This window comes from Nycticebus coucang, chromosome 2 (assembly GCF_027406575.1).
Source record: "Nycticebus coucang isolate mNycCou1 chromosome 2, mNycCou1.pri, whole genome shotgun sequence".
NCBI lineage: Eukaryota > Metazoa > Chordata > Mammalia > Primates > Lorisidae > Nycticebus > Nycticebus coucang.
Genome location: NC_069781.1, coordinates 133,369,991 through 133,647,445, shown reverse-complemented (window position 1 = coordinate 133,647,445; position 277,455 = coordinate 133,369,991). Strand labels below are relative to the sequence as shown.

General features: G+C 42.5%; 1 protein-coding gene, 1 non-coding gene and 2 pseudogenes across 3 annotated transcripts; 3 read left to right on the top strand and 1 right to left on the bottom strand.

The window, feature by feature from the left end:
• Nucleotides 1–1,283, bottom strand: part of LOC128598677 (serine/threonine-protein kinase RIO2-like) — a 1,755-nt pseudogene extending 472 nt beyond the window's left edge.
• Nucleotides 1,284–4,993: 3,710 nt separating this feature from the next.
• On the top strand, nt 4,994–6,757 carry LOC128567703 (cyclin-dependent kinase 16-like; annotated as a pseudogene).
• A 77,115-nt stretch (nt 6,758–83,872) lies between these two features.
• CRTC3 (CREB regulated transcription coactivator 3) lies at nt 83,873–229,626 on the top strand. 2 transcript variants are annotated; one of them, XM_053581942.1, is made up of 15 exons: nt 83,873–84,159; nt 92,740–92,838; nt 152,157–152,276; nt 161,022–161,083; nt 162,588–162,644; nt 164,887–164,987; nt 191,627–191,662; nt 195,003–195,088; nt 197,088–197,137; nt 212,888–213,105; nt 217,471–217,697; nt 222,211–222,411; nt 222,496–222,576; nt 223,854–223,956; nt 224,357–229,626. In XM_053581942.1, the coding sequence occupies exons 1-15, from the start codon at nt 84,028–84,030 to the stop codon at nt 224,563–224,565; spliced, it is 1,782 nt and encodes a 593-aa protein (XP_053437917.1). In that variant the 5' UTR covers nt 83,873–84,027; the 3' UTR covers nt 224,566–229,626. The 2 variants fall into 2 exon arrangements, with proteins under 2 accessions (XP_053437917.1, XP_053437916.1); XM_053581941.1 differs by having other exon boundaries at nt 217,399–217,697.
• On the top strand, nt 88,930–89,066 carry LOC128580297 (small nucleolar RNA SNORA2/SNORA34 family). The gene has a single exon (XR_008378597.1). It is a non-coding gene; the product is annotated as a small nucleolar RNA SNORA2/SNORA34 family (small nucleolar RNA).
• Nucleotides 229,627–277,455: the final 47,829 nt, after the last annotated feature.

The following is a 277,455-nucleotide window of genomic DNA, read 5'->3' as shown; positions in this document are numbered from 1 at the left end:
CTTGATGTGTCTGACCACCTTGTCTCAGGTAATTTTCATTTCTGTTTTTCTCCTCAGAAAATTCAGGTATGGAATTTTTGTCAACAACCTGCCCTTTCATTTCTTCTAAACCTGGCTGAAGTCAGTCATTTCAAAGTGGTGTGCACCAGCACTCTGCTCTGATGAACTGTCCTCCCTGATCTGTTCCAGGTCTTCAAATGATCTGTAGCCACCCGACTGGTCCACACAGTTCTGTTCTCTTTCATCTTTGGAACTACAAACCTCTGATTTTTCTGACACTTTTCCATCAGAAAATGAAAACTGAGGTCCCTCTTCTGTCTCAGTGTCCCTCTCATCTGAGTCCACTGGCTGCAGCAGGTGGTCACCAGCCTGCAGCTCCTTTGCGTAGCTGCTGGAGGAAACCTCCACATCAAGAGAGCCTTCCGTCCTACTATCACTAAAGGTTGGATAAAGCTCACTTTCATAGCCAAAACACTTCATGAAGAAATCTCTGATGTACTTCACATCTCTGTCGAAATACCCTTTAGCACTGGGATGAGAAGTTGAGATCATCTGTGGGAAATCGATCCATGGTGATACAATCATTTCCATCCAAAATGAGATTGAATTCATTGAAATCTCCATGAATCAGCCCATGATTCCCAAGTTGTACAATTAGTTCCATAGCTTCATCATATACTGAGGCAGGATCTTCAACATGGTGTATCTGACATAGAGGATAACCATTTATGATCTCCATGACCACTGCCTGGTGATTGTAATCAACTAGCTTTGGAACTGGAAATTCCTCTCATATAACACCTTCATATAGGCAAATTCCTTCACTGCAGAGAGAGGAGATAAATAAAGCTAAGACACATCATGCCTGTGTTTATGGGTAATCATGCTTGTTTTTCAGATTTCAAAAGGAGGTTCTTTCTAGTCTGTGAACCTTTAATGCAAATTGCTGTCCTTCTTCATTTGCAACAATGTAAATATCTGATTCTTTGCCAACACCCATCTGGTTTCCAACAGACTCAACTACTTGTCTGGAACAAAGTGTTTTCAAAGCCATAATCATAGCCTGCATTTGTCAATCAATAGCCCTGGACAGTCTTGGTACGCTCCCAAGCTATGAGTTTATGTTTCACTAATTCTCTTAAAACTTTATTACAGCCAGCTATAGAGGTGATCAAACTGCAGGGAACTATCTCATGGTTCTTCATGGCCATCTCAACCCTGGTCAAAACCCTGAAGCCATCTTGGCTCAGGTAGCGCAACTTGGCCACATTCACCTTCCCCATGGAGGCAGTGGCTGGGAGTCCAATCATGAAGCTTTTAAGCAGCATCAGTTCTTAAATAACTGATATATAATAAGAGTATAATTTTTATACATGGTAATTAAATCAAACAAATTATCTTCTACGTGAAAAGGTAACTGAGGAGAGAAAAACCTACTCTTCAGAAAATTAATTTTATTTTATGCCACTTATTTTGTATATTTTGGAGAACATTATTCTTTTGTTTGAACTGAGTAGCAACAAAGGACCAAATGTAGCATCTTCTGGACATTCTGGATGACTGAGCCATATGCCCAAAACAAGGTTGAGGAGAATTAAATAATAAAATTTACCCACTACATGACCACAAAGCAACTCACTAGCAACAGGATGGTCTGAGTGGCCCTCTTCTCTGGGGAGGCTTTAGAGGAGAATCTGGCGCTGTGAAGGTGCTGGGATTGTCTCTGCTCCCTGAGCAGGAGGATCACTACATAAGCACTTGAGAGAGGCATGATTCCTACAGAGGAGACACACCTGGATAATGACAGAGCAAAAAGAAGTCCCCTGATGATGGGATTCATGGGGGAAAGTGAGAAGTGTTTATCTTCAGTATATTTGTCTGGTCAAATTATAAGTAGCTACGGTGTAGAAGATCATGCTATGATTAAAAGACAAGGTGCAGGACCACAAAAAGAATAAAACATGGATGATGTAATCTGTGGATTTACGTTTAAATCTGGCCAACCAGGAGGTGCTGGGGCTGACAGTGATGGCCTGAAGCATGCTCAGGAGGCTGGTGGTGCATATGGAGAGATCCTTGATCCCTCTGCTCAAGTAGAAAAATGCCTCACATTTAAGGTCATTCTGAAAGTTCAATGACCCAAAGAGTTCTGGAGACCCCAATAATAGCATGGTGAAGAACTTCACACATGAAGAAAGGCCAAGTGTCAGATGGTCAGGTCCGTGGGTTTCACCCTGTGATCAGAGGAAGTATGAAGATGCCGAAGAGGAGGAGAAAGGTGTTGGCTGAGATTCCAATACCAGTTTGTAAAAATATGCAGTTTTAGATGGTAGCATAAATGAAAAATAAGTTCATTGTTGTACTAAAGGTGAAATAGTTGTATATCTGCAAACATCAACAGACATTATCAGTGTTCTTTTATAGTCAAAATTATCACCACTATAAGGCTTTTTTCTCCCCATGATTAACTCTTCCTATGTGATAGAAATGATTAAAAATACAGCTGCACAGGGAAGGCTGGATGTGGTATGTACATTTTTATCCTACTTGAACAATGTATTTGATTTCATTAATGGAATTTTCAGTTCCAATAAAAGAATTTTTATATTTCTATAAATATCCAGTGTGTGATTGCATGAAATAGAAAAATTATTTTTTAAGTATTATTTGGGGTTAGGAACTTATGAAATTTAAAACCAGCTGTTTTCAATTATAAAATAAAAAAGAATATAAAAAATATGGCTTTAAGGGATTCAAGTTTGAATTCTTTTCCATACATTACAATGGAAATAGAAACCGTAAATGGTATGTATATTTTGACACAAAATGTGTCATTTTAAAATTATTACCCACATGTGAAAATAGTCATCAAATAGAATTACCTTAATGTATTAATTTTTATTTTTCTATTTCAAATTTAAAATCTTTATTATCACAGATGTTTATTTCACTTGTTTAAATAAATATTCAATAACATTGTTTTAAAAATATACAGTTTTCTCATTATATAGGTATTTATTCATATGATGCTTCAGTATACAGGGTATCTATAAATTTTGTGCGCAATTACAGCAAAACTTTATGGACACCCGATATAATGTCTCAGTGTATATACTCAGTGTATGCAGGTATGCACACACACACACACACATATACACTGCATCAGCACTATTTAAGCCAAATAACAAATATAATGTGTATGCATATATATTAAATTCTTATATGCATATATACGCCCATGTAGTAAGTCTTCATTTAATGTCATTGATACGTTCAAAGCAACTGTGACTTCAAGCAAAATGATGTACTTATTAAGGAAAGCAATTTTACCATAGGTGAATTGAAAAAAGTGCTAAATTTTTATGGAATAAAGAAGGTCATTTCGCTTAAAGTTGCAGTTTCCAAGGACCTATCAATGGTAAGTGAGAACTGATGTGCATAAAACACCAACACCTCCACTATCACGTTTGTAAGATGCACCCACCATGTCTGCTCCTAGAGTTCTTGTCCTTACTCTTTCAACAGCGCTGCTTTACTGCTCTGCGTTCCCTCTTCCATATGCAGCGCAGAAAATGCTAATGAGAATGGAAATGACTCCATAGAATTTTACCGCTGAGCAAAAGTCAATTTCACCAAAACAAATTCCTGGAGAACAAATAATGTGAAGGTGAGTCTTTACCATTACATCTCCTATAGTCACACTGTTTCTGTCTCCTCAAAATTTATGTTATAACCTTATCAATGGCTGGATGTGGTGGCCATTGACAAGGTTATAACATAAACAATGTAGTGATGCTAGCCTGCAGTCCACCTTCCAAGGAGAAAGAATACCTCAGAGGAGGAGGCACAAGTTCATGGGGAAGTTGACCTGGGTTAGGTCAACAGCAGCATCAGAGGCCACAGAAACCCATGATGTTGGGTCCCAGGGAAAAAGACCCATTTTGTTTAGGGGCATCTTTCACTTCAACTGAGAAAAAGGCATGCTGCCAGTAAAGTCCTTGCCTGTGCTTCCAGTCCATGGCCAGTCCATTCCAGGCAATGACTGGTGGCCCCACATCCTGGTTCTTCCTGGACTTGTAATGGGGCTACCGCCACCAACGCAGCCTGCGAAGTGGGCAGTGTGCAGGTGGTGAGGGTTGCCTGGCTGGTCGCTCTGGGGCAATTCTGTTGGATCTCCAGCAGAAGAGAGACAGAAGACAATTGCAGGTGGGCAGGGGCTCGGGACTTGGAGAGGGCTGTGGTGGGGCATGGCCTGCCAAGAACAGGGGGCTGGGAGGAGGCTGTGGAGGGGGGTGACCAGGCAGGAACAGGGGGCTGGGAGGGGGTTGTGGAGGGAGGTGACCAGGCAGGAACAGGGGGCTGGGAGGGGGTTGTGGAGGGAGGTGACCAGGCAGGAACAGGGGGCTGGGAGGGGGTTGTGGAGGGAGGTGACCAGGCAGGAACAGGGGGCTGGGAGGGGGTTGTGGAGGGAGGTGACCAGGCAGGAACAGGGGGCTGGGAGGGGGCTGTGGAGGGGGGTGACCAGGCAGGAACAGGGGGCTGGGAGGGGGCTGTAGAGGGGGGTGACCAGGCAGGAACAGGGGGCTGGGAGGGGATTGTGGACGGAGGTGACCAGGCAAAAACAGGGGGCTGGGGAGGGACTGTGCAACAGTGAGGGTGGGCAGGGACCGGGGGCGAGAAAGGGGACATGAAGTGGCAGGGGCAGGCAAGGACAGTGTTCGAGAAGGGGTTGATGACCTAAATAGGTCCAGGGGGCACCAGAGGCGAGGAGGTGGCATGAGTGGGGTCAGGGGAACAGGCTGGGGATAGAGAGGGATGGGTGGGACACGTGGGACGACTGAAGGGCAGCAGGAGCGGGAGAAACATTGCTTTGCTGAAACAAAGGAGATAAAAAGCCAGATGAAATGTTAGATCTACACAAGACATCACAGAGAGATGAAGGAACATTCAATATATATGCATGAGTGAAATGTTAATCTAAAACAACTCCATTTTCAAGTCCTTGTGCACAATCTCTGGTGCAGAGCTGAGTGGGCCGCATATACACCAAGGTTCCCCAGGGGGACACGTGTGGGGACCTCTCCAGGGTCACTGCCACCACCACAGCCACTCTCATCCAGGCCTATCTGCTCAGAGGCACCACTGGTCTTATCTATGCCTCAGCCACCTTGGAGTGTCATGGACAGCTGTCGTTTGATCTTCTTCATCCAATCCATGGCGACCGGCAGGGGCCCGCTAGCAGCCTCGGAGCCGCGGGGCCTGCGCGGCCGTGCCTGGGGCGGTGGTCCAGCCTGAGGCCAGGCGACCTCCTTCTCCTCCTGTTTGCGGCAGGCGCCGGTCCCAGTAGTCCTTGAAGATGGGGTCTGATGGGGAGTGTGACCAGGTTTTGGCCACATCCTAGGATGAGGTGCAGTCTCCAGTGAGGGTGCGCATGCGCAACCATCCCCCACACAAGATCTCCACTGAGGACATTAACAAGCACCTGTCACTACCAGCTGACATCTGGCTGCCTGAGGGTTACCTTGAGAAGCTGACTCTAAATAGTTCCATTTTTGACAAGCCCCTCAGCCGCCGCCTCCATCGTGTCAGCCTGTCCGAGATTGACTTTGGAAAACTAGAGACCTACATCAAGCTGGACAAACTGGGCGAGGGTACCTATGCCACGGTATACAAAGGCAAAAGCAAGCTTACAGACAACCTTGTAGCACTCAAGGAGATCAGACTGGAACACAAAGAGGGGACACCCTGCACCGCCATCCGGGAAGTGTCTCTGCTCAAGGACCTCAAACATGCCAACATTGTTACTGCTACATGACATTATCCACGCGGAGAAATCCCTCACCCTTGTCTTTGAGTACCTGGACAAGGACCTGAAGCAGTACCTGGATGACTGTGGGAATGTAAAAAACATGTACAACGTGAAACTGTTCCTGTTCCAGCTGCTCCATGGCCTGGCCTACTGCCACCGGCAGAAGGTGCTACACTGAGACCTCAAGCTCCAGAACCTGCTTAACAACCAGAGGGGAGAGCTCAAGCTAGCTGACTTTGGCCTGGCCCCGGCCAAGTCAATCCCAACAAAGACATACTCTAATGAAGTGGTGACACTGTGGTACCGGCCACCTGACATCCTGCTTGGGTCCACAGACTACTCCACTCAGATTGACATGTGGGGTGTGGGCTGCATCTTCTATGAGATGGCTGACCCCTCTTCACGTGCTCCGCAGTGCAAGAACAGCTGCACTTCATCTTCAGCATCTTAGGAACCCCAACTGAGGACACGTGGCCAGGCATCCTGTCCAATGAGGAGTTTAAGACGTACAACTATCCGAAGTACCAAGCCAAGGCCCTTTTGAGCCGTGCACCCCGACTTGATAGCGACGGGGCTGACCTCCTCCCTAAGCTGCTACAGTTTGAGGGTCAAAATCGGATCTCTTCAGAGGATGCCATGAAACATCCATTCTTCTTCAGTCTGGGGGAGCGAATCCACAAACTTCCTGACCCTACTTCCATATTTGCACTAAAGGAGATTCAGCTACAAGAGGAGGCCAGCCTTTGGTCTTCATCAATGCCTGACTCAAGCAGGCCAGCTTTCCATGTGGTAGACACGAGTTCTGAGTTCTAAGCCACAGACCAAGGCCCCAGCAGGCAGCAGCTGGATGGATGCCACACGCCTCACAGGGCAGCCCCTAAATGCATCCTCCCTGCTTGCTGCCTGCCTACCTGTCTGAGCCATGTTCACCTGCCCACTTGTCCCCTGCTGCCCACCTGAACACCCGACCATTGGCCTGTCAATCCACCCATTGGCCTGTCTACTGGGTGCTAACAAAGCTCTCATCACTTCTTCAAAAACAAATAAAATAAATAAAACAACTCCATTATTTATCATTCCACCTACATGACATTCTGGAAACGTGAAAATATAAAAACAGTGCAAATCTCAATAGTTGCCAGGGTTTGTGGATTAACAAATGTGATAAAGTGCTAAGGTAAGGGGCCTTTCAGGGCAAGGAGAGGGCACCGCGTGAGGACACAATGGGCAGCATGGCTTTGAAGGTGTCACAACTGACAGAAATGCCCAGTGGAAAGAGTGAACCTGAATGGAAATGATTGACTTTAGAGAATCAGATGTCAAGTTTTAGATTAATTGTAACAAATGTATCCCAGTAAGTGAAGATGTTATTGATCGTTGCAAATAGGACATGGGGGAGAGAGGAAAGATTGATAGGGGAACATGGATCCATTTCTATGTCAACCCCAAACTCTTCTAGATGAGATGATGCCTTTATTAAAAATCATCATTTAGCACCATTCTTTCAGGCAGATATTTTCAGGGGTCGGGGCAGGACAGGGTCTCACTCTGCCTCCCTGGATTGAAAGCTAGAGTGTGGGTGGTGTCATCAGAGCTCACTGCAACCTCAAAGTCCTGTGCTCCAGTGATCCTCCTGCCTCAGCCTCCCAAAGGGCAAGAATGACAGGCCTCACCCACCAAGCATGGTCCAGTGAGATGTTTTTATGCCAATGGTCAATAACCAGGTAGTATCTAGACACGAGCTTAAATTATTGTCTGCCATCAAATGTGAACCAATCTTGACTTGAAAATGTATATTGAATTCTGTGGTTGCAGCAGCACTTATGACTTGGAAAATTAAAATATTGCTGCATTAAAAACACAGCTTACACTCTTCATAGGTTTGTCTTACATCTGGGACACCAAGTAATACCCAGTCACTATTCTAAATAACCTTCATGGTCACAGTAAGTTTTTCAGGTGACCAAAACTGATGCAGTACAATGCTCTGCTCTTGGGGGTGGCGTGGGGGTCAGTGCTGTCAGCAAAGAACATGGTTAGTGCCTTCCCAATAGGGACGACTGTAAGCATCTTCCTGACAGAAGTCCAGAGAGAACTAGTAAAATTGGATTCTGAGTTTGAACATCTGATCCCATTGTTTACTGAGTTCCAAGCAGAGCCATCTGTTGAAAGCTGGGTTTCAGGGAGATCATGGAGTTCAGGGAGCCTGTGTGGGCCAAGCCTTCATGGAGATGAGACCACACAGAAAGGCAGCACAGCAGAGAGACGGAGAGCAGGGTGCTGGTGGTGCAGAATTAGGGACGGGGTCCGAGCCCATTGACAGGCACCTACACCTGAGAAGGTCATGAGGTCCCTCTGGCCTCAGTTCTCTGCACTGTCATATGACAATGGTAATAGGCTTATTTGTTGTTACAACATGAGGAGACTGAAATGACTCAAGCCAGGTGAATCGTGAGGAAGAGGACTGGTCCATTAGTCGTCTTCCGTGTTTCCTAAATGGCAGGGGGAACAAACCGGACACCAGGTAGTGTGCTCGCACCACTGCAGGGCAGTGGGGGTGGAGGGTGATTTCTCATCCCTTCTGTGGGTATGATGCTCTGCAGCTGTCAGGGAATGTCTGGCATTATGACCTGTGATCCCCACATCAGACCGTGGGTGGGCAGAGCAGGTGCTGTACCTCCTGTTCTCTACTGAGTGGTTGTGACATTGAGGGAAGCTAAGTGGCTTTTAGCATCACATCATGAATGAGTGATGGATCTGGCATGGGAAGGGTACATGGTTCCATGGGAGGCACAGACCTCTGATGACTGGGACCTCTCCACCATATCCTGGACTCCTGATTCAAGAGCTCCCCTGACTCTTTCTCCAACATTCCTACCCGTTGTTCAACGGGAATCCAAGTTGATGCCCCGGAGGACATGCCTGGATAAGGAGGTGCCATGCTCTGATCACGACACGTCCTCTCTCCTCTACCATACACATCTTCCGTCCCTAATGTGGCCCTGTTTCCTCTGAAGGAAATCCTCTGAGGGTCTTGGCATCACATCTGTGGCCTTTCTCCCCCAGTACTGTCATGCTGTGAGCTGCCCCTCAGGTGACCACACTGAATGACCAGTGTCTGCTTGTCCCCCAAGTGTGCTCAGACTGTAGAACATTGTGAAAAGCTGCCTCATAATGTTTTCACAAACAATAACCTTTCCTACCACTCATTAAACCCGAGTAAGCAGGTAGGGAGAATTCACTGGAAGAGTAGCCATCTGGGCTGGTGCTTTGGTAGTTTATTGAGATAAACTAGTCGCCTCCTTGTCTACTTATCTGACCAGCCTCTATAGAATTAAAGTCAATGTGTGTTTTGTTTTATATAGTGACACCGGGGAGCACACACTGAGATTTGTTGTTTTTTTAAATTTACATATGAACAGAAATGATATGCCAAAAGTTGACTGAACTCAGCACACATTTCAGGAAAAAGAAAAGACCTGTGAAACAGAGTTTAACATGTGAAAACCCACAAAGTCATCTCCTGCCTTCTGGATTTCCTCCAAATTTGTAAAATGAATGGTTTTAGCAGGTACTCAGTTAAGTTAAAATGACATGGAAATAGATGTTTCCATATTTTCCAATTTAGGGGACATCTAATTGAGCAATGTTTGAGGATCACAGGTTATAAGAAAAAAGAATCTGTTTTTGAAAGGAGGAGATAAACTTTAGGGCAACCTACTTGACAGGAGTATCAAATATAAATTGAGGAATCAAACAAAACCAAAAACACACTATAACCACCCATGGGAAAATGCAGAGGATAATTTTGTAAGTAAAATATTGTGAGAAATACTCTAGTCACTGTGAAGGAGCAGAGCGTCCCACAGGTCAGTATGAACATACCTTTGAATCGGCTTTTCAGGTTTCCCATGTTGAATGGCAAGTGGCAGCAGGAGGGGCCAAGATATATACTCTCACGTCACCACGGCGATGGGCATCACAGAACTTTCCCAGTGAAGGCACAATCCACACTGTGAGGTCCAACTGCTGCTCTGCAGGCAAGTGGGCTTTCGCGTGTGCAAAAGTGTCATCGAAGTTGAAGTAGTTTATCTGAAAAACTAAACCCAATCCCCCACATTCTATTCTCTGTTTCTTAAAATAAGTCATAGGAGAGACACAGTTTACCCCCATATAGAGTCCACAGTGAGGATTTGAAATGAAAAATATATAAAACTGACCTGTTGACAACAAGCAGAGGTTCCATTCTTGATTTGAAAGACATCCCTGGACATTTCTACTGTTCCTGCATCATCAAATATTTCTAGAATCAAGAAGGCCATATTGTTCAGGATTACATAAAATACAGTAGTTGCAGATATTTAATTATAAAATGTCATAGTTAAGAATATACTTACCAAACCGCACTTTCATCATATTTACATGTATTACTGTGTCCTTAGTTCTAGCTCAAGCTCTGTGAATTCAAGGAAATATTTCTCTTTCCAAGTGTATGTAAATATCTGGGTGTTCACTGAGTAATTTAGTGGGAGTGAGAAGGGCCATATGTTCACCAGCGCATCTTCTGGAGAGTGAAAAGTCTCAATGGATACATGCCTGTAGTCCCAGCTACTTTGTGGTTTTTCTTTTTTTCTTTTTTTTTTTTTTTTGAGACAGTCTCCCTTTGTCACTCACAGTAGGGTGCAGTAGTGTCATAGCTCACAGCAATGTAAAACTCTTGGGCTCAACTGATTTTCTTGCCTCAGCCTCCCAAGTAGCTGGGACTACAGGTACCCTCCACAATGCCTGGCCATTTGTAGAGAGGGGGTGTCACTTTGTCTCTGGCTGATCTTGAACTCCTGAGGTCAGTCAGTCCACTCACCTCATCCTCCCAGAGTGCTGAGATTACAGGCATGAGCCACAGCGTCCAGGCAAAACCTATTATTTTCATAGCCTTTTAAGTGCTATGCATTAAAATATTCTTACCTGAGGGCGGCACCTGGGGGTGGCTCAAAAGGGTAGGGTGCCAACCCCTTATGCTAGAGGTGGTGGGTTCAAACCCAGCCCCGGCCAAAAACTGCAAAGAAAAGAAAATTCTTACCTGAGGTTATTTATTATTGATTATAGTGTATTTTCTGTGAAATCGTATTTTCATACACCATGTGCCAGTGATTGAAAATATCTGCTCTCTATAGATACATAGGGATCATAGGTCACAGTTGAACCTTCTAGTTATCTAGAAAAACATTCTTTTTTAATGTCATATTAATTTCCATACAGAATTTCATAAGCTAAAGTTTCTAATATTCTTGTTTTATAACATCTTATTACTGTGTTTCTTGTTAGGCCAGTTACCTTAACATCAGTTTATTGTGTGTTTGGTTTATCTATGTCTTAAATTCTTAGATAAGAGTGTGTAACTCTATATATACCCTTTAAGTCAATGTAAGGTTCAATCAAAATATTAGGCATATGTATATCACAAATAATATATGTATGTGTTTTTCCTAACAGACTTTCTTTATGATTATCTTATATATTTATTTTCTTGTTTAGTTTTTTTTTTTTTTTTCTTTTCTGAGGCAGCGTCTCACCTTGTCGCCTTTGGTAGAGTGTTGTGTACTTATAGCTCACAGCAACTTCAAAGACTTGGGCTCAGGCTATTGTCTTGTCTCAGCCACCCTAGTTGCTGGGACTACAGGCACCCGTTACAATGTCCAGCTATGTTTTAGAGACAGGGTCCTGCACTTGCTCAGGCTGGTCTTGAACCTGTGAGCTCAGGCAATCCACCTGCCTAGGCCTCCTAGACTACTGGGATTACAGGCATGAGCCACTGAGCCCCAGCTCTTCCCTAGTTTTTAATGTTTGTTTTATCTTATCTAGTTGAAGGATCATAAAAATAGTCTTAATTTTACCATGTGCTCAATGATGGATCTATATTTTTATGTGTGTGAGAGAAACACTTGTTATTTGAAGGTAATTTTTGGAAAGATTTATTGACTGTCTCTTTTTGTTATCTGTTTAAAATTGTATTATTAAAAGAACACATAACAAAAGGCATTATCATGCTGGATGATTCACACCTGGAATCCTACCTAGCACTCTGGGAGGCTGAGGTGGATGGATTGCTTGAGCTCAGGAGTTCAAGACCAGCCTGAGCAACAGGGAGAGAGAGACCCTAGCCAGCTGTGGTGGTTCATGCCTAGAGTCCCAGCTACTCAGAAGACAGGCAACAGGATTTCTTTCTTTTTTTTTTTTTTTAATTTCGGATCAATGTGAGGTACAATTAGGTTACAATGTTTGCATTTGCAATAAGGACTCACAAGAGAGTTCTTATTGTGATTGTGTCCCACACTGAGGAGTCATGCCTTCTACCATTACATTGTGCCCATTTAGTGGGAGCACACTAATCCCCGCTTCCAAAGAGGATCTCTTGTCCCCAAGAGTTTGAGGCTGCTGTGAGCAATTATGATGCCGTGGCAATCTACCCAACAGAGTAAGACTCTGTCTCACAACAAAACACACCCAAAAGTCTTCCTAAAAATACTTTTTTTCAATGTTGAATTTTTTCTTTATTAAAATGAACTTTTATCTTATAAAAAAATACCTTTTTTTTTTGAGACAGAGTCTCAGTAGAGTGAGACTTGGCTCAGTAGAGTGCTATGGTATCATAGTTCACAGCAACCTCAAACTCTTGGGCTCAAACAGTTTTCTTGCCTCATCCTCCCAAGTAGCTGGGACTACAGGCAAACACCACAATGACCAGCTATTTTTAGAGATGAGGTCTCGCTCTGACTCAGACTGGTCTCAAACCTGTGAGCTCAGGCTATCCACCCACCTCAGCCTCCCAGAGTGCTAGGATTATAGGAGTGAGCCAACACACCTGACCTTAAAAATCTTTTTAAGTTTACATTTCAGTAGTGTTAAGTATATTTGTTACTTACTGTTATACAGATCTCTAGAACTTTGAAATAATTCAGATCTACCACACAATACCCCCTAAGTAAAAACTCCTTTTACCCTCTCTTCAACCCTTCAACCCTTGAGTAACACCCTTGACAAACACCATTCTATTTTCTCTTTCTATGAGTTTGACTACTTAAGATAGCTTATGTAAGTGAAATTAATGTAATATGCATCATTTTGCTGCCAGCATATTTCAGTTAACATAATATTCTGAAGGTTTGCTCTTATCATACATTATGATGAGGCCTGCTTTCATATTTAATGGAAGACAGAGCCTCAAATAAGAAAACAAAAATTTTTAAGGTGGCAAACCCAGGGAGGGGCAGGACTGGTTGGAATACAGACACGTCTGACTCCAATGTCAATAAGGGCATCCTAACGTTGGGAACATTCTCCCACCCCTATTCTGCTCAGTGAAGTGCTGGGTGACTACCCTCCCAGGAGACACTGCACTGTGCCTAAAGTGCATTTTTGCATTGTATGTTTTTACACCACCTTGCTAGGTGGGTTTTCCTTGTCCTTTTAGAAAGTATTTTTTTTTCCTTTACAAGTGTGAGGAATTCCATAGGGCAAGACTCATTTCTGCCTTTCCCCCTCAATACTAGCATCCAAATAAGGGAAGGAATGAACATCTTAACAAGCAAAGAGGTTAGGTTTTTTAGGTGAAGGGATACCAGAGGACTACTCTCCACCCCAGGGCATGTAGCTACTCTCAAGAGAGACATCACCCCTACAATCTCAGGCTGTTCTCTAGCAGATGACTCAGGGACATGTCTGCTAGATGGCTGCTGTAGGCATCCTGGTTAATTCTAGACAGTTATGAAATACAGAGCAGACAGTTATGAAAATACAGGAAGGTGGCTGAAAACACATCACACTTCAAAGTTTCCAAAAGGGAATTATAGACAAAAATCCTATAAGTAAACCTTTCGATGGTTCCTTTTTGTGAAGGCAAGTTTGAAGTCTTTTGTGAGTGGGAGGGAAAGAACCTGGCTAGAACTACACATTAGGCTTAGGGCCTAAGCATGTAGAAGTAGTGATTTAGGGCCGAGCTTCGTGGGGGCAGGCCTGTAGGCAGATACCTGTATAGCTCAGCTGTTTTGAGAATACTCCCTAAAGGTGATTGACTGCCTCCAGATGGTCCATTAAAGGTCCAGCATTCAAACATCTTATTTCCCCAGAACCTTGCTTTGTGGTTTTGTTTTTGATTATTTAGCACAAAAATAACTTTAGATAATGTTAGTGAAGTGGTAACCGGTTAATACGGTTAAACCTTAGCACATAAGAATAGTTTGAGGTAATATTAGTGAAGTGGTTATCAGTTAATCCAGTTAATCTGTAGGCCACTAGGTGCCAGGCAGTAAGAGGTCTGGGGCCAAGTTTTAAGCCACATGTTTATTGATTAAGTTATGTGCCTATATAAGCCTTGGTGGAAGAAATAAAATTGCTATTTGCCTGAGCGAGCTTTCAGCCTTCCTTATTCTCCCACATTTAATCCCAGGCTTCATCTCTGTGGCATCGCCCATGCAAGAATCATTCACACAACAGAATTTAAATTCAAACACATTCTGTACCTGGGAAAAATAAAAGGGGAAGCAGTACAAAAATAATTTTATTACAGAGTGTCAGGGAATCATTCTCTGGTTTCCTCTCAAGGGAAATGTTCACAGTAGGAAAATATCATTTGAACACACTGACTGCCACACAAGGAAAAAAAATTCCTTGGGACCTTGATGTGTTATCAGATCAAGAAATGTGTGAGTTATATATGCTTCACAAGGCCCCAGGCTCATAACTAGCATATGCTAAATGCAAGTCACATAGTAGTTAATGTGTTACAAATGCCTTTCATGGGTGGCTGTGCATGATGGCGGGTGGGAAGGACCTTTAGTGGAGCCGTCATAGAGCAAAGGGGCAAAAGGAGAGAGCTAGATCAGTCCCAGTGTGGCATATTGAGTACAGTGGTGGCTGGGAGTGTGCAGCATGGAAGCAGACAGCAGGATTTGGCCAGAGGTGTGGAGAACTATCACATCTGGGCAAGTTTTGGCAGGTTCCCCCATGCTGCAGTGCCTCTGGGAGGGAAGACGCCTGGGGCTATGGTGGCCAGATTGGATTGCTGGCTGGAGGGTGGCAACCCATGGGTCATACACAGGGGAGGGGTTCCCAGATAAAGGAGAGCCACAGAAGCGAGTGTGAGCTGACATGTTGCTGGGCGCCCATCGGGAAGTGAATATGTGCCCTTCTCAGGTTCAGGAATTCTGAAAGGAATGAAGAAGTAGATACTCCCGAGCTGAATTTGGGGACCAGTTTGGGGTCCTGTCTGGTGCAGCCTCGCTGTGGTTTGGCAGTGGAGGAGACATTCGTAAGGGGAGAAAGTTTCCTATCAGGGTCATACCATTGTTGGAAACACTGTGCCATGGTGCTGGCACACTTCTTGCTGGGGACATAGGGCAAGGTGGACAGCATCCTGCCTGTGGGAGTGATCCTTCACTCGGGACAGGCACAGGGACCCCTGCTCCCCATGTAGAGGATTGTAGAGGGCTGCTGCTGAGGAACTGTTGAGAACTGTGGAATCCCAGGTCTGTGGGAGCTAAGTGCTGAGGTGGACGGGCAACCACCAGGAGCAAGTAAGCTGGCATACTGCTCTAAGCCCAGAACCAGACAGAGGCTAATACCTGTGTTGTTTGTCCCCCAAATTCACAGCACCACTTGTTGTCCAGGAAGTATATTACAGCATAAATATACTATAGAAATCTAATCCCTATGTCTTGTATATAATTTTTTTTTGTTTTGGTTGCTGTTGCTTTTTTCTTTTCTCTTTTTTTTTTTCTTCTCTTTTGTCTGTAATTTAGCTTCCTCAATTGGTTGCTGAGAGTGCTTATATCAGGTTATCTTAGCTTTTTAAAAATTTTACTTTGTTTTTCTTTTCTAATATTTTCTTTCAATGCGTGTTGCTTTTTAAGTTTGGATTTTTCTCCTAGATCCCATTTGTTACATTCAACAAGAGCAAGGACATCAATATTCTTTTAATTTTTTCTTTTTTTCTGGCTTTGGTTGCAGAATTTTAGCTTGAACTACTCCCTCACCCTAGTACTCCCCATGGCATTCTCTCAGTTGATAGAGTCCCTTCTACTCACTCCATCTCTCCCACATAAAGTACTTCAGCATCAGCCAAGATATGAACCCCCACCCCATTTCTAGTATTGCCTTTCTCTTTTTCTTGGTTTGTTGCCTGTTTTCTTTCCTTATGCCTCCTCCCTCCCTCCCCTTAATTTGATCCAAAAGTACATTTAATTTTCCTTGATCTATGCATATATATATATATATATAGTCTATGCATACATATATATATAGACTATAGTCTCCTCTTTTTTCTTTCTTCTTTCTCTTTTCACCCTTTCATTGCTGAGGACAAGTGGGAAACAGTGGTGGCCTAGGAGGTTGACCACATTAAATGTACAAAAGTACATTTAATTTTCCTTGATCTATGCATATATATAGTCTCCTCTTTTATCTTTCTTCTTTCTCTTTTCACCCTTTCATTGCTGAGGACAAGTGGGACACAGTGGTGGCCTAGGAGGTTGACCAAAGCAGTAGCCTGGCTCAAAGAAGCCAGAAGAACTTTCTAATCTTGGCCCTAGAAAGAGAGTAGTAGGAAGATCACAGTACAGATCTTTTCTACTTTTTTCTTTTTCCCCCCCCTTACCTTCTGCCTTATCCAACTACTACTTCTTGGGTTTTGTGTTTGCTTTTCTTCTTGTCTTCTTATTTATTTATTTATTTATTTATTCATTTGGCAAAGGAAGAGTCTGGCTGTGGTCAGAAAAGTAAGGGGGGCCCATCTTTGAGAAACCCACCCAGCTCAGCTTGTCACAACCCTCAAGCTATAGGAGTGGCCATAGGACAGAGCTGAACAACAACATCTCTTCCATCACTCTCATCCTCCCTTCCTGTCCTCCATCTCACCTGCTCCTAAATTTTCTTCTATTAGCCTCCCTTCTCCCCTTGTTTTTATCTTTCTTTTTCTTCCCTTTGCTTTTCCCCTACACTTACCCCTTTTATTTTTTATTTCCTTTTTCTCTTCTTCTCTTTCTCCTGTACCCTCACTTCTCTTTGCTTGCTGTACCCTTCTTTGCCTTCTGACCCTATATCAAGAGGCCTCATCCTCACCTAAACTCTGATACAAGGTAACTTGAAGCAAAGGAAGAATTGTGAAGGAGAAAAGTGCACAAAGAATAGAACAAGAAGAAAGCACACATGAGGAAGAATCAACAGAAAAACTCAGGCACCACAAATAACCAAATCAGAGCAATTCCTCTAAGGGACCATGAGGCAATTTATAAAGAAGTCTCTTCCTATAAAGAATTCATGGATTCAACAAAAAGAGAATGTAAATAAGATTAAGATAATAAAGAGATTGGAAGAGAAAATGGAAGTACAGAACCAAAAGTCAGTTGAGAGATATATAGAATATAGAAAATGGAAGGGTGGGCAAAGGAAGACCAGAGAGAGGGAAGGAGGGAGGGGGGTGGGGTCTTGGTGTGTGACACACCATTTGGGGGCAAGACACGATTGTAAGAGGGACTTTATGTAACAAATGCAATCAATGTAACCTGGTTTCCTGTTCCCTCAATGAATCCTCAACATTAAAAAAAAAAAAAAAACTTTGAAAAAAAAGAATATAGAAAAGATATGGATGGGCTTAAAGAAATGAACGAATCTAAACTCACTCAGAAATTTTTGATCAAATTCCAACTTCCACAGTGGCGAAAGGATTCAAAATGTCCACTGGTCTTTTGAAAAACTCCGTACCCAAATTCTGCAAGGCTTATCAATATTCTAAAATAATGTGAATGGTTTAAATTGTCCTCTAAAGAGGCACAAGTTGACTTACTGGATACAAAAACTCAGGCCAGATATCTGCTGCATAGAAGAATCTCATCTTACCTATTTAAAAATAGAAAAGATCTGTACTGTGATCTTCCTACTACATCTATTTAAAAGATAAATATAGACTCAGGGTGAAGGGAAGGTCATCTATAATTCAGGAAAAGTGAAATCAGAAAAAAGTGGGGTTGCAATTTTATTCACAGATACCATAGGCTTTAAACCAACAAAAGTCAAACAGTCTATGAACCAAGTGTATGGTGCCCCATGATCATACTAATGTACACAGCTATGATTTAATAAATAAATAAATAAATAATTAAAAGAATGGTCACTTCATATTTGTTAAGGGTAACACTCAACATGATAAGATTTCGATTATTAACATTTATGCACGCAACCAGAATGTGCCTCAATTTATAAAAGAGACTCTAACAGACATGAGCAGCTTGATTTCCTCCAGCACCATAATAGTTGGAGATTTTAACTATTTAACACTTTGGCTGTGTTGAATAGATCCTCCAATAAGAAACTCAGCAAAGAAATTTTAGACTTAAACTTAACCATTCGACAACTGGACTTAACAGATATCTACAGAACATTTCATTCTAACAAAATTGAATGCACATTCTTTTCATCAGCCCATGGAACATCCTCCAAAATTGATCACATCTTAGGTCACAAGTCTAACCTCAGCAAATTTAAAAGAATTTTAATTTTATCTTCTCAGACTATCATAGAATAAAAGTTGAACTCAGTAACAACAGCAATCTACATACTCATACAAAAACATGGAAACTAAATAACCTTATGCTGAACAATAGCTGGATTATAGACGAGATTAAGAAGGAAATTAAAGGGTAGCGCCTGTGGCTCAGTGAGCAGGGCACCGGCCCCATATGCCGAGGGTGGCGGGTTCAAACCTGGCCCCGGCCAAACTGCAACCAAAAAATAGCCGGGCGTTGTGGCGGGCGCCTGTAGTCCCAGCTGCTCGGAGGCTGAGGCAAGAGAATCGCTTAAGCCCAGGAGTTGGAGGTTGCTGTGAGTGTGTGAGGCCATGGCACTCTACCAAGGGCCATAAAGTGAGACTCTGTCTCCACAGAAAAAAAAAAAAAAGAAGGAAATTAAAATTTTTGGAACAAAAATGACGATGAAGACACAAATTATCAGAACCTCTGTGATACTCCAAAGGCAGTCCTAAGAACTAAATTTATAGCACTGCAATTCTTCCTCAAGAGAATGGAAAGAGGGGAAGGAGCAAGATGGCGGCAAAGTAATAGCTTCTTTACAACTGGGCATGGTGAGACTGAGGCGAGAAGACTCCAGACATTTCTGGTTGGCAGGATCTGCCCAGAAACACCCCCTTTGAAGACACAGGGAGTCAGTGAGAGACTTCTGGACCCCAATAGGAGAACAAAAGCAGTGAAGAACTGGCAAGTGATTGCATGTGTTCATTTGGTCTAATCCACCCAGCAACTGTAAGTAAAGCAGTAGTAAGATTGCAAACTGGAAAGGCCTTACCTGTGAGCTGGTTTTGTTTTTTGTTATTGTTTTTTTCTTTTTTTAGGACTTGGCACTCAGTTGTACCATCTTGGGAGAACTTGGGCAAGATTGCAGAGGACTTTAGCATTGTTTTAGGGCTCCAGACTGAGCGATGAGCCAGACGGAGCTAATAGTGTTCAGCTAATGGCCATGCAGAGCCACTGTGGGAGAACTGCACTGACAAGCTCTTCCCTCACAGAGCAAGGATCGGGCAGGAAACCTTAGGTGAGTAATCTAGTGACTGAGCAGCCTAAAGGAGGGCACTAAAACGCCTTACAGCCTTGGCCCTCAGGGGCATAGAGCGAGACGCATTTGACACACTGGCTAAGTGGACAGCCACTTCAGGAGTAATCCCAGTGACAAGTGCTTTCCTGGGAAAGCTTCTGTTTAGTCAAGGTTAAGCAGTTTAAAGTGGGCTGAGGAGAGATTTATGCTCTCCACCCTGTGGGTTAGAGAATCAGCAGAGGCCTCCAGTCTCCTCTCATATAGCCATGTCAGCTTTGTGATTGACATCTCATACCCCAGAAGATCACCTGTTGCCCAGACAATATTCAGCAAGATATATATACTGCTGTGTTTATGTTTCTTTTTTTTTTTTTTTTTTTTCTTTTTTTTTTTATTGTTGGGGATTCATTGAGGGTACAATAAGCCAGTTACACTGATTGCAATTGCTAGGTAAAGTCCCTCTTGCAATCATGTCCTGCCCCCATAAAGTGTGACATATGTTTCTTTTTTTTTTAATTTCAACATTTTCCCTCTAGATTTTGCCCATTCATTTTTCTTTCTTTTCTTTCTTCATTTTTCTAGTTTAAATATAATTTTCCATTGTTGCCTTTTTTACCAATTAGAACTTCATTTTTGCTAGTGTTTCTACCCATATTATTTGGTTTTTCCCCCAATTTATCCCATAAAATTTTCTGTTTGCTTGTTATGGTTTCATTTGTAGCATTTTTGTCCTTTCTGTCTACTTGGTCAGGTGGGTTTCTGTGTCCAGTCTAGCAAAGAGCTGCTGACCTCAAGGAACTACCAAACCCATGACCCCCTGAGGTTGGGGGGTTTTAAGGTTCGGTCAAAGTACCCTACTGTACACCTATACTGCTCCTGTCTCCCTCTTTCTGTGCCTCTCTTCTTTTTGTCAATATTCCCTTTTACTCAACCCCTTCTTTTTCTCCTTTTTTTTTTCTTTTCTTTTTTCCCTTCTTGTTCTTCGGTCTTCTCATCCTCCTGAGGGCCACAGTGCAAACCCCCCAGGACTCAGTTTTCCCATCTGAAGAAATTGGCATGGACATTCAAGTAGCCTTCCAGGCCTGCTTAGTGGATATACTGATAAAATGTCTGTCAGGGGGACTGAGAAAGACCAAAAGGCTAAACCCAGGCTAGAAGGCCATGGGCTTGGGCTGAGTTCTTGCACTGGGCCCAGAAGATCACACCACAGTGGAGTCTCTCAACTAAAGTCCCTCACCCCCAGCCTAAACTGACTTGTTTGTCTGCCCTTCTGAGAAATCGGGACATTACCAAAAGTTCAGCCCTTGTTCTCTAGGCCATTGCATCACAATTAAGAAGTCAAGTGGTTTGAGAAGAAGGAAAGAGGACCTTAGGAATTAGTTTCTTCATTTGAGGAGGATGGAGACCACTGTCTAAATGCTATCATTGTCCACATAAGCAGAATGACAGAGCTTTCAAATAGAGAGCTTACAGTTCCAGGCTGTTGTCATTTGACTATACAATTAACAGTTTGTATCATCCTGAGGAAGGAGAAATAAATAAATCAATCTTATACTTCTTAATGATGCTGAGAAAGCAGGAGGCAGCTTCAGAAAAACTCCTCCTCCAAAGATAAGAAGAAACTTTTCACTGAGCTAAAATAATCTTGGAAAAAAACTATGGAACAAGAGCACCTTAGTTTCTTGAGTATTACAATCATTAACTGTTTGTACCCTTTGTTGTAACTATAACTATGCAGCTGATACTGAGCTGCAGAAAAATGTCATGAGTTGGAGACTAGCCTGAGCCAGAGCCAGACCACATGTCTAAAGTTAAAGCCAGGCATTTTGGTAGGCACCCATAGTCCCACATATGTGGGAGGCTGAGGCAAGCGAATCACTCGAGCCCAAGAGTTGGAGGTTGCTATGAGCTGTGATACCATGGCACTTTACTGAGGGTCATAAAGTGAGACTCTGTCTAAATAAATAAATAAATAAAAAGAAAAAAATAGTTTGAAAGAACTGTTTCCCTGGAACCCATCATTTTATGCCCTGAGGCACCTGAATTCACCCCAGCAGTTCACCCCACAGTTCCTTCCTCTGTGTTGTTGGTGTAAGTGTCTGCCAGATTTAAGTCACCAATTTTCCAGTAACAACAATACCATCTCCATGAGCTATAACCCCATGACCTCCACCCACCAGAGAGGCCTTAGACCTTAGCCCACCTGGCCTCCATGCAGACAGTTCAGCTGAGCCATCTTCAGTGGCACAAAGAACAAAAGATACCTGCCCCTCCTGACCACTGGCCTGAGGCATGGACAATGCAGGATTTATGTATGTATGTATGTATGTATGTATTGAGACAGATTCACTCATTGACCCCAGGTAGAGTGCTATGGCATCATAGCTCACAGCAACCTCAAAATCCTGGTCTCAAGTGATCCTCCTGCCTCAGCCTCTCCAGTAACTGGGACCACAGGTGCCCACCATGACACCCCACTAGTTTTTCTATTTTTATTAGAGATGGGGAGTCACTCTTGCTTAGTTAGGATGGTCTCTGAACTCCTGAGCACAAGCAATCTGCTTACCTCAGCCTCCCAGAGTGCTGGAATGACAGGCATGAGCCAGAAGTATAGGTTTTAATACCCCAAAAGAATGGTGAAAGTCTTAAAGAGACAGAAAATACTTTTTGTCATTTTTCTAGGCCATTTCCTGTGTTAGGAGAAGAGAGAGAGAGAGATAATAGCCAAACTCCAAGCAGGCCAGTTTTAGCCACAGATAAGGAAGTCCCCTCTGCTTAACCTTTATGAGGAGAGCAACTTTGAAATGATCAATGTGCTTTTTGTTCTTGATTTGCTTTCCTCAGTCCTTCTCATTGTATTTTTTTTGTTGTTGTTGGAGATACATTGAGGGTACAAAGAACCAGGTTACACTGATTGCATTCATTAGGTAAAGTCCCTCATGTAATTATGTCCCACCCCAAAAGTTGTGTCACACACCAAGACCCAAACCCCCTCACTCCATTGTTCTTTCTGTGCTCCCCTTCCCCCACTCCCCACCATGTACTAGGTCATCAACAGTCCTCATATGAGAATGAGTACATAGGATTCTTGCTTCTCCATTCTTGTGATGCTTTACTAAGAATAATGTGTTCCATTTCCATCCAGGTTAATACAAAGGGTGTAAAGTCTCCACATTTTCTAATGGCGGAATAGTATTCCATGGTATACATATATACCACAGCTTGTTAATCCATTCCTGGGTTGGTGGGCATTTAGGCTGTTTCCACATTTTGGCGATTATAAATTGAGCTGCCATAAACAGTCTAGTGCAAGTGTCCTTATGGTAAAAGGATTTTTTTCCTTCTGGGTAGATGCCAGTAATGGGATTGTAGGATCAAATGGGGGGTCTAGTTTGAGTTCTTTGAGGGTTCTTCATACTTCCTTCCAAAAAGGTTGTATTAGTTTGCAGTCCCACCAGGAGTGTAAAAGTGTTCCCTTCTCCGCACATCCACGCCAGCATCTGCAGTTTTGAGATTTTTGTGACGTAGGCCATTCTCACTGGAGTTAGATGGTGTCTCAGTGTGGTTTTGATTTGCATTTCTCTAATAACTAGGGACCATGAACATTTTTTCATATGTTTGTTAGCCATTTGTCTGTCTTCTTTAGAGAAGATTCTATTCATCTGTCTCGCCCATTGATATATGGGATTGTTGGCTTTTTTCATGTGGAATCATTTTAGTTCTCTGTAGATCCTAGTTATCAAGCTTTGGTCTGATTCAAAATATGCAAACATCCCTACCATTGTGTAGGTTGTCTCTTTGCTTTGGTTGCTGTCTCCTTAGCTGTACAGAAGCTTTTCAATTTAATTAAGTCCCATTTGTTTATTTTTGTTGTTGTTGCAATTGCCATGGCAGTCTTCTTCATAAAGTCTTTCCCCAGGCCGATATCTTCAAGTGTTTTTCCTATGCTTTATTTGAGAATTTTTATCATTTCTTGCCTTAAATTTAAGTCCTTTATCCATCTTGAATCAATTTTTGTGAGTGGAGAAAGGTGCAGGTCCAGTTTCAGACTTTTACATGTGGATATCCAGTGCTCCCAGCATCATTTATTGAATAGGGATTCTTTCCCTTGGTTTATGTTCTTGTTTGGTTTATCGAAGATTAGGTGGTTGTAAAATGTTAGTTTCATTTCCTGGTTTTCTGTTCATTTCCAAATGTCTATGTCTCTATTTTGGTGCCAGTACCATGCTGGCTTGATCATTATGGCCTTGTAGTACAGCCTAAAATCTGTATGCTGATGTCCCCAGCTTTGTTTTTATTGCTAAGAACTGCCTTAGATATACGGGTTTTTTTTTTCTGGTTCCTTGTAAAATGAAGAATCATTTTTTTCCAAGTCTTGAAAGTACGATGTTGGTATTTTAATAGAGGTAGCATTGAATCAGTAGATTGCTTTGGGACGTATAGACATTTTAACAATGTTGATTTTTCTCAGCCATAAGCATGGTATGTTCTACCATTTGTTAATATCCTCTACTGTTTCCTTTCTTAGGGTTTCATAATTTTCCTTGTAGAGGTCCTTCACCTCTTTTGTTAGGTATATTCCTAGGTGTTTCATTTTCTTTCAAGCTATGGTGAAGGGAGTTGTGTCCTTAATTAGACTCTCATCTTAGCTGTTGTTGGCAGATACAAAGGCTACTGACTTGTGGGCATTGATTTTATATCTTGAGACATTACTGTATTTTTTGATAACTTCCAGGAGTCTTGTGTGAGTCTTTGGGGTTCTCTAAGTATAAGATCATATCAACAGCAAAGAGAGAAAGTTTAACTCCCTCTGCTCCTGTTTGGATGCCATTTATTTCCAAAATTCTTTTGTCTAATTTATTGGCTAGAACTTTGAACTTTGAACTTAAGTTTTACTCCGTTCAGTAAAATATTAGCTGTGGGGTTGTCATAGATAGCTTTGATCAGTTTCAGAAATGTGCCACTATGTCTATACTCTTCGGTGTTTTAATTAGAAAAGGATACTGGATTTGGTGAATGCTTTTTCTGCATCTATTGAGAGGATCATATGGTCTTTGCTTTTGCTTCTGTTGATATGGTGAATAATGTTTATTCCCATACTGCAGAAACTATTCCAAAAAATTGAGGAGGAAGGAATCTTCCCCAATATGTTCTATGAAGCAAATATCACCCTGACACCAAAACCAGGAAAAGACCCAGCTAAAAAGGAGGACTTCAGACCAATTTCACTAATGAATATAGATGCAAAAATTCTTTTAAAAATCCTAGCCAATAGATTACAGCTTATCATCAAAAAAGTCATACATCATGATCAAGCAGGTTTCATCCAGGGATGCAAGGCTGGTTTAACATACACAGGTCCATAAACATTCTTCTCATTGTACTTTATGAAATGAAGCGTTGATAGATTCTAGAATCACAAATGAAAGGACATGAAGATTTTTGCACTAAATTTGTTGCACTTTTGTTTTTCTCAAAGGTAACAGTAGGATAAGAATGACAAGGACATGGTGATGGTGTTACTCACAGCGACCCACTGTTGCAGGAAGAGGAAGCCCAGTAGAGAGAATGAGCACCCAAACACGGTGTTTAAAAGAGGAAGAGCTGTATTTCAGCCAGCGGAGCAATGGCACAGAGCAATTCATAATAGCCACGCTGCCTGACTGGCTCAGTTTTCTCCTTCTTACCTCCAGTCAAAAAGTTCTGGCCCACAGGTACCTTGCTCATTGGTCAGTTTGAATCAAGCTGGAGAAGCTGGCTCTGGCTTTTACAGAAGTGAAGCAAGCATTTGTTTCCAGGTCCCAGGAAGTTAAGTTTCTACAAATTTATAACAGCTGAGTCACCACAGGGAGGACCTCACAGGTATATCCTTGGGGTCCTCTTGAGAAAACCTCTGTTCCTTTAGACCTTAATTTTTCTGGGTAACCTCCCTCTCCGCCTCTTGGAAGAAGGGACCATAACACAGAGGCTTCATTTTGCTGACAGTGGTGGATGGGTGTGTGGGTTTGTTCAGGCTGCTGTAACAAAGGCAGACAGACTGAGTGGTTTAAACAACAGAAATCGATCCTCTCATACTTTCAGAGGCTCCAAGTCTGTGTCAAGGGGCTGGCTGGGTTAGTTTCTTCTAAAGGCCTCTCCTTGCCTGGCAGGTGTCTGTCGTCTCCCTGTGTGTGTCTGTGTCCTAATCTCCTCTTCTCATAAGGACACTAGTCAGATTGCATGAGGGTCCACCCAAGGTCATTCTACCTTAATTACCACACTTAAGACCTAACTTCAAGGATGTAGTGAACTCATATTCTGAGAAATTTTGGGTTAGAACATCAACAAATTAACTTGGAGGGGAACACACAATTCAGCCCACCATAACAGGGCTGTAATGGTAATGGTCCCAAGTTCAAATGCCTACAGTAGTGATTTTCAACCAGTGTTCTGTGAGAGGATGTTAGGTGTGCCATTAAAATGTTTAAAGATCATTCATTAAATTATTTTGAAAGAAGTTCAAAGTATATTCTTTTCAGTAAATACATTCTTTTTTCTTTTTTTACTCTTTTTTTTTTTCATTCAACATAATTGTTAGTGTGCTGTGGAAGTTTCACTATAGGTTCAAGTGTGCTATAAGATAACCAAGGTTGAGAAACACTGGTCTACTGAGTTCAGTAAGATAGAAAAAATGAGTAGAGTAGTCAGGGTGGGCACAAGCTCAACCCCACATACAAGAAGGACAAACACATTGGTCCTAGCAGGCTCTGTCCTGACAGAATGCAGAGGCAGCATGGCCAACGCTTCTGATTTTCAAAGAGAAATAGAAAGTCTGCTTTTTCATGTGAAATCTGATTCTTATTTATTGGCACTGAATTAAAATGTTTTTAAGGCTGCATAAAGTAAGTGTTTGCATCTGAGGAAGGCCTCTGACACAGGCTGTGAGGGTATGCCCATCTGGTGAGGTCAATGGCCACAGGTCAGCGCTGGGGGCTCAGACAGTCAAGTGCAGCCCCTTCCTGGGAAATGCCACCCGGGTTCAGACATGTTAAAAGCTGATTGTTAATGAGCTGGAAAGGAAAGGAATAAAAAGCATTACCATGATTCTAAGAAAGCATCTCTGATTTATGGGTCATTTACAATTGCTTATCAAAACAAATGCTATTGTGCATGCCCCATGACTGATTTTTAAACTTCTATACCTTTGATGTTTTTAATTCATTTGGAAGCACTATAATAGGCAGTACAGGAGAATTACTTCCCTCAGTACTCCATGTAATCAGGATAATTGATCTCGTTAGTGATGTAAATGGAAAAACCTCTAGAGTTCTCATGAGCAGAATGAGCTCCACGTAATGCTCATTACGTTTAAATTTTGCCCCCAAATCATTTGGGATCAATCAAAAATACATTCCCCAAACTTTTTCTGCCAAACATCCTAAGTCACCTCCAGAACTAGTTAGCAAACAATACCAAGGAGGAAGTCTTTAGCCTGGTGATGTCTGTGTGCCTGTTATTTCTCATACCTTACAGGGCCCTGCAAGCTCTCAGACTGATGGCATCATTTGACACTCACAGGTGTCTTATTACAAATATATTTACATAGTATACATATTTATTTACAATTTCTTTTCCACATTGCCAAATAACCTCTTTTGAAAATTCAAAGAGCAATTAATCCTATAAGACTTTTTGTTAAACACAATAAACTCAATTTGCATTATTTTTCCCCTTCTCTTATTTCTGTCTCTCCTTTTCCATGAATTACTTGGCTTAAAATGCCAGTTTTTTCATAGCTAGTTTCTCTTCTGCCAGAAAAGATAGTGCTCTGAGTGGCCCTTGCTCTCCCTGTCCTGGAAACCCCAGTTAGCGGAGATTCCCTCCAGGCAGGCAGCCTTTTTTTTTTTTTTTTTTTTTTAATTATTGGGGATTCATTGAGGGTACAATAAGCCAGGTTACATTGATTGCAATTGTTAGGCAATGTCCCTCTTGCAATCATGTCTTGCCCCCATAAAGTGTGACACACACCAAAGCCCCACCCGCTCCCTCCATCCCTCTTTCTGCTTTTCCTCCCCCCATAACCTTAATTGTCATTAATTGTCCTCATATCAAAATTCAGTACATAGGATTCATGCTTCTCCATTCTTGTGATGCTTTACTAAGAATAATGTCTTCCACTTCCATCCAGGTTAATACGAGGGATGCATAGTCTCCATTTTTTTTTAATGGCTGAATAGTATTCCATGGTATACATATACCACAGCTTGTTAATCCATTCCTGGGTTGGTGGGCATTTAGGCTGTTTCCACATTTTGGCGATTGTAAATTGAGCTGCAATAAACAGTCTAGTACAAGTGTCCTTATGATAAAAGGATTTCTTTCCTTCTGGGTAGATGCCCAGTAATGGGATTACAGGATCAAATGGGAGGTCTAGCTTGAGTGCTTTGAGGTTTCTCCATACTTCCTTCCAGAAAGGTTGTACTAGTTTGCAGTCCCACCAGCAGTGTAAAAGTGTTCCCTTCTCTCCACATCCACGCCAGCATCTGCAGTTTTGAGATTTTGTGATGTGGGCCATTCTCACTGGGGTTAGATGATATCTCAGGGTGGTTTTGATTTGCATTTCTCTAATATATAGAGATGATGAACATTTTTTCATGTGTTTGTTAGCCATTCGTCTGTCATCTTTAGAGAAGGTTCTATTCATGTCTCTTGCCCATTGGTATATGGGATTGTTGGCTTTTTTTCATGTGGATTAATTTGAGTTCTCTATAGATCCTAGTTATCAAGCTTTTGTCTGATTGAAAATATGCAAATATCCTTTCCCATTGTGTAGGTTGTCTCTCTGCTTTGGTTATTGTCTCCTTAGCTGTACAGAAGTTTTTCAGTTTAATGAAGTCCCATTTGTTTATTTTTGTTGTTGTTGCAATTGCCATGGCAGTCTTCTTCATGAAGTCTTTCCCCAGGCCAATATCTTCCAGTGTTTTTCCTATGCTTTCTTGGAGGATTTTTATTGTTTCATGCTTTAAATTTAAGTCCTTTGTTCATTTTTAATCAATTTTTGTAAGTGAGGAAAGGTGTAGGTCCAGTTTCAGTCTTTTACATGTAGACATCCAGTTCTCCCAACACCATTTAATGAATAGGGAGTCTTTCCCCCAAGGTATGTTCTTGTTTGGTTTATCGAAGATTAGATGGTTGTAAGATGTTAGTTTCATTTCTTGGTTTTTAATTCGATTCCAAGTGTCTATGTCTCTGTTTTTGTGCCAGTACCATGCTGTCTTGACCACTATGGCTTTGTAGTACAGACTACAATCTGATATGCTCATGCCCCCAGCTTTATTTTTATTACTAAGAACTGCCTTAGCTATACGGGGTTTTTTCCGGTTCCATACAAAATGCAGAATCATTTTCTCCAAATCTTGAAAGTACAATGTTGGCATTTTGATAGGAATGGCATTGAATAGGTAGATTGCTTTGGGAAGTATAGACATTTTAATAATGTTGATTCTTCCCATCCATGAGCATGGTATGTTCTTCCATTTGTTAATATCCTCTGCTATTTCCTTTCTGAGGATTTCATAATTTTCTTTATAGAGGTCCTTCACCTCCTTCGTTAGGTATATTCCTAGGTATTTCATTTTCTTTGAAACTATGATGAAGGGAGTTGTGTCCTTAATTAGCTTCTCATCTTGACTGTTATTGGTGTATACAAAGGCTACTGACTTGTGGACATTGATTTTATATCCTGAAACATTGCTGTATTTTTTGATGACTTCTAGGAGTTTTGTGGTTGAGTATTTGGGGTTCTCTAAGTATAAGATCATGTCATCAGCAAAGAGGGAGAGTTTGACCTCCTCTGCTCCCATTTGGATTCCCTTTATTTCCTTGTCTTGCCTAATTGTATTGGCTAGAACTTCCAGCACCATGTTGAATAGTAAAGGTGACAGAGGACAACCTTGTCTGGTTCCAGTTCTAAGAGGAAAAGCTTTCAGTTTTACTCCATTCAGTAAAATACTAACTGTGGGTTTGTCATAGATAGCTTCAATCAGTTTTAGAAATGTGCCACCTATGCCTATACTCTTCAGTGTTCTAATTAGAAAAGGATGCTGGATTTTATCAAATGCTTTTTCTGCATCTATTGAGAGGATCATGTGATCTTTATTTTTGCCTCTGTTAATATGGTGGATAACGTTTATGGACTTGCGTATGTTAAACCAGCCTTGCATCCCTGGGATGAAGCCTACTTGATCATGATGAATGACTTTTTTGATGATAAGCTGTAATCTATTGGCCAGGATTTTGTTGAGGATTTTTGCATCTATATTCATGAGTGACATTGGTCTGAAATTCTCATTTTTGTTTGGGTGTTTTCCTGGTTTTGGTATCAGGGTGATGTTTGCTTCATAGAATGTGTTGGGGAAGATTCCTTCTTCCTCAGTTTTGTGGAATAATTTCTGCAGTACAGGAATAAGCTCTTACTTGAAGGTTTGATAGAATTCTGGAGTGAAGCCATCAGGACCAGGGCATTTTTTGGTTGGAAGACTTTTTATCGTTTCTTTGATCTCAGTGCTTGAAATTGGTCTATTCAGGAACTCTATTTCTTCCTGGCTAAGTCTAGGGAGAGGGTGTGATTCCAAATATTGATCCATTTCCTTCACATTGTCAAATTTCTGGGCATACAGTTTCTGGTAGTATTCAGAGATGATCTCTTGTATCTCTGTGGGATCAGTTGTTATTTCCCCTTTATCATTTCTGATTGAGGTTACTAGAGATTTTACTTTTCTATTTTTCATTAGTCTGGCCAATGGTTTATCTATTTTATTTATTTTTTCAAAAAACCAACTCCTTGTTTCATTAATTTTCTGAATGATTCTTTTGTTTTTGATTTCATTGATCTCTGATTTGATTTTGGATATTTCTTTTCTTCTACTGAGTTTAGGCTTAGATTGTTCTTCTTTTTCCAAATCCGTAAGATGGCTTGTGAGATTGTTGATGTGCTCTCTTTCTGTTTTTCGAATGTAGGCATCTAAAGTGATGAATTTTCCTCTCAAAACTGCTTTTGCAGTATCTCACAGGTTTTGGTAGCTTGTGTCTTCATTGTTGTTATGCTCAAGGAAGTTAATGCTTTCCTGTTTTATTTATTCCTGCACCCATCTGTTATTCAACAGAAGATTGTTTAATTTCCATGCCTTTGGGTGGGGTCGAGCGTTTTTGTTAGAGTTGAGTTCCACCTTTAGTGCCTTATGGTCTGAGAAGATACAAGGTAAAATTTCAATTCTTTTGATTCTGTTGATATTTGTTTTGTGTCCCAGGATATGATCAATTTTGGAGAATGTTCCATGGGGTGATGAGAAGAATGTATATTATTTATCTTTGGCGTGGAGTGTTCTATATGTGTCTATCAAGCACAGTTGTTCTAGGGTCTCATTTAAATCTCTTATATCTTTGTTTAATTTCTGTTTAGAGGATCTGTCCAGCTCTGTAAGAGGAGTGTTAAAGTCCCCTGTTATTATGGTATTATCAGATATCATATTGCTCAGACCGAGTAAGGTCTGTTTCAAGAATCTAGGAGCATTTAAATTGGGTGCATAGATATTTAGAATTGAAACATCTTCTTGTTGTATTTTTCCCTTGACCAATATAAAGTGACCATCTTTGTCTTTTTTGACTTTAGTTGCTTTAAATCCACATGAATCTGAAAATAAGATTGCAACTCCTCTTTTCTTCTGAATGCAGGCAGGCAGTCTTGAAGTTCTTTCCTGCACCTAACCTCTCTTTCTTATTTTGCTACTAAATTTATTGTCCTTTTCTTCAGCATCTTCATTATAAAAGCTACTTCTTTACTGCAAGGCAAGTATGAAGCCCTCTCTGAGGTACCTTGTCAAGTTGTTTCTTGCCGGCCTCAAATCTCCTAGTCTCACCTGTTGAAGTGAGAGAGACAGAGAGGGCGAGGAAGGGGAGTCAGAGGAAGAGGGAGTGGGGGAGAGAAGCAGGGGAGGAAGGGGGGAAGCTGCAGCAAATTCTCTAGCAGGAGTCCTCAAACTGCACCCTGCGGATCACATGAGGCCGTGTCATTGTAATTGTTGCCATTATGTTTTTTTACTTCCAAATAATATATGTGCAGTGTGCATAGGAATTTGTTCATAGTTTTTTTTTTTTTAAAACTATAGTCTGGCCCTCAATGGGGTGAGGGACAGTGAACTGGCCCCCTGTTTAAAAATTTTGAGGACCCCTGCAATGTATCCACAGTGGTATCACTGGGTAGTAGGATTGTAAGTGAGTTATTTTGCCATCTTTATTTTTCTCTTACGATCTTTATTTTTCTTAGCATTTTACAAGATTTCTACTTGAATGTATACATTTTATTTCAGTTTCCCTAGAAAACAGAGCCTGTGGAAAAGCTTACAGGCTAAGCAGTGCTTTTCAACCTATCTCATGGCGCACTTGAACCTATAGTTTAACATCTTCAGTGCCCTTAAATTATGTGGATCAAAAGAAAAAGAGTTTAAAAAGGAATATACTTACTGTGCTTGGAACTTCTTTCAAAAATAGTTTAATGAATGATCTTTAAGAATTTTCACAGCACACCTGAGAACCTCTCATGGCACACAGGTTGAAAATCATGAATTTAAAGCTTCATTGGAGATGCAGCCCGGGGAAGCAAGAATGAGGAAGAAAGAGTGAGGCAGGGCAAAAGGAAAACAAAACTGGGTGGTACAATTGCTAGCTGGTCACAGCCTGATACCAATCACAGCTGATGGCACAGTCACTTATTACCTCCCCACACAGGTCACATGGAGCCATGACTCTGTACAGTCAGCCGGGCTGGTCACTAACCAGTGACATCTCCTTGTCAGAATCTGCAATGACCCCGCCCCCAAAGGTCACATGGATGACAGGATCCAGGGCTGCAGTGACCTGGCCTGGCCAGTGCCCTCAGGCAGCTCTGTCTCCTGTCACTTGACACCACATGTGGGGCTCTCAGTCTGCAGAGTTGGTGGCAGCAGCAGAGACAGTGGCCAGGGCTTCATGGTACATAGACAGCTTGAGCTCTTACCACGGCTGCTCTGACTGGGAGGCAAGGTCTGGTGATGGAATTTTCTTAGATCTAAAACAACAGGAAAAGTTTGTTTCAAAATATTTGATTCAACCGAAGTCTTTCTCCTCTTATTCTTTTTTTGTACTGCTCATTCCACCTTCACATCCCAGCTCCAAACTGGATAGAGCATTTCTAAGTTGGAAGTCAAACCAATAGGCCCCTGGGTACCAGGCCAGCAACACCTACAGGGGCCAGCTCGGTGGAGGCCACACAGGGTGAGGCCTGCGGCATGTGTACAGCAAGCACCCATGAGTCACAGCTGCTGGGCTCCCGCCCACCACTGTCACCTCTTCCAATTTTTTCCAAAAGAATTTAAAGACTTGAAAGTCAGGGGCGGTGCCGGTGGCTCAAGGAGCAGGGTGCCGGTCCCATATGCTGGAGGTGGCGGGTTCAAACCCAGCCCCGGCCAAAAAAAAAAAAATTAATTAATTAAAGACTTGAAAGTCAGAACTTTCTACAACATCTCCTCATTTTTCATCATTGACAGCAAATAAAAATTTCTGTTTACAAATACTTTTTGGGCCAAACAAAACATTCACTAGCCACAAACATTATGTGTCTACCAGCTTGTGACATCTGATCTTAAAGACACTATATCAAACATAGAAAAACATGAATCCTATGTACTCAATTTTGATATGAGGACAATTAATGACAATTAAGGTTATGGGGGGAGAAGCAGAAAGAGGGACGGAGGGAGGAGCGTGGGGCCTTGGTGTGTGTCACACTTTATGGGGGCAAGACATGATTGCGGGAGGGACTTTGCCTAACAATTGCAATCAGTGTAACTGGCTTATTGTACCCTCAATGAATCCCCAACAATAAAAAAAAAAAAAAAAAAGAAAAACATGAATCCTATGTACTCAATTTTGATATGAGGACAATTAATGACAATTAAGGTTATGGGGGGGAAGCAGAAAGAGGGATGGAGGGAGGGGCGTGGGGCCTTGGTGTGTGTCACACTTTATGGGGGCAAGACATGATTGCAAGAGGGACTTTACCTAACAATTGCAATCAGTGTAACCTGGCTAATTGTACCCTCAATGAATCCCCAACAATAAAAAAAAAAAGAAGAAGAAATAATAATAATAATAAAATGTAAAAAAAAAAGAAAAACTTCATTCCCCAACCTTTGCTCTGTCTCATGATAACAGTAGCTCTCATATCTGTACATTGCATGTGCAAGACAGTCAGTGTTGTACACAGATGTCTTCATTTAATTTTGAGAACAACACTATTATATAGGGAATATTTTAGTCCCACTTGACAGATGAGGAAACTAAGGTTCAATAAGTGTAAGCATCTTTTAGATCACTCAGCTAGTGGCGGGTGTGGCTGGTGTGGCTCCTCCGCCCCTCCAGGAGCTGCGTCTCCAGCAGCTTTTCAGGTGAAGACACATTTCCACCTTCACTAACTGGCATGGATTGCACAGTGACCCTGTCCAGCAGTAGGGGACTGGACCGTCCCTGTTTAAAGATGAAGAAACTGCGATGCAGAGCTGCAAAGTGACTGTGAGGTTGCAAGCAGGGAAGAAGGGAGTCATGTTTCAAAGGCAGGGGTGTGTGACTGCAGGCCCAGGGTCTCCTGCTTGGAAAACTCCCAGTCACCAAATTCACAGGGACTCTGAGGGTCCCTGGGTGTTGGAGGAAGACTAGGTAGAGATGGTGCCCACTGCTCTCCTTGGCAAAGTCTCTGATAGGACTTGGCGGTTCCATCTGCATTTCCCTGGGGTGTCTTTAATAGCAGGACTGGGGCTGCTTACAGAGCCCAGAGGTGTCCTGTCCCTGAATTTGCTCCCGAAGGGTGGTCAGTTCCCGACTCCCACACTCCCCACCCATGTCCTCTGAGGACTGAGCCCAGGCAGGGCAGGAACTGTGTCCTGAGCGGCTGCAAATTCTCAGGTCTATTTCTCCTAATAAAGGAAGAGATCATCTGTGACACTCTCATATAATAAGAAATATACATTTAGCTTTTTTCCCTTGTAGCCCTTATTGGTCACAATAAGGCTCTGAAGATCTTTGTGATGTTCTGGGTGACTTGAGTGTCGGACACAGAGCATCAGACACAACCCTCGGAACCTCCTGGGGGACAGGAGCATATTTGGTCCCAATGAAGAGACAATTTGAGAGTGCGGAAGTTATAATTGGTGGCTGGTTGTCAAGAGAGCCAACAACGTGATTGAGGGTTGAAACTTTTGGCCCCAGTCCCTGACTTCCCGGGAGAGGAGAGGGGATAAAGGTCAAGCTGATCACCAATGGCCAGTAATTTAATCAATCATACTTAGGTAATTAACCCTTTAGGGAACCCCAAAGGACCCTGAAGGGTGGCACCACAAACAGGGCAGGGAGCCTCCATACCTCATTCTGTGTGTCTTTTCATCTTCCCCTGCTCTGTGTTCTTTATTACATCCTTTTTTTTTTTCTTTTTGAGATGAGTATCACTCTGTAGCCCTGTGTAGAGTGCCCTGGCATCATCATGGCTCACAGCAACCTCAAACTCTTGGACTCAAGTGGTCCTCCTGCCTTAGTCTTCCCCATTGCTGAGACTATAGACACTTGCCCAACACCTAGCCGGTTTTTCTATTTTAGTAGAGACACAGTCTCAGTCTTCCTCAGGCTGGTCTTGAACTTCTAAGCTCAAACAATCCACCCTCCCTGGCCTCCCAGAGTGCTGGGATCACAGGGGTTTGCCACCATGTCCAGACTATTGTATCCTTTACTAATATAATAAACCAGTCAATGTGAGACTGCATTTCTCTGAGTTCTGTGAGCCATTTGAGCAAACTGCGGGAACTCCAATAAAGCCAGTCGGTTAGTGTGGGTAAAAGTCTGCTACTTCCAGTTAGCACCTACCATGGAGACATCTTGGGCACTGAGCCTGTAGCCTGCAGGATCCTCTATAATCCCGGGTAGGTGGTGTCAGAATTAGTTTCTGTGGACACACCATTGGTAACTGCTTCCTGGGTGCAGGGCGGGGACCCACACACTGGCTATCAAAAGTGGTGTGTTGAGCGCTGTGTGGGAGTTAAGAGGAAAAAACGATTTCTCCTCCTCAAAAAACCCATCCATTAGTAACCTTTCTTTGAGGTTACTCTTGAGACCCTTTGAAAGGTTAATGAAAGCTATTGTCTTCTTCCTTAAAATATGCATTTATGAAATCAGATGCTCTATCTGAGGTCAGAAAATCCCTGTATCAACTGGAGCCTCCTTGTGAGCTGAGGTCATTACCTCCTGACCCATCACATGCCTCTTATTACAGGTGAGCAGTTTCCAGCCCCCAGGCCAGTCTCAGGTGACATCCTGAGTGTGACTGACAAAGGATGCCCGATTCTTTACATTTTATTGTTTTACACAGACTAAAAACCAACACAAGCTGGCAGCAGAAAAGAAGGAGAAGTACCCAGTTTCAGTTTAGGATGATGGAAACGTTCTGGAGATAGTGTCCTGGTTGCAGAGCAGTGCAAATGCCCCAGAACCGTACACACAAAAATGTTCAAAATGGTAAATTTTATGATATATATATATATAAAACCATACTAAAAAAATGAAAAAGAAAAAGAAGAGAGCCAGATAAAGAAAGGAGAAAAGAAAGAAGGAAAGAAAGAGGAATAAAGAAGGAAAGAAAGAAAGAAAATACAGAGAAAGAAGAAAAGAAAGGAAGAGAGAGACAGAAAGAAAGAAGGAAAAAAGAGAAAGAAAGAAAAGACAAGACAACACAAGATGAGAAAAGAATAGAAAAAAGAAAAGAAAGCATTTTATTTTATTTTTTTTTTTTCAGGCGCCGCCTGTCTTTCTTTTTTTTTTTTTTTTTTAATTTCAGGTTAATGCGAGGGTACCAACAACCAAGTCCTACTATTTTAAAGACACTAGTGTACTGGGCCTCGGGAAGGGACTAGGACATTGCGTGTCCCTCTTCTCTGCTCCTTCCTTGTGGCCTCTCCCTTGCCCTGCTCTTTCAGCCTGTGTCCATGTCACTGCTGCCAAGCTTTTATTCACTCTTACAAGAGAATCTGCCCAGGCTGGGAAGCCACATCTCAGACCCAGGCACAAAGTCCTTGGAGGAAGGAATGATCCCAAATTGGAGGAGAGAATCATCTCTGGCCAGAAGGGAAGGGTCAATTAATACGATCATAATGGCCAGAGGAAGCGTTCATCACAGAAAAGTGGACACAAACTTGGGCAAATGCCACTGAAATGCAGCAATTAGAAGCAAAAACCAGGCCGCATACGGAGCAGTACAGATAGAGCTCAACTGTGTATTATTAAGTAGAAAAAGGAAGACACAGAATAATACCAGATCAGAGCTGCTCTGACCTGATCGTGCAGACGGATTTACTGTGGGGGATCTTGTCAAATGCAGGCTGTCTCAGCAGGGTGGGCAGTGCTTGAGACTGCATTTCTGACAGTTCCCAGGTGTCACTGCTGGTCCAGGAGCCACACTGTGAACAGCTAGGCCCTCAAGCACAGCTCGGCTTGTGTGTGAATCAGGAACACATGCCCAACACCTCTCCCTGTTTTATAAACCTCTGGATACTTGCCTCCTGCAGGACATGTACCAGGCACAGTATGGGGGGAGTGGGAGAGGTGAGGAGTGAAAGTGGCCCGTGGCTACAGGGAGAAAGAAACCTATAAAATATAAGAGGGGCCTTTCTCCAACTCCTGTAGAGAGAGCTGAGAGGTGTGATTAACCTGACTTGCTGGGCCCACAATGCAAAGGAGCAGGAGAAGGGAAAGGGTAGAGGCAGGGAACTCCAAGGAGCGGGTGGAGGGGGAGGGGAATCAGCAGCAACAAGGCAACTGGCACCCCACCTGTGAGGGGGTCTCAGTGATAGGATCTGGCAGGGATGGAGCAGACCCCCAGGCAGGGCTACTTGCACCCCCCTCCAATTCACCATGCAGCCTTTGAAGCTGGTGGCCACTCTGCAGGTTTGGCTGGACAATCCCTGTATGTTCCTGCTCTGACTCTAAGGACTAACAGAAATGATGGCCTGGCTTTCACCTGTAAGAAGATAGACGCTACCCAGAAGAAAAAAAATCATTTTACCACAAAGACATTTGCACCAGAATGTTTATTGCAGCTGAATTCACAATTTCTAAGACATGGAAACAACCCAAGTGCCCATCAACCCACGAACGGATTAACCAATTGTGGTATATGTATACCATGGAATAGTATTCAGCCATAAGAAAACATGGAGACTTTACATCTTTTGTGTTTACCTGGATGTCATTTAAACACATTCTTTGTAAAGTATCTGAAGAATGGGGGGGGGGGTCTCCAATGTACTCAATATTAACATGAAACCAAATAGATAAACAACTACACATCCACATGAGAGAAAAACACAAGTATAGTCTAGGGAGAGGGAGAGGAGAGACAAGAGAGGGGACGGGAAAGGCAGGGGGGAGTGGTGGGATGTCACCTAATATACACAATGTAAGGGGGCTCAGCAGACCCACAGGTGAAGGGCTCAACTACAACTTGAACTTTACCTTACAAATGAAAATAATGTAACCTAAACATTTGCACCCTCATATCAATCTAAAATAAAAAATAGAGAGATGGGCCAACGTGGTGACATTTGAAATCCATTGCCTTGCACTTCCCACACAATGGCATTCTCCATCTGTCCAGCAGATAGGAAAAGGATTTGCTGAGATGTATTCTAACAATTTGTTTCATATGCACAATGAGAGAAAGAAAACACAATCAAATCAACCTCAGTAATCCAGAAGGCTAATGAGCAAATCCATCAAATTCCATTCCCCAGGATTCTCTGATAAAGAAAAGGCTGAGGGCCCACAGCCAGTGATGCCGACAGAGCTACAGCCAGGCCTCAGCAGGGAAGAGGAGAGAACCCCACAGCTCATCTCAGGAGGCACCAGGCATGTCACCGCCCTGCACCCTGTCCGCCCACCAGGACACTAGGGAAGGCAACACAAGTGTGTATCCACAAAGGAGGAACTGGAAATGGGGAGCAGTCCACATGGAGCAAGATGCTAAATTGGGGACTCACTGTTTGCTTTCCCTCCAAACCAGCATCACACGCCAGCATTGTTCTCACTCTCACCATGTTTCCTGGAGAGCAGAGCAGTGGTACTTTAAATCACTCCATCCAAGGTGCAATTTTTCCTTCTTGGGGTGTCTCTGAAGTTGAAACACTGGGCCTGTATGTTGAACCACTCATAATGTGCTGATTGAGTCAGGAGTGAAGTGATCCATCATCCTGTTAGCAAACTCTGTGACATGCATTAATCACCAGATGGACACTTACTAAGCACCTGCTGTGTGCCAGGTGTGAACCAAGAACTATGCTGACCAAGGAAGAGTGTTGAATGTGGACCGTGTCTGTAATGTACTGACCACATATCCAGAAAAATGGGGCAACACACAGGAAATCAGAACAGCGAGCTGTCCTCCTCTCCCTCCAGGACTCGACTCCATGCTTCACACATCAAGCTGATCCATAGATGCTGACAATGTCACCAGAGAGGCTGCCACACAGAGAGAAGCCTTCTAACGCAGGAAGCTTCTCTAGAGGGAAGCAGGGCTCAGAGAAAAGAGAAGCAAAGAGAGACCAGCCTGTCCTGGCTGGGATCTGCCCTTCTGAAATACTGCAATGCTAGAGGAAGAGAAAGAGCCCAGCTCTCTCCTGTGCCTGTGTCAGCCCTTGGGATGAACCTGTCTGGCCGTGGGGTGAAGGTCAGGCAGAACCAAACTGACCAGATCAGTTGTGTCTAGTCTGCCCTAGTCTGCACACTACATGTGCTTTTATTCCTCACTCATATTACTACATTTCGTATCTATGAAATAGACTTTAAATGGAAATAATTACTGAGATTTACTGTACTTGTCCTGGGATTCAAATTTTTTAGGCCATGGCTAGGTTTAAAGTTACACTGAGAACAACAAAAGTTGTAAGCACAGTTAACTAAAGATGATAAGAAGAAAACTAAATAAAATGACAAACAAAGATGTCTGAGAATAGTATACTTCCCATCCTGACAACTGAAGCTATTTGGTTTAGCAGGCCCAGGCCAAATATGAACCCGCAACTAGTGCTCTGACAACTGAAGCTTTTAACCCTCATTTCTGCACAGTTCTGCAGTCCAGTGGTCTAGCATGAGTTTGTTGGTTTTCTTTAGGGGGATAAGGCTGGATTCAGGAATGATGTCATCCAGGCAACTTGACCACTGTATGGGTCATAAGTAGAATGTCCTGGAGGCCTGTCCATTTTCCCCTGAGTTCATCATGTCTTTCCCTTAAATTCCTGAGGATAACCTGCTTACCAGATGGAACATATGCAGATTTCAGGAAGCAGGACAAGGGTGGCATAGTGTAGCTCAGGAGGTGGCTGGGCTTGCCATGGCAGAGCTCAAAGGTCATCTTGAGTAGAGGGTCCAGGGCTCTCTGGAATGTAGGATCTGAAAGATACATCCCAAAAATTACTCCAGGGTAAAGAAGTAAAGAGAAGCTCAACCTTTCTGTTTTACACAGGGATGAAGTCAGGATTGTTTCCAGGGTAAGAAAATGAAACCATTTAGTAGTCAACCTACAGGTATCTACAAGTTCTGGGTTTTGAGGCTAAGGTTTGCATGATGAGAACATTAGTATTTTTATTCACTGCCTTAGCACAGTTCTTTAAGATAATACTTAGTTTTAAGAGTTACCATAGAACTGATCTGAAGTTCTGGGAAATTTAAGTGAATATACCTGAAAATCAGCTGGCTGTGGAGCCACTTGTGAGGCCCTGTTGTTGCGACACCACTTACTGGGAAATTTGTTATTCGGGTTCTAATTTCTCCTGAGATATCTACATAGACCCAGAAGATAGTGTTTAATATTGCACAGATTCCATCCAGTGTAGCCAACAGGTGATTTTTGTTGAGCCTTAAGTCTTTTGAAGTTTTTTTCCCATCAGTCTTAGAGTCAGACAAATCTCTAATCACACTTTTTTTGGCATCTAGTCTGTAGATTGGGACAAGTATTCTCAGCAAGCTTTTGTAGTTTATTTCTGAGGGCATCATCCTGAAATATGTGAGTGGTATGTATCTTGGGGTAAATATTTTGAATTTTGTTTTTTTCCTCAGTACCCACTTTGAAATTAAAAGATTTTACATATTAAAACCTACTATGTTATCTCAGGGCTAAGATGCAGGAAGAAAAACATAAATTGGAGCAATTTGACAATTGTATATAATTTTATATTCGTTGGCCAGTCTCTTAGGCCTGTTACAGATCAGTTTAGTTAAATAGCTATGTCTCATTCTATGAGCCTGCATTGTAGACAAGGCTGTAATTTAATACAGATGGGCCACAGTATTTTATTTTTGAATCAAATTTTTCTCTAATTTTCCATTTTACTAAAAACAAATTATAGCTGAATCAACTTAATTGTCAAAATAAACTGTATTTTCAGTATACTGGGTGTGATGATTTGTATCAAGTGCAGTGAGAATATTGATTAACCATCTCAGCTTTACCAAGGCTTTAACTCAAGGCTTTCTTTTACAATTGGATTTCCTGGAACTTTTTTTTTTTGCATTTTTTGGCTGGGGCTGGGTTTGAACCCGCCACCTCCAGCATATGGGGCCAGGGCTCTACTCCTTTGAGCCACAGGCACCACCCTGCTGGAATATTTTATAAGGAATTTGAGGTCAGACTTGAAAGTCTCTCACAAGCCAAGGTTTTATCTTATAGCCAAGGCTATAAGATACCTATATGTATTCAGTAAATTCCTCTTCTCTCGAGGTCTCAGAGTAAATTGGAATTTCCAGACCTGTCTGGAAATTTCTATGTAAGATCCCTGTGACATGTTTTACTCACTACAGATCAGGAAATGTTATTTGATGTGTTACCTGGCCAGTTTTTCTAATGGGATTTTTATCAGCCTTAATTCCTTACCTCAGTCTGGACACCTCTGAAAATGTCATTCAGTCAAAGACTTGGTAAAATAACCAGTGTCTTTTATTGCATCCCATAAAAGAAAACAAATTCTTATTGATCGTATATAAATAATTATATTCTCAGAAATCAAAAATACTTATAAATGGTTTTCAAGTTCTGAAGAAATCAAGGAGAGAGAAAAATGTTTCAAATTTTGCTTATAATTACATATACTGTTGAAAGCTACAACTAGCTCAAAAGATGGAAAAGTGGCTTTTTATTTTCATGACAGGGTCTCCCTATGTCACCCTCAGTAGAGTGCTGTGGTGTAACAACTCACAGCAACTTCCAATTCTTGGGCTTAAGCAATTCTCTTACCTCAGCCTCCCAAGTAACTGGGACTACAGGTGCCCACCACAATGCCGGGCTATTTTTTGTTGTTGTTGTTGAAGTTGTCATTGTTGTTTTGCTGGCCAGGGCTGGGTTCGAACCAGCCACCCTGGGTATATGTGGCTGGTGCCATAATCACTGTGCTATGTGCACCAAGCCAGAAAAGTGTTTTTTTGACTTTTGGAAAACAGAACACAGAAAGAATCAGTAATGTTTTAAACAAAAAAGTCAAAAAAAATTAGTTCAGACCCATGTAATTAATTTCTGTTCTGTTTTAGCTTTTTAATTAAATTCCTGGAACTTTGCTTTTAGTCCAATGGTATATGATCTCTAAAGTTATCAGAAATTTCTATGTAAGATCCCTGTCAATCTTTCCATTACTTTTCTTGAAAAACAAACTTTGGACTTAGTCCATTATTAGAAAAAAACACACACTTTCTGAGATGAATTAATAATTATTACTGATAACATACACTAATGTAGACTAATATTTTATAATATTAGAACATATATATATATAAACATAATCCACAGAAAATTAACCACCATTTCATATTTGGCAATATTTCCTATACAGTTTTAACACACCAAATAGGCCAAATATGTCTTTCTCAGACTTTCAGTGGTCTTACTATTTGAAAAAAGATGAATTTAGACTCTTGATTTTGGAAGAATTACCAAATATCAAAGGCTTAAAACAATTTTTTAAATGGGATCACAAATCAAAAGATTTTAAAGGCAATTCAGGAGGTTAATGGCTATAAACCTAAACCCTTTTAAAGTTCAATCTTTCCTCTTCACCAATAGATAACACAGGGATTGTTTCTTTCAGGCCACTTACTGAAAAGGTAAGATAACTTCCTGTAATGTGATTTGTAAATTAAAAAGAAACAGGCAATTAAATTTTATAAAGTAAAGTCTACTGGATCACCTGTACATTTTTTTATAAATTCTCTCTCATGAGTTCTATTTCAACTGCACGATCTACAAACATCTTAAACTTTCTGTTTTGTCTTTCTTTTCACTTTCTTAAATAGCCAATCATTCTATTTCAGGACAAAAGTTTACCAGAAAAGTTTCTTTTGTATATAATGTTATTTTCTTGTTTAGTCTTTTTTACCCCCCAAACCCACTTTTTACAAAACAGGATCACAGTTCATTATAAAGTTAATCATTCATTTAGCCAAACTAATAATTAGAAGATTTTTTTTCTTCAAGACTTTATTGTTGATAATTAGAAGATTTTAAAAGAAAAAAAATCTTCTTCTTTGACAGAGAAAAGACTCAGTTTACTAAACAACCTAAACAGCTGAAGTACTACATCTCACAAATAGCTCAGACATTTTATGAAACATAACATGACTTTAAGGTTATTACACATAAAGATTTCATTTCAAAATAAGCTTTCTTATGTGTAATGAAGACATAAAGGTCAATAACAAGGCAAGTAAACTCATCACAAACCTTTCAAAGAAAAGGAAATTTCTATATGCAATATTATAAATTAAAATTATGCAGAGAAAAAAGGTCTACATTCATCACAGAGAAAATTTTTTCTCTCTCAATTTTTTGGGGGTGTGGGAATGGAATATAATGGATATATATAAAGATATAATGGAATCTTTCAGTACATGGTGATCTTCAAATTTGTATACAACAAGAACGAAGTCTCACTTGCTCTCATCAAAACAGCAAAGGCAAGGCTATCAAACAATGCATGAATGAAGAATAACTGCAATAGCATTTTACACAGCCTTAATGTTTCATTGAATAACAGGAAAACTTTGGAAGTGGAAAAATCACCTTTTGTGTTTTGATTTAGGTATCAATAAATAACTGCTTTTTTAAATTATAGTAATACTCTATCAGATAGCAGTATGCTTTAAAGTAGGAATCTTCAAACTATCAATATTACTCAAAGGGTAAGATAATAAATAGTTTAGGTTTTGTAAGCAATGCAGTCTCTGTCAACACTACCTAACTTTGCCTTTGTACTGGAGAATCAGTCATAGGATAAACAAATAAACAGGTGTTGCTGTGTTCTAATAAAACTTTATTTACAAAACCAAGATGCCTATCTGGCTCAAGTTTGCTGACCTCTGATTTAAGCAAAATTTGTGAACTATTTTAATGCTTATAAATAAAGGCTACTGTGAAACAATTAGCGAATTTATCTCTAGATAAATAACTAGAATAAAAGCAAACATCTCAGCATTCACATAATTGAAAAGAAAAAACTTTTCTAAAAAGAAAAAAGAACAACCTTTGTATTTTATTTTAAACCTATAACTTTAGTGTCTCCTACTTAAAAATGTATTTCTCAGTTATGATTCTGAGGTGTTTATTTTTATTTTGAGTGCAATGAAGATAAATGCTTATGTTAGTCTTTTAGAGTATGAAAATTAGGGGGTGATAAGAGGATAACGTATTTAGCCGCTAATTAAGATTTACAAACTATAAGTAAGAGAGTTGGCTCGGCACCCATAGCACAGCAGTTACAGTGCCACATACACCAAGGGTGGGGGGTTTGAACTCCATTCGGCCAGTTAAACAACAATGACAACTGCAACAAAAAACAGCTGGGCGTTGTGGCGGGTGCCTGTAGTCCCAGCTACTTGGGAGGCTGAGGCAAGAGAATCGCTTAAGCCCAAGAGTTGGAGGTTGCCGTGAGCTGTGACACCACAATACTCTACCGAGGGTGACACAGTCAGACTTTGTCTCAAAAAAAAAAAAAAATAAGAGAGCTCTCAAATGATCTAACATGTATTACCAGAGTCTAAGAATTAACCTGCTGTCTTTTTCTTATGTGTTAACATTTATTTTCAAATCGGTATGGGAAGCCACTTCTGAAGGCAAAAAAGAGTTTTACGACCTTACTCATTTTTTTTTTTTTTATTGTTGGGGATTCATTGAGGGTACAATAAGCCAGGTTACACTGATTGCAATTGTTAGGCAAAGTCCCTCTTGCAATCATGTCTTGCCCCCATAAAGTGTGACACACACCAAGGCCCCACCCCCCTCCCTCTGCTAGCAAATAGCTTTCATGCAACCTGGCCACAGTAGTATCTCTTAATTTTTATCACTAATAACATTCATTGTAAAAATGAGTATAAGGCTGGGTGCAGTGGCTCACGCCTGTAATCCCAGCACTCCAGTAGGCCGAGGCAGGTGGATTGCTTGAGCTTACAAATTGGAGACCATCTGAGTAAGAGCAAGACCCCATCTCCACTGAAAATAGAAAAATTAGCAGAACTATTTGGCAGGCACCTACAGTCCTAGCTACCTTGGAGACTGAGGGAAGGGGATCACTTGACTCTAAGAGTTTGACCTTGCTGTGAGCCAGCCTGACGCCACAGCACTGTACCCAAAGTGACCAAGTGAGACTCTGTCACAAACAAAAATGTGTCCAATTTCAAGTGCAATTTTAGAGGTGGTATTTCTTTTTATTATTTTTTTTATTGTTAAATCATAGCTGTGTACATTAGTGCAATCAAGGGGTAAAATGTGCTGGTTTCATATACAATCTGAAATATTCTCATCAAACTGTTCAATGTAGCCTTCATGGCATTTTCTTTGTTATTGTACATAGACATTTGTATTCTGCATTTAGTAAGTTTATTTCTTCATCATAAATCACAAAAGAAAATAAACCAAAATTCAGAATATGTCTTAAAAATGTCTACACTTGTAAGTAGTAATCAAATAGAGATTACAATGTGATGACAAAGGCTAGACAGGAGCTGGATAACATCACAGCCTGGCCCAGTGGCTAGCAAATGGTCACTGCTTGATAATTGTTGAATAACTAAATATCATTTATCTCCTCCCTATTTATCCGTATCTCAAAGCTCATTCCAAACGCCATCTCTACTATCAGAACTTTCCCTCAACTAAATCCTTGCTTGGCGTCTTTTATATGATACCTAGCACTTCTCTTCTGCTTTACTCATATTAAATGTTATCATTCAACATTCACTGAGCATACACTGCCATATAATAATTATTTGTAATAGTGATTAAGGTACCTGCTGGCCACCTGCCATGTGTCAAGCATGGGGAATAGATTTGGATTCTGGCCTTGAGAAGTTAGCAATAAAATAGGGAAATCAGACAAGTAACACAAAAATGAGCCAGTGAGATAAAGGCAATGAAAGAAATGCAGAGCACTGTGGTACAAAGAGGAGCAAAAACAGACACCGACTCTGACACTGACTTGGTCAGGAAAGGGTCTTGGAGGAAGCAAGGTCTTAAAAGATGGACAAACAGACAAATGACAGCTGAAGGGCATTGTAAGTGGAAGGAAGAATGTGTCAAAAATTCACCTTGTGCATCAGTAACTGAAAAATTCAGAAAAGCTTAAATTATAAGGACTTGAGGAAGATGAGCAGCAAATGAGGAAAGGACCAGACCATGAACATTTTTCCTACCATGCTAAGGGACTTAGACTATTTTACTTTAGTAAAATACTGAAGGGTTTTGAGCAGGACATAATGTCTTGTAATACCAGTTACACATTCCTACCCCCCCAAAAAAAACCCCACAAAATTTGAAATTCTCTCAAAACTAACACTTTTTAAGCATCTACAATAAAAATTCCACAGCTGACCTCATGTATACATACTTCGTTTTAGGAACAAAATTGTTTTTAAAATGTATAAAATTACCTCCATGCTACATGTATAAATTATGTATAAAATATAAATTAATTTTGTGTTTAGACTTGAGACCCATCCCCAAGATATCTGATTTTGAATATGCAAACATTTCCCAAAAAATCCAATGTTCAAGACACTTCTCGTTCCAAGCATTTTGGATCAAGGAAATTCAATCTGTATATTGAAGAAAACAGAGGAGGACATCCTGAAGGAAGACCTTCAGGAAGTTACTGCAGTAATTTTACCTAAGAAACGTTACATATCCAACTTGAATAATGGACAGGAAAGATAGAAGAACACACAAAAATACAGATTATTGACATCTGTCCATTGATTAAATTGATTAGTGTGGGTGGTGAAGTGGAGGCAAAATTGACTGAGTGAAAGAATGGATTAGCCTTTATTTACTTATTATTTTTAATTTTTCATCAAAGAAATACCAGCTAAGCATCTATATATAATGGGTAGGTATTGTGCTAAATTAAGATACTGGGTATAAGTTAGATTTATTGTCTGCTTTTGTGGAACTTTGACTCTAGTTGCTCAGCTCAAAATAGTAGAGTTTGAAAAACACAGCCCATGATCATATTTCACTTGACCCAAACTGAGTTTTCAAAAACTTTTGAATGCCCAGTTCATCACATTCTCTCTCTGTCACTTTTTACTCTGCATCTCTGCTAGTCCATTCGTGGATCGATGGGCACTTGGGCTTCTTTCATGACTTAGCAATTATGAATTGGGCTGCAATAAACATTCTGGTACAGATATCTTTGTTATATTGTGATTTTTGGTCTTCTGGGTATAAACCTAGTAAAGGAATTATAGGATCAAATGGCAGGTCTATTTTTAGGTCTCTAAGTATTCTCCAAACATCCTTCCAAATGGAACGTATTAGTGTGCATTCCCACCAGCAGTGTAGAAGTGTGCCCTTTTCTCCACATCCATGCCAACATCTCTGGTTTGGGGATTTTGTTATGTGGGCTACTCTTACTGGGGTTAGGTGGTATCTCAAAGTAGTTTTGATCTGCATTTCTCTGATGATTAAGGATGATGAGCTTTTTCTCATGTGTTTGTAGATTGTGTATCTGTCTTCTTTAGAGAAGTTTCTCTTCAAGTCCTTTGCCCACCCTGAGATGGGATCATGTGTTCTTTTCTTGCTAATATGTTTGAGTTCTCTGTGGATTCTGGTTATTAGACCTTTATTGGAGGTATAATCTGCAAATATTTTCTCCCATTCTGAGGGCTCTCTGCTTGCTTTACTTACTATGTTCTTGGCTGTGCAGAAGCTTTTTAGTTTGATCAGGTCTCAGTAGTGTATTTTTGATACTGCTTCAATTGCCTGGGGAGTCCTCCTCATAAAATATAAACCCAGGCCGATTCCTTCAAGAGTTTTCCCTGCACTTTCTTCAAGTATTTTTATAGTTTCATGTCTTAAGTTTAAATCTTTGATCCAGTGAGAGTCTGTCTTAGTTAATGGTGAAAGGTGTGGGTCCAGTTTCAATCTTCTACAGGTTGCCAGCCAGTTCACCCAGCACCATTTGTTAAATAGGGAATCTTTTCCCCACTGAATGTTTTTAATTGTTCTTGTCAAAGAACAAATAATGGTAATTAGCTTGGTTCATCTCTTGGTTCTCTATTCTGTTCCAGACATCTACTTCTCTGTTTTTGTGCCAATACCATGCTGTTTTGATCACTATCGATTTATAGTACAGTCTCAAGTCTGGTAGCGTTTTTCCTCCTGCTGTGATTTTATTGCTGAGTAATGTTTTGGCTATTCGAGATTTTTTCTGATTCCACATAAAATTAAGTATTATTTTTTTTGAGATCTTTAAAGGATGACAGTAGAGCTTTAGTAGGAATTGCATTAAAATTGTATATTGCTTTGGGTAGTATGGACATTTTAACAATGTTGATCTTCCCAGCCATGAGCTTGGTGTGTTTTTCCATTTGCTAACATCTTCAGCTATTTATTTTCTTAAAGTTTCATAGTTCTCTTTGTAGAGATCTTTCACATCCTTTGTTAGGTATACTCCCAAATATTTCATCTTCTTTGGCACCACTGTGAAAGGAATTGAGTCCTTGACTGTTTGTTTGGCTTGGTTATTTTTGGTATATATAAAGGCTACAGATTTATGAGTGTTGATTTTGTAGCCTGAGCCATTGCTATATTCCTTGATCACTTCTAAATGTTTTGTAGTAGAATCCCTAGTGTTTTCCAGATATATGATCATATCATCTGCGAAAAGTGTAAGTTTGATCTCTTCTGACCCTATGTGGATATCCTTTTTCCGTCATAAAGGAAATTCAGTTTAGCTAGGTACAGGATCCTGGGTTGAATGTTATTTTGTTTTAGGAGATTAAAAGTTAATGACCATCTTCTTCTAGCTTGAAAGGTTTTAGCAGAGAGATCTGCAGTTATTCTAATATTCCTCCCCTTGTAGGTGATGGTTTTCTTTCATCTGGCTGTTTTCAGAATTTTCTCCTTCATATTAACTTTAGTGACATTGATTATGATATGTCTGGGGTATGTCTTATTAGGGTTGAGTCATGCTGGAGTTCTGAAACTGTCTGCTATCTGAATTTCAGAATCTCTTGGCATGTCTGGAAAGCTCTCCTTTATAATCTCATGGAGAAGAGACTCTGTGCCTTGTGAAGCCACTTTGTCACTTTCAGGGATCCCTATAAGACGAATATTGATTTTCTTCTAATTACCCCAGAGCTCTCTGAGAGAATGATCTGTTTTTGCCCTCCTTTTCGCTTCCTCTTTGAGAGTTGGGAGTGTTCGAAAGCTTTGTCTTCAATGTCAGAAATCCTTTCTTCTGCTTGCTCCATTCTATTACTGAGGGATTCTACTGTGCTTCTCAGATCTTTGAGGGCTGCAACTTCTTGTCTCAATTTGTCAAAATGTTTGGTCATTTGGTCTTTGAATTTGTTGAATTCTTGAGATATCTTTTGGGTTACTGCTTGGAATTCTAATTTGATCTTATTTGCTATCTAGATTCTGAATTTGATTTCTGACAACTCAGTTATTTGTTTGTGCATGGGATCTTGTGCTGTGTCTGCCCCGTGATCCTTCGGGGAGTTGATCTAGTCTGATTATGCATATTGCCAGAGTTTATCTGTTGATTTCGCCTCATGATTGTTTTTCACTGTTGCCTCTGGCTGTCCTCAGAGTTGCGGAGGTGTCTCTCCAAGATTAGACCCCAGCAGGATCATTCTATTGTTGCTGGTTCTTTGTAGGGAGTGACCCTGTGTAGTTCCTGCTGGGGTGCCCCAGTCAAAGAGTTCTGGTTGTAGAATCAGCTCCAGAGTGTGACACAGCTGGATCCAGCAACAGGGCAAGAGGTGGTACGCTTGGTTCAAGGAGTGCCTGGCACCCATTGACTTTGGCACAGTGAGCCCAGGGATCCAGCAGTCTCTTGCCAGGAGAAGGGCTCTGTGCAGAGGCAGGGAGGGCTCCGGAGGGCACACGGCTAGCAGAGTCCCTGGCCAGGTGAGTGGGCTGATGTGGACACAGGGAGGGTACAGAAGGGAGGACGCAGGGTTGCACGGCTCCCGCAGTTCCTGGTCAGGGCATGCGGAGGCCCAGCGGGCACGGGTCATGGGTCGGAAGTCATGGAGCAGCTCTTATGGAGGTCTGGGCAACACCAAGCCCAGGAGTTTGAGGTTTCTATGAGCTGTGACACCACGGCACTCAATCCAGGGCAACAGCCCAAGGCTCCAGTATGCCAAAACCCGTCTCATTCTGTCCCTGAGGGTTCAGCTGTAAGGCAGCTCAGTCCCCACCTTTAGGCTGCTCAGTCACTAGGTTGCTAGCTCCTGCCCATTCCTTGCTCTGTGACTCTGAGGGCAGAAATTACCATGGCAGTTCTCTCACAATGGCTCCCTGCAGCCCACAGCCAAACACTATTAGCTCCATCCAGCTCAGCGGCTCAGTCTGGGGCCCTAGGCAATGGCCAATGTTCTCCACACTCCTGCTCAAGCTCTCCCCAAGGCAGTTCAACTGAGTTCCAAGTCCAAAAATACCAAAACAGTTCACAGGTAAGGCCTTTCTGGTTTGCAGTCTCACTGCTGCTTGTACTTACGGCTGCTGGTGGGATTAGGTCGATCGAACACACGCAACCACTAGCCAGTTTTCCACTGTTTTTGTCATCCTCTTGGGGTCCAGAAGTCCCGTGCTGACTCCCTGTATCCTCAAAGGGATGATTATAGGCAGATCCCACCAGCCAGAGATGCCTGGAGTCTTATCTTCCCAGATTCACTGTGCCCAGTTGCAGGGAAGCTGTTATCAGCCTCTATCTTCCACATTTGGGATCTGCTGGATACTCTTACTTGAGTTATATGATAGCTCAAAGTGGTTTTGATTTGCATTTCTCTGATGATTAAAGATGATGAGCATTTTTTCATGTGTTTGTAGGCTACGTGCCTATCTTCTTCAGATAAGTTTCTGTTCAAGTCTCTTGCCCACATAGAAATGGGATCACTTGTTCTTTTTTTATTAATTACTTTGAGTTCTCTGTAGATTCTAGCTATCAACCCTTTGCCAGAAACGCAACCTGCAAATATCTTCTCCCATTCCGAGGGCTGTCTGCCTGCTTTACTTACTGTGTTCTTGGCTGTGCAGTAGCTTTTTAGTTTGATCAGATCCCAGTAATATATTTTTGGTGTTGCTTCAATTGGAATACTATGCAGACATAAAAATGATGGAGTCTTTACCTCTTTTATGTTTACATGAATGGAGCTTGAACATATTCTTCTTAATAAAGTATCTCAAGAATGAAAAAAAAGTATCCAATGTACTCAGTACTATTATGAAACCAATATATAATCATACATACTTTCATATGAATGATAAAATACAACTATAGCCCAGAATTAAGGGGGGAAGAGGAAGGGGAGGGATGGAGAGGGGAGAAGTTGGATTGAGGGAGGGTAATTGGTGGGACCTCACGTTGAATTATTGTGCATAATTCAAGGGCACATGTCAAATCTGTTAAGAATAGAGTATAAATGTCTTAACACAACAATTAAATAAGTGAGATGAAGACTATGTTAACCAGTTTGATGCAAGCATTCCAAATTGTATATAAAATAAGCATTTTGTACCCCATAAATGCATTAGTGTACACAGTTATGATTTAATAAAAAATAAAAAAACAAAGCATTAAAAACAAACATAATGCCCTTGATGCTTTTTCTTCTCACCATTCTCAGACATGACACTCTTCTCTTTTTGATGTGCATTATTTCCTGCATGCCTTTTTATTTCTATTCCATGTAGGAATTTAGAAACAATGTTTGCTATTGCTTTATAGTTTCACATTTTATGAAAGTGACATTGTGTATATAATTTACATTATTATTCACGGCACGTTTTGCTTTTATTTATCTTCTGGTAGGTCCAGTTCAATTTCTACATTATATCCCATTGTATCTGAGGGGAATGCTTATTTATCTGTTTCTAATGAAGATCCTCTTTTTACCTCCCCTCCCTGTTCCTCTTTTCATCCCTCTTTATGCTTTTGCCAGGACAAACCAGGACAAAATACTGCCTTGAGTAGTATTCCATGGTATACATATACCACAGTGTATTAATCCATTCCTGTGCTGATGGGCATTTAGGCTGTTGCCACATCTTGGCAAATGTAAATTGAGCTGCAATAAACAATTTAGTGCAAATGTTCTATAATAAAATGTTTCTTTTTCTTTTGGGTAGATACCTAATAATGGGGTTAAAGGATCAAATGGAAGGTCTATTTTGAGTTCTTTGAAAATTCTCCATACTTCTTTCCAAAGAGGTTGTGTTAATTTGCAGTCCACCAACAGTGTAGAAGTGTTCCTTTCTCTCCACATCCACACCAGATCTGCAACTTTGGGATTTTGTGATATGGGCCATTCTCACGGGGGCTTGATATCTCAGGGTGGTTTTGATTTGCATTTCTATGGAATACTATTCAGCCATAAAAATATGGTTACTTCACATCTTTTGTATTAACCTGGATGGAACATTCTTCTTAGTAAAGTATTACAAGAATGGAAAAGCAAGTACCTAATATACTCAATAGTAATATGAATCCAGTAGATGATTTAATACACACCCACATGAGAAAAAACTCAATTCAATTCAATTATTCTATCTGCCTCCTCAGATAGAATATGCTATTTCCAGTTCACTCAGGATGTTTTCCTTATTTAAGGCACCCGCCTAATCCTTATAGATATTTGATTGTGTGGTAATAAAAAGATTGTTTAAAATAAAAAGAAAAATGTTGCCATGAGCATCTTTACACATTTTTCTTATTCATGAATAAGAAAATTCCTTAGAATAGGTAGCTTGTAATCAAGATTGTTGGATTTTAGGACTTGCATATTTTTGACATTTCTGTCATTCAAACTTTTTGGACCAATTTACACTGCCAGAAACAGTATGAAAAATTTTTCTTTATCCAAACCCTCAATTTTATCAACACAATTAAATTTGTACACTTAAAAAATACAAAATAGTGTGTAATATTAATTTGTATTTCTCTGATTCCTATGAGGATAGACGTCTTTTCATGGTCATTTGCCTATTATTCAATACTTATGAAAAAATAATCATAATTTTGGTTTTAATTGTATCAAATTCATGGGATAATTTTTGAAAAAAATCGTATCTTCAAAATTTTGTGTGGTTCATTCTTATTATTCTTTAATTTTTTTCAGTTTCACCATGAAGTTTCCATAACTTTTTCATAAAATTTACCAATAATTTCTCGTTTGTGTTTTTAAGACTAAATATAACAGATTTTTCTATTCTATTTTGAATATTCTTATTTCTAGCATATGAGCAATTTCTTCTTTTTCTTCTCCTCTTCTTCCTTCTTCTTCTCTTATTGTTAGTGCTCTATATTCTTATTATTTTAAATGCTGCCCTTGGCTGTCAAAACCCTGCTAAATTTTCATATTGAATATAATGTGTTCCTCATACAATATTTTGGATCCTCACTGTAAATAATCATGTTGTCTACAAATGAGCACAATGTTTTTCTGTTCATATCAATTATTTTAATTTATATTTATTTTTCTTGCCTTAACACTTTGGCTAGGATTTCTTCTATGGTACTGAACAGAAATGTTAATAGTGAATCCTTTTAAATAATATGTTTGCTGAGTAATTTTAATAAATATTTTTGTCACTTTAAACATAGCCACATATTCTTACTTCGCTAGATTTGCATTATCAGTAATGTATATTTAATTTTACAAATGCTTTTGATGAATCTATTTGAAGGAACATCCATTCTTTTTCTCACTTACTTTCATAATGAGCTAAGTTACACTGATACATTTTTAACAAAATATTAAATGCTTATACTCTTGAGATTCTTCCTATAGGTCAGGACACATTTTTTAAATAAATTGCTGAAATTAATTATATTTAGAAATTTTAGATCTACAATAAGAAGGAAAGGTGGCCTGTAATTTTCTCTTTTAATAGTATCTTGATTTTGCTCTCATCATTATTATAGCCTCACAAAATGAATTGTTTTGATTTTTAGTTTGATATATCATTTCCTCTTTACTCCTTGCCAGATATATTATTTGTAAATATTTCTTCCTCTTTTTTTTTTTTTTTTTTTTTTTTTTTTTTGTAGAGACAGAGTCTCACTTTATTGCCCTTGGTAGAGTGCTGTGGAGTCACAACTCACAGCAACCTGCAGCTCTTGGATTTAGGCGATTCTCTTGCCTCAGCCTCCAGAGTAGCTGGGACTACAGGCACCTGCCACAATGCCCAGCTATATTTTGTTGCAGTTTGTGCAGGGCCAGGTTTGAACTTGCCACCCTCGGTTTATGGGGCCAGCACCCACCCTACCCACTGAGCCACAGGTGCTGCCAGATTGTTTCTTTTTTTGTACTGAAGATTTTCAGTTTGATGTAGTCTGACATCTATTTTTTGCTTTCAGTGCCTGTGCTTTTGGTATCATATTCAAGAAAGTATTACTGAGGCCAGCATCAAGAAGCATGTCCCCTCTTTTCTTCTAAGAGTCTTACAGTTTTCAGATTTTTAATTAAAATATTAATCCATTTGTGTTCATTTTTGTGTGTAGTAAAATATAAGGGTCTTATTTCTTCTTCTCTTTTTCCTTCTCTTCTTTTTTTTTGGGGGGGGGGATGGGAATAGTTTTGTCAACACCATTTGTTGAAGAGCCTATCATCTTCCTGTTGCATATTCTTGGCCTGACTTGAAGATCAGTAGACTGTGTATACATGGCTTTCTTTATTCTAGAGTTTCTGTTCTATCTTATATGTCTATTTTTATGCCAGTACCATGCTGGAATTTATCCTTAGGATGGAAGGATGGTTCAATGTACACAAATTAATCAATTTGATACACCACAGTAAGAGGTGAAAGAAATTACATGAATTTCCTCATAAGTTCAGAAAAAGCATTTGACAAAATTTCATAGCCTTTCATGATAAAAACTGTCAACAAATTAGGTTTGGAAGAAAATAAAATAAACTTTCATTGCTTCATTGCTTGAGACTAAAAACTCTCAAGACTCCTTAAGAACATTGTGCAAAGTCAACCTACAGTTATTGGTTGCATTTCTATACACCAATAATATACTATATAAATAAGAAAATTAAGGAAGGAATGCCATTTATAAATAGCACCAACAAAAAGAAACCCCTTGGAGCTAAGTAGGTGAAAGACTCATTAGCCAAAAACTACAAAATATGAAGAAATTAAATCACATACAAATAAATGGAAAGATATGCTCTGTTTATGGATTAGAAGAATTATTACTGTTAAAGTGTCTATACAACCCAAAGCCATCTACATATTCAATGCTGTAGAACAGTGCAATGCCTATCAAAAAAGATGAAAATGCCAGGAGGGCTATGTCAACTAATGTGATGAAAACGTGTCAAATGGTCTATGAACCAAGTGTATGGTGCCCCATGATCATATTGATGTACACAGCTATGATTTAATAAAAAAATAAAAAAATTAAAGTGTGTGTAAACATGAAAAAAAAAGATATTTCTTACAAAAATAGAAAAAAATTCTAAAATTCTATGAAATCACTAAAGATCCCCACTAGAGCAATTTTTGAGGAAGAATAATGAAGCTGGAGAAATCATACTTTCTGACTTCAACATATATTATAAAGCTACAGTAATGCATTCACCTTTTCAAAATAATTTTTTCAGAAATGTATTTACTTGTTTTTCACCATACCTTTTGTTTTAATTGATGGTCATCATTGTTTTTTTTCTGTTTTCTATTTTTATTTCATTAATGTATGCTATGTTTATTATTTTATTTCCTCTACTTGTGGGGTTTAGTCTGTTTTTCATTTTTTATTTCACTTTGAGTGCTTGAGTTATATGTTTCACCCATCAACTTTCAATAGTATCTTCTATGCATTGAAAACTGTCAATTTCCCTTGAAAGTACTCAAACTTAAATATGTAGTGTCATCACTGTTTTTCAGAGCAACATACATTCTCTAAATTGTATTGTTCTCAAGATTTTTTCTTTGACTTCAGAATTATTTATAAGCGTATTTTTAAGGATTCAAATACATCAAAGTTTGCTTACATTTTTACTGTTAATTTCAATTTTTGTTAAATGGTAGTCAGAAACTACATTTTGTTATTATTTTTGTTTTACACAGTTATCTTTTAAAACAAGTACAAATAAGAATAATGTCCTTTACAGTTACCTTCATTTTTAACATTTTCAACACTTTTCATTTCTTCATATGGATCTAAATTTCTATCCATTTTCTTCCTTTTGCCTGATAAATTTATTGATTTCTATTTTTTATAATAAATTCTTTTTAGTTTTGGTTGTCTAAAAAATGTCCTTATTTGATTCATTTTCAACCTTTATATTTGAATGTTATTTGTGGGGAACTCTGGGTTGGTGTTTATTTCTTTTACAACATGATAATGTTGCTACATTGTCATCTTGTTTCCTCCATACGTTTTGATGAGACGTCTGCTGTAAATCTCATAGACGTCTGCTGTAAATCTCATCTTCATTCCTTTATGTGTAATTCTGCCCTTCTCCAGCTGCCTACAAGATTTTCTTCCATATTTTCTTTCCATATTCAGTTTTCAATAATTTGGCTATGTGTTGATTTGAGTTTTGCTTCATACTTATTGTGCTATGTATTTTTTGAGATATTTTTGGACCTACAGTTTGCTGTCTGTCACTTATTTTGGAAATTCTTATCCTTCATCTCTTCACATATTTCTTTTGCCACCTTCTCTCTCTTTGCTTTCTGGGATACCAATTATACATACTCCAACAATTACTCTTGTGGCCATTCCAGAAAAAGAATTCCAAAATTGCTTTGAAAGGTGGCATCAGTGTATAGCTTCCCAAGGGAAGTACTTCTAAGGTGATAGTAGTGATATTTAGCAGGGAGGTATGCAGCATTAACAGTGTGACCTCATACACAGCATCATGCCATATCTGTTGGGCTGGCCAATTTTTAGTTTTACTTGTTTACATATTTATCTAGATCTTTGGGGACCATTACTTGTAGAAGAATAAAGTAGATCCAGAGAGTAAGCTGTTGTAAGAGATTACTTAATTATTGCTCTTTTCTCAGAAGTAATTCTCCGAACTACAGCCTCCAGCCTTGAAATGATTTCAAATGATCTCTACTTTCTGTCTCCTGTAGTGTTCTCGCACACTGAATAGTTAAATAGGACTGGTACATAAGTAATAGAATATTGCAAAAAAGACAGTGAGGCCAAGGTTTTGCATCTACTGTTTTGTTGTCGGATAATTTGGCTTTAGAGGAATCCAAATCACATGAGGAAAACCAAGCTACCTTATGGAGAGAACCCCATGGCAAGAGATTGAGGTCTTCTACCAACAACAAGTAAGAAACTAAGGCCTCCTGTCTCCAGCCATGTGAGCTAATTATTCAGGAAGAGAATTCTCCAGCCCCAGTCAAGTCTCCCTGTGAGGGTGGTCCTGGTCAATAGTTTGCACTTCATGACAGATGTGTACCAAAACCATTCACTGTTTTAGAGTCCCTCAGAAACCATAAATGCTCATTGTTACCTTGATCTGCTAAATTCGTGGGTAATTAGTTATGCATAGTGTTTAATACCACAACATTTTCAAATAGTACTTAATTAAGAGTAGAGTTATTTCCAGGTCCCCATTCTCCACCAGTTTGAGAAGGTAAAATCCATGTGCTGTGTATCTACACTGTTTCAGAGAAGCCCCCAGGAGAAGAGGGGGAGGATGACTGCGATGCTTATGATTTAGTAGCCTAACCATGAACTTTTCAAGATGTGACTTGCTGAGAGACAATGAAAAGTCATGGGCTTGGCCCATTGGATAGAAACAAAAAGGTAAGAGATGATTATTAACAAATACTGAGTTATTGAAGAAGGAGCCATGGGGGAAGTTGTAGAAATGATGGTAGGTTTGTTTTGTTTTGTTTTGTTTTGTTTTGCTTTGCTTTGGAATGTGCATGTGTTGGTGTATCTTCCTCAAGAGAGTGTGTGCTTGTATTTGGACTATAAAGACACTTCAGGGTATGTGATGTGTGGTCTTTCTCACCTGCAAGCTACAAGTTATGTGGGTAGGTCGTCTTTGGCTTAGCAGTGCTAAAAGTCCCATAGCAGCGCAGAAGGTCTGAGACGCAGAAGAGGCTACACGCCTACCACCACTTCCTTTTCTGCTCATGACCCCAGCACGTGTGATAAGTCTCCAGAGGTTCATATTGGATCTATCCCTTCTGTGTGGACTTTATATACACACAGTTGCCAGCCCTCCTATCAACCATGTTGACTGATTATGAGTTTCCCCTTTTTGCACAACATGACTTGAAGAGATAAAGTGAGCACGTGGCAGGTAAGTGGTGGAACTAATATATAATCTCTAGTCTTTTGATTCTGAAACCACAAATGTTCCACTATAAGATGTGACTCATAATTTAAGTAACATTGATTTCTATTCTTCCATGCTGAAAAATTGAAGTAGCATAGATTTCCTGAAAAAGTCAGAGCCAGGTTTCTTCTCCTTGAGGAAATTCAATCAGTATATATTGCTCTTGCTGTGGAATCTTCACAGATGAAAGCTCTTCTCTGACCCATGATTCTAACCCTGACAGATCATGCTGCCTGTCCCAGGCCAATGCTTGGCTGTGAATTGCTCTCTAAAATTCACGCATGACCACAGCCCTCGTCCATATCCAGAAGTACACTGACTGTGCAGAAATCGGGCACAGCTGTGCTGTGTGTCCTGCAGATGGACTCATTAAATTAGCTCTTGCACTATAAAGCAGTGTGGTCATCAGATCAGTAGCATCAGCATCACCTGTGACCGTGTTAGTTTTTTTAGGCTCCAACCCACATCTACTAACCAGAAAATCTGGGGTTGAGAGGCCCAGCAGATCTTAGCGTTAATACCCCTCCACATGAGTCTAAGACAGTTCCAGTTGAAGAACTACTGCCTTCGAGTATATTTGTAATAGCATGTGGGGATTCAAAAGGGACAAAAAAGAAGTGTAGTTGGTTATGTTCAGTCTTTTTCTGTTAAAGAAACAAAATCACACACCAACATCCCATCCTCACATAAAGCATCATCCTTGCACACAACTCAATGCCACATTGCTTTAATTATTCTTAAAATTAGAGTTACTCATCCAAAGAAAGGGAAATAAAGTAACTAATAGGGATGGAATGATATTTAGCCTAATGTTGATTTCTTGAAAAATGAGCAGTTTTGTATTAACATAAAATCATTTCATAATAGAAAACCACTGCCAAATCTTGTTTCAAAAATTGCTGGAAGGTGCTGAGAACTTGTTATCAGTTGCCTTCTGGACCACAGACTTATGAGTGTGGGTTTCCCCCCTCTGGGCAGGTCCCTCGCCCCAGGAGACCAGCAGATTCCACACCCAGCCCCACTCTTTGGTCCATCAGCTTCCAGAGACAAGCAGCCTGTGGGACACTCATAAGTCACCCCATTTGGAAGAGCTGACAGGAGAGCTGGGCCTGGCTCTTGTCACTGGGGCAGCTGACAGCTTTACAGCCCCTGAGGAGGGAGTAGCTGAAAGGAGGTGCTGTGAGAGAGTATCTATGTGACAGGGAGGAAAGATGGATATTTTTACAGAGGAAGAAGTGCACTGAACAAGGGAAATTAGATGGAAAGACCATAAAGGTCTCAGTTGGCAAAACCAATTAGTAGATGTTTACAAAAGATAACCCCTGAGGTTAGACAGAATTTGCTTTGATGTCCATACTCTTGAGTTTGAAAAATGGATTAGCATCTTTCACACCACTGTGCAATGGGAAGAGACCCAAGTCCCTTCTGCTCCCTCATATAGCCAACTGTGCCCCCTTGGGCAGATGATTTAAGTTTTGGGCCTCCCTTTCCTCCTTATTAAAGGGGAGGTCTCTCCCTGTATGAGATCCCCCTACAGGGCCCTTCCAGCTCTGACATGCCAGGAAATCCTCTTTAATTACTGGAAATTTGGAGGGAATATTTCAGGGCTCTATACTTCATAATCTGGCTCCTTGGGATTTTCTGGGGAGTCCATGAATTTCCTTTACCTAATTTGGAATGAAAGAGAGAGCCTATCAGCTCTTGTAGTTTATCTCATTCTCTTTAGAATAGGAATCATTTAAATTTAAATGAGGGCAAACTCCAGGAAATACACAGGGTAAGTTCCCAGCTGTCTGATGAGGATTGTCTTAATATGAACAATTGGTTCAAAAGCCAAAAACCAGAAGCTGGGGTGTCAGGTCCAAATAGGCCGAGTAAAGCCATGGGATAGTTTTTTTCTGTTTTTGTTTGTTTGTTTGTTTGTTTTTGCTTTTTTAATTTGGAGTGTGCTCTCATGGCCACTGCTCTTGTTAAAATTACTGTAAAGAAAAGATTTCAGGACAGCCAAGGAATTGCCATCTCCTGTCCCTCTGGAACAAGGGAGACTCCAGGTAAACAGAGGAAAAGTAAATTTGCTCAAAGTCAGAAATGGAATTAGGGTCTGGGCCTGAGTCTACATAATGAGAGAGGAAAGGATTACGATTATTGCCACAGCAGCTACTCATGAAAATGAGCACTTCCCTTGGATTGGATCCCTTGCAGGTCCCAGCCAGTGACAGAACTGGTTTCAATTAATTCTGTCGACAATTGTGGAGGGATTGATAGTCTCAGTGCTGCTAAATGTTTAGTAACCAGCTCTCCACTGTAGATTCATATCAAGAAGCTCTACTTTGTAGTTTTTGCCAATTTCAATGGTGTAAATACTACCGCATGAGCAATTTCAAGTCACCAACACGACATCGCTGAATGCTAAGTTGAGCAAAGGTGTGCGCAGCTGGCTCTCACAGACAGGGCGTCCATACACCCCTGGTTCTTGTGCCCATATTAAATAGAAGACTCAGAGACTCCCAGAGAGTGATTTGGGTGAGACACACAGCAAGTGGGTGTTGCCAGAATTTTCTCCCTGGTAGTCTGACTACAAACTTGGAGTAGCAATTTGATGGTTGGAGAAATGCCTACTGCAAACACCTCCACTCACTGACTATGAAGTCTAAGGCTGAGCCTTTTCAATTTGCTTGCCAGGTTTCTATAGATTCTGGGTACACAACACAGAATTTGCTCTCTTCAGGACACCCCATCAGTCCCTCCTGAATGATCTAATCCTTCCATTTGTCCAGGGTTCTTTTCTTCTCTCATGAGAACTGAGGAAAATGGGGAAGTGTTCTGAACACTTTAGAACCATATCTGAGACCTTTAACTAAGTTCGAGAGGTCTCAATTTTCCTTAGCATTTTCTATCAGTCAGTCAAAGACCATATGTTTAATATTCACACATGGGTGGGGTGAGTTACACAGAAGCAGCCATGACTGAGGTCTGCTGCTATCTCACTGGGGACATCCAAACAATAAATAAACTTTGGCAATGGAGTCAGTGCTGTCTGTCCTAGATTTACATTTCATGAAGCATTAAGGAGCCACTGCTGACTTAGATAGGATGTCTTGGTGTAATAAAAATTGTAAGAATTAGAAAATCCTCTCCCAGGGTCCACAACAGCAGTCCCTACTCTGAGAAAGGGAGTCAGCTTTTTCATCTCAGTCCTCTCACATGGCAGAAAGGAATAGTAATAGCCTGCCCCTCTGATCTCCTGGGGTTGTTCAGGATCTGTGTGAGAGACGCTTGAAAACTAAAATATTATACAAATATAAAGTGGTATTATCCCTTATAGAGGGATACCAACTAAAGAACTATGTAGTTTTGTCAAAATCCCCAGAACTTTGGAAATAATCAAAAAGGTCAGTTCTTTTTTTTTTTTTTCTTGAAATAGAGTCTTATTATGTCACCCTCGGTAAAGTGCTGTGGCATCACAGCTCACAGCAACCTCAAACTCTTGGGCTTAAGCGATTCTCTTGCCTCAGCCTCCTGAGTAGCTGGGACTACAGGCGCCTGCCATAACACCCGGCTATTGTCTTGTTGCAGTTGTCATTGTTGTTTAGCAGGCCTGGGTTGGGCTAGCCTTGGTGCTTGTGGCTGGCACCATAACCAGTGTGCTATGGCACCAAGCCTAGAGGTCAGTTCTTGACATAGAGGAAGTTATTCTTAGCATTTAAATGTCTAGGTTCATGCATATAGTATGTATGAAGGAATTATAAAGAAACCCATTGATAGCAATGACAAAGATCAAAAATTTTAACTTATGTCAATTTGAATATTATTTATAGCAAAGTGGTTAACTAATAGATTTTAAGAGAAGGCTCACTTTTGTTTAAATCATAGCATTTATTAAGCTATTAGCACAATAAACATTTCCTTTAATTTTATTTAGGGGGAAAATAAAATATGACACAAAACATCACAGTGAGTACTGGAATTGTAAATTGAAGAATATAGTTTAATAGTTATTATTTCAGGATATTTACCCTGATATTTGTCTTTCTATAAAGAATAGTAAATTATACTGTTTTGCTTTAGAAGGGGAGCTAACAGTATATTTGAACATTCACTGTGTAATGTTCATCATTTTATAACTAGTTATTTAATTTTAATTTGCTAGGAAAATAATTTTCAAGCAAAAAAATACTAAAATGTGTCCATTAACAACTTATACCAAGCAAATTTATTTCACATTATTGTTTGTTTGTTTTAGCTACTAATTATTTCCAAGTCTCAATTATATTGGTAAAAGTTTATGATAGACCATTCCAAACCTCTTACTCTGAATATAATTGAAACACATCAGTAAAACATAATATTATGTTGATAAGACATAAATCGTTCAAAAATAGTAAAAACAGCTAAAAGGAGAGCCAGTAAATAAAACACAGGCATTTGCAGTAGGAAGGACATGCTTATGTTGTTATAAATATATTATCAAAGGCCTTTGACAGAATTGAAAGAGGTATTGACAATAAATTAGACATTTCCAAAACATGTCAGCCAAATGAATCATTAGCCAGTATTTTTAATTAAAGTTATAGTCTGATTTATGTCACAGTTGTGTGGGTATTTTTTAATTAAATATATTTTAAAGGTTAAAGATAAGAAATTGGTGTAGGGATTTTGTCATTTTAATTTATTGGAAAAAACAGAACTACATAATTTTAGAATTGAAGAAATCCTCTAGCATGTGTTTTGCAAGTGTGGACAGTAGCAGAATCAAACTCAGACTACTGAGCCCTAGCTGCAAGAGTTTCTGATTCCTGAGGTCTGGGGTGGAACCCCAAATATGCACTTCTAACAACTTCCTGAAAAGGCTGATGCTGCTGCACCAGGAACCACACCTTGAGAACTGCCACTCTGGAAGTAACTTAAACCCTTTGTTTAACAGACTTTCTCCAGACCTCAGTCTACATAGATCCAGGGACTGGATTCCAAATCCAACATCATCCTGCTACTTGTACCCGTATGAATCTGTAGCTAGGATCAGTCTCTGGAGATTAAGTCTTGCTAAGACTGAGAAGGTTTTGTACATGTTGTTGTGAAGAAGAAAAATATACATTTGTTAATTAGCTCTAATTGGGCAGATTTCTTAGCTATGAAGTCTGTGCTAGGAGGTTCAAAGAAACTATAACATTTTCTTTCTTTCTTTTTTTTTTTAATTCTACCAACACAGGCAAACTGGAGACCAGACAGAAACAGAAAACCAGCCCAAAGAAAGTCATCAAAATTAGAATCAAAAATAAGTTAAACTTCGCACATTTTTTAAATCACTTAATCTAAGTAATTAGCCATATATATTAATAGTACCTTCCTTATAAGTCACACATTATGTTTTACCATGTGTAAAGTATATTTAATTATCAAAAGCTTGAAGCATGGTACTTACTATGTGCCAGACATTGTTTGAAGTGCTTTGCATAAAACCTCATTTAATTCTCACAATAGCCCGTAAAGGAGGCTTTCTTCTTTTCCCCCACTGTCTAAGATGAACCAGCTTCGGCACAGAGAAGCTAAGTAAATTGCTGAAGTCACCCAGTCAGGAGCAGCCCAAGGATTTGAATGCCGGCAATGTTTCCAGCATCTGTGCTCTTAGCCACCAGTCTGCCATGCCTGTAATTGACTCTTGTCAATTATCAGGATGGGGGCAATTTAAAAAAGTGCTAATACCTGGACTATTCCAACAAATTAAATGAAAATCTGTGGTGACATAGCTCAGGCATTGGCATGTTTGAAAACTGCTGTGGGAGGTTATAGCCAGGATTGAGCACAACTATGCTAAGATGTCAGATGTCCAGGCTGGTCTTTTCGTTGAAAGCTGCAGAGACAACAGCATCATGTAAAGCTGTGTCGTATGGCTCTGGTTGGGGTGCTGAGGAAGGGTGGGCGCCTATGCCCTTCTGCAGGGACATTGCCCTAAAAAAGCCAGGCCCAAGAAAGAAGCAGGTGAAATTAAAGCAAGACACTGAATTATCCAACGTGTGGCTTCTGGATACTGTTGCCAATGCTTCTTGGCACTTATAGCCTTACTTCTCCAGTGCTTTATTTGGTACTCATTCTTGCTTCATTTGGACAAAACTAATTTTTCAAAACACCTTGATTTTTTACCTTGGAGTTTCTAGTTTCTGACTGTGCCCTCTTGCCTAATCCCCGGTACCTTCTACATTACCCAGGCAAAGAGGGCTCAGTGTGTGGGCAGCAGATATCCAGGGAAACTTCTGACATCTGATGGTGAAATTAGCCGTCCTTCTCAAAATCTAGAAGGAACCGTGGCTGACACTGTCAGAAGGAGGTGGCCGGCCTCGGGGTTCCCTTGAACAGGGACTCCCATTTCCTTTAAGCATCCAGTGACCTGCAAGAGTAACCACAGGCTTTAGTACCAATTACGTGAGATTAACAGGAAATGATTACTAAGAATTAAATAGAAAAAGATAGTAATGCTAACGGTGCAGTTTTGGCACAAATTAACACTCAACAGTTGCTGGAGTGTTTTCTGCCTGGGTAGTAGGAGCAGCGGCATGTCATCACACGCAGCCTCCCAGCCCGGCTCTCACACATCTCACCTGGCTCTCCCGGCAACTTCTTTACAATCAGAGGAACTGAGCTGCTTGGAAGCTAAGGACTTTTCCTCAGCATGTGACATATGGAGAAACAGAGGCAAGATCTGAATCCCACCCTGACTAGAAACCAGGACTGCATATAATTTGCACAGCCTAATGCAAAATGAAAATGTGGGTTTCCTTATTAACAAAATTAAGATTTCAAAATGGCAACAGCGAAGCATTAAAACAAGCCTGGGGTCCTTTTATGTGTGAGGCCCCTGCACATGTCACAGGTCCCCAAGACCAGCCCTGCTCCAATCCCTGGCTACTCAAAGTGCAATTCAGAGTCAGTAGCTTCCTCTAGGAGCTAATTAGAAATGCAGAATCTCAGGCCTCATTCCACCAAACTGGAGTCTGCATCTTACAAGATTCCCCAGGGGATTTTTTCACATTAAACTTGTGGAGGTCCAGCTCAGAATCCCAAGTCCTTCCATCCTGGAGTTGCCTTCATCAGAGGAATTTTCAGAGCACTGGTTCCTGGTCTCACATTATCCCCATTGCCACCTTGGGATGAAAATGGTCAAGTCTTTTACCCACATAGCTGCCCAGGTACCCACCTGGATGTACTATTGGAAAGTCCCCATCTCTCCTTTGTGAGTTCTTCTTTCGTCCCCACTGACCAGTCCCACCATACATCATGGCTGGCCCCACTCTGGGAAGGCAGGTCTACCCCCTGGCAGATGCAGGTACATTGGCTACAGTGATGCTCTGGCTGGTACAGATACCTGGCAAGTCGGGCTCCCCAAGTCGGGCTCCACTCAATTGCTTTTTGTTTCCAGCTCATATCCCAGGATGTTGCTCCCAAAGCATGACTCTGGGCCAGTAAGATCAGGCCTACAGGTCGCTGATCCAGCTTTGGCAAAGGGGCAAGGCTAGACCCCCCTTACAGATACCTTTCCTCCATGGGGCAGTGCTCTGCAGGCTCCTTGGAATGATTTTCCAGCAGTGGAATTATTTGGGAATATAAGATTTCATTGGTGAGACTCTGGTGACACAGTCAAAGGGGTTCTGCAAATGTAATTATGTCAAAGGTCTCAATATGGGGAGATGATCCTATCTGGTGAGCCCAGTGTAATCACAAGTGTTATAATAGGACGGGAGCAGGATGGTCATAGTTAGAGGAGGTGATGTGGCAGCAGTACCAATGGGTTGGCAGTCTCCAGCCATCGACTGCAGGTGATCTTTGGAAGCTGGGAGAGGCCAGGGATTGAAGTCACCACTTCAGCTTCTAGATGAAACGCAGACCTGCTGACCCATTTTAGATCTCTGACTTTCAGAATTGTAAGAAGATAAATTTGTGTTGCTTTAAGCTACTGAGTTTTTGATAATTTGTTACAGCAACAATAAGAAACTGGTATAGTTCTATGTGCTTTTATCTGTTTTCTCCTGAAGCAACCAGCTCAGTGCTCCACAAGGATTTGGGAAGGGTGGGTCTCAACAGGCTGCCACGTCCCTTTACACCTATCTTCAGGTAGGACAGTACTTAGTTCATGCCACAAAGAAAACAAAGGCCACTTGTATGATTTTTTTCCTCTCTTAAAAATATGCTTGATAGTAATGTGTGGCCCTATTCCTTGGCATATTAATAGAAAAGACTTGCATAATTTTGCAACTGCATGTCATCAGTCAGGAACTTACCCATGACTATTGCCATGTCTCTCTGTGCTGCCCATGAAGCCTGGGATCTGAGGACCTGTGCAGTGAAGCAGCAACTCACATCTCCAAGTGTTGGGCTATCCTTCCAGGGATGTCTGCCCAGTAGAACAAGAGGCCCTTCCCCCATGTCTGCTCTGGCCCATTCCTGAGACTCCCAGAAGTGTCCAACCTTTTCTTTTTTCTTCCATACTTTGGAAGAAGAGTTGGACCACATATTAAATACACAAACACTAATGAAAGTTCATAAACAAAAGGTCCATGCATTCTTTTTGTGACATCTGATCAAGCAAAATAAGCAGAAAAATCACAAAATCATCAGCATGATGCCCAAGGGCCATGAGTTGGGTGTCCCTGTGCTAAAGCCTGTGCTCAGTCCATGTGGATGGGGTTCCCAAAGGCTATGCTGTGTGTTCTAACACCAGGGCCTGGTTTTCGGTAGTGGCTGGTGCTCATGCGCTGTGCAGGGGCAGACTTCTGTTGCTTTGGAGTTCACGCGATGGCCTGATCATCATACCTTCCCTGCAAGAGCAATGGGGGATGCATCCCATTATACCTGGATTTAATGAGTGGTGAATGAAACTATTATAGCATTTGACTTTAAATCTTGTTCCAAATGCAATAAATTATGCCTGGCACATGGGCAAGTTATTATAAAACAGCTGCTGAGGAAAGCTGTCGGTGACACCTCTCCTCTTTGAACACCACTGCCTCTCCAGTGGCCAGGAATGGTAGTGACACTCCCCTGGGGCCCACAAAACATCAGAACACAGAAGAGAGGCATTCCTTCCTAGCAGAAGGGTTCCCTAGCAGAAGGGTTCCCTTTCTAGAGCTCTGCTCTAGAAAACTGAATTGCAGTATCATTGAATGAAGTATCTGAAGTCCATGGCAGGTTAACACATAGAGCTGTGCTAATGTAAGCTCTGGTGACCATTGGTCATCTCTATATTCAAAAATACCCCTGCAAGGAGGAGACAGCGCTTGCACAGGGACGTTTACAGCACAAAGCAGAGCCTTCTTGCAGCCCTCTAGAAAGTGAGTCAGAACCCAGAATTCAGGGAGGGGCCCTGACAGAAGACAGGTTTGGGAGGGGGATGAAGACAGAGTAGGGACCAGACAGAAAGGGAAAGGGACAAGCCCTGCATCTACAAAGCCCAAGTTGCCAGGAGCTCTGCCACTTCCTTTCTAAGGCATTATCTGCTGGGGCAGGGAAAGTACCCTGAAAGAAGAGAGCTAGAGAGGTCCTGTTCATGCAGTGCAGGCTATCAAAGCTTCAGGGCTGGGAAACTAAAGGAGGAGTAGCCCAGCTTCTGAAAGTCTGGGAATGCAAGAGATTTCCGTGGTCCTGGGGTAAGCATCCCCTTATCTTGGGGCCCTGTGTGGGAATCTCATCACCACGTGAAACAGTGGGAAAACTAAACATTTGAAAAACACCAAGTCCGTGAAATAGTGGTGAAGGTGCTAGAAATTAGCCAACTTGAGGGAGTTGTTGTTCATACCTAAAAGTCTTTTTCTTCCTTTTTCTTTTTTTACAGACTTAATTTTTTTTTTTTACCTCATATTTTGACCAGCCACAGAACTTAGATACTTCCTAAATTCACTGGTATTCATTTTAGGGCTAAAAGGTTAATGGCCAAGGTGGTGGGCCAAAGGAATTTCCCACTAAGAGTTCTATTTTCTAGGAGAAAAATCACTTATTTATTATAGTAAGTTGTTTTTTTAATTAATTAACTAATTTTTTTATGTCAGATTAATATGAGGGTAGAAATGATTAGGTTACATTGTTTGCAATTGTTAGGTAAAGTTTAAGTTCTAGTTCAGTCCCTCACCCGGGGTGTGATGTGTACCCCACCTTGTGCCCATTAGGTAAGAGCTTACCACTTCCCTTCCCTCCTTTCTCCCTCCATCCCCCTTAAATTTGTATTTTTCACTCCTGTGGGCATATAGTTATTTATTTGTTTCGTATTAGAATTAAGTACATTGAATATTTCTCCCCATTCTCATGATGCTTTCCTAAGAATGTTCTTCAACTCCATCTAGGCAAATACAAAAGAGGTAAGGTCTCCATTTCTTTTATGTCTGAAAGGTAATACATGGTATACATGTACCACAGTTTAATAATCTATTCATGTGATGATGGGCACTTGGGCTGATTCCATGTCATGGCAATTGTGAATTGAGCTGTGCTAAACAATCCAGTGCAAATTTCATTATTCTAAAATGATTTTTTTTTTCTTCTGGGTAGATACCTAGTAATGGAATTGCAGGATCAAATGGAAGGTTTATTTTTAGCTCTTTGAGGATTCTCCATGCTTCTTTCCATAGAAGCTGTATTAATTTGCAGTCCCACTAGCAATGTTCCCTTCTCTCCACATCCATCCCAACGTCTGCAGTTTGGGGACCTTGTGATGTGGGCCATTCTCACTGGGGTTAGGTGCTTTCTAGGGGTGGTTTTACACATCTCCGATGATTAGGGATGATGAGCATTCATGAGTTTTTGGCCATTTGTCTATCTTCCTCAAAGAAGAGTCTGTTCACATCTCTTGTCCCATGATAGATGGGATTGTTTGCTCTTTTCCTATTAATTAATCTGAGTTCTCTGTAGAGTCTAGTTGTCATCACTTTATCTGGATAATACTTTCTACAAGAGAGGTTACTCTTAGCAAAGTATTGATGACCATGTGATACAGCAACGCTGTTAAAGACATTTAACACTTTAAGAGATGGGGTCTTGGGGAGTTGATCAGGTCTTATGGGTAAAGCCCTCATGAAAGAGCCCTGATAATTGAGGAGATATTGGTAAAAAAGATACAAAATTTCAGTTAGATAAAAGCAATAGTTCAGGAACTCTATTGTATAGCAAAGTAACTATAGTTAATAACAATGCATTGTGTTCTGGAAAATGACTAAGAGTAAATTTTAGAATTCTTCCCACAAAAAAAGAAGAGGTAAGTTTGTGAGTAATATATATGTTAATTAGCCATTCCAAAACATAACATGTTTTTTTTAATTTTGTCAATTAAAATTAATCAAACTATTAATTTAGGGGGAGATAAAGTCTTGCCATATAAGGGCAGAGTGAGAAGTCCATAGTCCACAACCCAAAAAATGGGCCCTCACCAGAACCCAGCCAAGCTGGCACCCAGAGCTCAGACCTCCAACTCCCAGAACCATGAGAAATAAATTTCTATTGTTCATGAACCATGCATAAGATCTTTTCGTAAGGAGCCACATGGAAAAGCACACAGACCTGGTTGCTGAGACTGGCATGTGTTCAACTGGTGTCCCCAAAGTTTGAGAATATTGCCTGGAAATAAACACTCTGAAGAGGGAACAAACAAGCTTAAATCTACAAAACAACCCACACCACTCTTTGCTTCTCCACCAAGGAAATTCTCTCACCCCTTGAACTTTTGTCATTGCATCATCCCTGTCCCCCTGGGGCTTGCTTGTTAGCTCACACATTATAATCCCACACTTTAGATCTTCCCAAAGTCTTGTCTTTTACTCACTTGGGTACAATTTTCCTTGGAAAAGTCCCTCCAGCCCTTAAACTGTTCCCTTTACTTCCTTGGCTAAAAAAAGTTTCTCTCATGGAATCTCTTGTGTTTTCTAATCCGGATGGCTTTTAAGATGGTTGTATTTGGATAAGGTTATAACTACTACAAGGCACTCCCCCCAAAAGAACTTGAAAGTTAAATTGACTTAACTGGCATTGTGACATTGATACACAATTCGGGTCGGCAGAGAGAGATGCTAGCAAACAGCAACAGAATGACTCCAGGAATTTCACTATCTCCATTTGTCTAAAGCAAAATGTGTCACTGTACGAGAAATGTGTGGTTGTTCCTCAATGAAGGTCAGAGAAAGGAGCATCTGTAAATACATTGGGAACAGTCCGGGGCGAAAGAGAGCCTGTATAGCCGGATGTTGTCTAGTCCAAGCCCCTTGGAAGCTCCTCTTATCACGACCACATCTGCCTCAGACATTCTCTGCTTGCTCATTAAAGAGCAGCTTCAGCTGCTGCACCTTTTGATTTCATGCCTAATAAGATTTGTGATTATGATTTTGGCTTCATATGCAGGTCTGCCTACAAAGAAGGAATGCTCTGGACATGCTGAGAGGCGTATTCCAGGCAGGTGACAGCTCTTGTTATAAATGACTAAATTAGAATGTCGGTGTTATAACTCTGTGTTTTGAATTTGATTAATGTATTTTCTCTTCAGTCCCAGTACATTGAAAGAACAAGTTTCTGAAACTTTCAGCCTGGGAACCAAACCCAGAACCACAGTAAATTCACCAAAGAAACGCTCCCCCTGCAAGGCCTGGAGGGGTGAGTGGCATTCCTGCATGCTCCTGACAGTGCCCCGAACTTAACAAATACTTTCTCCTTTGAAAGTCTTGTGTTTGTTATGTGTCAGATGTCTTTCACTCCAGAAAGTCTCAGCAAATTCAAGTTGACTTGAACTTGACTCAACCTACTAGTAATAACATAATATTTTCCTATGCCAGTTTCCCTTGCCTTTAAGGTCATTTCTCACCACCTCCATCTGCTAGAACTCTCACATGTAAAACCAGCATTGCCAATTAGACCATGTACAGTCCCCTCATAATAAGAGTTAATCGCAGGGTGACCCAACACCACTCCCCCTTCTTGTTTCCATCACTCAAATACATACCCTACACTCACTCCTACACAGTCTACCAGTTTTCTATTGCTGAGTAGCAAGCCATCCCAAATCTTCATGTTTAAAACAACAAAAAATATTTACTGTGCTCACAAAACTGGCTATGTGGAGACAGAAAGCATAGTCTGCATGCAGTCAGCACCAGGTGGGGCAGCTTAGCTGGGGGCTGCAGGGTCCATTGTGAAGAGAGCCCACTCACATAGATGGCAAATCGGCGCTCAGCGGGGAAGGTGGGAAGGCGCCCCTTCTGCCCACAGGTGGCTTGGCCTTCCTCACAGCATGGACCTGGGTTCTAAGTGTCAGCATCCCAAGATAACCAGGAGGGAGCTGTATCACCTTTTATGACCCAGCTTCAGAAGTCAAATGGTGTCAGCTCTACTGTAGTCACAAGACCATTCAGATATGAGAGGAGGAAACATATGTACCATTATTCAGTGAAAAGAGTCAAGATCACATTGTTTAAAATTAAAAAAAAGAAAAGGAAGGAAAGGGAAGGGGAGGGGAGGGCAGGAAAGGAAAGGAAGAAATTGTTTTTTAAGTAAAAAGAATAAAACCCATCTGGATTTTTCTTGGCCGTCTTTTTTATTTTTTAATGTGAAGTGCTACTTGTAACATGTGAATGAGTGATTGGTTTAGAATAGTCAAGTAACAGTTCCCGCCGAGTGAGCAGCGGAGCCGAAGTTCACACTCGCACATCTCAGACGTTTTTGTCTCATCTCACAATTGAGAAAGGTGGGGACCACCAAAATTGTGATTTGCCCAGCTCCGAGTGGCAGAGCTGGGAAGGGAGCCTGAACTTATTTAACTACCTTGGCAGATTTGTATTCAGCAGATCCTGATGAAGGGACTGGGAAATACGTATTTTTAGTAAGTACACGAGGTGATGCTTTCAAGCAGGCCAGTGCTGGGAACGCTGCGCTGCAACTTTCTGCACATGGGAGTTGCGGTTACAGACCTGCACACGGGAGGTGTGGTTACAGACCTGCACAGGGGGGTGTGGTTACACACCATCACGGGGGGCTTGTTGCAGAAATTCAGGAGGGTGTGTTTGCACAGCCTGAATATTTAAGGCCCTCTACAAATGGAAGACATTAACATTAGTCCATAGCCTAGGTGCACAAATTACTCTCCCTGGATAATTAGGAGAATGACTAGTCAAGTTCCCCATCCTGCCCTGGAGAAACAGGAATCAGGCACTGACTTGTTGGGATAATGTAATCCATGCTGGTGCACTGGCACGCTGCCTTTCCCCTCCTGCATGTAACCTGTTGCCACATGCAGGAGTCATTCAGGTACCAGCTGCTACTGTGAACTGGCAGAAGCAAGAGCGCCCCTCCTTATGCAATTATCCATAATTAGGTGCTCGTTACCACTTTATCATGGGAGCAGCACCCACCTGTGCAGGGCTGTCGCGGGGCCTGGCAAATAAGTGGAACATTGGCTCACTTGTTCACTAAGAACATGACATCTCAAATCGGCAGTTACAGCCTACACAGCGCTGAGGCCTGGCCAGTGCTCAGACAGACGTGGAAACGGGGAGGCCAACTGTTTAAATTATGCAGATGCCACAGTCTCTGCGTTCACTTCAGGTAGATGCACGGTAAAGAATGAGGAAAAAGGAAACTGCTACTTTACCCTCAGCTGAGAAATAGTTTACATTCAGAACAAAGCTTCCTGAAGCCAGAAATGGGTGAAAAGTCTGATGCTCAGAGTGTGCTTTACTCTTTCTTTGTAAAAGAAGTCTTCTTTTAAGTACTTTCTGGACCTAAATGAAGAGCTAGGACTCCTTACCTCCCACCATACAGCAGCTAGCAAATAGTGGGTACTGGGTACGCATTTCAGCAAGTAGTGGCAGAGGCAGATAAACACAACGTTTGTAAAATTAGCTTTAATGCAAAGAGAAGGTACATGTGATTATCTCGTTAAATACTCCTAAGGCACCAGGAAAACACAAGTCTAAGTACTTATATTAACTGTATAAGAAATGGGGCTACTTTTCATGGATAAGTAGGCACAATTCTAACCCAAACAGACCCTGTGTTAGAATCTGAATCAGTAAGGGTTAACAGGCACAGATCCAAGGCAGTGAAGCACTTTCAACATCTCAGTTTTCACTAAAATAAAACTATTGGGGTTACTTGTGTCCTAGAAATAATTAATGCTTTGCAGAAGAATACATTCTTCCCCGCCTTCCAGAAAGGAAGAAGCGTAAGAGTAAATTTAGTGATTTATGTATTAAAATACATTCTAAAACTCTAATAATTAAAAGGCTCACTGCTGCAGCTCTGATGGATACAGAAAAGCATCTATTAAACGCAAGTTTAGAATCAGCCTTAGATTAGCTGGGCATTGTGGCGGGTGCCTAGTCACAGCTACTTGGGAGGCTGAGGCAAGAGAATCGCTTAATCCCAAGAGTTTGAGGTTGCTGTGAGCTGTGACTCCACAGCACTCTACCAAGGGCAACGCAGTGACACTCTGTCTCCAAAAAAAAAAAAAAAAATCAGCCTCAAAATGTCACCTATAGGGATTTTGGGATTATAGTGGTTATGTTTGTACAACTTTGTGAATATACTAAAAAAAATCTAATTTTACTCTACGTATACATAGGTAAAGATGAAGTTGACATATGATAAAGGTGACACTTCTGAGATATTTCATAGTTAATATTGGTTTAAGTCGATTGATATCGAAGGAAAAATAAAGCATCACCTTACTTATTATATCAAATTGATTGAAAAATGTACAACATGCATGGAAAAAAACCCCCAAATATTATAAACAACAACCCAGGCAAACTATTTTTTTGTTACCTTGTATGGAAAGGAACTTTAAAGCATTACAGATATCCTCTAAATCAAAACTGATAATTTTAATGTCACAGTTTAAAATTCATATTATACATAGCAAAAGAAACTTAAAGGACCACACCTAAAGTTAAGGCAAACAATGTAAGGGAAGGAAAACTTTGAAACATGTGATGAAGGAGTAATTTTTGTGACATTCATAATTTACTCAGATCAATTTAAAGATATATAACCCAATAGAAAAATAAAATAGTGTGAATGTGTATAGAAATAAACTCAGTAGACAATGAATGCATAAAGTCTCAGTCATAATAAAGGAGGGAATTTTTGTCACCTATGCAATGCCAGTTTTTACCCATCAGAACGATAAATATTTAGATTGACAGGAGGGAAAAAGAAAAAACAGCCTCTCAAATCAGACTACCTGGGTTCCAGTCTTGGTTGCAGCACTTACCAGCGGTGTGACCTCAGACACATTACTTAACTTCTCTGTGCTTGATTCCTCTTCAACAGGGTGATAATAGTCCCTAAGTAGGGATAGAATGAGATAACATACCAAAAACGCTTACAAAAGAGCTTGTTTGACACAGAATATACTAAATAAATGATACACTTCTAAAGCTGTGTGGAGAAATATATACCATTTTAATCTTTATACATCAGAACAGTATTTTTGGAGGTCAGTTAATGATACCTACCCCTATTTAAAATACACATATCCTAAGTAATAATTCAGCAATACCACTGCTAGGATTCAGCTGTATGGATATAGTCATAAATGTGTACTGAATTATCTGCCCAGAATTGCTCACTGCAGCATTACTAGTAATCACAAAATGAGAAACAACTTTGTCTGTCAATATGGAAGTGGTTATTGGAAGGTGATGCCAATCTCGAATAGAACAGAGATTGTTATGAATGAACTCATAAAAGGAGATCTCTGAGGTGTTTTGAGTGAGCACAAAGAAGGTACAAGATTTTTACATAGGAAGAGGATGAACTTGTTTGTAAAATTTGAAATATACCTATGCATTTTTAAGGAAAAAGAACTAAACAATGTTTATCTTTTTCTCCCTTCTTCTCCTAAGTGTGAAGAATTTAGACTGTTTTTCTAAAGATATGTATGTTCTTTAAATTCTCCTTCTCAAAAGGAAAAATAAACAGTTTGCGTGTCAGGCTTTTGAAGGACACCAATATAGGGTCCAGGTGTGTGGAAAAGGAGTCCAGGGCTTGGATTTTGAAAGGTGGAAGTGACCAATCCTGGAAATTCAAAGGCATGTAAACCAAGGGAGTGAGGTTTTGCAGTTGCCATGGCAAGTGCAAAGCTCCTCAACCACAAAGGGGATCTTTTGTCTCATGAGACTGGCTGTTCTAGGTGCTCAGAGAGGCCAGGTAAGGCACAGAGAGGCTCCCAGGCTTGATCACTGCCCTTGAGCCCAAAGTGGAGATCAATTTCTCTTGAATTCAAGAAAACATAGAAATACGAACAATGACCACATGGATATGATCAGCATGAACCTAAGACCAGAGGATGCTTCCCCCAAGAATCCTGACAGCAACATGGGGAGGGGAAAGAGCCCCCTAAACATGACTGAGGTTTAATATCCCTGTCCACAGAAAGATGGGTTCAATTTCCAGGGATTAGAAAATAAGGATGGTAGAACACTTTCACATTGCTGATAGGACAGCAAACTAAAATGACCTTGTTTGGAAAAAACTATGGAGAATCCTCAAAGAACTCAAACTACACCTCCCATTTGATCCTGCAATCCTATTGCTAGGCATCTATCCAGAAAAAAAAAAATCCTTTTATCATAAGGACTTTTGCACTAGACTGTTTATCACAGTTCAATTTACAATCGCCAAAATGTGGAAATGGTCTAAATGACCACCAACCCAGGAATGGATTACCAAGCTGTGGTATATGTATACCATGGAATACTATTCAGCCATTAAAAAATATGGAGACTTTACATCTTTTGTATTAAACTGAGTGGAAGTGGAATACATTATTCTTAAAGCATCACAAGAATGGAGAAGCAAGAATCCTATGTACTCAGTTCTGATATGAAGACAATTGATGACCTAGTACACGGTGGGGCATATGGGAAAGGTGGGGAAGGGAGAGTAGAAGAGAAGGGGGTTAGGAGTCACAGGGTGTGATGCACTTCTTGAGGACAGGACACAATTATACTTATCTTAGAGACTTTACCTAACAAATGCAATCAGTTTACCTGGTTCTTTGTACCCTCAATGAATCCCCAACAATAAAAAAAAAAAAAAGAAAAGAAGGATTTTATTTTCTATTTTTCCATATTCTTTAGAACATTAATATATAATACTAATAATATAGACATCTATGTATTTATAATATATAGAATTTTTAAAGAGAGAAGCTTAGTATGGAAGAAAACATTACAGGATTTGAAAACAGAGTAATGTTTCTCTGGGTGGGTGATATCTCCTCCATCTGGAGACAGCACCTCACTTACTTCTTGGGTGGTTGTGAAGCCATCTGAGATATATTGGAAGAAACGATTAATGCCTCATGTACTGTTCTTCCAAGGTGTGGTCCCTGGGCATCAGGATAAAAATGGGGGAGGGGGGGAGGAAAAATGCAGGGGGATTTTAATAATGCTCAGCTGCCCTGTAAGAGGAATTGCATTTTCTCTGGCCAGTTCTTTTGCTTGGAAAGCTTGTTCCCTAATGAATATTCTTTACTTTTAACGTAGCCTATACTGCAGGTGGGAAACCTGTGACCTCATGCCCACATGAGGCCCTCCAGATCCCCAAGTGTGGCCCACTGGTGGAATCCAAACTTCACAGAACAAATGTCTTTATTAAAAGGGGAAAAGCAGAGAAAGATGAAGCTTTTCTTGCCTCATTTGGTGCTTGAAATCAGAAGGTCACAGGTTCCCAACCCCTGCCTGGGCACTGCTTATTCCTATGATCTTGTTCTAAGTCACCCCAAGTTCCATAGTTTTTATCACCCTCTAATAAATTTACATGTTACATTTATGTTTTTACTGGTTGACTTCTCTACGTGCACACCAATATGTAAACACACACATGCATACACATACACACACAAATGCCTCCACTGGTCTGTAAACTGCATTCAGGAAGCAATTTTGTTCTGCTCATGGATGTGTCCCAAGTATTTAGAACAGTGTGGACCACACACCACCTGCTCAAACATTTACAGAATGCAGCAAGTGGTGAATGTCACTTAATGCTCCTATGTGACACCCTTCAATGTTACAATGTTCTCATTTTTGTTACCATTACAAGAATAATAAGTGATGTTGATCTCTTTTGTGGGAAAGAGTGCAGACTCATGACAATGATGAAAAAAATCTCACCTTCAGTTTACAGTCCTCTCTGCCAACAGCAGTCCACGTAACCTTGGAAGTTACTTCACCCTCTGGCATCGGCATAGGAATCTAAGACCTCGATCTTTAATATCTCACTTTCAATAACTACCTCTGAAAGTGCAGATGCCAAATGCTGGCTGTGTGTTTGTGTGTTATCTTGCCTAGTGATGTTAACTGAGAGAACAAGGGTAGGAGTCTTCTCTGGTTGGGAAAGGAAGAGACTGGACACCAGATTCCCTGATGGAAAGTGATGTCTACCAGTAGAGAGGTATCAACCAAGTGAACTAAAGGCAGTGATTAGAAAAGAAAAAACAACCTTAAAGTGAGGCTTTACAACTCCGGACTGTTCCATTTGCCCTTTGCCATAAACATGACAGAGTTGGGTTAAGGTTTCTGATCCCTATTAGCCATAGCATTAACAACAAAGATGAAAGAACTGAAGGGTAATTTTTGTCACTGAGATCTGAATTTATTTCCCTTTGCTGAAATTAGTAGTTAACTGATGGCAAGACCTATACCAATGAGGTCATGTTTCTAGCCAACATTTCCTAAAGGCATTAGATACCAGTATTCCCCCTCCCCAAACACACACTCCATAAATTTGAAAGCTGGAGACTGACAAGACAACAGAGAAGGGGGAAACCCACCCTTCATCACACTATCTTACGTCCATTTTTTAGAAGCAGATGTTAGCCTATCTCTTGTAACTACCCAACAGGATACAACCTAAGAAGAGACCACATTTTGACGCTTTAGTGAAGAAAATCCTTTCAGGTTTTGATCCCTTCCTTTTCCAGAAATACTGACATTTGCTGGGAACCATTATTTACTTACCAAGGTTTAAATGTGATTTAGATGTCACAGGTTACCTTTAAGCTAAGTTTCAACTGAAAAAAAAAAAGAACAAAGAAAGTTTGCTTGTTTGTTTCAAACAAAGAAATTGGATGTAGTAGTCCTAAAAGACTCTGTTTATTCCATTTTAGTCCAAGGAAGGTCTTTAATCCCACCCCCTGCTTCTAAGAATCTCAGTAAAGATAATTTCCTAAATGGTCTTTTTAATAGCATAGTACTAGCTTTTGAGGAGTAATAGAAACCAAGGAAGGCTGCTGATCATTTACAGAGTACCAGTTGTTTACAGGATGCTGTATGTTCATACATATTGCAATTTATAGTAATTTGCTCAATATTACTCTTTGACAGAAATTACTCCCATTTCATGGATGAAACTCTTGCCTAACTTTACTGAATAGCATCATACAGTGAACTGAAGACCTGAATATAAGAACCATTAATTTAGACTTTGCTCAACTTTTTGATGCTTCTGTTGGGTATACCATCATACCTTTGATTTTATTCATTCAACAAATATATGCTGAGTTTCAACTGTATTTCAAGCACTGTGCAACGTTCAAAACATGGAAGTTATTAAGAGATCCATTCTTTGTGTAGAGCATTTAGTCTATTGGGAAAAAATATTAAACAGTTATGTAAATATATACATGATTCTAGAATTGTGAGAAGAGGTGCAATGAAGGAACAGTCCAAGGTGAAATGAGACTAAATGAGAAAAAAACTTAAGTCTGATCTCCAGAGGTTAAGAAGGGGCATGATAGAGCAAGTGATCTGGCAGAAAGTGTACCCACAGAAAGCCTGGTATAGAAATAGCACACATGATGAACAGAGAAAGCAGAGAGGCCAGAGTGGCTGGGAGTCATTATTAGGTAGAGTTTGGGAGATGAAGCTTTGCAGAGGTAAGAAGAAGCCAAACATGGGGAGGTAGTTGTCATGAAAATAATTTGGAAATCTATCATTAAATCACTGGGGAGCAATAGGGGAATTTTAAGAGCGACGTGGCAACCAATTTGTACTCTTTGATGAGTTTGGAGAGAAGCCTGTGTGTATGTGCACACACGTGTGTCTATGTGTGTATGTATGTATCTGTGTGTTTCCAGGCTTTGCCAGCCAGATAAATGAGAATAGAAAGTACCATCCGTTTAATCCAGGTTTGAGCAAATGGGTGTGGTTTCAGCTACCGAAAAGGAGAAGTTGAGGCAAAAGGAGATTAGAAAGAGATTTGGTGGAGGATAGGCTTCAGAGTTCAGTTCCAAGTATGTTGAGGTAGAGCTGATTTAGCAAAGCCAGTGGCATATGGGCACTTGGTTGTGTGATGGTGGGGTTCAGAAGAGGGAATTGGACAGGTGAGAGGAAGTTGGGATTGTAAGGGTACAGTGCAATGATCAACAGTAAGGTTTTGGAGTCAAGTAACTCGGGTTTAAATCCTAGCTCTATACCTTCTTATGTAACCTTAGGCAAATTGCCTTACCCTTCTGTAAATGTATTTTTTTTTAATATAATGGAGAGATTGTTAGCATAGTTTTTTTATGATAAGCAACCTCAAATTCTTGGGCTCAAGAGATTCTCTTGCTTCAGCCTCCCAAGTAGCTGGGACTATAGGCAGCTGCCACAATGCTAGGCTATTTTTAGAGATGGGATCTCTTGCTTGTTCAGGCTGTTCTTGAACTCCTGAGCTCAGCCAATGTACGCACCTCAGCCTCTCAGAGTTCTAGGATTACAGGTGTGAGACACTGTGCCTGGCCCACGATGCTATTTTTAAAAAAGGAACATGTGACAACAAGAAAAATCTCTTAGAAATCGAAAGATTAATAGCAGAAATAAAAGTTTTACAATAAACTTCAGAAAATTTACCAGGAAATAGAAAACTAACAAAAGACAAAGAAATAGAAAATAGGAATGAAAAGAAAGAACAATTTAGGACACCTGTTAACTGATTAACAAAAGTTCCACAAAGAAAGAGCGAAGAAAATTAACAAGAAGATGAAACAATTTTCCAGAACTGAAAGATATGAAAGCTTTGTTTCCACACATATATCCATTCCCCAGCACAATGAACAAGAGCAAAAGACCCATACCAAGGCACATCATCATAAAATATCAGAATACTAAGCCTTCAGAGGTTGGGGTGTGGGGAGACACAAAAATAAATGAGTAATAATTCTCAAAAAAAAACAGTCATCTGCAAAGGAGAAGGAAACAGAATGTGAGCAGCCTTCCCAATAGCAATGCTGGAAGTGAGAAAACAAGGAAGCAATGCATTCAGAGAGCTAAGTAAAAAGGATTTCCAACTAAGACAACTATTCTTAGCTAAACTAACAATCAAGTATGAGGGCAAACTGAAAACATCTTCACACAGTCTCAAAGATTTTTATCTTTTATGTGTCTAATTCCTCTCCCCCCCAAACTACTAGAAAATGTTCTTCACCAAAACAAAGGCAAAACAAATGACAAGAGGACTACCTGAGACACAAGAAACAAGGTCAGAACATAGGTAATGCAGGGAACCTCGGGATGATAGAGAAGGGAACCACAGGTCCGTAGCAGCACAGCAGGCCAGGGTGAGACAGGAAGTCAACATACCACAGGAAAAGGCTCCCGGCCACCGACTGATCATTCATAGATTCACGAATGTACTTCACAGTTCTGTCAAAGAATTTGAGAAAGAAATTTATAATAGGTTGAGAGAAACCTAAGCAAACCAACAACAGAGGAAATTGTAACTCTAAAAAAAGTTTGTACAACGTGCAACTATACTAATTATGGAAACACTTAATATTGATTTACCAAAAATGATCATAAAACTACATTGAAAGTCTGAGGGCAGGGAATATTATATTTTTGTTGGAACATAAAATGGCCAAATCATTCCAATTCTATAATAGAAAATTAGGTTAATATGTAAAAATTGAAAAGTATCATAAAACGGCAGGTAAGCATATTTAAAGTGGGACTTGGGATTTCTTTTTACAATTATAAACCTGCAAATTTCACTTTTTATAAGATTACCATGTATATATTTGATTACAAAATTATCCCAGCTAATTGAGAGGATCGCTTTCAGCTTAGGAAATACAGTGAGACTCTGTTTCTAATTTAAAAAATTAAATTTAAATGATCAAGTTAATCACAGCAATTTAGAATAAACATATTCCAACACAAACAAAGGAAATATGACAGATACCTGAACTGGTGGGAGGACATGGAGGACATAGTGCAATACCCACCCCACTGTCTTTCTACTGTCCTTCCTACTTTGTAGAAGCTAACAGGCCAAACCTACATTTCCTAGACGATCTTACAGCAAGGATTCACAATTTTGGTCCTTCCAGTCACATTCTCTCTCATGAGACATATAGGTGGAGGTAAAGCAGAGTCCACATGTGCTATTTCTCTGGACTGCAGTTGTGGAGTTCTTCAGTGCTAGTTCTAGAATCGTAGGCCTGAGCCACCACACCTGATTTTAGAAAAGTCAGGGGCTCCTTTGGTGTCTCAGCTCTCCAACGCGGTTCTCAAAGTTATTCCTGAATGTTCAACCTGGAGTCTGCTGCTTTAGCCCTCCAGATAAGTCTACGCCTGTATGATGTCTGTACATTTTATACTTGTAATGAATACTTTGTACTTAAATCATCTAGAATGGTTCTGTTCTCTGAAACCGAACCCAGACAATGTTAACAGGAAAGCAGAAAATAAAATGTAAAGAAAAAACATGGTAAATAGCACAAAATACAACAGAAGAAATAAATCCAATTATAATTAATAAGAACGGTCTGTAAAGCTAGTGAATGATGCCCCATGATCATATCAATGTACAGAGCTATGATTTAATAAAAAAAAACAATATAATTAATAGAGCAAACTAAACTCTAGCTAATAGAAATATATCCTCAGATTAAATTTCCTAAAAAGTTCAGTTATATGATATATATATATGAGACAAGAAAAACATAATGAAATATAGTGCAGTTAAAACAAATGAAATGATACAAACAAATCTCAAAAACATAATGGTGAATGAAAATAAAATGATCGACGGTGCCCATAGCACAGTGGTTATAGGCTGATTCCAACGCATCCGGGCCAGCTAAACGACAACTGCAACAAAAAAATAGCTGGGCATTGTGGCAGGCATCTATAGTCCCAGCTACTTGGGAGGGTGAGGCAAGAGAATCGCTTAAGCCCAAGAGATGGGGGTTGCTGTGAGCTGTGACACCATGGCACTCTACCAAGGGCAACATAGACACTGTCTCAAAAAAAAAAAAAAAAGATTATTCAGCATGATGTCATTCTTGTAAAGATTTTTAAAAAAGGTATTTATTTCATATGTAGTTGGTAGATCCATACATTAAACGTAAGAAAAGTAGAAAAACAAAAAAGGGAATGGCATACCTGAGCACAGTGACTGAATATCTCTAGGGAGGAAGAAGTACGGTGGGGCTTTAGTTACTCTATATGTCTTTTTTCTTTTTCACTTTATATGTCTTTAATAAATCCTAAGTACATGCTGCCAAGTGTTTTGATATCTGTTTAATCTTGATAGTGGAGGGTGTGGGTGGGTGTCATATTTTTTCTTCTTTTTAGAGACAAGGTATAACTGTCACCCAAGCTGGTGCGATGTTGTGACCATAGCTCACTGCAGCCTCAATCTCCTAGGTTGAAGTGATCCTCCTGCCTCAGCCTCCTGAGTAGCTAGGAATACAGATGCATGCCACTATGCCAGGCTAATTTTTCTCTTTTTAGAGAGGGGTCTTGCTATGATGTCCAGGCTAATGTGGGCCTCAATCAAAAAGTCCAAAACTCTTACCTTGGCCTCCAAAGCCCTGGGATTATAGGCATGGCCTACTACTGTCTGTATTCTTTTGCTTATCTCTAATACAGTATTTCCTAATTTGCAAAAGGCAGATGCAAGCTCTGGGCTCACCAGCACATGTCTGTGCACATCAGCATTTGTGCTGGGCAGCTGCTGGACTGCAAGAGAAGAGGACGCCCCCAAGGTGATGTGGCAGGTTTTAGGACCCAAATTGGCACCTGCTGAAGCCGGGGTTTGGAGAGGCCACAGCCAAGTTTGAAAGCCTCTGGAAAGAGGGCAGGGGCTGTGGCTAGCAACATGCCGGGTGGGTGTTTGAAAAATTAGGACACAGATTTAGTCCCTTTTGGAAGGGAGTGTTGAAACGACTTCAGGCAAACAAATAGAGGGGGGACCTCAGGCCCCCGCAGGATTTAGCACGCGCCCCCCCGGGGGACTGAGGGCGCACAAGTTCACCCCCGAAGTAAGTCACCATAAACTGGGGGATGGGGTACCCGCAGGAACTCCGCTCTAAAGGGGTCACGTAAGCCCACGGGCCGCCACTAAGTCGGAGACGCTCAGGGAAGCGGCGCGCAGCGCGCGCTGGCTGGCCGTCCCACGGGGCCGGTGAAGGTTCCTCTGGCCGCGGCTGCAGCGGGGCCCGCGCGGGGCGGGGGAGGGTGGAGGAGCCGGCAACGGCGGGCGCGGGGCGGGCGGGGCGAGGGCGGGGCGCAGGGCGCGGGGCGGGACTCGGCGCTCTCCCGGCCGCTTGCGGACTCCGGGCCCCGGCGGCTCATCTCCGCTTCGTCCCGGACTACCGGTTTCGGGCGGCGGCCTGGCGGCCTGCGGACGGCGAGTGGGCCGAGACCAGACCGCGCGGCCCCCGCCTCCCCCTGCCCGCCCCGGGCGGCGCCATGGCCGCATCGCCGGGCTCCGGCAGCGCCAACCCGCGGAAATTCAGCGAGAAGATCGCGCTGCACACACAGCGACAGGCCGAGGAGACGCGGGCCTTCGAGCAGCTCATGACCGATCTCACCCTGTCGCGGGTGAGGGCCCGGGCCGGCGGGCGGGGCGGTGACGGGAGCGGTTGGGACCGCGCGGCGGGTGAGAGGTCGCGGGCCGAGGCGGGAGCGGGGCCGGAGCGGCTGCGGCCTCAGCGTTTCCCTCCTTGCGACCACCGCTCGCCACTGCGGTCACGGTGGAGGCGGCAGGGTCGCGGGACGTGTCACCGGAGGGGGTGGGAAGGGCCGAGCCTGGGGAGGCGGGCGGCGGCGTGAGGCTGCCTCGGCGCGGGGTGGGGGGGGTGGCCAGAGCCGCGGGAGGAAATCACGAACCGCGCGGAGGCCGGGCCGGGCGCTCGGCTTCTCTCTGCCCCGAGCACCGCCCACCTCGAGCCCGCGGCGCGGTAGGGGTGGGGACCCGGAGCCGCGCCCGCCGGGAGAGCGCTGAGTACCGAGGACCCAGGCCCAGCGGGTGGCCCTTGGCACTGCCCCGCGACTCGGTGCCGAGTCCCCGTTACTCCGTGGAGGAGCTTTCTCCGTCCAGTTTACTTTTTTCAGCACGAGGTATGCGGTGAGAACCGACAAGGTGCCCAGAGTCTCCGACCACCTGGGAGGGGCCGGAGGAGTGAGTTGCGAGCGGGACAGGCATCTGGCGAGGTTAGGACTGTCGAGTGGGGCAGTGGAGGATGACGAGCCAGCAGGGGTGTCGCGCGGGGCAGGCCTCGAGGCTCCACAGCGCTGCTCTTGAGGGACCATTGGAGGCTGGGGGCGGCCGCGTGTGGGCGGCTGGAGGGGGATTTGGAGCACACTGGCCAACTGGTGGTCCCCGTCTCAGAGTTGCAGGCATGTTGTATTTGACCAGTGCAGTTTAGGGGGAATATTCTTGAATCTCTTGCCAGAATTTTTAAATTGGGAGATTTTCACACAAAATCTATATTTTCTTATTCATATTAAAAATTAAGGGCGGCGCCTGTGGCTCAGTGAGTAGGGCGCCGGCCCCATATGCCGAGGTTGGCGGGTTCAAACCCAGCCCCGGCCAAACTGCAACCAAAAAATAGCCGGGCGTTGTGGCGGGCGCCTGTAGTCCCAGCTGCTCGGGAAGCTGAGGCAAGAGAATCGCGTAAGCCCAAGAGTTAGAGGTTGCTGTGAGCCGTGTGACGCCACGGCACTCTACCCGAGGGCGGTACAGTGAGACTCTGTCTCTACAAAAAAAAAAAAAAATTAAGAGACCTGGTAACACTAATCTTGAATTCCTATATGACAGCTGTCACTGGAATTGGGTGGTGGTTGCCCCTCAAATGGAGTATGAACCTGAGTTTGCCACAGTCCACACCTCTCACTCTCTGGCACTACCCTCCATGCCAAGACTAATTGTCAGTTACCGTTTGTCATATTTATGATGGTTTATGTGAAGTTAAGGGGAAAGTTAAATATGTCTTGTACTTACACGTTGATCACAGAGGGAAAAAAAAAATATATATATATATATATCTGTGTGAGAATTTATTAAATAAGTTTCCTTGTGCCCTAATTGGCTTTGCTCATTTATTACTTGTCTGGCAACCACAGGTATTTATGTTTGTGACCTTGGTTAGATTCAGGGATGAGCTTGACAAGCTCAGAGCACACTGAAAAGAATGGATGGGTGAAAGCTGATGATTAATGTTGGGGCCTGTGCTGTTAAGGGTTGTTTAGATACACTCTGTACGCTGTTTATGTACTTTTGTTCTGCATATGTCTGTATGCCTAGAGTAGATCCAGTCTCTCACTCAATTTATGAATTCCCCTTAAAATATCCTTAATAGATGAAGTCATGAGTAACTTAAAGACTTATTTTACGTAGTACAGACTTTCTAAAGGCAAGTTTTTTTCCGCAGATCCTCAGTGTTCATTTATATTACAGTAGGACATCTTCAAGTTGACCACTCAAGGGACTGTAACAAACTGGTCAGCATACATAGATGGGTGGTATAAGGAACTAGGCCTGCTGTACTGACACATACAAGTGGTGCGTGCCCAGTCTATGAAAATTAGGTCAATTCAAGTAGGTGGTCAGTGTAGGGAGGTGTTCTGCCATGGAGGATTTACTATATATAGTTTGATTATATTATTCAGATGTGTTCAAATGTAAATTTGTATACAAAGTCTTTTGCTTATAGCTGTGATACAACCATAAACCAAAACGCGTTACAAAATAAATTCAAGCAAAGTTACAAATGCAGTAAATCAAAATTAACCTTAATATAATGTGACCAATGCTATTTTGTTGAACTGCATTGAGGCTTTTGATGTAAATATGGTGCTAACTCTATAGCTCAGGTTCTCTTGAATTTAGGAAGCCTGCTCAACTGACCCATATGATAATTTGGTTACCATTTTATTCTAATTAATACAAAATTATGGTATTACTTTTCCCTTCATCTAGTACACGGAATCATTTACATGTTCATTCTCAGTTTCCTTCTTGGCCACTTGCAAGTAAAATAATACTACTTAGCTCCACTGTGTTCATAAATACTTAAATGATAACACTAAATTTGCCTACTAATATTATAGGCAAATATAATAAGGAAATCCTTATTTAAAAATTTTAAGGATTATTTTTATAAAGAAGTCACTTGTCAAAGAGAACTCTTAAATTCTCCAAACATCCTGGAACCTCCAAGGATCTTAAGATTCCAGCTGGAGAAGATAGTTTATAATTGGTAGCTGGATGGCATATCTATTGACTTTGCATTACCAGCCCATGGCAGACATGCTAATGGATGAGACAGACATCACTAATCTATCAAGTACTCTCCCTCCGGCCCTAGCCTATCTATATTGGGCTTCAAGCCCTTCTCTACACAAGCACAGCCAGTCCTTAAGAGCTGGAGTTAAGTCCTTTTACTTAGTAGGTAGCATGGACTAGATAATGGAGAATTTTTCACTCTAATTTTAGAGTTTCAGCCTTATCAGGAAGCAGTGGGAAAGTTTTGAGAAGGGAGTGCTAAGAGGAGTACTTGGAGTGGTAAAGAGAGGGAAGAAATGGAGGCAGGTGGGGGTGGCACCCGTGGCTCAAAGGGGTAGGGTGCCAGTCCCATATGCTGGAGGTGGTGGGTTCAAACCCAGCCACGGCCAAAAACTGCAAAAAAAAAAAAAAAGAAAAAGAGGCAGGTGTGCCTGGGAAAGAACTGTCCTGCCTACTCCAAGGTCAATGTTTATTGGGGGGAGGAAGGATGGAGATATGGTGCTTTCCTTCAAACTCTTATTATTTGTCCCACACATACTTAGAGTCCATAAGTGTGTATCAAGGGTTAGGGAGGACATTGGGTATATAGCAGTAAGCAAGCAAAACAGACTCTTGCTGACTTGTAGGATTCAATGGGGGATACATTCATCTAATAAGGGGAAGTGGATGGAGCTCTGTGCATGTGTGGTGGGGAGTTTCCACCTCTTCAGGGCCTAAAGGGTTAATGGGAGTGGGGAATGCACTTGAGGGTGTAAGGGGAAATGTATTTCAGGCACAGGAGACAGAAGGTCTTGCAAGGGCAAGATGAGGTCAGTTTGAGATGAGGCTGGAGACACTCCCAGGGTTCAGGCTGTGGAGGCAGGATTAGGCAGTTGATCCCCAGAACAATGGAAAGTCATGGAAGGGATTGAACTAGGAGAGATTTGCATTTTAAAAAGATTCCTCTTGCTCCAGAATCAGGTGTGGGATAGAGGAGTGGGGGGCAACGGGACTGTGGTGAGGCTGTAATTTTAGTCCAGGAGATGTGGTAGTATCATTTACTAAGGTAGCAATAATGGGGAGGCAGGTTGAGCAGATTGGTACTTAGGCAGAAAGAACCAGATTTGGTGAATGGATGAGGAAGATGAGAAGAGAGAGAGCTCAGGCTGTTTCAGGATGTCCTTGGTTAAGGGGGACACTGGCAGGGGCACTTAAGGGGACACTGGCAGTTTGGCTGTGAGGAAGTGTTGAGTTTAAGGTACCTTTGAGGCCTTAAGCAGAAATGGTTCAGCAGGTGGTTATTTGTAAGGTCCTGGAGATGAGGAGGGAAGGCACGCTAGTGGTGTGGATGTGGGAATATTTGCTGCGTGTAGTCACAGAAGTAGATTTAGCTGCCTGGGAAGAATTTATCAAAAGGATATTACAAACTAATGGCTTACATTCTGTATTTGGCTCTCTGATATGGTTTTGGCCAAAAACATATTTTTTTTTATTAGGGCTTACAATGAATATTGAGATTTTACATTAAAATCTGGACTCTGGCTTCTTTTGAAAAGTGAAGTCATCTTCCAATATTCACTCCACATTTCCGTGTGGCAGCAGTGGCCTGGAGCTGAGTAGCAGCCTCCTGTTAGACAGGGCACGTGTGTGCCTGTTAGTTTGCCATAGTCACTGCCACTCCCCTGTGTGTTCTTCACAGGGAGTCCAGACAGACTGCCTCACTATGTTCCCTACTTAAAAAGTGCAGGCCTTTGAGTCTGGGACCCCAGCCATAAAGGAAAGTATGAAGAGGGCCTAGGAGATGCCCAAGGAATGACATCCTGTAAAGGGGAGGTGGAGAAGGAGGAGCCAGCAAAGAAGACTGAAAAGCAGCCAGAGAGACAGGAGAGAGGCCAGGAGGATCACTGTTAAGAGGTGGGATGTCAGTTGGCTGAGCCAGTGCTGGGACTGGCCCTGACACAAGGGATGTGTCCTCGTCTCATCATGTGGAGGTCATCAGCAAGAGACTGTGTTCACAGGGTGCTGAGTGATGTGGGCTGTGAAGCACTGAGTAGGTGGGAGGAAACAGAGCAGGGTTGGAAACTTGTTCAAGAAGTTTGGCTGTGTTGGCCCTGAATCAAGGCCAGCAGTTTGCTGAAGCTGTTGGTTTCAAGCAAGAGCCTAAAGAATTATCTTTCTATGGTCTGTTGGCCATTTCAGAACTTTGGAAATGTAATGGTCAATTCATTAGAAAGAAACAGTATGAGTCATTGGTGATAGATGTAGGCTAGTGTGTATTTGTAGTCTTAGTACTGGGGTTCCAAAATACCCATAAAATATTATATTTATCTCAAAAAAAAAAGGAAGTTTGGCTGTGAAGGGCAATTTGTGCCAAGAAACCAGTTTAACTCAGTATATCAACCTGAAGTGTTAATTTGGCTTAGATATTTGAGACAACCGATTATTTTTATATTTAAATAAATAAACCCTAGATACATCGTAGAACAACAAGTGCTCTAAGACAGGAGTAGAGAGAAAAGACTGGAAAGATTGAGTTTGGGCTAAATATTGTGGGCTGTCCCTTTGCAAGGCACTGTAATCCCTTCACATACACCATTTCCTGTGGTCCTCACAGCAACCCTGTGTTGTGTGTGTGCAGAAGTTCAAATCAAGGCTTAGGGATAGTTGCACAGCTGGTAAGTGGTAGAGCTGGAGTTTGAATCTGGATGTCATGCTGACTTCTGATTATTCAACTACTTTTCCTTCCCTCATGAGGGGTGTCTAGTATCAGAATTTATCTGTTGAAAAGACTTCTCTTTCCCCATTGAATTGCTACAGCATTTTGTCAAAAATCAGTTGGCCATAAATATGTGTAAGTCTGATTTTACCCTCTTCTCCATTCTCTTGATCTTTCTTTTTGATGCTAGCATTCTGTCTACTGGAGCTTCGTGGTAGGTCTTGAAGTCAGGCAACCCAAGTCCCCTAACTAAGCTCTTTTTAAAACTTTCTCTAACTATTGTAGGTCATTTGTACATCTGTAAATCTTAGAATTATCTCAGTTTCTATAAAAAGTCCTGCTGGGATTTTGATTGTAATTGTGTTGACTCTTGTGAGACTTTAAAAAAAGAATTGATGAGGCTTGGATTTCACTTCATCCTCATGTCATATAGGCATTAAAGAAGATTCCACTACAGTGAATAGAGGCCCGAGATTGCTAACTCAAGTAAATGGGTGAGGTAGGAAAGGTGAATGAATGGAGGGGCCAGGAATGAGCTGATCCTGGGCTGAGGGGCAGGGATAGTAGGGTGCAGTGGTGCCTGGGCAAACAGGAGGACTTGGGCCTGTTTGAGGAGGCAGCTACTTCTCAGCTTTATCTAGCCTTGCCTTTTAAGAATGTGGGTTCATTGTTGTCTGATCTTTCAATCAAGAGGAGTTGTAAATCCAGATTTTTATGTAGTCTCTTAATTTTTTAAATCAAAATTTAAAGTGTTGAATGAATCAGCATTTGTAGATCAAACAAAATTCTCTGCACTAAATGTGTCCCTGAACACAGTCAGTGACCTCTGCCTTAAGCTAATCATTCTTTGATCCTCATTTTCATCATCTGTAAACATGAAGGTGTTTAAGACAGTCTCAAGGTTCTTTCTAGCTCAATGATTCTAAGTTTTAAAAGGAAAGATATCACAATAACTCAAGGTTTTCAGAAGTAGTTGAGAATATCAACTATAATGATTGTATCTTGAGAAGCTGTCCAGAGCTTTACATTTCATGTCCCACTATCATGTCTGTTCTCTTGAACCTCATGTCATTCTTGTGAAGGAGGCCTCAGAATAATTTGCCCAATGACATGGGAGCTCCACATTACAAAGTCAGGTCTTTTGATTCCAAGTCCAGCCCTCTTTTTATTGTGGGACAATAGCCTCCAAAGACTCTGGAAATGGGCAGAGGGAGAGCAATTTGGGGGGCTGTGGGAAGGGAGGGACTTAGTGTGGTTGAAGTGTCAAGGCTTTGGGTAAGCGTTGAGTCCTTTGTGAGAACTCTCTGAAGGCAGGGACTTGACTGTGTATTCACCTTATTCAGTCAGTGCCTGAAAACACAGCTAAGTTTTTACATAAGTGAATAAATGATAGATTGATTCTTTGAAAAAGAAATTAAAGGATTTATATCAAGATAGTTGAGAATTTTGTCCAGATAATTTCAAGGATATAGAGTCAAATGCTTTTAGGTAAGTGCTTTTTAGAATGTTAAGATCGAAAGCTGGGAGACTATTCTTAATAACTCAGCTCATAGGTGGAAAAAGTTCACCATGTCCTCTGTTTCATACTTGACTCTGAGATCTGGGTTTTGATTAATAGATTATAACCATCTCCCCATGCAATATGTTTGAGAAATCAAATACTGTGGGTTTAAGGGAAGTTAAGGCCACTAAGGGGTTATATACCTTTCACATTATTAGGTAGATGCAAGCCCTTATCTTTTGTAGATACATACTGATGTATAGAATGATATGATATCTGGAATTTCTTTTATTGGGGCACTGTAAGTTACTGGGAGGGTAGAGAGAGAAGATTGGACTTAAGTTGGCAATTGTTGAAGCTAGAAAATGGACAGAAGGGGTTTCATTATATTTGTCTCTATTTTATATAAGCTATTTGAAATTTTTCATAATACGTATTTTTTTATTAATATTAAATCATAGTTGTGTACATTAATGCAATCATGGGGCACCATACACTGGTTTTATAAACAGTCTGACACATTTTCCTCACACTTGAAATTTTTCATAATACATATTAAAAAATCAGAGGGCTTTGTGGACTCAGCAATGCTTTTGGTCAACCAAACTTTCATTTTTTTTTTTTGAGTTTGTATATAGTGTCATTGTGAAGGGAAGAATAGAACAAAGGAAAAGAAATGGCAGAATATGGGCTTTGAATTAGACAACCGTGGCTCAGCCTCCTGCAAGTTGGGTGACCTTGGGCAAGTCACTAAGTTACCTCTCGGTCTCCAGGTCTGTACAAGCAGGTTGATTAAGTCTTCCCTGCATGTTAGTGGTGAGAATTAGGGATAAAGTGAGCAAAGTATCAGAGGATAGCATCTGGCCCACCCTAGGTGGTATTAATAGTAGACAAAGGGAGAAGGTAGTGAGGGGGTAGAAATCTGTCTTGGGCTTCTCATCTATAACTTCTTTCTTCCTTGTATGCATTGTAAGTGCCAAGTGTTATGTAACCACAGTGCTAATTTATTATTTTAGAAACAGAACTCTTATAGGCCAGATTGGACCACTTTGGGGTTTATAAGAATTGTAACCAGTTTACTGACTTTTAAAACATGAAGTAAGGAAGAATTAACAGAATAAAAACATATTAAAACAGTGGGGTGCCATTTTATACCTGTTGAATTGGCCTTCTTTACACAAATTAATGATACATCCATGTTCTAGGGAAATAATTCAGTTCTAGAGAAGTGTTATTTAGCCATTAATAATGATTATGTAATTGGCATGGGAAAGGCTTATGATGTAAGCATCCAGGTTGTACTTATAATCATAACTATTCAATTATTATATACATGTGAATGGAGAAGAGAAACAGCTAATGTGTTATGGTTGTGGATAGTAGTTAAGTTTTTCTTTGAAAAGAAAGAAAGTTGTTAAAGTTTGTGCCTATACCCCCAAGTCCAGGACCTAAAGACCTTGCATGGATACCTAACTATCCTAGCACATGGGATACTTAGAACATGGGTATATTCTTTCCAGAAATAGAGTAACCAAAACCCAGAAAGCACCAGAAACCTGAAGGTTGTAATCATTTAAGTAAAGAAATCAAAACCAAGACTTTCGTTCTTGAGCCATTGTACTACAAGATACCACACTGCTGCTACTTTCAGATCTCTGGTGTCACTTTTTAACGTTCTTGAAATGGCTTTGTTTCCAGGTTCAATTTCAGAAGCTCCAGCAACTGCGCCTTACACAGTACCACGGAGGGTCCTTACCAAATGTGAGCCAGCTGCGGAGCAGTGCCTCAGAGTTGCAGGTACCTCTATATATGTACTTTCTTGAAGCTTAAGGGAGTATAAAAAGATTGGCAAAGGTTATCCCTAAAAAGATTAGCTGTTGGGGCAGCACCTGTGGCTCAAAGGAGTAGGGCATTGGCCCCATATGCCAGAGGTGGCAGGTTCAAATCCAGCCCCGGCCAAAAACTGCAAAAAAAAAAAAGATTAGCTGTTGGTGGATAAACAGGGTGTGGGTCTGGTTCAGTCTTTCTCTGGAGAGCCCACCCATGGCCTTTTTTACACTTTGTACAGTGTGAGGTTGTGCTATTTCACACGTGTCTAAGGCAGCGCTGTTCAGTAGAAGTACAGCTTGAGCCCCATGCATAATTTAATATTTTCTAGTAGCCACATGAAAGAAAATGAAATAGGTGGAATTATTTTTAATATTATTTAAATACTTAGTTCAATATATCCAAACTATGATGTCAACATGAAATCAACATAAAAAACATTAATGAGTTTTTTTTTTAAGTATTTTTTTAAGTGCTAAGTCTTTGAAATCTGTTGTGTATTTTACACTTTAAAGCACATCTCAGTTTGGACTACCCACATTTCACTAGCTTCACGTGGCCAGTGGCTACCAGATTGGACACCACAGGTGCAGGCATAGGTAAGTGGTCTGCGTTGCATTCAGGTTGGTGCAGCATGGTAGAGAGCTGTAGTCACACCCACGAGGAGCCTTGGTTAAACACCACGTGGAATTGGTATTTCAGGCAAGGGTAGGTGGTACTATTATTAAGGTCTGAATTAGACCTACTTAGACATCCTAGTCTTTGAAACATTAGGAGCCTGTTATTCTAATTATATAATTTAAGATTTGGTGTTAAAGTTGAGATATAAACTTTAAGATGAAATACAACTTCATTCATTCAAATGCCTCTTCATTTTAAAAGCACTGTTCTTCATTTTAAAAGTCTTATGTCTTTATTGCAGCAACTTGGTTCACTTTTTTGATGATGTCAAATAAAGTAAACATTTAAATTAGCAACTTCTATTTGAGAGTGCTCGTAGGAATTCTAAATGTAATGGCGATTAGAAAAAAACACAGTATGAACATATTTGTGCATAGTTCTATTTCTAGAATCCTCTCTTTCATATAAGAATAATGGAGTCTCTACCATAATACCTACTACATATATATTGACTATTGGCTCATTCAGGGTCCAGATAAAATAGACTCAGGCTTTGGGAACTGGAACACTGTCAAGGTTTGCTGTGTTTGAGATCCTGAGTTTGTGGTACTTTATTGTCAACTTAGCAAAATATGGGATTTACTATCATATCCCCTTGCTGATGCATGGGATAAAATGATAATCCTTGGTTTTCCTAGGGTGCTTTTCCTAATTTTTTTTCTCTTTGAAACAATCACAGACTTATAGAAGAGTTGGGAGTACAGATAACTTTTGCTCCTGGATACTGTGTATTTCACTGTGTATTTTGTACAAGCAAGCACATTGTCTGGTATAACCAAAATTTAGCCGTGAAAATCAGAAGATTAACAGTGATACATTATTAACATTGGATCCTCAGACCTCTTCGGGTTTCACTAAATGTCTCATTACTGTTCTTTACAGGAAAAAGATCCCATTCAGAATCACATGTATTTAGTTATTGTTTGTAGTCTCCTTCAGTCTGGAATAGTTTTTTCAGTCTTTTATATTTATTGTGCTTTTTGAGACAGGTCAAAAAAGGTCTGTCACCTAGGCTAGAGTGCTGTGGTATCATTATAGCACACATCAACCTCAAACTCACAGGCTCAAGCCATCTTCCTGCCTCGGCCATCAGAATAGCTGAGATTATAGGCCGTGCACGGTTGCTCACACCTGAATCCTAGCACTCTGGAAGGCCAAGGTGGGTAGATTGCTTGAGTTCACAAGTGAGACCCCTGTCACTACTAAAACTAGAAAAACTGAGGCAAAAGGATCACTTGAGCCGAGTTGAAAGTTGCTGTGATCTATGACGCCACGACACTCTACCCAGGGTGACAGCTTGAGACTCTGTCTCAAAAAAAAAAAAAAAAAAAAGGAATAGCTGAGACTATAAGCATGCACTATCATGCCCAGCTATTTCTTAAATGTTTGTTTTTATAGACATGAGGTTTTGCTGTGTTGCTCAAGCTGGTCTCAAACTCCTGGCTTCAAGCTATATAATCTGTCCCAGTGTTCCAAAGTACTAGGATTACAGGTGTGAGCCATTATGCTCAGCGTAGTCTTTAATTTAATTTAATTTATTTATTTGAGACAGCGTCTTACTTTGTTGCCCTTGGTAGAGTGCCATGGGGCCATAGCTCACAGCAACCTCAAACTCTTGGTCTCCCAAGTTGCTGAGACTACAGGCTCCTGCCACAATTCCTGGCTAGTTTTTTTAAAATGGCGTCTCGCTTTTGCTCAGGTTGGCTTCGAATTCCTGAGCTCAGGCAATCCACCCACCTCAGCCTCCCAAAATGCTGGAATTAAGAGGCGTGAGTCACCGCACCTGGCCCCTCATCTTTTGTTTTTGACATTATAAAAATGATTTTTTATTTTTGTGACCTTGTCACTTTTGAAGATTATAGGCCAATTATTTTGTAGAAATAACCCCCATTTGGGGTTTGTCTGATGTGTGTTTGTGATTACATTCAGATTCTGCCTCTTTTATGGGAGTAACACAGGAGCAGTGCTGTCATGGGTCGATTTAGGCTTGTGACTCCAATTTGCCCTATAATATAATGTGCCCTTTTATCAATCATGCTGATATCTGGCAGGCTTCTTCACTCTGAGAGTTACTCTTTTTCCCTTTGTCAAGAATAAATATTTTGTGAGGAGTACTTTATCCTGATTCTCATTAAACGTTCTTTCTATGCATTTATTTGTTCATTTCTCTGTGTGTGGTTTTGTTGTTTTGTATTTTATTCAGTGTTTTGATGCTCACATTATCCCTAATAGAAGCCCTCTTGTAAACTGAGAAATATTATAGACAAACTGAGAAAAAAGAGAATTCCAGAGCACAATTTTTTTTAAGTAAACTTTTTCAAGCTGTAGTAACATAGCACATTTTACCTTTTTTAGTTATGCAGCTTTGTGCCACATAGTCATTGTCACAGTCAAGACACAGAACAGTTTAATTCCCCCCAAAGTCCCCTCATATCTCTTTGTAATCAGTCTTCAGCCCTCCTCTAGCCTCTGAAAACTACTGATCTATAGTTTTGCCTTTTCCAGAGTATTCTATAAGTCGGAGTGCACAGCCTTTGGCGTCCTTTCACTTAGTGCGCTGCACCTGCCATTCATTCACGCCATTGCACGCATTGGTTTCTTAGGGCTGCTGGAACAAACTTCCACAAACTTCATGACTTAAAACAATAGAAATTTATTTTCTCACAATTCTGAGTCCAGAAATTCAAAATCCAGGTGTCAGCAGCCCTGTGCTTCTCTGAATGCTCTGAGGTAGGGCCCTCCTCCATCTTCCTACCAGCAGCATCATTGCTTGCTCTGCCTCCAACTGTCACACAACCCACCCCTGTTGCTGTACCTTTTTGTTCAGATCTTCCTTCCCTTATAAAGACATCAGTCATTGGATTTAACTTGATTACATCTACTGAGATTCTGTTTCATAATAAGGTCACAGTCACAGGTTCTAGGGGTAAGGACTTGAACATATCCCTTTGAGTACATAAGTTGGGTGTATGTGATTTGTCTGTCAATTGGTGGGCATTTGGGTTGTTTCCACCTTTGGGCAATTATGAATAAAGATGTAAGTATTCACGTATAGGCTGTGTGTAAATACCTAGTAGTGGAATTGCTGGGTCATATGATAAGTGCATATTTAAGTTTAACTTTATTATTTTATTTAATTAATCAATTTATTTATTTGGAGACAGAGTCTCACTTTGTTGCCCCGGGCTAGACTGACATGGTGTCAGCCTCGCTCACAGCAACCTCAAACTCCTGGACATAAGTGATCTTCCTGCCTCAGTCTCCCTGAGTAGTTGGGACTACCGGCGCCACCACAACATCTGGCTAGTTTTTTCGTTGTTAGTAGAGACTCAGGCTGGTCTTAAACTCCTGAGCACAAGCAATCCACCCTCATCAGCTTTCCAAGAGTACAGGCCTGAGTCAATGCACTTGGCCTAGTTTAACTTTATTAGAAATTTCCAGGCAGTTTTGTTTTGTTTTATTTTTGTTAGGCAGAGACAGGTCCGAACCTGCCACCAGTGCTCTAACCACTGAACAACAGGTGCCCGGCTGGTTTTTTTGTTTTTAAAAATTGTAGTAAAAAAACACATAACATGAAATTTACCATCTTAACCATTTTTAAGTGTACAGTTTGGTGGCATTAAGTACATTATTGTCATTGTGCAACATCTCAGTAATTTTTTCATTTTAGAAAACTGGAACCCTATATTCATTAAATAAGAATTCCTCATGGCCCCCTCCCCCTAGCCTCTGGGAACCACTGTTCTTTCTGTCTCTATGAATTTGATTGTTCTAAGGGCTCATATAAATGAAACCGTAGACTGTCTTTATATGACCAGCTTCTTTGAGCACAGTGTCCTCAAGGTTCATCCATATCACAGCATATGATCAGATTTTCTTCCTTCTAAAGGCTGAGTAATACTCCTTTGTAAGTGCAGACCAATTTTGTTTATTCATTCAAAAAGCACCCACTGATGGGCGCTTGGGTTGTTCCCACCTCTTAGCTGCTGTAAATGATCCTGCTGTGAACATGGTGTGCAGGTGTCTCTTTGAGAGGCTCTGTTTTCAGTCCTTCTGGATATGTACTCAGAGTGGGGTTGCGGGACCACAGGGTAATTCTGCTTTTGATTTTCTAGGGAACTCCCATGCTGTTTTTGTAGCAGCCCCACTGCCCTACATTCTCACCAATAGTACACAAGGGTTCCATTTTCTCCATACCCTTGCTAACATTTATTTTTTGTTTTTTGTTCTTGTATTTTCTGTTGGGTTTTTTGGTTTTTTTTTTTTTTTTTTTGGATAGTAGCTACTTTAATGAATGGAAGGTGGTAGTATTTCAGTTTAAAAATTTTTGATCATTCTAATACATGGGCAGTGGTATCTCATTGTGGTTTTAATTTGCATTTTCCTAATGACTGTCACCTCTGGTAGAGTGCCGTGGCGTCATAGCTCACAGTAACCTCAAACTCCTGGACTCAACTGATCCTCTTGCATCAGCCTCCCAAGTAGCTGGGACTACAGGCACCCGCCTTAACACCTGGCTATTTTTAGAGACAGGATCTCGCTCTTTTTTTTTGGTAGAGATGACAGAGTCTTAATTTATCACCCTCACTAGAGTGCCATGGCGTCACAGCTCATAGCAACCTCCAACTCCTGGGCCTAGGTGGTTCTCCTGCCTCAGTCTCCCAAGTAGCTGGGACTACAGGCACCTGCCACAATGCCCAGCTATTTTGACCAGGGCCAGGTTTGAACCCGCCACCCTCGGTATATGGGGCCAGCACCCTACTGGGTTCTCACTCTTGTTCAGGCTGGTCTCGAACCTGTGAGCTCATGCCGTCTACCCACCTCAGTGTCCCAGAGTACAGGGATTACAGGTGTGAGCCACTGTGCCTGCCCTTCTGTTGCTTTTCTTCATTCTTACTACAGCATTGGTTAGTAAGTGTAGTTTGTTTTAATATGGTTAAATTTTCTATTCTAATGGGGAGTCTAAAAATACATTCTTTTCCCCTTAACCCAATGGTCCCTTACACAGAAAGCACAGACATATCAGATGATGTGTAATAAGAGTAAGCTTCTCAGTTGCCTTCTGATATCCCTAGCAAGGGATGGGTCACCAGTCAAGGGGTGGCTAGGATTATATGCCCTCATATCGCTAGGCAGAGCCTGGCACCTGCCTATAGGGACAGGGAGGAGGAAGCGAGCATTGTCTTCTTTGGTGACCAGGAGAAGAAGTCCTTATTGCAAGGTGGTTTGAAAGGCTTGGAGCACCAGGTCCAGCAAGGTGACAAATAGTTGGTGTAGTGAGGCCCAGAGTTTGCATAGCAAGTGTGTAAGAGAATCAGAACTTAAGAATCAAGGCTTCGACTTCTAATTCAACTTCAATGGCTTTCCTTTACTACGTTTCCTTTCAAGTTTTGTAAGGTTCTTTAAAAAAAGAAAAGGATTGGCAAAAGATGTATCAGTTAAATTCATAGAAGAGTAACATGAATAGTAATCAGAATATTACTCCTAAGAACAGTCAGCACTTAACTGAGGGTGAGCCATATGCTAGACATGCTAGACACTGTGTTAGGCTTTCTGTGTAGATAATTCAGTCTTCACAAAATCCCGTTGGGAGTTGGGATATATGTTTGATCATTGTTATTTGACTTTTGTGTAATGAAACAACATAGCAACAAATTGCAAAGAGCCAAACCTCCTAATAAATGAGAATTTGACAGTAGCATAGTTGAAGATTTTTAATTCAGTATGATGGCTGAATCAATATTCAAAATAAAGGCTTGGTGCCTGTAGCACAGTGGTTGTGGCGCCAGCCACATTCACTGAAGTTGGCAGTTCAAACCCGGCCCGGGCCAGCTAAACAACAATGGCAGCTGCAACAAAAAAATAGCTGGGCATTGTGGTGGACGCCTGTAGTCCCAGCTACTTGGAAGGCTGAGGCAAGAAAATTGCTTGAGCCCAAGAATTTGAGGTTGCTGTGAGATGTGACACTACAGCACTCTACCGAGGGCAACATGGTGAGACTCTGTCTCAAAAAAAAAAAAAAAAAAAAAATTCAAAATAAAGATGAGAGTGATATCATTAACAAATTAGAATTACACTGCCCAGATGTCCTAGGAGGCAAGAGCATCCCCAAGGAGGAGCTGCTGCGAGGCAGGGCTAGCCTCGTGAAGGTCAACCTCTGAGGCCTGATAGCCCCAGACAAGGATGGGGAGGCAGCAAGTCTCGATGTCTCCACAGTTCTCATCAGTGAAGGTGACCTGAAGCTGGGAGTCAGCTTCTTCAAGGATGAACAGAAAGCAGAAGATGAAGTTGCCGAGAGGCAGGTGGCCTTCTTCCTCAAGCAGCAGTGCAAGGCCGCGGAGGCCGGTGTGTGCAGGAAGCAGCTGGGAGTGGAAGTTGAGCTCAAGAGAGATGATGCCTGGCACAGAAGTGAACATCAGATACGGATGAGATCAGATACAGGATGAGAAGGTGTGCTGAGAGCATATTAAACCTGCAAGGAAGCAGCAGCAGTGTTTAGAAGAACAAGGACTTGGCAAACCTAAATCAAAGCCGAAAAAGCCATGGCCAAGTCAGTCCATAAGGTAGAGTTGTGCAGTGACTTTGGAACCATGTGCTTCTCCACGCCCAATAACTTGAGCCAGACACATTTTGGGTCCAGCCTGTCCTTGGCCTCTGCAGCGACGACAGAACCAGAGAGCATTCATTCGAGTACTCCTTCGCAGCACAATGTTGAGTGGATGGAGGCCTTGCCCATGCTGAGCCGTAAACCCAGCAGAAGCAAGGACCAAGATTGGGTCCCAAGCTCTTTAAGGAACCCAGTAGCAAATCAAGCCAGTTATTCACAACACTGTACCCCATTGTTGTCAGTTTGGAAAAGTGAATGAACCTCACAAGAATTCAGCATTGGAGGAGCTAGAGAAGTGTGACACCAACCAGTACTTCTTCCTGTTCTGTGATGCTGGCTGCCAGTTCAGGGCGCTCTACTGCTACTACCCTGACACTGAGAAGATGTACGAACTCACTGGCACGGGGCCAAAGAACATCACCAAGAAAATGGTTGACAGACTATAAATACAGGTTGGCCTGAAAACAGTTTAACTTGATCCCAGCCAAAACCATGTCCATCAGCGTGGACGCTCTCATGATCTGTAACCACTCGTGGCAGCCCAAGTGGCCTATGGCGCCAACAAAGACCCAGACTCGTAAAAGACATGGATACTCTGAATGCCTGCAGGATGTTGAGGGTCCTTATTTATTAATTCCACCATTTGGTACGAAGCGTGTGAAGTTTTGCAAAGAGACTTCTAGACAACGACAAGAAAAAACCCTGTCTTAGCCCTAAACTCACACAGGGCTGCCAGGTGGAGTGGAGGAGCAAACACCATGTTCCCAGCATCCTGCTGCTGCTATCACTGCTGCCCACCGAGGCTCCCTGAGGAGAGGCAACCACGGGCAAGATCCCAGGGTGTCAGCCCTCTTACTCGAAGCTCTCCTTCAGTGTGAGTTGAGGGTGGTCTACTTCTCTTTCTGCCTCCCACCACTCACTTTTGGAGTGTTTGAATGTCTCTACAGAAGGACCTCATAATGGTAAAGCTTTTTCATTTGAGAAATTACATGGTATTTATTGATTATGTCTACTGCCAACATGTATATCCAAGTCTAGGATTTCTGAAAAAATTATTGTCTCTTACTGCTCAGAAAAAGTTTACTGAAAATCCTAGTTCACTGAAAGCACTGAAGTCTGCGATCTATGTCCTGTGACACGCGAGGGTTGTTTCCGACATGCAGTCATGAGGGCACTCAATGGTGTGCATTAGTGGCATTTGCCTTGTTTAAAGTAGGAGATAGGAGCCAGCTGCTCACCACCAGTACAGTCTGGATAGTGTGCTAATGATTTGTTCACATTAATAAAGATAGATTTTGGTGAAGTACAAAAAGTAAAATAAAATTAGAATTACTACATACCAAAGTTTATTCTCTACAGTTTCTTCACTGAGAAGGTAAAATTCTGAGACAGGAGGATTTCTTTTTTCTTTTTCCTTTTGATATGGAGTCTTGCTTGTCACCCTCCGTAGAGTGCTGTAGCATCATAGTTCACAGCAACCTCAAACTCTTGGGCTTAAGCGATTCTCTTGTCTCAGCTTCCCAAGTAGCTGGGACTACAGGTGCCCACCACAATGCCTGGCTATTTTTAGAGACGAGGTCTCGCTCTGGCTCAGGCTGGTATTGAACCTGTGAGCTCAGGCAATCCACCCGCCTCAGCCTCACAGGTGCTAGGATTACAGGCATGAGCCACTGTGCCCAGCCTAATAGGAGGATTTCTTGAGGCAAGGAGTTCAAGACCAGCCTGAACAAGAGGGAAACCATCTCTACAAAAAAAAGCATAATAAAGCAAAACAAAAATACCCAGCAAAACCAGCCAGGCATGGTGACACATACCTGTAATCTCAGCTACTTGAGAGGCTGAGGCAGGAGAATCGCTTGAGCCAAGAAGTTCCAGGCTGCAATGTGATGACATCACTGCACTCTAACCTTAGTGACAGAGTGAGTCCCTGTCTTTAAAAAAAAAAAAGCAACAAGAACAAAAACAACTTTCAAATACCTTTTAAGATATTCATAGACAAATTTAAAAAATAATTTTTCTGCTTATAAGTGAGACACTTATTACAAAAAGCAGGTAACATGTTTGTTTATATTTTAACTTTTTCCAGTAGTTTTGCAGTGACTGTAAATATTTTTAACAAAATCAGCATCATACTGGATGTATACTTTTTCTTTTTTTTTTGAGACAGAGTCTCACTGTGTTGTCCTCAATAGAGTGCTGTAGTGTCACAGCTCACTGCACCTTCAAACTCTTGGGCTTAAGCGATTCTCTTGCCTCTGCCTCCCAAGTAGCTGGGAATACAGGCACCTGCCACATGCCTAGCTATTTTTTTGTTGTAGTTGTTGTTTAGCAACGCTTTTAAGGATTTAAACCCGCCAGCCCCAGTGTATGTGGCCAGTGCCTTAACCACTGAGCCTGGATGTATACTTTCATATCTTCCTTTCCTTCTATGGTGAACATTTTCTCATATGTTTACATGGTTCTCAGAGACATTGTTTCCAGCGAATGCAGAATGTTTTATCACATGGGTGTATCAGGGTTTATCTGACTGCTCCCTTATTGTAGGTCTGTTGGCTTATTTTAATTTGAGCTATTTGTTCATGTTGTATTTGGGTGTGTATATATAAATTGATCATGCGGTAGGCCAAAGAAATGATCAGTAATTTAAAAGGAGAAACTGAATCTGAATATAATTGATAAAATTGTAATCAAATTAAATTTAAATTAAAAAGTCACCAGCCCGGTTTGGCACCTGTAGCTTAGCAGCTAGGGCGCCAGCCACATACACCAGAGCTGGCTTGGGTTTGAACCCAGTCTGAGCCTGCCAAACAACAATGACAATTGCAACAAGAAAATAGCTGAGTTTTGTGACGGTTGCCTGTGGTCCCAGCTAATTGGGAGGCTGAGGCAGGAGAATTGCTTGAGCCCAAGAGTTTGAGGTTGCTGTGAGCTGTGACACCACAGCACTTTACTGAGGGCAACATGGTGAGACTTTGTCTCAAAAAAAAAAAAATCGCCAGCCTGAGCAAGAGTGAGACCCTATCTCTACTAAAAATAGAAAAACTAGCTGGCCATTGCAGTGCAAGCCTGTAGTTCCAACTACTTAGGAGGCTGAGGCAGGAGTAGCTCTTGAGTCTAAGAGTTTGAGATCGTTGTGAGGTATGATGCCATGGCATTCTAGCCTAGGAGACAGAGTGAGACTATCAAAAAAAAAAAATTAAATTAAAAAATAGGTGAGGTTCCGTGGCACAGGCCGGTAATCCTAGCACTCTAAAAGACCGAGGTAGGTGGATTGCTTGAGCTCAGAAGTTTGAGACCAGCCTAAGCAAGAATGAGACCCTGTCTCCACTATTAACAGAAAAACTAGCAGATGTCATGGCACCTGCCTGTAGGCCCAGCTACTCCGGAGGCCAAGGCAAGAGGGTAGCTTAAGCCCAAGAGTTTGAGGTTGCAATGAGCTACAGTGATGCCATGGCACTCTACCAGAGGGGACAGAGTAAGATTTTGTCTCAAAAAGAAAAAGGGAGGAAAAAAGATCATATTTACTCATAGCTTAAAAAATGTATAATACATATTATAGCTTAAAACATATAATTATATATAACATAAAATGTATGATTTACAAATATCTAAATTTATATTATAGATTTTTATTATGTAAATGTTATGTTCATATAGTATATATACTTAACATATAATTAGATATGTAATTATATCTATATACATATATAAAACATTTTACTTAAGACATTTATAAGAGAACTGTAAATATAAAATATAATAAAGAGCTAGAAAGTTGCCTTCATTTTGAAAATCTGATGAAAGCTATGAATATCTCCTGAGGAAAATATATACACGTATGTACATGCTCTCATTTGCTGCCCCTTTTTTGTTTGTTTTTTTTTGTTTGTTTGTTTTTGAGACAGTGTCTTACTCTGTTGCCTGGGCTAGAGTGCAGTGGCATCATCACAGCTCACAGCAACCTCAACCTCCTGTGCTCAGGAGATCCTTCTGCCTTAGCCTCTTGAGTAGCTGGGAGCACAGGTGTTTGCCTGGTTGATTTTTCTATATCTTGTAGATGGGGTCTCACTCTTGGTCAGGCTAGTCTCAAACAGCTGGCCTCAAGCAATCCTCCTGCCTGGGCCTTCATTCATTTCTTTAAAAAAAAAAAACTGTTGGCTGGATACAGGGGCTCACGCCTATAGTCCTAGCACTCTGGGAGGCTGAGGCTGAGGATCCTCTGAGCTCACAAGTTTGAGAGCAGCCTGAGCAAGAGTGAGACCTCATCTCTACTAAAAATGAAAACTAGCCAGGCATTGTGGTGGAGGCTGTAGTCCCAGCTACTCGGGAGGCCGAAACAGAAGGATCACATGAACTCAGGAGTCTGAGGTTACTGTGAGTTATGATGACACCATGGCATTCTACCCAGGGGGATAGAGTAAGACTCTTGACTCAAAAAAAAAAAAAAAAATTGTTAGGGAAAATATCAAACATATTATGTCAGCAGTCCCCAACCTTTTTGGTACCAGGGACTGGTTTAATGGAATACAGTTTTTCCATAGTTTTTCCAATAGGGAAAATTGGATAATTTTCAGGATAATTCAAGTGCATTATAGCTCCATCTCAGATCATCAAGCATTAGGTTCTCATAAAGAGCTGCAGCCTGGATCCCATGCATGCAGTTTACAATAGCACGTGTGAGAGTCCAGCACTGCTGCTAATCTGACAGGCAGGCTCAAGGGCCATGCAAATGATTGGAGTTGCTGTAGGTACAGATGAACCTTCACTTTCTCACCCTCTGCCCACTTCCTGCTGTGCAGTCTTGTTCCTAACAGGTCACAGACTGGTACCAGTCCACTCCTAAGGTACCAGTCCCTAACTCCTAGTATTATACTAATTTTTTTGTGTGCATATGTATGTATATATATATATTTATTTATTTTTGAGACAGAGTTTCACTATGTTGCTCTTAGTAGAGTGCCTTGGCATCACAGCTCACAGCAACCTCAAATTCTCAGGCTTAAGCGATTCTCTTGCCTTAGCCTCCTAAGTAGCTGGGACTATAGGTGCCTGCCACAACGCCTGGCTATTTTCTTGTTGCAGCTATCATTGTTGTTTAGCTGGCCTGGGCCTGGGCCGTCTGAACCTGCCAGCCTGGGTGTATGTGGCCAGCGCCCTACCCACTGAGCTGTGGGTGCTGCCCTTTTGTGTATATTTTGATCCTGTGTCAAAGAACTCCTGGCCTAAGATGATTTACATTTATAAGTTTGTATTAAATATTAAAAATCAATTCCCTTATCTTCCTATATCTGTTTTTTTTTTAAGTGTATCTGTAGGTGTAGGTGACACAGGCAGAAAAGGAGTTACTTGAAACACTCATTGCCTCCATGATCCTCAGGCAGCCTTTGAAATCTCTTTTGTCTTCATGTGGAAAGTCCAGTCCTGTATATTTGTGTTTCAGATCCTGAGACCTGCTTTGTTTTGAATTTCAAAGTGATGCCAGTAGCATTTAGGCATCACCATGCATAATCTAGAACACCTTTGCTGTTGCAAAGGCTTACTCTGAAAGGCCATGTGGCAGGGTGCGCACACAGACTGGGGGCTGTCTGGATGAGCAGACCCACCCTGTGAGGGCTGTGTTCTTCTGCTCCCTCTCCCCTCTGAGTGCAGAGTTAATTACTTTTCCTTTTCATTCCTCATTAATTGATAAATAAATGAATAAATAAATGTAGCACATGTCTTCTAGAGCACCTCCTGTGGTAGCAGGCCCTGCATTAGGCACAGAAGGTGTGAAATGACTAAGCATCCCTCCATAGAAGAAGGCTGCAGCCCAATTAGTCTTGTTCAACACCATCAGCTTCGTGTCCAGCAGTGGTGGCCTGGGTGGTCTGCTTCCAGCGACTACTGCACCTTGCTGAAGAAGGACTGCTCTGCTTTAAGCCACAAATGATCTTGGAATTTTGGAGAGGGTTCCAAAATGGTTCTGTTTTGAGTCACAGAACATAGTCTCCACTGAGACTTCCTCCACTGAGAGGAGCTTCTTGTGCCATCCGATGGTCATTGAGAATTCTGCCTGCATCTCTGTGGTCAGCCCCCAGCTCCTTGTGCCTACTGACTGTCTTGCACCTAGTTCTTTTCCCTCCCGGAGTTTGGCAGTGGCTCACCCCAAGCCCCTGCTTCCTCTGGGTGCTGCTCAGGGTGAGCTGTGGTGTGGTAAAAAGGGTGGGCTTGGGTGGCAGACAGACCTGGGTTTGAGTCTTGGCCCCACCAATCTTGATTTATGACTTGGGGTATTTCCTTATCTTTGTACTTAAAATAAGGAGAATGGGCTCAGCGCCTGTGCTCAGTGAGTAGGGTGCCAGCCACATACACCAAGGCTGGTGGGTTTGAACCCAGCCCAGGCCAGCTAAACAACAATGACAATTGCAACCAAAAAATAGCCAGGCGTTGTGGCAGGCGCCTGTAGTCCCAGCTACTTGGGTGGGTTAGGCAAGAGAATCACTTAAACTAGTGGTTCTCAACCTTCCTAATGCTGCAATGTATTTTCATTGTTAAAAAGGGGTCGCGACCCACAGGTTGAGAACCACTGGCTTAAGCCTAAGAGTTTGAGGTTGCTGTGAACTGTGATGCCACAGCACTCTACTGAGGGTAACATAGTGAGACTCTGTCTCAAAGAAAAAAGTGAGGATGATAATAACTATCTGTCTATAGGATAAACTGAGATAGTGGCCAAGGGACTTGGGGGCTGGAGTGTGTTAAGGGAACTGGACTGTGAAGATAACTGATTCTCCAAGCCACTAACCAAGCTCTGATCATATGTGTTCTTCATAATTTGTGGCTTTCATGCCATAGTCATCTGCTCAAAACTTAAAAGTGAGAGGGGATTTTTGTTCCCAAGATCATAAACCTCAGCCAGCCCTATTCTTGGTACACCGTGTACTCTCTGTCAGCCCTGTAATAATATATTTTTATCCAGATACTATTAGATATAGTGAGATAGGGTAGAGACCTTAAGTTTCTACATAAAATTTAGAAGACCGTATTTACAAGTTATTTTATTTATTTTTCTTTTCTTTTCTTTTTTTTTTTTTTTTAGACAGAGTCTCACTTTGTCACCCTCAGTAGTGTGCCATGGCATCATAGCTTACAGCAACTTCAAACTCTTGGGCTCAAGCAATCTTCTTGCTTTAGCCTCCCAAGTACTTGGAACTACAGGCACCCACCACCACATCTGGCAAGTTTTAGAGATGGAGTCTCGCTCTTGCTCAAACTGGTCTTAGACTTTTGAGCTCAAGTAGTCCACCCATCTCGGCTTTCTGGAGTGCTAAGATTACAGGTGTGAGCCACTGTGCCTAGCCCTACAAGTTATTTTATTTTATTATTTTTTTCTTTTTTTTTTATTGTTAAATCATAGCTGTGTACATTAGTGCAATCGCCTGTACCCATTCTAAGATGCACCATAGATGTGGCCCCACCCATTACCCTCCCTCCACCAAAACCTACAAGTTATTTTAGTATGAGTTATTTCCAGGCAAGATTTTCACTGATGAATAATATCATCTACTTTATGTTGTATCTTATTTTCTTTTCGGAGATTGACATTTTTCTGACCTTGTCTCTAAATTCTATTTAGGGGGTCTGTACCTTCCAAACTACATGCACTTTACAACTTTTTTTTTTTTTTAACTATCTCCATGTATGATTTGCTCACTGGTTTGCCTTTAATTTCTTCTATTCTGCCTAAGAAAATAGTGAGAAACACAAGTTAGAGGGTTACTTAATAGTTTTGGAATGTGCATTTGTCCCAAAATAGGAGCTATGACCAAGAATATGGTTGTGATTTTTTTTTTCTTACAGTTTTTGGCCTGGACTGGGTCACCAAGTTGTGATATTTTAAATATATATTGGAATATTTCTTTTGTCTCTTCCTTTTTATCTGACTATATGTGTTGAATAGAAGACTTACAGAATGTGAGAGAAACGTACACAACTCAGAATCTCTAGTACTCTGGAAAAAAGCCTTTGTCTGAAATTGCAGAAGTGGCAGGGAAGTGCTGGCACCATGCACTGATCTGGAAACATCTGTCTCTGTGAGAACTTGAGTAGGAGGCCTGGACTGTTGCTGGTTTCGTTCTGCCTTCCAAGTACTCTGCACTGTTCACACAGGGAGGGTAGTCAGGGGTAGCATGGGTGCCTGAGGTCTTTAAAAGACTGAGTTACATTCCATTAATTTAAAGTTTTCATGCCAGAAAAGTTAGAAGAGATAAGAATTGCTGAGAAGTCCATCCAATGGATGAAACGAACGGCCTATTTGAAAAGAAATACCACAAGTTCTAAAAAGTAACGACATATACTTTGGTTTAAAATAGAAGCGGAGGCTGCATAGTATGATGGCCAAAAGGTCATGCTCTGAATTCACACACAGCCTCTGCTGCTTTCCAGCTTTGCGACCTTGGGCAAGTCACCAGCAGCTCTTTGCCTCAGTTTTCTCACTTATAAAATGGGGTAGTAGTAATGCCAATATCAAAGTGTTTTTTTTGTTTTTTGAGACAGAGTTTTACTGTGTTACCCTCGGTAGAGTGCCGTGGAATCACAGCTCATAGCAACCTAAAATTCTTGAGCTTAAGCAATTCTCTTGCCTCAGCCTCCCAAGTAGCTGGGACTATAGGCGCCCACCACAACGCCCAGGTTTTTTCTTTCTTTCTTTCCTTCCTTTTTTCCTTTTTTCTTTCCTTCCTTCCTTCTTTCCTGCCTTCCTGCCTTCTCTCTCTCACGCTCTCTCTCTCTCTTTCTTTCTTTCTTTCTTGCATTGTTGTTTAGCAGGCCCCTGGCCAGATTCAAACGCACCAGCTTCATGTATGTGGCCGGTGCCATAACCACTGAACTACAGGTGCCGAGCCTCAATATCAAAGTCTTATTGTGAAGAATAAATGAGTTATTATATATAACATGCTTAGGACAGTGCTCTTCCCGAGGCACATGTGCTAGAAGAGTCTCCTCTGACTGTCACTTTTGCCCTTGCTGCCACTATCCTCATTATGACACTGCTGTTGTCACTGCCACCGCACCAGTGTAGGTGCTGGCATCAGCCTGGGTTAGAGAACCGGCAGCACTGCTCATCTGTTTTTGTCTCAGCCTCTGCTTCTGTTTTTGTCTCAGCCTCTGCTTCTGCTTTTGTAAAACAGGGATGTTGGCAGTACCCACCTCCCAGGATTGTGCTGAGGGTGAAATGGAGTAACGTGAAGCCCAGAGCACAGTGCTTGACACAATAAATGCTTGTTGTTGTTGTTTTGAGACAGTCTCAAGCTGTCTCCCTGGGTAGAGTGCTGTGGCATCACAGCTCACAACAACCTCAAATTCTTGGGCTTAAGCAATTCTCTTGCCTCAGCCTCTCAAGGAGCTAGGACTATAGGTGCCTGCCACAATGCCTGACTATTTTTTATTGTTGTTGTTGTTGCAGTTGTTATTGTTGTTTTAGCTGGCCCAGGCCGGGTTCAAACCCACCAGTCTTGGTCTAAGTGGCCAGTGCCCTACCCACTGAGCTACAGGCACTGCCAAAATGCTTGTTTTGTTGTCATTACTGTGGCAACACTCAACTAAGGAGCTGTCCTCTCTAGAGTGTTGCAGATAATTTGTTCTTTTTTTTTTCACTTCTAATTTTCTTTATTCCCACGATGCCTGTTTTTTTGTTTTTTTTTTTTACCTTACGGCCTTTAGTTTTTTTTTTAATTATTATTTTTATTTTTATTGTTAAATCATAGCTGTGTACATTAGTGCAATCAAGGGGTACAATGTGCTGGTTTCATATACAATCCGAAATAATCTCTTCGAACTGTTCAATGTAGCCTTCATGGTATTTTCTTAGTTGTTGTATGTAGACATTTGTATTCTGCATTTAGTAAGTTTCGCCTGTACCCATTCTAAGATGCACTGTAGGTGTGGCCCCACCCATTACCCTCCCTCCACCCTTACCTTACCCCTCCCTTCCCCTTCCTTGGTCCTTTCCCCATATTCTTGTGCTATAGTTGGGTTATAGCCTTCATGTGAAAGCTATAAGATAATTTGTTCTTATTAATAAAATGCCAGTGCTTGAGAATGATTTTTTAAAAATAAGTAGAGCTTTCCCACTTCTCCCTATTGTTAAGTTGTAGCTGGGTTAAGAGGGAGGGGAATCGGTGGGATCACACCTGTGGTGCATATTACAGGGGTATTTGCGAAACTTGGTAAATGTAGAATGTAAATGTTTTGGCACAGTAACTGAGATAATGCCGGAAAGGCTATGTTAACCACTGTGATAAAAATGTGTCAAATGGTTTATGAAGTGAGTGTATGATGCCCCATAATCATATCATTGTATACAGTTATGATTTAATAAAAAAAATAAAAATAAAAATACAAAAAAAAATAAAAATAAAAAAAATAAAATAGATCTATGGTGAAAAAAAAAAAAAAAATAAGTAGAGCTACGGTAAAGCTACCACCACCCTCACATTACTGCAAGAAGCAGGCAAGCGTCTAGAGGAGACAGCCTGTGCTCCCAGGGTGGGTACCCTTGGCTGTACATGTTATGATGTGGGTAGGTCCTGTCTGTGAAAGGTGAGTGCTTTGTGTGGGGACAGAAAATGAGTTTGAGAGCTACTAGCCTAGGGGCACTGCTGTCACTGCCAGATAGCAAAGTTCTTCCCCTCCTGATTGCCAGACTGAGTGCTTGATCCCCCAAGGATGGACATCTCTTGTCTTGTCCAAACATATATAGATGCTAGGAAAATACTTATAGTCACTTTTCTTTTTTTTTTTTTTTTTTTTTGAGATAGAGTCTCACTATGTCATCCTTGGTAGAGTGCTATGGCATCACAACTCACAGCAACCTCAAACTCTTGGGCTCAGATGATTCTCTTGCCTCAGCCTCCCAAGTAGCTGGGACTATAGGTACCTGCCACAACGTCCAGCTATTTTTTTGTTGCAGTTGTTGTTGTTTAGCATGCCTGGGCCGGGCTCAAACCCGTCAGCCTCAGTGTATATGGCTGGCGCCCTACTCACTGAGCTACAGGAGCCGAGCCAAAACTCACTATTTTTGAATATAGAGAACGTTTATGAAAATTGAAACAGCTACTAAATTATGCACAGAAAATCAATGACCATCAGAGAAATGTGATTCAAGAAAATACCAGGAGTATGTAGATACATTCATGTTAAAATATGTAGAAGGTCTGCAAAGACCTATGATTTCCTAATTGCTTGATAGTATGTATTAACATCATTCCTTGAAAATCAATTTCATTTTTAGAGCCACCTGAAGAAATTATTCCCTTTATAATGAATCATGAAATAATTAGCATATCTCTTTATAACAAAATATGAAAAATAAGCACATTGATGAAATTAGACAATGAGCTGCTATGAGATGTTTGCCTGCTATAGATATTTGACCTTTATTTGCTTTAATTTTGAAAGAAACTCTTTGTATTTTGGCAGGAATGTCTTACTCTAGCTAGGAAAGAAAGTGTGCAGAAAATAATATAATCAGTGTCTGGGAGTCTGAGAACAAACTTAGGGAAAGAGACTATGCTTGGACCAATCACAGGTTTACCTTAAGTCTCTGCTTAACCTTGCACTTCTAAGTAGAACCACCCATCTGCCAGCCCCAACATCGTGGTCTCAGAGCAGCTTCTGCCTCTTTTGCTTTTTTAAACTACACCCTTGAGATTGCTTTCTGTTCTGTTGCTGGCAGGGACATTGTGGTAGCTGTAGTTGCCTCCCATCTGGCCCCCAGATGTTTCTTTTATTTTGCAGTCCCAAGGCAAACTAGTACCCCCTTCCTGTCTCAGGACCTGCCTGCCCCAACCCCCAAAGGCTTAGGGTTAGTCCTCTTAGAGGTTATACCTGTGTGGTCTGCACCCTTCATATAGAAGGTGCTAAGGACAGAGACTCCATCTGCAGCAGGCCACCTGGAGGCAGGTCTGTCTGGTTTCTGGCTTCAGTTGTAGCCTGCTTCCCTAGGTTCCTGGGGCTACTTGACCTCCAAATAGCCAGCCTGCTGCCTGGTTCTAGGATCCAGCTTGATCTGAGGCAGAAGGACTTCACTGCCTGTAATATGGCCTCCAGTCACCATTGCTGGCCTTGTGCCTCTACTCTGATAACTGGCCTCTTGTCTGGTTCCTGGGTGCCAGAACCCTGTGGCGGACCTGCCTTGTTGCCCTGTGCCTTGTTTTTATCACCCTCCCTCCCAGGGACGGAAGCCCGCCTCAAAACACAGTGACTAAGGCACTTTTCTGATGTCAGCCACCCAGCTTGCCTTTTTGATTGGATTCCAGAGTGCCCCAAATTTCTCGTTGTTCTGCAGGGCCTGCATTGGGAAGCCCCTGTTCTGGACATGTTTCTCAATAACTGGCAACTTCGTTTTTCCTGTTACTCAGGCCAAAACCTTGGAGTCATCCCTAACTCCCTCCATTCTCTCATGTTCCACATCTGAGCCTTCTACAAATTCTTAGTTCTACTTAAAAAATATATCCAGTGGCTGAGCACAGTGCTTCTCGCCTGTAATCCTAGCACTCTAGGAGGCTGAGGCAGGTGGATTGCTTGAGCTCAGGAGTTGAAATCAGTGTGAGCAAGAGCGAGACCCTGCCTTTAAAAATAGCCAGGCATTGTGTCAGGTGCCTGTAGTCCCAGCTACTTGGGAAGCTGAGGAAAGAGGATTGCTTGAGCCCAGGAGTTTGAGGCTGCTGTAAGCTATGACACTACAGTACTCTATAGAAAGTGACAAAGTGAGACTCTGTCCCCCCACCCCAAAAAAAAATCTGGACTCTGACTACCCTGGTCTGACCCATATCACCTATTCCCTGAATTCTTGGTCTCCTGGTAGAGGTTTCCTTTTCCCTTTCAGTGTTTCTCAACACTGCCCCTGAGTTGTCCTGTTAAAACATGAGCCAGGACTGAGTGCAATGGCTCACATTTATAATCCCAGCATTCTGGAAGGCCAAGGCAGGAGGATCCCTTGAGCTCAGGAGTTTGAGATCAGCCTAAGCTAGAGCAAGATCCTGTCTCTAGTGAAAATAGAAAAACTAGCCAGGCCTTGTGGCAGGTGCCTGTAGTCCCAGCTACTGGGGAGAATGAGGTAGGAGGATCACTTGAGCCCAAGATTTTGAGGTTCCTGTAAGCTATGACACCTCCACACTCAACTTAGGGTGACAAGTGAGACTCTGTCTCAAAAAAAAAAGAAAAAAACAAAGCCAGATTATATCACTTCTTAGAGTCCTCTGGTGGCTCCTATTTCTCCCAGTGTGAAGTCAAAATACCCCATGCAAATACACGGTGCCCTAGGTGGCACCGTTACCTCTGCTCTTTCCTGCTTACTGTGTTTCTCTCCAGTACCTGTCCTTACTCTCCACTCCAAGACTTTTTCTCTATTCTTTGAACTGTTCCTAGTATTTGCTAGAAATTGTTCTTCCAGATGACTGAATGGCTTGCTTCCTCGCTTCCTGTAACTTTATTCAAGTATCACCCATCAATGAGGCTTCCCTTGCTGAAATCACAACCTTCTTTATTTCCTGCTTTATTTTTCTCCTTAGTGCTTACCACTATTCGAACATACTGTATGCATATATGTGTGTGTATATGAATGTTAGTGTATGTATGTGTTTATATGTACATGTTTGTGTATGTACATGTGTTTATATGTATTTGTGTATGTGTGCAGGTATGTGTGTATGTCTGCATGTGTAAGTATATATGTTTATGTATGTGAACATACATGTGTGTATGTGTGTATATATGTATGTTCTGTCTCCGGTTAGAGTGTAAGCTCTAAAGCCAGAGTGCTTTGGTTCACTACTTTATTCCAAAGTCTAGAACAGAACCTGACCAAGGTATGAGTTCAATAAACATTTCTTAAATGGATGAATCAGATAGTGGAAGGTTTACCAGTGTATTAGCCCTGTTCTGAGCATTTTTTATTGTTTATCTCACTGAATTCTCACTATTAACTTATGTGATGGTACTTTAATGATTTCCATTTTACAAATGAGAAAAGTGAGTCGTAAGATGTGAAATGACTTGCCCAAAAGAATCTGAGCTACCACACAAATATTTGAACAGGGCAATGTGTTAGAACAAACTAGACTTTGTTGTTAGATGGATCTGTGTTCACATTTCAGATCTGTCAGTTACTGGTTGAGCTAAAACCTCTCCAAACTTCAGTGTCCTCACTTGTGAGATATGGACAACCATTCTCCCTCTCCGATTGTTGAAGGGTTACATGAGATTATGAGTTATTTTTGTATGTGTTTTTCTGATTGCTAGGGAACTTGAAATTTTTCATCTGTTTGTTAGCCATTCAGGTTTCCTATTCTGAGAATTTCCTGTTCATAATCTTTCCCCAGTTGTTTTTTTTGTTTTTGTTTTTTTTTTGAGACAGAATCTCACTATGTCTCCCTCAGTAGAGTGCTGTGGCATCACAGCTCACAGTAACTTCAAACTCTTGGGCTTAAGCAATTCTCTTGCCTCAGCTTCCCAAGTAGCTGGGACCATAGGTGCCCGCCACAATGCTCAGCTATTTTTTTTGTTGTTGTTGTTATAATTGTCATTTAGCAGGCCCTGGCCAGGTTCGAACCTGCCATCCCTCGTGTATGTGGCTGGTGCCCAAACCACTGAGCTTTGAGCACTGAGCCTTTCTCCAGTTTTGTTTTTTTTTTTTTTCTTAACAAGTTATAGGAATTTTTTTAAATGTTAGAGGTACACGCTGTCTTACATGTTTACAAATGACTTTGTTCACACCTATTATTTATTGCTTGGTAATGTTTTGGAACCTTCTGTTACTCATCTAGTTAGAGACCCAATACCCATGGTTGAGCAAGTCAGTGAGAACACAGATTTATTGGCTGGGCAAGGTGGCTCACACCTGTAATCCTTGTACTTTGGGAGGTTGAGGCAGAAGGATCACGTAAGCCTTGGAGTTTGAGGTTGCTGTGAGCTAGGCTGACACCAAAGCACTCTAGCCTGGGAGAAAGAGTAAGACTTTGTCTCAAAAAAAAAGAAAAAAAATACAGATTTATTCATTTAGTCAGTTTTGATTGAGGTAGAGCTTTGTGGGATATCCATTCAGTTAGTACACTTTAAATTCTGACTTGCGGTTTATGCTACTCAGGATGGGTCTAAGTTTCGGTTTTAGCAGATTCTTGAAAGAGAATGTGTTTTCTAAAAGCCAAGTAGACCCAAACATTTCCCAGACTTTAACTACATAATCAGAAATGTCAAACGAGTTCTGGAATTTATGGGGTTAGCTTCACGCTATCAGGCTTGTGTTGTCTTCCCTGTGGGCAGATTTTGCATTTAGCCCACTCCACTAGGGCAGGTGACAGATCCTTTAGACTGAATTAGTCATGTGGTCAAACCTGGTAGGCTCTTTTGAAATTGTGTGACTTCCTATCTGGCTGCCAGCTCTGCACATCTTGGAGGTCTACAGAGGAGTGAGTGAAGCACCCAGACACACGTGCCGGGGCTGCAGGTTCTATTAGAGTCTGCATAGTACAAGGCCCCAGCTGCCAGCCCTTTATTCAGCAGGAGAGTTTGGAGCAGATCACCCCCCTGCTCCAGGTTTCACCCTGCAGGTTTTGGCTGAGTTTGGGGGATGTCTCATAGAGAAACTGCTGTGTAGACCACTTGGGGATTCAACAAAATGGATCTCAGGTATCTTTAATACCACATAAGTCCTTTTCTTGATAAAGTGGCTCCAGTAAATTTCTTACATAGTCTCTACAACCTGCCATCCAGTGCATCAAAATAAACATTTTCACTTTCTGCTTTGGAGATCAAGAGTACAGTCACTTTCCCACTAATGTGCGTCTTAGACAACAACCTCAGTCTCTGTGCCTCAGCTTGCTCCTCTGTAAGACAGAGCTGTTGTGAGGATTAGGTCAGGTAGTGCATGCGAATCCTTAGGCTATGCCCTCACATTGTCACTGCTCTTAAACTCTCCTGCTGAGTGAAGGGCTGGTGGCTAGCACATCAGCCTTCTGATGTGACTTCAGTAAGTTGTTGGTACCATTTCCCCTCTTTCATTACAGGTGCCCTGTGTAGGGCTAGAAAATGAAGGGTTTGGTGTTTATATAAAGCTCCTTAAATTCCAGACAGGCTAGTTGCATTCTCCTTATCATCACTGACTGAATGAAAGCACTTAATGCGGAAGTCTTACTCAGCCTGTCCTCAGGTTGGCTGGGTGAATGCCCCACACTCAGCTTCCTCTCCCAGAGAGGAGACAGCCCTGGCCAGGCAGAAGCAGGACCAGGGAGGAAGCTCAGCCTTGGTATTCCCTGACATTTGATTCTATTCTAAGAAAGCAGCCATCTTTCTCCATCCTTTCATCCAGCCTCTAACTGCCATGTCACGAAAGAAGAGAGGAGAGGCACTGTGTTTGCAGTTGTGATCAAGGCCACACGTTCTGGCTGGTGGACCAGCCAAGGTTTTGTTCCAGTTCCCTATGAAATTTCATAATACTCAGGAGTTAGAATTGGTCTATATGTTACGAAACATCTCGTTTTTATACTTGAAACTTTAAGGTGAAGATAGTTTATTATTACTTTGGATGTTTTCCACGAGTCAGAATAACATCTGTGGAAAATTCTACACTGGACTTGATGTCAGACACTGTCGTTTCCTTGCTCAAAGGCAGTGGCCTATACTTCAAGGAACTTCCTGGCCATGGAAACTGGCTGCCTAAATGAACAGTTGATGTCTTAGCTCTTTCAGTCATTACCCCCAACCTCTTGGAGAAGTGAGTTCAGAAACTCTCCCTGGCCCATCTTCTCCTGGACCCCTATGGAGGCAGTCACCACAATAACCACCTTCTTTTATGCTAGTTGTCTTGAGAGCAAGGGAAACAGTCCCCCTGGGCATCAGACAGGCGTTGAACAGTGTGAGACAAGCAGAGTTGGGAGTGTCCGAGTCACACTCTGTGCACCTGACTGCTGGCCCTCTCCTCAGCCCTCTGAAATGGCATTATTCTCCCTGATTTTACTGATACCTTAACAGTGACATGTTCAAAGTCACACAAGTGGCAAATGACAGTCAGGACTCGAACTCAGATTGATCTTTCCCAGGCTTTTTTTTTTTTTTTATTTTGCCAATTAAACAAGTATACACACACACAATCAATTCATTTCTACTTAGGACAAGAGTTTGGTTCTTTCTTTTTCTCAGCTTAGACAGATGCCTTTTTCTATTCCCCTGGAGCCATCAGATGCCCGGGTCAGTGTCACTTTTATTTGTTCCTTCTCTTAGATTATATTCTGTTTACTCTCTCCCTCGGCTACCTGAGAAGTCTTTTTGCTATTTTTATCCTACTTTTAATCCAAATAAACTTCTATCTCTTGATCACCTGGGAAATCCGTCCTTGGATTAGTCTTAACTCTCCCTGAACTGTGAGTTTCACACCAGAACTCAGTTAAGAAAGGCCAGAGGCCGCTGCCAGAGGGCAGAGGGGTTAGGTAGCATGGGAGGGGGCAGGCCAGACCAGGAGGGCAGCCAGGTCCAAATGATCAGACACCCGCAATGATGGGTGTGTTAACCAAAGCAGGATGGGTCACATAGGCTGTGACTTCTCATCACTATGGTTGCTGAGCTCCCATTTCTGCTCAGTGCCTCCCACTGGCCACCTGGTCATTCATGGAACTGCACAAGAGACCAGTCTTGCCTGCTCAATCTCTAAGTAATTTGGGGGATTCAGTTAGTAGTAATTAATTTAAGCACTATCATTTAAAAGTTTTGAAGCAGGTTTAAAGTTAAAATGCAACTCAAAATGAAGCTGAGAGAAGAATATTAAAAGGCAGAGGTTTATAAAAAGCACAGCGCAGCTCAACTAGGCTCTCAGTGAGGGATGGCTCTCACGGGGCACAAGTAATCTCCTGTGCCCCACTGCTTGCCCTGGCAGGGGAAAAAGATGGACCCTGCGGCTCTTTTGATGTAACACTACCCCTTTTTAGGTCAGAAAACTGAAGACAAGAAAAATTAGGTAATTAGCTTAATATTACCCAGATAGTAAGTGGCTGGTGCTAGAATCAAGTTCTGCTTACTTAGTCTGAAGTTGTCAATGACTCCAGACCATTTCATGAGCATATTTGCCCCTTGTTTCTGAATGAAATGGAAAGGAAATATAATTCTTATTTCCTTCTATTCCTCCCTCTCTCTCTGTATCTGCCTTCCATTAGTGTCAGTGCCACCACTCTGTTACACCACTGCTGAACCATGCTGTGCATCAGGCACTGTAGCGAAGTGCTGTGCACACATCAGTCTTCCCAGTCACCCCAGAGTAGGTGCCATCATTGTCCATGTTTACAGGGGGACAATGGAGACTAAGAAGGATTAAGCAGCATTCCTAGGTCACACAGCCATAAGTGGTAAAGCCAGATTTGCAGTCCAGAGTCTTAGATTCTGGAGTTCATGCAGTAACTACTAGCTATCCTTCTGACAGTTTTTGTTCTTTAGTTGAATTCCTAAAACAGAACTGTTTTCTCTGAATGCAGAAGTTGAAACCTGTTGAGGAAATTCAACCAGAGTATTTCTTGAAGAAAAAAAAAGCCATTTCCTGATTTATTTGCTAATCCTGTGACATCATTAGGGCTGGTGTTAGCTCGCTCTTGTCTTCACACAAGAATAAAGTGGATATAGTTCTTTAGGAACTTCTGAAGCTACTTAGGGGCCAGAAACTGGGCCTCTTCTCTGATTTTCTTCGCCTTGCATCTGCCCTCTAAGCCACACCAGCACCAGGCAGGCAGAACTGCACAGACCCTGAGGCGGCCGCAGTGCTGTCCCTTCTCTGGTTTCCCACCTGCTTTTGCCACAAACCCGTTTTCCCTTCAAAACCTTATCTCTGAAAGTTTAACTTCCAAGCTACCTCTTCTCCCTTGAATGTGTTTATTTCTGCCAGGAATAAAACAAATCAGGAAATAGGACGCACAAGCAGCAAAGAAACATTTTGGAAGTATATTTATTGTCACCATAAGCAGTGACATGTAGATTTTAAAAATCATGTGTTTTTTTTTTTTTGATAGTTTATCATGTGATGGCTCATGCCTATAATCCCAGCACCTTATTTTTCGATTTTATTTTTATTTTTATGTTTCGAGGCAGAATCTCATCTTGTCACTCTGGGTAGAGTGCTATGGTGTCTTATCTCACAGCAACCTCAAACCCTTGGGCCTGAGCGATCCTCTTGCCTCAGCCTCCTGAGTAGCTGCAATCCCAGCACGTTCAGAGGCCAAGGTGGTAGGATCGCTTGAGGCCAGGAGTTTGAGACCAGCCTGGGTGAAATAACCAGACTCCGTCTCTACAAGAAAGAAAAAATAAAATTAGCCAGGTGTGGTGGCTCACACCTACAGTCACGGCTACTCTGAGGTGGGAGGATCACTTGATCCCAGAAGTTTGAGGCTGCGGTGAACTGTGATCACACTACTACTCTCCAGCCTCCGTGACAGAGCCAGACTGTGTCTCAGTCAACCAGCCAGTTAATAACAAATAGTCATGAGATGCCACAGGCAGGAATGCAGAGTATGGACTGAGGGAGTTCCACAGCTTGGGTTCAAAACCTGTCTCTACCTTGTATGAGCTTTGCATTCTAGAACATGTGCTCTTCAAGCATCTTTCCTCATCTGTCTGTAGTACGGGGTAACAGTAGCACCACTTTGCCGGGTTGTTTTACAGCACCCTGCACTGTGCCTGGAATGCTGTAAAAAGTGCCAACAAGGGGGCAGCGCCTGTGGCTCAAAGAAGTAGGGTGCTGGCCCCATATGCCAGAGGTGGTGGGTTCAAACCCAGCCCTGGCCACAAACTGCAAAAAAAAAAAAAGTGCCAATAAGGGCTGATTAGCATCAGAGTAACAATTTAGCCATTTTGCCCCTTCATGCCTTAGTGAAACATTTTGAACTAATACTCAGTGTTGGTAGGAGGGTACAGAAACTTGCTCCTGGTACAGGCAGACCTCCTCTTACTGTAGTTTGCATTATTGACCTTGGCAGATAATTGTGCTTTTCGCATATTGAAGGTTTTGTAGTAACCCTGTGTCAGGCATGTGCTCGCTTTGTATATCTATGTCTCCTTTTCATTATCTATCTGTTACATGATCTGTGATCAGTGATCTTGACTGTTGTAATTGTTTTGGAATGCTACAAACCACACTCATATAAGATGGCAAACTTAGACAAGAAATGTTTCGTGTGTTCTGACTGTTCCATCAACCAACCATTCCCCCATCTCTCTCCTTCTCCTTGGGCTTCCCTTTTCCCTGAGACACAACAGTATTGAAATTAGGCAAGTTAATAACCACAGTGGCCTCTAAGTGTTCAAGTGAGATGAAGAGTTGCACATCTCTTGCTTTAAATCAAAAGCTAGAAATGATGAAGCTTGGTGAAAGCTGAGACAGGCCAAAAGCCAGGCCTCTTGCACCAAGTAGTTAGCCAAGCCATCATGAATGCAAAGCTAAAGCTCTTGCAGGAAATTAAAAGTGACACTCCAGTGAGCATGGGAGTGGTAAGAAAGCAAAACAGCCTTATTGCTGATATGGAGAAAGTTTCACTGGTCTGGATAGAAGCTCAAACCAGCCACAACATTCCCTTAAGCCAAAGCCTAATTCATAGCAAGGCCCTAACTCTCTTCAGTTCTGTAAAGGCTGAGAGAGCTGAGGAAGCTGCAGAGGAAATATTTGAGGCTACCAGAAGCTGGTTCATGAGGTTTATGGAAAGAAGCTGTCTCCATAACATCAAAGTGCAGGGGGACGCAGCAAAGGCTCATGTGGGTGCTGCAGTGAGTTATCCAGAAGATCCAGCTGAGATCTTCGAGGAAGGTGGCTACACAGAGCAACAGATTTTCCATGTAGACAAAACAGCCTGCTATTGGAAGAAGATGCCATCTAGGACTCATAGCTAGAGAAGAAATGTCAGTGCCTGGTTTCAAGGCTTCAAAGGGCAGGCTGACTCTTGTTAGGGACTAATACAGCTGGTGACTTTAAGTTGAAGCCAGTGCTCATTTACCATTCTGAAAATCCTAGGGCCCTTAAGAATTTGCTAAATCTAATCTGCCTGTGCTCTGTAAATGCAACAGCAAAGCCTGGAGGACAGCACATTTGTTTATAGCATGGTTCACTGTATATTTTAAGCCCACTGTTAAGACCTACTGCTCAGGAACAGAAGATTGCTTTCACTCACTTGCAGTGCTGCTTCTTGATGGGCAAACAGACAAATAGAAACCAACATATTACTGCTCATTGTCAATATACTTGGTCACTTAAGGGCTCTGATGGAGATATACAAAGAGATGAATGTTTTCATGCCTGCTAACATAACATCCATTCTGCAGCCTGTGGATACAGTGGTAATTTTGGATTTTAAGTCTTATTATTTAAGAAATACTTTTCTGGGTGGCACCTGTGGCTCAAGGAGTAGGGCACCGGCCCCCTATGCTGGAGGTGGTAGGTTCCAACCCAGCCCTAGCCAAAAACGGCAAAAAAAAAAAAGAAAGAAAGAAAGAAATACTTTTCTTTTTATTTTCTTTTTTCTTTTGTCTTGTGAGACAGGGTCTTGCTCTGCTACCTGGGCTGGAATGACCTGTAGTGGTATGTGATCATAGTTCACTGTGGCCTTGAACTCCTGGGCTCAGGCAATCTTCTTGCCTCAGCCTCCAAATAGCTAGGACTACAGACCACTATGCGTAGCTAATTTTTTTTTTAGAGGTGGGGTCTCATTATGTTGTCCAGGTGAATCTCAGAATCCTGGCTTCAAGCAGTCCTCCCAACTTGGCCTCCCAAAGTGCTGGGATTATAGGTGTGAGCTACCTTGCTGTGAGAAATACATTTCATGAGGCTATAGCTGCCATAGATAGTGATTCTTCTGATGGATTTGAGCAAAGTACATTGAACACCTTCTGGAAAGGATTCACATTCGAGATGCCATGAGGAACATTCATGATTCATGGGGGGAGGTCAACACATCACCATTAACAGGAGTTTGGAAGAAGTGATTCCAACCCTCATGGCTGACTTTGAGTGTTCAAGACTTCAGTGGAGAAAGTTGCTGATGTGGTGGAAATAGCAAAAGGACTTGCAATGGGGCCTGAAGATGGGACAGAACTGCTGCCATCTCATGATCAAACTTGAATGTTTTGGGAATTTCTTTTTATAGATGAGATGAAATCTACTGGTGAGGCACTGCACATTGCTAAAATAAGTGACAGAAGATTTAGAGTATTACATAAACATAGTTGATAAAGTAGCATCAGGGTTTGAGAGGATTGACTCCAATTTTTGAAGGAAGCTCTGCAGTGGATAAAATGCTAGTTCGCAGCAGTGCATGCTACAGAGAAATCTTTTGTAAGAGGAACAGTCAACTGAAAGGGCAGACTTCACGGTTGTCTTATGTTAAGAAATTGCCCCAGCTAGCTCGGCGCCTATAGCTCAGTGGCTAGGGTACCAGCCATATACACCGGAGCTGGTGGATTCAAATCCAGCCTGGGCCTGCCAAACAACAATGACAACTACAACCAAAAAATAGCCGGGCATTGTGGAGGGCACCTGTAGTCCCAGCTACTTGGGAGGCTGAGGCAAAGAATCACTGAAGTCCAAGAATTTGTGTCTCAAGAGAAAAAAAGAAAAAGAAATTGCTCTAGCATTCTTCAACCTTTAGCAGCTGCCAACCTCAAGGCAAGACATTCCACCAGCAAAAAAGATGACAGCTTGCTGAAGACACAGATGATTGTTAGCATTTTTTAGTACTAAAGTAATTTTAAATTAAGGTATATACATTGTTTCTTTGATATATGCTATTACACTTAATATACTTTAGTATAGTGGAAACAGAACTTTTATTTGTACTGGGAAACCAGAAAACTCATGTGATTTTATTGTAATATCTACTTTATTGCAGTGGTCGGGAACAAAACCCACAATACCTCTCTCTGATCTATGCCAGTACATTATTACAGACACAGAAAATTAGTATACAGCTTTTGGCAGTTTTTGGCTGGGGCTGGGTTCGAACCTGCTGCCCCCCAGTATATGGGGCCAGCGCCCTACTCCTTGAGCCACAGGCGCCGCCTGGTGTACAGTTTGTTGAATGCAGTTTAAGAATATGTATGAAGAATGTCAAGATACTCTTATTCTTTGATAGATTCTACTTTAGGGACTCTATCTGAAGCATGGAATGTAACATATGAAAAGAAAACTTTAAACCTTATAGTGTTATAGTATTATTTATGGTAGTTAATATTTGATTTAAGTGTAATACATCTGGTCCCCTCCCTCTCCCTCTTCCCCATATTCATAGGTTATAACTGGGTTATAGCTTTCGTATGAGAGCCATTTGACATATTTTCATCACACTCGTTAACATAGCCTTCCTGGCATTTTTCTTATTGTGTTAAGACATTTATATTCTATATTTACTAAGTTTCGCATGTACCCTTGTAAGATGCACCATAGGTATAATCCCACCAATCACCCTCCATCCATCCATCCTCCCCGCTCCCTCTCCTCCCTCTCCTCCTTCCCCATATTCTTAGATTATAACTGGGTTATAGCTTTCCTATGAAAGCCATAAATTAGTCTCATAGTAGGGCCGAGTACATTGGATACTTTTTCTTCCATTCTTGAGATACTTTACTAAGAAGAATATCTTCCACCTCCATCCATGTAAACATGAAAGAGGTAAAATCTCCATCTTTCTTTAAGGCTGCATAATATTCCATGGTGTACATATACCACGATTTATTAATCCATTCATGGATTGATGGACACTTGGGCTTTTTCCATGACTTAGCAATTATGCATTGGGCTGCAATAAACATTCTGGTACAAATATCTTTGTTATAATGTGATTTTTGGTCTTCTGGGTATATACCTAGTAGAGGAATCATAGGATTGAATGGCAGATCTATTTTTAGATCTCTAAGTGTTCTCCAAACATCTTTCCAAAAGGAACGTATTAATTTGCATTCCCACCAGCAGTGTAGAAGTGTTCCCTTTTCTCCACATCCACGCCAACATCTCTGGTCTTGGGATTTTGTGATATGAGCTAATCTTACTGGAGTTAGATGATATCTCAAAGTAGTTTTGATTTGCATTTCTCTGATGATTAAAGATGATGAGCATTTTTTCATATGTCTGTAGGCTGTGCACCTGTCTTCTTCAGAGAAGTTTCTCTTCAAGTCCCTTGCCCAGCCTGCGATGGGATCATTTGTTCTTTTCTTGCTTACACGTTTGAGTTCTCTGTGGATTCTGGTTATTAAACCTTTGTCGGAGATATAACCTGCAAATATCTTCTCCCCTTCTGAGGGCTGTCTGCTTGCTTTACTTACTGTGTTCTTGGCTGTGCAGAAGCTTTTTGATCAGGTCCCAGTAGTGTATTTTTGAAGCTGCTTCAATTGCCCGGGGGGTCCTCCTCATAAAATACTCGCCTAGACCGATTTCTTCAAGAGTTTTCCCTGTACTCTCTTCTAGTATTTTTATAGTTTCATGTCTTAAGTTTAAATCTTTAATCCAGTGAGGGTCTATCTTAGTTAATGGTGAAAGGTGTGGGTCCAGTTTCAGTCTTCTATAGATTGCCAGCCAGTTCACCCAGCACCAGGTGTTAAATAGGGAATCTTTTCCCCACTGAATGTTTTTAACTGGCTTGTCAAAGATCAAATAACGGTAAGTAGCTGGATTCATCTCTTGGTTCTCTATTCTGTTCCATACATCTACCTCTCTGTTTTTGTGCCAGTACCATGCTGTTTTGATCACTGTCGATTTGTAGTATAGTCTGAGGTCTGGTAGCATGATTCCTCCTGCTTTGTTTTTATTTCTTATAATGTCATGGCTATTCAAGGTTTTTTCTGATTCCATATAAAATGAAGTATTATTTTTTCAAGATCTTTAAAGTATGACAGTGGAGCTTAAATAGGGATTGCATTAAAATTGCACATTGCTTTGGGTAGTATGGACATTTTAACAATGTTGATTCTTGGGCGGCGCCTGTGGCTCAGTCGGTAAGGCGCCGGCCCCATATACCGAGGGTGGCGGGTTCAAACCCGGCCCCGGCCAAACTGCAACCAAAAAATAGCCGGGCGTTGTGGCGGGCGCCTGTAGTCCCAGCTGCTCGGGAGGCTGAGGCAAGAGAATCGCTTAAGCCCAGGAGTTGGAGATTGCTGTGAGCTGCGTGAGGCCACGGCACTCTACCGAGGGCCATAAAGTGGGACTCTGTCTCTACAAAAAAAAAAAAAAAAAACAATGTTGATTCTTCCCAGCCATGAGCATGGTCTGTTTTTCCATTTGTTAACATTTTCAGCTATTTCTTTTCTTAGAGTTTCATAGTTCTCTTTATAGAGATCTTTCACATCCTTTGTTAGATAAACTCCCAAATATTTCATCTTCTTTGGCACTACTGTGAATGGAATAGAGTTCTTAACTGTTTTTTTCAGCTTGACTATTGTTTGTATATGTAAAGGCTACCAATTTATGAATGTTGATTTTGTAACCTGAGATGCTGCTGTATTCCTTGATTACCTCTAAGAGTTTTGTAGTAGAATCGCTGGTGTTTTCCAGATATACAATCATATCATCCTTGAAGAGCGAAACTTTGATCTCTTCTGACCCTATATGGATACCCTTGATCGCCTTTTCTTCCCTAATTGCAATGGCTAAAACTTCCATCAATTTTAAAGAGCAATGGAGACAATGGGCAGCCTTGTCTGGTTCTTGATCTAAGTGGAAATGATTTCAGTTTAACTCCATTCAATCCGATATTGGCTGTGGGTTTGCTGTAGATGGCCTCTATCAGTTTAAGAAATGTCCCTTCTATACCAATTTTCTTAAGTGTTCTGATCATGAAGGGATGCCGGATATTATCAAAAGCTTTTTCTGCATCAACTGAGAGAATCATATGGTCCTTATTTTTTAGTTTGTTTCTGTGCTGAATTATATTTATAGATTTACATATATTGAACGAGCCTTGAGACCCTGGGAAAACCGACTTGGTCATGATGTATAATTCGATGTGTTTCTGGATTCTGTTTGTTAGGATCTTGTTGAGTATCTATATTTATAAGTAATTAGTTGAGCATCTATATTTATGTTGAGTATATTTATTAGTAATTAGTTGAGCATCTATATTTATTAGTAATATTGGTCTATAATTTTCTTTTCTTGTTGAGTCTTTTCCTGGTTTGGGGATCAGGATAATGTTTGCTTCATAGAACATGTTGGGTAGTCTTCCTTCTTTTTCTATATTTTGGAACAGGTTGAGTAATATAGGTACTAGTTCCTCTTTAAAGGTTTGGTAGAATTCTGACGTGAATCCACCTGGTCCTGGGCTTTTCTTTTTATGGAGATTTTGTATGGTTGATGCTATTTCAGAACTTGATATAGGCCTGTTCAACATTTCCACTTGATTCTGGCTAAGTCTTAGAAGGTGACGTGCTTCCAGGTATCGGTCAATTTCCTTCAGATTTTCATATTTCTGAGAATAAAGTTTCTTGTAATATTCATTAAGGATTTTTTTAATTTCTGAGGAGTCTGTTATTTCATCTTTGTCATTTCTGATTGATGAAATTAGAGATTTTACTCTTTTTTTCCTGGTTAGGTTAGCCAGAGTTTTATCTATTTTATTGACCTTTTCAAAAAACAACTTTTTGATTTATTGATCTGTTGTATAATTCTTTTGTTTTTGATTTTATTTAATTCTGCTCTAATTTTGGTTATTTCTTTTCTTCTACTGGGTTTGGAGTTGGAATGTTCTTCCTTTCCCAGTTGCTTGAGATGTCCCATTAAGTTATGAACTTCCTCTCTTTCCGTTCTCTTGAGGAAGTCTTGCAGTGCTATAAATTTCCCTTTTAGGACTGCCTTTGTGGTATCCTAGAGGTTCTGATAATTCGTGTCTTCATTGTCGTTTTGTTCCAGAAATTTGGCAGTTTTCTTCTTAATCTCATCTCTGACCCAGCTATCATTCAGAATAAGGTTATTTAACTTCCATGTTTTTGTATAAGCATGCAGATTCCTGTTGTTACTGAGCTCAACTTTTATTCCATGGTGGTCTGAGAAGATGCAAGGAATAATTTCTATTCCTTTAAATTTACTGAGGTTAGACTTGTGACCTAAGATTTGATCGATTTTGGAGTGTGTTCCGTGGGCTGATGAGAAATATGTGTATTCAGTTTTGTTGGGATGAAATGTTCTGTAGATGTATGCTAAATCCAAATGTCGGATGGTTAGGTTTAAATCTAAAATTTCTTTGCTCAGTTTCTTACTGGAGGAGCTATCCAACACTGCCAAGGGAGTGTTGAAATCTCCAACTGTTATGGAGCTGGAGGAAATCAGTTATTCATGTCTGGTAGAGTTTCTCGTATAAATTGAGGCGCATTCTGGTTGGGTGCATAAATATTAATAGTTTCATGGAAAAGGGCCTCTGTGCCTTGCGAAGCCACTTCATCCCTTTCAGGGATTCCACTGAGGCGGATATTAGCCTTCTTCGAATTATCCCAGAGCTCTCTGAGAGAATGATCCGTTTTTGCTCTCCATTTCTCTTCCTCTTTGAGAGTTTGGGAGCGTTCGAAATCTTTGTCTTCAATGTCAGAAATCCTTTCTTCTGCTTGCTCCACTCTGCTACTGAGGGATTCTACTGTGTTTTTCAGATCTTTGAGGACTGCAAATTCTTGCTTCAATGTGTCACAGTCTGTGGTGCTTTTGTCTTTAAATTCGTTGAATTCTTGAGACAACTTTTGAATTTCTCCTCAAATTTCTAATTCCAAATTTTCCTCCATTCTGTTAATCTTGTTTGCAATCCAAATTTTGAATTTGATTTCTGACATCTCAGCTATCTGTTTATGAATGGGATCTTCTGTTACATCTGCCATATCGTTGCTTGGGGGGGGAGGTGTTGATCTACTCTGAGTATTCATGTTACCAGAGTTTTTCCACTGATTCCACCCCATGATTATTTTACACCATTTGACTTTTCCCCTGGAGCTTTGCTGAGGACCCGTACAGTGCTACAGACTGAGAAACTGGGGACCTGCTTGGTGTGGTGGGGCTAAGTGGCTCTGTCTTGTTTTCAGCTGGTCTCTGTCCAACCCTAGTGAAACAGTTACTCTGGGTTGAAGTCTCAGGTGTGGAGAAATACCAGGATTTAAGTCACCCTGCCCCCCCACAGGCAACAATTGGAAAAGGAAAATCAGACCTTCCTACAACCACACATCCAGGGCACCACTTGGATAGTCCTCGGGCGATTGGTTCAGTTCAAAAGGTCCAAATCAATTGTCTCAGTCAGCACCTTTCTCAGGTGGAAGAGTTTAAAAGATCTCTGGCAACTAGATCGCAGTGGTCTGCTGACAACTCAAATATGACTTGCTCCGGTGCTCCATGAGGTCAGGAGGACGTACTCAGCAAATAGATTAGTCTGGGAAGGTTGATGTACCTCTGTCACACCCCACCTTGCACCTCTGTCACACCCAGTCACTGATAACCCTGCAGGGCTGTGACCCAGTTGCCTCCAATGAGCAGATACTCCAGGGGGTTGCATCTGCCTGAATCACAAGGAAATTTATGATGATTATTTCAGCCAAGCCACTGCTCTCTGGCTCTATCCAGCAGAGGGAGGTGAGGCCTGACAACCTCCGGGGCCCACTTGGGGGGTGGGAGGGTATTCACTCAGTTCCAGCCCCACCCCTGATTGATATTACTGACCGAACAGAACAACTTTGCAGAATTTGTTTCTGTCCTGGCTAAATTCCCCTGCAGAAGAGAAGCTGTTTTGAGTTCACAGAACCTGCGCCTCAGGCCCTGTCTTTGCAGCTGCAGGTTTGTATTCGCAGCACGGTTAGCTGTCAGTTCTAGCCTCCTGTCCTCCTTTGTCTAGGCTGATGATCCCCTGGGGGCCAGGTGCATCTTGGGCTCAGTAAAGTGGTCCTCTGGTTCAGCCCCACCCTGGGAGTCAGCCAGCACTGCGCATGCGTTTTCAAGTCCCCACACTCCACCTGGGCCGGTACCACCTCAGGCAAACCCTTTATTCCCAGGGCCTGCGTTTTTGTTTCAGATCTGTTCCTCCAAGGGCTGCCACCTGAGAAGATGCCCGCCTCCTCTGGTTGCCCAGAGAGACAGGGGGTGTGACTCCAGAATATCCAGGGGTGAGCCCTATTGTTGCCAAAAACGGCTGCAGCTCTGCACCTTGGGGTACCACCTCTCCAGCATGGTTCCCTCTCAGCCGACTGTCGTCTCCTCACTCCTGTGCCACAGAATCAGCACTGACCAGCTGCAGGCCAGGCCCTGTCCACACCTCTTGAGAAATCACCCAACAATGTGGACTCCTGGAGGACAGCACTCTATTGAGGATGATGGAGTAAAACTCTGTCTCGAAAGAAAGAAGGAAAGAAAGCTCCTTCCTAACAGTTTCTTCAGAATACATATAAACCCAGCAGGCTGTAAACTAAACCATTGCTTTTTAAAAAGTGTAATAATAATGCACTCTCATAAAAGTTTAAGCAGCCCAGTAATTAATGAAGTACAAAGTAAAAGTCCCCAGAAACATAAGATGGGTTAGTGATGGGAAAGAGCCTGGGTCGTTTATGGTCGGTAGTACACATTACTTGATAATAAAAAGGATGATCTTCACTGTACCTCACGGAAGTCTCACACTTTGATGTTGTGAAACAGAATGCTCCCTGACCAGCACTGCTCTGTCAAAGGTTCTCGTTAAAATGTCCACCTTAAGAGTACAGCTATGAGAAAATACAGTGTTTTCTCTGGGGAAACACATGGGGAAATACACAGTGTTGAATGAAATCAGTGGTTGTATTTGAATGGTAAGATTATAAACCTCTCTTTTCTATGTCCCTAAATTGTCTACAGAGTATTTATGTTTCTTTTGTAACAAAAGTTCAATTTTAATAAAAGTGTTCATTAACTACTGCCTGCGTGCCAGACATTGTGCTTAGTGGTAGAGGAACAGCTATGGCCCAGTCGCCTAGTGGGGCTGCAGCCCAGTGGGAGCGGAAACCCACATCACAGTTGTCCTGACATGGTGTGGCACCTAACCTGGTGGGGGATGGGAATGGCTTCGTGGAGGAAGAGGTGTCCAAACCAGGCCTTGAGGCTGTGTAACTAATGGCTGGAGAGGAAAGTATTCTAAGTAAGAGAAACCTTGTTTGGCAAAGCTTGGAGGAACTGAAAGTTGGGAGAGCCAGGGCATGGATTCAGTGCAGAAGGGGATGGTGAGAAAGGAGACTGTAGGGCAGATCAGGAGCCAGATGACCAAGGGCCTGACTTTCTTTTTAAGGAATTTAGATTTTGTCCTAGGGGCAATGTAAAGCCATTGAAAGAGCATTAATTTATTTGCTTGCCTGCTTGTTATTTATTCTTCTGAATACATGTTCCTTGTAAAAACTCAAATATGGAAGCATGAAAAATGAAAAGTAAGAGTCTTTCCTTCCCTCTTCACACCCTCCCCACTTCTGTCCTGCAGGGATGCTTCTCGCTGAGTGTGTCCTTTGCTCCCTTCTGGAGAGTTTCTGTAGAGCACGCCCACCTTTGCACATTGTAGACACACTGTGCTGGAATGGTATTGTGCTGTACTCAATATCTTTCCTCTTAAAAGCCAAACTCACACAAATTAGACATCTTTCCTATTGGCACATAAAGATTTGTATTTCTTTTTAATGGTAGCACTATATAGGTTTGGACAGTTGCCCCATCACTGACTCACCAGTGTCTCATTGGGGGACAGTTTGATTCTATCTAGTTTTTTACTGTTACAAAGCCAAACTGCAAGTAAACATGCTTGTTTTAATATATCTTTGGTTATTGCATAAGGGATAGGTTTCTAGAAGTAAAACAGCTGGGTAAGAAGGCTATATATTTAAAATTAAGGTAGATATTACCAGATTATTCCCTGTAAAGGTATTACCAATTTCTACTCCCACAAACATTATGAGAGTGTGTGTTAATTTATATCTTCTTCAAAGAAGATTTTTTATGTAGTAAAAAAATGCATAACTTTTTTTTTTTCTTTGAGACAGAGTCTTACTTTGTCACCCTTGGTAGTGTCATAGCTCACAGCAACCTCAAACTCTCTAGCAGTTCTCTTGCCTCAGCCTCCCAAGTAGCTGGGACTACAGGCGGCCACCACAATGCCCAGTTATTTTTTTAGAGACAGGGTCTCTCTCTGGCTCAAGCTGGTCTTGAACTGCTAAGCTCAGGCGATCCACTCACCTCAGCCTCCCAGAGTGCTGGAATTACAGGCATGAACCACCATGCCCAGCCAATACGTAACTTTTTAAATGAGGCATCTTTCTTTCAAGGTTGAAAGTTGTCTCTTCCTTGATAAACATCACATCTCTCCTTCATTCACAGATGGTTAGAAAGACGGTTTTAGAGTGATTTGACACGTCCAAGTTCACCGTGCAAGCCAGAATTCAGTGAGCCTATGATACCTTAAGCTCCTCATCCCAATCCCAAGAAATGGGATTGCTAGACCATACAGTTCTATTTAATCCAATCCCTGTCACAGTCTTTATCTAAAAAGGTTGTGTTGGGTGTCGGAAGTCCCAGTTCCCCGAACCCACTTGACCTGGTTTGATTACTTGTGTGTGCTGGAATGTTCCACCAAGACATGGTGGTAATTGAAAGCAAAAATGACTGGAAACAAAATAAAACTGGAGTGGCACAGTCAATGTAGACAGAGAGCAAAGTGACGTGCACGAGTCTCAGTGTAACAGAGAGATTTTATTTAAGAACAAAGAGAAACTTTAGAGCACTTCCATAGGGAATTGGAATTGGGTCCCTCTCAGGAATAAGAAGTGAGAGACCAAAAAGACATAACTTAAAATTTACTGTCTTGGCATAGTGCCTCACTCCTGTAATCCCAGCACTATGTATAATCGCTTGAGGATAATCGCTTGAGGTCGGGAGTTTGAGACCAGCCTGAGCAAGAGCTATAACCCATTTCTAAAAATAGAAAAATTAGCCAGGTATTGTGATGGAACCTATAGTCCCATCTACTCAGGAGGCTGAGGCAGGAAGATTGCTTGAGCCCAGAAGTTTCAGGTTGTATGAGCTGGGCTAAGGCCTAGCCTGGGCAACAGAGTGAAACTCTGCCTCAAAAAGAAAAAGTTACCATCCTTAGGGTTTTTAAATACACAGTTCAGTAGCATTAACTGCATTCACATTATTGTATAGAGTGGATCTCTAGAACTTTTTCGTCTTACAAAACAGAAAATCTGTACTGATTAAACAACCCTTTTCCCACCAGCTCCTGGTGATCACCATTCTTCTTTCTGTTGACTACTTTAGGCGCTTCATGTGAGGCAAATTATATATCAACTGTGTTTTCGTGACCCACTTATTTCACTTAGCATGATGTCCTCAAATTTCATCCATGTGATAGCATATGACAGGCTTTCCTTCCCTTGTAAGGGAATTTGCTTCACCCATTCACCTGTTGCTGGACACTCCTGGCAGTTGTAAATAATGCTGCTGTGAACCTGGGTCTGCAGATGCCTCTTTGAGACTCTGCTCTCGATTTTTTTGGATATGGACCAGAAGTAGGATTGCTGGACCATACAGTTCTATTTTTAATTTTTTGAGAAACTACCATACTCTTTTCCATAGTGACTGTATTATTTCATATCCCCACCAACAGCACATAAACATTCTAATTTCTCCATATCCTCACCAACACTTTCTATTTTCTTTTTTTAATAGTAGCCATCCTGATGGATGTAAGGTGTTACCTCATTGTAGTTTAGATTTGCGTTCCTCAGATGATTAATGATGTTGAGCATTTTTTCATGTGCTTGTTGACTATTTGTATAACCATCTTTGGAGAAATGTCTATTTAAGTTATATCCATCTTTTTAATCTTTGCCAATCTAGTGGGTAAACGGCATATTTAATTTGGCATTTCTTTAATTATGAATGAAATTAATTTATTCATTCAACAAATAAATATTTAGTAGCCCCTGTGTGTCTGCCACCATTTTAAATTGCTGGGGCTATAATACAAAAGACAGGCTGAGCATTTCCTATACAAATTCATATATTTGTAAATCTTTTGCTTATTTTTCTACAGAATATTTTATCTTTTTATTAGTTTGTAAGAACTCTTTATTATATAATGTATTAAATTGGGTTTTTGTGTGTTAGTTTTCTATTGCTATATAACAAATTACCACAAACTTAGTGGCTTAAAACAATACATTATATAAATTTAATTTAATGTCTGTTTGTATCAATTTAAGGGGTAGAAGTGGAGTTTTGTTACATAGATATAATGTGTCATAGTGAAGTCTGGGCTTTTAATGTAATCATTGCCCAAGAGAACACTGACTTTCTTTTTCTTTTTCTTTTTTTTTTTTTTTTTTTTTGGTGAGAAAACATAGCCTTTATTTCAATCTATTGTCTGGGATGCTTTGCTACTCAGCATTATTGCACCAACAGCTAACTAATGTAATTTTTGAATGGTTCTTTATTTGGTTTTCACATATAGTACATGTCTGCTCCTCTTCTCCAGCTGTAAGCTTCTGGTTGGTGGTAGCCACACTGTCTTCATCTTTGTGTTCTTTAGCGACTTAGTCCATTTTTTGTACAGAGCTCTGTACTTTGTTGTTGGTTCCACTTGGATAATAAACAATTCACTAAAGCATCAGACCCACAGAGGAAGTCATTAGTTAGTGACATCTTGGTTATCATCAAAGACTACCCAGTGTGTTACATGTGGTAGTACCAGAAAACACTGACTTTCAATCTGACAATTTCAGTAGGCTTGGCTTAATTGGGTTCTTGACTTCAGTTTCACAGGCTGCAGCCCAAATCCTTGCTGGGCTGTGTTCTCATCAGGGACTGCTTCCAAGTTTCTCTGGTTGTTGGCAGGGCTTGTTTCTTTGTGGTTGTAAGACTAAATCATCAGTTTCTTGCTGGATGCCACTCTTGAGTCCACGCAGGCCCTGCTTAGGTGTTACATATGCACCTAAATCACTGCAGCTGCTTCTTCCAAGCCAGGGAGGAGGAGGCTTTCTAGTGCCTCTTCTAGCAAGACAGAGACTAGACTTACAAATAGCATAGCATAGTCATGGGAGTGACACCCACTGTTGCCAGGTCCTACTGTCTGTCAGAAGCAAATTACAGGACTTGCCTACACTCAAGGTTAGGGGTCACAAAGAGCATGGTCCAGGAGTGAGGAGCATGGGGACTTAATGTCTGTTGACCACAGTCTTCCATGGATATTCCAAATATTTTCTCCATTTAGTCTTCTTTTCTTTTTTTTTTTTTTTTTTTTGTGAGACAGAGTCTCACTATGTTGCCCTCAGTAGAGTGCAGCGGTGTCACAGCTCACAGCAACCTCAAACTCCTGGACTTAAGCGATTCTCTTGCCTCAGCCTCCTAAGTAGCTGGGACTACAGGCACCTGCTACAACACCCGGCTACTTTTTGTTGCAATTGTCATTGTGGTTTAGCTGGCCCAAGTCTGGTTCAAACCCGCTAACCTCAATGTATGTGGCTGGCGTTGTAAGCACGGTGCTACGGGCTCTGAACCATTTAGTACTTTTTGTTTAGAAGTTTTCTGCTCCAATTTTCATGGGTCAAATGTGTTGGTCTTTTTGTAGCTGCTGTGTTACAATTTCTAGTATATTTAGAGTGGCCTTGGTCACTCCAAGATTTCTCAAACATTCACCAGGTATTTTAATCCACATTTTATTGTAATATTGTTATTATTTTGGAATTTATTTGATTTGAGATTTGAGACAGAGACCCCACTTTTTTTTTTTCATGGCCAAGATGCCTCAATTCTTGAATAATTCCTTTTTTATACACCTTTCTCTTTTTTTGTTTTGTTCCATGATATGGTTGTCAATTCCTCTGCCATTTATGTATCAGTGTATTATTGTAACTTTATAATATGTTATTTGATTTTAACTTTAGTGAATAAAGCAAACAGACAGCCCTCAGAATGGGAGAAAATATTTGCAGGTTATACCACCGATAAAGGTTTAATAACCAGAATCCACAGAGAACTCAAACGTATTAGCAAGAAAAGAACAAGTGATCCCATCTCAGGGTGGGCAAGGGACTTGAAGACAAATTTCTCTAAAGAAGACAGACTTTAGGGTTTTTTTCTCATAGCTGTGTATGAACATGTGTTCATTTGGCCCACTCTCTGTCCTGGTTGCTCAGCTCACTCCCCAGAGGCACTAGTGTTGTCATTTTTGTTTATTTTTACAGGATGTTCTGTCTACAGTCAGCAAACATGAATATGTAGTCCACTTCCCTCCTTGTTTCCCTAGGAGGTACCTAACCATGCTCATGTCTGTTCCTTGTTGTTTTCACTTAATATATTTGGAGATCTTTCTGTGTCAGTTCAAAAATCATACCCTTGGGCGGCGCCTGTGGCTCAAAGGGGTAGGGCACCGGCCCCATATGCCGGAAGTGGCGGGTCCAAACCCAGCCCCAGCCAAAAACTGCAAAAAAAAAAAAAAAAATCATACCCTTAATCTTTTGTTTTATGAATGCACAGAATTCTATTATATGAATTCACTGTGATTTATTCAACTAGTTGAATGAACATTTAACTAATTTACAGAGCTACAAGAAAAACCTATGCTACAGTGAACAATGTTATACATGTACAGTTTCATACACATCCAGGGATAGCTGTGAGAAAAACTTGTTCAAGTGAAATGCTGAGGCAGGAGTGTGCTCGTTTGTAGTTTGGACAGACATTGTCCCTTAGCTGCAAACCCTCTGTGCCCATGTCCTCCCTAGCTCAGTGTTTTGTCAGACTTTTTGATCTTTGTTAATCTCACAGATGAAAAATCGTCTCTGTATTATTTTAATTTATGAGTAAGTTGTGTTTTTTTTCTTATGTTTCTGAGTCATTTGTATCATCTTTATTGTGACTACTCTGTTAATATCTTTTGCCCTTCTTTTGGATGGTTGATCTTTTCATATTGATATTTAGGAGCTTTTTATATATTAGAAAAATTGGCCATTTATCTGTAAATATGAGTTGTAACTATTTTCCAAGTTTGCCACTTGTCATTTGACTTTCTTTATGATGGCATTTTTTTCTAACAGAAACTTAAGAATTTTTATGTATCAAAATGTAATGTCTTTTTTATTGCATCTAGGTTTTTTATTTTTTTGTCATAGTAAAAGAGCTGGTTTGGGAGAAAGATGTCAGATTATCTTCTAAAAGTGCTAAGTTTGAAGTCCAAAGTTCTGGAGACATCTGGGCTGAGGTTTCTTGGAGAAGCCCAGCGTTATAAGGGTGTCAGCAAGTTCAGGAACCTACAAAGAAGGCTAGAAAAAAAACATTCAAAGAGGTGAGGGAACAAAAGAGCATGGAGTCACAGGAGCCAGGAGAAGAATGTTTCAAAAGAGAGCAAGTTGTCCATAATTTCAAATATTTCCAAATAATTTAGTACTGGAAAAGTCCTTTCAAATTTAGTAGTTATCTTGGGAAACGGCAGTGGAGGATCAGGGGGCTGGTGAGAGTTGAGGCGCCAGCTTCATCACACAACCACAGAGGGGCACAGGTGAGGAGCAGAGCTATGTAACAAGTTACATTTCTGGGCCCTCTCTCAGCTTTTCAATGGGGAGGCTGAGCCAGTTCAAATGGAGGTGAGAAGAGCCCACAGCTGAGAGGAAGAAGCAGTTTGGGACCCTATTCTTTGAGCACCAGGTAATACTGATATAAGGGCTTAGAGAAATTGGCCAGCATGATCTGTCTGGAGGAGAATAATCCAATTAGTGTTAGTATTTGTCCCGACAGTTTTGACTTTTAATTTTGTTGAGTTTTCTAATATTTTTTGTTTGGCTATTTAGAGAAGGAACTTAAAGAAATTGGAATCAGGCTTAGACAGTTATTTGAAGATTAAGTTTAAAAAGCAAGGTACAGAGTATTAGTATGCTATCATTTGTGTGAAAAGGGAGGAACAGAAGTAATAGATATGCATATTTGCTCTACATAGGTGATCACTATTTGGAAGGATTTAGAAAAAGCCAATAATCTGTTTATCTGTTGTGAGCTAGAAACTGTGGAAAGGGAAGAAGGGCTGGAGGTTCTTATTACTGTTCATCATTTTTTGTTAAGAATATAAATATATATACTACTTATTCAAATAATTTGGTCTAAGTTAGTTGGTTATCTTTAAAAGTGATTACTCCACCAGGGCCTAAATTTTCTTCATTACTAATGGCTCCAAGTCTAGGATCTGCTGTATGTATCTGAGAACCACTAGGAAACCAGCTCTTGGCTTTATTTCTGTGAGGTGTGGGTCTTTGCCCACATAGTCAGCTCTTCCTATCCAAGGGCTTCGCATCCATGGATTCAACAAGTTGCTAACTGAAAGTATTTGGAAAAAACATGTACTGAATATGTACAATTTTTTTTCTAGTCATTATTCCCAAGACAATATAGTATAACAAATGTTTACATACCATTTATATTGTATTCAGAACTATAATCGATTCAGAGATGATTTAAAGTGTAAGGGAGGATGTGCGTAGGTTATATATGAAACTGCACCATTTTGTATCAGAGACTTGAATTAAGATTTCGTTGTCTGTGAGAGGTCCTGGAACCTGTCTCCAGGGATGCTGCAACAACCGTGTTCCATTCTTCCCCACTGGGGACCAGCAGCCTCTGGGGGTGGGCAGTCCTGTATTGGGGGTCAGAAAAGAGAACTAAGCCTGGATTGTTCTGGGCCCATGTGTCACAGGTTGACCCTGGGGGCTGTGAGGCTGACCTTCAGGGAAGGACGGGGGCAGGGAGCAGTCGCTGTCCTGGCTCTCACCTTCCCTTCTATGGCACATGCCAGTGACAGTCCTGCAACTTACAGTTTCCCCATTACCATTATAAATTATTTCTAGAAACTGCAAAAATCTCAAATTTTTTCCCGAGAACAAACAGAAATAAAATATATAAGAAATAAAAAAAAATTCTTTAAGCATTTCTCAGTAACTTTTACTGTGGTTTTACAGCAAATGTCAGAGTGATTGCATTGATTAAACATTCTTTAGTTGTAATCTCTAGTTTTATATTGCATGCAGATTGTACATCTCCACTGAGGCGCTTCAGAGGAAATACAAAAATTATCTCAAAACTTGGAAATCCTACAAAAATAATCAAATTCACTAATGATTATTTCTCCTTATCTGTTTTTTAAGGTACCAAGTAAAGTAAATCCCCTGATTTGAGCAATATATTTAGTTAGGACTGTGTTAATGGTACCTAATTCAAGTTCAAATTTCACTGATTAAAACTGTTAGCTGAACTATATATACCTCTCTTCTGGAGATTGAGGAAGCTGGTTAATCACTGTCGCCTTGCTGGGATTCTCATTGGAACAAAGCTGAAGCTAGGAGTTAGCTTTATTCCTTGAAATACCAGAGGCTGACCAGTAGGCAGAAATGGGAACTTGCAGATAGGAGTGTCTTCCTTAGTGTTAGTCCTGTGAGTTTTTCTTTTTGACAGAAGGAATTCTAGACCACCTTAACATAGAGAGCCCAAACAAGCAACCAGATCCAGTTGCAATTTAATTTAAACTAAATGAAGAATCTGATTCCATGGATTAATTCTTCCACTTTTGGTAGCTTGGTTCTTCATGGAGTCTACTGATCTCTCATCTGGGCCTTTCTCCAAGAGATGATGCATGGCTTAAGAACACTTTATAGCTCAGCCTAAGGGAGAATATACCAGAAGCATGGCTGTATGAAAAAGTAGTGGCCTGCCTATTTCCATCTTCAGAGGGGTCTGGCAGTAGCTAGATGACCACTGGTGAGTTTGCTGCCTGGCTGGCCTAACTCCTTATCATGGCTCTTGAGTCCAGGCGGGATGGGCTGCGTGTGCCTTTTCATGACCAAGTAGCCAGATGAGAAAAGTACCCTAATGCTCTTTTCAATCAAAAAACAGGATATAAGGAAGTTTGAGGTTTTTTTTTTTTTTTTACAGTCTCAGTTTGTCGCCCTCGGTAGAGTGCTGTGGTGTCACAGCTCACCATAGCAACCTCCAGCTCTTGGGCTTACGCAATTCTCTTGCCTCAGCCTCCCTAGTAGCTGGGACTATAGGTGCTTGCCACAACACCCAGCTTTTTTTGTTGTTGTTGCAGTTTGGCCAGGGCCAGGTTCGAACCCGCCACCCTTGGTTTATGGGGCTGGCGCCCTACTCACTGTGCCACAGGCGCTACCCCAAGGTTTTGAGATTTCTTTTAAAGACAGTCTCACTCTGTCCCTCTGGGTAGGGTTCCCTGGTGTCAGCCTAGCTCACAGCAACCTCAAACTCCTGGACTCCAGCCATCCTCCCACGTCAGCCTCCTGAGTAGCTGGGACTACAGGCATCTGCCACCAGGCACAGCTAATTTTTCTATTTGTAGTAGAGATGGGGCCTCACTTTTGCTCAGGGTGGTCTTAACTTCTTGAGATCAGCAATCCTTCAGTTTCAGCCTCCCAGATTCCTGGGATTACAGGCATGAGCCACTGCTCCAGGCTGTTTTTTTTTTTTTTTCTTTTTTGAGACAGAGCCTTAAGCTGTCGCCCTGGGTAGAGTGCAATGGCATCACAGTTCACAGCAACCTCCAACTCCTGGGCTAAAGTGATTCTCCTGCCTCCACCTACCAAGTAGCTGGGACTACAGGTGCCTGCCACAACGCCCGGCTTTTTTTTTGGTTGCAGCCGTCATTGTTGTTTGGCAGGCCCAGGCTGGATTCAAATGTGTCGCCTTAGCCCCTTGAGCCACAGGCACCAAGCTTGTTGTTTTCTTTTAAACTCATACTTTATTTAGAATTGCCATGTGCTATTACATTTAACTTGAAATTCCAGATTATTTTATTGTTTCTAGATATAGTTTTCTCTTGTACTTTTTTCACTCTTTTGTGAAAGTATATGCTTATTTTGTCCTTTAAAGGTCTCAATAGTGTGCAAAAAACTTTGTTTTTCTTTTTTTCAAAAAAGTTTTATTTGTGGACATGTTAGAAAACTTGGCCTTCATCTCTTTCTCTCTTTCTTTTTTTTTTTGGCATGTATATAGAAGTTTTTGGGTTTTTTTTTTTTTTGGAGACAGAGTCTTACTATCTTTGTCCTCGGTAGAGTGCCGTGACGTCACAGCTCAGAGCAACCTCAAACTCTTGGGCTTAAGCAATTCTCTTGCCTTAGCCTCTCAAGTGGCTGGGACTACAGGTACCCGCCACAGTGCCCGGCTATTTTTTGGTTGTAGTTGTCGTTGTTTGGCAGGCCCGGGCTGGGTTCGAACCCACCAGCTCTGGTGTATGTGGCTGGTGCCCTAGCTGCTGAGCTACAGGCACCAAGCCTTTATTTGCAATTTAAAATATACCCAAAAGTAGAGAATAGAATAAAGAACCCCTATATGTTCATCACCAGTTTCAATATTTTCAACATTTTGCAACTTATTTCATCTGTCCTCCCCCCTTGGTTTTTCTTTTTTAATTCCAGATTACAAATCTCTCCTCTATTCAGTGAAATATTTTTTTTTCTTTGACTTCCTCTCACAGCAGTGTCTTTTTTTCTTTTTTTATTGTTGGGGATTCATTGAGGGTACAATAAGCCAGGTTACACTGATTGCAATTGTTAGGTAAAGTCCCTCTTGCAATCATGTCTTGCCCCCATAAAGTGTGACACACACCAAGGTCTCACCCCCCTCCGGAGGGAGGGGGGTCAGTGAAGTATTTTTACCAAGTTTAATCCCAGTGATGAACCTGGTACCCTGCAGAATGCATTGGGGGAGAGAGGAGGGTCAGGCAGGCTGTGGGGGGCCATCTCTGACACCCACTGCCTAACGTGGTAAGAGGCTAGAAGTGGGATGCAGCAAGGTCTGGGCAGTGGGCCCTTCCCTCCTTGACCTGAAGTGCCTACCTGACCTTTATGGCCTCCAGGTGTGCCTTTGGCCTTACTCTGTCAGGTAGGCTGCCCTGTCACTACTCAAGTCTTAGTTCGACAAAAACCAGTTCTCACTTCCATGGTTTCTCTCCATCAGCATGAGAAGAAAGTCATCTTCCTCTGGAGGAGGCAAATGAACAAACCCAGCAGACCCAGAGGCATTTCTCCATTCCTTGTCATATTAGCACTGAGGTTGACAGGGGACTAGATTCTGAAGGCTTTACTACCCATCACAGGGGCATGGGGACAGGACCAGACAGTTTAAACTTCTGCTTCTGTGGGGGCTTGGGTGGCATTCTCTGGAAAGACAGAAAAATGCCTTAGGTGCTTAGGTCTCTATGCCAGGCCCATAGCCATCCTGAGGATTCAAAGTTGAAATTTTTCATTTTATTATGGAAATTTGTGGCTAAGAAGAAAGGTAGAAAGAATAGAATAAGAAACTCCCATGTAACCATCACTGATTTTAATAATTCTAAATATTTTGGCATGTGTATAGAAGTTATATAAAATTTTTTTTCTTTGAGATATAATCTTACACTGTCACCCAGGCTAGTGTGCCCTGGTGTCACAACTTACAGCAACCTCAAACTCTTGGTCTCAAGAGATCCTCTTGCCTCAGCCTCCCAAGTAGCTAGGACTACAGATGTGTGCTAGTTTTTCTATTTTCAGTAGAGATAGAGTCTTACTCTTGGTCAGGCTGGACTCAAACTTCTGAGCTCAGGTGATCCACCTGCCTCTCTCCCAGAGTGCTGGGATTACAGGCCATATAAACTTCTTGATCTGATAGGCAAGCATGGTGTTGGCTCACACCTGTAATCTCAGCACTCTGGGTGGCCGAGGCAGTTGGATTGCCTGAGCTCAGGAGTTCTAGACCAGCCTGAGCAAGAGGGAGACCCTACCTCTACTAAGAATGGAAAAATTAGCCGGGCATTGTTGTGGGCGCCTGTAGTCCCAGCTACTCAGGAGGCTGAGGCAGGAGAATTGCACAAACCCAGGAGTTTGAGGTTGCTGTGAGCTGTGACGCTACAGCACTCTACCCAGGATGACAGAGTGAGACTCTGTCTCAAAAAAACTTTCTGATCATGCATCCTAATAGTTAAAAGAGTTTTATATCGCCAATTTGCATATGTTCTTTGTTTAGAAATTTTTTATAAATAACTTGCATATGTTCTTTGTCTATAAATTTATATACCATTCAACTGTTACATTAAGTACACAGAAAATAGAAAACCAAGTTGAAACAGAACTTCTGATGTTCTCTCCATACCCTGTACTCATCCTGTACACTCCCTGGGGCACACAGTCCACTTTGGCACCTAAATATTTAGAAACATAATTCACCAAACATGTGTGACAATTCAGCACGTGGCAGGCACCTGTGGGTGCTGGAGGGACCATGCTGGGCAGGGCCCTCATCACTCACACCTGCTGAGTGGGGGTCAGGAGATTGTGAGGCTGAAGCTGCCTGAGGCAATGACCTTTTCTCCTCCACTCCCTAATAAGCTGGAACACCAGCGTGAACTGTGGACTCTCTCTCAGGCACATTTTGTGCTATGTTGTCTCTTATTCTGACTGGCTGTTTTTCCGGGCCATTTGTGATCATTTTACTTGTTCTGATTTTGATGTTAGCTGCTTTAAAAAACAACCAAAAAACTGTTTTATCTCTGTCATTTTCTGGAGTAATCTTTTAGCTTAATTTATCTTATTACATTTATTTCCCTTTTATCTTTCACTTAAAAATGAGGATGGGAAGAGGAACACAAGGGACAGAGATAGTTGGTGCTGGTGCGTCCTCTGGTCTGCTCTGCTTCTCTTCATTTCTCACAATAGGACTTGTTTGTTCTTTGGAGATGATTGCATCCCAAGTTAAGTTGGTCAAAAAGGCATAGTTTCTATGTTTTTTAAAAAAACAACAAAACAAACTACCCATCCAAGCGGTTCTGGGGATCTAAGACTGGAACCACAAGCCTCAAAGACCCGGCAGTGCTGGCTGATGGCTCACTTTGTGTCCTTTGTGTCCAGGACAGCAGGGAGTCTTGCAGGAGTGTTGAGAGCAAAGCCCCGGCCTGCTAGCACAGATCAGCAGCAGCTCCACTGAGGACACTGGAGTGTGAGGGATGGCAGGCAGGGAGGCTGCCTGGCAGCAGGCAGGTCTGACCCTGCAGATCTGTAACAGATGGGGTAGTCGAACTTTTCTTTAAGTTTTTCTGTTTTCTTTTGGAGGTGGTATAATAGTCTTTAATCAGGTATGAAATCCTTTTTTATTCTGCCCAGTTTGTATGGTAGGATTAAAATGATCCATTTGACCTCCAGGCAGTGAATTAATAGCATCTTCTTTGTTGTGGGCAGGTCTTCACTACCCTCCCGTGGTGGTGAGACCTGGCCTTGGCTGAAGGGCCTCCAGCTGTGTTCCCAGGGAGACACAGTTGTTCCTTTGTTATTTAGACTTGCCTTTTTCAAAAAAGGAAGCCTGTAACAGCTTTCACTAACTATAGCCCTGCTGAGCTCCAAGAATCTGCACTTACCTCCTGTGTCTCCATTCTTCACCTACAGAAATTTATCCAGTACTTGGGACTACTTTTCATGCATTTCCCCAGAACAAAAAAAGCTGAAGAAAAACAAAACAACATCATGGGCTAGCAAGCTGGAGGTCTGGGCCAAGCATTAACTACCCTGTCTGTACCTTTCCTACCAGCTACACTTCCAACCAGTCTCCTGTCTGACTTCTTCTGCTCCATTGGAGAAGTGGGAACAGACATAAAACCCAAGAATATAGAGAAATTTATAATGATGGAGGTAGCATTTTAATTCTATAGGAGGAAGCATGTTTGGGTCAATAAATAGCTTTGGGACTTTTCATTAAAATATTAAGTTAGATCCCTACCTCAAATGAGAGACTACTGGACCCAATGGGTATTTATATTAAGTACACAGAAAATTTCTGTGGGGAAAATTTCTGATGGGAAGAATATAAGAAGTTCTGTTTCTACTTGGTTTTCTATTTCTGTGTACTTAATATAAATACCCACCTTGGTATTGGGCTGTTTATACTGTGACACAGCTATCTTAGCAGGGCAGTTATGCTCTTAACTGAATCTTAGATCTTTGGTAGATTTACAAGAACATAATAAAATTTAATCTGGATTTTTTTTTTTTTTTTTAGTAGAGTCAGCAGAGTGCTATGGCGTCATAGTTCACAGCATCCTCAAACTCTTGAGCACAGGTGATCCTCCTGCCTCAGCCTTCTGAGTAGTTGGAACTACAGGTGCCTGTGACAGTGCCTGGCTAGTTTTTCTATTTTTAGTAGAGACAGGGTCTTGATCTTACTCAGGCTAGACTAAAACTCCAGAGCTAAAAATTATCCACCTGCTTCAGCCTCCCACAGTGCTATGATTACAGGTGTGAGCCATTGCACCCAGCCTCTCAAAAATGTTTATTTTTTTTTTTTTTTTTTTTTTTTTTTTGTAGAGACAGAGTCTCACTTTATGGCCCTCGGTAGAGTGCCGTGGCCTCACACAATGTTTATTATTTTTTTTAATTTTTATTTATTTATTTCTTTTGGCCGGGGCTGGGTTTGAACCTGCCACCTCCAGCATATGGGGGCGGTGCCTTACTCCTTTGAGCCACAGGCACCGCCTATTTATTTATTTTAGGCAGAGTCTCACTCTATTGCCCTGTGTAGAGTACCATGGAGTCATCACAGCTCACAGCAACCTCAAACTCCTGGGCTCAAGCAATCCTCCTTCCTCAGCCTCTCCAGAAGCCTGGATTTAGGGCTCTCCTTTGTAAAGATGAAAGGTTATGGTAGTCTGGATCAAGACTTTTCAAAGGAAACATTTATATGCTTAATCCTGGTCTTCTACATGTTTTAATATATTTTTTAAAACCTGGTAGAACTTCTTACAAGCATATTATATTTGCTTCTATTAGCATTTAGAAACCCATATTTCACTTGAAGGTTTTTGCAAATTACATTTCTCCCATTTTTAATGATGTTGCATGGAAATACAACAATATGCTAGAATTTATTTTTCTATTTTGAGGCAGAAGAAAAAGTATGTTCTGATTGTTCATATATGAAAAATATACTGTAGCATATATACCTTTAATAATGATAATCTCCCTGAGTTGATTATAAACAGCTCTCCAGCTCTCAAACTTCACCTCAATTCCTGACTAAACATGGGTTTGGTAGAAATCTGCTTATGGTTTACCAATAAAGTGAGAAAGATCTGGTGGGGTTTCCAATTAACCATAAACTTAATTGTATGCTGGCAGTGTGGTACACCTACTATTAAGAGTTAGTGCAGATGTGGGTCCCATTAACAGATCAGTAGCATCTCAGAGGAAGCAATTCTCCCATCACCAGGAAAGGTGAGGAAATCTAGTTTACTGCAGGCTGCAGCTTTTGGAGGTGATATGAAGTGGGCAGGTGAGACGTGTGTAGATGGGCATCTCTGTATACAGATGCCTGACTGAACTCTGACCCCTCGGTCATGCTCTGTGGGTACAATGCTGTCTTCTTCCATCTGGAAGTCCACAACTTGCAGAAAATCCATATGTCCTGTTTCATTTCAGGAAGAGTTCTGCCATCGGCATTGTCCAGGGGTGCCTGTGGGTAGCATCTGGGCATGGAGGCACGGAGGCCTCCCACTTCACTTGGTTTCTGGGTCCTGTGTTCTAGAACAGGTTGTGCTTTTCAGAGCCTGAATCCAAGGCCCTCCTTAAAGCTTGTAGGTGCCACTTTGAAGGCTTTTTTGACTTTATACCTCCCTTTTTGCTTTTCAAGAAAAATGAGACTTTTCATGTCATTGTAGTCTCCTTACCATATTAGATTTGCTGCAGCAACAACCCAAAAGCTCTGGGACCTTCAGTAAACACTTAACTTTTCACTCCCATGTCAGCAGCACTAGAGTACTGCTGTGGCTCCCTCCATGAATCTTCTCTTTTAGCAGCTGAATCTGAAGGGGTACCCTCTGTTTGGGAGATGGTATGCTCACAGCAGAAGGAGAAGTATGAGAGTTTCTGCTCATAAGCACTGGCCAGAGCAAGTCACAGGGCCCAATCAACTTTTTGTCAGCCATCTGCCCCTGGCTGCAACTGTCGGGTGAAGTGGTGTGGACAACAGACAGTGCCTAATTGAGACCTAAGCCACATGAGGTGGGGGTGGGGGGTGAGGGGGATTTCCCTCAATCCCAGGAAGCCCCAACAGCGATGCTGCCCCTCTGACAGCACAAGGCTGTGCAGGGCAGGCCCACCTGTAACCTATGCAATGCTTCCCAGCATCCCATCTCCTGGACGTCCAGCCTCCTTCCAAATGCCCTGGTGTTCTAGGGAGAGGATAGCTCCACATAATGTATTCTCATTGATTTTTTCAACAAGCCCATGAGGAAGTTATCATTTTTAGTATATAGTCAAGGAAGATGAAGTAACTTGTTACTGTGTGGAAGATTCTGAATTTAAACTGTTTCTCTGACTCCAAATCATTTCTTCTTTGAATGGCAGTGTGGAATGTTAAAATTCCTGCATGTACTCTGTGGATATAACTAGGTAAGAAACTGTATGTGGAAAAAGTTGAAAAGGAACAGAAAAAATGAAGTACTTGGCCTTCAAGGTAGTGGAGTTTTATTTTTGTGTTTTAAAGTTAACTAAATAAATACATTTTTAAATAACAGAATCTTAGCTCTTAGCAAGCAAGAGATTGGAAGCCGATAGGAATAGGAGAATCTCTTTGTCAATAGTGTTTTGGGGCCCAAGATACTCAGGCCACCACAGTGTTTGACAGGCCTCTTCATTCTAAAGCCTCCACAGTCCTTTGCTGTTTGAACAACTGCTCTAACTCCCTTGACGAGCAAGGGCAGGCTCCTGTGGTTGAGAAAGGTGAAGCCAAATACAGTTCGGATTAAGATCAGATACCATAGAGGCAGAGAGTTGCGCTTGGGTAACAGTGAAGAAGAGAAGAAAATACAGAGCATACTCTGTGTACCTGAGTACAAACAGTGGTACAAGATTTGGGCCAGCAGGGTAAGTGCAAAGGAGGCAGCTATAAGTAGAAAATATAAACTTAATAGGAAGTCTAGACATTTCAAGAGCTTTCTGCTTTCTAGATCCCCTTCCAAAGATCCTTAGGCCCCTTATAGGCCTGCCTTTGAGAGCTCAGTGTGGCAATGGGTGTGCTCCTAGATGGAAATTTTATGTTTTCAAGTACATTTAACATTATTGTAGCAAATACAGGGTGGGCATAAAGTATTAAACTATTTTAAATTACACATGAATTTTATGGGCACCTTGTATATGGTGATATTAACAGAGAATCCTCCTTTTTCTTATATCTTGGAACAAAATTACTTTTCTCTTAAAATTATTTCTATCTTGGATAACCAGGTCTCTCATAATAAAAGGTGCTATTGGCATGCATCTTCTTAATTAACAAAACTATTTCTAATTATTTATTTTTGGTATTGTAGCTATTTTTATTTAGATACATTTTTAAGTCATAATTTCTGAAATACTACAGGCGAACATAGTAAAAAATTATTAAATAGTCCATAAGTATTACTGGGGTCCCACAAAACTAGACTTATGGAAGGCTGAATTTTATTTTATTTTATTTTATTTTATTTTATTTTATTTTATTTTATTTTATTTTTTATTCATTTATTTATTTTTTTTGAGACAGAGCCTCAAGCTGTTGCCCTGGGTAGAGTGCTGTGGCATCACAGCTCACAGCCCCCTCCAATTCCTGGACTCAACCATTTCTCCCGCCTCCACCTCCCGAGTTTCTGGAACTACAAGCGCCTGCCACAACACCCAGCTATTTTTTGGTTGCAGCTTTCATTGTTGTTTGGCAGGCTCGGGCTGGATTCAAACCCGCCAGCTCAGGTGTATGTGGCTGGTGCCTTAGCCGCTTGAGCCACAGGCACCAAGCCTAACTTGAATTTTAAAGGGAAGAATAGACTAAAGATTATGTATTATTTGCCCCAACCAATAAGGTAGTTATTTTCTCAAGGAAAACTTTTAATGATTTAAAATGTAACAAGAGTCAGGCCCGGTGCCGTGGTTCACTCACTCCTGTAATCCCAGCACTCTGGAAAGCCAAGGCAGATGGATTGCTTGAGCTCAGAATTTGAAGACTAATGTGAGCAATAGCAAGACCCCATCTCTACTAAAAATAGAAAAGATAGACGGGTGGGTGTAGTGGTGCATGCCTGTAGTCCCAGCTACTCAGGAGGCTGAGGCAGGAGGATCGCTTGAGCCCAGGAGTTTGAGGTTGTGAGCTATGACACCACTCTGTAGAATACCATGGCATCACAGCTAACAGCAACCTCAAACTCTTGGGCTTGACCAATTCTCTCACCCCAGCCTCTTAAGTAGCTGGGACTACAGGTGCCTGTCACGATGCCTGGCTTGTTTTTGTATTTTTAGTAGAGACAGGGTCTCCCACTAGCTCAGGATCATCTTGAACTCCTGAGCTCAGGCAATCCACCTTCCTCGGCCTCCCAGGGTACTGGGATTACAGACATGAGCCACTGTGCCTGGCCTGTAATTTTCAGATGTGCTTAGAAACCAATCTAAAGATATTTTTGAGTTTCAAGTCATTCAAATTTTAGAAATGAGAAGCGTAAGAGTCCTGCATCAACATCAATTTATTATCAGATTTTAGACTTGAACTCTATTTTGAAAAATTTCAATTCTTGCAAGAACAGTGAATCTGTACATATCTTTCACCTAAATTCACTAATTGTTAGCATTTTGCTCAATTTTCTTTTGTTTTCTGTCTCTTAATGTGTGTGTTTACACATACAGCATGTTTACTTATTTTCTGTGCCTCCTAAGAACAAGGAATTCTTTTATGTAACAGCAACCTTACTGTAATGATCAAATTAAGGAAATTTAAAATTGATACAGGATTTCTACTATATAGATACTATTCAAAATTTGCTAGTTATGTACAGCATACCATATTTCCTTCATCTCCTTTATTTTTGGAGACAGAGTCTCACTGTGTCGCCCTGGGTAGAGTGCTATGGCATCACAGCTCATAGCAACCTCAAGGTCTTGGGCATAAGCGATTCTCTTGCCTCAGCCTCCCAAGTAGCTGAGACTATAGGTGCCCTCCACAATTCCTGGCTATTTTTTGGTTGTAGTTGTCGTTGTTTGGCAGACCTGGGTTGGATTCAAACCTGCCATCTCCTTTTTTTAAAATTTCAAATTAATATGAGGGATCAAACAACTAGGTTTCAGTGTTTGCATTTGTTAGGTAAGGTCTCTGTTGTAGTTGTGTCTTGGCCCCAGGAGGTGTGCCACATACCCTTAGATTGTGCCCATTAGGTGGGAACACACCACTCTCCCTCTCTGCTCCCCAATTTGAATTGAGTTTTTTTCTTGTGTAGGTGTGTATTATTGTCTGCTGGTTTTATATTAGTATTGCGTACATTGGACACTCGGTTTTCCATTATTGTGATACTTTACTAAGAAGCATATGCTTCAATGCCATCTGGGTTAATACAACAGATGTGAAGTCTCCATCTTCTTTTGGCTGGATAGTATTTCATGGTATACATATGCCATAGTTTATCCATAGGTTGATGGGCACTTGGGTTGATTCCTTCTCTTGGTGATTGTGAATTAAGCTATGATAAACAATCTAGTGCAAATGTCCTTATGATAAAATGATTTTTTTTCTTCTGGATACATACCTATTAATGGGATTGCAGGATCAATTTCATCTCCTTTAACTTGAATATTTCCTTAGGTTTTTCTCTTTTTTTGATCTGTTATGATTTATATTTTGGGAGAGGGCAGGCCAGTTATTTTGTAGTCCCTCACTTTGGTTTTATCTGACAGTTCAGCATTTCCATTCAGGTTATGTGTCTTTGGGAGAGTTACCACTGTATGTGATAAGAGATGCTGGCCAGGTGTGCTGGCTCATGCCTATAATTCCTACACTCTGGAAGGCTGATGTAGGTGGGTCCTTTGAGCTCAGGAGTTCGAGACCAGCCTGAGCAAATCCTGTCTCTAAAAGTAGCCAGGCATAGTGGCCGGCGCCTATAGTCCCAGCTATTCAGGAGGCTGAGACAGGAGAATCACTTGAACCCAGGAGTTTGAGGTTACTGTGAGCTATGACACTATGGTATTCTACCCAGGGGAACAGAATATGAGACTCTGTCTCAGGAAAAAAGATAAGGTATGCTGTGTCCTCATTTTCCATCATGCCAGAAAGCACCTGGTATCAGTTTACCTCATTATTTTTTAGGTATTTCAATTTATTATTCTGTAGAACAGTATGTATGCTCTATTGTCTGAGATCTAATCCATCTTGCCTATGTCATAATTGATGTTTTTCTTCCAGCCTATAAGTTGTTCCTCACTAAGGTCTTTTATTTTGTGTATTTATAGATTTGGATTATAAAAACAGATTGGAACTGGTAAATTAAATCAACTCAGATATTTTATTAGCCTAATTAGGAGAAATAGGAGTAATTCCCAAATCCAATATGAAGAAATCCACATTTAACAAAGAAATAGGCTCAGCGCCTGTGGCCCAAGCGGCTAAGGCGCCAGCCACATACACCTGAGCTGGCGGGTTTGAATCCAGCCTGGCCCGCCGAACAGCAATGATGGCTGCAACCAAAAAATAGCTGGGTGTTGTGGCAGGCGCCTGTAGTCCCAGCTACTTGGGAGACAGAGGCAGGAGACTCACTTGAGCCCAGGAGTTGGAGGTTGCTGTGAGCTGTGATGCCATGGCACTCTACCCAGGGCGACAGCAAACAAACAAAAAAAAAAAAAAAAGAAATATTAGGTTTTAGTAAAGGAATCTCCTATGTAAAAACATAATCTGTCATAGGAGTCCTTTCAGAGTAAGCTACCTCTTCTATATGATTCAATGTATGTAAAAGAAACTCTCAAATTATAAGTGTATAAGGTAACAGATATGTTAATTAGTTTGATTTAATCATTTCACTGTATCATGTATATCAAAATACGACATTGTACACTGTAAATACATACAATTTTAATTTGTCAGTTATATCTTAATAAAGCTGGAGGGAATCTGTTTTCATGTATTTGACAAACACATCTATTATATAACTAACACACAGCCTCTATAGCTGACCACCTCCCTGCACTGACCACCTTATTAATTTTCATGGCCTAGTTTTCATAGACTAGATGTACACTACGTGTGGTGAAGTGGTCTGGGAATAAGGATCAAAAATACGAGCGTGACTGGGCGCAGTGGCTCACACCTGTAATCCCAGCACTTGGGAGGCCAAGATGGGTGGATTGCCTGAGCTCACAGGTTCAAGACCAGTCTGAGCCAGAGTGAGACCTCATCTCAAAAAATAATAGCCAGGCATTGTGGCAGGTACCTGTAGCCTACTTGGGAGACTGAGGGAAGAGAATCACTTAACCCCATGAGTTTGAGGTTGCTGTGAGCTATGATGCCACAGCACTCTACCAAGGGTGACAAAGTGAGACTCTATCTTAAAAAAAAAAAAAAAGAATAAAGAAAAACACAGAAATATGAGCATTGCTCATCCTCAGCTCCAGCCTGTTACCACCATGTGAGGACCTGGGGCCAGTGTGACCAGGATGCTCTGATTCTTCCCTACAGGCCTCAAATCTGAATTCTTACTTTTTTCTCTCTTTTTTTTTAAAATTCAGATTAATATGAGGTATAAACCATTAGGTTACAGTGTTTGCGTTTGTTAGGTATCAGATCTGAATTTTTAAATATTGTGAATTCAATAAAAAAATTTTAAAAGACACTGTAGAAAAAATAGTTATCTCATGGTTTGCCAGTTTGTTTCTATCTTAAACGTCTCCCCTTTACCTTTCAAGTGTACTACCTGGGATTTTGTATGAGTCCATCATAGTGCCCCAATTCCCCACCTCTTAACTGTGACAGCTTTGCTCTTACCACATTAAAGACTATTTTAAATTTTTCTGTTATTATTATGCAGAAACAGCATCATGTGCTGCATTATTTAGTGACCTTGACTCAAGGCACACTAAAATCTGATAGTAAAATTACAGTCTGCCCTTTGATTTTGAGCTGTTATCAGCTATTTTGAAGGTGAACAGCAGTGTGTTCGAAGCCAACTCTTCTCTGCCCTTCTCTTCACAGCCGTCGCCCCACCTCACCGACAGCCTACGGGGCACCCGACACCACGGGCTGGTAGAGAGGCCATCCCGGAGCCGCTTCCACCCCCTGCACCGACGGTCTGGGGATAAGCCAGGACGACAAATATCCTTTTTCACTGTCTGAAAGAATGAGTTTATAAAACCTGTGAAAGGTTTTCAGGTTTATCTTGCCTGAATTCTGCTTTGGCCTTAAAATCATCATTTTATCCAATGAATGGAGGCAGTAAAAACAAATGGGTTGGAAACTAGAAAGCTCTGTAGTGGAAATTTGGAAAGATTGCTGTTTGTTTACTTTACAGAAACATTAGTAAACTTCAGTTTGATGAGATAACTGAACATAAATAGCATGCAGGTCAGCATTTTCTTCAGAAATCAACAAAATCAGATTAAACCTGACATTGAATCGGGTTAGAGATTTAGTCTGTCTAGCAAACATGGATGTGCAGATATGGGGTTTGTTTGTATTTCTGTTCACATGCTGACCTGCTTTTTGGAACTTACAGAAGTGTCATATGATTTTCTACTTGTAGAGTTTCAAACTCCACAACTAAAATATAAACCTAGTAGTCAGGAAAATCTTACACAGCAGTGTACACTCACACCAAACTCTGCTTTTGTAGAAATAAAAAAGAGGAGATGATGAACTCAATTTTTGATCAGTACTGTTGAGGGGTGGAAGGGCTTGGGGGTGGGTGCCAGTGTGTGACCAGTGTTGTGCTGAGGGCTCTAGGGAACACAGAACTGAGCTGGATTTTGTGGGTGAGGACACACAAGTGTGCCAGGAGGGCCTGCGCTTTTTTTTTCTTTTTGACATAATCAACACTCACAAGCTAGAGGACCTGTGTTTGTACATCTCTGTGATGTATAGAGAGGTGGGGAAAAGGTCATGCATCTTGCCGCAGAGCCAACTCCTGGCAGTGGTGGTGGAGCTAGCTTCACTGGCCAGGAAACGGGAAGTGGGGGTACACCCACATCTACTATGTACCTGCCCATGCCAGGTACTGTGCAGGCTGATTTATGTATCATTTGGTCCTCAAAACTGCTGACTCGTTTATTTCTCTAAACGCCCTCCCCCTGCTTTTTCTGGTGAGGAGACTGAGTGTCACAGTAACTTGCTCACGATTCCACTGCTGTGGTGGTTTGGATACTGGATTCAATCCAGGCCACACCTGCACCCCTGCCCGTAGCCCCTCAGGCTGTGTGTGTCCATCAATGGTATAGGAGATGCCCCTATGAGGGGCACAAAGAGGAGACCCTGACTTTTCTTGTTTTTGTGCTGCTTGCAGTTTTTAATTTATTTGGAAGCAAGGATAATAATGCCAAGGACCGGCTCGGCGCCCGTAGCACAGTGGTTATGGCACCAGCCACATACACCGAGGGTGGTGGGTTCAAACCCGGCCCAGGCCAGTTAAACAACTGCAACAACAACAACAAAAAGCTGGGTGTTGTAGCAGGTGCCTGTAGTCCCAGCTACTCAGGAGGCTGAGGTAAGAGAATTGCTTAAGCCCAAGAATTTGAGGTTGCTGTGAGCTGTGATGCCATGACACTCTACCAAGGGCATAGGACTGTCTCAAAAGAATAATAATAATAATAATAATGCCAGGGGCTGTCTGTTTCTCCCTCAGGGAAATACCACATGTGGTCCACAAAGGTACCCTGACTACTTTTCTGTATAATGTGTCTATTATGAAGGAAAGGGAAAATGATAAATGATCTTGAGAATTCTTTTCTGGAATGTCTGATAACTTTGACATAGAATGAAAAAGGTAAGTGGGAATTGAGGCAATTCTTCAGCTAATTTGCACGTGTTAAAGTAGTAAATCACATCATTGTCCAAATTGCTTGGAATTTTCGAGCTAAATACTTCAAGTTTCTTTGCTTGATTTAACTATACATATACAAGAACATCTACGTGTATGTATATATTGTTAAATATGTGTTTACTTTCTCAATTTCCTCTTGTCAGTGCTCTCATGTCTATGTATTATGTTATACATTATATGTGTGCATATATATGTGTGTATATGCACATGTGGCCACCTCCAATAGTTTTTGAAGCAAGTATAGTATAAATAATATGTGTACACATAGCTTTATTAACCCAAGAATAGAAGAGGAGAGAACTGAAGAAAAGAGAAAGAAGAGAATGTTAACTGACTTAAAAATGTTATTAAGCAGCTGGTAGTGGTCAGGCACCGTCATAGACGCCGTAGCTGCACCTTTGGTGGACTCACACAGCATGGCCCTGCCCTTCAGTTGCGCACACCATGTAGGTCAGTGGGAGAAGCGGCTTAGCAGACAAGTGGCTGCAGCATGGTGTGGCGTCTGTGGCCGAGGTATCACAGGGCCTATGTGAGCCCATCAAAGATGCAGCAGCTTCAGCCAGTCTTGGGGGAACAAAAGAGGCAACCTCAGGCGAAATCTGAGGTGTGCAGAAGTAATGGGGTCATGTACTCATTCAGCTTGTCTTTACAGAGCTCCTTTCTGGTGCCAGGCCTTACCCAGGTGTTGGGGACTTCGAACAAGGAAGACGTAGTCCCTGCTTTTTCACATTTACAGTCTGGTGGGAGGAGACAGGCAACAAACAGGCAAAAAGCAATTAAAGGAAATGATTTCAAATGGTAGGAAGTGATGTACAGAGGGCACCAAAAACATATAAACACATTTTAGAAAGGAAAAACTGTATTAAATTTGTAACACTCAAGTCATGTTTGACTACTGCAATTACAAGAGGTCCTTGACATGATTTAATTCATCTTTTGTTATTAGTACATACTGATTATTATAATTTTAATATAGTTTTTGCTTTCTTAAAATGTGTGTACATTTTTGGTACCCTCTGTATAAGACAGTAAAGTAGCTAGAGGGTACATTCCAGGCAGAGGGAACAGAATGTGCAAAGTCCCAGGAAGGGAGACTGGGACTGAGTGTTCAGGGGATCCTGTGTCTTTGCAGGGCATGTATCACGGATTATGACCTAACTGTATACCTGCGTCAACTTGTGAGAGCATCCACAAAGCTAGCCAGATCCTAAGGGAAGAAAAAGCAAATACCAAATTGACATACAGATAAATAAAAGCTGACAGCAGGGGCCTCCCACAGACAGGAGGAGTCTAACTCACTGCCTGTGAGCCAGAATCTGTAGTCTTGTCTTAAGCCCCAAACTGGGGTCCTAGACTGGGCATCTGATTCAAAGAATGTCAAGTGGCCTCAGGTTGCCCCTGGATGAAGCAGTCTCTTGAGCAATCAAGGGACCATGAGCTCCTAGTAAAAGATAAACATGGGATGATTTTATATTGAAGGTGTTAATCTGTTCAGGAGAAGCTGGAGGGGGCTTATTCCCTCTGTGCCCTCACATCCTTCATCCTGTGGGTTGCAAAATAATTCACTTAAAATTGTTGCCTTTTACATTTATCTATTACCTTTTAAATGACGATTTCATAATTTGAAAGTGTGGATCTTTGTTAGAACAAAAAGAAAAGTATTCAGGACTCTTATTACAGCTATTTCTTGGCATGGGTGTTAATTTAGGGTTGTCAAACTGGCTTGGACAAAGGTTCAGTCCGATGATACAGTGATCTCAAATAAAGCAAACATTGTCTAACAAACATTCCAGCTTCCTCACAGATTGGGCAGTGCAGCCAGCCTGGCTCTGGCCCAGGAGAGTCCTGCTGCAGTGGGCAGCCACAGTGCAGAAAAGGCCTGGGTAGTGAGCAGCCACAGAGTAGGGAAGGCCTGGGTAGTGGGCAGCCACAATGCAGAGAAGGATGGGGCAGCGAGTGGCCACAGTGCAGAGAAGGCCTGGGGAGTGGGTGGCCACAGTGCAGAGAAGGCCGGGACAGCCGGTGGCCACAGTGCAGAGACAGCCAGGCAGTGGGCTGTGCTGTTGGCCTAGGCAGCACCACAGCAAAGACCAGGGTGCTGCCCAGCCCAAGCTCCAGGCCAGTGGAAGAGAGGGCTTCCTAGGCTTACTCCTGGCTGGGGGCTTCTCTAGAAGCTTCTCTGCTTTTCTGCAGCTTCCCTGTCCATCAGTAGCAGCTATTTTCACCCCTCAGTCAGGGCAGCAGACGTGCTGTGTCCCAAAACCATCTTATTGAATTCCTAAACTATTTATATAAATTTATAGCAAATTAAGTATTTTCTCAAACCTGTGGGTAATACATTGAGAAAGAAGGGGACATGCTAAAGAATCATAGGAAATACTATTTCTAAAGGAGATATATTTTGTTGTTGTTGTTGTTTGTTTGTTTTTAGGAGATGTATTTTTGAAAGGGGAAAAAAAAAACATGTTTAGAGAAGTTTCCCTACAAAGTCGAGCCTCATAGGAACAGGCATGAAGAGATGCTTTCAAAACCTGCCAGAGTAGGTAAGGAATGTGATTCTCCCCTCTGGAATGAGCCTTACTTTGTTTCATTTCATCACAATGAGAAGAAAATTTCAGGTTACTATTTCTTTGAAATTCACGGCCTATTAGATTTGAGAGGCACCATATCCCTGTCTCTCGTGGGGCCTTACGGTATCTGCTTACAGAGGATATTAGATCTGGGAAGAACTTATCTTTAATCCAGGGTTTCCAAAACTTACGTGATCACAAAACCCAACTTTTTCCTAACACTCATATTATCTTGAAGGACAAGATGCCGCTCACGTGCTGAGGGAAACAGGATGCAGAGACTCAAGCACCTCCTGCTCACATGCCCTACAGTTCAACTTCACAGTATACCCTGGGGGATATATGTAGTTGGGGTAAAGGGACTAGAGAAAATAGAGTGATAGTGAAGATGTGGCTGAGAATCAGGAAGGAGCCAAATTGTGGCCAATTTTCTGTATTAAATCTGACCTTGGTGATTGTGTTCTGTGAGCACGCTGAGTGCAGTTATCCAGCCAGCAGCAGATCACAGCCTAGGAGAGAAAATGACCAGGCCCCAAGCTGCCTCTAGAAAGTAGTCCCCAAGACCTGCCCAGTACACCTGCTATGGGGGACAGGAAGCCAAGAGAGGAGCCCTGGGCCTGCCCCTGCAGTACAGAGGCAGAGTGGAGCCTGTTTTTCAGCTTCTGTGGCTCAGTAATCCCACCCACGGGGAATGGGCTAGCAGATATCCTCCCTTATTAACAGAAAGAAGAGCTACTCCTCTTCCTTTGGGGAGGAGTGAGTAAGAGCTGTTGCTCTAACACTCCAGAGGTGACTGCCCTCATTGATGGCCTGACGCATGGGAAGAAGGGCAACTGGCTAGGGTAACTGGGGCCCTAACTTGAGCATCTAGATAGATGGTGCCCTCATTAAATACAATGGACTATAAGAAAAGGAACAGGTGCAGGCAGGAGAGGATATGGGGTGATTAGTTAGATTTTAGGTGGAATTTAAGGTGTGTGGGGTACTTCTGGTGGAGAACCCAAGTAGGCAGCTGGAAATAGGCATTTGGAGGTATAGGTCTGTGAGTTAAGCCCCATGGGACTGGCCAAGCAAGCCTGTAGGGCAGGGTTCTCCCCCAGCAAGGTAGATGCTCCTGGCGTCTCCAGCCTCTTCCTGCTCCCCCATTCCTGGTACTCAGGGATTCTGAGCAAGGCATCTTGGCCCTCTGAGAACAGTAGGAGGATGGGGGCCTGTGCTATGAGGCCATAGGACCCCAGGGAGACTTCAGGAAGGAAGAAAGGGAGGAAGAGCTAGCAAAGGGGCTGAAAGGGAGTGAGCAGAGGGCCAGAAAGAGGCCTATGACAGTGTGGGCATGTCTTTAAACTTTAGTTTCTATTTCCATCCTTTGCACCTATCTCTTCTTTGTTTATTCTTTTTGTTATCCCTCCTCTTGTTTTCTCTCTAACCCTCCTTTTTAATGTGGAAATATTCCTTGACCCAAAGGCTTAACTAAGCTTAACTAACAAAGGAGCTATGTGGTTTTTTAAAAAACCCTGTTGTCTGTGTGTTGTCTGCCATCCAGCACCCAGCAAGCACTAAGCATGTTTTTAACAAATGGTAAACTCAAGTTTGCAAATCAGGGTGTCTTCTCTGTCTAGGCTGTTCTCCAGTGCTGTGGGGTGATCAGAGCCATCTGAATTGTCAGGAGCACAGATGACCCTTGTCCAGGTCTTCCTGTGTCAAGCTTAAGCTTTTTAGTAGTTTTCTTCATGCTCACAGTTCTTGGGTTTTAAAATACCCATTAAATTAGATGAGACAGTAAGAATTGAGAGAACTCAGAGGTTAGATCTTTAAGTTTTGTCTCAGCCTAATTATGCCAAAAATTTTAGGAACTTACTATATTTTCATGGGGTGAATATTAGGAATGTAAAAATGCTAACTTACACCTCAACACGGATGCAGTGACTTTGGCCCTGGCATCACTGTTACACTGCCCATTGTGGTCTGCGTTAACAGTGCTATGCAGTTGGACTAATCACCATGAAGATGTCGGTGTACTGAGGAAAAGAAGGAACTTCTGCTTCATGAAATTAAGGTTTTCTAGGCAAGGAGCTGCCTGTAATCCTAGCATTCTGGGAGGCCAAGGCAGGTGGATTGCCTGAGCTCATGGGTTTGAGACCAGCCTGAGCCAGAGCAAGACCTTGTCTCTAAAAATAGCCAGGCATTGTGGTGGGTACCTTGGAGTCCCAGCTACTTGGGAGGCTGAGGCAAGAGAATCATTTGAGCCCAAGAGTTTGAGGTTGCTGTGGGTGACAAAGCAAGACTCTGTCTCCAAAAAAATAAAATAAGGTTTTCTAGGTAGAAGAGAGAAAAGCAGAAAGCCATGGGCTGTGAGACTTGACAGAATCTTCTTCATCCCTCCCAGGTGTTATGTCTTCCTATTTCCTCTCCCACTGCTCCTGTGGTCTATTCTAATCTGCACCCCACATACATTAAGCCTGATAATGTAGAAGAAATGTCTCTCTCTGGAAAGTATCTCTTGTATTGTATTGATTTAGGGTCAGATTAAGAGATAAGATAATGAAGCCATGTCGAGGGAAACCAAGGTCCATGTTTCTGCTTTATTGGGCACCTGGTGATGGTCCACTGCTCCCTAACAGGCAGTGGGGCTTAGCAGGGAGCTCCTGGTCTTTGGAGTTGATGAGGTGTGAGTCCCAAGCCTGATCTGCCATACCAGCTGTCTGATCTTGTATTTCTCAACTCTTCCAGAACTGAGCCTCAGTTTCTTTAGCAATAAAATGGGGATGATGTCATCTGCCTCCTACAATTGTTAAGATTAAATCAGAGTGTGAATTTGGCACCTGCCTGGCACAAAGCGGCTTAGATGTCCATTTTCAAATTTTTGTCTTTATGTATGTTCTTCATTATTTCTACCTTAAGAAATAAGGATTTTGTGTTAAGAGTATTATTAGTAATTGCCAGATTCATATTTTATCCAATCAGTGATACAGGACACAAAAAGGTAAGCCAGGCTTTCAAGGAGGCCGTGTTCCATATTCCACAGCAGAGGAGAGGAGCTGGCATTAGAAAGACAAAGTAGCAGGAAAACACAGGATGTCTGTGGAGCTCAGATAGCTAGGGCGAGGGTGAGGGCAGGGGACTGTGTCTACCCAGATTGTAGAGCTCCAGATCACCAAGCCAGTACAATTCGATTTTGCCTTTTAGGCTAAAGAGAATCATTAAAGAATTTTTAGCAGGAGAATAATATGATTTAAAACAACTATTCTGTGGGTGCAGTTAACTCAGATAATGAAAATAGTACATGTCTGTAGTCCCAGCTACTTGGGAGGCTGAGGCAGGAAAATCCTGACCCCAGGAGTTGGAGGTTGCAGTAATCTAGGATTGCACCACTATACTGCAGCCTGGGCGACAGATGGACCCCATCTCTAAAAAGATAAATTTAGGACCGGTGCAGTGGCCTATAATCCTAGCACTCTAGGAGGCCAAGGCAGGTGGATTGCTTGAGTTCCTTGGTTTAAGACCAGCCTGAGCCACAGAAAGACCCCATTTCTACTAAAAATGCAAAAAAATGAGGCAGGAGGATCGCTTGAGCCCAAGAGTTGGAGATTGCTGTGACCTATGATGCTGCCATGGCATTCTACCCAGGGCAACAGCTTGAGACTGTCTCAAAAAAAAAAGAAAAAACGGAAATAATTTCAGAAACAGCTCTCCTGTACTCAGTGTGTGTGGTACAGTATCCCACCTGCTTCTCTGTGCATCTGGAGTGTTCTGAGGTATGCTAGGCCCAGAGAATGATACAGAATTTATAAAGCAGAGCCCCAAGGATGCTGCAAAGGTACTTTTCTCTGCAAATCTAATGCAGCTCTTTTTTGTGTCGACGCATCAGGAACCCACCTTAACTTGAAAAAAGGAAATGTATTGGCTCATGTCTCGGGCAACCCAAGGGTTAGATCTAACAGGTTGCACAGGACCATCGAGGCTATGGTGCCACCTCTGCTTCAACTTCCTGTGTCAACAGGTCTTCTCCAGTGAGAGATACCCGGGCTCAGCACCACACATGGGGCCCCCTTTCGGTCCCCTCTACAGCACTGTCCTTGGTGCTGCTTGTGCCATGAGCCCATTCGCAATACTCACTGTCCCCATGGGGGTGAAGCCCTTGACTGAACACTGTGCCTGAGTCCAGCCCACAACAGAGCAGGGTAGCAACTTGGCCAGGGTTGGAGTGGGAGTGGAGACAGCTCTTGAAAACAAAGATGCTGGGCAGGCAGAAACAAGAAACACCCCACATGACTCATGCTGAGGCAACATTGATCAGAAGATAAAGGAAGTTGATAAGAAAAAGCAAGGGAAGAGCTGGGAAATGTAGATACAACGATAAGAGCCAAGAATATCAGTTTTAATGCTCTCTGATTTCTGCTTTATTCTGCTTCAATTTTCTGTTAATTTGTACTTTTCCTTTATTAAAAATCCTACTTTGATGGTAGTGCTTTTGGAGCCAATTACTCCTCGCAGCCACTGGATGAGAGTTGGCCAAGGTAAGCCATGCTTTAAAAGATATGATAGGATGTATTATTTTAGGTGGTTGCATTTTATTTTACCTGCCTTGAATTTTGTTTTAGAAATTTCTAACATAAAGCCTGGAAACTTGTTTTCTCTTATAAAACTCAAGTCTTGGAGTAGGAGGGTCACTTGAGACCAAAAGTAACAGGCTGCAGTGAGCCATAAACATGCTTGAGAAACCACTACAGTCCTTTCTGGGCAGCACAGCACAGCAAGACCTGTCTCTTAAAAAAAAACAAAATTCATGTCTTTCCTTATTTCCATATATAATGACAAGCTTATATGAAAGTCTAAAATGAAAAATTATTTAAATCTAGATCTTCATGTTTAAAACCAAATGGAAACACATTTGTTATATGTTTGCCAACAGAATGCTCTGATTTGGTAGCCTTATGTTTCGAGATATAGAAAAGTAAGTGCCTTTTCTCAGGTGTACTTAGTAAGCTACTGAAAGAAAGTAAAGACTCTTGAAATGGTAATTTGTGTGGTATATTTGATTTGGGGTCTCTTTTGAGTATTTTTGTAATGAAAGTTACTTTTCTCTGCATTTTTTTTTCTTGCATATACATATGAAAAATGTCAGTTTGGAGAAGGCCTCTTTTTTTTTAATGGGATCTCATTTGATATATCACAGTAGATACCAGAATATAAAATTACCTGGAAAAGACCACTGCACCCATTGTGTGTGTTTTACCATTTTCGGGTCAGATTTAGGAGGCATTGCAGTGTACATATCAAAAATACTTAGCTCTCTGGGTTGAGATTGCTCTCCATCCATTCTCTGGGGATGCTGACTAAGCACTTCCTATGAGTAATGTTGTCCGAATCTTGGAAAGGAAATAAAAATGCTAACAGCTGGCCTCCAAATCTGGGGATCCAAGATTGTAGGATACAGTATTTTATTTCACATCAGAAAAAGACATCTCAAAAAAAATTCAAAATGACATCACATTAAAAAAAGAAGCCATCTTCAAACTGACATTTGTCATATGTATATCCAAGAAAAAAAATGCTTTGTGTTTTCCAGAGCACTAATATGAGTCAGATTAATATTTTCACAACACAGGTGACTATTACAAGTGTATTCCTCTTCGTGGCCATTCATATAGGAATGCAAAATTTTCATATCCAAAATTGCCAAGGTAGTCCACACGCACAGGATGGGTAATAAGGGGTGATTCTCCCACACCTGGGGTGAGACCTTACAGCCCATAGAGAGGAGTCAGCCATGTCAAACAGCATTCAAAGGTGCTTATTTGCCCTTTTCTTGATTCCTTACCGCCAGCTAGTTAATCTTATGCTTATGGGTTTGTACTAGTTTTTGTCCTAGAGATCAGAGGAACGATTAACACTGACAGCAAGGTGGGAGGTGCCCTCGGGTTGTGCAGCAGATGGGTGGAGACACCAGATCACACGTGTCTGAGGCTCTGCTCTGCTCCCTGTGATTGAACTTCTTTTATGTTGTTCTGGTTTTTAAAGGCCTCCTTGGAAAGAAGAGAAGCATCCTGGATTCAAGCTGACATCTGCCCTTAACAGGTACAGGGGCTGTTCCCTAGTGAAGTAGGTTTTAGAGAAGACCAGGCACTTCAATTATTAGAGTGTATTCATGTCAATTGTGTCTGTATGAAGTGTTAAAAACAAACCCTACCAGTTACAAGTGTCTAGAGGAGATAGGACAGCTGCAGGGTAAGAGTACGAGGTCTGGAGGGACTGCCTGGGTTTGCCTTTTACTATGTGACCTTGAGCAGGTTATTTAAATTCTGGTGCCTCCATTAACTCCTGTGAAACATGGAGATAATTGTACCTGTACCAGGGATGGTTGTAAGGATTGAATGGGAAACATAAATGTTCCGTAAACATCAGCATTTGTTGTGACTCCAGGAGTGAGACTTCTACCTAGGTTATTTTTTTCAATCCTGATTACACCCTGCAGGAATGAGTATTATTTTCTGTTCTAAAAGTTTGATGACTTTTCTATGACCCCTTAGAAATTGAAGGAACTAAGTTTTTAAAAAACAAACAAAAAAAAGCCTCTTTTTTATAGTGGGAAATGTTAAAATACATAAAGAGAGGCTCACCCCTGAGCCCACAGTGAGCCTCAGCCCCCAGCGCTTCCCACCCAGACCCACGGGCTACATACAATATTGCACCTGTGACTATCTCTAACCATAAAAGGTTTTTGACCTTTTTATCTTTACAAAACATAACCACAATGCCAGTATCACACTTAAAAATAAGCCCGTAGTGTGACTTAATGCCCAGTCTATATTCATACTGTCCCAGCTGTCTCTCTGCATTTCACTGATACTCTCTTGAATCTCTTTGAATTTATGAAGGGGCTGGAATCTGAGCCCAATTCTCTCTGATTCAAGTGGCTTAATTCAGGTAGTTACCTGGGTCTCTCACCTGGAATGGACCACAAAGATGCATTTTAGACTAATTTGAAGTTGCTCTTAAGTCCTTTTTGTGGTAAACAGTTTGACCCTCAGATGAGATAAATAAATATCTCTAGAAGCCAAGGCTGTGTATAAATTTTATCTATTGATATTAGACATGAAATTGAAAAAAAGAATTTTTTTTTTTTTGAGACAGAATCTCACTATGTTGCCCTTGATAGAGTGCTATGGTGTCACAGCTCACAGCAACCTCAAACTCTTGGGCTTAAAGCGATTCTCTTGCCTCAGCCTCCCAAGTAGTTGGGACTACAGGTGCCTGCCACAACGCCCAGCTATTTTTTGTTGTAGTTGTCATTGTTTAGCAGGCCAGGGCTGGGTTCAAACCCACCACCCCTGGTGTATGTGGCTGACGCTGTAACCACTGAGCTACAGCACCAAGCCAGAAATTGAAAAACTTTTTAAAGATACTTAATGTGTATAAAAATAGCAATAATAACCCATTACATTTAACATAATAATATCTTTTTTAAAAGAAATACAGCTGGCATGGTAGCTCACGCCTGTAATCTTAGCACTCTGGGAGGCCGAGGCAGGTGGATTACTTGAACTTAGGAGTTCAAGACCAGCCTGAGCAAGAGTGAGACCCCCGTCTCTACAAATAGCCAGGTGTTGTAGCATTGGCGGTTGTCCCAGCTATTCGGGAGGCTGAGGCATGAGGATTGCTTGAGCCCAAGAGTTTGAGGTTGCTGTGAGCTATGATGACATCCCACCCCTGTACCAAGGGCAACAGAGTGAGACTCTGTCTCAAAAAAAAAAAAAAAGAGATAAATATATTTTCCAAAACAAAAAATTTACTGTGCATAGTGCCATTGTTGTACCTTTTACAAATCTCATGATAGCAGCAGGACCTTTGCTCATAGAGGCTTCACTTAGCCACTGGGAACCCCAGAAGAGTGCCAGCATGGACATTTAGTATTACTTTGAAGTACTCCTAACCTTGCATTCTCCCTAGGAAGGTCTGAGAGCCTTTTCCCTAGAAAGAGCCATTCTCAGATGAAGAGAGCCTAGCACAGCCTCAGGCCCTTTGGTCACAACCACCTTCTGAGAGAGAGTAGTCAGGTCTTTGTGGGAGCCGGGGCCTTCCTGAAACAGGTCAGCCTGCTCCCAGTACAGAGTACAAATCAAAATCTTCTGGGCTGTGGGGAATGCCCAGAGGTGGTTATTGATGTAAGGGACTTCGGGTAGGTCCTGACCCTCATTTTATGGGTGATTATAAATCAGTTATTCTTGTCTTTTTTCCTGTTGGTGATATTCCGCAAAGAGTATTGCATTTTCACTAAGGAAAAATGGATGTTCAGCCAGACTCTCTCCTCCCTCCTTAGGACCAATTCTGATTCTGCTCTTCACACGAGTGCTCTGAGCACCAAGCCCCAGGACCCCTATGGAGGAGGGGGTCAGTCGGCCTGGCCCACCCCATACATGGGTAAGACACACAGGCTGCACTTTCTTGTTCTGTCTTATAGGAGCTGAGAGAGGAGAAACTCATCGCAGGGGAGACATGTGTGTGGGCGTGGCAGTTAGGATGGGCACAGGGTGGCAGTGCCTCTGCTCAGCTCCCTCCATGGTGCTCTCCCCAGCTGGCATCTCTTGGCCCTCATCCTTTCTCCTCTCCCACGGCACCTGCTCTTTCCTGGGTGCTTAACTATCTTCTGCGTGGACTCTTGTGATAACTTCCTAACCATTCTCCTGAATGCTCAAGTCTTGTGTTCCTTCACTCTGGTTTTATGTTGGGCTCTCTAAGGCCCCTCTTCCCACTTAGGATCTGAGCAAATGGACCTAGAACCAGATGTGACAGATGGAGCTAATATCACCTTTATCACTGATAAGCCCAGGTTGGAGGGAGTGGCTTCTCTGTGTGGGTTTGTGGGCCTGTTATGCCTGAACCCCAGAATGAAGCAGACTCCATGAGGCCAGGAGCATTGACCATGGTGGTTCCCAGGGAGGAGTAGTCAAATAAGCCTGGAGACAGTGACGAGCAGAGCAGATGCCACCGTTGGAGGGAAAGCACAGCCTGGGCAAGAGGAGAGGGACTGGATTGGAGCCAGTCACTGCTTGGTCAGCCGTCTCCTTTTGCTTGGTCAGATCACCACTCTGCCTCCCTTGGGCCAGAGGGGAAGGGAGAGGCCAGGAGTGACAAGGAGGGGGAAAGGCATACACACACCACCTCACACCATCTGCTTCCAGGTTAGACCCAAATTTACCACCCAAGTGCTAACCAGACCTACCTGCTTAGGTTCTGATATCAGCTGAGCTTAGGGTACATCCCAAGTCGTGTGGCAGTGGACTGAACCCAAATCAGATTGCCTGCTCTCCTGCTTAAAACCACCTTAATGCCACCTCCTAACCTCTGGAAGAAAGATTCCAAGTCTCCCATTTTAGAACAATACATGCCTTGCATCTGGCCCCTGCTCATCTCTCTCCCTCTCTTGCTCCCCTGCCTCCCCCATAGCATCTGTGGGTCACTCTAAGACCTCCTAGTACTTCATCTGCTCCAATCTCATCCCTCCTCACTTGCTCTTGGTCAGTACCCTCTCCATCTATAAGCCCTAGGGTGTGCACCCAGGTTCGTATAGCCATCCTTAACCGCCTCCTTCTCAGTTCAGAATCACCTGTGTCCCTCTAACATCCCAAAGCTCCTACCTGCAGACAGGTCTCTTAGTACCTATGACACTTGTCTGCTTTTTTTTTTTTCAGAGACAGAATCTTACTTTATCACCCTTGGTAGAGTGCCATGGCATCACAGCTCCCAACAAACTCCAACTCCTGGATTTAGATGATTCTCTTGCCTCAGCCTCCTGAGTAGCTGTGACTACAGGCGCCTGCCACAACACCTGGCTATTTTTTGTTGCAGTTTGGCCGGGGCTGGGTTTGAACCCACCATCCTCAGTATATAGGGCTGGCGCCCTAGTCACTGAGCCACAGGCAGTTTTTGGCCGGGGCTGTGTTTGAACCCGCCACCTCCAGCATATGGGGCTGGCGCCCTACCCCTTTGAGCCACAGGTGCTGCCCTTGTCTGCTTTTTTATGTGGATGTGCTTTTCTTTCTCTGCCCCATGTAGATTTCTTGAAGGCAGCATTTTTAATGGTCTTATTCTCTGTACCCCTAGCTCAGTGCCTGGTACCAAGGAGCCCTCACTGCTGAAGAGGCAGAGAAGTCACACAAGGGCCCACACATGCAGACACACTCTGGGTGCTGCCATGTAACCTCCACAGGAAGCAAGGCCAGTGCACCCTGTCGCATTCCAAGCCCACCTGTCCAGGGCTCATGATCTGGAAAGAGCAGTTGTCTTGAATTCCCTCTTCTACCTGCAGCACGACTCTCAGACACAGGCAGTTAGGGCTATGTGTTTGGTCTTGAAAGAGGAATAAATAAATCTTTGACCAAGATAATCAGCTTGCTCAAAGTAAATTCAAAAGAAAAAAACTTTTTGGACTATTTACAGTCTAAATAGTCTCTATTCCTTCCAAGGAGAACGTAGATGGTCTTATTTCCTTGCATATGGTGGAGGTGGGATTTAAGACTACATCTGCCTGAATGATAGTTTGCTTGTAAAGTATGCGAGTTCTCAGAGTTGGCTAGGGCATCTCCCCATGTATCCACACATGGGAATATGAGGGGAAAGTTGGCAGTAGTGTTGGAATTGGATATGGGTCCTCTGCCCACTTCTTAAAGGAGGAGGATGTGTGGGAAGAGGGAGTAATTCAGCTTCAGGCTAGGTAGAGATGGGAATATATAAACAAAGCCTAAAAAAAAGCAGAGGTTGTCATCAGTGGGTGCCTGGGAGTGAGTGAGATGGACAGATTACTACCCTGGAACTCCTGCTTTTCTGCCCCTGCCATTCCTTCATTTGTACTATCCCCAGTGCACAGTTTACACTTTTCTAAGAAAGGCCTGAAAGCCTAGAGAGAAGAAGGGAATCACAGATAATTTAATGAGTTTTTCAGGCTTGCATGCAAAGAAAAAAAAGAAAGTGGTTCCCTGAATTGAAATATTCCTGCTAAGAGCACTATAGTCACTGAGCAAAGAGGTGAGAAATGTCAGAAGGTATGAGGATGAATAAGAAAATCTGAAGAAGGTTCGGCACCCATAGCACAGTGGTTACGGTGCCAGTCACATGCACCGTAACCGAAGCTGGCAGTTTTGAACCCAGCCTGGGCCCGCTAAAGAACAATGAGAACTGCGACAAAAAAATATCCAGGTGTTGTGATAGGCACCTGTAGTTCCAACTGTTTGGGGAGGCTGAGGCAAGAGAATGGCTTAAGCCCAAGAGTTTGAGGTTGCTGTGAGTTGTGATGCCAGAGAACTCTACCGAGGGCAACATAGTAAGACTCTGTCTCAAAGAAAAAAAAAGAAAATCTAAAGAATATAAATATTGTTCCAGGTACACAGAGCAGTGAGAAAAGCTGGAAAGAAAGAGCAGGCTTCATTTGAGAGTCACAGAGGCCTCTTCTTTTCAAATTATGGTTAGAGATTGTCGCCATATCTGACACAGAAGACAGCTGACTCCAGCCCAGACATCTGAGCTGCCTGCTCCTGCCGCTGCCTTGCAAGTGTAGGGAACTCAGAAACACAGCCTAATATGGATGTGTTTACATGGGAAAGCGAGTGTGTTTAAAATATTATTCAAGTCTCCAAGGATAGAAATTATTTCTGGAGAATTATATTTGTTGGTGGGAGCTATTTTAAATAGCTTTATGTATTTTCCCCCTGTAATTCATTAAAGTTTTTCATTTTCTTTCCTTTTGGATTTTAAAATATCAGCTAGCTTTGCAAAAAGGTATTTCTTATTATAGGACCAACCAAATAAAGATTTAAAAAGCGGTGGGAAAGTATAGTTTCAACCCAGAAGCAGCAGCCCCTCCTAAACTCAGTGCTATAGGCGCTGTGTGTCGGCAGGAACAGGTGAAGTAGAGTACCTGCTCCTGGCTGGCTAACATGGCAGTAAGCTATGACACATCTGTGAACAGGGGTTTGTGCCCCAAGAACACAAGGCCGTTATTCTGACACATGCTTAGTAATTTTCATAATTGTTCTTGAGTTGCATGACAATTAGTCATAAATATTGAGTAGTTGATATAAATGACAGAAATAAACTTATATGTAACCAAACGAGGTTTTTATAATTTCTCTCTTCTTGTTTAATCCAGACTCTGTAAAGAGAAATGCTGACCATTTCCTTGGTGACACATGCAGTTTAACCATCACTGTACACACACATGCAGACAGGTGCACACCAGACCTGTCTCCAACTCCCCCCTTCTCGTCACCAGTGTGTATAGGAGGACGCTGGGCTGGTCCTGGTCTTTCAGGGTGCAGTCTGGAGCTGAGAGCAGACAACGCATGATGGTTGTAGATGCCAAGTATCACATCTTTGGGGATGGAAATCTTCAGTTCCTCCTTATAGAGGGGAGCTTGGACTTGAGTAACCTTTCTGCCTATAGTAAGCTCTGGCCTGCAGAACTAAGGAGAAGGTTTACAATGCTAGTGTCCCTGAAAGATGTCAGCCTGTCTGTCGCACAGATGGGGTAAAGGGGCCACAGGCAGCACAGCATGCTGGGTCTAGGGAAGCGCAAGGAGAGTGTCACCTGTTCTTTTAGGATACACTCTGGTTAAGGGGTCTTCCCCTTATATTGCCCTGAACTTAACACATGCAGACCACACGAAGAGTTACTTCAGATTTGCTGGGCCTGGGAGCATATGGAAGAAAAATGGCCTTCGTTCTGTCCAGTTAGGAAAAGGTCAGCCCTTAGTGGCTCTGAAGCTGCACGGTTTCCTGGAGCACAGATGCAGCCTTGGTCATTGCTGTCTTAATCCCCTGGGGGACTGATACAAATTAGTTTCCTCTGTTTCCAGATAGCCAACCACAACTCAGTCCTTTTTATTTTTAACCCTTTATTTATAATAGTACCCTGTGATATTTTTTTATTCAGCAGTAAATCCAGGCTTGGACATTTTGATTGTATATTAGCTTAGGTGCTAATGTTGCCACCATCACCATCCTGCTGGCCATCTAAATATAAAACCTCCAGTCATGCTCAGTCACACGTGTGGCTGACCCCTCTTCTCAACTCAGTGGCCGAACACAGATTGCTCTGTCCCTGCAGCGTATCTCAAATCTGCCTCTGATCTTCTGTCCTTAGTGCCCATACCCTGCTTTTTTTCCTTCTTGGCTGAACTGTTACTGTGTTCATTTGCTTGGTCTCCCTGTCTTGAGGCTTCTCTTTTCAATCCATCTCGTCCTCCTTTGCAGGAGCATTATCTCTGAAGCTTAGCTCTGAGCCTGTTGCTTCTCTAAGTGGAGCCTTCTGTCCGCACATGGTGCCTCATCCCTTCCCTCCTTCTGCATCCCCCTCCTCTCTCTCCCTTCTTCTCCTGCCTGTGTCCTGGGGTGTTTCTTTCCACTTATTCCCCAGTGCCTAAATCCTCCTGTGTGCAGATAGGTTAGGAACACACAGCCAGAGTCCCAGTCCCAGAACCAACCAGCAGTTTGCTGTCAAGGACAACAGACTGTACTTCATAGAGTTGCTGTGAGGACCACACAAGGTCATCAGCGAAGTGCCTGGTGCACAATAAGTGGACAATTATGCTGGCTCTGTTACCGTCATACCATTACTCTCTGATGCCTAACTCAGGTGCACCTCCTTCATGAAGCCTTCCTTCCCTTCCAGGGGGATGGAGAGGGCAGCACTAATGCACATCATTTAGGGTCTACTAGCCACTCGCACAGTTTAACGAGATAGCCAGCCCTCAGTCAGGTCCTCATGTTCCAGGGATAGGGCAGTTTTAGCGACTAACTTAGAGTAACAGGTATCTTCATAATGAAGAGATGCTTGACAGACCATGCCAGATTGCTATATAAAACTTGTTTTTTAATTTTTTCTTTTTTTCTTTTTTTTTTTGTGATTTTTGGCCAGGGCTGGGTTTGAACCCACCACCTCTGGCATATGGGACCGGCACCCTACTCCTTGAGCCACAGGCGCCACCCTTTTTTTAATTTTTTTTTTTTTTTTTTTTTTGGCCGGGGCTGGGTTTGAACCCACCACCTCCGGCATATGGGACCGGCGCCCTACTCCTTGAGCCACAGGCGCCGCCCCTGTTTTTTAATTTTTAATAGGATAATCACTTTTTAGGTCAGAGTTGTCAAGTTTCCTGCCCTTTTTCAATATGAGGGTCTCAGGAAGGCCACAACATGAGTAGAAGCTTCTTTCTCCTTCTTTGGACAGATGGTTATAGAGCACCCCTTTCCTTACTCTGCACCTCACTTTTGCAGTGACAGGCTCAGTCACTGACTAAGCTGCAGCCTGGTCCAAGTCTCCCCAAGGGTGGACCAAGGACTATCTGCAGTGGTCCCGGAGATGATGATTAAAAATGTTGATTCCAAAACAAAAAAAAAAGAAAGAACATGTTGATTCCTTGACCAGTTCTCACACATTCTGAATCAAAATATTTGAGGATTGTGCCCCATAGTCTACATTTTAACAACCTTACCCAAGTAGCCTTTATGCACTACTAAAAGTTTTCCATGACCAGCTTAGATTATGTATTGAGGCCCGGGAGAATTCTTGGTGAGCATGCCTGATTGACAGGCCTGTTGGTGCCCTGGGACTCTCAGTGCTACCTGGCCCTGGGCTCCACTAGGTTTTACTTCTACTTGAGTTGTAGAATTTGCTGCTCCCTCCTGCTCTCTCACCTGGCCCCAGCTAGTACAGAGTAAGAACTTAACAATATACATTGAATGAGTGTTTATTAGATATTTTGTTAGAATTTTTTAGACTCATCAGCTTAAGTTATAGGTTAACCTTAGCCAGAAACTTATCTAAACTTTAAGTAAGCTATATTCAAAGGCTTAAAACTTAAAATTTTGTCCCGATTCTATATGAAAACTCACTTATATTATATTTGATTGCTCCAAAAAGAATGTAAGATACTATATTCTTGGCACAATTCTTTACTTTTGGTTTAAAGCAGTAGGAAATACTGTACTTTGTCATTTGCAGTATAATTTTTAGATTAAAAATACTTCATTTAGCCAGAACTTATTCTAAGTCAAATTTTAAAAACTTGGTGAATAGCTTTGTGAATCATCCCGATTTTTCAAGGGTTTTCCCTGCACTCTCCTCTAGTATTTTTATAGTTTCATGTCTTAAGTTTAAATCTCTGATCCAGTGAGAGTCTATCTTAGTTAATGGTGAAAGGTGTGGGTCCAGTTTCAGTCTTCTACAGGTTGCCAGCCAGTTCACCCAGCACCATTTGTTAAATAGGGAATCTTTTCCCCATTGAATGTTTTTAATTGGCTTGTCAAAGATTAAATAACGGTAATTAGCTGGATTCATCTCTTGGTTCTCTATTCTGTTCCAGACATCCACTTCTCTGTTTTTGTGCCAGTACCATGCTGTTTTGATCACTATCAATTTGTAGTATAGTCTGAGGTCTGGTAGCGTGATTCCTCCTGCTTTGTTTTTATTTTTGAGTAATGTCTTGGCTATTCGAGGTTTTTTCTGATTCCATATAAAACGAAGTATTGTTTTTTTCAAGATCTTTAAAGTATGACAGTGGAGCTTTAATGGGGATTGCGTTGAAATTATATATTGCTTTGGGTAGTATGGACATTTTAACAGTGTTGATTCTTCCCAACCATGAGCATGATATATTTTTCCATTTGTTAACATTCTCAGCTATCTCTTTTCTTAGAGTTTCATAGTTCTCTTTATATAGATCTTTCACATCCTTTGTTAGATAAACTCCCAAGTATTTCATCTTCTTTGGCACTACTGTGAATGGGATAGAGTCCTTAATTGTTTTTTCAACTTGACCATTGTTGGTATATATAAAGGCTACCCATTTATGAATGTTGATTTTGTAACCTGAGACACTTCTGTATTCCTTGATCACTTCTAAGAGTTTTGTAGTAGAGTCCCTAGTCTTTTCCAGATATACAATCATATCATCTGCGAAGAGTGAAAATTTGATCTATTCTGACCCTATGTGGATACCCTTGATCGCCTTTTCTTCCCTAATTGCGGTGGCTAAAACTTCCATTTACAATGTTAAAAAGCAATGGAGACAATGGACAGCCTTGTCTGGTTCCTGATTTGAGTGGAAATGATTCCAATTTAACTCCATTCAATATGATATTGGCTGTGGGTTTGCTGTAGATGGCCTCTATCAGTTTAATAAATGTCCCTTCTATACCAATTTTCTTAAGTGTTCTGATCATGAAGGGATGTTGGATGTTATCAAAAGCTTTTTCTGCATCGATTGAGAGAATCATATGGTCTTTGTTATTTAATTTGTTTATGTGCTGAATTACATTTATAGATTTACGTATATTGAACCAGCCTTGAGACCCTGGGATAAAACGGACTTGGTCATGATGTATGATTTGTTTGATATGTTGCTGGATTCTGTTTGGTAGAATCTTGTTGAATATTTTCCATCTATATTCATTAGTGATATTGGTCTATAATTTTCTTTTCATGTTGGGTCTTTTCCTGGTTTGGGGATCAGGGTGATGTTTGCTTCATAGAACATGTTGGGTAGTCTTCCTTCTTTTTCTACCTTTTGGAACAGGTTGAGTAATATAGGTACTAATTCCTCTTTAAAGGTTTGGTAGAATTCTGACATAAAACCATCTGGTCCCAGGCTTTTCTTTTTGGAGAGATTTTGTATGGTTGATGTTATTTCCGAACTTGATATGGGCCTGTTCAACATCTCCACTTGATTTTGGTTAAGTCTCGGAAAGTGATGTGCTTCCAAGTAACGGTCAATTTCCTTCAGATTTTCGTTGTTTTTTTTTCTTTTTTTTTTTTTTTTTGGTTTTTGGCCAGGGCTGGGTTTGAACCCGCCACCTCTGGCATATGGGACCAGTGCCCTACTCCTTGAGCCACAGGCGCCGCCCAATTTCCTTCAGATTTTCATATTTCTGAGAGTAAAGTTTCTTATAATATTGATTAAGGATTTTTTGGATTTCTGAGGAGTCTGTTGTTATTTCGTCTTTGTTATTTCTGATTGATGAGATTAGAGATTTTACTCTTTTTTTCCTGATTAGGTTGGCCAAAGGTTTATCTATTTTGTTGACCTTTTAAAAAAACCAGCTTTTTAATTTATTGATCTGTTGTATTATTCTTTTTTCAATTTCATTTAGTTCTGCTCTTATTTTGGTTATTTATTTTCTTCTAATGGATTTGGGGTTGGAGTGTTCTTCCATTTCTAGTCGCTTGAGATGTCCCATTAAGTTGCTTACTTCCTCTCTTTCCGTTCTCCTGAGGAAGGCTTGCAGTGCTATACATTTCCCTCTTAGAACTGCCTTTGTGGTGTCCCAGAAGTTCTGATAGTTCATGTCTTCATTGTCGTTTTGTTCCAAAAATTTGGCATTTTCCTTCTTGATCTCATCTCTGACCCAGCTATCATTCAGCATAAGGTAATTTAACTCCCATGTTTTAGTATGAGTATGCAGATTCCTGTTGTTACTCATCTCAAGTTTTTTGTTGTTTTTTTTTTTATTGTTGGGGATTCATTGAAGGTACAATAAGCCAGGTTACACTGATTGCAATTATTAGGTAAAGTCCCTCTTGCAATCATGTCTTGCCCCAATAAAGTGTGACACACACCAAGGCCCCACCCCCCTCCCTCCATCCCTCTCTCTGCTTCCCCCCCCATAACCTTAATTGTCATTAATTGTCCTCATATCAAAATTGAGTACATAGGATTCATGCTTCTCCATTCTTGTGATGCTTTACTAAGAATAATGTCTTCCACTTCCATCCAGGTTAATAAGAACGATGTAAAGTCTCCATTTTTTTAATGGCTGAATAGTATTCCATGGTATACATATACCACAGCTTGTTAATCCATTCCTGGGTTGGTGGGCATTTAGGCTGTTTCCACATTTTGGCGATTGTAAATTGAGCTGCAATAAACAGTCTAGTACAAGTGTCCTTATGATAAAAGGATTTTTTTCCTTCTGGGTAGATGCCCAGTAATGGGATTGCAGGATCAAATGGGAGGTCTAGCTTCAGTGCTTTGCGGTTTTTCCATACTTCCTTCCAGAAAGGTTGTACTAGTTTGCAGTCCCACCGGCAGTGTAAAAGTGTTCCCTTCTCTCCACATCCACGCCAGCTTCTGCAGTTTTGAGATATTGAGATGTGGGCCATTCTCACTGGGGTTAGATGATATCTCAGGGTGGTTTTGATTTGCATTTCTCTAATATATAAAGATGATGAACATTTTTTCATGTGTTTGTTAGCCATTCGTCTGTCATCTTTAGAGAAAGTTCTATTCATGTCTCTTGCCCATGGATATATGGGATTTTGGCTTTTTTCATGTGGATTAATTTGAGTTCTCTATAGATCCTAGTTATCAAGCTTTTGTCTGATTGAAAGTATGCAAATATCCTTTCCCATTGTGTAGGTTGTCTCTTTGCTTTGGTTATTGTCTCCTTAGCTGTACAGAAGCTTTTCAGTTTAATGAAGTCCCATTTGTTTATTTTTGTTGTTGTTGCAATTGCCATGGCAGTCTTCTTCATGAAGTCTTTCCCCAGGCCAATATCTTCCATTGTTTCTCCTATGCTTTCTTGGAGGATTTTTATTGTTTCATGCCTTAAATTTAAGTCGTTTATCCATCTTGAATCAATTTTTGTGAGTGGGGAAAGGTGTGGGTCCAGTTTCACTCTTTTACATGTAGACATCCAGTTCTCCCAACACCATTTATTGAATAGGGAGTCTTTCCCCCAAGGTATGTTCTTGTTTGGTTTATCGAAGATTAGGTGGTTGTAAGATGTTAGTTTCATTTCTTGGTTTTCAATTCGATTCCAAGTGTCTATATCTCTGTTTTTGTGCCAGTACCATGCTGTCTTGACCACTATGGCTTTGTAGACAGACTAAAATCTAGTATGCTGATGCCCCCAGCTTTATTTTTGTTACTAAGAACTGCCTTAGCTATACGGGGTCTTTTCCGGTTCCATACAAAACGCAGAATCATTTTTTCCAAATCTTGAAAGTATGATGTTGGTATTTTGATAGGAATGGCATTGAATAGGTAGATTGCTTTGGGAAGTATAGACATTTTAACAATGTTGATTCTTCCCGTCCATGAGCATGGTATGTTCTTCCATTTGTTAATATCCTCTGTGATTTCCTTTCTGAGGATTTCATAGTTTTCTTTATAGAGGTCCTTCACCTCCTTTGTTAGGTATATTCCTAGGTATTTCATTTTCTTTGAAACTATGGTGAAGGGAGTTGTGTCCTTAATTAGCTTCTCATCTTGACTTTTATTGGTGTACACAAAGGCTACTGACTTGTGGACATTGATTTTGTATCCTGAAACATTACTGTATTTTTTGATGACTTCTAGGAGTCTTGTGGTTGAGTCTTTGGGGTTCTCTAAGTATAAGATCATGTCATCACCAAAGAGGGAGAGTTTGACCTCCTCTGCTCCCATTTGGATTCCCTTTATTTCCTTCTCTTGCCTAATTGTATTGGCTAGAACTTCCAGCAGTATGTTGAATAGTAAAGGTGAGAGGACAACCTTGTCTGGTTCCAGTTCTAAGAGGAAAAGCTTTCAGTTTTACTCCATTCAGTAAAATATTGGCTGTGGGTTTGTCATAGATAGCTTCAATCAGTTTTAGAAATGTGCCACCTATGCCTATACTCTTCAGTGTTCTAATTAGAAAAGGATGCTGGATTTTATCAAATGCTTTTTCTGCATCTATTGAGATGATCATGTGATCTTTATTTTTGCCTCTGTTAATATGGTGGATAACGTTTATGGACTTGCGTATGTTAAACCAGCCTTGCATCCCTGGGATGAAGCCTACTTGATCATGATGAATGACTTTTTTGATGATGAGCTATAATCTATTGGCTAGGATTTTGTTGAGAATTTTTCCATCTATATTCATGAGTGAGATTGGTCTGAAATTCTCCTTTTTGTTTGGGTCTTTTCTTGGTTTTGGTATCAGGGTGATGTTTGCTTCATAGAATGTGTTGGGGAAGATTCCTTCTTCCTCCATTTTTTGGAATAATTTCTGCAGTACAGGAATAAGCTCTTCCTTGAAGGTTTGATAGAATTCTGGAGTGAAGCCATCTGGACCAGGGCATTTTTTGGTTGGAAGATTTTTTATTGTTTCTTTGATCTCAGTGCTTGAAATTGGTCAGTTTAGGAGCTCTATTTCTTCCTGGCTGAGTCTAGGGAGAGGGTGTGATTCCAAATATTTATCCATTTCCTTCACATTGTCAAATTTCTGGGCATACAGTTTCTGGTAGTATTCAGAGATGATCTCTTGTATCTCTGTGGCATCATTGTTATTTCCTCTTTATCATTTCTGATTGAGGTTACTAGAGATTTTACTTTTCTATTCCTCATTAGTCTGGCCAATGGTTTATCTATTTTATTTATTTTTTTCAAAAAACCAACTCCTTGTTTCATTAATTTTCTGAATGATTCTTTTGTTTTCAATTTCATTGATCCCTGATTTGATTTTGGATATTTCTTTTCTTCTACTGAGTTTAGGCTTAGATTGTTCTTTTTTTCCAATTCCATAAGATCTCTTGTGAGATTGTTGATGCGCTCTTTCTGTTTTTCAAATGTAGGCATCTAAAGCAATGAATTTTCCTCTCAAAACTGCTTTAGCAGTATCCCACAGGTTTTGGTAGCTTGTGTCTTCATTGTTGTTATGCTCAAGGAAGTTAATGATTTCCTGTTTTATTTCTTCCTGCACCCATCTGTTATTCAACAGAAGATTGGTTAATTTCCATGTCTTTGTGTGGAGCCGAGCGTTTTTGTTACAGTTGAGTTCCACCTTTAGTGCCTTATTGTCTGAGATGATACAAGGTAAAATTTCAATTCTTTTGATTCTGTTGATATTTGTTTTGTGTCCCAGGATATGATCAATTTTGGAGAATGCGCCGTGGGGTGATGAGAAGAATGTATATTCTTTATCTTTGGAGTGGAGTGTTCTATATGCGTCTATCAAGCACAGTTGTTCTAGGGTCTCATTTAAATCTCTTATATCTTTGTTTAATTTCTGTTTCGAGGATCTGTTCAGCTCTGTAAGAGGAGTGTTAAAGTCCCCTGTTATGATGGTATTATCAGATATCATACTGCTCAGACTGAGTAAGGTCTGTTTCAAGAATCTGGGAGCATTTAAATTGGGTGCATAAATATTTAGAATTGAAATGTCTTCTTGTTGTATTTTTCCCTTGACCAATATAAAGTGACCATCTTTGTCTTTTTTGACTTTAGTTGCTTTAAATCCACATGTATCTGAAAATAAGATTGCAACTCCTCTTTTCTTCTGAATTCCATTTGCCTGAAAAATTGTCTTCCAACCCTTGACTCGGAGCTTCAATTTGTCTTTTGAAGCCAGGTGTGTTTCTTGCAGACAGCAAATGGATGGCTTGTGTTTTTTAATCCAGTCAGCCAATCTATGTCTCTTCAGTGGGGAATTCAAGCCATTAACATTTATTGAGATAATTGATAAGTGTGGTAGTATTCTATTCGTCTTATTTGGTGAGAGTCCATTGCTTAGTTTTATCTTTTGCATCAGTGTGGAGGTTAGGTTCTATCCTTTAATTTCTGAGTTCTTACTTTGCTGCTGATCCATTGTGGTGGTCAGTGTGCAGAACAGGTTGAAATATTTCCTGTAGAGCTGGTCTTGTTGTGGCGAATTTCCTCAATGTTTGTATATCCGTAAATGATTTGATTTCTCCGTCAATTTTGAAGCTTAGCTCAGCAGGGTACAGAATTCTGGTCTGGAAATTGTTCTTTTTAAGTAGATTAAAGGTAGATGACCATTGTCTTCTTGCTTGGAAAGTTTCATTAGAGAAGTCTGCGGTCACTCTGATGGATTTGCCCCTGTAGGTCAACTGGCGCTTACTCCTGGCCGCTTGCAGAATCTTTTCTTTTGTCTTGACTTTGGACAGGTTCATCACAATGTGTCTTGGAGAAGCTCGGTTAGAGTTGAGGCGACCTGGGGTCCGATAGCCCTCTGAAAGCAGTGTGTCAGAATCTTTGGTGATATTTGGGAAATTTTCTTTTATAATATTCTCTAGTATGGCTTCCATTCCTCTGGGGCATTCTTCTTCCCCTTCTGGGATTCCTATAACTCATATGTTGGAATGCTTCATAAAGTCCCATAATTCTGACAGTGAACGTTCTGCTTTCTCTCTCTTCTTTTCTGCCTCTTTTACTATCTGAGTTATCTCAAGAACTTTGTCTTCTACCTCTGAAATTCTTTCTTCTGCATAGTCTGACCTGTTGCTGATACTTTCCATTGCATCTTTAAGTTCCCTAATTGACTGTTTCAGTTCCTTCAGCTCTCCTATATCCTTTTTATAGTCTTCATGTCATTCATCTCTTATTTGATTCTGTTTCTGGATTTCCTTTTGGTTATTTTCCACTTTATTAGCAGTTTCCTTCATTGTTTCCATCATTTCTTTCATTGTTTTCACCATGTGTATTCTAAATTCCCTTTCTGTCATTCCTAACATTTCTTTATAGGTGGAATCATCTGCAGTAGCTACCTCATGGTCCTTTGGCAGGGTTGTTCTGGACTGGTTCTTCATGTTGCCTGGAGTTTTCTGCTGATTCTTCCTCATGAGTGATTTCTTTTATCTGTTTCCTTGCCCTAATTTTCCTTTCACTTCCTCTTGCTCTTTAAGTTCTCGTGCCTGTGGACTAAGGGTTACAGGAACAGAAGGTGAGAAGGTTGAAGAGCAAAAAAGGTATGAAAGAAAGGAGGACTGAGTGATAAGAGAAAAAAAAGAAAAATAGAGAAAGGAGAGGGGGTGGGTAAAAGGAATATTGACAAAAAGAAGAGAGGCACAGAAAGAGGGAGACAGGGCAATATAGGTGTACAGTAGGGTACTTTGACACAACCTTAAAAAAACCTCACCTTCTGGGGGTGCCCAGTTGGGTGGTTCCCTTAAGTTCAGCAGCTCTTTGCTAACCTGATCACACACAGTACCCCACCTCCACCAAGTAGAGAGGAAAGACAAAAATGCTATAAATCGATCCAAAACAAGCAAACAGAAAACTTTACGGGATAAATTTGGGTGAAAAACCAAATAATAGCGGTAGAAACACTAGCAAAAATGAAGTTCTAGTTATTGAAAAAGGCAGCAATGGGAAATTATAATTAAACTAGAAAAATTGAGAAAGAAAAAGGATATGTATGGAAAAGGTTGAAATTAAAAAACAAAACAACATCAACAACATCAAAATAAACAAAAAAAACAACCAAACCAAAAAAAAACACACAACCAAAAACAAAGCAGTATGTATATGTTATTGAATATTGTCTGGGCAACACGTGGTCTTCTGGGGTATGAGATGTTAATCACAGTTCTGATACGACTGGAGGCTGCTGATTTCTCAAACCCCAGCAGATAGACACCCTAAATCTCTCTTCAGCCCACTTAAAAGGCACTTTGAACTTGTAAACTTGCTGAGCAGAAGCTTTCCCAGGAAAGTGCTTATCGCTGGAATCACTGCTGAAGTGGCTATCCACTTACCCAGTGTGCCAAAACCAGTCTCACTCTGCCCCTGAAGGTTAGGGCTGCAAGGCGGCTCAGACCCCACCCTTAGGCTACTTGGTCGCTGGGTTACCAGCTCCCACCCGATTCTAGTTCTGCAACCCTGAGGGCGGAGCTTGCCAGGGCAGATCGCTCACAATGGCTCCCTGTGACCCACAGCCAAACACTATTACCTCCGTCTGGCTCAGCGGCTCAGACTGGGGCCCTAGACAAAGGCCAAAGTTCTCCGCAATCCCGCTCAGGCTCTCCCCAAGGCAGTTCAACTGAGTGCCAAGTCCAAAGACACCAAAACAGTTCACAGGTAAGGCCTTTCTGGTTTGCAGTCTCGCTGCTACTGAACTTACAGTTGCGGGCGGGTTTAGGCGGATTGAACACACGCAACCACTTGCCGTTTTTCCACTGTTTTAGTCCTCCTCTTGGGGTCCAGAAGTCTCTCGCTGACTCCCTGTATCTTCACAGGGGTGATGATAGGCAGATCCCACCAACCAGAGATGCCTGGAGTCCTATCTCCCCGGACTCATGGTGCCCAGATTCAAGGAAGCTATTACTCGGCCGCCATCTTGCTCCACCTCCCTATAATTTTCTTTTCTTGTTGGGTCTTTCTCTGGTTTGGGGATCAAGGTGATGTTTGCTTCGTAGAATGTGCTGGGTAATATTCGTTCTTTTTCTATATTTTGGAAGAGGTTTAGTAGTATAGGTACTAGTTCTTCTTTAAAGGTTTGGTAGAATTTTGACGTAAAGCCATGTGGTCCTGGGCTTTTCTTTTTAGGGAGATTTTGTATAGTTGACACTATTTCAGAACTTGATTTAGGCCTCTTCAACATTTCCACTTCATTGTGGCTAAGTCTTGGTAGGTGGCGTGCTTCCAGGTATTGGTCGATTTCTTTCAGATTTTCATATTTGTGAGAGTAGAGTTTCTTGTACTATTTGTTAAGGATTTTTTCAATTTCTGACAGGTCTATTGTTATTTCATCATTACCATTTCTGATTGATGAAATTAGAAAGTTTACTCTTTTTTTCCTGGTTAGGTTTGCCAAAGGTTTATCTGTTTTATTGATCTTTTCAAAAAACCAGCTTTTGGATTTATTGATCTGTTGTATAATTCTTTTATTTTCGATTTCATTTAATTCTGCTCTGATTTTGGTTATTTCTTTTCTTCTGCTGTTTTTGGGGTTGAAGTGTTATTCTTTCCCCAGTTGCTTGAGATGTTCCATTAAGTTATTGACTTCTTCTCTTTCCGTTTTCTTGAGGAAGGCTTGCAGTGCTATAAATTTCCCTCTTAGGACTGCCTTTGCAGTATCCCAGAGGTTCTGGTAATTCGTGTCTTAATTGTTGTTTTGTTCCAAAAACATGGTGATTTCCTTCTTAATGTCGTCTATAACCCATGTATCCTTTGGCATAAGGTTGTTTAGCTTTCATGTTTTTGTATGGGTATGCAGGTTCCTGTTGTTATTAAGTTCAACTTTTATTCCATCATTGTCTGAGAAGATGCAAGGAATAATTTTTATTTTTTTAAATTTGCTGAGGTTAGATTTGTGGCCTAGGATGTGGTTGATTTTGGAGTATGTTCCGTGGGCTGATGAGAAGAATGTGTACTCAGTTTTTTGGGGATGAAATGTTCTGCAGATGTCTCTTATGTCCAGATGTTGAAAGGTTGAGTTTAAATCTAAAATTTCTTTGCTTAGCTTCTTTTTGGAGGATCTATCCAGGACTGCTAAAGGGGTGTTAATATCTCCAACTACTATGGAAGTGGAGGAAATCGAGTTGCTCATGTCTGTTACAGTTTCTCTTATAAATTGAGATGTGTTGTGGTTGGGTGCATAAATATTAATAATTGAGATCTCATCATATTGAGTATTACCTTTAACAAATATGAAGTGTCCATCCTTATCCTTAATTATTTTGGTTGGTTTAAAGCCTATTGCGTGTGCGAACAGGATTGCCATGCATGCTTTTTTCTGCTTTCCATTTGCCTGGAATATAGATGACCATCCCTTCACCTTGAGTCTATATCTGTCTTTTAATGTAAGATGCGATTCTTGGATGCAGCAGATATCTGGCTTGAGTTTTTGTATCCAGTCCGTCAACCTATGCCTCTTTAGAGGACAATTTAAACCATTCACATTAATTGAGAGTATTGATAAGCCTTTTGAGAGACTGGTGGACATTTTTAATCCTTTGGAAACTGTGGAAGTTGGAATTTGATTAAAAATTTTTGGGGTGGGTTTACCTTTGTGGTGGAGAATTACGCTGGTGTTTATGGGGGATAGGTCCAAAAATGTCCTGGAGAGCTGGTTTAGTTGTGGCAAATTTCTTCAACATGTGAATGTCGTTGAAGTATTTAATTTCTCTGTCATAAATGAAGCTCAGTTTAGCTGGGTACAGGATCCTGGGTTGAGAGTTATTTTGTTTTAGGAGATTAAAAGTCGATGACCATCCTCTTGTAGCTTGAAAGGTTTCAGCAGAGAGATCTGCAGTTATTCTGATATTCTTCCCCTTGTAGGTAATGGTTTTCTTTCGTCTGGCAGCTTTCAGAATTTTCTCCTTCATATTAATTTTAGTGTAATTGATTATGATGTGTTTGGGAGATATCTTATTTGGGTTGAGTCGTGGTGGAGTTCTAAAACTGTCTGCTATCTGAATTTCAGAATCTCTTGGCATGTCTGGAAAGTTCTCCTTCATAATCTCATGGAGAAGAGACTGTGTGCCTTGTGAAGCCACTTCGTCACTTTCGGGGATCCCTATAAGACGAATATTGGTTTTCTTCAAATTATCCGAGAGCTCTCTGAGAGAGTGGTCTGTTTTTGCTCTCCATTTCTCTTCTTCTTTGAGGGTTTGGGAGTCTGTTTTTGCTCTCCTTTTTTCTTCTTCTTTGAGGGTTTGGGAGCGTTCGAAAGCTTTGTCTTCAATGTCAGAAATCCTTTCTTCTGCTTGCTCCATTCTGTTACTGAGGGATTCTACTGTGTTTCTCAGATCTCTGAGGGATGCAACTTCTTGTCTCAATGTGTTGAAATCTTTGGTCATTTGGTCTTTGAATCCGTTGAATTCTTGAGATAACTTGTGGAATTCTAATTCGATCTTATTTGCTATCCAGATCCTGAATTTAATTTCTGACATCTCAGCTATTTGTTTGTGCATGGGGTCTTGTGCTGTTTCTGCCCCATTGATCCTTGGGGGAGTTGATCTGCTCTGATTATTCATATTGCCAGAGTTTTTCTGTTGATTTCGCCTCATGATTGTTTTTCACCGTTGCCTCTGGCCGTCCTCAGAGTTGGGGAGGTGTCTCTCCAAGATTATACCCCAGCGGGATCGCTCTATTGTTGCTGGATCTTTGTAGGGAGTGACCCTGTGTAGTTCCTCTGGAGCTGCTCTAGCTAGAGAGTTCTGGTTGTGGAAGCAGCTCCAGTTTGTGACACACCCGGATCCAGCAACAGGGCTGGGGGTGGTGCGCACGGTTCTGGGAGTGCCAGGTGCCCAGTGACTTTGGCACAGAGAGCCCAAGGCTCCAGCAGTCTCTGGCCAGGAGAAGAGCTCTGCACAGAGGCAGGGAGGGCTCTAAAGGGCACGCAGCTACCAGAGTCCCTGTCCAGATGAACGGGCTAGTGTGGAAGCTGGGAGGATGCAGGAGGAGGACTCAGGGTTGCGTGGCTCCCGCAGTTCCTGGTCAGGGAATGCGAAGGCCCAGTGGGTGCGGGTCACCCATCGGGGTCGCTGCACAGCTCTTATGGAGGTCTGGGCGGCGCCAAGCCCAGGAGTTTGAGGTTGCTATGAGCTATGATGTCACGGCACTGTACCCAGGGCAATAGCCCAAGGCTCCAGTGTGCCAAAATCATCTCACTCTACCCCTAAGGATTAAGGCTGTAAGGCAACTCAGTCCCTGCCTTTAGGCTGCTCAGTCAGTAGGTTACTTTGACCCGCCCAATCCTTGCTCTGCACCCTGAGGGCGGAGCTTTCCGGGGCAGTTCTTCCACAATGGCTTCCTGCGCCCAGCTCAGTGGCTCAGTCTGGGGCCCCAGACAATGCCCAAAGTTCTCCACACTCCTGCTCAAGCTCTCCCCAAGGCAGTTCAACTGAGTGCCAAGTCCAAGAACACTGAAACGGTTCACAGGTAAGGCCTTTCCGGTTTGCAGTCTCACTGCTGCTTGTACTTATGGTTGCCAGCATGATTAGGTTGATCGAACACACGCAACCACTTGCCAGTTTTCCACTGTTTTTGTCTTCCTCTTGCGGTCCAGAAGTCCCTTGCTGGCTCCTGTATCCTCAAAGGGATGATTATAGGCAGATCCCACCGGCCAGAGATGCCTGGAGTCTTGTCTCCCCAGACTCACTGTTCCCAGTTGCAGAGAAGCTGTTACTCGGACGCCATCTTTAATCTCTCTCTCTCTTTTTGTTTTTTTAATGCCTGAATAGTATTCCATGGTGTACATATACCACAGCTTGTTATTCCATTCCTGGGTTGGTGGGCATTTAGGCTGTTTCCACATTTTGGCGATTGTAAATTGAGCTGCAGTAAACAGTCTAATGCAAGTGTCCCTATGAGAAAAGGATTCTTTTCCTTCTGCGTAGATGCCCTGTAATGGGATTGCAGGATCAAATGGGAAGTCTAACTTGAGTGCTTTGAGATTTTTCCATACTTCCTTCCAAAAAGGTTGTATTAGTTTGCAGTCCCACCAGCAGTGTAAAAGTGTTCCCTTCTCTCCACATCCACGCCAGCATCTGCAGTTTTGAGATTTTGTGATGTGGGCCATTCTCGCTGGGGTTAGATGATATCACAGGATGGTTTTGAATTGCATTTATCTAATATATAGGGATGATGAGCATTTTTTCATATGTTTTCTTAGCCATTCGTCTGTCTTCTTTAGAAAAGATTCTATTGATGTCTCTTGCCCATTGATATTTGGGACTGTTGGCTTTTTTCATGTGGATTAATTTGAGTTCTCTATAGATCCTCGTTATCAAGCTTTTATCTGATTCACATATGCAAATATCCTTTCCCATTGTGTAGGTTGTCTATTTGCTTTGGTTGTTGTCTCCTTAGCTGTACAGAAGCTTTTCAGTTTAATTAAGTGTCATTTGTTTATTTTTGTTGTTGTTGCAATTGCCATGGCAGTCTTCTTCATGAAGTCTTTCCCCCAGGCCAATATCTTCCAGTGTTTTTCCTATGCTTTCTTTGAGGATTTTTATTGTTTCATGCCTTAAATTTAAGTCATTTATCCATCTTGAATAAATTTTTGTGAGTGGAGAAAGGTGTGGGTCCAGTTTCATTCTTTTGCACGTGGATATCCAGTTCTCCCAATACCATCTATTGAATAGGGAGTCTTTCCCCCAAGGTAAGTTCTTGTTTGGTTTATTGACGATTAGGTGGTTGTAAGATGTTAGTTTCATTTCCTGGCTTTCTATTCGATTCCAAATGTCTATGTCTCTATTTTTGTGCCAGTACCATGCTGTCTTGACCACTATGGCTTTGTAGTACAGCCTAAAATCTGGTATTCCCCCAGCTTTATTTTTATTACTAACAACTGCCTTAGCTATATGGGTTTTTTTCTGGTTCCATACAAAACGCAGAATCATTTTTTCCAAGTCTTAAAAGTACCATGTTGGCATTTTAATAGGAATGGCATTGAATAGATAGACATTTTAACAATGTTGATTCTTCCCAGCCATGAGCATGGTATGTTCTTCCGTTTGTTAATATCCTCTCCTGTTTCCTTTCTGAGGATTTCATAATTTTCTTTATAGAGGTCCTTCACCTCCTTTGTTAGGTATATTTCTAGGTACTTCATTTTCTCTGAAACTATGGTGAAGGGAGTTGTGTCCTTAATTATCTTCTCATCTTGACTATTATTGGCATATACAGAGGGTACTGACTTGTAGACATTGATTTTATATCCTGAGACATTACTGTATTTTTTGATGACTTCCAGGATTCTTGTGGTTGAGTCTTTGGAGTACTCCAAGTATAAGATCATATCATCAGCAAAGAGGGAGAGTTTGACCTCCTCTGCTCCCATTTGGATATCTCTTATTTCCTTGTCTTGCCTAATTGTATTGGCTAGAACTTCCAGCACTACGTTGAATAGTAAAGGTGACAGAGGACAACTTTGTCTGGTTCCAGTTCTAAGAGGAAAAGCTTTCAGTTTTACTCCATTCAGTAAAATATTAGCTGTGAGTTTGTCATAGATAGCTTCAATCAGTTTCAGAAATGTGCCACCTATGCCTATACTCTTCAGTGTTCTAATTAGAAAAGGATGCTGGATTTTATTGAATGCTTTTTCTGCATCTATTGAGAGGATCATGTGGTTTTTATTTTTGCTTCTGTTAATATGGTGGATAACGTTTATGGATTTGTGTATGTTAAACCAACCTGGCATCCCTGGGATAAAACTTACTTGATCGTGGTGTATGACTTTTTTGATGATAAGCTGTACTGTATTGGCTAGGATTTTGTTGAGAATTTTTGCATCTATATTCATGAGTGAAACCGGTCTGAAATTATTCTTCTTAGTTGGGTCTTTTCCTGGTTTTGTTATCAGGGTGATGTTTTCTTCGTAGAACTTGTTGGGGAAGATTCCTTCCTCCTCAATTTTTTGGAATAATTTCTGCAGTACAGTAATACACTCTTCCTTGAAGGTTTGATAGAATTTTGGTGTGAAGTTATCTGGACCAGGCATTTTTTTGTTGGAAGCTTTTTTATTGTTTCTTTAGTCACAGTGCTTGCAATTGGTCTGTTCAGAATCTCTATTTCTTCCTGGCTAAGTCTAGGGAGAGGGTGTGATTCCAAATATTGATCCATTTCCTTCACATTGTTAAATCTGGGCATAGAGTTTCTGGTAGTATTCAGAGATGATCTGTTGTATCTCTGTGGCATCAGTTGTTATTTCCCCTTTATCATTTCCGATTGAGGTTACTAGAGATTTTACTTTTCTATTTCTAAGTTATTATGGCCAAAGGTTTATCTATTTTATTTATTTTTTTCCAAAAACCAACTCCTTGTTTCATTAATTTTCTGAATGATTCTTGTGTTTTCAATTTCATTGATCTCTGATTTAATTTTGGATATTTCTTTCTTCTCCTGGGTTTAGGCTTAGTTTGTTCTTCTTTTTCCAATTCCATAAGATGTCTTGTGAGTTTCTTGATGTGCTCTCTTTCTGTTTTTCCAATGTAGGCATCTAAAGCAATAAATTTTCCTCTCAAAACTGCTTTTGCACTATCCCACAGGTTTTGGTAGCTTGTGTCTTCATTATTGTTATGCTCAAGGAAGTTAATGATTTCCTGTTTTATTTCTTCCTGCACCCATCTGTTATTCAACAGAAGATTATTTAATTTCTGTGGCTTTGTGTCTGGTCTAACATTTTTGATAGAGTTCAATTCTACCTTTATGCGTTATGGTCTGAGAAGTTACAAGGTAACATTTCAATTATTTTGATTCTGTTGAGGTTTCTTTTGTGTCCTATGATATGATCAATTTTGGAGAATGTTCCATGAGGCCATGAGAAGAATGTATAGTCTTTATCTTTGGGATGGAGTGTTCTATATGCTTCTGTTAAGCACAGTTGTTCTAGGGTCTCATTTAAGTCTCTTATATCTTTGTTAAAATCTGTTTGAGAGGATCTGTCCAGCTCTGTAAGAGGAGTGTTAAAGTCCCGTTATGATGGTATTATCGGACATCATGTTGCTCAGACTGAGTAATGTCTGTTTTAAGAATCTGGGAGCATTTAAATTGGGTGCATAAATATTTAGAATTGAAACGTCTTCTGTTGTATTTTTCCCTTGACCAATATAAAGTGACCATCTTTGTCTTTTTTGACGTTAGTTGCTTTAAATCCACATGTATCTGAAAATAAGATTGCAACTCCTCTTTTCTTCTGAATTCCATTTGCCTGAAAAATTGTCTTCCAACTTTTAACTTGGAGTTTTAATTTGTCTTTTGAAGCCAGGTGTGTTTCTTGCAGACAGCAAATGGATGGCTTGTGTTTTTTAATCCTGTCAGCCCATCTATGCCTCTTCGGTGGGGAATTCAAGCCATTAACATTTATGGAGATGATTGATAAGTGTGGTAGTATTCTGTTTGTCTTATTTTGTGAGAGTCCATTGCTTAGTTTTATCTTTTGCATCAGTGTGGAGGTTAGGTTCTGTCCTTTAATTTCTGAGTTCTTACTTTGCTGCTGATCCATTGTGATGGTCAGTGTGTAGAACAGGTTGAAGTATTTCCTGTAGAGCTGGTCTTGTTGTGGCGAATTTCTTCAATGTCTGTATATCAGTAAATGATTTGATTTCTCCATCAATTTTGAAGCTTAGCTTAGCAGGATATCCAATTCTGGGCTGGAAATTGTTCTGTTGAAGTAGATTAAAGGTAGTTGACATTGTCTTCTTGCTTAGAAAGTTTTATTAGAGAAGTCTGCAGTCACCCTGATGGATTTGCCTCTGTAGGTCAACTGGCGCTTACTCCTGGCAGCTTGAAAAATCTTTTCTTTTGTTTTGACTCTGGACAGGTTCGTCACATTGTGTCTTGGAGAAGCACAGTTAGAGTTGAGGCATGAGATAGCCCTCTGAAAGAAGTATGTCAAAATCATTGGTGATATTTGGGAAATTTTTGTTTATAATATTCTCTAGTATAGCTTCCATTCCTCTGGGGCATTCTTCTTCCCCTTCTGGGAGTCCTATAACTCGTATTTGTGAACGCTGCATAAAGTCCCATAATTCTGTCAGTGAACATTGTGATTTCTCTCTTTTTGCCTCTTTAACTATCTGAGTTATCTCAAGAACTTTGTCCTCTACCTCTGAAATTCTTTCTTCTGCATGGTCTAATCTGTCGCTGATACTTTCTATTGCATCTTTAAGTTCCCTAATTGACTGGTTCAGTTCCTTCAGCTCTGCTATATCCTTTCTGTGTTCTTCATATCATTCATCTCTTATTTGATTCTGTTTTTGGATTTCCTTTTGGTTATTTTCCACTTTATCAGCAGTTTCCTTCATTGTTGCCATCATTTCCTCCATTGTTTTCGTCACATGTATTCTAAATTTCCTTTCTGTCAATTCTAACATTTCTTTATAGGTGGAATCTTCTGCAGTAGCTACCTCACAGTTCCTTGGAAGGGTTGCTCTGGACTGATTCTTCATGTTGCCAGGAGTTTTCTACTGATTCTTCCTCATGAGTGATTTCTTTTATCTGTTTCCTTGCCCTAATTTTCCTTTCACTTCCTCTTGCTCTTTAAGTTGCCGTTCCTGTGGACTAGGGTTTCGATGAATCCTTTTGGTACAGGACCAGAAGGATGAGAAGGTTGAAGAGCAAGAAGGGAAAAGAGAGAAGAAAGAGAGAAAGGAGAGGGGTAGGTAAAAGGGAATATTGACAAAAAGAAGAGAGGCACAGAAAGAGGGACACAGAGCAATGTAGGTGTACAGTAGGGTACTTTGACACAACCTTAAAAAAACCCCAACCTCTGGGGGTGCCAGGTTGGGTGGTTCCCTTGAGGTCAGCAGCTCTTTTCTAGCCTGATCGGGCACAGTACCCCACCTCCACCAAGTAGAAAGGAAAGACAAAAATGCTATGAACCAAACCAGAGCAAGCAAACAGAAAACTTTAGAGGATAAACTTGGGGGAAAAACCAAATAATAGGGGTAGAAATACTAGCAGAAATGCAGTTCTAATTATTGAAAAAGGCGAGAATAGGAAATTGTATTTAAACTAGAAAAATGGAGAAAGAAAAGAAAAATCTATAGGGAAAAGGTTGAAATTAAGAAACAAAACAACAAGCAAAAAAAAACAAAAACAAAGCAGTATATATATCTTAAAAAAAATAAAACAAACAAAAAAAGCAGTATATATATATCTTGCTGAATAGTGTCTGGGCAACAGATGATCTTCTGAGGTATGAGATGTTAATCACAGTGCTGATATGACTGGAGTCCTCTGCTGATTTCTCAAGCCCCGCAGGGTAGAGACCCTAAATCTCTCCTCAGCCCTCTTAAAAGGCACTTTAAACTTCTAAACTTGGCTAAGCAGAAGCTTTCCCAGGAAAGCACTTATCACTGGGATCTGCTGAAGTGACTGTGCACTTACCCAGTGTGCCAAAACTGGTCTCACTCTGCCCCTGAGGGCTAAGGCTGTAAGGCTGCTCAGTCTCCGCCTTTAGGCTGCTCAGTCACTAGATTACTAGCTGCCGCCCGATCCTTGCTTTGCGACCCCAAGGGCGGAGCTTGCTGGGGCAGTTCTCTCACAATGGCTCCATGCGGCCTACAGCCAAACACTATTACCTCCGTGGGGCATAGTGGCTCAGTCTGGGGCCCTAGACGACGCCCAAAGTTCTCTGCACTTCTGCCCAAGCTTTCCCCAAGGCAGTTTAACTGAGTGCCAAGTCCAAAAACACCAAAACAGCACACAGGTAAGGCCTTTCCAGTTTGCAGTCTCACTGGTGCTGTACTTATAGCTGCTGGCAGGATAAGACCAGTCAAACACACACAACCACTTGCCAGGTTTCCACTGCTTTTGTCCTCCTCTGGGAGTCTAGAAGTCTCTCGCTGCCTCCCCGTGTCCTCAAAGGGATGATTATAGGCAGATCCCACCAGCCGGAGATGCCTAGAGTCTTGTCTCCCCAGACTCACTGTGCCCAGTTGCAAGGAAGCTGTTACTCGGCCACCATCTTTCTCAGATCTATAATTACTTCTTAAAATAACTTGGCTGTGCAAGAAATATAATAACATAGAGCATGGAATATAGCTTATTCAAACAGTGGTGGAGAGTTTTTGCGTTGCCTGTCCTTACCCTCATGATAAAACATCTGGAAGAGCTCTGATCGCTACTTCTCTACTTTGTGATTTGAATAGAGGTTCTCAGACTTTGTAAAAATTGTTTCTCTCTCAGGACAGAGATGGTAAGAAAATTTAAGACTAAGACAATGAGATAATTTATTTATTTATTTTTTTTTTTTTTGAGACAGAGTCAAGCTGTTGCCCTGGGTAGAGTATCGTGGTGTCACAGCTCACAGCAACCTCAAACTCTTGGGCTTAAGCGATTCTCTTGCCTCAGCCTCCCAAGTAGCTGGGACTACAGGCATCCACCACAAAACCCATCTATTTTGTTGTTGTTGTTGTTGTTGTTGTTGTTGTTGTTGTTGCAGTTGTCATTGTTGTTTTAGCTGGCCCAGGCTAGGTTCGAACCCACCAGCTTTGGTGTATGTGGCCAGTGCCCTACCCACTGAGCTATGGGCACCACTGACAATGAGATTTTTTTTTTTTGCAGTTTTTGGCCAGGGCTGGGTTTGAACCCACCACCTCTGGTGTATGGGGCCAGCACCCTACTCCTTTGAGCCACAGACACCACCCAGTGACATAATTTTTAAGGAAAAGAAAAGTAGGTAGGAACTAACTGTAGGCTCAAGGTAGCTGCATCTATTTTTAATATAAATGCTAAATAGAGTATAATGTAGTAAAGCTGCTTATAATTTTCAAAATTCTATTTCAAATCAGAAATAGTTGCTAATTCATGAAAATGGGAGCATCACATAAAAATGTTTTTTTCCTTTCCCACCAGGTTTCTGTGATGGTGAGAACGATGGACACAGGGAAGGTATGAACTATTTCACCTACCTGTTTTGGAATGAGATGCTGACCATGGTGTAACCTTTCAGTAGCTTAACTGATTAATATTTATGTTTTCAGGCCTTCCCAAAATGCTGACAACTGCCAATTGGCTTACTTTTTAGAGAGCCTGAGAAGGGCCATGAGAAAGGAAATGTGATTATGTTACAAAGTTCCTTGTTACCAAATCCCCACAGACCCACAGTTTATCCTAAGTTGCTGGTATTTTTTTTTCCCAAAATATTAAAGGGGTACACATTTTTATTATATAGATACTTTTATAATGTTTAGATCAGGGCTTTTAGTATGGCCATCACCCAAACAGTGTTTGTTGTACCTGCCAGGTAAGTTTACACCCCTTTCCCTGCTACTTGATTTCTGATGACCTTTACATCCTTGAGTGCCTGTATGTGCACCAGTCAGCTCCTATTAATTAGAGAGTACATGTGGTGTCAGTTTTTCAGTTCTTGAGATACATTATTTAGTTCTTTTTTCTGGCTGAGTCCATGAGTCCATGGTACACATACTCCACATTTTCTGTGTTCCACTCACAAACTGATGAGCACTTGAGTTGTGACTTGTCCCACAGCAAATACTCGAGTACAGGTGTCTTTTTGACTAAATGACTTATTTTCCTTTGGGTAGATACCTAGTAGTGGGATTGCTGGATCAAATGATAGATCTACGTTTATTTCTTTGAGAAATCTCCATGCTGTTTCCCATAGCTAGTGCTAGTGTGCTAGTTTGCTGTCCCACCAACAGTGAGTGTATAAGTGTGGGCATCCATGCCAGCATCTGTTTTTTTTTGTTTGTTTGTTTTTTGTTTTGACTTTTTAATGCCCATTCTGACAGGGGTAAGGTGATTATCTCATGGTAGTTTTAATTTGTATTTCCCTGTGATTAATGATGTTAAGCATTTTCTCATATGTTTTTTTGGCCATTTGTCTACCTACTTTTGAAAAACTTGTGTTTATTATGTCTTTTGCCTACTTTTTAATGGGGTGGTTTGGTTTTTTCTTATCTATTTGAGTTCTTTACTGTAGAGTCTGGATATTAAATCCTGATAGATATATAATTTGTGAATATTTTCTCTCATTCTGTAGGTTGTCTGTTTACTCTGTTGATGTTTTCTTTGCTGTGCAGAAGCTATTTAATCAAGTTCCATTTATTTTTGTTGTTGCTGTATTTGTCCTTGGGGTCTCAGTCAAATATTCTTTACCTCAGCTGATGTCTAGAAGAGTTGTTCTTTTGTATATGATGAGGGATAGGGGTCCTGTTTCATTCCTCTGCAGATGGCTGTCCAGCTTTCCCAGCACCATTTATTGAATAGGGCCTCCTTCCCCTGTATATGTTGTTTGTTTTGTCAAAGATCAGCTGTTTAGGTAAGGGTTGTTTTTTTTTTAAGAATATAAAAGTGTAAGTTTATTTTACATTAGAGATAGGAGAAGTAGTGGGGGGAAGAGATGAGAAAGAGAGATAGATGGTTTTATTTCTGGGTTCTCTATTCTGTTCCATTGTTCTGTGTTTCTTTTTTTTTATAGCAATACCATGGTGTTTTGGTTACTATAGCCTTGAAGTATAATTTGAAGTCTAGTAATGTGATGCCTCCAGATTTGTTCTGTTTGCTTAGATCATTTCAACTATTCAGGCTCTTTTTTTGTTCCAAATGAAACATAGAATTATTTGTTCTAGATCTGTGAAATGGGACGTTGGTATTTTGATGGCGAGTGTGTTGAATCTGTACATCACCTTAGGCAGTATGGACATTTTAATAGTGTTGATTCTTCTGATTCATGAGCATGAAATGCCTTTCACTTGTGTCATCTGTGATTTCTTTCATCAGTGTTTTGTAGATCTCCTTGTAGAGGTCTTTCACCTCCTTGGTTTATGTCCTAAGGTTTTGGTTTTTTGTTTGTTTTTGAGGCAGAGTCTCACTAAGTCGCCCTTGGTAGTAGAGTGCCCTGGTGTCATAGCTCACAGCAACCTCATACTCTTGGGCTTAAGCGATTCTCTTGCCTCAGCCTCCCAAGTAGCTGAGACTATAGGCGCGTGCCACAACTCTCCACTATTTTTTTTTTACAGTTGTCATTGCTGTTTAGCTGGCCCGGGCTGGGCTCAAACCCTCCAGCCTCAGTGTTTGTGGCTGACACCCTACTTACTGAGCTATGGGTGTCGAGCCATATGTCCTAAGTTTTATTAAATAGAAGATAAAATCAACTCATTAAAAAAATTTTTTTTCAAAGTTTTCTCTCAGAATTTCTCTGCAATTTGCAGACTTGTTTTAAGTTACTTCTTTCTGAGGCCCACTGCCCTTTGATACTTGTGCTGTTCCGTGTGGGGCTGACACAGGACAGTCTGACGGTCATGCTGGAATTTAGCTGTCACTGGAACCTAACAGCATCCTAGTTCTGAGCAGCCACCAGCACCTCTGATGTGAATCCTGACAGAGGATGTGATGTCGCTGATGGAGGCCGGCCTCTGACGTCACGTGTTCTGTGACTCAGCATTCCTGTTTTACTTGGTATGGCTGTGTCCAAGCAGAACCCTCGAATGGTTCTTCATACAGAGCCAGGTTGTTTTCTGGCATTAAGAGCCAGTAGTGACCCCCCACTGCCCAGCCTCACATCTTCTGGGCCTTGGATTCCGCTTTGTGTCTGCATCCAGCATGGAGGCAAGGAGCTTCACCTCTACATGTCTTCTGTGTAACATTCTTCTTCTCCATTCCTCACTGTCCTTATCATAGCCCCTACATTATTTTGGCTCTCTCCTTGCCCCTCCTCTTCATTCTCTCCTTTGCCACCTTGCAGAGCCTCTCCCTCACCCAGCCTCACCTGCCCTGGTTCAGCCCTTCCTACACCCCCTTGCTTAGCTTACATGCCAGCAAAGGCTGCTCTGCTCAGGACCTGTCTACTACTTCTTTCCCTCTGGGCCTTTCCTGAGCTCCCCCTCTGGAATGCCCTTGTCCTGCAGCTCTGGTCTTTCAGTGCCCAGCTCCAGGGCCCTCCTGGCCTTTTATCTGTGTGGACAGTGCTGCGCATTTGGCCCTCTGGGCTCCCACTGCTCTCCCCTTTCAGCACAGGTGCTGCCTTCACGCCCACTGGGCTGTGAACTTTCAAAGCCTAGCTCCACAGCCGTACCATCTCTGCAGCCTTTGGGATCACGTTCAGGTGCCTTCCCTGATAGGCAGGCCACACATAAATCAGTTTGTTCATTAAGTAAATCATTTTGTTACAAAGATAAACTGTTTGGCTAAAGGTTGGTAAGGACAGCTGCCGTTTAACAATGAATGTGCTGGGGGGTTTTTTTGTTTTTTTTTTTTCCCCCTTTAGTAGTGTCTTTCCCTGGTCCACTGAAAGAAGAGAATCTGGTAACTGTTCCCAAGCCACTGCCAAAACAGCTGTGGGAGACCAAGGAGGTGGGTGTGGTACTCAGTTGTGTCTGTTGTCTCTGAATGTTTGCACTTCACAGGTCACTGAGAAATCTTGCAGGGGTGAAAACAAAGGAATTAGGTAGGGGAAATGGAGAAAATTTGTCTGGGGACAGAGATAGGAAGAATATACTAGGAAATGTTTCACTTAAAAATTACTGCCAAGTTAGAACAGTGATCTCTCGACTTCCTAATTTTCATATAAATTTCATTCAAAAAAAAGCTTACTAAACTCTCCCTACCTTACTCATATTACTAAAGCTCTGAAACCTGGTTTCAAGTCCTCGGCAGGTATCTCTGTCTTATAGCCAATACTTTCTGCCAGTCTCTAGCTTCTCTCAGAACTAGTAATATATAAGAAAAAGCTTTTTAAATCAAGGGTGTTTGATCCGAATCCTCCATGAATCAGTAAACAGTCATCTGTTTAACTGTGATTTCTGTGAACTTTTGAGTATTTGTATCTAAAATCGTGCCAGCCGACCTCCCAGTGGCTTTCCGCATGCCTCATCCATACTGTTGGACTCAGCCTCCTTCCCAGGGGCTATGCTGACTATGAGGGGCAGCTGCCTTGCCCCCACCTCAGTGATGCTCAGTTGCAGTTGCTTTAGCCCAGTTCCATTTTCTTCTACCGAGGTCACCATTAGCATCAGGGTGGTCTGGAGATATTTTTTGTGAAAACAAGATGTGTTTGATATAAAAAGAGGCATGATTTAAAATTCACATACTGAAACACAGGAGCAACAGCCACACTGCAAAGCTGTCTTTAGCTCTGAACTCCCCCTCTGGAATACCCTTGTCCTGCAGCTCTGGTCTACCCAGTCTTTTTGGCTAAGAGGCACAAGTGGTTTCAGAGGCTTTTATCAGAAGACAAGTACATCTTCCCCAGGAAAGAAGCTGTCACTCCTCCCTGAGTGCTGGGGCCTGTGCTCCCTGGAAAGGGGCTCATCTCCCTTAGTTCTTACGGATTTGTAGTGCTCACTCCTGCCCCCCACCAAGCATGTATTTTAGTTGAAATACTTATTTTGTTCCAAAATTTGTTTCCTCTTGTTTTGCCCTGTTTTGTTCTTCCATTTCCTTCTTTTCCTCTCAGGCCAATAGAAGGCATGTTTGTTTAAAGTTGTAGGTGTAAAATATTGGCCTTTTTGAAGGAAATATTTATCAGAAGATAAATTATAATTTCTCAAATTAGAAAATTATATATTGACCAGGCACAGTGGCTTACACCTATAATCCCAGCACTCTGGGAGGCCGAGGTGAGAGTATCCCTTGAGCTCAGGAATTTGAAACCAGCCTTAGCAAGAGGGAGATCCCATCTTTACTAAAAATAGAAAAATTAGCCAGGTGTTGGGGCACACACCTGTAGTCCCAGCTACTCAGGAGGCTGAGGCAGGAGGATTGCTTGAAGCCCAAGAGACTGAGGTTGCTGTGAGCTGTGATGATGCCATGGCACTCTACCCAAGGCGACAGAGTGAGACTCTGTCTAAAAAAAAAGAAAAAAAACCCACGAAACAAAACTTCAATGGAGCCAGGCATAGTGGCTCGTGCTTATAGTACCAACTACTTGGGAGACTAAAGTAGGAGAATTGTTTGAGCCCAGGAGTTAGAGACCACCCTAGGCAACGTAGCAAGACCCCCATCTCTAAAAAAATTGAAAAAAAAATTAGCTAGTTGTGATGGCCTATGCCTGTTGTACCAACTACTCCAGAGGCTGAGGTGACAGGATCACTTGAGCCCAGAGTTCAAGGCTATAGTAAGCTGTGATCATACCACGGGACTCCAGCCTGGGTGACAGAGCAAGAGCCTGTCTCCAAAAATTTAAAAAAGAGAAGAAAAGAAGGAAAACTTAAGTGGATGCTCAAGAATGCGAGTTTACACGTACTGGCTGTCAGTCATGCTGACAAGATGCCAAGATCCTTAGGAAGACACTTTCAAAAACTTTAATTTGGCTTCACCATACATAAGCCTAGCTGTTGTTGTCTCTTCCCAGATTCAGTCCCTGTCCGGGCGCCCTCAATCCTGTGATGTCGGAGTTGGCAAGTAAGTGAAATTCTTTCTGTCTGCATTTCAGGGCCTGTCCTGAAGTTTCTCTCAAAAGTCTTACCAGTTTGTCATAGAATTCTGAAAAACGTAACTTGTATGTATAAATTGAAGACCAAGTGCATTTTTTTTTTTTTTGTCACCTTTGGAAAAGTCCTATGGAGTCATAGCTCACAGTAACCTCAAACTCTGGGGATCAAGTGATTCTCTTGCCTCAGCCTCCCAAGTAGCTGGGATTATAGGCACCCACCACAATGCCTGGCTATTTTTAAAGACTAGGTCTCACTCTGGCTTAGGCTGGTCTTCAACCTATAAGCTCAGGCAATCCACCTGCCTCAGCCTCCCAGAGTGCTAGGATTATAGGCATGAGCCATTGCACCCGCCAGCCAAGTGCATTTTCATAAAAACTGCTCTCTCTTGATATTCATATTTCATATGTTTAAGGCAATCATGTCACAGAGCAACAATGACAAATGAAAGTGCTGTGCATGTGTATGAGAGTCACATACCTCTTCTGAGGCCTATGCAGGTGCCGAGAAGGGCCCAGCCTGAGCCTGTGGCAGACCTGACCACCAGACGAAAAGGAAAGCATTACTTAAACTCATTACTTAATCTGGCAACCAGGTTATGTACAAGTTCAGTAAGAGAGTTTCTATAAGGCCGGACACAGTGGCTCACACTTGTAATCCCAGCACACTCGAGCTCACAAGTTCGAGACCAGCCTTAGCTAGAGCAAGACCTCATCTCTAAAAATAGCCAGGTGTTGTGGTGGGCACCTGTAGTCCCAGCTACTTGGGAGGCTGAGGCAAGAGAATCACTTGAGCCCAGGAGTCTGAGGTTGCTGTGAGCTGTGAGTCCATGGCACTCTACCAAGGGCGACAAAGTGAGACTCCGTCTCAAAAAAAAGTTTCTATAAACTTAATGCCACCGAACTATGCCCTTAAAATGGTTAAAATGATAAGTTTACAGTATGTAATATTTTACTACAATTTAAAAATACATAAGTAGGCGATGAAAAAATAAGAAAATTCACAGTATAAAAATTTCTATTGCGGGAAGGAGGGAGGGGGTGAGGTCACAGTGTGTAATCCACCTTTTGGGGGAGGGACACAATTATAAGAGGGACTTTATCTAACAAATGCAATCTATGTAACCTACTTCTTTGTACCCTCAATAAATCCCCAACAATAAATCAATCGTTCTCTCACTCAATCAGTCACATTAACCAAAAAAAAAATTTTTCTATGAAACAATTAGTGGATTGACTAGTATACAATTATATTCCCTAAGAGATTTGAGACAGCTTACAAAAATATATACTGCACAGAAAGGAAAAAAATATTGAGAAAGTTGAGTGTGAGGGAGAACAAGGAGGTGAGAGACATAATGAAGCCTGGGGAACAGAGAGGGGCAGCCAGGCGCCACAGAGAGAGGCAGGCGGGCAGAGGACGGGCAGACAGGGGGCCAGGTGGGTGGCACAGAGAAGGCAGGTGGGCAGACAGTGGCAGCTCAGATGCTGCTGGGGAGGCTGGGCTGCCCCTCACACTGGAATTGCAGGAGTGACTCTGCTATGCGTCATCACAGAAAGGACCCCTCAGAACATGACAGGCAGTATTCTGAGAGAATTGCAGGACAGCTGTGCTGGGCTGTCTATCACAGCATCTCTCCATGCAGTCTCTCATGGAACCAAAGCCAATGCAGAAACAGTAGTCTTCCAACGGCAAAAATAGTGTGGTTTGAAAATGGGACCCTTGCATGATCTGGCTTAGACACGTTTTAGAGGGTCTATGGATGAACTAAATCTACTTCAGGCAATCCTTAAATATTGTTTCCCTGTTGCCAAAAAGCTTCTGATAACTGTGTCACAGCAATACACTCAGGGCACTCCCTGCTGGGTGTCTGGAGCCCAGGTGTTCTTTCTGGCTGGTTAAAAATAAACTCATGTAACTAACAGCCTGCCAAGGGGACAAGAGGGTTGGCCTTTTCTTCAGAAAGTGAAGAAGCTGTTGGGTCACAGGGCCAGACGAAAGGCCTGCCCACTCAGGGATACAGGACCCATGTGGACATGGTTGAGATTTTCCTTAAGAACCAATTCTGGGGTGCCTCATTAGACATGTCATTTAGAATCTGAGCCTTACCCTGAGTCACACACTGGAGGCTCCCGTCCAGAAGGAGAGTTAAAGGACAGAAATTTAGCAAGTAACCTGGTGGATTAGAGCTGCATCAAGAGAGAAGGTTGAAGAATGCAGATCAACCCCGCTGAGGTGAGCTGTGACCCCAAGGATACAAACAAAAGGTACAAAATCCATCACCAAACGGACGGGAGTCCCCACCCCCATGAGAACAGCTCGGAGTGCCCCACAAACAAACGAGCAGAGTTCAAAGGTCCTCCAACTACACTCCACGGGAGAGACCCTCTAAAAACTGGACCTGCCTCCTCTACTAGGGTGCCATGGCATTCTCCTGCCAGGCATAAAACTGTATATATTCTCTACATGCAACTCTGAGCTCCTAGCACTCCCCTCCACTCTCACTCTGAGGTCTGGAGGCCTGTCCCCAGGAGTCCAGATTGTTGGGTGATTTCTCGAGGGGTGTGGACAGGGCCTGAACTGCAGCTGGTCAGTGCTGACTCTGTGGCACGGGAGTGAGGAGAGGACAGTCAGCTGAGAGGGAACCACACCGGAGCAGCGGTGCCTCGAGGCACAGAGTAGCAACTGTCTTCTGGCAACAATAGGGCTCACTCCCAGATATTCCGAAGCCATACTCCTGTCTCCCTGGGCAACCAGAGGAGGCCAGGCATCTACTCAGGTGGCAACCACCATGGAACAGATCTGGGATGGAAACGCAGGCCCCATGAGTAAAGGGTTTACCTGAGGTGGTACCGGCCTGGGAGGAGCGCGGGGACTAGAAACACAAGCACAGAGCCAGAAAGTTTCCAGGGCGGGGCTGACCCAGAGGACCGCTTTACTGAGCCTAAGATGCACCCGTCCCTCAGGGGATCATCAGCCTATAGACAAAGGAAGACAGGAGGCTAGAACTGACAGCTAACCGAATACAAACCTGCAGGAGCAAAGACAAGGCCTGAGGTGCAGGCTCTGGGAACTCAAAACAGCTTCTCTTCTGCAGGGGAATATAGCAGGGACAGAAACAAATTCCCACAAAGTTGTTCTGTTCTGTTCTGTCAGTAACATCAATCAGGGGTGGGGCTGGAACTGAGTGAACACCCGCCGGCCTCCATCAAGCACCTGAGGTTGTCAGGCCTCTCCTCCCCCTGCCAGATAGAGGCAGAGCGCAGCGGCCTGGCTAGGCAGAAATAGATTGCCTTGTGATTCAGGCAGGTGCAAACCCCTGGAGTATCTGTTCACTACAGGCAACTGGGTCACAGCCCTGCGGGGCTATCAGTGACTGGGTATGACAGAGGTGCAAGGTGGGAAAAGAGGCATCAACCTTCCCAGACTGATGTATTTTCTGGGTGGGTCCTCCTGACTCCACGGAGCACTGGAGCAAGCCATATCTGAGTAGTCACGAGACCCCTGCGATTCAGTTGCCAGAGACTCTCCCACCTGAGACAGATGCTGACTGAGACAATTGATTTGGACCTTTTGAACTGAGCCAATCACCCGAGGACTATTCAGGTGGTGCCCTGGGTGTGTGGTTCTAGGAAGGTTTGATTTTCCTTTTCCAATTGTTGCCTGTGGGGGGCGGGGTGACTTAATTGCTGGTATTTCTCCACAACTGAGACTTCAACCCAGAGTAACTGTTTCACTAGGGTTGGACAGAGACCAGCTGAAAACAAGACAGAATGACTTAGCCCCACCACACCAAACAGGTCCCCAGTTTCTCAGGCCATAGCACTGTACGGGTCCTCAACAAAGCTCCAAGGGAAAAATCAAATGCTGTAAAACAATCATAGGGCAGAATCAGCGGGAAAACTCTGGTAACATGAATAACCAAAATAGATCAAACCACCACCACCACCACCAGGGAAAGATATGGCAGATGTAACTGAAGATCCCACTCATAAACAGCTGGCCGAGATGTAAGAAATCAAATTCAGAATTTGGATTGCAAACAAGATTAGTAGAATGGAGGAAAATTTGGAATTAGAAATTCGAGGAGAAATTCAAAAGTTGTCTCAAGAATTTAAAGACAAAACCACCAAAGATTTTGACGCACTGAAGCAAGAATTTGTAGCCCTCAAAGATCTGAAAAATACAGTATAATCCCTCAGTAACAGAATGGAGCAAGCAGAAGAAAGGATTTCTGACATTGAAGACAAAGCCTTTGAACGCTCCCAAACTCTCAAGGAGCAAGAGAAATGGAGAGCAAAAATGGATCATTCTCTCAGAGAGCTCTGGGATAATTCGAAGAAGGCTAATATCTGCCTCATTGGAATCCCTGAAAGTGATGAAGTGGCCTCGCAAGGCACAGAGGCCCTTCTCCATGAAATTATGAAAGAGAATTTTCCAGATATGCCAAGAGATTCTGAAATTCAGATAGCAGACAGTTTCAGAACCCCAGCACAACTCAATCCAAATAAGACATCCCCCAGGCATATCATAATTAACTTCACTAAAGTTAACATGAAGGAGAAAATTCTGAAAGCAGCCAGACATAAGAAATCCATTACCTACAAAGGGGAAGAATATTAGAATGACTGCAGATCTCTCTGCTGAAACTTTTCAAGCCTGATGAGGGTGGTCATTGACTTTTAATCTCCTAAAGCAAAATAACTTTCAACCCCAGATCCTGTATCCAGCTAAACTGAGTTTCATTTATGATGGAGAAACTAAATACTTTAATGACATTCATATGTTGAAGAAATTTGCCATAACCAAACCAGCTCTTCAGGATATTCTCAGACCTATCCTCCATAATGACCAGCCCAATCCTCTACCACAAAAATAAACTCACTCAGAAACTTTTGATCAAACGCCCAACTTCCACAGTGGCAAAAGGATTAAAAATGTCCACTAGACTTTCGAAAAACTTGGTACCCAAATTTTTACCAGACTTATCAATATTCTCCATTAATGTGAACAGCTTAAACTGTCCTCTAGAGAGGCACAGGTTAGCTGACTGGATACAAAAACTCAGGCTAGATATTTTCTGCATACAAGGTAAGGTCACATCTTACCTTAAAAGATAAATATAGACTCAGGGTGAAAGGATGGTCATTTATATTTCAGGCAAATGGTAATCAGAAAAAAGCAGGTGTTGCAATTCTATTTGCAGACACAATAGGCTTTAAACCAACAAAAGTAAGGAAGGATAAGAATGGTCACTTCATATTTGTTAAGGGTAATACTCAATATGATGATATTTCAATTATTAAAATCTATGCACCCAACCAGAATGCACCTCAACTTATAAGAGAAACTCTAACAGACATGAGCAACTTGATTTCCTCCAGCTCCATAATAGTCGGAGATTTCAACACTCCTTTGGCAGTGTTGGATAGATCCTCCAAAAAGAAGCTGAGCAAAGAAATTTTAGATTTAAACCTAACCATCCGGGCGATGCCTGTGGCTCAAAGGGGTAGGGTGCCAACCCCATATGCCAGAGGTGGCAGGTTCAAACCCAACCCCGGCCAAAAACTGTAAACCTAACCACCAACATTTAGATTTAGCAAACATCTACAGAACATTTCATCCCAACAAAACAGAATACACATACTTCTCATCAGCCCACAGAACATACTCCAAAATCGATCACATCTTAGGTCACAAGTCTAACCTCAGTAAATTTAAAGGAATAGAAATTATTCCTTGCATCTTCTTGGACCACCATGGAATAAAATTTGAACTCAGTAACAACAGGAATATCTATACTCATACAAAAACATGGAAGTTAAATAACCTTATTCTGAATGATAGCTGGGTCAGAGATGAGATTAAGAAGGAAATTGCCAAATTTTTGGCAAATTTGCCAAATTCGTGACAATGAAGACACGAATTATCAGAACCTCTGGGATACCGCAAAGGTAGTTCTAAGAGGGAAATTTATAGCACTGCAAGCCTTCCTCAAGAAAACAGAAAGAGAGGAAGTTAACAACTTAATGGGACATCTCAAGCAACTGGAAAAGTGAGAACATTCCAACCCCAAACCTAGTAGAAGAAAAGAAATAACCAAAATTAGAGCAGAATTAAATGAAATTGAAAACAAAAGAATAATACAACAGATCAATAAATCAAAAAGTTGGTTTTTTTAAAAGGTCAACAAACCTTTGGCTAACCTAACCAGGAAAAAGAGAGTAAAATCTCTAATCTCATCAATCAGAAATGACAAAGACGAAATAACAACAGACTCCTCAGAAATTCAAAAAATCCTTAATGAATATTATAAGAAACTTTACTCTCAGAAATATGAAAATTTTAAGGAAATTGACCAATACTTGGAAGCATATCACCTTCTCAGACTTAGCAGAATCAAGTGGAAATGTTGAACAGGCTTATATCAAGTTCTGAAATAGCATCAACCATATAAAATCTCCCTAAAAAGAAAAGCCCGGGATCAGATGGCTTCAGGTCAGAATTCTACCAAACCTTTAAAGAGGAACTAGTACCTATATTACTCAACCTGTTCCAAAATGTAGAAAAAGAAGGAAGACTACCCAACATGTTCTATGAAGCAAACATCACCCTGATCCCCAAACCAGGAAAAGACCCAACAAGAAAAGAAAGTTATAGACCAATATCACTAATGAATATGGACGCAAAAATATTCAACAAGATCCTAACAAACAGAATCCAGCAACACATCAAACAAATTATACATTATGACCAAGTCGGTTTTATCCCAGGGTCTCAAGGCTGGTTCAATATACGTAAATCTATAAGTATAATTCAGCACATAAACAAATTTAAAAAGACCATATGATTCTCTCAATGGATGCAGAAAAAGTTTTTGATAATATCCAGCATCCCTTCATGATCAGAACACTTAAGAAAATTGGTATAGAAGGGACATTTGTTAAACTGATAGAGGCCATCTACAGCAAACCCACACCCAATATCGTATTGAATGGAGTTAAATTGAAATCATTTCCACTCAAATCAGGAACCAGACATGGCTGCCCATTGTCTCCACTGCTCTTTAAATTGTAATGGAAGTTTTAGCCACTGCAATTAGGGAAGAAAAGGCTATCAAGGGTATTCATATAGGGTCAGAAGAGATCAAAGTTTCACTCTTTGCAGATGATATGATTGTATATCTGGAAAACACCAGGGATTCTACTACAAACTCTTAGAAGTGATCAAGGAATACAGCAGCGTCTCAGGTTACAAAATCAACATTCATAAATCGGTAGCCTTTTTATATAGCAACAATAGTCAAGTTGAAAAAACAGTTAAGGACTGTATCCCATTCACAGTAGTGCCAAAGAAGATGAAATATTTGGGAGTTTATCTAACAAAGGTCGTGAAAGATCTCTATAAAGACAACTGTGAAACTCTAAGAAAAGAAATAGCTGAAAATGTTAACAAATGGAAAACATACCATGCTCATGGCTGGGAAGAATCAATATTGTTAAAATGTCCATACTACCCAAAGCAATGTACAATTTTAATACAATTCCTATTAAAGATCCACTGTCATACTTTAAAGATCTTGAAAAAATAATACTTCGTCTTATATGGAATCAGAAAAAACCTCGAATAGCCAAGACATTACTCAGAAATAAAAACAAAGCAGGAGGAATCACGCTACCAGACCTCAGACTATACTGTAAATCAATAGTGATCAAAACAGCATGGTAATGGCACAAAAACAGAGAAGTAGATATCTGGAACAGAATAAGAACCAAGAGATGAATCCAGCAACTTACCGTTATTTGATCTTTGACAAGCCAATTAAAAACGTTCAGTGGGGGAAAGATTCCCTATTTAACAAATGGTGCTGGGTGAACTGGCTGGCAACCTGTAGAAGACTGAAACTGGACTCACACCTTTCACCATTAACTGGATTAAAGATTTAAACTTAAGACATGAAACTATAAAAATACTAGAAGAGAGTGCAGGGAAATCCCTTGAAGAAATCGTTCTGGGCGAGTATTTTATGAGGAGGACCCCCCAGGCAATTGAAGCAGCTTCAAGAATACACTACTGGGACCTGATCAAACTAAAAAGCTTCTGCACAGCCAAGAACACAGTAAGTAAAGCAAGCAAACGGCCCTCAGAATGCGAGAAGATATTTGCAGGTTATGTCTCCAACAAAGGTTTAATAATTAGAATCCACAGAGAACTCAAACGTATAAGCAAGAAAAGAACAAGTGATCCCATCTCAGGCTGGACTTGAAGAGAAACTTCTCCGAAGAAGACAGGTGCACGGCGTACAGACATATGAAAAAATGCTCATCATCTTTAATTATCAGAGAAATGCATATCAAAACTACTTTGAGATATCATCTAACTCCAGTAAAATTAGCCCATATCACAAAATCCCAAGACCAGAGATGTTGGCGTGGATATTCAGAAAAGGGAACACTTCTACACTGCTGGTGGGAATGCAAATTAATACATTCCTTTTGGAAAGATGTTTGGAGAACACTTAGAGATCTAAAAATAGATCTCCCATTCAATCCTATAATTCCTCTACTAGGCATATACCCAGAAGACCAAAAATCACATAATAACAAAGATAATTGTACCAGAATGTTTATTGCAGCCCAACTCTCTGTGGATTCTAATTATTAAACATGAAAGAGGTAAAGTCTCCATCTTTCTTTAAGCAATTATGCTAATAGCTAAGTCATGGAAAAAGCCCAAGTGCCCATCAATCCATGAATGGATTAATAAATTGTGGTATATGTATACCATGGGATATTATGCAGCCTTAAAGAAAGATGGAGACTTTACCTCTTTCATGTTTACATGGATGGAGCTGGAACATATTCTTCTTAGTAAAGTCTCTCAAGAATGGAAAAAAAAGTATCCAATGTACTCAGCCCTACTATGAAACTAATTTATGGCTTTCACGTGAAAGCTATAACCCAGTTATAACCTAAGAATAGGGGGAAGGGGCAAAGGGAGGGGAGGGAGAGGGGAGGTGGGCAAGGGAGGGTGATTGGTGGGATTACACCTGTGGTGCATCTTTCAAGGGTACATGTGAAACTTAGTAACTGTAGAATGCAAATGTCTTAACACAATAACTAAGAAAATGCCAGGAAGGCTATGTTAACCAGTGTGATGAAAATGTGTCAAACAGTCTGTAAAACCAGTGTATGGTGCCCCATGATCACATTAAAGTACACAGCTATGATTTAATAAAAAAAAAAAAAAGAACCAATTCTGGTTCTGAGGGTGACCTCAGAAAAATCTTTAAAGGCCAATGTTGCAGAAATGGGTGTTCAGCCTCAGAGAGTTTGAAAGCAGGTGCTTCTTAGATAATGAAAGTTTTCTTGCTCATACATTAGAGGTAGAATTCCATCCAGTGACTGCTGCTCATGCAGGTGCCAATTCTCAGCACCAGGTAGAACAGCGATCCCATCCTCGTTGTCAGGGAATGGATGCTATAGCAGTGCAAGACAGGCAAGGACAAGTAAGCAAAGTGTGTAGTGTCTGCCATGTGCTGGCAAATGCAGGGAAGAGGAAGAGAGCAGAGCAAAGAGGCCTTTCTGAGAGGTGCTAGTGACAGGGTCCAGAGAAGGACGAGGGCCAGGTCCAGCCCGAGGGAGTGGTGGGTGCAGGGGCCTGAGGAAGAACCAGGGCCTGCCTCGGAGAAGATTTATAGTCAGCCAGGGAGAACATGACCTGCCTCCCCTCACACCCAGTGGTGGCTCCAGGTGGCAATAACTGAATTTGGAAAGGGCAGCTTGTCCCCCAAGGGGAGGTATGTAGATGCTACTAACAACCTGTGTCATGAATTTATCCATTCTTGCTCTGTGCTACTGGATGCTGCTTGCCACCATGCCCTCTTCCTGCTCTGCCTTTGCCCCCTCCTGATTGCCCCCCAGATCTGTCTTCTCTTGGGCAGAAACCCCACCTCTCAACAGTGAGCATCTGCGGGATTTCAGTATTATTTTTCTAGTCCTTGACCTTTAACCTATAGCCAGTTCCATCCATCCAGGCAAGATTCATGTTTGGTTTTTATCTTCCTTCGTCCATCTGGTTAGACTCTTTCCTGCTGCCCTTTCCCCTGAAGCCTGCATGGCTGTCCCAGCCGTGCTTTCACTGAGAAAAGAAAAGCTGCCTGGAGCACATGCTCAGCTGCTGCTTGTACCCTCCACCATCCTCTGCCTAGTCCTATGGACACAGGGTCCCTCCTTTTTAAGGTGGGCCAAGTTACCTCTCCCTGGTCCTCTCCGAGACCTCTTTCCACTACTCTTCCTTCCCTCTCATTTCCAGAATTCTCAGCCACACTCTCTGAAAGAATGTTCACCAAATCCTTCTTCCTGCCTGCCCACTCCCAGTGCTCCCAGTGTCTCCTATGCCCAGTGGTTGCACCCGCCGCTCATCAGGCCTGGCTCCCACCCCCACTTTCCGGGGAACTGCACCCGAGAATGGCAGTTGCCTCCTCCAAGTGACTAAGAGAGACATCCCTGCTTGTATGTTGTCTTCTTTTTTTTGAGACTTTGTCTCACTATGTCGCCCTCAATAGAGTGCTGTGGCATCACAGCTCACAGCAACCTCAAACACTTGGGCTTAAGCAGTTCTCTTGCCTCAGCCTCCTAAGTAGCTGAGACTTACAAGTGCCCACCACAACACCTGGCTTTTTTTTTTTCTTGGTTGTAGTTGTTGTTGTTTGGCAGGCCTGGGCCGGGATCGAACCCACTATCCCTGGTATACGTGCCCGGCGCCCTAGCCACTAAGCTACAGGAGCCAAGTCTCTTAATGACAAAAACTCAACACGTCTAAACTTCAATATCTCACCCACCCCACCTTCAATCCCAGTCTGCTCCTGCACCTTCAATGTCCCCATCTCAGGTGGTACCACAGTCCCTGTCCAGGGCGCAGGAGCCGTTCTCAAGTGCTTCCCTCAGTGTGTGCAGAGTCCGTTGGGCTCCGCTCCTTACACACTGTGTGCCCCCCTCACGTCTGTTAGCCACATTGCCCTGAGAAAGACTGAGTCTCCCCGCCCCACCACATTCTGCCGTCTACAGGCTTCTGGTCATCAGCAGGTTATTCCTGGGCCAGGGCCATCCGCCTCTGCCTCCATCTCTGGGCCCAGCTGCTTTCACTGCCCAGCCCTCCTCTACTCTCGCCCTGTGGGTCTCTTAATGGCTTCCAGGGCACAATGCCATTTCACGCCTCCCTGCTCTGCCCATGCTGTGGTCTGCTTGAAATGTTATCCCTGCCTGGGTCATTTGAGTTCTTTACCTTTAGACTCAGCTCAGATGTCCTCCAGAAAGCCGGCTCCACAACACTGGCCACTCCCTGCGCACCACATGCAGAAGGCTCTGTTGCTGCACTGCTGGTGTGTCATAGTGCACATTATGTCCCCCGCTTTGCCTGAGTCTCTTGAAGGCCCCTTTCCAGTGGCTGGCCTGGAAGGTGGTCTGCTGTTGTACTGAATGAGGTGTCTTTAGTCGGCTCATCTTGCCCCGCTCCAGCTAATGCTTCTCCACTACACTCCTCCTTTTCACCCCCTCTTTTCCCAGGTCCCCCCTGGGCTGCAGGTGGCCCTTCTCATTAGTTCTCCCTGGCTCTCTCCCTGCTCCCTTATGCCATCTCCACAGTTGGAGCCTGGTGACATTCCTAAAGAACGTTCACCAAATCCTTCTTGCCTGCCCACTCCCAGTTCTCCCAGTATCTCCTGTGTCCTCTCCCTAAAGGGTCACTCTCAATTTAGCAGGGCTCCCTCTTTCCTGCAGCCTCTGGTGTAGACTCTCTGGACAACAAGCCCTCTCTCTCTGTCGCCCTCTCTCTCTCTTTTCTCACTTATCTGCCTTCCTCACACTCTGCCCTGACACCTGATGCCTCAGCCATGCCAAGCCACTTGAAGTTACATGAAGACTCTTTCTTCCTCAACCTGTCCTGACAATGACAGCTCCTGCTTCTGTGCCTACTGGCTGCACCTGCCCCTGGTCAGACCTGGCATAGCACCCACTCCTTCACTATAGTCACCTGCTTTCCCAGCCTGTCTCTCCTGCTTGTATGAGACCACCAAGAACAGGGTCCCCTCAAACCCACACCAGAAGCCCCTTCTCGGGGCCCTGCCCTTTAGAGGGCTTCCCTCTCATAAAGTAACGGTAAGGAGTCTCAGGGGCCATGGGAGAACACCCCCAGTGCTTACTCCCAGGCATGGGACAGCCACATGCACTACTCAGAACAGGGCTGCTGTGGGGCCAAGGACAGGGCTGCCTCTCCCCATATGCTCCAGAGCAAAACTCCAAAAAGGATGAGAATTCCATACTTAAATCTGGCCTCTCAGGCTATTATGAAGGCATAATTTTTCAAGACAGAAACAGAAGAAAGTTCATTTAAGGGTTTGTTCATTTGATTTGTAACTTTTAAAATTGAAACAGAAGGTATATATGGCCTCCCTTTGTGCTCCTGCCCCAGCCTATAAATTTTAGGCACAGGCCTGACCACAAATATACACACCTGGCTTATGCATCGTGACATCACCAGCACGTAGCCCCATGCATGGCAGACAGATTCTGCTAAATGAATGGCAGCTTGTGTTTCTCAATTTAAAATTTATGAAGACTAACAATAAAGAAATTGTGTTTCTGGAGAGATACACCAAACACGATTGAAAGCTGGCACTGCAGGAAGTCGGTGACAGGGTCCCAAACTTCCCTAGTCTGTGTTAGCCTCGCTTTTGCAAATCCTCATCAGAATGAAAGCTCCATCATGGCAATTATTTTTTCATGCTCCATTCACCGCAAAACCAGCAGATCTACACCTTCCATCTCAGACTTCAGAAACTCTGATGAACAGAATGACCACAGAGATTCCATGGCCAAACTCTTTATCAAAATGAATGACATCTAGCATGAACTTGATGTTACCACAGGATCCAGCTGGTCCCACAGCATCATAGAAATACCAAGAACACACCTCATTCACTTCTTAAGTACAAAGAGTTGGAAGCTCTCTTTGGTCAAATCATGTTCCCAGATAAAAATCTCCAGAAGCAGCCATCATCAAAGCCACCAAATCAGATTCTTTACCTTCACTGAGAGTCCCACAAGTAATTTCCAAATGCAGGATCCTCGGATGGAGAGGCTGGCAGCCTCCATTCCTGCTTTGTACTCTAATGCTTATGACATAGGCCAAATCATAGAAATGTGCAGTTTTCCTGATGAGGACAAGATATCTGCCTGTTCCTTCCTCTGCCTATATCAGTATCTCTCACTCTAAAGGTCCCAGAGGACAGGATTCTTCTGTCAGTATCCTAGGCAAACCTGTTCTAATGTGACAAGCCAAGGTTTTTGAACTTACAGTCTAAGACACAGACGGGAATTCCAAGAATACCTCCAAAATGAAAGACTGACTTTCTCTGATCAAAGTGCTAATACCAGACCATTTAGGAAAAAAGATCTTCATTTTATTTCCAATCCTTAGGTTTAGGAATTTATTTATTTATTTTTGAACAGAGTCTCACTATGTTGCCCTCAGTAGAGCGCACAGTCTCACTATGTTGCCCTCAGTAGAGCGCTGTGGCGTCACAGCTCACAGCAACCTCAAACTCTTGGGCTTACGTGATTCTCTTGCCTCAGCCTCCCAAGTAGCTGGGACTACAGGCTCCTGCCACAACACCTGGCTATTTTTTGTTGCAGTTGTTATTGTTTAGCTGGCCAGGGCCGGGTTCGAACCTGTAAACACTGTGCTACAGGCACCGAGCCAGGTTTAGTTATTTTAAAAAGAGATTTTTCAATCCAAATTTGAGGAGTAATCATCAACACCATTAGTGGGGGTTTTTTGTTTTGTTTTCTTTTGTTTCAAGACAGAGTCTTACTCTGTCACCCTCAGTAGAGTGCTGTGGCATCATAGCTCACAGCAACTGCAAACTCTTGGGCTCAAGCAATCTTCCTGCCTCAGCCTCCCAAGTAGCTGGATCTATAGGTGCCCACCACAATGCCTGGCTAGTTTTTTTCCATTTTTGTTAGAGATGGGAATCTCACTCTTTCTCAGGCTGGTCTCAAACTCCTGAACTCAAGCAATGCACCTGCCTCAGCCTCCCAGAGTGCTAGGATTATATGTGTGAGCCACCACACCTGGCCTCAAAATCTGGTTCTTTGAAAAGATCAACAAAATGACAAACCAAGAAATTACTAGAATAAAAAGATTTTTACTACCAACCTTATAGAGAAATAAAAGCCACTATAAAGAAATACTGTGAATAATTGAGTCTCAGTAAATTAGATAACTTACTGAAATGGACAAATTCTGAGGAAGACACAAAATACCAAATATCTGACTCAACAAATATTGTGAATAGAATTTAGTATGGTATGAATATATCCCCCACAGTACATGTGTTTTATTGTTGTTTTGTTGTATGTTTGTTTGTTTTGAGACAGAGTCTCAAGCTGTTACCTTGGTAGAGTACCTTGTCTTCATAGCTAACAGCAACCTCCAAATCGGGCTCAAGCGATCCTCTTGCCTCAGTTTTTCTGTTTTTAGTAGACAGGATCTCGCTGTTGCTCAGGCTGGTCTCGAACTCATGAGCTCAAGTAATCCACCCGCCTCGGCCTCCCAGAGTGCTGGAATTACAGGTGTGAGCCACCTCACCCGGCACACAGTGCATGTGTTGGAAACTTAACCCACAATGCAGCAGTGTTGAGAAGACCTTTAAGAGGTGATTAAATGGAGCCCTCATGAATGGATTAATGCCATACCATAGGAATAAATTATCTCAAGAGTTAGTTCCTGATGAAAAAAATGAATTTAGGGGCGGCGCCTGTGGCTCAAAGGAGTAGGGTGCCGGCCCCATATGCCGGAGGTGGTGGGTTCAAACCCAGCCTCAGCCAAAGACTGCAAAAAAATAAAAAATGAATTTAGGCCTCTTCTTCCTTCCTCTTCCTTTCTCCCTCTTTCCCTCTTCCTTTTTATTCTTCCCATCTCACTCTGTTCTTTCATTCTCCTTCCCTTCTACCAAATGCCAAAGCACAAAGACCCTCACTAGATTCAAGCCCCTCCATCTTGGGCTCCCCAGCCTTCAGAACTGTAAGAAATAAATCTCTTCTTTAAAAATTAAAAAAATAAATAAAATAAAATTTATGAAGACTATAATTTAAAATATATATATTGAAATGTAGCTAGTTACACAGAGATACTTTTTTGATAGGAACAATAATTTAGAAATCTAGCAGAAGGAGCTGTATATAAAGTAGTGCTCACATTTTATAAAGTATAAATAAAATTGTAAATTACTTTATTAAAAGAATTTGTCCTATAAAATTTGGATTCAGTCAAAAGGCCACACTCAAGGATCCCAAAGGCCCCAGGGTGCAGGTCCCCACACTTCTGGACCCATATTCTCAGAACAAGAGGGAGCCTACACTAAGCCTGAGAGCCCATATTCAGTGATTTTATGTGATAAGGAAACAATATCAGACACATCCTACTGCCCAACAGCCACATTCTTTGTAGAAAGTAAAATAAGGCTGGGTGTGGTAGCTTAGCCCTGTCATCCTAGCACTTTTAAGAGGCTGAGGCAGAAGGATCATTCGAGGCCAGGAGTTCAATATAGTGAGATCCCAGGCAATATAATGAGATCTCATCCCTACCCAAAAAAAAAAAAAAAAATTTAATTATACCTTTAAAAAAGAAAATAATATGTATCTTTTTTTTTTTTTTTTAGTGCTTTTCCACATAATGGTCAAAACACAGGCCTCTCACCCTTTTTGGGGACCCTGAATACTGGAGGGTCATTGCCAGATCTGACGAACCTCCACTACTCAGTGCCCCTCCCAGCCTCCCTGGACGCCAGTCACCACCTTCTTGGTAGCATGAGTGTGGGGAGCAGCGTGAGCAACCTCCCGGCAGCCATGACCCACTTGGGGATCAGAAGCTCCTCTGGTAAGTTCTTCACATTTAAGGAGGACCTGGGCCATGTCTCCTAGCAGCTTAATGGAAAGTGGTCCCCAGCTGTGTGGCCTGTTGAGTGAATCATTGAGTGATAGTGACTGTCTCAGAACTAACAGCGTCCCTTCTTGAATCTCCTGACCCTGCTGAGGAGGAGGAGGCTCTATTTCTGAGGGACCTGGTGAGTTTGGGCAGCTCTGCTGAGCTGTGCTCTTCATTGTCTTCACCAACCCACGTATCCAACGGTAAGATTTGGGAGCCAAGAAGTAAGCATCCATCCTATTCCGTGTTAAACAGTGGCATGGCTCTTATCAGCATATGAGGATATTTTCCAATTTAAGCCATCTCTCTATATTTCTCTAGTTTTCCATTGGATTTTAAGAGAATATTTTGGATTCGTAGTGGATATGATGAAAATAAGCCTGATAGAGCCTTCAGTTCTTCCATCAACTGAATAATTGACTTCAGAGACTACGTTTGTTTTTGTTTGGGGGGGTTGGGTTATTTTATTATCCTCGATATTAGCAAATCTTTCACTGAGTCTGGATTTTGTTATTTAGAAATCAAATCATACATGGGAAGATAAAAAGTGAGTGACCAAGCCACAGTTCTAAGTTACTAACTCAAAAGCTGTATTTTAAAAATGCTGCCCATCACGTGAATGGGCATCACTGTACAGGTGTGACTGTCACAGACCCAATGTGAGACATGACTTCATCTGCTTGAGCCCTGAGAGAGGCTCTTGTCTGTGACTAGGCGGTGGTGACCTCGTACTCTCAGTGCTATGCTCAGTCCCTACTGAGAACCATGCTATGGGAAGTTTTACTTGCAAGGACCTTCAGTGATGGTCGCCAGGTGAATATGTTTGCTGGTGTCCACTCTGGGGTCAGTGAGGCTTACTTATGCAAATCAGGGCCACCTAAATGAGAGCAGTCCCCTTCAGCTGGTTCACACAAAGGCTGGTGACTATAAGGATGATGCTGCCATGGTACAGCATGGTTTTAGATTTGAATCATTGACTTCTGAGATCACCTTATTTTTCTTTTTTGTGTTTTGGGGTCATTTTATTATCCTTGATAGTAGCAAGTCTTTCATCCACTGGGTCTGTGTTTTGATATTTAGGAATAAAGTCATGTACAGGAAGATTTAATATAAAAAAAGCATATGAGGAAGCCAGGTGACACTGTCTTGAATCCAGTGTCCCAGAGCATGTGTGCTGGGGTCCAGGGCGTGCTTTCTTGTGAAGGCTTTGTCTCTCCGTTCTGGGCTTACTTCATTTGCTTCATAGAAACTTGTAAACCCTTTAGGCTTTTTAATATTCAGAGTTTGAGCGATTCACCTTATAGGTAAATTCTCAATGAACAGGGACATCCAAGGTCACTGAAATAAAGAAGTGTCAGCATGTGGCTCCCTTGGATCTTGGGAAAGCTGGCATTTCCCAGTACCGCCTTCGACAACTTTGCTTCAAACTGAATTCCATGTTTAATCATTGGCTATTGTCTTTAAAATGGATTTATTCTTTCTTTTTTTTTTTTTTGTAGAGACAGATTCTCACTGTACCGCCCTCAGGTAGAGTGCCATGGCGTCACACGGCTCACAGCAACCTCTAACTCTTGGGCTTACACGATTCTTTTGCCTCAGCCTCCCAAGCAGCTGGGACTACAGGTGCCCGCCACAATGCCCGGCTATTTTTTTGTTGCAGTTTGGCCAGGGCTGGGCTTGAACCCGCCACCCTCGGCATGTGGGGCCGGGGCCCTCCCCACTGAGCCACAGGCGCCGCCCGCTTTATTCTTTCTAGAACGTGCCAGAACCAGAGTCAATTTTTATGGTCTCAGTGCACTCCTTAAAGTGCACACACGTGTATTTAAAAGATGTTTGAGCTTTCTTTCTGAATGAGTTTTTAGAAAATTTAAAATCAGATCTATAGCTCTAATTATTGTTTGAGCTAACTGAGAATCTCTGGCCTTTTTGCAGATTATTGAGTGGAACTACATAAGAGTTTTATCATAGATAACTTCCAACCTTCTAAAGATAATTTTGCCAGGTCAAAATGCTTAGTTTTGTTGTTTCTTCATTTCTATAACTCTTAACAAACGCTTGATTTTTTTTTTACTTTTTTTTTTGAGATAGAGCCTCAAGCTATGACCCTGGGTAGAGTGCTGTGGCGTCACAGCTTACAGCAACCTCAAACTCTTGGGCTTCAGCGATTCTCTTGCCTCAGCTTCCCAAGTAGCCAGGACTACAGGTGCCTGCCACAATGTCTGGCTATTTTTTGGTTGTAGTTGTCATTGTTTGTCAGGCATGGGCAAGATTCGAACCCACCAGCTCTGGTGTATATGGCTGGTGCCTTATCCCCTTGAGCTACAAGTGCCACATGTTTTTTTTTCTTTTTTTTTTTTTGAGACAGAGTCTCACTCTGTCACCCTCAGCAGAGTGCTCTGGTGTGATAGCACACAGCAACCTCACTCAACCTCTTGGGCTCAAGCCATCCTCTTGCCTCAGCCTCCCAAGTAGCTGGGACTACAGGCACCCGCCACAACGCCCAGCTGTTTTTTGAGACGAGGTATCACTCCAGCTCAGGCTGGTCTCGAACTCCTGAGCTCAGGCAATCCACCAGCCTTAGCCTCCCGGAGTGCGAGGATTATAGGCATGAGCCACTGCACCCAGCCTAAAGCTTGATTTTTTTTTTTTTTTTAGTATTGACACAAAATGACACAGAATTCTGCTCACTCCACCTGCTGGTACAAGGAGGCTAAATGGAGACTGAGGATGTGGGGTTGCCAGTTCAGATACAGCAGAGGCAGAATCACTAGCTCACGAGCAAAGCTGTTCCATACCAGGCCCTGTGCCACATGCTAAAGGTCCAGCAGGGCATGGGACAGTGTCCCTGACTTCATGGAACTTGTGCCCTGGCAGCCTGCGTGGTAGAAATGCCTTTCCTAAACTTTCTTGCTCATGATAAAATTAGCCTCTTCCCCCCAAGTAAAGAAAGCACCAGCAAAAACCTCCTTTCCCTGGAGGGAGGGTGATAGGTGGGGCCACACCTGCGGTGCATCTTGGAATGGGTACAGGCGAAACTTAGTAGGTGCAGAATACAAATGCCTACATACGGTAACTAAGAAAATGCCATGAAGGCTGCGTTGAACAGTTTGATGAGAATATTTCAGATTGTATATGAAACCAGCACATTGTATCCCTTGATTGCACTAATGTACACAGCTATGATTTAACAATAGAAATAAATAGGGCGGCGCCTGTGGCTTAGTCAGTAAGGCGCCGGCCCCATATACCGAGGGTGGCGGGTTCAAACCTGGCCCCGGCCAAACTGCAACCAAAAAATAGCCGGGCGTTGTGGCGGGCGCCTGTAGTCCCAGCTACTCAGGAGGCTGAGGCAAGAGAATCACTTAAGCCCAGGAGTTGGAGGTTGCTGTTAGCTGTGTGAGGCCACGGCACTCTACAGAGGGCCATAAAGTGAGACTCTGTCTCTACAAAAAAAAATTAGAAAAAAAAAAAAAGAAAGAAATAATTAAAATAAAACAAAATAAAAAACCTCCTTTCCCCGGAATCGGACTGTGATGATCAATTTCCTGAGAGAAAGAGAGAGAGGGCCTCTGAGTGGGAGAGAACAGGAGCATTCCTTCCTGCGACTCCCTAATGTATTCTCAGGCAGCTCCTGAGAACCACACTCTCAGTGAAAGGATCTCCTCCAGTGGCAGCAGGGGACCTGGCAGTGTGCTTGAGACAAGGGCTCTAATGAGAGTATGTCACATGGCACTAGGGTCACTCCCCTGGGTTGAGTGGAGCGCACTGAACACCAGCCTCTGCCCTCTGGCTTCCTCTCTGGTGGTGTGGGCCTTTCTTTGCTGTTGGCACATCTGATGCGATTCCCATGGGAGAGTTGCCAGGAGCTCCTTTACATCAGAGTTGCCATCACATATGACACTAGGAAGTTTTCTTTAATCTCTGAGATACAAAAGATTTAGTCAGGCACCTGTGGCTCAGTGAGTAGGGTGCCGGCCCCATATACCGAAGGTGGCGGGTTCAAACCTGGCCCCTGCCAAACTGCAACAAAAAATAGCCAAGCATTGTGGTGGGCGCCTGTAGTCCCAGCTATTTAGAAGGCTGAGGCAAGAGAATCGCCTAAGCCCAAGAGTTGGAGGTTGCTGTGAGCTGGGTGATGCCACAGCACTCTACCGAGGGCAATAAAGTGAGACTTTGTCTCTAAAAAAAAAAAAAAGATTTAGTCAGAAGTTATAACAAGGAACATGTGAATTTGTTTTCTTCTAGGTCTCCAGAGTTCTCGGAGTAACCCCTCCATCCAGGCTGCGCTCAACAAGACAGCACTTTCCTCTTCTTTAGGCAGCCACCACCAGACACCTGTTGCCAATGCATCCGCTCTGCACCCCTCACTCCGGCTGTTCTCTCTCAGCAACCCATCTCTCTCCACCACAAGCCTCAGCGGCCCCTCTCGGAGGAGACAGCCGCCCGTCAGCCCGCTCACACTTTCCCCTGGCCCCGAAGCACTTCAAGGTTTCAGCAGACAGCTCTTGTCAACCAGCCCACTGAACCCTTACCCTGCCTCCCAGGTAAACACAGACACACAAACTGCAGTTAAACAGACTAAAGCACTTGAGAATTGCTTTCCTCCTCTGGGCTATTTGGGATTACATCCATTATTACCCCTAGTATCCAGCGGTCTTCCATCCCATCACTTCTCACTTAAGTGTGAGATCAGAGCAGAGTGAACAACTCAGATGCATTAATGATTTTCTAATAGCAGATTTGCTGTTGATTACTCTTAAGTAAATATTGAACAAGTTGCAGGCACTATAACTCTCAAACTTGGGGTTGAGGGGAACAGTAAAAATGCAAAATGCAATTCAGATGTGTCTAAGATAGCTAAAGGAAACCAGGTTAGGACTTCAAAACTGGTACAAAAAATCAGTCATCAATTCTGTAAGTACATTAAGGCACAGGGAAAAATCAAAGAAAACATTTAATACCTTCCCGAAGCTTTGATGTTGGATTAGACCTCCTCCCTAATTATAGCTACAGATTGGGGAACAATACTTTTATTGTTCATGAAGTACTAGGTATGATAAGGATTATATCTCTGTAAAAGGACTAAGAGAAATCTATTGGGAAAAGAGGCACATTTTGAAGTCACAACCCGTTACAGAAATAACGGGCATTGAAAGTCACTTCCAGACTTGTTGATTTTCTATTCTAAACTCTTAAGGGTGGTTCTCCTGACCATAATAATCAGTGACTATACTTTTAACCTATTGATCGCACCCTAGGTACATTATGACATCATTAACTATTCACCACTTCACCATAGATGAGTAATGATTTAGTATGGAGGAGCTGGCAAGGCACCGCAAGAGGGTGAGAAGATCATGTTATTAGTCACTCTCTACCAATTACTAGTATGGTACCTTCATTATGTGAGGGTAAGAGGGAATTTCATAATTTCTTTAATGATTCTTTTTATGTTATTAGATTGCCTTTGTTTTGGGCAGATTATAAAGTATTTGTTTTCTAGCTATATTTTAAGGGGTGTATGGGTAGAAAGAATCCCCTTTTAGATTTTTTATTTGTTTAATATTTAGATTTTAAAAATTAATGTTATTCATACACATAGTTTAAAAAGCCAAATATTGGGCGGTGCCTGTGGCTCAGTCGGTAGGGCGCCGGCCCCATATACCGAGGGTGGCGGGTTCAAACCCAGCCCCGGCCAAACTGCAACCAAAAAATAGCCGAGTGTTGTGGCGGGTGCCTGTAGTCCCAGCTACTCGGGAGGCTGAGGCAAGAGAATCACTTAAGCCCAGGAGTTGGAGGTTGCTGTGAGCTGTGTGAGGCCACGGCACTCTACCGAGGGCCATAAAGTGAGACTCTGTCTCTACAAAAAAATAAAAAATAAAAAGCCAAATATTTCCAAAGGGCTTGTTACAGAATAACAACTGTCTAACTAACCTGTTCCCACCAACCATATTTCTCACTGCCTAGAGGTGGCACTTTCAATCATTGTAACTAGCCAGTCTCTTTGATGTAACCATATCATTTTTGGTGTTGGATGTTATCTAATGACATTCTATCATCAAAGATTGGGCTTTTTTCTCTCTGAACTCTCCAGCAGCCTCTTCCACCTTCTTCATTGGGACTCACGCCTGTAATCCCAGCACTTTCAGGCTGAGGCAGGAGGATCACTTGAGGCCAAGAGTTCAAGACCAGTCTGAGCGATGTAGCAAGACCCTGTCTCTACTAAAAAAAGAAAACGGCTGGAACAATGCTCAGTGTTTAGTGTTTTTGAACCACATGAAATAACAAAAGGAACATTTTTTTTCCTCCTCAGAGTTAATAACTGCCTTACTATTTTTTGGTCTAGGTATCTGTGTTATTGATTCATCTATTCCTCTCAATAAATGTAAAAACAAATCCTCCAGGATCTTGCATGACTTAAAAATGTCTTTATTCTACATGCCATTTAATTAATACTTTGGCTAGATATATAGAATTCTAACTTTGAAATAATTTCCCCTTAGAATGTTAGAAGTATTGACCATTGCCTTTTAGTTTCTAGAGAAATCTAATGCCATTCTGATTCTTAATACTTTGCATGAAATCTCCTTTTTTTCCCCTCTGGAGGTTTGTAGCATCTTCTTTTTATCCCCAGTATTCTGAAACTTCAAGTTGATGTGGCTCTGTCTGGATGTTTGGTGGGTTCCTGCAGTCTGGACACTCATATCCTTCATTTCTGGGAAATCATCTTTAAGTAATTTCTTCAGTAATTTCTTCCCTTCAATTGTCTTTGTTCTCTCTTTCTGGAATTCCTGTTGTATGACTGTTAGGTATCCTGACATTTCCTCTACTATTCTTACTTTTTCTCTTTCTTCTTTTCCCACTTTTTCTGCTCTGCTTTCAGAGAACTTTCGGAAGAACTTCTCAACTTTATCTTCTAACCCTTCCGTTGAGTTTTTTTTCCTGCTCTCATTTTTAAATTTCCAGTTCTTTCTTGTTCTCTGAATGTTTCTTTTTAATAGCATCATACAGATGCAATGTCATCTTTTTTTCTCTGAGGGTTTTAGTGGCAGTTTTCGTTCTGATTTCTTTTTATTTTTTGCAAAAGAATTTCTCCAAATTGCATAAAAGTAGAGAGCTAATGTAATGAACCCCCTAGACCCGTCATCTGGCCTTAACACTGATCAGCAGTGTTGTCTTATTTAATCCATACCCCTACTTTGAAAAAAATATATATGTAGAGATACACATTATAGGTATTTCAATAAATATCTACAATTTAAATTTTTTTCTTTTTTTTTTTTTTGAGACAGAGTCTCACTTTGTCACCCTGGGTAGAGTGCCGCTGCATCACAGCTCACAGCAACCTCTAGTTCTTGGGCTTAGGTGATTCTCTTGCCTCAGCCTCCTGAGTAGCAAGGACTACAGGTGCCCGCCACAACGCCCGGCTATTTTTTTTGGTTGCAGTTTGGCCAGAGCAGGGTTTGAACCCGCCATCCTCCGTATATGGGGCCAGCACCCTACTCACTGAGCCACAGGCGCTGCTCTAAATAAAGATTTTTTTACTAGCCTAAATACAGTGCTAATAATTTTGTTTTTTCTGGCAGCTTCTTTCCACACAGACCTTCCTCAGCTTCTGTCCTACGTGTCTGCCATGGTCTCTTCAGGTGCTTCTCTCTGGGCCTGGTGGTCATGTCCTCTGCCTCTCTTTAAGAACAGGACACTGAGAAGATGAGTGGTAGTTCTGCGTACGTGGTGGGGTTGTTGAGTGTGGTCTTCATTGTAAAATAATCTAGCCTGGTCATTTCCTTGGGGAACTTCTGATGTGATATCCTAAGTTTTAAGATTTTCTCATGGGCTCGTCAAATTCCCTAAAAGACACTGCTCTAACCTGACATCTCAGCGTATGCCTGGACTCCAGCATACTGAGAGCCAAGCTGGGAAAGAAAGGCAGAGATCTCAAGTTTAAATAACAAGATTTCTTATAAACTCTGTGTTCTCAGCACAGGGCCTCCCCAAAGCTCCAAAATCCTTAGTGTTACTCTTCAGAGTGCTACCCTCAGCCCTGGCCTGCAGCAGAGAGGCAGCTGCTGGAAACACAGGTGAGGATGGCTCTGAAACCCTCTCCCTGCAGGAACGCCAACCAGATGCCCTGTTCCCATCTGTCCCCAGCTTCAGATCCTTGTCAGGATTTACTGATGGAGATTAGACTGCCTCTTGGTTTCTCCCCACAGCCAGCTTGGCATTGCACTACATTCTGCTGAGCTGGTCACCACTTATCCATCGCTCTTTATTTTCAGATTCTGTTGCTACTTTCTTCTCTCCCAGAATTTCTGTCCTTGTGTTAGTCACAATGTCAGTATTACCATTCAGTCTGGCTGCCGTCGCTTGCTGTTGTTGGATGTTGTTTTGGTGTCTCATTAGGGTTTGGGGAGACAGCAGAGCTCAGTGCCTTTTTCAGTCTTCACCTTTAACCAGAAGTCATGGATGTAAAAATGTGAAATGAAACATGAATATCAATGAGAAAACTGAGAGGAAATTGTTTAAATTGGCTGGGGTTATTTGTTGTTGTTGTTGTTTTATTTGTTTGTTTTTTTTGAGACAGAGTCTCAAACTGTTGCCCTGGGTGGAGTGCTATGGCGTTATAGCTCACAGCAACCTCAAACTCCTGGGCTCAAGTGATTCTCTTGCCTCCCAAGAGTCCCAAATAGCTGGGGCTACAGGCCCCCGCCACAATGCCTAGTTATTTTGTTGTTGTTGCAGTTGTCGTTGTTTTAGCTGACCCGGGCCGGGTTCGAACCCGCCACTTGGGTGTATGTGGCCGGCACCCTACCTGCGCCGCCTGGTTTTTCTTTTGTTTTGTTTTGTTTTTTAAGACAATAGAAATCACCATTAAACAGGAAATGCATTGAAAATACACAGAAAAAAAAAAAGAAAAAGCAGAGACAGGCTTCTCAGCATTGCAGAGAACACCACAGAGGGAGCTTGAGCTTTCCTCTCACTCTGACATTTCCCCAATCCTAACAGACTTACTCTACAAACTCAGAAGCTAATTGGTGGCGTTTGTTTGTATTATAGATGGTGTCCTCAGATCAAAGCCAGCTTCCTTTCCTGCCCACAGAAGCCCCAGCCCAAGTATCCCCACCGCCCCCATACCCCTCATCCCCTGAGCACCCCCAGCCTCTGGCCCAGCAGCCCCACGCCCGGGAGTCCACTGCCCAGCAGCCCCAGGTGGCCTCTTCCCTGCCACAGCCAGACTTCCAGCTTCTCAACTCCCAGGTGAGTCCCAGTAGCAGCCTCGGTGAGGAGAAAACACTGTGCTCTGAGTTCTGAGCTAAATGGTCACCTCCTTGTTCCCTGAAGGGCTCACCTTTGACCAACTTCTTCCTGGATGTGGGCTATGACCAGCAGTCCATGAGGCCAGGCCTGGCCTTCTCTCAGCAGGTATGTGCTTGCTGCTGCCTCCCCTCTATGGTGCATAACCTGCTCATCCAGGCTATTCGGTGTGTGGAACGCACAGCTAAATGGATCAGCCACTCACCCTCTGGTCTCAGACGTGTGCCGCAGCTGGGAGAGCCTGCACCTCCATGCCCTGTGCTGGTGCGGGCTGCCTTTTAGCTCCAGTTCTCACAAAGGAACTGTTTGGGAAAGGGCTAGAAGAATTTTGACAACACTCTTTTTAGAATCATAGAACCAGAAGGGACAGCAGCCAACTAATCAGCTCACACTGAGGAGACAGGCACAGAAGGGGTTCCCAGCCCCAGTGTCAGTTGGAAAGGGCCTGCCTGGCGCTCCTGCAAAACAGCCTCCTAGGAGAGTGTGGTCGGGGAGTTAGGGAGGACTTCCACAAGACATCTTCATATAGCCACTTTCCTTTCCTGTCTACTTGCTTCCTAACACTGTTTTCAATATAGAGTTCAGTAAGTATAGATTAGGCACTGGGATGTATTAAGGAGTGAAGGAAGGGTCGAGCAGTTTCCGGAACCTAATAATAGCAGTAGTAGAACACTTAGCTATCTCCTGGGAAGGCTGCAAGGAAGCCTGTGGTAAGAGCCAACGGCCCTTGCTGCCCTGCTTTCTAAAGAGCCCATTTTGGTCTAGGTGAGAATCAGTGTCTCCCTGAAAAATGGTAGAAACTCCTACCTTTGAGACATTTGAAAAAATGGCTTAGAAAATTAATTTTAGGGAAATCAGCTAAAATTGCCTTCATTTATAAACCAGTCCTCATAGAAGCTTTATCAGAGACAGGTGCTTACCTAGGGTCTCCCTTCTGAATATGGAAGGGAAAGGCTTCCACTCCCTCAATTTTCTAGAATCCAAAGAAGAAGAGAGTCTGTTGCTTACCTGGTTCCTGATGGAGCCTTCCAAGGGTCCTCACAAATAGCTATTTGTAAAGCCGAATGAGAGTGAGGCCCAGGAGAAGAGATGTCTGAGGCTCAGAGGGGCCACAGAAGCCATGAGCACCGAGTCCCTTGGGCTGGGCAGTATGTGGACAGGGAAGTTGCCTGCACTGTGATCTCAGGGACCTTTTCACTCCAGCATCTGCCTGCCCAGTTCTGTGTGTGTTACCATAGCAACAGAACTCTCTGGGGGTCTAGGAAGAAGAGGATTTGAGGCAGCTGACTGGTCTGGTTTCACTCTAGAGCACATTTTACTACCCACTCACTCCTTGGAAGCAAAGACTGCTCCTCCCTCACAATGTGACTTCTTGATGCTTCCAGGTGTCCCTGGTACAACAAGGTCCCCGGGAGCCACAGGACTTGTTTCATTTGAGACCAAACCTTTATTCCAACTGTGGGAATTTCCCCAACACCATCCCAACAGGTGAGCGGGCCACCCCTCAGCTTAACTGTTTTTGTTTTGCTGTTTTAACAGATACACCATTTAAAGCAAAAAAATGGGAGTCCCGAGTCTCAGCTTTACTGTCTGTGATACCGGTGTCCAGCCTGGATACTGAGGGGCAGGAGGAAAAGGGCCTTTTTTGAAACACTTAGTCTCGGGTAATTGGCGATCATTCAGAAGGAGAAAACCCTCAAAAATGGGAAGTTGTGGAACTGACTGAAAAGATTGTAGATTCTAGGGCAAGAGCTATGGGACTGTGAGTGGTCAGTACGTGGGTGCTCCCTGTCCTGGTCAGGAAGATAGGGACAGCGTGGGGCATCTACCTATAGTGAGGCCTGCAGCCTCTTAACCTCACTGTTCTCCCCCTCACTGCCCCTTGCAGAGGACTCAAGTGCTAGCCTGTTCAAGGACCTCAGCAGTGCACTGGCAGGCATGCAGGACGTTGGCCTGAGTGGGGACACTGTGTTCCCTTTGGAAGAGGAGCTCCAAATTGAGCCCCTGAGCCTGGATGGACTCAGCATGCTAAGTGATTCCAGCATGGGCCTGCTTGACCCCTCTGTGGAAGACACATTTCGAGCTGACCGGCTATGAACAGAATGTGACCAGACAGGAGAATTGTTTTCTGGAACAGCCGGAACATAATAGAATGGGACAGAATGGACCCAGCTGGTCCCCTGGGCTTTAGTCACCTTGACATGGGAAGGAGCCCATTCCTACATGCAGCTCCAGGCTTTCAGGAGAGATCCCACCTCAAATGCGGTGGCTGCTTCTCCACCACGGAGTGACGTGCTGCCCCATAGGCCTGCGCTGACAGAAGTGCCATAAGAGCTGCCTACAAACTGCCAGCCCAGCTCACCCCCTCACGTCTTTTTATTGGCTGGTAGGTCACCATGTAAAAGTAGAAAATACTGTGCGATGGGGTGAGGCAGCACCATGTAGCCTCAGAGCCACTGATCTCAGCACTGATGAGGACCTGGCACGGGCGAGTGGCATGGCCAACCCACAGGCCTTCTCCAGCCTGACCGTGGGTAGGGTGCCCTCCAGTCGGGGACATTCCAGAGCTGAGCAGAGAGCTGGGGCTGTTTCAGAGGAAGAAGTTCCACCACCAGTTCAAGGACAGGCTTGGGTTAGGCAAACCGAAGAGAAACGTGTTTTCTCCCAGTTGTAATCTTGTTTCTGCTGCTTCACCACACCTTTCCTAAAAGTCAGGAGGAAAGCAAGACGGTTTTACCCAGTCGGTAAAAAGGGTTCCCTGGCACCAGATGAACCTGAACAGAACGGCGCTCCTCCCTGGTAGCAGGGGAAGAAAGCCGGGTAGGTGGGGCAGGTGCCAGTCTCACCGACACACAACATCTTCCTGACAAACTGCAGACGGGGACAGCCCCAGCTTCCTCCTGAGCCCAGTGCAAGGAGCTGCTGACCAGACCCAGCAATTGAGCTTCCCCATCCCTCCCCAGAGCTGTGTCTCTGTGGACCAGGAGTGAAATGTCACCACACTGGACTGTAAGCTCCTCGGGCAGGGATGGTTCCTTATTCCCTAAGGAGCCCTGGTACCTAGCAAGTGCCTGGCATACTGTGGTGCAGCAGGGTCAGTGCTGTGGATCTGTGTGTGGAACGTGTGAGTGAATGGCTGAGTGAATCTGCTGTGCCATGAGGCAGCCTAATTTCTCACTGTCCCCGTCCCCGTCCCCATCCCCATCCCCTGCCAGCTCCTCTCAGACCTTTAGCTTTTCTTAACCCTCATGCTTGTGGTTGAGCATGCATTCTAATATGATTTTCACACCTGGGGGCCAGATTTACGGTCTGGCTGGGTACCCTGCACTCCTCAGGTTGCGCTCCACAGCAAGTAGGTGATGCCACCTTCTCAGTACATCCAGGCAAACTAAGGCCACCTAGGTGTGGGGCTGAGGGATCCTGGCCAGGCCCCCACCTCAAAAGATCTCTCCTTTCTAATCCTCTAAATCACCTTATGTAGAGATTCATTCTTTGAGGTTGAAGAAATAATTTATAATAGAAGAAAGCCCTAATTCACGGAGCTGCCATTAGTCATTAACACCCTATCCTAAAATAGTTGGGCAGGTTTCCACCACCACCTGCCTCCCGGCTTTCTGGGTGAGGTGGCCTCCGAATCACAACATGCAGATGGATTTGAAGGGACAAGACTGAAGGGGAGGCCGTAAGCAAGAGAAGGCAGGGTGGGGACAGGGGAGCTCAGAAGGTACCAGAACCTTTGCTTATATAGCCACTGCCCTCTCAAGAGTCCTAGGAGTGTCCCCAATGGTCACTGGATTGCTGCCACCCAGACAAGCACAATGAGTCTGACACATCTGGTAGAGCAAGAAGAGTCTTGTCACAAGGCCCTGGGCTGGTCAGCCTCTCCAGCTCATTGCCCTTGTCCCATCAGAGGCCTTGCTGATGCCCTTTCAGATGTCTTCACATGGTGCCTCTCTGCCCTACCTTACCCTGTCCGCCCAATGCTGCTGCTTCATATCTGCCCAGAGGTCACTCACTGCTGAATTGGGACATCAAACTGGAGTTCTCTTTGCCAGATCCCTGCCCTGGGAAGGGCTGTTGGCCTCCCTTTGCAAGCCTTACTCCTGGTTAAACTCTCAGATCCTTAGCTTGAGATCTCAGAGGGGGGTGACTTTTTGTTAAAGTAAAAGAGCCTTTGGTGGCAATGCTACCAGCACTTCAGTGTGCTGAAAGAAGCCAGCTCTTATATGAAAGACCTCCAAATCCCATTTCACTTTTCTGACAGGGAGTGGTGCTGATGTTCTAAGAGTTTTAATTTTTTATTTATTTATTTTTTTTTTTTTTGAGACAGAGTCTCACTTTCACCCTCAGTAGAGTGTCATGGTGTCATAGCTCACAGCAACCTCAAACTCTTGGGTTCAAGCAATTCTCTTGCCTCAGCCTCCCAAGTAGCTTGTAGAACAAGTGCCTGCCACAACGCCCAGCTATTTTTAGAGACAGGGTCTTGCCCTTGCTCAGGCTGGTCTCCTGCAAGCTCAGGCAATCCACCCCCCACGGCCTCCCAAAGTGCTAGGATCACAGGCATGAGCCACCAGGCCCAGCCAAGAGTTTTGATTTTCGAAAAAGAAGTTGCAGCATTATCCATTTTTTTCTCTAGTGCCTTACCGGTGGGCATCTTGTCCGGGGCCCAGTTCACTCTGCAGCATCTGTGCCTGGCAGCAGGAGACCCCCCCAAGGCCTAAATGAATTGCAGGCCCCGGGGCATCTCCAGGGGACTTGTGGTAATGGAGGCTTTCAAGGGAAATGACTGGTTCCAGGAAATAACATTGATGATGACAGTGTGGTTAGTCCTGAATTAAGTTCGTCCTTAGATCTTTCAGTCCCACCTTTCATCCTGAGAAGACTTAGGGCAGCAGTTCTCAACCCGTGGATTGCGACCCTTTTGGACTGTATTAAAGGTTCACGTCATGAGGAAGGTTGAGAACCACTGACTTAGGGCATCACACAGCCCTCTTTGCTTGTGCCTCAAGGACATACCAGGACACTGTGGCCTCGCCCTTTAGCACAAACCTGCACTCACTGCTGCCTTTGGGACAAGCCCATTGTGGGCCTCAGCATTTGAAGTGGATGATACTTCAGAATACACTTACCTTTCAATCCTCAGCTTTGTCACCAGACATCCCTCTTGGGCCCCTCTCACGTACTAGCAGTTAAACAGTACAAAACTAAACCCGCCTGCAGTTTCCATTTTTCCTTCCTGTATGGTTATGGTTTTAGGGTGTAAGGTGTTAGGAGAAAGTTGATCATGTCAAGATAAACATAAATTCTCCTTTGTCCTCTTTCATTTCTCCTGAGTCTACCATCTATCACCTGAACTGGTGTTGTCTGTTCAAGTCCATGCATGTATCTGGAGACAGTTCCCACTCTGACTCTCTTTGGCTCTCCTGGTCTGTGTGCACATGGTTCTGAGCAGGTTTCCGTTGCTCCACGGACAGGGTCATCACAACAGCTGATCAGACTTCCTGCCAGTGGGCTAACCCCCGGGGGTCCCTGTGAAACAATATTTAAAGATTGGAATTTGTATGAAGTAGTTTCCCAGTTTTATAATGCATCATTTTACAACTTTCATAATTAAAAGCAGCACAATAAGGTTGTATCTGCATTTGGTGTTTTTCTTCAGCTCCAGGTGAGGCTCAGGTGGGGGCCTCTGGCCACCTGCCTGCTCAGCCTGCCTTCAGGTGAACAGGCCTCAACCCACCCGCTGCCATACTCTCTCCCTGCAGGGGCACTCGCTCAGCTCCTTCCCCTGCAGCCTTCTGCCTCCTGCAGGCCCCTGCCCTACCCTGGTCCACCTCAGGTTCTGTCCTAAGCTGGCCTCCAGCCCTGCCCCAGCGGGGTCCACAGCAAACCACCATACCATACCCACTGCTGTCATAAAGGCATTGTCCCCTGAAATCTTACACAGAAATGCCATTTCTGCCCCCAACTTCCCTAGCCCCAATTTTTGCTCTGGTTTACACACATCCCATTCTTTGACCCCACTGAGAACTCTGTCCTTTGTTTCCTCTTCTCTGAGCCTACCTGTCCTCTCCTGGCTACTCTTCCAGCCTGGTCCACCGGTTAGTGGCCTCCCTATCACCCTCAGCTCAGTGCTGCTCTGACCTGCCACCACATTTGCTGCTGGGGTCCTGTTAAGCCAATGCCATACTGTCTTCTAACCCAGCGCTCTGTCAGCCTGTGAATGTGCCTCAGTCCTCCTTCCTCAGCCCCAGATAGTTCTGGGGACAGCTCCCATCCCTTCCCCGTCCACAGCCCCTATCTGCAGACTTCCTCTGACCAACTCCATGCCAGATTCCTCTAGCCCTATTCTAGTCTTGTCCGATGTCAATCCCTGTCCTACTTGACCCTTCCCTGACAGTTAAACTTTGGCCACTCCTTTGCCCCCTCCCAATCCTTTCTTGGGCTCCAGTAAGCCCAGGTCACACATCAGTCACCCATGTGCATCCTGTACCATCTTCAGATCAGCTATCCCTAAGCCTGTCCACTCCTCCACGCTGTCCACTCACATTCAGCCCCTTACCCCACCTGCCTGTCGGCTCACTCCCCCTCACTGCCTCATCGGTCTGTATGCACCGGCATGCATTTAACTCTATGAGGACAGTATTCTACATCATCAGAGCTGGGAACATAGTAGGTGCTCCATACTTTCCAGCTGTGACGCTGTCCTCCCTCTCTTAAATCACACCCCCACCACAATCCCTAAGACGGAGAGCTGTTTTGCATGCTCCTCCTCTACCTCTCCAATCCAGTCTGAGTCCTGATGGCTGCCTGGGTCCCTTCCTGTCCCCCTCACCTGTGCTGGCCTGGTACCTGCCCTCAGAACTTAGCAGTAGGACAGACACATTTGCCTTAATCTCTCCGTGCTTCCGTGTCCTCCATGTCCTCATCTATAAAGTGGGACAGTGAGCATCCCCCTTCATGGTGCTGTGAGGGTGAAATGAAACCCCACAATTCAGACATTTAGAATAGTGCCCCAAACATAGTAAACAGTAAATGGCAATTGCTGGAAGTAGCCATTATTTGGCGCATGAATATGCCATATTTTCAAAGACATACAGAATCGCTTAAGGACACAGAGCTTTAGAAACATTGACCTGTGTACTTGTATTAATAAATCACCATACCGGGTGGCGCCTGTGGCTCAGTGAGTAGGGCGCCAGCCCCATATACCGAGGGTAGAGAGTTCAAACCCGGCCTCGGCCAAAACCGCAACCAAAAAATAGCCGGGCGTTGTGGCGGGCGCCTGTAGTCCCAGCTGCTCTGGAGGCTGAGGCAGGAGAATCGCTTAAGCCCAAGAGCTGGAGGTTGCTGTGAGCTGTGTGAGGCCACGGCACTCTACCGAGGGCCATAAAGTGAGACTCTGTCTCTACAAAAAAAAAAGTAATAAAAAAAAAAATAATAAAATAAAATAAATCACCATACCTTAACACTGAGAGGAATGTGTTAAAGTGACCTTTTTTGGTCCTGTTAGCTTAACGAGTCTATCCGGTCGCAGGCCAAGCTGTTGCACGGGGCCGCGTCCCCGCGCGGACACTAGATGGGGCTGAGACTCTGGGAGAGGCTCTCAGGCTCCGGACCACCCTGACAGCGCCAGCGACACCTCTGGACCTGGGGACAAAGCTGGGGTGTTACAGGCTCCACTGAGCCCCGTGCAGCTGGGATCGCAGGACGGCGGACATGCGCCTCTCAGCTGGGAACGCGCAGCCTCCTGGCCGGACCTCTGCCTCTGCGGTGGCCTCAGCACCTGATTCCCGGGCTCGGAATCACATCTGAGTGAGGTGTCAGGCTCTCACACACGTCCCGCCTTGAGCTCCCCCAGGCTGGACTACCGGTGAAATGAATGGCGCTCCTCAGCCTGCAGAGCAGGGCTCTGAGCCTACCCTGGGGATGACCCACAGGGGCAAAGGAGCACACTGATTTCCTCTTTTCCAGAAATGTATTTAGTGCGTTTCTAGTAGTGCATTCCCATTATAAGAAGTTCAGGTGATACTGAAGAGCACCAAAAACAAAATGTTCAAGCAGCCCAGAGACCCAGCACTCCCAGAAATAGTCATGGCTGACCCCCAGAGAAGGTCTATGGAGACATCTCTTTACACTCACTTTCAGAGAAAAGGATGGAGAAATGGTTAGAAATGTTTACAAAAAAATGGCTCCTGTGTGTATTTAAATTTAACATAACAAAAGGAAAGCTAAATGTAACTGGAGAGATTGCCAAGCTGCAAATAATTATGCTTCTTTTTATGCTCCCAAATTATTTCTCTAAAAGAAAGAAAAATATTAGGTGACTGGATTCATTCTTTCAACTGCAGATGGCATCTCTTGACAACCTGCAATTTAGGATGAGGAAATGAGCTCACCACATTTCCTACCTCCTTCCACCTCCCAGATTTTGTGGATTCATATTTTTATATTGTCAAGGTTTACACTGCTCACATCCTGTCCTGTAACCGTGGTTCCCACAATTGTTCTGCATGAGTTGTGTGTGTGGATTCCCTGCCCCACTGCCCATCCTCTCAGAATGGATTTTTCCATTCCTGGGTTGTTTTCACTCCCCTCCTCCATGGCTGCCCTGTCTTTGTCATCAAGGAGCCTTTTTAAGAAGGCTGAATGGGCTGCTCTCACAGGGCTGCAGCTGCTGGGTGGCAAGATTGGAGACCCGAACCCCAATTCAGGGCTGGGCAGGCTGTAAAGTTGGCTGGAACAAACTCTATACTTTCTATTATAGTTACTTGTTTAAAAACTGAGTCTTGGCTCAGCGCCCATAGTTCAGAGGCTAAGGCACCAGCCACATACACCGGGGCTGGTAGATTCGAACCCAGCTCAGGCCTGCTAAAAACAACAATGACAACTACAACCAAAAAATAACCAGGCATTGTGGCGGGCGCCTATAGTCCCAGCTACTTGGGAGACTGAGGCAAGAGAATCGCTTAAGCCCAAGAGTTTGTGTGTGAGCTGTCATGCCATGGCACTCTACCAAGGGTGACCCTTGTCTCAAAAAACAACCTGAGTCTTGAACTTTTATCTATTGACACATAGTTGAAGTTTTAGCATTTGGAAATAAAATAACTGGAGTGGGGGGACCAGGGAATACTATACCCAGGGAAAGGACATGCCAGGCTTCCGGCTCTGTGACCACCCCTCTACCCCAACATCTGCCCACTTGATCCCTTTGACAGCTTTGCCCTATCCCATCTTTACTTGAGAAATCTAACCTCTCTTTTAAGGCCTGTGTCACCTCTGTGAAGGCTGCTATAAGGTTTAGATTATAATTTGCAAATATTTACTTCCCTCCCTTCTCACTGTGGGAGGAGTAACTCCAGCCTCTTTCACCCCCATTTTTAAAAGCTTTTTCATCACCAACTCCAGCTGCATCCCATCTAGTCAACTCCCAAACCCAGATAATAGCCACCCACACACCTTACAGCAGCCTCTGACAGCTGCCTCCAGACACCTTTGCTCTTGGGCTCTGCTCTGTGATTTTTTTTGGCCAGTGAAATGTTTGGATGTGTAACCTAGGGAAGCTCTGACCTGGGCTTGGTGGCTCAGCTCACCCTCTTGTGCTTCTAATAGTGCCATGGACAGAGCTTCCCAGTGGGTAGCCCCAGGTTCCAAAGGAATGAGAGGATAATTTCCAACCAAAACCATGCCTAGGAGGCAATCTAGCCAGGGCCAGAGGAAATTGGCAGGGCTTCCCCTATCTGCAGATACATGAGCCAGAAATACTTACAACAGCCATTGAATATTTGGGGCCATTTGTTATACAGCATTACTGTGGCAGTAGCTGACTGATACATACTCTCTGTTCATTTCCTCCTTATGCTTGAGCTACACTTGTGCTCATAGCTCTACTTTCTTACCTATAGAGCTGATTTTGTTGTAGAGCTGCCTTCCCATTGGCCCATGAGCAACTGGACACAGCGACTGTGTCAGATTCGATTCTGACCCCCCAGTGCCCAAATAAATAGCACCCAGTGTCATCTTTTCATCCTTTCCATCTACACCAGCAGTTCTCTGTGGGTTGCAACCCCTTTGGGGGTCTCCTGCATATTCGATATTTTCATTACGATTCATAACAGTAGCAAAATTACAGTTATGAAGTAGCAACAAAAATAATTTTATGGTTGGGGGTCACTACAGCACAAGGAACTGTATTAAAGGGTTGCAGTATTAGGAAGGTTGAGAATCACTGATCTACACCCTTTTTTTTTTTTAAGACCCTTTCTAAGGCATCCCAATCTGAGTGGAAAGCCCAAAGCTGCTGCTTCTAGGATTCACCTGTAAGTTTGGACAAGAAGATTCAAAAGGTCTAAGCTTTTGGCACCCACTGCTGGAGAAGACAGCTCAGGACATAGCTATTTTTACCTGGGAGCACCAGGGACCACAGTAGCCACTTTTGAATCCAAACTAATACACGGAAACAGGGAGAAAACCCTTGTAAGTACATGCAGGGTATGGAACCAGGAGAAAACTGAGCTCTTAGTCCAAATAAACAGACTTGGATTCTTGGAGATCTTGGAAGGCTGTTTCGCAAAGTGCTTGGGCAATGGGGGCTATTAACAATGCAGAACTGCTCTGGAGCAGAAGCTCTGGAGTCAGAATTCTGGGACATTAAGGGGTGGCTGTCACTGGAGCTTTCCAAATTCCGCCCACTAGAATCTTGCTGTGATAATCTAGGTTGGACTGGCGCCTGTGGCTCAAGCAACTAAGGCTCCAGCCACATACACCTGAGCTGGCGAGTTTGAATCCAGCCTGGGCCCGCCAAACAACAATAACAGCTGCAACCAAAAAATAGCCAGGCGTTGTGGCAGGCGCCTGTAGTCCCAGCTACTTGGGAGGCGGAGGCAGGAGAATCGCTTAAGCCCAGGAGTTGGAGGTTGCTGTGAGCTGTGATGCCATGGCACTCTACCCAGGGCGACAGCTTGATGCTCTGTCTCAAAAATGAATAAATAAATAAATAACAAAATGTATAGAGCAAACCAGAATGCTTTTAGGAATGAAAGGAGACACAGATATGGTACGCAGACAGCAGCATGAACAGTGTGTAGGAACAAGCCCTCAGGGACCGAGCGCATGGGTTCTGTAACTATGAGTCTTGGGTTCAAATCTAGCTTCTGCCCTCCATGGCTGTGAAGATGGGTCAAGACAGTGGCCTCTCTGTGCCTCAGTTTTCTTATGTACAAAATGGGGGTGGTGACACCATCTGAGGGGGTGTGCCTGCCCCAAGGAAGCAGTTCCAAAAGGTTGCCTATCATTTTCCTGTTATTCTATTAACTGAGTATTTCTTTGCCAGACCTCACGGATACAACAGAGGGGTTTGTTGAGAGGGACCAAGCCCATTCTGAAAGGGGCACCAGACATAGTTTTCTGAGTGCCCCACCTCCACCCTCCTTTCTACCCTTTCTGGCCAGGGCGTGAGGGCCATCCTCGGTCTTCTCAAAGCACTGGCTCCCAGTTCAGGAGCCGGAGGACTGAATTAGGACAATGCCTGTCCTTTCCCTGCTCAGAGCCTAGTTTCATAAGCATGAAATCCTCTCCCGGTTCTGCAGGGCTTTTGCTTCCTCCGGCAAGCTCTGTGACCTGCCAGGGGCCATATTTGTGACAGGTGCAGCCATGCTATGCGGGCTTCTCTATTCCCAGAAGCCAGGCCAGTGCAAACCCATCCCTGCATGATGCTTGCTCAGGGCTGATCACACGTTCATGCCCAGGAAACTGAAGCCTGAATGGAGAGACACAGTGTCCAGGAGCCAGGCTAACAGCAGTGACTGGGGAGGAGGTTTACACAAGGCCTGAGTGGCCAAGTGGCCATCACTCTGCCATCCGAGGCCAGCTGCTGGGCAGTCTGCCATGACTGTATGCTGCTGTACCAGCTTTCTCATATGGCCCCTGGAGGAGCCACCTGGGGAGTGCTGCAGCTCTGTCCCTGCAGCCTGGGGTCTAGTTGCCCAGCTGGGCTCGGCTGCTAACTCTGCCTTCTGCCCCAGGCTTTTTCTGCAGGTAGCTCTCCAAGCCTAGCTGGAGAGGCCTGTGCATCCTGCCAGCTCACGTCCAAGAGGCTGACGTGGCAGTTAACATTCCTAACACTGCCCCCCTGATCCTGGCTGTCTGGACCCCTTGTGGGGCTGGTGTTCTGCAGGGTGTTTGGGGAGGGGCAGGATAGGGAGAGAGCTTGAAAGAATCAAAGGAGGAGCGGAGAGGACCAGTGACACCTGAGAGGGCCAGGAACAGGGGGCAGGCACCACAAAGCCTCCAGCCTCTGAGGGTTCTTGGCACCTGCTTCTCAGCAGCACTTAGCCTGGAGGGTTTTTGGCACCTGCTTCTCAGCAGCACTTAGCCTCGTGCAGAGGCTCCGCACCAGTGGTGTCTTTAGTCGCATGCTGTTCTCCACCTTCAAGAGAGACTGGGAAAGTTTCTGGCTTCCACCACAGGCAGGTGTGGCTCATAAGGCAGGGAATCCTCAGAACAGAAAGAGTGTTACACAGCCTGGAGAAGCCAGAGGAACTTGGTGCCGAGCAGCCTCTCCCTGTCCTACTTCGAGTTGCTCAGCACCATCACGCACCCTTCACAAACAACAGCAGAAACCAACAAAGCCAAGAGATGTTTCTCAAAAAGAAAACAGTGGGGGCTTGGTGCCTGTAGCACAGTGGTTACAGCACCAGCCACATACGCCAAGGCTGGTGGGTACGACCCAGCCAGGGCCAGCTAAACAATCATGACAACTGCAACAACAACAACAACAAAAAATAGCCGGGTGTGGCAGGTGTCTTGTAGTCCCAGCTACTTGGGAGGCTAAGGCAAGAGAATAGCTTAAGCCCAAGAGTTTGAGGTTGCTGTGAGCTGTGACACCAGAGCACTCTACCTACAGCAACATAGTGAGACTCTGTCTCAAAAAAAAAAAGAAAGGAAAGAAAAGAAAATAGTGGGAAGAGTTTATGTCTCTGCTCCAAACCTGCAGGGTTTTCTCTCGTTTATCTTGTTCATTTACAGCTTGCTGGTTGGCTGAGTTCTATGAAAAGTAAGGATCTTCTTCACTCCTGTGTCCTTCGCACCTTGGACAGCGCCTGGCACATCACAGGTATTCAATAAATGTTAAGTTAAAGAACTGTATCCATGAAGTTACCCGAACACTAAATAGGGCTGTGTAACCATTGCAGAGATGACAGTGCGTCTCATGATGCCTTAACTCCCTGGTTAACTGCCTCAGTTTTTGGCTATTCCCAATTTCAGATTCCGGAGAAGAGGAATCTGACTGGCTCACCTCACCTGTCTGCGCTGTGCCGTAGACTGTCAAGTGCCCCCGAAACTGGAGGCTCTGGGGGGACATGTCTGCTACTTTAGCCTGTTGAAAGGGCAGTGCTTTCCACACACTGATAAATTTGCTACAGTAGGGTTACACTTGGCTCTGTCACCCAAGCTGGAGTGCAGTGGCATGATTACCTGGAACTCCTAGGCTCAAGCAATCTTTCTGCCTCAGCCTCTCAAGAAGCTGGGATCACAGGTGCCCACTGCCACCCCTAGTTGATTGCTTTTTGTAGAGACAGGGTCTCTCTATGTTGCCAGGCTCAATAGGGCCACATCTTATCTGAGGATGGATTCTGAAACCTCTATATAAGCCTGTTTCCCACACATCCAGGTCACTCAGGAGACCCCTGAGTCATCTGTGAATCTCTGTGCCACCTAGCACCACCTGTCAAAAATCTAGCTCTGCCCAGTTCCTTCCAATGTTGGGTAAGTGGCTGCTACTTTTCTTTTTTTTTTTGTTTTTGTAGAGAAAGAGTTTCACTTTATGGCCCTCGGTAGAGTGCCGTGGCGTCACACAGCTCACAGCAACCTCCAACTCCTGGGCCTAGGCGATTCTCCTGCCTCAGCCTCCCGAGTAGCTGGGACTACAGGCGCTAGCCACAACGCCCGGCTATTTTTTTGTTGCAGGTTAGCCGGGGCCGGGTTTGAACCCGCCACCCTCGGTATATGGGGCCGGCGCCCTGCTCACTGAGCCACAGGCGCTGCCCAAGTGGCTGCTACTTTAGCTGAGCACCAAATGAAGCACTTGGTTTGCCTCACAAGTCAGGTTGTTTGAACAACACACATCTTTTGACACAGAGTCCTTGTGTTGAGATGCTCACAGAATGAGACCCTGCTGGGAGAAGGGCAGTTCCCCCAGCATCTTTCTCTGCCCATCCTGGGCACATTCCTGAGCAGAACTACCCATGCTGTGTAAATTTCCCCTTCTCTCTGTTCCTCACTTCTCTTCTTCCCTCTCTTTTGAGCACATGTAAGTTACAAGGGTTTAAACAGCCTGTTGGTCTTGTTAGATTTACATATGAATTGCAAGGAAGTCTGAATACAAGAGGAAGAAAATTAATCTTATGTCAATGAGAAAGCACTGAGCACAGAAGTAAAAGAAGGAAGCAGCAAAATCTTAGTGATAATCTTATTTCTTTCTTTCTTTATTTCTTTTTTTTTTTTATGTTTTCAAAGAATATTTAATAACTTTAGGTAGGATTCTTTTTTTTTTTTTGCAGTTTGTGGCCAGGGCTGGGTTTGTGGCCAGGGCTGGGTGGCCCCGCCACCTGCAGCATATGGGGTCAGCCCCCTACCCCTTTGAGCCACAGGAGCTGCCCAATAATCCTATTTCTTGAAATAGATCTTGCTTGGCACCCATAGCTCAGTGGTTAGGGTGCCGGCCACATGCACCTGGGCTGGTGGGTTCAAACCTGGCCAGGGCCTGCTAAACAACAATAATAAAAAAAAACAGCCAGGCACCTGTAGTCCCAGCTATTGGGAGGGTGAGGCAAGAGAATCGCTTAAGCCCAAGAGTTTGAGGTTGCTGTGAGCTGTGATGCCACAGCACTCTACTGGACATAGTGAGACCCTGTCTCAAAAAAACAAAAAACGTAGATTTCACATGCAAAGGAAGATTTTAGAAAACAGCTATTACCTATTCTCAGGGAGATTAGACAAAGGACAGTGCAGGGGGAACTGGGTGCTCAATCATATTAGATTGTCCTTGGAAGCTATAATGAATAGGCTTACAAAAAATTGGACAGATGATAAACAAGATAAACCTATGTGGCAAATGGGGGATATAAATGGAGAGATTCAAAGAAATAAGGGGAAATGCCAAGCTTTTAGGATAAAATGTGAAGATATCCTATGGGGGTGGGGTAACACCTTAAATTTCTGGATAAAATAAATTAGGTGGAATGGAATCAATAATTTAAAACCTATTTATTCTCTCTCCCCTTTCCTCCCTTCCCCTCTCCTTTTCTCTCTCTCTCTGTCACACACACACACACCATGACTATAAACTCCATGAGGGCAGAGAGTTGTGTCTGTTTTCTTTACTGCTATCTCCTCAGAACTTAAAAACAATGCCCAGCCTAGAGTAAATGCTGAATAAATATTTTTGGAATAAATGAACAAGAGACTTTAAAATGAACTGAGATGAGTGATCTTGTACCAATGAAGATGAGAAGGCAACCCAACCCTAAGATACATCCTCATGAAATTCTTAAACTTAGTGTAAAAATAAAGACTTCTCCCAAAAATCAAGCAGAAAAAACAAACAGATGCATTTGAATTATCTTATAATAATAATCAAGACAATCTTGACTTTCACATGCAATAGTGAATGCCTGAGACCACAAAGTGTGTGAACTAAATAAAATCTTTAGCCCCACACTGACTTAAGCCTCGGCTGACTGAATGGACTTGCTCTTGGCCAAAGAGACCCTGCCCACAGACCCCCAAAAACCTTAAAGCTGAGTTGCTGGCCAAGGGAGGTCAGACACTTACTTATGCCCTGTCCCTTTTGGAGTTACGTTTTGTAAGATTAAGATAAAGAATCATGGCTCAGCGCCTGTGGCTCAAGCGGCTAAGGTGCCAGCCACATATACCTGAGCTGGCGGGTTCGAATCCAGCCTGGGCCTGCCAAACAACAATGACGGCTGCAACCAAAAAATAGCCAGGCATTGTGGAGGCTGCCTGTAGTCCCAGCTGCTTGGAAGGCAGAGGCAGGAGAATCACTTGAGCCTAGGAGTTGGAGGTTGCTATGAGCTGTGATGCCATGGCACTCTACCCAGGGTGACAGCTTGAGGCTCTGTCTCCAAAAAAAAAAAAAATACAAAATCATTAACAAGCCTAAGGCCATGTGAAGTCGCGGTTAGTTAAATCACACCTGCAGGTTATCAGTTTACTTAAAAGATCACTTGAGTCCAGGCATATGTACAGAGGCTTGTCTCTGATTAACAGACTTACTTAGCTTAGTTTAAACATTCCAAGCCTTTAGATAAAGCATAGTACCCTGTTTTCCCGAAAATAAGACAGTGTCTTATATTAATTTTTGCTCCCAAAGATGTGCTAGGTCTTATTTTCAGGGGATGTCTTATTTTTCCATGAAGAAGAATACGGTACACATTTATTGTTAAATGAAAATAAAGGAAATTTATTACCTGTATACGGTATGGTAGTACGGTAGTTGTCAACACAAACCAGACAAACTGTGAATCCTACCTTCAGTCATCATGAGGGCGGCCGTGAGCATCAGGCAGTGTCACCAGAGACAGACCAGCACTCACCACCTTCGCCGCATCCCATCCGCTCTGATCCTCCCGTTCTTCTACACACATCTGCGAAAGTCTCCTCCTCTCTCCCGCCCAGCGCTCACCGCTCACTCCGACCTCCGCTCTGCCTCCACACAGCAGTGACGTCAGGACTCCACATAACGTCACTGGCTGCTAGATGCCAGTTGAGGCGGCCCTAGCAACCAGTTTACAGTAAATTAATTTCATTCCGAGACAGAGCCTAGGGGGGATGCCTTATTTTCGGGGGGATGCCTTATATTTCACCCAGAAGAAAACCTGTAAGTAGGTCTTATTTTCGGAGGATGTTTTATTTTCAGGGAAACACGGTATCTTTAACCAATTACAAATCAGAGTCTTTAAACCCACCCACAACCTGTAAACCACCTCCTGCTTGGAGATGTCCCGCCATGTCAGGCCAGACCAATGTGTAATTCCTGTCTCCCTGAAAGGTATAACACCAAACTGTAACCCCACCATGGGGACACAACTGGCTCAAGACTTCTTGGGCGGTTCCATGGTGGCGCAGACTCCACCCAGAATAAATCTCTTGAAATTATTATACAGATTGAGTTCTTTTCTGTTGACAAGAGTCTCCCAGGACTCCCTGAGCCAGCTTGATGTAGGCCACAGGGGAAGGCAGTGAAGCACAGAGCTAACAGACGCCTGAAAACAGACAGCTGCTTTGTTCCACTGACAGCTGGGGACACCCACTGCTGGCCTGCTGGCCCTGTTCTGGGATTTCACTTCTAGTGGGAGGAGGCAGGAAGTCCATGAGCAGCAAATAGGTGACTGAACCAGCAAAGAGCAGCGCTGGGTGTGAGAGAGGCCTGGGGTACAAAGGGAGGCTCCAGCCTGGCCCATCTCTGGCAATTCCAGCCTTGGGACACTGCAGGCCACTGGCCCTGGGGACTGACCCCCATGATTCTCTAAGCCTGGTTTCCCTGGACTCAGGCTGGGGAAACCTACCCCTGCAGAATTGGGGCAGGGACTTGTAGAGGCAGGACCCTGTCCAGCAGTGAAGGGGTCACGATGGGGAGTGGGAAAACCCCCATCCTGCCCTGCGTTCACTGTGAAGGAAATGAAGCACCATCTCAGGTGGTCCTGACCCCCAACTGGTGAGGGCCCGCTTCCTCCTCAGCCCCCTCTTGTCAGTGCCAGCAAAGTGACCTCAAGCAGAGGCTCCATCTCCCACCCCCGCAGCATCCAGGTGGGCTTCCCACCAGCTGTGGGGAAGGACAAAACCCCCAGATATATGGCAGGGAGGGGCTCCCTCTGAGAGGTCACTCAGGCATCCCAGCCAGGCCACAAAGCAGTTAGGCGGCACTTTCTGTGCCTTGGGGACAAGAAAAACCCAGTCACACAGGAGCACTGATTTAATGACAGGAGATAGAAAAAAAAAAAATACTAGTGTCTGAACAAAGGGCTGTACTTCACAAGTTTTATTATGCTGACTAAGATGCTGGGTTCCCAGCCCTCTGGGTGGGGGGAAGCACTGACTGCCTACTCCCACATCCTAAAAAACGGGATACAAATAAATTACCAGAACAGACCAAAGAGAGCAGCCCCAGTTCTCCACAATCCCAAGCACAGATTGGTGATGGACTCACTGGGGAGTGTGGGCATGGAAGCGACAGAATCCCTCCCACCAGGTTAAGAAAGAGGGAACTTACTGTCACAGCTGGGCCAGCTCCCAGATCCCTGCCCATGTTGCAGGAAAACAAGGCCCAACCGAGAGAAAGAGCACCCAAACACCACGTTTATGAGAGGAAGGCCTTTATTCACCAGCCGGGAGCTTACGGCACAGAAGAATGCCAAATGGCCGCACTCCCCGACCGCCTTGGTCTTTCCCTTTTTATTGACCATCAAAAAGTTCCACCCCACAGGTACCCTTCTCATTGGCCAGTTTGAATCAAGCAGGAGATGCTATTCCCACCCCTACAGAACTACAGGATTTTACAGAACTTGGAAATTTCCAAGTTTCAGGAAGTTAAGTTACAAATTCCCAAGAGCTGAGTCACCGTGGAGAGGGCCCTGCATGTGTATTCTTGTGGTCTCCTTGAGAAGACCTGTTCTCCTAGACCTCATCCTTCTCTGGTATCCTCTCTCACCCAGGGGCAGCCAGACCTGGGGCAGGGACATGGGGGAGCCAGAGCCACTTTCCCAGCCCATTTGTCCTGCTCAGTCTTTATCTTCCCTCACCATGTCCCCCTTTATCCTTCCATCTCTATGTCTCTTGGTCTCTCTCTCTCTTTTTTTTTAATTATTATATAAAATACTTTATTATTAAAGTAGAAGTTAAATGAATTTTTGCCAATTTTATCTTTTTATGTGTGTGCATATTTTGCTGGCTTTATTTATTTATTTGAGGCAGAGTCTTACCATGTTGCCCTCTGTAAAGTTCTGTGACATCACAGCTCACAGCAATGTCAAGGTCTTGGGCTTAAACAATTCTCTTGCCTCAGCCTCCCAAGTAGCTGGGACTACAAGCACCCAACGCCTGGCTATTTTTTGGTTGCAGTTGTCATTGTTGTTTAGCAGGTCCAGCCTGAGCTCGAACCTGCCAGCCTTGGTGTATGTGGCCAGCGCCCTACTCACTGAGCTATGGGCACTGTTTGCTGGCTTTATTTTAGAATTATGCTTTCTACCATTTTCTTCTTTCTTTCTTTTTCTTTCTTTCTTTCTTTTTTATTGTTTGGGATTCATTGAGAGTACAAAGAATTAGATCACACAGATTAAATTTGTTAGATAAAATCCCTCTTATAATCGTGTCCCGCCACCCAGAGGTGTGCCATACACTGTGATCCCCCATCGCCTTCCCTCTTCCCCTCTCCCTGCTCCCTCATTCCCCTCACCCCACCTTGTATTAGCTCATCTACTACCTTCATATTAGAACTGAGTACATTGGGTTCTTGGTTCTCCATTCTTGTGATGCTTTACTAAAAAGAATGTGTTCCACCTCCATCCAGGTTAATACAACAGGTGTAAAGTCTGCATTCTTTTTTTTTTTTTTTTTTTTTGAGATAGAGTCTCACTTTGTCACCCTCGGTAGAGTGTTATGGCATCATAGCTCACAGCAACCTCAAATTCTTGGGCTTAAGCAATTCTCTTGCCTCAGCCTCCCAACTGGCTGGCACTACAGGTACCCACAACAACACCCAGCTATTTTTAGAGATGAGGTTTTGCTCTGGCTCAGGCTGGTCTTAAAACAGTGAGCTCAGGCAATCCACACACCTCAGCCTTCCAAGTGAGCCACTGTGCTTGGTCCAAGTCTCCATCTTTTTTAATGGCTGAATAGTATTCCATGGGTATACATATACCACAGCTTGTTAATCCATTCATGGGTTGGTGGGCATTTTGGGCTGTTTCCACACTTTGGTGATTACAAACTGAGCTGCAATAAACAATCTAGTACAAAAGTCCTTATGATAAAACGATTTTTTTTTCCTTCTATGTAGATGTCTAGTAATGGGATTGCAAGATCAAATGGGAGCACTAATTTGAGTTCTTTGAGGATTCTCCATACTTCCTTCCAAAAAGGTTATATTAGTTTGCAGTCCCACTAGCAGTGTAAAAGTGTTTTCTTCTCTCCACATCTACACCAGCATCTACAACTTTGAAACTTTGTGATGTAAGCTAATCTCACTGGGGTTAGGTGATATCTCAGGGCAGTTTTGATTTGCATTTCTCTGATGATTAGGGACAATGAGCACTTTTTCATATGTTTGTTAGCCATGTCTGTCTTCTTAAGAGAAGGTTCTATTCATGTCTCTTGCCCAGTGATAGATAGGATTGTTTGCTCTTTTTTTGTTGTTGATTAATTTGAGTTCTCCATATATCCTAGTTATCAAGCTTTTGTTCAATTCATAATATGCAAATATCTTTTCCCATTTTGAAAGTTGTCTGTTTGCTTTGGTTGTTGTTTCCTTTGCTGTACAGAAGCCCTTCTGTTTAATTAAGTCCCATTTGTTTATTTTTATTGTTGTTGCAATTGCCATGGAAGTCTTCTTCATAGAATCTTTCCCTTGGCCAATATCTTCAAGTATTTTCCCCACACTGTCTTCAAGGATTTTTATTGTTTCATGCCTTAGATTTAAGTCTTTTATCCATCTTGAGTCAATTTTTGTAAGTGGTGGGAGATGCGGATCCAGTTCTCTCAACACCACTTATTGAGTAGAGATTCTTTTCCCCAGTGTATATTCTTCTTTGCTTTCTCAAAGATCAGGGAGCTTTAAGATGTTAGTTTCATCTCATGGTTTTCTATTTGGTTCCAAATGTCAATGTCTCTATTTTTGGGCCAATACCATCCTGTTTTGATTATTATGGCCTTGGAGTATAGCCTAAGGTCTGGTACGCTGATGCCCCTAGCTTTGTTTTTATTACTAAGAATTGCCTTGGCTATATGGGTTTTTTTTTCTGGTTCCATACAAAATGAAGAATTATTCTTTCCAAATTTTGAAAGTATGATGTTGGTATCTTAATAGGGATTGCATTGAATCTGTAGATTTCTTTCAGAACTATAGACATTTTAACAATGTTGATTCTTCCAGCCAAGAACATGGTATGTTCTTCCATTTGCTAATATCTTTTGCTATTTATTTTCTTTTTTTCTTTTTTTTTTTTTTTATTGTTGGGGAATCATTGAGGGTACAATAAGCCAGTTACACTGATTACAATTGTTAGGTAAAGTCCCTCTTGCAATCATGTCTTGCCCCCATAAAGTGTGACACACACTAAGGCCCCACCCTCCTCCCTCCATCCCTCTTTCTGCTTCCCCCCCCATAACCTCAATTGTCATTAATTGTCCTCATATCAAGATTGAGTACATAGGATTCATGCTTCTCCATTCTTGTGATGCTTTACTAAGAATAATGTCTTCCACTTCCATCCAGGTTAATACGAAGGATGTAAAGTCTCCATTTTTTTTAATGGCTGAATAGTATTCCATGGTATACATATACCACAGCTTGTTAATCCATTCCTGGGTTGGTGGGCATTTAGGCTGTTTCCACATTTTGGCGATTGTAAATTCAGCTGCAATAAACAGTCTAGTACAAGTGTCCTTATGATAAAAGGATTTTTTTCCTTCTGGGTAGATGCCCAGTAATGGGATTGCAGGATCGAATGGGAGGTCTAGGTTGAGTGCTTTGAGGTTTCTCCATACTTCCTTCCAGAAGGGTTGTACTAGTTTGCAGTCCCACCAGCAGTGTAAAAGTGTTCCCTTCTCTCCACATCCACGCCAACATCTGCAGTTTTGAGATTTTGAGATGTGGGCCATTCTCACTGGGGTTAGATGATATCTCAGGGATGTTTTGATTTGCATTTCTCTAATATATAGGGATGGTGAACATTTTTTCATGTGTTTGTTAGCCATTCGTCTGTCGTCTTTAGAGAAAGTTCTATTCATGTCTCTTGCCCATTGATATAAGGGATTGTTGGCTTTTTTCATGTGGATTAATTTGGGTTCTCGATAGATCCTGGTTATTAAGCTTTTGTCTGATTGAAAATATGCAAATATCCTTTCCCATTCTGTAGGTTGTCTCTTTGCTTTGGTTATTGTCTCCTTAGCTGTACAGAAGCTTTTCAGTTTAATGAAGTCCCATTTGTTTATTTTTGTTGTTGTTGCAATTGCCATGGCAGTCTTCTTCATGAAGTCTTCCCCCAGGCCAATATCTTCCAGTGTTTTTCCTATGCTTTCTTTGAGGATTTTTATTGTTTCATGCCTTAAATTTAAGTCCTTTATCCATCTTGAGTCAATTTTTGTGGGTGGGGAAAGGTGTGGGTCCAGTTTCAGTCTTTTACATGTAGACATCCAGTTCTCCCAACACCATTTATTGAATAGGGAGTCTTTCCCCCAAGGTAAGTTCTTGTTTGGTTTATCGAAGATTAGGTGGTTGTAAGATGTTAGTTTCATTTCTTGGTTTTCAATTCGATTCCAAGTGTCTATGTCTCTGTTTTTGTGCCAGTACCATGCTGTCTTGAGCACTATGGCTTTGTAGTACAGACTAAAATCTGATATGCTGATGCCCCCAGCTTTATTTTTGTTACTAAGAACTGCCTTAGCTATACAGGGTTTTTTCCAGTTCCATACAAAACGCAGAATCATTTTTTCCAAATCTTGAAAGTACGATGTAGGTACTTTGATAGGAATGGCATTGAATAGGTAGATTGCTTTGGGAAGTATAGACATTTTAACAATGTTGATTCTTCCCATCCATGAGCATGGTATGTTCTTCCATTTGTTAATATCCTCTGCTATTTCCTTTCTGAGGAGTTCATAGTTTTCTTTATAGAGGTCCTTCACCTCCTTCGTTAGGTAGATTCCTAGGTATTTCATTTTCTTTGAAACTATGGTGAAGGGAGTTGTGTCCTTAATTAGCTTCTCCTCTTGACTGTTATTGGTGTATACAAAGGCTACTGACTTGTGGACATTGATTTTATATCCTGAGATATTACTGTATTTTTTGATGACTTCTAGGAGTCTTGTGGTTGAGTCTTTGGGATTCTCTAAGTATAAGATCATGTCGTCAGCAAAGAGGGAGAGTTTGACCTCCTCTGCTCGCATTTGGATTCCCTTTATTTCCTTGTCTTGCCTAATTGTATTGGCTAGAACTTCCAGCACTATGTTGAATAGTAAAGGTGACAGAGGACAACCTTGTCTGGTTCCAGTTCTAAGAGGAAAAGCTTTCAGTTTTACTCCATTCAGTAAAATATTGGCTGTGGGTTTGTCATAGATAGCTTCAATCAGTTTTAGAAATGTGCCACCTATGCCTATACTCTTCAGTGTTCTAATTAGAAAAGGATGCTGGATTTTATCAAATGCTTTTTCTGCATCTATTGAGAGGATCATGTGATCTTTATTTTTGCCTCTGTTAATATGGTGGATAACGTTTATGGACTTGCATATGTTAAACCAGCCTTGCATCCCTGGGATGAAGCCTACTTGATCATGATGAATGACTTTTTTGATGATAAGCTGTAATCTATTGGCTAGGATTTTGTTGAGGATTTTTGCATCTATATTCATGAGTGAGATTGGTCTGAAATTCTCCTTTTTGTTTGGGTCTTTTCCTGGTTTTGGTATCAGGGTGATGTTTGCTTCATAGAATGTGTTGGGGAAGATTCCTTCTTCCTCAGTTTTTTGGAATAATTTCTGCAGTACAGGAATAAGCTCTTCCTTGAAGGTTTGATAGAATTCTGGAGTGAAGCCATCTGGACCAGGGCATTTTTTAGTTGGAAGCTTTTTTATTGTTTCTTTGATCTCAGTGCTTGAAATTGGTCTGTTCAGGAGCTCTATTTCTTCCTGGCTAAGTCTAGGGAGAGGGTGTGATTCCAAATATTGATCCATTTCCTTCACATTGTCAAATTTCTGGGCATAGAGTTTCTGGTAGTATTCAGAGATGATCTCTTGTATCTCTGTGGGATCAGTTGTTATTTCCCCTTTATCGTTTCTAATTGAGGTTACTAGAGATTTTACTTTTCTATTTCTAGTTAGTCTGGCCAATGGTTTATCTATTTTATTTATTTTTTCAAAAAACCAACTCCTTGTTTCATTAATGTTCTGAATGATTCTTTTGTTTTCAATTTCATTGATCTCTGATTTGATTTTGGATATTTCTTTTCTTCTACTGGGTTTAGGCTTAGATTGTTCTTTTTTTCCAATTCCATAAGATCTCTTGTGAGATTGTTGATGTGCTCTCTTTCTGTTTTTCGAATGTAGGCATCTAAAGCAATGAATTTTCCTCTCAAAACTGCTTTTGCAGTATCCCACAGGTTTCGGTAGCTTGTGTCTTCATTGTTGTTATGCTCAAGGAAGTTAATGATTTCCTGTTTTATTTCTTCCTGCACCCATCTGTTATTCAACAGAAGATTGTTTAATTTCCATGCCTTTGGGTGGGGTTGAGCATTTTTGTTAGAGTTGAGTTCCACCTTTAGTGCCTTATGGTCTGAAAAGATACAAGGTAAAATTTCAATTCTTTTGATTCTGTTGATATTTGTTTTGTGTCCCAGGATATGATCAATTTTGGAGAATGTTCCATGGGGTGATGAGAAGAATGTATATTCTTTATCTTTGGGGTGGAGTGTTCTATATGCATCTATCAAGCATAGTTGTTCTAGGGTCTCATTTAAATCTCTTATATCTTTGTTTAATTTCTGTTTCGAGGATCTGTCCAGCTCTGTAAGAGGTGTGTTAAAGTCCCCTGTTATGATGGTATTATCAGATATCATATTGCTCAGACTGAGTAAGGTCTGCTTCAAGAATCTGGGAGCATTTAAATTGGGTGCATAAATATTTAGAATTGAAATGTCTTCTTGTTGTATTTTTCCCTTGACCAATATAAAGTGACCATCTTTGTCTTTTTTGACTTTAGTTGCTTTAAATCCACATGTATCTGAAAATAAGATTGCAACTCCTCTTTTCTTCTGAATTCCATTTGCCTGAAAAATTGTCTTCCAACCCTTGACTCGGAGCTTTAATTTGTCTTTTGAAGCCAGGTGTGTTTCTTGCAGACAGCAAATGGATGGCTTGTGTTTTTTAATCCAGTCAGCCAATCTATGTCTCTTCAGTGGGGAATTCAAGCCATTAACATTTATTGAGATAATTGATAAGTGTGGTAGTATTCTATTCGTCTTATTTGGTGAGAGTCCATTGCTTAGTTTTATCTTTTGCATCAGTGTGGAGGTTAGGTTCTGTCCTTTGATTTCTGAGTTCTTACTTTGCTGCTGATCCATTGTGGTGGTCAGTGTGCAGAACAGGTTGATGTATTTCCTGTAGAGCTGGTCTTGTTGTGGCGAATTTCCTCAATGTTTGTATATCCGTAAATGATTTGATTTCTCCGTCAATTTTGAAGCTTAGCTTAGCAGGGTACAGAATTCTGGGCTGGAAATTGTTCTGTTTAAGTAGATTAAAGGTAGATGACCATTGTCTTCTTGCTTGGAAAGTTTCATTAGAGAAGTCTGCGGTCACTCTGATGGATTTGCCCCTGTAGGTCAACTGGCGCTTACTCCTGGCAGCTTGCAGAATCTTTTCTTTTGTCTTGACTTTGGACAGGTTCATCACAATGTGTCTTGGAGAAGCTCGGTTAGAGTTGAGGCGACCTGGGATCCGATATCCCTCTGAAAGCAGTGTGTCAGAATCTTTGGTGATGTTTGGGAAATTTTCTTTTATAATATTCTCTAGTATGGCTTCCATTCCTCTGGGGCATTCTTCTTCCCCTTCTGGAATTCCTATAACTCGTATGTTGGAACGCTTCATAAAGTCCCATAATTCTGACAGTGAACGTTCTGCTTTCTCTCTCTTCTTTTCTGCCTCTTTTACTATCTGAGTTATCTCAAAAACTTTGTCTTCTACCTCTGAAATTCTTTCTTCTGCATGGTCTAACCTGTTGCTGATACTTTCCATTGCATCTTTAAGTTCCCTGATTGACTGTTTCATTTCCTTCAGGTCTGCTATATCCTTTTTATATTCTTCATATCGTTCATCTCTGATTTCATTCTGTTTTTGGATTTCCTTTTGGTTATTTTCCACTTTATTAGCAGTTTCCTTCATTGTTTCCATCATTTCTTTCATTGTTTTCAACATGTGTATTCTAAATTCCCTTTCTGTCATTCCTAACATTTCTGTATAGGTGGAATCCTCTGCAGTAGCTACCTCATGGTCCCTTGGCGGGGTTGTTCTGGACTGGTTCTTCATGTTGCCTGGAGTTTTCTGCTGATTCTTCCTCATGAGTGATTTCTTTTATCTGTTTCCTTGCCCTAATTTTCCTTTCACTTCCTCTTGCTCTTTAAGTTCTTGTGCCTGTGGACTAAGGGTTACAGGACCAGAAGGGTGAGAAGGTTGAGGAGCAAAAAAGGGATGAAAGAAAGGAGGACCGAGTGATAAGAAAAAAAAGAAAGATAGAGAAAGGAGAGGGGGTGGGTATAAGGAATATTGACAAAAAGAAGAGAGGCACAGAAAGAGGGAGACAGGGCAATATAGGTGTACAGTATGGTACTTTGACACAACCTTAAAAAAACCCACCTTCTGGGGGTGCCCAGTTGGGTGGTTCCCTTGAGGTCAGCAGCTCTTTGCTAACCTGATCAGACACAGTACCCCACCTCCACCAAGTAGAGAGGAAAGACAAAAATGCTATAAATCAAACCAAAACAAGCAAACAGAAAACTTTACGGGGATAAAATTGGGTGAAAAACCAAATGATAGGGGTAGAAACACTAGCAAAAATGAAGTTGTAGTTATTAAAAAAGGCAGCAATGGGAAATTATAATTAAACTAGAAAAATTGAGAAAGAAAAAGGGATCTGTATGGAAAAGATTGAAATTAAAAAACAAAAGAACATCAACAATGTCACAATAAACAAACAAACAAAAAAAAAACAAACAACCAAACAAAAAAAAAAAGAAAAAAATACACAACCAAAAACAAAGCAGTTTGTATATGTTATTGAATATTGTCTGGGCAACATGTGGTCTTCTGGGGTATGAGATGTTAGTGACAGTTCTGATACGACTGGAGGCTGCTGATTTCTCAAACCCCAGCAGGTAGACACCCTAAATCTCTCTTCAGCCCACTTAAAAGGCACTTTGAACTTGTAAACTTGCTGAGCAGAAGCTTTCCCAGCTTTCTCGCTGGAATCACTGCTGAAGTGGCTATCCACTTATCCAGTGGGCCAAAACCAGTCTCACTCTGCCCCTGAGGGTTAGGGCTGCAAGGCGGCTCAGACCCCACCCTTAGGCTACTTGGTTGCTGGGTTACAAGCTCCCACCCGTTTCTAGCTCTGTGACCCTGAGGGCGGAGCTTGCCGGGGCAGATCACTGGCAATGGTTCCGTGTGACCCACCGCCAAACACTATTAGCTCCGTCTGGCTCAGCAGCTCAGACTGGGGCCCTAGACAACGGCCAAAGTTCTCCGCACTCCCGCTCAGGCCTTCCCCAGGGCAGTTCAACTCAGTGCCAAGTCCAAGGACATCAAAACAGTTCACAGGTAAGGCCTTTCTGGTTTGCAGTCTCGCTGCTACTGAACTTACAGTTGTGGGCGGGTTTAGACTGATTGAACACACGCGACCCCTTGCCGGTTTTCCACTGTTTTAGTCCTCCTCTTGGGGTCCAGAAGTCTCTCGCTGACTCCCTGTATCCTCATAGGAGTGATGCTAGGCAGTTCCCACCAGCCAGAGATGCCTGGAATCCTATCTTCCCAGATTCACGGTGCCCAGATGCAAGGAAGCTGTTACTCGGCTGCCATCTTGCTCCGCCTCCTGCTATTTATTTTCTTAGAGCTTTGTAATTTTCTTTGTAGAGGTCTTCACCTCTTTTGTTAGGTATATTCCTAGATATTTCATTTTCTTTAAAGCTATGTGAAGGGGATTGTGCCCTTGATTAGCTTCTCATCTTGGCTATATACAAAGGCTACTGATTTGTGGACATTGATTTTATATCCTGAGTCATTACTTTGTTTTGGGGGGGTTTTGTTTTGTTTTGTTTTGTTTTGAGACAGACCCTCAAGCTGTCACACTGGGTAGAGTGCCATGGCATCACAGCTCACAGCAACCTCCAACTCCTGGGTTCAAGCTATTCTCCTGCCTTCACCTCCCAAGTGGCTGGGACCACAGGCGCCCGCTACAACGCCTGGCTATTTTTTGGTTGCAGCCATCATTGTTGTCTGGCAGGCCCAGGCTGGATTCGAACCCACCAGCTCAAGTGTACGTGGCTGGTGCCTTAGCTGCTTCAGCCACCGGCACTGAGCCCATTATTGTGTTTTTTTGATCACTTCCAGAAGTCTTGTTGTTGAGTCTTTGGGGTTCTCTAAGTATAAGATCATATCGTTAGCAAAGAGGGAGAGTTTGACCTCCTCTGCCCCCATGTGGATGCCCTTTATTTTCTTCTCTTGCCTGATTGTATTGGCTAGAACTTTCAGCACTATGTTGAATAGTAATGGCAATAGAGGACAACCTTGTCTGGTTCTAGTTCTAAGAGGAAAAGCTTTCGGTTTTACTCCATTCAGTATAATATTAGCTGTGGGTTTGTCATAGATGGCTTTGATCAGATTAAGAAATGTGCCACTTATGCCTACATTCTTAAGTGTTCTAATTAGAAAAAGATGCTGAATTTTATTGAATGGTTTTTCTGCATCATATGGTCTTTGTTTTTGCTTCTGTTGATAAGGTGAATTATGTTTATGGACTTGCATATGTTAAACCAGCTTTGTATCCCCGGGATGAAACCTACTTGATCATAGTGAATGAATTTTTTAATGTGTAGCTATAATCTATTGGGTAGGATTTTGTTGAGAATTTTTGTATCTATATTCATTAGTGAAATTGGTCTGAAGTTCTCCTTTTTAGTTGGGTCTTTTCCTGGTTTTAGTATCAGGGTCATGTTTGCTTCATAGAACATGTTAGGGAAGATTCCTTCCTTCTCAATTTTTTGGTAATAATTTCTGGAGTATGGGTATAAGCTCCTCTTTGAAGGTTTGATAGAATTCTGGTTTGAAGCCCTCTGGACTAGGGAATTTGGGGGGACTTTTTTATTGTTTCTTCAATCTCAGTTCTTGAAATTAGTTTGTTCAAGAGATCTGTTTCTTCTTGGTTAAGTCTAAGGAGAGAGTGAGATTCTAGGTATTAATCCATTTCTTCCACATTGTCAAATTTGGGGCACAGAGTTTCTTGTAGTACTCAGAGATGATCTCTTGTATCTCTGTGGTATCTGTTGTTATTTCCCCTTATCATTTCTGATTGAGGTTATTAGAGATTTTATTTTTCTGTTTCTGTTTAATCTGGCCAAAGGTTTATCAATTTTATTTATTTTTTTTGAAAAACCAACTTTTATTTCATTACTTTACTGAATGATTCTTTCGCTTTCAATTTCATTAATCTCTGGTTTAATTTTGGTTATTTGTTTTCTTCTGCTGGGTTTGGGATCAGATCATTCTTCTTTTTTCAATTCCATAAGGTGATTCATGAGTCTGTTGATGCACTTTCTTTCTGTTTTTCGAATGTAGGCATCTAATGCGATAAATTTCCCTCTTTAGACTGCTTTGACAAGTTTTGGTAACTTATGTCTTCATTGTTGTTATGATTAAGGAATTTAACAATTTCCTCTCTTATCTCTTCCTGAATCCAACTATCATTCAGCATAAGGCTGTTTAATTTCTAAGTCTCATGTGGGGATGAATGTTTTTGTTGGAGTAGAGTTCTACCTTCATTGCCTTGTGGTCTGAGAAGATACAGGGTATAATTTTTGTTCTTTTAATTTTGCTGAAGTTTGATTTGCGTCCTAGGATGTGGTCTATTTTGGAGTACATACCATGGACTGACAAGGAAAATGTATATTCTTTAGCTTTGGGATAGTGTATTCTGTATCTGTCTATTAATCCCATTTGTTCTAGAGTCACATTTAAGTCCTTTGTATCTTTGTTTAGTTTCTGTTTATAGGATCTATCTAGTTCTGTCACAGGGATGTTAACGTCCCTGGCTATTATGGTGTTATGGGATATCATATTGCTCAGACCCATCAAGTTCTATTTCATAAATCTGGGAATATTTAAGTTGGGTGCATAAATGTTTAAAATTGAAATGTCTTCTTGTTATATTCTTCCTTTGAGCAGTAAAAAGTATCTCTTTGTCTTTCTTAACTTTAGTTGCTTTAAATCTGTTCGTATCTGAAAATAAGATTGCGACCCCTCCTTTCTTCTGATTTCCATTTGCTTGGAAAAATACTGTTTTCCATCCCTTAACCCTGAGTCTATTTTTTTTTTTTTTGAGACAGAGTCTCACTTTGTCACCCTCTGTAGAATGCTGTGGTGTCACAGCTCACAGCAACCTCAAACTCGTGGGCTCAAGCAATTCTCTTGCCTTAGCCTCCCTAGTAGTAGCTGGGACTATAGGTGCCTGTCACAATGCCCGGCTGTTTGTTGTTGTTGTTGTTGTTGCTTAAGCCGACCCGAGCTGGGTTTGAACCTATCAGCCCCAGTGCATGTGGCCAGCTCCCCAACCACTGAGCTACGGGCATCAAGCCTTAGCCCTGAGTCTTAATTTGTCCTTCAAGGCTAGGTGTGTCTCCTGGAGACAGTATAGGGGTGACTTGTGCTTTTTTATCCAATCATCCAGCCTGTGCCTCTTCAGTGATGAATTCAATCCATTGGCATTTATTGAGAGAATTGGTATAAGTGTCCTAGAGTTCTATTCATCTTATTTTGTGAAAATCTGTTGTGTAGTTTTATCCTTTGTACCATCATGGAAGCTAAGTTTTGACCTTCAGCTTCTGGGTGTTTACTTACCTGTAGTCCATTGTGGTGGTCAGTTTTAAGGATACGTATAAGTATTTCCTATAGAGCTGGTCTTGTTGTGGCAAATTTCCTCAGTGTTTGTATATCTGCAAAAGATTTGATTTCTCTAGCAATTTTGAAGCTTAGTTTAGTAGGATACAGAATTCTGGGCTGAAAATTGTTTTGTTTAAGAATATTGAAGGTGGGTGACCATGCTGTTCTGGCTTGGAAAGTTTCAGTTGAAAAGTCTGCTGCCATCCTAATGGCTCTGCCACTGTAGGTCAGTTGGCGCTTACTCCTGGCCTGCTTGCAGAATTTTTTCTTTCCTCTTGAGTTTGGACAGGTTCATTACAATGTGTCTTGGAGAGGCTCTGTTTAAGTTGAGATGACCTGGGATTTGATATCCATCTGAAAGTAGTATATCAGAGTTTTTAGTAAAACTTGGGAAAGTTTTCATTTATGATAGTCTCCAGTAGGACTTCCATTCCTTTGGGAAAATCTTATTCCCCTTCAAGAATCCCTATTATTCATTTATTTGAATGGTTCATGGAGTCTCATTTTTCTCTAAGTGCCTGTTCTTTTTTTTTTTCTCTCTCTTCTTTTCTGCCTCTTTAACTACCTGTGTATACTTGAAAACTTTATTCTCTAGCTCTGATGTTCTTTCTTCTCCATGGTCTAACCTATTTTTGATACTTTCTACTATATATTTACATTCCCTAATTTTCCCCTTCATTTCCTTAAGCTCTGCCATATCCTTCCTGTGTTCTACATATCTCTCAGCCAACTTTTGGTTCTGCTTTTCCATTTTCTTTTTTTTTTTTTTTTTTTGCAGTTTTTGGCTGGGGCTTGGTTTGAACCCGCCACCTCCAGCATATGGGGCTGGCACCCTACTCCATTGAGCCACAGGAACCGCCCTGTTTTTCTGTTTTCTCATCCATTCCTTTTATTGTCTTTATCATCCATATTTTAAATTCCCTTTCTGTCAAATCCATTAATTCTTTGTAGGTGGAGTCTTCTGCAGTAGCTGCCTCATGGTCCCTAGCTTAGGTTCACAAAGCATGGACAGCTGTGTAGAAATAAGATTGAACAAAGAGGCTATGATCAAGGTGGTCCAAGATGGACTAGAGACATTGCCTTATCAGCCACTAGGGGCAAGAAGACTCCAGCCACCTATTGCTGGATTGTCCCACCCAGAAACATTATCCCAGGGGCACAGTGAGACAGCAGAGGACTCTAAGAGCTGAGGAGAGTAGGAGCAGTGGAAGATAGCAGAGAAGTTGGGTGCCTAGGTGTGTGCTAAGGCCAACCCTTTGGCAGAGGGCAAGAGACAGGGAAGGCCCCTCCTGCTGTTTTTTTGGACTTGGAGCTGCCTTGAGAAGGCCTGAGCCACTGAGTGAACTTCAATAGCACCCAGTGGCTAGGTTTGCACTGCAGGCAGGTTTGAACTCTGGGACAGCTTGGCTAACAGTAGTATGGGCACTGCCACGGTAGGGGATCCACTGGGGAAGAACAGCCTGCAGGGTTCCAGTATGTGACTGGCTCTAGCACACCTGCTGAGCTTGGACAGCCACCATTGGGGAGAGCTGGGTGGATCCCACACCCCCATGCAGAACACTTTGTGGCCAACGAGCACTATTTGGATGGTCAAGGGATGTATCCCAATAAGTCTGGTGAGAGCTTCAGGCCCCCAACCCTGCAGGAATCCCACATAGTGAAGTGACCACGCCCTGATTGAGGTCAAATAAATCAGGAAGATGGTACCACATCACTTCAGCAAGTAGATAGGGGCTTTCTGCCCCCTTCTTATGCAGCAGAAACAGCGCAGTGTTTTGTCTCTCTTAACTCAGAAGCGCCATCTGGTGTCCAGACAATATATTGTAATATGTATGCTTTTTAATTTTTTTTTCAATTTTTTGTTTTGTTTTTATTTTTTCATTTTTCTTTTCCTCAATATCAAGGTTTCTAGTTTTATTACAATTTTCTTGCCTTTTTCTTTGTTTTTCTATTTTCCTTCTTTTTTTAGATACTTTTCTGCTTTTCACATTTTTCTCTCATAAATCTCTCAAATGGCAATGAAGATATCCCTCCTTTCTTTCTCCCATCTATTTTGTTCTATTTCATTCTATATTTTATTTCTGGGACATAGCCTAGCTCTGAAGCCTGGAATGGAATCCCACAGCATTGGCCTGGCTCAAGGAGGCCTTGAACCCCAAGGCTAGGGCATCCTTCTAGCTTTGGCCTTCCAAAGGACCATATTACTAGGTTCCCACCATGACACACTGCTGCTTTTCTTCTATATTTCATGAAGGTGAGGTCTTGCTCTTACTCAGGCTGGTAAGGAGCTCTGGATTCAAAGAACCCACATGCTCCAAACCCCCAGAGTCCTGGAATTGCAGATGTGGGTCAACGTGCCCTGCCAAACACCACTCTTGTTTTTTTGTTTGTTTATTTTTTTGCAGTTTTTGGCCAGGGCTTAGTTTGAACCTGCCACCTTCAGCATATGGAGCCCATGCCCTACTCCTTTGAGCCACAGAGTCTGCCCTCAAACACCACTCTTACTCCTGTTTTTCTCTTTCCACTCTTCTCTCTTCTTTTCATTTTTTTCTTTCATCCTTTTTTCCTTTTTCTTTCTTTTCTCCCTTTTTGGTCTTTTCTTTTCCTTTTGTCCCTGTACAAAAAATGTATTCTAACTCCCAAGAACAGAAACAAGGAAAATTAAGGAGAAAGAGGAAGTGAGAGGAGAAAGTAGAAGAAGGAAGTAAACAAGAAGAAAATACACATGAGGAGGAACCAACAGAAAATTATGACAACATGGAAAACCCAGAACAAATGAGAATAGCCAGAATCTACAGAGAACTCAAATTAATCAACAAAAAAAAGAGCAAACAATTCCATCTATCACTAGACAAGATATGAACAGAAACTTCTCTGAGGAAGACAGAAAAATGGTTAATAAGCATATGAAAAATGCTCATCATCCCTAATCACCAAAGAAATGAAAATCAAAACCACCCTGAGATATCACCTAACCCCACTGAGAATAGCTCACATCACAGAGTCCAAAAGTTGCAGATGCTATCGTGGACGTGGAAAGAAGGGCACACTTTCTTTCTTTCTTTTTTTTTTTTTTTTTTGAGACAGAGCCTCAATCTGTTGCCCTGGGTAGAGTGTAGTGGCATCACAGCTCACAGCAACCTCTAACTCCTGAGCTCAAGCGATTCTCCTGCCTCTGCCTCCCAAGTAGCTGGGACTATGGGCGCTTACCACAACACCCAGCTATTTTTTGTTGCAGCCATCTTTGTTGTTTGACGGGCCCAGGCTGGATTCAAATCTGCCAGCTCAGGTGTATGTGAGTGGCACCTTAGCCACTTGAGCCACAGGCACCAAGCCAGAAGGGCACACTTTTATACTGCTGGTGGGACTGCAAACTAATACAACCTTTTTGGAAGGAAGTATGGAGAATCCTCAAAGAACTCAAAGTAGACCTTCCATTTGATCCCTCAATCCCATTATTAAGCATCTACTCAGAAGAAAAGAAATCATTTTATCATAAGGACATTTGTGCTAGATTGTTTATCACAGCTCAATTTACAGTTGCCAAGATGTGGAAACAACCTATGTGCCCACCAACTCATGAATGGATTAATAAACTGTGGAATATGTACACTATGAATGCTATAAAAAGATGGAAACTTTACATCTTTTGTATTAACCTGGATAGAGTTGAAGAACAGTCTCTTTATTAAGGTATCACAAGAATGGAAAAGCAAGTATCCAATGTATTTAATACTAATATAAACCCAGTAAACCATCTAATACATGGCCACATAGGAGAAAAATACAGTTCAATTCAATTCAAGTTGGTGGGAAGGGAGAGGAGGGGAATTGGGATGCTCCCACTTAATGGGCACAATTAAGGGTATATGATACACCTCCTGGGTTTGGGACACAACTACAACAGAGACCTTACCTAACAAATGCAAACGATATAACCTAATCATTTGTACCCTCATATTAATCTGAAATTAAAAAAAAAAAAACAGGCCATGATCTAATGCTAATAGACTGAGTGGGAAAGCCAGTTGGCCCTGGCTAGATTCTTCTTGGCCTCTCTGAGCAGCAACCTTCCTTCTGGGAGAGGACAGGGCCTTCTCTAGAAAAGGGGTCTTATGAGCTGTGGTCAAACAAGGTAGGTCTGATAATTTCTTTATGGCCAGTTTTTCTACAAAATGATGGTTTTATGGCTGGCCTGGGGGAGAGTGGGACTCAGAAGCAAGACAGGAGACAGAGAGTTTTTGCCTCCAAGGTCTTCATTTTAGGGCACTGTTTTCTGAGTACTGTGACAGTAGGTCTGTGCCAGTGTGCCCTTGTGCCCACAGAGCATGCAGCACCAGGAGTGCACCCAGCATACACCACGGCCTCTTGGTGGTGAAGTGTGGGTGCAGGTTTGTCAGAGAGGGATGCTGACCGTGGAGTAGGGGACAGGGGGCATATCTGCTGTAAATATTACATAAAGCTGGTTTTAAAAATTTGTCTTAAAAATTCTTTTGAAAACTACAAAAATGGACTTATATGTTCAGAACCCCATAGAAAAAGGAATTCCTGGAAATCCATGGGGGCAAGTCTGAAGGTAACTCCTCTAAGGCCTTGTGTGCCCTCGTGTAGAATTTTAAATATCTACAAATAAATGTAAATTTCAAAAGGTGCAAAGATAAATTTCTCATGTGACTGTGGAACAATGGAATAAAAGGATGCCACTGCTCTGAGTGGTTCAGGCCCAAGGGCTTTGTAAACGCAGCCTCTTCCTGATTTAAAAGTGCTCTGACCGCATATCATGACGAAGGTCTGCAGAAACTTGTCCAGGAAGAACCCATTTGAAACATACAGTTTCCTTGATTTTTAATAATGTGATCACGATTTGGGGGGTGGGGGGGCCTGGGGGGACAGAGTCTCACTTTGTCACCCTTGGTAGAATGCTCTGGTGTCACAGCTCACAGCAACCTCAAACTCTTGGGCTCAGGTGATTCTCTTGCCTCAGTCTCCAGAGTACCTGAGACTACAGACGCCCACTACGACGCCCGGCTATTTTATTTATTTATTTATTTATCTATCTATCTCTAAGCAGCTGCGCTGAGAACAAGCCCCGTGTGGTTGGTGCGCTAAGACACGCACTGCCTCAGTAACTAGTGAAGCTGACTACGACGCCTCCGCACCATGCCGCTCAGTGAGATTCGCTTCTTGGCGGGTTTTAACAGCAAGAAAGGAGGGAAGGCCACGTGTGCGTGCACGCCGCACGCTCTGCCTCAGGTCCCGGGACTTGCCCCTCGACAAAACAAGGGATCAGGCCCGCGTGTGTAGCCCAGGAAACAGGCCTTCAGCGCGACCTATTTTTTAGAGACGGGAGTCTCGCTCTTGCTCAGGCTGGTCCCAAACCTGTGCGCTCAAGCACTCTACCCACCTCAACCTTCCAGAGTGCTACGATTACAGGCGTGCGCCACCGCCCCCAACGCTGTGACCAAGATTTTATCTAAAAATTTCTACATATACTCACAGAGAGCTCTGGGAACCATGTTTTTCTGTCGTCCTCCTGGACTCTAGGGAAGCGACCAGGAGGGCACATCATCTTCCAGGGGAGACCACCTCTGAGAGACACAGCTGCTCAGAGGTGAGGCGAGTGACCGTTGGTAGATTTCAGGACTACAGCCTGGGGAGAGGCTCCAGTTTCTTTCAGATTCTGAATATGGAATAAACTACAAAAGAGAAACGTCTGCATCAGCTCCTTTGCAGAAACTAAATATAGCAAAATCCTCCCATCCTGAATCACAGAGAGATTAATTGTTGTTCAAGTAGCTATTTGTCATCCAAGGCGCTGGATGGACCTCTCCTTTCCAGGGAGTTTCCTGAAACCATGGTTTTTCTGTTTTGACTTTGCTCTGGCGGTCCTGGTGGGGGGGAGGGCGGTGGGGGACTCCTACCCCAAGCAGAACAACTCTGATTTGATCTGTTTCACTTATTTTCCCAATTTAATTGTCATTTGATTAGTGGTACATTAAATATCAGTTAAATAGTGTCAATACCTTAAACCCTGGCCATGCAGAGGTCAAAATCATGGGTTTTTAAAAAATATTTACTTCTATAATCCTAAATAATACCCTTATGACTATTGGCTTTCCAATTTGAACCATCTCTGACTTTTCCCTTCTATAGTAAGATGAAGATTAAGATCGGATCACTCAACCCTCTGCCCACTCCCACCTACACACAAACATACTATCCCCCTCCTTACGGAGAGAGCTGTAGTGCTGGTGTCTAACGAGTATTTGTACACGTGTTATGCTAATTGTGGAAGGCGCTGTTGACACCCTGCCTGTCACCAGGGCACAAGTTGGGCACAAGCACCCAACTCCCAGTGGGGATCAGGGTAGAGATTTCTAGAAGTGGCAACAGATAAAATGAGACTCACAGGACAGCCTGGGACAGCAAGGAGGTTGTGCAGAGGGCAGGGCTGGAGTAGAGTAGGAGCTCTGAGGACAGGACAGCAGAGCTGCCAGCAGCTTAGAGCAGAGCAGTGCTGAGATCAGATTTGTATTTGGGAAGGTGCCTGGAGTACCCTGGATGGGGTGGGGGTGTACCTAGAATGCAGGAGTGCATCTGGCTAAGAAGCCTCATAGCCTGGAGGTGGCAGCAGTGACACCCAGGCACCTGGGGACCCTGGCTTAGATGCGGGTGATGAGTTCTCCTCTAGACATACTTTGAGACACCTGTGGGAGTTGAGGGCAAAAGCAGGACTGGACCTAGGTGGAGAAATATTGTTTTTGGCTCCAGCATTTCTGTTAAAAACTTGGCTATGTGTGGAAAAACCTCGTGCTAAGAGCTTGCTTTAGAAGGTGAAACTACCACTTCCTGAGGGCCAGGGTGTCAACAGATCTCAGGATTCAGAGGAGGGGAATACCCTTCAGGTGAGAGGGAGGATTCTGGAGTTCTGTGGCAAAGAGAGAGGAGGGTAGAGAAGCAGAGAGGGAAGGAAAGAAAGCACAGTGGCAGAGGCTGTGCAGGGCCCCCAAGACCTGGGAGCACCTTTGGCAGTCTGATAACCCTGCAGTGAAGTGTGATTAAATGTTGTGTGGCAACCAAAGAAAAGGCTGCATTTTCCATCAGTCTGCCTGGTGCAAAGAGAGACAGCAAGCAAGGAAGCCAGTTCCCAAGGAGAGATGAGTTTGTTCTGAGAACCAGAACGAACCCAGGAAGCCTTTCAGCTCTACCAGCTGTGAGATTGGTGGTCACCTGGGTTTCAAGTGGATAGGGAGCCACTTGCTGAATTATTGCAGGATGGCATGGAGAGGACCAGATTGGGGTGAGAAGAGAAGCTCCCCACCCCACCCCCAAGCTAAGCCTGCATGTCAGCTGCCCAGGGCATGTGTGGTCACAGCATAGAGGAAAGGGAGACTTCAAGGAAGAAGATGCTGCCAGGAAGCCAAGGATGACAAGGACTAGGCACAGTGACAAGGGAGCTGCTGGGGCCTGGGGGGACAGCTGGCGCAGGTGCTGGGCTGCAAAGTGGGAGTGAGTAAGTGCCCTGGATTGAATGTTTGTGTCCCAAGAAAAATCATCTGTTGAAATCCTAAGCCTCAGTCAGGATGATAATACTAGGTGATTAGCAAGTGAAGATGGAGCTGTGAGGAACCAGATTAGAGCTCTCTCACCTTCTGATCTTGAGACATGGTAATGACATGAGATGCCGGCAATCTGCAATGCAGAAGAAAACCCTCAGCAGCGCTAATGCTCTAGCATCTGACCTCATTTTTAGGCTCCAGACCATGAGCTATACTTTTTTGTTGCTCCTAGGCCACCCCGTCTAGGAGTACCATCATAGCAGACTGAAACAGTAGGTGATGAGGACAGCACAGCGTGCAGACAGGCTTTCTAGAAACATTACTGTGAGGATGTTCCAGGAGTCCCTTGGTTAAAATCTCCTACAAAGGCCTAAGCCCTGGTAATACCATCATGCAGCTATTTTTGTTTTTCTCTTTCTGCAAAAAATAGTATAAAATTGTGATTGTTTACAATTCAAACTTCCACCAAAATCTGTGTGCCCCTTCTCACAATGACACGTTACAACTTTGTTACAAAATTAATACAGATTCTTTTCAAAACTTCCTAGGAGAACTTTTGTACCAAAATTATAACACTTACTACACAGAGATGAGGAAATGGAGTTCTGATTGGAAGGAGTCATTGCTAATTATCTCTGATCCCCAAAAAAGCTATAAAAAAGGTTCAGAAGACCTCTCCTGACTTGGCACCTGTAGCTCAGTGGTTAGGGCGCCAGCCACATACACTAAGGTAGGCGAGTTTGAACCCGGCCTGGGACAGCTAAACAACAACGACAACTGCAGCAAAAAAATACGTGGGCATTGTGGCCAGCACCTATAGTCCCAGCTACTTTGGGAGGCTGAGGCAAGAGAATTACTTAAGCCCAAGAGTTTGAGGTTACTGTGAGCTGTGACGCCACGGCACTCTACCAAGGGTGACATAATGAGACTCTGTCTCAAAAACAAAAACAAACAGAAAAACAGAAGATCCCTCCTTCTGAAACAAGCTGTTAGCTTCCTGAGAGGACAGGGGACACAATTCTCCTTGAATACATTTTTTAAAGTACAGCAAAGAAGAGGACTAAAAGCAATTGTCTCAGTAGCCAGGGCTACTCAGTATTGGTTGGGGGAGACAGGAGCGAGCTATTTGGACTGGTCTGTAGGTTCCTGGTTTTAAAGGAACTGAAGAAGCGCTCAGCATAGGGAAGAGAGCAGAAGGAGAGGGCATGAGGTGGGGGAACCTGGACCCTCGGGGAGCTACTTGAGCATGATTAAAGTTGTTTGGGAGGGAAGAGGCTGGAGACAATGGGAGATACTTGGTTTTGTAGACTCTAGAGCCACAGGCAGAGAGTTCAGGAGCAAGCGCCCAGCTACACTTGCAGAGCCAGTGGGAGGGGAGGGAGAAAGAAGGGAAGGCTGAAAGAGGTCCCCATGGACTCACTCAGCTCCCTGCAGCAGCACAGGGTGTCTGCTCAGAGGGATGGCATGTGAGGTGGCTGAGCTCAGAGAAGGTCTGGAAAAGCTGATGTGAGGTCGGGAGAGATACAGTAGGATGAGAGGAGAGTGTGGTCAGGGCCTGGTGCCCGGCATCCATCTCCCCTCCTTCCATGGAACTAGAATACTTCACTGGTCACCCGAGGACTGAGAACAAGGGTTGGAAATTTGGTTTTTCCTGATTGTGTCCTTGTCTGTTTTTTTTCCAGCCCAACTATATCCACCATGTTTCTCCTTTTTCAGAATAAGAACCCCAAGTTCACTTCCTGACAAAGATGGCAGTGTCTGTAGCCCAGGAGTGCTCACAGACCTCCTAAGCTCCATTCTCTGCACCAAGTCTGCATTTCCCTTCTCTGGCCCTACTTGCACAGAAGTCCCAGCAGCAATCAAGGGCTGGGTCTCAAGTGCCCCTGTGGATCTCAGCTGCGCTGGAGGGAAAGATGGGCACTTGGCTCAGTTAGGGAGACAGTGGTCCTAGTTTAAGGAAAACATTAATAAGAGAGCCCCCCTCTGCCTGTGTCCTTTCCTCCTTCCTTGAGTCTGAGATGGATCCTCCCCATGCCACTCACCATCGGTGGGCGTCATGCTGCAGGGGGTGAGGAGGCTATACTGTAATAGAGAGGAAACGAGAGCTCTATTTTACAGACACAAATGCAAGCAATTGCAGAGATAGACCAAAAGCTCTATGTCATTAACACGTTATCTTTGATATAAAAGTGACAAGGCTGGTATGGGCACAGAGGGCACAGAGCCTGTGAGTGGACAACCTACAGAACAGTGACAAAGCAAGGGGACCTGGTCCAGGACTGGCCCCTTCAAGCTACTCCTAGCCAGGGTTTCCCTAGGTAAAAAGCATTGCCATTAATACCCAGAGTGAAGCTGTGCTCACACAAGAGCATTGTTTTCCAAAGCTTGGTATTAGCTGACTGGTGAGTCACAAGAGTCTCTTTCATGCTGTGGGGTCACTTTTCCTAACAAGTCATTGCTCAGATCCATCTACCCACCAGGCTCACATTTGGATCAGGAAAATAAAATGAAAGCCCTAGCGCATTGTTGGGACATTTTGGGACTTCCTTAGGGACAGATGGGTGAGAGGCTGTTGGTTGACATTTAACTGTAGCTCCAAATGTATCAAACATTTCCTTGTAATATGTCCAAGTCAGCCTGGAAATGGGCTGGACTTCACAGTCAAAGAAGCTCCTGCCATCAAGGCTACGTGGCTAGTATTTTCCCTCACACAGGGGATGGTTCACCTGCTTGGACTGTGGGCTTGGATTTTTCTTTGTGACAAGGTTTTTTTTTGAGACAGAGTCTGACTTTGTCACCCTCAGTAGAGTGCTGTGGCATAATAGCTGACAGCAACCTCAAACGATTCTCTTGCCTCAACCTGCCAAGTAGCTGGGACTACAGGTGCCCAGCACAACACCCAGCTATTTTTTTTAGAGATGGACTCTTGCTGTTGCTGAGGCTGGTCTTGAACCTGTGAACTCAGGCAATCCACCCACCTCAGCCTCCCAGAGTTCTAAGATTATAGGTGTAAGCCACTGCACCTGGCCCTCATAAATTCCTTTTTTGATTGTGTGTGTGTGTGTGTGAGAGAGAGACAGGGTGTCTGTCTGTCACCTAGGCTAGAGTGCAGTGGCAGCATCATAGACCACAGCAACCTCAAACTCTTGGGCTCAGAGGTCCTCCTGCCTCAGCCTCCAACATAGTTGGGACTCTAAGTATGGGCTGGTCTTACTCAGGCTGGTCTCAAACTCCTGAGCTCAAGGAATCCACCTCCCTTCACCTCCCAGAGTGCTAGGATTTCAGGCATAAGCCATCTAATATAAACATTTAGTGCTGTAAGAATCCGGATCTTGACAGCATTCCTGACCATTGAGTCAAGCCCCAGCTGAGATCAGCCTGAATCCAGATCACAGGTTCTCAACTCTGGCTAGACATTAGAACCACCTGGTAAGTTTCTAAAACCAGCCATGCGTTAGCACCATGCCAGCCCAATTAACTGAAAATTTCTGGGAGTGAGCCTTCATCCTGGGAGTTGCTAAAATTTAGCAGGTGATTCTATTGAGTGGCTGGGAGTGAGAGTCACAGCTCTAGATCAGTGTTTTTTCAAACTATGATAATAGAAGATTTATTGTTCCTTTCATTTTATTTTTTTGTTTTCACTTTATCAACTGACACTTTTATAGTAAAAATGAATCATATGGCTTCTAGAAGTTTCCCTTTAAAAAGCAGTACTGCTATTGCCTCTTCAACCCAGCGCTCTCATTTTTCTTAAACAGTGGAGGAAAGGAATTTTGGAGAAAGATCATGCACACGATGTTTCAACAAGTAGTTATCTCATCATGGACCAATGAGAAGCCAGTTTATGGACCAGAAACCGGGTAGTGGACCCCTGCAGTCCAAGGACCATGCTTTGAGCAGTGCTGTCTAGACTCCCTGACTTTATTAGTCAATAACCTCTTTTGCTGTTTGAAGTGAGTTGGGTTTTCAATTATAAGAGGAAGAGTCCAATCGAGGCATCATCTACTCACATGTTGCTTTCTCTTTCTTACTGTCTGTCCCACTGGAGAGCTGCCACCACCCCAGTCACAGTTTGGTGGTGACTGTGTGATCACTGCACACCCTCATCCTGGCTCCAGAGCAGCATTAATGCAGAAGCTCAGCCAAAGCGATACAAACTTCCCTTCCAGAAAATGAGAACATCTAGGTTGAAGAGGCAATTTAAGCCCTATTTAGGGGACCATTAAGAAGGAAACATTAAGAAGCCACATGATCCATGGGCAGGTTTTCACCTCTCGGTCACAGACTCCTCCTTTAACCTGCAGCTATGGACTGTTAACCTATTTGCATTCTTCTTTCTGATGCTCAGTCCATCTCCTATTTGGCCAGAGAGAGCCCTTTCACATCGGCTCCTGTGTCTTGATACAGTCCCTGCTTGACTACCCCAGGCCTGGACTGGCCGTTTCTCAGGAGCATGATTCCTTTTTTTTTTTTTTTTTTTAATGGTTTTTGGCCAGGGCTGGGTTTGAACCCGCCACCTCTGGCATATGGGACTGGCGCCCTACTCCTTGAGCCACCGGAGCATGATTCCTTTTAGCGAAGAGTGTTATTTAGAGACCAAGATCTAGGCAAGATACATACTCTTTTTAAACACTGAAGTTACATAATTTTTCAGACAATCTGTTTCACTGTATCCTTTCCATTAAGTCATTAGTGGCCTGACAACCATCAGGGTGCTTGGTATTTGCAGTCAGCATTAATCAGAGCACAGTCTCTCAACCTCCACACTGCTGATATGTGGGCAGGGGCTGTTCTGGGCACTTCAGGGTGCTCAGCAACACCCCTGCCCTCTACACACCACTAGATTCAAGTCACACCCCCAGTGTGGCAGCCAAAATGTCTCCAGACATTGCCCAATACCCCTGGGGTGGCAAAACCATCCTCTGTTAAGAACCACTGCATATCCTCTGGAGTTCTGCAGAAAACTTCCTGGAACAAACCAGAGAGAATTGGACTCCATATGTAAAACCCACAACAATTTCCTGCCACTGTTTCCCTATATGTCTAACTGTGCAAATGGCTACAAGATAGAACAATGTATGTGGGAAGCAGTTTACCTGCAGGGAGTTGTCAGGGTGACAGTGAGGTCCAGACATCACGCCATGAGCGGCAGGCAGCACCCGGCAGCCTCTGTCACTTGTTACCAACTTTGCTCAGATGGCCTGGCATCTGACAGAACTGACTCAAGGCCTGAAGATTGCTCAACTCTGGTGTTCCCACCAGGTCTCTATTTAATATTATCCTTGTTTAAGATCCTTCCTCTTACTGTCACTAAGACCAAGTCCCATTTAATTCATACCAGATGCTGAGTGAGTCGCCATGATCAAAACCTCATCCACCAACATGAATCATAAGGACAAACAGGATTTTTTTCTTCCTGCAAAACAGTGACTAAAATAATGCCTTGCCCTTTTAGGAAAAAAAGAAAGAAAGAAAAAGTATCAGTTTAAGAAGAAGCTTAGGCCCCTGCTTGTGTAATCCATGTGTCTGTGGGCGTGAAATAGTTTAACTGTAGGTCCTAGGGAGACAGCAGATGAGGCCTGCAGCTGGGCCAAGAGGACACTGGCTGGAGGGGACGTCTTAGAGTAGGGATTCGAAATGGAGGGTCTAGCTGCCCAAGACTGTTACACAATACTCTGTTTTCACCTGAGACCAGAGAAGTGAACTCTCCTCCACTGTGGAGGAAGAGACTCCTGGGACTTGCACAGGTCTCACAGGATGAGCTTCCTAGAAGGCTTCTTCTCATGATAAGGTGGAGGACACCCTTGAGCCCCAGATGCACTTGTTTTCTCCATTCTGCCTCTTTCCCTGGATTCTGGGAATGGCACTCTGATTATCCATGGGGGTTGGAAATGATGTTTGACCTCTCTGGGGTGAAGCGGAGGTGGAGGCAGCACTGGGCCCACCTGGACGCTGGGACTTCCCTGAATGGGGGGAAGCAAAGCAGAGCAGAGCTGGAGCTGACACTCCCCCTCAGTGTGTGGACAGATGGGACTGTCAGCTGGCAACTGCTTCTAGGTCTCCAGGGCCTCCCGGTACCTGTCCTTGTCTCATAGACTTATCAAAGTACAGTTGGGACCCGGTGGAGCTGAAGCCAGTGCCCAGAACAGCCCTGCCCACATGTCAGCAGTGCAGAGGTTGAGAGACTGTGCTCTGATCCACTCTGACTGCAAATACCAAGCGCCAGGTGCAAGTCAGAAGGGCCCTCTGTGTGGCAGAAGTGGGAGCACCCCCACAGCCACTGTGTCATCACTGACAAAGAGCCAGTGAGGAATGACCAGCAGCCACTAAGACTCAGCAACGAAGGAGAGCTGAAAGGAAATTGGATTTTTACCTCTTCTCCATCTTCGTGCCAAGCCTTTCTCTTGCCTCCTCCTGAGGGTGTCAGCACCCTCTGCCCATCTGTGCAGCTATGGGAGTGGGACTCTGGCCTTATGCCTCTCCCCCATGCCTGAATATGGTGGTCCACAGAGTTGCACCTAGGCCTTACTCTCCTTCCTTGGTCTTTCTTGATACTGTCCCCCACTTTTATGACCTGTCACTTTAAGTTCATCTCCAGCTCCAAAATTCTCCCCTGAGGTCCAGGTATAGAGATCTGTTTACCCAGTGATCATCTTCACATAGAGACCCCATTCACCACCAAAAACACCTCAGTTTGTAGAGTTAGAAAATGTAAGGCTCCTTTTTGTTGAAAAAGATGTGAAAAATAATATAAAGCCTTCTCTCTCTCTCTCTTTGGGAATCTTGATTAAAACACATTAAGTAAGATTAAGAATCTTGAACAGAACCTGAGATCCAGCCAAACCCATCTCAAAACTTGGTGTAGATGGTGAGCTGTGAATAGCTTTTCTTTATGCTGATAAGGAAACTGAAATTAAACAGAGCTTTGATTAGCTGATTATTCAAGCTGAAGCAATGTCCCAGTAAAGCTAAATTTAACTATGCCCTGCTCTAGACCCCAAACTTCAGACTCCTTTCTTATGGTTTTTCCAACTCAGTATAATTGTTGACTCTGGGTGGTGTATGCACGAGGGTTTATTACACCATTCTCTTGTGCACGTTTGAAATTGTTCATAATAAAAAATACTCTAGAAAGGAAACAATGTCTCTCTCTTTTTCTGTTCTCCCCCCCCAGGTCCCAGGAGCTAGCCTGTCTTGCTTAGCTTCTCTGCAACATGATCCGTAACGTCCCGCCCTGAGAGAGCGGGACCGTGACATACTTTGCGCAGGAAGTCAGGAGATAGGAGACACATATCTGTGCCCTGAAGCAGCAAATGACATCAGCAATGAATAATTTTTCCCTTTTGCTCCTTTTCTTTGTGCTAGCTATATGCGTATGTAATTGTGTGCATGTGTGTGTGTGTGTACTCTGAGAATTTCTGAGTGGGGGGAAGTGGTTCAATCTGCTCATCTCTGAGCAGCCGTTGGCTTTTAGAATAAAAAACTGAGTCTGCCTTGTCTCTGATTCAGAGGCAACATTAAGCTTGCTTTCATCCACCATGTCTATATTTAAACGCCTGCCTTCCTCCCTGTAAAGCTTAATCCTCTTTCCTCATAACACTGTAGGAAAAAACTTGGCTTTACATGGTGTTTTGCTTAAATCTTCAAGAGGAGCCTTAAGTGCTGAGTACAAGAAACATCAAGGGGAGAACACAAGCTGGCTTGGAAATCTCAGGAGCTCAGAAGGCTCCATATGATAAGACCCCTAGGGCTATGCATTGCCAAGTCAGAAAGGCAGTGCACAGCAGCCTCGCCAGTCAAGGCGCCCTCGTGGCACAACTGAGGACTCAGTTCTCTCATGCCTTCAGCTGTAACTCTCCCTCCTTCCCACACTGCTATCTTCATTTGAGCAGAAAAAGACAATCTCTCTTGACCAAAATACGAGGCCTACAATAGTATCATCTTGCACATTTCACCCACCTTGTTTAAATTTTTGTTTTAATATATAGTTGTCTCTGGATATCCATAGTGGATTTCTTCCAGGACCTCCCTTGGATACCAAAATCCACAGATGCTCAAGTCCCTGATATAAAATAGTGTCTGCTTATAACCTCTGCACACCCTCCCATATACAGAACTGAAAATCATTTCTGGATTACTTACAGTATCTAGTGTAATGTAAATGCTGTTTAAATAGTTGTTATTCTTTGGGGACTAATGACAAGGAAAAGAAAGTCTTCGGTACACACACAATTTTTCTTTTTCTTTTCTTCCTTTTTTTTTTTGGAGACAGAGTCTCAAGCTCTGCCATGGCATCATAGCTCACAGCAATCTTCAACTCTTGGCCTCAAGAGATCCTCTTGCCTCAGTTTTTCTATTTTTATTAGAAACAGGGTCTCGCTTTTGCTCAGGCTGGTCTTGAACTTGTGAGTTCAAGCAATCCACCCGCATCAGCCTCCCAGAGTGCTAGGATTACAGGCATGAGCTACGGTGCCAGGCCCAGTACACATGCAATTTTTCTTTAATAGGTTTGATCTGAAATTGATTGAATCCATGATGTGGAGCCCATGGATACAGAGGGCTAACTTCAAATATACAGAAACCCTACCAGAACAGTATAAGAAACCACAAGTTAAAAAAAAAAAGAAACCATAAGTTTGCAATTTCTCTCTCTTTATCATGAAGCCTACTTTGTCTGATACTAATATAACCATATCAGCTTTCCTGTTCTTATTCTGGTTTGTATTTTTTCTTACTAGCTGTATTATACCTGCATATTATATATTTCCCCATCCTTTTATGCTTTCATTTTCTTTGTCTCTATGTATTTAAACTATGTCTTTTAAGGCAGCATAGATTTATGTCACTTTTATCCAGTTTGATAATGTCAACCTTTTAATCAAAACATAAGTCCATTTACATTTAGTGATTGATATGATTAGGGTTAAATCTACCATCTTGCTATTTGTTCTACTTGTTTTTGTTCTTCTGCTCAAGGGGGAGCCTTTGCCTACATTCAACTAATCAAATATTTTTAATAATCTATTTCATTTCTTCCATTGGTGTTTCAGCTCTACCTCCTTATATAATATTATCATTTTAGCTCTAGGTGTTTATAATATGCATCCTTAATTTTGCACATGATGCTTAGAATTAATTTATACCAATTTCCATAAAACTTGTAACCTAAAAATAGAATAATTTCATTTACTCTCCCTGTCTTTATCCTATTATTGTCATATATTTTAGTTTTACGTGTTTTAGAAACTACAATAAATGATCATTGGTTTTTGTTTGAAATAGTTATCTTTTTAAAGGAACTATAAGAAAAAAACAAAAAAATATAGTATTTTATATTAACCCACATATGATGCTTTTCACTCCTTCCTGTGGGTCAGTTGTCATCTGATACCCCTGCGCTCCAGCCTGGTGAAAATCCTTGTGCACTGGCTGTAGAGTGGGTCTGGGGAGGGGAAACCTCTCGGCTCTGCCTTTCTGACACTGTCTATATTTCATATCATGGTTTCCAGTAACTGAGAGTCCCACGTGAGCACAGCCAATAGGAAAAGCGTAAGTTCGTGACATGTTGTTGCGTCAGAGAAAAGCAGTGTTTTCTTTTACTGGTGAGGTGATGAGTGAGGAAGTGACAGCTGCAGCCATGTGAGTGCTGATACTTCAGGAGGCTATGGGGTTTTCAAACTCAGGTGGATTGGCAAAATATCTTTGGGGGTTGCCAACCCTCTTCAACTGAATAGGAAGTTAAAACAGAGACCTAGGACCACTGCACAGCAATCAGGAAGACCAGAGCTACAGCCAGCAGCCCTGTGTCTGCTCCTCAGGAAGCACGGGTGGCTGGGGCGGTGTGTTCCCTGGCAGCCCCCAACTCTCTGGTCAAGGGCAAAGCTGTAAGATTACTCTGCCTCCGCACGCCCCACCTACATTCCTCCCTGCCTACATTGCAGTGAAAGTCTTTTTGTAGTCATGGATTCAAGGCCAAACCAAAATCCCTTTCAGCAAAGTTTCAATGAAGACAGTTTCCTGGTGAAATTTTATATGTATCTCAATTTTAGGATGTGCATGGCAGCAAGGTTTATTGGGGTGGTTGGTTTCCTAGGGTGGGTTCTCAAAAGCAGGTGTTGAGACAGGAGACTTGTGTGAATGATTTATTAAGGAAGTGTTCTCAGGAGAAACAACTAAAGGGGTTGGGGGAGGGAAAGTAATGGAAAATGCCACCAAGCAAGACGTGATCCTGGCCTTGTCCCAGCCTCAGCCTGATTCAGGGGTGAGTTCTGAAGCGTAAACTACCCTTCAGAATTTGTCCCTTTCCAGCAGGGGGCACTGGGGCTTCACAGTCCCCAGCAGTGGACAGCTGTGGACGCAGGGGAGGAGGACACACAGACTCTCAGGCAGGTCTGTCTCCCTCTGAGGGCTGGTGTGCAGTAGACCAAGGGTGTCCCAACTAAGTCATAGGTACAAGCCACTAGTACAAAGGGCACAGAAGCTAGAGGGTAACAGAACAGAAATGGGAAAGAGAATCCACAGGAGTATTATTGAAGCACCAACAGCATCTGCTACAGCAAGACTTGTGGAGGGAAGGCCTTGTCCTGCTTTTTAAAAAATACATTGTATTGGGCGGCGCCTGTGGCTCAGTCGGTAAGGCGCCGGCCCCATATACTGAGGGTGACGGGTTCAAACCCGGCCCCGGCCAAACTGCAACCAAAAAATAGCTGGGCGTTGTGGCGGGCGCCTGTAGTCCTAGCTACTCGGGAGGCTGAGGCAAGAGAATCGCTTAAGCCCAGGAGTTGGAGGTTGCTGTGAGCTGTGTGAGGCCACGGCACTCTACCGAGGGCCATAAAGTGAGACCCTGTCTCTACAAAAAAAAAAAAAAAAAAAAAAAATACATTGTATTAACTTAGCAGGATGTTGTTTAATACATTATTTCTTTTAAGGGGGCTCCCCTGGGGTTACAGTGGAAGTTTCATGGGCCAACTCCTTAATACAGGTCCATAAAGTTTGCGTGCAACCTAAATAGACAACTCTTTTAAATTGCACACAAACTTTAAAGACACCCTGTATTTCAAGATGAGAAAGTCTTGTCTCTTTGATAGTTATCCATTTTACACTTGCAAGAACTCTGGGCAAGACCTAGGCCATTTGAATCAGGTTTTGTAAATAGCAATAGAAATATCACCATACACAAAATATATTATCACATCAAAGAGTTGTTAGAAGTTTGACCAATTTAGTTTTTAAAATCCTATTTTGTTATTTTATGCCCCTTCCCCCCCTGTTGATTCTATGATAAAAGTCAATAATGAAAGCCTTAGTAAATTTGAAAGTCTTCACAGACCTCCACTACTATTTGACCTGTAAAGTTTAAGTCCCATTGTAGTAAAGGAAAAGGATATTTCAAATCTGAGTATGGAGACTTGAAACTATCCTTTGATGACAATGTTTCTATACATCTGTGAATATTCATTTCTATTTATGTGATCAAAATTTTTCAGATGCATGAAATTAATAATAATAATACTGTTGTGGATTGTGCCCTTCCTGTTATATATAGTGCAAAAAACAGCAGACAGGACAGTACTGAGGTCCATAGTGGAACACATATCAGTAGCGTCTACGGACTTTGAAAAGTCCTTTATCATACCCTTTTATTCACATGAGCCTTCCCAGCAAGCACATGAAAAAGGCAAAGAAGAAGACTCTTGGACACCATCGAGTGGCCATCTGGGGAATACCAAGGTAATCTCAACCTCTATGTTAGTCTCCTCCTGAATTTGGGGCCTTGTTTTGGAATAAAGAAACATTAAAGAAAGTTGTCAGAGAACCATAATTAGTGGTTAAGGACGAAACCCAAGCCATGGCCCTCCATGGGAGAAAATGGCTACAGTAGCCTTTTCTTTTCTTTCTTTCTTTTTTTTTTTTTTTTAGACAGTCTCACTCTGTTGCCCTGCGTAAAGTGCTATGACGTCACTGCTCACAGCAACCTCAAACTCCTGGGCTCAAGTGATCCTCCTGCCTCAGCCTCTCAAGTAGCTGGGACTATAGGCACCTGTCACAATGCCTGGCTAGTTTTTCTATTTATAGGAGAGATGGGGGGTCTCAATCTTGTTCAGGCTGGTCTGGAACTCCTGAGCAAGTGATCCTCCTTCCTCAGCAGGAGAGGTATCAGGTGCTACCAACTTCAAGGAGACATGTAAGAGGTAACAGGGAGTTGTCACCATTAGTGTTTGTAAAATTAAGGTCAATTTTTTTTTAACCATAGAAAAGAACAAGAGTACTTACTATGATAAGAGATATCTAATGCTGCCTGGGATTGACAGGACTTGTTTAGGGGAAGAAAAAGCCTCTTAGATTTTAAGACAAAGGTAATAAGTTAACATTGTTAACTTTAGTTAAATGTGGTAGAGGTTTTGTAGCATTTGAAGCATATTTTAATATTTAGTCAGCAAAGGCCAGACACGCCCAGAAGAAGGTACACATTTATGAAACTGTGCTAAGTCCCGTGAGGATGAGTCTCTTTTTTACTGATTTATCATGTCCAAGTAATGGCCTTGGGCAGGCATAATTATAAATTATTTTAGTAGTTTTGTGGCCCGTTAGGACACAAGAATAAAGGGAGATTAAGAAATATCTTTTGCGTCCTTTTAATGAGGGGGAGGCCAACAGATGGCTGCTGACATATTGAATAAGAACAGAGTTTCCAGAAAATGTTATGTTATTTAAATCCCTTATAAGAATTAGGGAGTACAGGAGTTCTGGGCTTAAGTACAGATTAAACATGCACATGTAGACCACATTCTCTCCAAACACCTACTAACCTAGAGAGACGTGAAAGACCACAGTAAATCCACAAACATGAGGACAGAAGAGACAAAAAAAATACATTTTTGGAAGCTAGAAAGCAGAAGAGTGGTGACTGCCTTAACAGATCAAGGAAGGGACAGTTCTTAGGGCAGTAGTAGGCAGGGTTCTCCAGAGAAAGAGATGCAGGAGGGAGGAAGGGAGAGAGGGTGTGTGCATCTGTCCGCGTGGACAGAGAACGCGAGAGGGAGAGAGAGAGAGAAATTATAAGGAATTGGCTCCCACAGTCACTAGACTGGTAAGTCCAACATCTGTAGGGTGGCACAGGGGTACAGGAGACCCAGGGAGGGCCAATGTTCTAATTCCAAGGCCGTCAAGCAGTAGGAGCTATGGCTGCAGATATATTCCAGGGCAGTCGCTTGCCTGGGGCAAAGATCAGCCTTTTGTTCCATTCAGACCCCAGCTGGTTGGATGAGGACCACCCACATAATGTAAGGTGCTATGAAGGGAATGTTTGTGTCTCCCATAAATCTCACGTTGAAGCCCTAACCCCTGGTGTGATGGAGCTAATTAAGTCATGAGGGGCCTCTCATGATGGGATGCTAGAGACCTCTCTGCTCAGCATGGAAGGACACATGGAGACAAGGGCCATTTGCACAGGAGGAAGAGTGTCCTTGATGGAACAAGATTATACAGCACCTTGATCATAGACTCTCCAGCCTCCAAAACTTTTATGAGAAGTAAATTTCTGTTGTTTAAGCCACCTACTCTATCGTATTTTATTTTCTGTTTCTCTTCCTTCCTTCTTTCCTTCCCTCCTTTCCTTCCTTCCTTTTTTTCGGACTCATTCTGTCATCTAGGCTGGAATACAATGACACAATCATAGTTCACTGCAGCCTCAAACTACTGGGTTCAAGGGATGCTCCTGCCTCAGCTTCATGAGATGCTAGAACTACAGGCTCAAGCCACTGCTATCAGCTGATAGTTTGTAAGCTGAACAGAGCAAGACAGAAGGCAATTCTGCTATACTCAAGTCTATTGGTTTAAAATCTAATTTCATCCAAAAATTACCCTCACAGAAACTTCCAGAGTAATGTTTGACCAAATATCTGAGCACATGGCCCAGTAAAGTTGACACATAAAATTAATCACCTAAAAAGCACAGAAACTGACAGAATGAGGTGGCTCTGGAATTAGGAGGGAAGGAGGATACAAAATAATGAGAATTGAGTGAAAGCAGCTTTAGAAGCAGTTAGATCCCCAAATCTCCTCACCCAGTCCATAGCTCTGAGCAACTGCTCCTACCTCACCTCCAAGGTAAGGCTTTGGTGCTCAGTGTGTGAATGGAGGACAGCAGGCAGAGTCAGGGTGTGACAGTCAGTGTGAGTGCTGTACCAAGAATAAGGAGTTAAGTGAAAGTTGGATGCTGAGACCACCCAGCCCTCTTCTCCCATTGGGGTCCCTGAAGGCAGTAGCCAGCTTTACTAGAAGATTACAATATTAGAAGAATCTTCTCTGGGTAGTCTGAGCAGTCCAATGGGAAGAATCTGAATAAACTGGTCCTGGAGTTCTCCCAACACATGGGGCATGCAATAGTGATGCTCAGAGTTCTTAAGTCCTACTCACCTTCCAACCTTCCAATCAACGTTCATACCCCTGTTATAATGATGAGAAGGCAAGCAAGCAGATCAAAGATATCTGATATTTTATCACACAGCCCTGAGGCTTGGTTTATTTTTCCTCAGTTCTTTTTTTTCTGTATAGGCGAAAGGCCTATATGCCTCTGGCCAAAAAAGCTGTTTGAGAGGGAGCAGTGGAAAGACTTTGTGCAGGCATACTTGTGAGAAACTGAGGCAGAATCCCATATGGCCAGGTTGGTTGTGGGCATAAAACCCCCCTGACTTAAGGCCCACATGGGAGCGGAGGCTTGCAAACGAGTTTCTGTATGTCTTAGGAATTTCCTGACTATGCCTTGCTTAAAGATGAAAGTAACTGCCTCCAAACGGTGAGGCCAGTAGGGCAGGTGTTCAATCTACCTTTCTCCCCCAGAGCCTCAGGCTTTATCAGATAAGAGCAAAGAAGTAATGGCTAAAAACATGTTCTCCATTAAGTCATGTATTTTTAGGAGGATTAAGTTAGATAAAATAGTTATCAGTTAATCTGGTTAAAGGATAGCTTAGCCCATAAGGGTAGCTTTAGATAATGTTACCGGTAGTAAAATGTTTGTCAGTTAATGTGGTTTATCCGTAGGCTTGTAAGTACCAGGCGGTAAGAGGCCTGGGGCCAAGGTTTAAGTCATGTGTTTATTGATTAAGTTATGTGTCTATATAAGCTTTGGTGGGAGAAATAAAGATTGCCACATGCCATGAGAGAGCGCTGGTCCCTTTTATTTTTCATACAATTTCGATTGTGGGTCTTATTCTCCGTGACACTGCTTCTCCGTGAGACCCTAATGGCAACATTCTGCTTTTCAGATGAGATCATTTTGTTTATCTATATTTTATTTATTTACTTTGAGGCAAAGTTTTATTTTGTCACCATGGTTAGAGTGCCATGGTGTTTATAGCTCACAGCAACCTCAAAATCTTGGGCTCAAGTGGTTCTCTTGCCTCAGCTGCCCAAGTAGCTGGGATTATAGGCACCTGCCACAATGCCCAGTTATTTTTTGGAGATGGTATCTCGCTCTTGCTCAGGCTGGTTTCGAAATCCCGAGCTCAAGCAATCCACCCACCTTGGCCTCCCACAGTGCTAGTATCTTTTTTTTTATTTTTTTTATTTTTTGAGATACAGCCTCAAGCTGTTGCCCTGGGTAGAATGCCATGGCATCACAGCAATCTCCAACTCCTAGGCTTAAGTGATTCTCTTGCCTCAGCCTCCCAAGTAGCCCACCACAACACCCAGCTATTTTTTGGTTGTAGTTGTCCTTGTTGTTTGGCAGGCCCTAGCTGGATTCAAACCTGCCAGCTCTGGTATATGTGGCTGGCGCCTTAGCTTCTTGAGGTACAGGCGCCGAGCCCCACAGTGCTAGGATTATAGGCTAGGATTATAAGCCACCACGCCCGGCATGTTGATCTGTCTTTATGTAGTGCCCAGGAGTTCCATAAAGACCACACTGCCAAATAAGCCAAATTTACAGCAGAGTCCTTTTATTGAACAGCCAGCTGGCAACTGCCTCAGTGTCTCAACATGGGGTTTCTGAGAGCAGCCCCAAGTGCTTAAGGAGTCAGGTCTTTAAGTTTCAGTCTGCATCCTGGTTGGCACGCAAGCTGTCCAGGTGCACTCAGGTGGGGGTAGTGAGCACACATTGTACAGAAGCAAAATTTTTGCAGTTAGTTAGCCATACATCATACATCTTTGTTTTAATATTTTCCCATACACCTTAGTTTCAGTACTTTTTCTCCATACATCTTTGTCTCAGTATTCTCTCCACCTGGTATTGTTTAAAAGTCAGTTTTGGGATAGTCAGTTCATTTCCCAGGCCCAGGAGTTAGTCAAGCAAGAAGTTAGTGAGAACTTTCACATCTATCTTGGGAGTGAACCCAGATTTTGTTCATTTTGTTGAGGGCTTGCAGCCCAAGAATTTGTCAGGAGTTAACTGGCATTTTTCTACTTTAGCCTAGACCTAACATTGAAACTGACTTTTTCTTTTGTCTTCTTTGTAGGAAGTCAAGGCCATCTTAGATCATTCATTACAGCCATTAAACTT

Bases quoted from the DNA above. Each gene is read 5' to 3' on its own strand.
- CRTC3 (XM_053581941.1), top strand. From the start codon at position 84,028: ATGGCCGCATCGCCGGGCTCCGGCAGCGCCAACCCGCGGAAATTCAGC. The intron at 197,138-212,887 runs GTAAGTGAAATT...TTTTTTTTTTAG, and splicing joins TGTGATGTCGGAGTTGGCAA to TGCTTTTCCACATAATGGTC. The intron at 222,577-223,853 runs GTATGTGCTTGC...TGATGCTTCCAG, and splicing joins GCCTGGCCTTCTCTCAGCAG to GTGTCCCTGGTACAACAAGG.